The 288,358-nt window shown below is 43.0% G+C and overlaps 2 protein-coding genes and 1 long non-coding RNA gene across 4 annotated transcripts; 2 read left to right on the top strand and 1 right to left on the bottom strand.

Moving 5' to 3' along the window:
• Nucleotides 1-46,883: 46,883 nt before the first annotated feature.
• On the bottom strand, nt 46,884-247,550 carry EEFSEC (eukaryotic elongation factor, selenocysteine-tRNA specific). 2 transcript variants are annotated; one of them, XM_059716048.1, is made up of 7 exons: nt 247,202-247,550; nt 193,102-193,309; nt 185,650-185,746; nt 182,123-182,287; nt 138,537-139,175; nt 117,161-117,317; nt 46,884-50,346 (listed from the first exon to the last, which is right to left on the bottom strand). In XM_059716048.1, exons 1-7 carry the CDS (start codon nt 247,527-247,529, stop codon nt 50,162-50,164), a joined length of 1,779 nt encoding a protein of 592 aa, XP_059572031.1. In that variant the 5' UTR covers nt 247,530-247,550; the 3' UTR covers nt 46,884-50,161. The 2 variants fall into 2 exon arrangements, with proteins under 2 accessions (XP_059572031.1, XP_059572033.1); XM_059716050.1 differs by lacking the exon at nt 247,202-247,550 and adding an exon at nt 211,395-211,463.
• Nucleotides 132,661-137,728, top strand: LOC132244550 (uncharacterized). Its single transcript, XR_009456111.1, has 2 exons — nt 132,661-132,726; nt 134,655-137,728. It is a non-coding gene; the product is annotated as an uncharacterized LOC132244550 (long non-coding RNA).
• Nucleotides 247,551-263,401: 15,851 nt separating the features above from the next.
• Nucleotides 263,402-283,187, top strand: RUVBL1 (RuvB like AAA ATPase 1). The gene is made up of 11 exons (XM_006264416.4): nt 263,402-263,622; nt 263,921-264,007; nt 265,195-265,327; nt 269,154-269,305; nt 270,831-270,920; nt 272,169-272,318; nt 273,819-273,882; nt 276,129-276,327; nt 278,529-278,631; nt 282,160-282,251; nt 282,591-283,187. The coding sequence occupies exons 1-11, from the start codon at nt 263,482-263,484 to the stop codon at nt 282,748-282,750; spliced, it is 1,371 nt and encodes a 456-aa protein (XP_006264478.1). The 5' UTR covers nt 263,402-263,481; the 3' UTR covers nt 282,751-283,187.
• Nucleotides 283,188-288,358: the final 5,171 nt, after the last annotated feature.

Raw genomic sequence — 288,358 nt, 5'->3', positions numbered from 1 at the left:
AGTTCTAAAGGGAGGCAGACAGTGCGTTTCAGTGCATACCTTCCATTAGAAGCCTTTGGCTTGAGGCAGTCATTTATTTAACATGCACAAAAATCTGCATTTCACATGCAGAAAAGGGGGAGGGGGGAAGCGAGACAGAGGCGCTGAACTTCAAAGGAGTGTTTTGTGGTTTTAGGCGTCTCAACCTAGTGACTGAGAACTGCAAAGACCTCATGTTCCCCCTCTAAAATATCAGTCAGAGAAAGAAAACAATATTAAGCACCAAATGAACTGCACCTTGACAGCAACAGAGTCAGAGTGGTGAAGGGAAGGGTTTTTGAATGGACTTAGAGCAGCAGTCAGTAACCTTTTAGAAACAATGGGCCAAATCAGCACAGCTCACCCCGAAGGCAGGCTACCGCTGTCACAGTGCTGCTGATGTCCTGACATGTGTGATCAGCCACCAAACTGCCACTGACCCCCTGACCTCATAGGCTGGACCTTATTTCTTCATAGGCTGAACCTGGCCTGCTGACCACAGGTTGCCAACATTCATGAGTTAGATAGAAGGAGGACAGAGGAAACAGAGGATTAGATTGGATTCCCTAAGGGCCACTTTGGTTGGAGGCATCAGCTTTTGGGAGAGATTAGGGGCCTCACCACGGGTAGGTGATAAAAGGATGGTTTTTGTATGAGTCAGGGTGTTGATCCTGATTTCTTACGTGGCTGAATCCTAACATTAGCAGCTGTATTCTATCATTGTAAATCCCCCTCATTATTCCAGGCTGTCCTGTTCACTTCCTGCACTGACGTCTTGTACAGCAAGGTGGTACAAAATAACTGGTCCTCTCTACAGGTGGGGGTGTTTCAGCTACGGACAGCTGAATCCACTCCGTAGTAGATTCATAGATGATTCATAGATTCATAGATGTTAATGTATATAATGTATAATAATGTAGTGCATTACAGGAAGTATCTAAATAGGTTTCTATGTGGGCCTATTATTGGAGTAGGTCTGAGCTTGAAATGTGCTCTATAGAAGGCAGCTTGGTCTATTGGTTAGGACACTGGATTGAGTTCTCTTCCTGAGTGGCAGGTGTGAGCCCAGGCAGGTTACTTTTTCTGCCTCAGTTCTCTTATCTGTAAGATGGGGAGGACAGCATTCTCTTAATTAAGATAACTTGAGAGCTTCAGATGAAAAGTGCTCCATAGAAGCTTGGTATTAATGATATTCATGTAGGGAATCTATTAGAAATGGACCCAAACTCCTTCAAGCCCTGGAAAAATTCACATATGGATCCAAATTTTGCAGTTTAGGCCCATTTCTAGTATTTCTTATGATTATTAATAATTGATCTAAAAAAAATGTGAGGTGTTGATTGACCGCTGAAATTTAAATGGTTCAGGACCTGTGTATGTGGCAGCTCGTGATTTCCTTCTGTCCCATGAACAAAGCGACTCAAATGGGATCCCCTTGTTTCATGAAAAACGCAGTTGGCAGATAGAACACTATCCTTGAGGAACACGTAGCTCATGAACATGCTCTGCCCCTTGCTTTGAAGCACACAAATTTGGTTGCATTTTTGTGCATGCTGAAAAGGATACTTATTTAGTCAGGCAAATGTTTTCATGAGGGACTTTGGGTGCCTGACCCAGCAGCAGTCTTATTTTCAGAAGACAGGTAGTACAGCGCTTGTTGAACTCCCTTATATACGTCTTCACTTTGAACACCTGAAATCACTTGTCCCTTTGGAAAATCATGGCTTTGGTGGAGACAGGGTGTATCTACATGTACCTGTTTTAAGCAGGACTAGCCTAAAATCATCATTTTTAAGGCATGTTAGGAGCACGGGTCCATTAAGGGTACATAAAGCAAGTATCAAATTTAGGCGCGAATAGCTAAGTAGCAGTAGCCCACATGTACATGCTTAATGCGCATTAAAGCAGTGTGCATCAATGGATGCACACCACGTTAATGCACATTAGCATGTCTGCATGTGGGCTAATGCAATTTAGCTATTTGCACCTAAATTTAATGTGCCTTAATGCACATTAGTGGGTCGACGTGTAGACGCATGCCTAAATCACTTTAATGCACCTTAAGCAAAGGCAGACAAGGTTCCTCGGGTGAATTTGATATCTTTTGTTAGACAAACCCAAATGGTTGGAGAATAGTTATTAAGCAAGCTTTCGGGTTCAAAAACCCTTCATCAGGCTAAGGAAGCTTCAGCAGTTGGTGCGTGCTCTTCGCATTAGGCACTTACAGGCAGGAAGCCTGCTTCAGCGTGTTGGAAATTGAGTCTGCTGTAGCACGTAAATTGATGCACTCTGGCAGCCTCGTGTGTCACATTCATCAGCATCACAGCACATCTCCACACTGAGAAAATGGCGGTGGTGTGCTTTGAAATAAAACACGTTCGATGTACTTTAGTTCAAAGTGCCCCACTGCCACTCAGCATGGGGATGCACGGTGCTGCTGATACATTAATTAAAAGCGCCCAGCGCTGCATCGGGAGCACACGTAAAAATGCCCATTAAGTTTAGGCACGTGTAGACACACATGTAGACATGACCAGAGGGGCCTAGTCAGGAAGTTATGTAGACAGGCTAATGAAGGAGACCTATGTCACCCATGAAGCAACCTCTCCCCACAGAGGCTCTCCATAGCTCGAGCCCCCCTGCCACTACCTTAGTCCCCAAGGAAAGCTGAGCACCCTGCTTCTGTAGCACTCACAGCTGTTCATTACTTGCATGTCATTATTTATCTCACCCACTCCACAACGGCCCAGAGTTAAAGAGCAGAGTCTCAGTCAACCCATTTAACACCTGGGAAAAAGAACTTCTTCCCATCACACCCCTGGGCTTTGTGGCTAGCGAGGCTCTTTACTTCCACTTTATCTAACAAAGGAGACAGAGGACACAAGGACAGGAGAAACTAGATCAAAGTAGAGAACCAGCCCCAGAAAGGAGGGAGATGCACACAATGTCCCCTCTTTGGTTAAGAGTACAGGAGTCAATACACATGACTTACAGCCACTTATCACTACCCTACCTCTATTATTAATTATGCAGCACCCAAACCTGTGCTAGGCACTGTACAAACAAACAGAAAGACTGTACCCCAGACCCTCTAAAAATAACAATCCAATCCAGATTTTCCATTCTCACTTCAACAGCACAGAGAGAACAAAGCCCTCCCTCAGACACACATTCCCCTCTGATGAAATAAGCTCTCGATTCGATTCGTATAAGCCACATGCCTAAGCGAGCATTGTCCTTCATAATACAGAGGAGGAGAATAAAGCAACGCCAAAGGCAAACGCCTCATCTTCAGAAAGCACTAAAGTGAGTGCCTTACTCTTAAGCAGAGGAATGTTTGCTTTCATTCCTAAAATGCAGCTGCCTCTGGGGTAGAATGCAGCAGATAATTAATAGCATACAGTAACAATCCATGAATGCTTAAAAGAGGCAGCAGGGAAATATAAATGAAGAAACTGAAACTACAGGGAAAAAAAGGTAGACAAAATGTAACTACCTGAAGACTGAAACTTGCCTGAGCACCAAAATACATCTGTGAAAGGATGGCTGGAGATAGGTTAGTAATCATGAGCAGACAGGGCCTTTAATGACTCATCTAACCAATGACACTTCCATCATTATAATGCCCCCTATGGACATTTATATAGTGCAGCAGTTCCTAAGTTGTGGTATATGTACCACCAGTGGTATGCAGACCAATTGTCAGTGGTACGCATTAACATATTTATTATAATTACATGACAAAAATTTGCTGGTGGTACTTAATATTGTATCATTTTAAATTGGTGGTGCACAACCTGTCAGAGTTTGGGAACTGCTGCTATAGTGGAAAGAGTACCACCTGCCCAACATTACTCCCTGCTGCAACACCTAAGCCTTTTTTCCCCATAGAGCCTGGCAATCCAACCACTTTAATTTTGTCCCAACACTTTAATTTTGAACTCCATAGATCTACCAGTCCAAAAGAGGATGAGCAGGTAAGGGATGCCAAGAAACTGAGATGGCAATTTGCTCCATCTGTCAGGGGTTTTAGAAGCCTACCTCAGAGACACTGGGTGTTGGCTGCAGCCAAGGCTGGGGGTTTTGACTGGGGTGTGCCAACACTCCTCCTGGGGCTTAAAGCCAGAGGTCCCTGGCTACAGTGTCTTGCCCAGAAGGTCTTGCCTCTCTGCTCAGGGTCAGACCTATTGCCATATTTGGGATCAAACAGGAATTTTACCCCATGGTCAGCTTGGTATGGACTGTGTGGGTTTTTGCCCTCCTCTGTAGTGGGGGACATGGTCCTGTACCTGGGAGGGCCCTTTACTTCCACTTTGTCTAACAAAATATATTGCTTGAGCATATATTAACAACCTTTTATAAAAACAAGATAATGGCTGCTGTGGTTCCCCTGCTTTACCTGTGGCAGGTTAAGGATTTATGTCTTGTGCTACATCAGGGTTGACAGTAGTTTTACAAAGAGGTTGGATTATGGATTTGTAGAAGATGGTTTGGACAGGGCTGGTCCTGCCTCAGGAAATGGTTGGACTAGATGACCTCTGGAGGTCCCTTCCAGCCCAACGTCTCTAGGATTCTACACTGGGCATAAGAAGACCGTGGGGACCCAGAAGGAAAGGGAGCGTGCTACTTCTTAGGAAAAGCTCCTGACATTGAGCACAGCAGAAATGTGAGAAACTGGAGAGTGCATATGAAGTGGGTTTGAAAATAACCATGGATGCAGAGAACCAGTTTGGTTGCATCATGAGTCTTTCCTTCTTCGAGGAGCTGCAGCCCTGATTATTAACTGAGCTAGTCAGCTAGATATTTAAATGACTCCCAAAAGTCATTAAGAGCCCAATCTGATATGCAGAGCCTGACTCTAGCAAAGGAATGCAGAGAGGGAATTATTTGCATAAACTCTACTTTGGAGAAACAAAGTCTATGTATTTTATGTTGCAGGGAACTGGGGTACCTGGATTTCACATAGTAAAAATAAATAAAAGCAGAGCCTGAGCAGTGCAAGGCAGCATACGAAATGTGGAATGGAGTAAAAACCAGAGTGGCAAACAAATCAGCACAGGGTAGGCATTAAAAAAAGACAAGCTACCCCACACAAAGCACGCAATACCTCCAACAGATCACAGGTGGGCTCTCAAAGGGAGATTCCTGCATCTGAAGCCAGAGTCCTTGTTGAAGCATTTTAACAGCCTAGATACCTCAGTAACAGTCCTATCTCAATTCACACCTGAGCTAAGGTAACCAGGAAGGATGTGGATCGGTGCAGGAGCTGCTCAGAAGGTAGCCGCAGTCAGCAGGGCAATGACAAGCCTTACTCATAGACACGGCTCTCAATACATGACTACACAATGCATCCAGAGCACAGACCTCAGCTCCAACAAATACAAACAGGCTGCAGGAGCGAGTCTTACAAATTCCACTCAAGATTCTCCCTCTGCAGCCACTAGGAACAGGCTTTCTATCTTTTTTCTAGATTTAAATTATTGGCATGCAAGAATCCTAGGGAGTTAAGCATGGCTGACCCCATCTGACAGAGACTGCTAGACACAGCAGTCAGCTATCTATGTGTCTATAGCAGCCCCCAGGAATGGACAAATGGGGCCTAGGTCCTTACACTCCAGAGCTGTTACAGCTACATTGTACTAACCATATCAGACAAGGTCCTGAGTCTGGGTGTGGAATTGACCCCTCCCTACAGTTGCATTGTGGGTCACACCCCAAGTCTTACTCCCTACCTCAAAGGTACTGCAGACCCATAAATTAACTTCCCCAACCTATTTTTTCCCTAGCACCCACAATTCAGCCATCACTCACCCAAACATAACCAAGAATTCATTGACTTCAAAAAAGCCTTCTATCTGGTGTCCCATGATCGCCTCTTGGAGAAACTGGCCAATTGTCGCCTTGGGTCCTCCACGATCCACTGGCTGGAAAATTGGCTCTGTGGTTGGACCCAGGGGGTAGTAATTGATGGAAGTCACTCATCATGGTGTCCTGTGACCAGTGGGGTCCCCCAGGGCTCTGTCCTTGGACCCATACTGTTCAACATCTTCATTAATGATGTGGACACTGGAGTCAGAAGCGGACTGGCCAAGTTCGCCGATGACACCAAACTTTGGGGCAAAGCATCCACACCAGAAGACAGGCGGGTGATCCAGGCTGACCTGGACAGGCTCAGCAAGTGGGCAGATGAGAATCTGATGGTGTTCAACGCCGATAAATGCAAGGTTCTCCACCTTGGGAAGAAAAACCCGCAGCATCCTTATAGGCTCGGCAGTGTTATGTTGGCTAGCACTGTGCAAGAAAGAGACTTGGGAGTCATCATTGACCACAAGATGAACATGAGCCTGCAGTGCGATGCTGCGGCTAGTAAAGCGACCAAAATGCTGGCTTGCATCCATAGATGCTTCTCAAGCAAATCCCGGGATGTCATTCTCCCCTTGTACTCGGCCTTAGTGAGGCCGCAGCTGGAATACTGCGTCCAGTTTTGGGCTCCACAATTCAAAAAGGATGTGGAGAAGCCTGAGAGAGTCCAGTGAAGAGCCACGCGCATGATCAGAGGTCAGGGAAGCAGACTCTACAATGACAGGCTGAGAGCCCTGGGGCTCCTTAGCCTGGAAAAGCGCAGGCTCAGGGGTGATCTGATGGCCACCTACAAGTTTATCAGGGGTGACTACCAGTATCTGGGGGAACGTTTGTTCACCAGAGCGCCCCAAGGGATGATGAGGTTGAATGGTCACAAACTACTTCAAGATCATTTCAGGCTGGACATAAGGAAGAATTTCTTTGCTGTCCGAGCCCCCAAGGTCTGGAACAGCCTGCCACCGGAGGTCGTTCAAGTGCCTACATTGAACACCTTCAAGATGAAACTGGGTGCTTATCTTGCTGGGATCCTACGACCCCAGCTGACTTCCTGCCCTTTGGGCAGGGGGCTGGACTCGATCTTCTGAGGTCCCTTCCAGCCCTAATGTCTATGAAATCTATGAAATCTATGACTCCTGGAAACCTGGACTGAGACCTCTGAAGTTTGCAACAAAACACAAAAGCAGGTGAATGTACACTCCTGTCAAGCCTTATACAGGTCCTGCAAGGCTCAGAGGTGAGAGCTATCAGCTTCATTCTGCTGCCTTGATGACCTCGCAATTGAAACAGAGGACCAGGAGCAGTTATAACTTGACTGGGAGTCAGAAACCAAGGCAACTTTTGGTCTAGTCACTTAAGCATTTTATGCCTCAAGCTTCCTTATTTGCAAAATGGGGGGAAAATATTAGCTTTCCTATTTCTTCCTGGGGAGGTGGAGAGGAGCAAGGGACTTGGGAAATAAGTTCATGCCTGTTTGCAAATCACAGGGAGCTCCTCCAAGGGAAGGTGGCATATGGAGGCAAAGTGTTATGGTTATTAATGCTGGAAACCAAGCACCTCCTGTGCAGTTATTTAATTAAAACATAAATACAAATGGATAAGTGTCTAATGAGCCAGTTCTACACAGGATATTTATATTCCTCAGAAAAGAACAATACCTAAACTAGTAGCAAATGCTACCTCTTCTCTCCCAGTCTGGCTCTCTGCAATCGGGAATCAGGCCACACGGTAGTTTGTTGACAAATTGGTTCATGTTATGAAGATAATGAAGGCATCAAATTACTTTGCACTCCTTCCCCCTGGAAGCAGCGAGGCTCTTGCAGAGAGAGATTGCTGGGTTTTGTTTGTGTGAGTGTATGTGTGTGTGTCATTTGTGAAAAGACAAGCCCCAGAGGCCTGTCAGCCAAGGTGGGATGGCGCTAGCCACTGCTTCCTGGCAAATTCAGATTACTGCATCAACCTTCTAGCTGGGCTCTTGGCAGTTCTTTTTGGGAGGTGAATATGGCTAGATCCCTGCATCCTCTTCAAGGATGCGTGTAGGAATCCTTTACCTGGAAACATGAGACAATTGAGCAGTGTTTCCACACTGCCATGTACCATGAGAGAATCACAGATTAACAGGAAAAGGATGTTAAGGGTCAGCTAGTCCAGGACACAGTATTCCTAAACCAGCCCAGACAGATGTCTATCCAGTTTATATCATTATCTTATGGTTACTATAGTCAGAAAGTCTTAGGGCATCCAAGTGTATCCAGGGCTGTGTATGACTTGACATTAGAGAACAAAATAGAGGTGAAATCATCTGCTTGGAGCAGATCTGGATTTCCATCATTCCAGGACTTGTGGGAGTTTGGAATGGCAGATTGGCTCATCCCCTTATCAGGAAAGAGAGCGCTTGCAGACACAGAGCCTCCAATTTCCATGCCACTCTGTCCAGGCTCTTGTCACATGCCCACCAATGATGCACCTAAGGGTACATCTATATGACACAATGTATTGATGTGTAAAGGCTGCTTTAATGCAGTGCTCCACTGGATCCAATATGTCCTGTTCATCAGCAGTGCTGATTAGCTAAGGCAGAGCACCTGCTTACATGGCAACGTGGCCTTGTGCCCTGCAGAGTTTAATGACACAACAAGGTGACTTAGGTAGTCCAATTCCTTCTTTGCTCCATTCTCTGAAAGATGTGGGTTGCTTGTGTTCCTTCACGAGATGGCAGCAGGTTATGAAGTGTTGTATGGGAAAACAAAGCCAACAAAATGGGAAATGGATTCAGCTCCTGGGATGGTGAGTGTTGGGATCATTCTTAGCACATCTGCCAGGGACTTCCAAAGCCCTGTCTCCTGGCCAACGCAGAGGCAGTCTGTCCCACTTACTGCTCCCTGCAACTTGAGCTGTCCAGGCAGTAAAGCCCATGGAATTGAAGACTACCAGTGCCACAATAACTGCAGGCCTTAAATCTGAATCACTGTTCAACAGGAAAACCATAAAGCAAGTGGTGAATAGGAGCAAGAAGGCATTGCTGTTGTTTGGAGCACTGTAGCCTCCCCAGCTCATTCTTTCAAGACACGGTTTTCAGAAACATACATATTGGCTCAACATACTAAGGAGCCACGTTGCCATTCTGGCTTTCAGTGCTGTCAGTCTGGATCCTGACAAGGAATCCATTAAAAACAGTAGATCCGAGGCTCCTAACCTCCTTGTTCCCAGAAGGATGAATGTGACCCGAGAACACACTACTCATCAGGAAACAAATACAAAGGGTCTGATTCAGCATTGGGCTTATCCACTAGCTTGACATCAGCAAGGACCATTCGTGAAGGACCATTCACATGCTCAAGTATGTTGCTGAATCATGGCCTGTGTAGCCAACAGCTGCTTGGGAGTTCACAGTGGCCCACTGACTTGTTCCTCCTGAGGAAGAATTGTTCAGTTCCTAATCAGAAGTGATCCTGGAAAGGTAAAGGTAGAGGATGATGAAGAGACTAGAACATTTCCCACCCTTGACAATTATTAGTAATTAATAAAGAAAGTATTCAAGATTTCAGTTAACTGGATCCAAGCAGGTTTTTAAAGTTCCTTCAGCCACTGTGCATTTCAACAAGCCCAGCAAAGCTCTTTAGTGATCATAACAAATATGTCATGGTCTACCTTGCAATTGATTCGCTTTTGGGAACATAAGTTAAGCTTTAAATCTATATTTCATATATAATCAAGCAGCCAAATCAGCCTTTTGATATAAAACCCAAATCAGCTGCTGCGTCTTTATCTCAGAAAGCAGCAGGGCCAACAAAGCTACCGCCAGGGAAGTGACAGTTCTTCTTTATTATCCTGCCTGGTGGTGCCCATCTCCTCATCTCCCCTATCAAATTTCTGGGCCTTTTTGATAAAAAATAATTTAAGAGCAAGCTCCCCAGGAAGCATGCAGAGGTTACGAATTGAGCAATCACCCTGCAAACCCCCCTCCTCGAAAAGGGACTACTGGAAAAAATGCCTGTGAAACAGCACATGCTCCATGTCCTCTCTGTGCAACCCCTTGCTGCAATGTGAAAGGGGTGTTCTGGGGTCACATCTCATGTTAAAAATCTCCTTCCCTCTTGGCCATTACCTACTGGAACTGAAAGGGGATTTAAAAACTCATGGACTTAGCACCATTTATGCTGCCTGTTTCTTCTTTTCTTGTTGCATTTCAGGCTTTTCCTAAAGCCAAGCTAGCCTATTTCTAGTCACTTCACTTTAGGGGATGTCTCACATACTTTCACTTTCTAGCAAGTTGGTTTTCTTTTTTTTTTTTTTAAGGACTTCTATTTAAACTAACCTTTCTGCTAAAAAGTCTGTCCAGTGACTCACCCACTCACCTGCTCCCCCTTATCTGAGTGACTGTTCCCTGCCATGTTTTGCTTTGCCTATGTAATTCAGTGTAAGCTCTTTGGGGCAAGGACTGCACATAGCTATAAATGATTGCGAAGTAAAACTAAAAGTACTTTGCTTTGATGCAGTCAAATTTTTGTTCTGCCCACAATGGAATTTGGGACCCAGATCCGCACTTCCCCAAAGTTTAAGGAAATGGGCCAGGGTTCTGATTTGAGTCCGTTTTATAGTTGGCTACAGAAGCATAGAAAAGGATACCAAAACCAGAAAAAGGTGAAATGAATTTATGTGCAACTCCACTGTTTAGCCCTGTATGAATGTCTCACAAATCGATGAGTTTTTCCCTTGGTATAAATATCCCACAATTCAAGCAACAGGTATTTTAAAGATGAGGCCGGTACCTCCATCCATAATTCACACCGTTGCAGAGGAAGAATTGGAGAAAAAGATCCAAAAGGCATATTTTATGTATTTAGGCAAATTTGGACAGAACGAGCAATTTGAAAAGTTCTGTCACACTTACCTGAAAACTTATCCCACACAGACCACAGGTATGTTACAGGCCAACACACCACAGCTCTCAATGGACTTCATTCAAATATTGGGGCCCCTGGAAACCAGATCAGCAGGAAAACAAGGATTTCTAAGCTTATCTACTGCTTCTTGTGCCAATCTCTCTCTACTGTAGTGGTTTCCAGGCCAACGCTTAAGTTTGTCACTTTGAAAACTTTTTACCTTAGGAATAAAGGCACAAGGTCAACTTGATGTAGAATCAGTAGATATAGGCAAAGAAGGTCATAATGCTATAATGCCCCATTCTCTCTATCACAGTGTGACAATGAGAGGATGTGAGAGAAGGTAGATCGGGGCAATCTGGGACAGGTACATTTCAGAAAGTTCCACTCACAGGAACAATAATACACTTTGATCTGTACTGAATGTAAATAGGGCTCTCTCATTATCCCATAACCACTTCTCTAGTTTGCATACCCCAAGCAAACCCCCAAATCTTCTATTCATAATACAGGAGGGTTTGTTTGGATTTTCTAAACATACCTTTTGGTTTTGTCTGGAAGTTGAAGTGGAAATATCATATAGAATGATAATCTCACTGACTGGTAATAACTAAAACATTTGCTAGATGGCCTGTTTTTGTGAGATTTCTTCAATTAGCTTTGGATACAGTCCCAAAGTCACTGTGTAAGTAAGTACAAAGGTGGAAAACAAAGCCAAAATTTTCAGAAGAGAATAGTGATTTGGGGTACCTCCTTTTCTGGGAGCCCAACTTGAAACACCTTAAAGCAGCCAAATTTCACAACATTGCTGATTTATACCCACCCTTTGAAATTCAGATCATGAAAGGTGTCTCAAGCTGGGAACACACAAACTGAAGTAACTCAGAATCAGTTATGCTTTCAGATGCTGTTTAAAATTATAGTCTAAACCAGCTTTTTTTTTATTTAAGACACCCCTCATTACCCCAAGCACTCCTTGAAAAATGCCAGCTTTTAGTTTTCACTTGTTTTTGACTACAGAAAAATAATGGAGCAATTCTTTTGCTGAAAAGAACTCAGAAAGACCACAGCAGGTCAAAATATTTTTGACACAGTGGATTCCTATTTGAAATCTCTGGGTTTATCTTGTGAACCATGTTGTGGACCATGTTGTGGCACCCTGGTTGAGAATCACTGGTTTACACAGTACGTGCATGTGTGTGAGAGAGAAAGGGGTGGTGGGAAAAGAGAGAGAATTTACATAATAGATTTGATGTGAATATTAAAGCCTCCTCTATTTCTACAGCCCTGTTATCTTTGTCAGGCCTCTAAACAATTCAGTCAATGCTCCACAGTCCTGCTCCTATGCAACCATCTTCTTTTTCAGCCCCGAGATGCTCCCATCGCTGTGCCAAGCACTTTTCCAGGTCAGGTATATTCATTACAAAAGGCTGCCAAGCTCTCCCGAGCTGTGCACTGGTTTCATGATGTGCCCGGTGGGGGCCATTAGCATACGAGACTATGAAATTAGCTTCAGCTGAAATTAAACAAAACAAGATTTGATCCTCGGGCTCCTGACAGTGAAAACAGACAGTTAGAAAGGAAAGCTAGAACTAACAGAAGCCTGCTTGGTTTTCTACCTGGGCTGGTACAAGGTTGTCCAGCAAGGGCTTTACCTAGAACCATCGGTAATACTCCTTCACCCAAGGAGCCAGATTTGGCCAGCAAGTATCCCTCTGGCAAGCTTCTGTACCAGGCTGTAGAATCAGTCCATTCACACCACTCTATGACAAGCAAACAAGACCCACCGCCACCCACATGGAGACACTCGCACAAACGTTCACACAGACCCTCTGCAAGACGCAATAGAGAAGTTTGTCCTGCACAATTACAGCTGAGTGCCCCCTAATTCCAAACGCTTGAGCATTTTAATGCTCTTGCTCTGGGGTCCACACAATCCTGCCCTAATTTTGCCAAAGGCCTTTGTATCAAAGGCTGAGCTGTGTGAAAGGTGGTTTAGCAGAGATGGTGTCAGCGATTATTTTCAAAGGAACTGCAGCGGCCCCACCACAAGGGACACTGCAGCTTCCAGATAGGGGACCCTTATCATATTTTCTATTCTCAGATAAGATTATGTTTCCTTTTTTCATCCTCCTTCCTGAATCTTCTTGATAACAACTGGGGGGCAGCTTAATCACAGAGGTTGAAATAACCAAAAGGGTGATGAGGATGGTGGTGGGGATGACAGGGAACATAGCTAGATGGGTGGGATAGTGGGGGAATTTACTGGTCTGAAAAGTTGGGTAAGAGTATACTTAAAGGGAAACAGTGAGCAGAAACAGGGTTATGTTGATGGGAACAGCTGCTAAACTGCAACCAAACAAAAAGCACGCCACCAATGTTCTTGTGGTTGCTTGACAAGAACAGAAACAAAGCAAATTGTTCACATGCCCAGGCTGCAGTCTAGCCAATTCAGAGCACAAACAGGACCAGGACAGGGGTGTGAAGAGGGAGCTAGAGGTGGGAGATGTTCAGCCTCAAGACAGTGAGATGGGCCTTTTGTAAAGCAGTCTGTTCTCTTTTCTGGTTTAAACCAGAAGAATTTCTGAGAGATATGAAATGTTGCTTAGGTGAGGCATGAACTGAACTCAGAGAGGCATAGAGGTTGGAATGGTATCCAAAGAAAAAAGAAAAAGAAGGGAAGTTGGGGGGGGGGGGTGGATTTTTTCCCCCTCCTACACAGAACAGGTCCAAACTGGGAAATTTAGATCTGGAGTTGGAGGTGTGAAGGATTCAGATGTGCTACTCTGGAGGGGACACATGCTGATTCCTACTCTATGAATATCATGTCATTCATAGCACTGTGCCACCTTGAGCTGTGCCCTCTTCAGCTCCTATATGCTAATCAGAGTCATATCTGATCATTATTTGGATGGGGAGCTTCCAAAGAAAACCCAGGTTTGGCTAATGCAGTAGTTAACAAGCTTCCCTTCAAGGTCACTTTGAGCCCAGCGCTCCACAGTCTATTGGCAGAAGATGCTGGGCTTTTGGGGAAGTGAGTGAACCAGGTTTCAGACAAAAAGTACAGCTAAGCTGTTGACCATTTGTTGTGTTCATAGGTCTTGTTATAGCTCTTAAGAGCTATAACAATTAATTCTAATGCATGGCGAAAAATTCTGCCTCCCTAGAACTACCCCGTAGAATTCATCTGTCTAAAAAAAAAGAAAAGAAAAAGACAACACTGTGCGTGAAGCATTACTGCTAACATTGCTACATGTGGCCCCAGAGGAAGCCTCAAGAATGATCGTGATGTATACCAGAGGATCACAGAGCGCCTTGGGGTCCTTCTGTGATTAAGTTGTTATAACAGTGTGGAAATCCTGTTTTTTGAGCTCTGAACCTTCCCTTGCATTCATCTGGGCTAGGGATAGGGACAGACATTACACATAAACTGGTTTAAGTGATCAGAAATGGGTTTAAACTTGTAACAGAACAGATGTTCAGTGCACATAAAACAGTTTGGAATGGCTGAAACTGATTTGCGATAAACCTGGTTGAATGTAGTATCAGACTTAACTGATTTGGGTCAAACCAGTTTATGCAATGTCTGTCCCAGACCCCTTGTTGGCTTAAGATAAACCAGACTCCCCCAGCATCCCAGCATGCTCTCTGGGCTGGGTGGGACGCTCTGCTCTACAGCAGGGCTGCCCCCCACTCCCCTCTGCTCCATGGGCAGAACTTCAGAGATTGCTGGCTGCTTCCGCCTCACCACTCCTTGCTAAGCAGGAATTCCCCACTCCCCTCTGCCTTGCTGAGGAGGTGTCTGTGTATTAGCTAGCAGACCACATGCTGCTATGGTCCTTGCTGAATCAACAGGCAGAATCACCAGGTAGTTGGTAATGTCCCTATGTTGTTTTTTTAATGGGGTGATAAACACTGAGTTAGGGAGTGATGAACACTGTTATCAATTCCCTGCTGGACTAATCAGAGCATCTTGCCAGGGTCTGTCCATGCCCCACCTCAGCTCAGTGCTGTGGAAAAGATGGGAGGGCTGCTCTAGTGCCCCCCAGCTTCTAGCCTGAGCTTCTGCAGGCATGTGCCTGCATGTCTGGGATATCTGCAATTACAAACTTGTTCAGCCTAGCCAGGTTAGACTAACTGGCAAAGATTGAATCAATTCAGGCTCAGACTTTTTAAGCATCTCTCCCTAGCCCTGCAGAACAGGTAGACTCCAAGCCTTACCCACCTCAAGCTATTAAATCACTGGTACAGCCTCAGTCCATGGGAAGCTTTCTGGCCTGTGGTACCCAGTTCAGCTTAGCATAAAAGATTACAAGATGCTAGGAATGCTCTTCTAAACACAGCACACAGAGGAGCTTGAAGCTCAGAGCTGGGGAGAGGAGATCTGCTCACCCAGAGGGACCAAAAATGCATACTTGGTCCTTGCTCTTTACTCTGGAATGAAGAGGAGATGGACTGCAAACATCTGCCAGGCAGACTACTTTTGGCTACTGTTGCTGAAACCTTCACTTCCTCCTTTAGCCCATGGAACTCCAAACAAAGGTGGCCTGCCTCCTTCACAGACTGAGATGGTTGTTCCTGAGCCATCAGGGAAAAGGCATGTCCTGCAAGACACCAGCATGTGGAGTTCAAAGCCAGGCCTGTCTGACTGGAAGGCAGTGGATGGCAGCTTACCACAGAGCTCTTGGTAATAAAGCCTATTTGAAGACTCTCAGTGAAAAGTGTGTTCCTAATAAAGGATAACATTTCATGGTCATTATGCGATACACTTAACTTTAAAAGGAACAAAAATGCTGAGAAAGTCATTTTCTGAAAAGGGCTCTCGGATTTCATTACTATGGGTCAAGAGCCTGGGGAGAAGAATTAAAGAAAAACACGAACTTGTGCACAAATTAATTAAAGATATTTCCACTAATAAATTGTCCCCGTATCCCAAGGCAGAGCCTTCAGTTTGCAAAATGTGGTAATATTCAAGTTGTGGTTTTTTCTGCCAGGGGAACAGCTCAGCAACATTTAAAATCAAATGGATGGAGCCTCGTGATTCAGGGTTTGGGGTTTTTTTCCGCCCTCCCTTCTTCAGCCCATAGAAAATTTCCGGTATTTGAACTTATTTTTAAGAAAGAAAGAAAAATGCCCCAGTAACCCCCGAGAGAACAAAACCGTGATGACCTTCTAATTTCTCTTTTCTTGATGTAGTTGATTTCTCCAAACAAGCTCTCCTCTTCCCCACTCCCACCAAAAATGTGAAGGATGGAGGGATGCAAGGATGGTGCCAACTGCTGTAATTTGAGTAAATCTGCACCACCAGGGGAAACAAAACAAAACCAAAAAAAACACAAAAGAAAAAAAAATAGAATTCCTGAAGACAGCATTGCCAGGACTCGGCCTGCCACAATCCTCCATTGCCGACCCTTGCTTAGATAAGAATGGCTGCCATGACAGGAAGTACGCTCTGATAGTCACTGAGTGGATTCCTATTCAGAATACCTACCTGCCAGCATCTACCTTCTTCCAAACCTGCAGTGTGACCCTGGGAAAGACCTCTTTCGCTCTCGGGACTGCACTTGCTCCTTTTTTTAACTAGAGGTTATACTAACCCTTCCTCTTAGGGGGATGTTGAAAACCAGTGTGTGTGTGGAGGGGGGCAACCTTTTTGGCTGGTGTGCCATAGATTAGCCTGAGGCAAGGTTTTCTTAGAGTGATATCTTTTATTGAACTAACTACACAGCTGGGATAAAGTGAGACAAGCTGAGGAAGACAGTCTTACATTCAAAAGCTTGTCTCATTTTATCCCAACTGTATAGATGTTCCAATAGAAGATGTCAGCCTAAGAAATCCTTGCCTCTCGCTTCATTTCTGGCCCATCATGGCTACAACATCACTCTTACATTACTGTACAAATTAGCCCTGCACCCTCCCCGAATGCCACTCTGATCCCCTCCCCCTCCCCAATCTGCTGCTCTCCTTTCTTCTTCCCACCCTCTTCTCTCTGCCTAATCTGGTGCTTTTGCTTTCTTCTGCCTGTCCTAACTGTCACTATGCTGTTGTCCCTTCCCTAACCATCTGCTGTGTACCATGCAGAGTGGCTGTCTATGCCACTTGTGATACAAGTGCCACAGGTTGACCCCCCCTGCTGAGAACTGAAGGTGAAACTCTGTAAGAGCCTCCAGAGAAAGGCAAACAGAAGGGGTACAAGCTATTGTGAGCAAAAGTTATGCTTTTTCTTTGCTTGTGGGGTACAATGGCTTAGGGGATTCATACTAGGCTACAGAGCTTTCTATCTGTAAGTCACCGGTTCAAAGCCAACCCAGATTCATCTTACTGCAGATGGTAGATGGTAGTTCGTGTGAAATGACCTTGGTGAGGGCTCTGGCCCTTTTCCCAGCAGAAAGTCTGTCAACATTTGGCACTAATTTATCTCATTGTTAAATGCCTCAGTCCAGGACAAAGCCTACATGAGCCTCAGAGACCAAACTGGCTTCTCTCCTTTAAACAGGGTGCCCTGGCTCATGTTATAAGTAGAGGCAAAGCAGTAAGCAGCAGCTTGTTCTGTCACTGTGTGGTATCCATCCTGTGGCCAGCCAGAAGACTTCTGTCTCCAAGGCTGTCAACTAGGATCTTTCAGCAGGATGAAGCTCGCAGGATAATTTGTGTATATTTAACAGTCTTGTTATAGGGAAGGGGGGGGGAATGTTTCATTTTGGTATGTATTGACCTGATCCTATTTGGCCAACACTGTTCTCACACTGATCAGGGGCTGAAACGGAAGGAAACTGCTCCAAGCCTCTCTTTGCCTTTATTTTTTTTCCCCTCCTCCCCCCCCCCCCCCCCAACCACTTAAATTTCACAGGCACCTGAATCTGATCACAGCTTCCTCCGTCCAGTGTAAAGTTTAGTCTGAAAGAGCGCGCATACCACAATGAGTTGGGATAATATTAATGTATAGTATTCGAAGCCCCAGGGCCTGTATGTTTCATTAATTTCCTCCCCATTAAAGTAAAACGAGGATATCCTGTAGAGAATTGCAGTGAACCATTCGGACTGCGAAACTCGTCCTGACCCTGCTAAGAAAAACAGACAGAAGAGGAAAGAGCAGCTGATCACAATATACAGCCACCCAAATGAGATATACTAGCTTCTTGCTGCCCCCCCCCCCCCATCCTCCTCCGCTTGCGCTACTACTACTGTGCAAATATTTAGCTTAACAGGATGTGAAGAGCTGGTCAGCAAGCGTTAAAAAAAATACCCACTGATTTCTATTTGTTTTAAATGTGAAACATTTCCCGTAAATTCTTTGCAGCAAAGTAGCCTTGGGCACAATTTCCACTTGGGATTGAGTAACCGACAGATTTGGGGTAGCTCACGACTTTGTTCAGAAAACCGCATCTGTCTTTTGGTTCGGGCAAGCTGGATAGGTCCTGCTGGTAGATGCAAAAGTGCAAAGACAGTAAACAGACAAAACCTTATCTGGACTCAGCCAAGACCTATGGATCTTGGGTTCCAAGACACTACCTCTTCCAATCCACTGGTCATTGTGGTGGTTGATGTCAGCCAGGACAATCTAGTGAACACTCCCTTGATTTAAGGCCTGGGAGGCTCTCAGTGAAGTCTGTCAGATTTGGAATTTGCTTCCTGCATTGGTCTAGGAAAGCCTGAGGCCTTCAAAGCAGTGCTGGGACCTCCACTTTTCTGAAGTCTTCCTCCTTATTTCTTGTCCCAGCTGCCAAACAATTTGTTGGTGGCCTCACTAGTCACCTGTAACTCTTGAACATGTGAACTTCCTCCTTCTGGTCACCACATAGCTATGTCATGTTCTCCACTTCACTGTCTCCTTGTTGTGGTGAACACCAAGTACAAATCAAAAACCTTATCCATGTTGTCCAGGCCCTTCTTCATGCAGCTGCTGCCTGTTCTTCAGGCACAGTCCCTTTCAGCATTGTTTCATGCTCACACTTCCCACTCTACTAATGAAAATAGCTTCTTACCCATGTACTGCCTCTGCTCATAAAGGGCTCTCTGCAGCCTCTCATGCCGGCCCTTACATTTGCAAACCCACCCTTGGAGTCCATTCCTCTGAGTTCCCTCTCTCATCATATTCAAATCCCTCCTAAAATCTCACTTCTGTTATTAGATGTCTGAAAAGTTCACTGGAAGGTAGGTAATAAAAATTAATGGAACCATCCACATACACGCATCCTCTTGCTGCGTAACCAGGCAGGCACCTTATCACAAGCTTGATTTGTTTTTCCCCCCAGCTCTACGGTGCCTGAACTTATATCACACATACTATAGACTTTTTCAAACAAGGACAAAATCCATTTTCTTTTTTTGAGGAACACCTGATATCTTTCAACTGCTGAGAAATGTAATTAAAATATGATAAAAATATAATGTCTGTGTGTTCTCCCAAGCATTCACTTACAGGGGTGATTTGGGAAGGCAAGGTGGAGAGAATTTGCTTTGCATATGCCTACACAAATGTACGTGTGTGGGGTTGACAAGAAAGAATCTATACAGCCACTGAAAACAAATCTGGAGAGCACCCCCTGCAAAATCCTTTCAACCAACATACTCCCTAGAGAGCCCACCTATCCAACTGTATACAGAGCTGCTGCTCAGTAGGTCTTCTCTGGGTCCCTTGACTTGGCTGTCTCACCTGACCCCTACCTACAACACATCACATTCAAGACACAGATAAAATGCAGAGATTTAGGCCCACTGAATAACACTGCAAAACTTCTCTGTAACCTGAGAGAGATTCAGGTATGCTGCCTGTGACCCAGCCTCCCTCTGAAACCTCAGCTGGGATTACAGTAAATCATTTTAGGCAGCTGCCTTGCTTGCTCTGCTTAATTTTTCCATTCCATTTGTCCTGCATTCCTGAAGTCCCACTTGAGGTGTTCCAGGGCAAGGCAGGGTAACAAGGGTGGGAGAGTCTGGGAGCTTTCTCTGCCTGCTGCTAGGAAATCTGCCATGGCAGAAAACTGTGGACCTAAGCTGAAAAGAGTTAGAAGGCCCCTTCCAGACTGCTCCCAGGTTAACTGGCTATTTGCGTGTCAGCATATTTGTTGGGGGAAGCGTGGCAGCTTGGTGGGTCTAAGTAATCATCTGTCACCAAGAGGCAGAGCTGCCAAAAGCAGTTGAGACTCAAATTTCCCACCAGTTGGCCACCACCACCACTATCCTAGTGAGGAGCCAGCTTTGAGTCTCAGTAGGAACGGCCACATGATCCTGTATCTGCAGGCAAAAGGCACACTACATGGATAGTACATTCAACCCTGGAAGCAAGAAAGGGCTCCAATAATTCAACACTGCATCCCCTCCCCCTCCCCCACACATACTTTGGACCATTAAGAACCCAGATTCAAGCAGGTCCCCACTCTCAGCTGGAAACACAGCTGCCTTGTTATCAGAGGGGTATGAGCAAATCTTAGAAGGCCTGTGGAGATCCTCCTTAGGAAAAAGAGATGCCTATTCATTGCCTTTTGCCTGTTTTTGCACTGTCAGACCTACATAGGCAGGACCCATATGCACAGGGCAGTCATTAGTGCTGCTCTCATTAAAACCAGGCCTCTGCTTGCAAAATGAGAACGGCAACAAAGGAGAGCTACAAAGTTCCATCCTTACAACTTAAACAGGAAGAGCAGGGGTTGAAATGTCCTCTACTGTAAACCCATTGGGACAAGATGAGAACCTGCCTGGGCCTGATCGCTACAAGAGCTCAGTTAACTATCCCCCCACCAACTGCATCCCTCATACCTTCACCCCACCTCTCAAACTTAGTGTACCGCCCACACCTCACTTCCACAACTCTGCCTTGCCTCCCATCAGGGCATTGCCAAAAACTAGGAGATGTAACTTTATTTGGTCATCAAACAAAAAAAAGTGTCAGTTTAAATAATATACAAGCCCCTTGTTTTCTTACCTACATCCCATCTTCATGGCGGTAGCTTCTGTTTCCTCCTCTTGCTCAGGTTTCTGCCTGTCACTTTCTAAAATGTCCCTACTGCATCTCTCTCCCAGTCTCAACTTCAGATGTCTCTTTAGCCTGTACTTTCTTCTCTCTTATTTTGTGTCAGTCACACTTCATCCACACATTCAAACCACTCCTTAAAAAAAAATTAAAAAAAGAAGAAATGGACCTGAGCTGTGAAGGCTGGGTTTGGACTCTGCGACATTTCAGTGGGGTTTGAATCCTGTACTACTGTTTGGGCCTATCTCAGCCAGAAGTTCCCTAAACTGCAAAAAGGATATGGCCTCTGGGTATGGTGGTAATGCACGTGGTAATTAATAATAAAAAACCCCTTAGATAAGCCAGCATTTACATTTGTACCACTTAGATCTGAAATAAAGACTCGGTGGCTTGTATTGGCCTGCAAACTACCCAACCTCAATTTGGGACCATATAAATAGTATTTTCTCTTTCTGTATAGGCCCTTGTCTGTAGCCAACTCTAGAATGGGGGCGAACAGGAGGGCATGAGTATAAGACACCCTAGATCCAACCGCCTGATGCTGCTAACATTTTGCAATAAAAAGCAGCCCACAGCTCTCGATTTGAAAAAGGGGGAGAGATGGAAGGTGTGTGGGGGAAATTGTCTTAATTAAAATTCTCCCTTTCATCCTGGTAATTACATTCAAACAGGCGACAGCAGCAGCACTGCCGTTTGTCACTGCGCCAAAAAAAAAAAAAAAAAAATGATTTGATCGCCAGGATGTCGTGTTGCATAAAAAAAATAAAATTAAAAAAAAATGCTAGGAATTTAAAAAAAAATGTAATTACTTCTGGAACACCGCAAAGAAGGGGGGGGGGGGGAAGAGAGAAAAGAGGACGAGGAGGAGGAGGAAGGGTAGCCAGTTGCAGATAATGCGCCAGTAATGATGGAAACACCTGTAAGCCAGCGGAGATCTAGCAGCTATCAGCTCTGGCTGCGTTCCATATCCATTAGCTACAAGAGGCTGCTTGGGCTTCGGGAAAGGAGGGTGTTAGCTCTGACAACTGGTGAAAAGCTGATGAAAACATACCAAAGGGGCAGTCACAGCACTGCCATTTGATAAAGAGAGGGAAAAAAAAAACAGAGAGAGGAAAGGGAGAGGGGAAAAAAAAAGCCAGGAGTAAATCAGTCTAATTAATGGCTTTGCTCATTTATCGGGGGCAAATGCTAATTATTCTTTTTAATCACTTTTCTGCCGTAGTTGCTCATTCCCTCTCTCTCTCCCTCTTTTTTCTTTCCCCCCCTTCCGGCTCTGCTTAGCATGAGGGGCTGGTGGAAAAGCAATCAAAACTTCGGGCCTATAAATAAGGAAAGGACAGAAGAGAATGAAAAAGTGAGTGGTAAAGCGTGAGTGAAAATATTCCATGAAATGAACACCACCTCGTTTCTCTTCTCATCAGGAAGGTGGAAGTACAAGAGATGAGGACACCACCCCTTTCCTTGACCCCACTCCCTGTCTCCTTTGAGCTATCCCCTTTAAGCAATATCACCTGTAGAGCCAGGGGAAAGGAGGGAGGTAGGGAGGGCAGAGTGTCCACCTCAAAAAAGCTAAGGCCTAAAGTGCTTGAAAATACCCCTTTGAACTCAGAGCCACCGCTCTAATCAAATCACATTCATTGTTACAGATTCCCATTGTCAGGATTCGCACAAATGGCTTTTGTTCCCCAAACGTTTAAGGAACAGCTCATTCTGTTGGGAAACCCACACGTACATGCCAAAAGCACCTTCCATGTATAGCCATCACTGCTTATGTTTCCAGACTTGTTGCTCTCCAACAGGTTCAAGGAAAGATTGTCAAAACCAACTGCTGACCCAAAGGGCCCGATTTCCAGAGAGTGGATACTCAGCACTTTCTCAGGCCTAAACGTTGGATGCCCAGAAATTGCTACTTCTATAAATCTTGTCCTTGTTGAGGAAGTGTTGTGCAGAAAGACTGGCTACCAATCAGACCACAACCAGAGGGACCAAAGAATCCGTGAACCCGCCAGCTTAAGAGTGATCCAACAAAACTACCCAGGGACACACGAGGAAGAACTAATCTGTTTGCTATAGTCAGGGGCAGCTTGCAAACAAATCACCAACAGAGAAAAGGGGCTTAGGTTCTAACAGATATTAGTAGTGGCAAGTGACCAGCATCAGCCAGGAGAGACAGACTGGAAAAGATAGTCTTCAAGTGGACAGAACAGATTTGGGAGAGAGGTGGTAAGCAACTCTGGGCTAGCAACACAGTCTGCCAATAGACTATACAACATTTTTCTAGGAACTATTATTATTTAAGAAGGCAGTAAGAAGAGAACTAGCGTTCATCGTACAACACTGCTCAATCCATAGATCAGGGGTGGCCAACACAGGCAGCCTCTGTGTGGCATGCAGCAGATCAGGGAAAGGGCAGGCAGCACACCAGCAGATAGGATGGGAAGCAGTAATCAGGGCAGCAGATCAGGCAAGGAAAGGGGATTGGAGTGGCACTCAGAGCGGGGGTGGGCTAACTTGTAGCATGTCTTCCAGAAAGGCTGGCCTCCACTGCCCTGGATCCTCTCAGTCCAAAGAGCCCTTCCTCCTCTCAGCATTATATTTGGATGGCAAACGAGCTGCCTTCCACTGTGATTCAGTAGAATCCACTTAATCCCTCCCCATCAGGATGAACACCTGCTATCAGGGCAGCGCGTGTCAGGAGAACACGGCCAACCTTTTCCAGGGTCATTCTGGTTGCATGGCAGCGTTCTTAGGTCACTGTTTAGAGGTTCCTAATAAGAATTTAATTCAACACTGCAGTTACTGCATGGCAAATCCCCTGACTACGAGATGTGCGTCTATGATAGTCACTAAACCTCAGCAAACAAATCCTTAATCGTTCATTGGCAATTAATTAGCAAACAAAAACTAATTGCAACTAGATAGCTTTTTAGATTTAAGTTGGCTGCTTTTATGTTAATTAAATATTGAGGTCTGTGAATTGCACAAGTAAAAATTTCACCAATATACATTTGGAGTTTAGCCTGGATTTTATCTTAGTTTCTTGGAGCTCACTTTCTGCAAACCTTGTAGCGAGTGAGGTGCACTGGTGAAAGTGTTCAAGAAAAGCACATTTCACAGGGGTGTGCAAGAGCACTGGCCAAAACTGAATTTGTGCACATAAAGAAAAGAAAAGAAGTGGTGATTTCCTTGGCTAATCGCAACTAAGAACATTCAGCTCTAATACAGGGCTCCTAAAATTCAACAAAAAGGTTCACTGAACACATTTACACAATAATTATATTAGAGGAAAACTCCTACTTGCTTACATATAGATGTGAGCAGAACAGAAAGCCAATTGTTCTTTGCAAAATTATTCATGTGGCATTAAATGTATACCAAAGGTGAAAGTCAGGTCCCACTGATGTCAACAGGAGCCTGGCCACGGACTTCAAAAAGAGGCAAGATTTCACTTCAAGAATCACATTTTCAGAGGTGACTTCAGGCAAGCTCTTCTGAAGGTCAAGCCACAAGAGAACAATAAACCAAGGTGGTGGAGAGTTGGGTCAGCACTGCCAGGCTGAGGCGCAGATGAGCTTTGTAAAGGTTCTCTCACATTCCTGGATTGGTTTGAACCAGGCTCTCACAAACCCTCAGAGAAACAGGAGGCTTCCCTAAAACTGCCCCTTCACTTCCAGGAAGTCATGACAAATATTAAAGTAGCAGCAGCTTGGTACCAAGCACCAAAGTATACAGGTAAAATCAAGCAATGATTCTGCAGAGGTACCTGTGCCACATGTCATGAGAAGTCATTTAAAAGATGGGTTGCAACGACAGGGTAAGTAGCTGGGTGCCTGGAAAGAGATGGCCTTCCTAGGTTCGATACACCTGACCAGATGAGCGACAACCTGGTTTTCCAGACCTGTTCCTCCTTTGTTATGGAAATGGCTGATCTGAACGACTCCATGCTGTTGCTTGGAAGGTAGGATCTGAGCCCATCTCTCCTGACAAGAAATGGCCCGAGAGCTCCACCCAAAAATAATGTTAGGCGATGTTTGGCACAGGAAGTGGAAGAGAAAGGTGAAGGAAGAACCAGCTGAGGGAACGAGGGCTAGCAGCACTCCAGAAGGCCCCTGCATGAGGATAACCAGGCCAGCTATTTGTCCTATCACGCTGCTCAGCTTCTGCTTCTGCTACTCACGCTGCTCAGCTTCCTCCTTCACCTCATGTCCCTGCTTTGCAACTCTGCAGCAGCCTGGTGGCTTTCCTCTTTTCTCCCTATGCTCCAGCCCAAACTTTCCAACCTACAAAGCCAGGAGCGCCCTGTGCCCCATCTCAGAACCAAGCACTGTAGTGGCAGAGGCTCTTTCGTTCCTAGATTTGTCTTACAAGATACCCCCTTCTTGCCCCTCCCTGGCAGGATCCATTCTGTAGCCTATACAGTAGGAGCTGCGGCACAGACTCATGAGTCTGGGATAGAAATTTCATAAACCGGTTCGACGCAAATCTGCCAAGTCTGATGCTACATTCAACCAGGTTTATCTCAAACCAGCTTCAGCCATTTTGAAACTGGTTTATGAAACAGAACTTATGTTCTGCTATAGGCTTAAACCAGTTTCTAATGACTTAAACTGGTTTGTGTGTCACTTCTGTCCCTAGCCATGGAGAAGGAAGTACAACCAGGGAAATAAGCAAGTTGAAAGATGAATGGGGGTATAAAACCTGATGGCTGTAATTTAAGAGGTTCTGCTACAATAAAAGACTCCTGGGGATCCCAGAAAGCACTGTTGTGGCTCAGAGGCAGCAGGAGATATGTCCCCATTGGCTTGGCTTGGCTTGGCTTGGCTTGTGCAGACTGCACTACATGCAGTTGTGAGAGAAACTTAGCCAATGTGTCAATATGCAGAGCAGCTGGCCTCAGGGGCTCGAGCCACAGCACGCTCATTAAAATGATGTGCCAACCCCCCTTTTCCGTGGCAACATGAACAGCAGGACTTTGCTGCCCAAACTCCTTTAGCAGTCTGGCACGCAACTCCTCTCTGATTGGGGAGGGAGAGTGCAATCTATGCTGCATCGCAACCTCTTATCTGTTCACATTTACCACCCCTGACAATGACTGGAGTTGAGCGGAAGTGGAGGGGTGGTGGGTGGGGAGAGATTTTTCATCTTAACTGGCAGGGAGCAGCAGATTTCATCTTCACCAGCTGCCTCTTACCCAGGCTGCACACACTGCATGCATGTTTACAAACACACAATTTATATATGCATATACACTGCATCCCATGCACATGTGCACACATGCACCCACACACACAGGCACAGCATGCAAAGAGACAGATTTAAAAGGAAGAAAAATGTGTCTTTCCTCAGATACTGTAGGTTCTCGTGGTCTCTCCGTTTTATTCTGCTTTATCTATCAAAAATATATTAACCCAAAAGCCTGTTTCCATCAAAGTCTCCATTCCACGAACATTTAAAGATAAGCCTTATCTTATTACTGGTGCATTAACAACAGAAATCTAAAAGGCTACTGCCAATCATCTGCCTTGCTCTCGTTTTTTCTTCTCACAAGCAGCTTTGCAGAGAACATGGCTGGGACCTCAAAGGCATTCAAGTAGCACTGGGCACAGACAAAACATCACCTGGCCCCAAGCAACAGGAACAGAGGAAGCAATGGAAACCTCAGGGAGGTTCAGGCTCCGGTATGAATGCAGCCCCATAAAGGCACTGAGGACACAGCTAGGAGCTTGCAGGGGCTATGGCAGTAGTGGGCACACACTTGCAACTGGGAGTTCATGGGAATTCCTATGTATGCATGCCCTAAGGATATAAGACACTACTAAAGGGAAGGGACTTTTAGAAGATGATCTCCAAGCACTTTTCAAATGATCAGGATAAAGCAGCTGCCACTGGAAACGTAAGTGGCCCAACCACAGCTGTAAGGTGGAGCAGTAGTCAAGTCCCTCACTTGTTTCTACCACTTCCATTTTCTCTTCTAACTTTCTTTTCACCATCTTTATTGCACTTTTCCCCCCTTGTATCTAACCTCCTCTAGGTCTCCTCAAATCCTAAATCATTTGGGTCAGAATGTTTGTGTCAATGTATGTGGCTCCTGAATACCTTAGCAGAGGTGTGCTCAGTTCATTTATTTAAAGTCATTAAAAACGTGTTAAAAATTTTAAAAGATTCTACATCATGGAAGGAAAAAGCCTTGCTTGCAAAGCATGTGTAGAGCAACAACTATGGTGGGAATCCTTAAATTTGAATTCCCTGTTTCCTGAGCAATTAAAATCTCTGCCTTAACTATGCAACATTTTTTTTTTTTGCTTTATAATTAGTTGTTTTCATTTTGCAAGGAGCATCACTAGGTACAAGAGCCAAAAACAACACAGCCGGTTCTAAAGGTCCTTTGAAAAGCTTTTATTTTAAAAATAAAACAAAACAAAAATACCCAGAGCAAACAGCCGATCCAAGAGCAATAAATCTAAGGGTTTCTAAAAGGAGCTGAGCATAGGGGGAGTGCAAAGAGTCAAGTCTAGAGAGAGGGAGAAGAGGCACAATGTAGCCGGTACTTAAAAAACAAACAAACCACTTTGTATAGACCCAACGAGAAGCTTCTGCTAGAGGCATTACTGGGTACCTCTGCCAACGAACTGTGAGATGGGCTATCAAGAACCTCAAGGCCTGGCTACTGACCTACTCTCTTGGACTAGGGACAGACATTCAAAAAGCCTGAGCCTGAATTGATTCAATCTTTGCAGGTTAGGCTAATGTGACTAGGCTGAATCAGTTTGTAATCACACAGACATCCCCTCTTGACTGAGAAAATGCAGGCACATGCCTGCAGTGGCTCAGGCTAGAAGCTGGGGGGCACTACAGCAGCTCTCCCTTCCCTTCTACAGTGCTGAGCTCAGGGGGACATGGCCAGGCCAGGCCCTGGCAGGATCCTCTGGTTAGGGAGGGGCTCCCCACCCTTGCTGGTCAGGGAGGGAGCCAGCAGGGGTTTACACAGCACTTACGCCATCACCAAAACAAAAGGATCTCTCATTAGTTCAAGCTCTTCTTAAACAACGTGTTCCAAGGAAGGAGGAACACTACCAACTATCTGTTGATTAGCTCCAAAGAGCCCTAAGCCTGCGTCATGTCCCTTTGACCAGTCTCCCACAGCACAGACCGTAGCCAGCATGTGGTGTGCTAGCTAATGCTAAGAGGTGTCTGTGGAAGGCAGAGGGGACAAGAAATCCTTGCTCAGCAGGGAGTGGTGAGGGAAGGGGGGAAGCCAGGCAGACCCTGCAATCTCTGCTGGAGCTGCAGCCAGGGAGCAGAGGGGAGGGGCCAGCCCTGCTGTGGAGCAGAGAGCCCTGCCCTGCCCAGCCCAGCCCAGAGAGCATGCCAGGATGCTGGGGGAGTCTGGCTTATCTTAAACCAGCAAGGGGTCTGGGACAGACATTGCATAAACCATTTTGACCTAAATCAGTTAAGTCTGATACTACATTCAACCAGGTTTATCTCAAACCAGTTTCAGACATTTTCAAACCAATTTATGTGCACTAAACATCTGTTCTGTTACAGGTTTAAACTAGTTTCTGATCACTTAAACCAGTTTATGTGTAATGTCTGTCCCTAGCCCAGGTATGGTGGTTAGACATCTATGGGAAAGCATAAGGACTGCAGAATTAATTAATTTGGGCCAGCATATGCAATTAATTGATGAGACCACATTTTGAAGGGACAGCTTTGCATTGCAACGCCACTTTGCAATACTACACCAAGATAAGATAAGGACAGCTTCACAGCACATGATGCAGCTAGACGTGCCTCACCTCCCACCACCGCATGCTTTCTTCTCAATTATAGAGGCCACCTAGGCCACTAAATTGCACAGTATAGCCACTGGAAACATTAGGGATAGTTCAAGTTTGACCAGAAGGGAAATTCAGCATGAGGCCCATCTTTACTTAACAGTAAACTTTCCAACATTTTGAATTACAGCTAGAGGACGGACTACCTCACACTGCTCGTCCTCCTTGTTCCTCCCTAGCTTCCTGAGAAGTTCTATCCTTCAAGTCACAACCTTAATGCAGACAGCCTGTCACAGGAAGGTGAGACATGGACATGAGTCTAAGCCATCTTTTCCATCTACCCGTGTGCTCGATACAAGCTTATTTCCCACTGTACAGTAAAGTCTAATTGTAACGTCCAAAGAAATGAGGCTTCTGACTTTATGTCTGTTCTGCAGCATGAGAACATTTTACTTGGCATCCGCTATGGAGCCAGCAGAAGGGAAGAGCAAGTCATACAACTTGCAACTCATACTCTATATGCAAAAGGGCACCATACTGATATAATATGAAAAATGCACTTAGTATCCAAGCAAACTAAACCGAAGTAACCCATCATTAGAAAGAAAACCCAAAGCTCTTTGTCTCCTTCCATAATCTGCTCAGCTTCCAAGCGCCTCGGGAAAGCGCTTTGCAGTATACCTTGAAGGTCCTTTGGCTATTTTGGACTAGTACAGAATGAATTCCAAAGCTAATGGGCTCCCCAGACAGACCGTTCTCATGTGTGCAGCTTTGGCACCTTTGTTTTCAACAATGGTGACGAGGCCTAGGGAGAGAGATGGTCTCTGACGGAGGCAAGATCCTCAGCATGTAGAACTGGACAAGATCAGAACCAATTGTAAAACAGGGTTAAACACTCACCTTCTCCTCAACCTACGATAGGCAGCTTAATTCACTGAAGTCTGCAAACTGGGACTTCAGTAGGAAGTGATAGGGAGGATCATCAAGCGCTTTAGATGTCACACAACCTCTGTTTGTGGTAACTCTGTTTCTAGCAGACAAGGCACAGCCGAGGACTGGAAGCACAATTGAAAAGAGGCTGCTAAACGTTTGGAGGGAGGAATATGAAGGGGAGGGGGTGCAGATAACATGGAAATAAACTACAGCACTTGGAAAAATATACCACTGGGATGTGAAATTAACCAGTAAAACACTGTCAATGTTTGTGTATGTTGGGTGTTTATTTTTCAATCAAGTGCATGTTTCCAGATAATGACAGGATGTTTGAACTGTGCACATCAGGTCTTTACTGGCTGCTTATATTAATGTCATTCACTATCAGGCTTCAGCGGAAGACAAATAGATCAGAAGAAGATGGGGAGGTATCAGAATTTGACATCGCTTCCACCACCTCCACTTCTGTTACTGATGTCTTAAGACACAAACCCCAGTGAACACAACATCAGGGAAGAGAGGAGGCTCAAACAGAAAAAAGATTTTGCAGAACAGAGCAATTCAGAAGCAGCCAAAGATACTTGGAGACAGACGCTCTTAAGACAACGGGAGAGTAAAGGCAATTTTTCCCAGTCTGAAAATGACAGGCACACAAAGTCACTGAAGCTGCTCAGGCCAAAAAAGGGGCAGATGATCCACTTACCTGGCAGGCACCATGCCGTGCACAGGCCAGAAAATCCTTGCTGAGGGGATTGCAGGGCTGCCAAATCCTTCCTAATGTTCACATCATTGAGCTTCTTCACCATACTGACACTTCTGAGGACTGTGAAGCCAGAGCATGAAACAGTGGGTACAGGCCTGAGCACAAGGCAGGCAGAGGGAGCTTAAAAGCAAAGAGACTGATGCAGCAGAAACAAAAATTCCACGGTCAATCATACATTGCCCAAAAAGGGCAGATAATCTCTCTCTCTCTTTACCCTGGCCATAAGCTCTCACTTACAGTCATAAGCAGAACTCTACAAACATTAAAGAAAAGGTCAGTCCCCAAACAATGCATTTTTAAGTATCCATTCACTTTTACACAGAGCCCAAACACTGGTCAGGACAGGGATCGGGGATCACCAAGCCTTTCACATTGGATTGCCTGACTCAGTAATGCTAATCCATAAAATCACAGGTCATCTAGAGATGCCCACTCCTCTGCACAATAACCTCGCTCTGTGCATCATCTGGCAATTTGAGACATGGCATAACATGATGGCAAAGTTGGCATTGCCCCAAAGTCCAGTGGTAATGCTTGTGGATCCACTCACTTCTGGTTTTGTGGTAGAAATATCTATTTCATTTCTGTGGTGGAAATGTCTATTTCACATAAAATGAGTGATTTTTTGTGAGAAAAATCCAAACATGCCAAACCCCTAGAATCAGATGTAGTCTTCAGGTAGAGATCAAGGGAGGATACAGTGGTGCAATCACACCCGAAGTTTAAAACCAACTGCATGACAGCAGCAATAGCACTTCTGGTCAGGAAGCAGCAGTGAGGGAGTCAACTGATTTCATGGTTCATTAGAATCTACCTGATTCCTTCTCAAGTCTTCATTCAACCCTCGCTCCTTCTTAATACTCTTGATGTTCCACTAATCAAGCTCTCTTTCCTTCTGCAATGATGCTGCTCCAGATAATGTAGCTCCTATTTCACAGACCTGCAGGCTGTTTTTAACTCTAGCTAAGAACATTAACTCTGGTGTGGAAAAATAACTTTCAGTGAAGTATTAGATGCGTTGTCAAGATGCTCAAGAAAGCTAGATTTTAATTTATGAAGCTGGAAGAGAGATGTACATTTATTTCAATGACTACAAGAATAATGAAACAACATCTTTTGCTTATTTTTGCCTAGCTTCTTGTGGTTTTTAATACAAACTAAATGGTATTATAGTATACATTGGATTATAATATAATGTGCAATCCAATAAAGTTACATTTGTTTTCACTTGACTCTTAAACTGAAGAATATAGCCCTAGGCTCCTAGTGTATTACTAAAGTTTCTAGTTTCTTTTTAACTGAGGAAAAATATATTGTGTTATATTTTTGATGATGCACCACATCATCTGCACTCTCTCCTTTCACAATCCTGGACCTGCTCATGGCAGTCCTCACCATACTTCCACTCCAGATAATGTAGCCACTTGGGCAAGCTAATGAGCTCTGCTTCTCAGGGTATAGCTGTGTTCACATGGTGCCAGGCAGTATCATGTTGCAGTCCTTCAGCTGGGCACTTTCTGGCACAATTTGAGGTAACGTTCAGGAGGCATCAGTCAAATCAGGTCTGACTCTTCCAATCTGGGCCAGAAGTCCCATTTTAGGGAACCTATAGGATACTGGGAAAATGCCGACTAAGAAATTTGGGAATGTACAGAATGTTCTGGACCCTTTTTCTAGGCATCTAGAGCAGGGGTGCTCAAACTCTGGCCTACAGGCCATATCTGGCACACACAGCTGCATCACTGGGCCCATAGGGCTCCTCAAGGATCCTGAAATTTGGCAGTGGGGGCATGGTGGCTGTGTTAACAGCCACTTCCCTGTTGCCAATTTTCCGGACCTGTGAGTAAACCTGTGGGCTGGATAATACTGCCCTGCACACTCGATTGGGCTGGCACACAGCTGATCAAGAATGGGGCTGGGTCAGGGCATCATGGGCCAGATCAGGTAGGAAAGCAATACATAGCCAGGTTGGGTAAGTGGGAGGAGAAGGGCTGAACTGGGGAGTATGTAACCAGAACCAGCAGGCAGGCAGTGCAAGATTGAGCCCATGAATTGATCCCACACTATTCTTGGCCTGTGGGGTTGGAAGTTTAGATGCCCATGACTGAGAGCATTTGTCTGAAAAGGCTCAGGAAGTGAACAAACCTGCATTTGTGCAGGGGTTTGGACTCAGTGACCATTGAGGTGCCTTCCAACCCTCCAATTCCATGATTGGTCACCTTCGTTTCACATACTAGTATAATTAGAAGACGGTAGAAATATCCACATCTAAACAGGGTGGACATTTATGAAAGGATCAGACACCATTTATCACTCTCTTCAGCCAGCTCTTTGCTGCTCACTCCACACATGGACAACAGTTTTTCAGGATTTAGAGGCATCTCTGTAGTGATCCTTGGGTGTAGGTGCCCTAACAGATTAAAGGCGAGATGTCTAAAAACATTCAGCATTGCCTTAACTCTGCTTCCATTGAAGTCAACTCACATCATTTTCAATGAGGCAGAGTTTTAGGACCAAGTATCATAAGGAGACACCCTCTACCAAGACTGCTCAGCTTTCAGCTTCACCAGGTCAAACACAGGCTCCATCAGCCAAAGTATCTGTTGCACGTAGCAGGCTGGGTGGGGAATGTAAAGAGCACGGTCAAGGAAACATGAGGACATGATATAAGCCATAGGTTGATTGGTACCTAATGTGGAGTGCAAAAAAGATATTATGAGGTATTTGTATTGCTCAACATTACTTACAAGCCTTTGGCTCCTAACAGACAACTATCCCGATGACTTTTTAGGAGGCTACTCACACTAAACAGAAACCCCACTGAAGGAACCTAAAAAATAAAAATAAAAAAAGCAAGAGGTGGCTGTTTAGGAAGGAAACCGTTTCTATTTACACATGAAGTACCTTAGTAATCAGGACTGACTATTGAGAAATAAGAAAATGGTTATGTGGAAGCCTCCAGAACATCCACAAAGCTTTAGGGTTGTTTCAAAATAGCTCATGTACAAACCCCACTTCCATGGAAAGTGGCTACTAACAAGATACCACTTAGCACAGCCTCAAAGTGCTTCAGAAATGGGAAACTGTTAGACATACCATACGCTGAATTCCTGATTATATATCCAGCATGTGGAAGAAAGGGATAGGCTAGCAGGCAGAAGACGACAGGTTTAATTGCTCCTAAATTCTTGCTAGGACAGGGTCTTCTTCAGCCTCTCATTTAATTTCACTCCTCCCCTTCCCACCCCACCATTCACTCACTCAAGATTGGTATTTTAAACTCAGAGGCTCCTTTGTGCTCTTCTAGAGAGATACATCTGTTGTCCATCAGGATAGCCAACTCCTCCTCCACTTGTAGTAGCTGAAGGTCACTTGAAAGTCCACTTACTTTAGATATGAAATAAATAGTGGTGTCTTGGATTTACCTTAGGACTTGGACATCACAAAGTCTTCATAAATTTCCTACATCTATCACACAGGCCCATAAGCAGGGCGTCATGCAGTGGCTGAAATGTTACCTGTACAAAGAAAAACTCAAAGCCATCTATTCATTTCTAAAATTAAAAATGTTGACCTAGATTATCTCTGCTCTTCAAAAATTCAAACATTTATATTATTAGTTTTCCACAGCAGCATGGACATGCATATAGTGCCATTCTCTTTGGCAGATAAAGGGTTAAGGCATCAGCTGAAGCAGTGAAGCCTCACCCAATTACCTAAAAGAACAGGCCTGTATGTTTTAACAACTATCCTACCTGCCAGAGCACAACCAGGAGGGTGTAGGGTGTTTTTGCAAAGGTTACCATAAGGCACTCATCCACAAATACAGCCAAAGGGGTGGGGCTTACATTGCCTACTATCCTCACATCTTCCACATTTGTAACTAGCCTACATAATTCCTAGGTTTTAGAACAAAGACAAAAGGTACGTCACAAATTTCTGATCCCCAGCCAGGACTGGGGAAAGTGCAATACACACCCCATTCCTATCAGCACCCACTGTTAGCCCTGACCCTGGCTTAATGCATTGCTCTCAATGAGTTTCCCACCACTCGGCCCCTGAAAAATAACCTTGTGTCTCCGTTCCTTGCCGGTACGACAGCTGCAGGGTATGAGCCAGGAGTCCTAGTTTCAAGCTTTTTGTTTCAGAGTCTCATCATTTCCCATCGCGAGCTGGGTGGGGGAGATAAAGGCCGTCAGTCTGTCTGCAGAACAGGCCGGCTCTGTTTGCCCCGTGCCCCAGCAAATAGAGGTTGCTGAGTTTTAATGGAGCACTCAGGTTTCCGCTGATGCCAGCTGCAGATAGAACGGCCCAGCAGCAAACAAATTCAGGTCCCTGGGGGCTGCTCAGATTCTCCCCTCATTTGTTAGTTTACGTGTAAAGTACAGTCAAGCTAATTCTTGCTTGCGTGGCTGGAAAGATACATTTTCCTGCTCTTTGGGTTGACTAGGGAAAAAATGAACAAGTGCAGCAGGACTAATGCAGTAAAAGAGCATTTCCCAGGGCTCAGGCAATGGCAAACGCTTTCCACAGGGGATTCTCTGCATAACACGTGGTGAAGTGGTTATAATAACTAAGAACCATTTGTTACACAAAGGTGCAGAAGGTGTCTTAATATGTACACATTCAGATGGGCTTAAATCCAGCTGCTTCTTGTGACATCAACTGGTGAATTTATTATATGCTTAATAACATGACAGGAAAGAAGGAGAGTATGAAGTGGCATTGCTGAACAGGATTTGCTTATTAAATATTAACAAAGATACTTAAGTTAGAGCTGGAAGCATTATGTCACTGAAAAGCATCATTCCCCTTGGCTTCAAACCCCAGCTTAGATCACACATGAAAAAGAGCCTGAGGATCTCTTTCCTAAGGAAGTTTTTGCCCAAATCACCAAACTTATCATGGAGTTCAGTGACAAAATTGAGACCGACATCTCAATTATAAGCCTCCCCACCCCAGAAAAACAGAGTTCACGGTTGCTTGATCTGGTATTTGCCTACAATAGAGAAAAAACACAATAATGAAACTCAGACCCAGATCAGGATTCAGATTCTGTGCATACCCGAGCTTGTGGGCTGTTTGGATTCAGGCCTGAGATTCATCCCAGACATACAGGAGGGGTATGCCCAGAACAATGAGGAGTCCTGGATAGCAAGAATGAGGTGCAGGTTCAGAGCCAAGAAAACCTGTGTGTTAGCTACCTCCACAGCACGTCTGGCACCAAAATGGTAGACATTCCTGAGCACCAACTCACATAAAACCTTTGACTTCTCTCTCTCAGAAATGGAAATAAATGGATAAAACAGTCACATTCCTTTTAGGACACCAAGATCCATGATTGCCCAACTGACAGCTGAAGGAAAAAGAAACAGGACTGAAACAGTCAGAACTTAGTCACACCTCAGTCATCACCATACGTTGTTTTTACAGCAGAAAGCTCAAAGAAGACAGCTTCCTGTTGAGAGGCGATAGAGGGGTTCTCAGTACCACTGACAGCTTGCTTTGGGCTTTGATCGGAAATCACTGACCACAACCATAACTGAGGGAGATGCAGATTCAGAGCTCTGTTCACCACCGCTCCAAAAACTAGGAAGACAGGGCCACAGGACATCAACAGGAGAAAACAAGACTTCTAATTGGAATGTCACTTGTCTTTATACTGCATGTGGGTCTGTCTGTAAGATACAATCTATATACTTTATACATATGGATATACACTTTGCATCTTTTGAGCCCTGCTGATCAGAGCAAGATGAGGTTCAGAGAGCACTTGGATGGCAAGCTCATGGAAAACATTATGCTGGGTATTCTGTAGGTGGTACTCTTCCATCTGACTCAGCAATCACAAGCATCTTCATGGTGGAGCATGCTGCATGGTCTTCTACATAAAGCACAAAAGAGAGCTCCACTTGTGAACATTAAAAATCTCAGGGCACCATCCTAGGAGAAGTCCTTTCCCAAGATAAAAGAAAGGCTTATTGAGCAGAGCTCTGGGTGGGCATGGATTCAGGCAAACAGTTCAACAACATCCTCTGTGAATTTGCCCAAGTCGTATATCCTGCCTCTCAGACTGTTGCCAACTTGAACAAAAGAAGACAATACTTCCCTACCTCAAGGGGTGCTGTAAGCACGAAATCCACTACTGCGGTGCTTGGATATGTCTGTGATGAGAGCCATAAATACCTTGCCAGATACAATTCCAGTTCAGGTACATTGCAGGATACATACCTAAATCCCCTCTGCAGTTTCAGCCAAATGTGATATTACAACTGTGTACTATTTCTTAGGACCATTTAATGCAACTTCCAAGCCTGAGGGGTTTGCACTTCAGTGTTAAGAAATGGAATTCCTTCATTCCACATGTTAGAGCTGATTCCCTGGATTTGGTTTTTAGAAGTTCAGAATGACAAGGCACTCCAACGCCATGAACACCTGCATTAGAGAGACAGGTACAGTGTCTACAAGCAGGAACTTCTAACAGTAGAGCACCCCAAGTGTGAACTGATCAGTTCTTTCCAACAGTAGTATATATTTTCTACATCACAAATCTTTTTTTCATTTCTTGCAAAAGTTGTCTCCCAGTGCTCCTGGATTCAGATGTTATTACTAAGCAGAGAGCAATAAGGCACACTCCTTGCTTGGAGAAGGATAGCTTGGATTTGGTCACTTGCTGCTCAGGGTCGGCCTTGCTAAGGCTTGGTGATACTGCACAATTTGATGCTTCTCTCCTGAGCTGTATTTCCATGAAGTGCTTGGACTTTCATGTTCTCAGTTGATTCAGTCAAGGCACAAATGAACACCATGATCTCTGGTTCTTAAAGGTGCCTTGAAGGAAGCAGAATTGAAGCTGGGGACTGGTCTCACAGTTATGGGAAGTATGATAGTCTTCACTGGTACCTCCAGCAGGCTCGCCTTATAAATATGGACTAGCATTGCTCACTGAAGAAGAGGGTGACAGCCCAAACATCATCAGATAGTGCCAGCTGTTGCTTCAACTTCCACCCACCCTTACAAAGCAAATAAGGCTCTTGGGAGTGCATCAAGAGTCTACTTAGTCTCTTTATCTTCCTTAACCTTTTCAAGAGCCAAGCAATCCCTAATCGCTCAGTGAGAGGTTGCACTCTTGGATACGTGACAAAAGTAGAATTAGGTGATCAACTTGAGTATAATTAAATAAAACCTAAGGGGAAGTATTGGACCAGGAACTAGCACCATGACACTAAACTTTAGACAGAGCAGGATTTCAAGGAGGAAAAAATGAGCAATTTATATAAAAAGATCCTAAAGTAAAAAATAAGGAAATTAAAATCCTTAGACTCAGCAGGAAGTCCAGTTATGCAAGTCCTACTGAGTCCCAGAAAATATGCATTCCCCTAAGCAAACAAGGAAGTAGGAAAGCAAAGGGAAAGTTGGGGGGGTTGGGGTTAGAAATCAAACAGCAGCAAATTGGAAAGGGTTATTCGAGCCAAACAAGTATCCTTCAGAAATGGAAATGCAATGCCACTAAAGCTAATGGAAGGAATCATAAAGTAGGTCAAGATAACATGTAAAATGGAAATTAAGGAGGGTTAAGGGTGTGTTTGAGAAGTAAAGGGTTGAAAACATAACAACAAATAGCAAAAATATGTTTAGGTTGGGCAGAAGCAGGAAGCATGCAAAGTAACTGGTCAGTCAGCTGGATCACGAGGGAACAATTAAGGAGGTTAAGGAAATTACAGAGCAGCCAAATGATTTCTTTGCTGCACTCTTTGCCACAGAGGATGCTAGGGAGGCTTTACTATTTTCAGGTAATGAAGAAAATAAACTCATGAACGTGGAGGAGGGGTACTGGAACAAACTGAAAAATACAGAGGAGTGGTTCTCAACTTTGTTAGACTCAATGAACCCCATAAAAATGCCAGCTCTTAGTTTTCACTTGTTTTTTGGCTACAGAAAATAATGGAGCAATTCTGCTGTTGAAAAGAACTCAAAAAGACCACAGCAGGTCAAAATATTGCTAAAACAATAGATTCCTACTTGAAATCTCTGGGTTTATCTTGTGAATCATGTTTGTACACCTAAGAGTGCTAACTTGTATGGCACGCTGAGGCACTTGTGAAAAGATCACAAAGCACCCTGGTTGAGAATCACTGATATAAAAGGTAACAAGCCGTCAGGACTGGTATGTGTATGTCTAAGATTTCTAAAGGAATGCAAGGACTTAGTGAATAAGCTAACCACAATATGTAACCTCATCAAAATCATCTTCCAGGCTAGCGAGTGTTATGCCTATCTTTAAAAAAACAAGATTAGAGTGATCCTGGGAATTACAGGCCAGTGAATCATATTGCAGGGCTAGGTAAATTGGCGAAGTAGTAATGAAAAAAGCAGAATGATTAAACCCCTAGATAAACATGATGTGATGTGTGCCCAACACGCTGAGTTTCTGCAAAGGAAAATCCTGCTTATCCAAATTACTGGAATTCTTCCAATATATCTACAAAGTAATGGCTAAAAGGACCAGCTGACAATTTCTTTGGGCTTTCAAGAAGCATTTGACAAAGCTCTTACAAGAGGTTAAGGAGGAAACTCAGGGCATATTTATACTGCTAACTCACTGTGCCAGGTGGCATTATGCTCAAACATGCTTTGCCTCTTAACTCCCAAACAACAAGAGTAGAGCTGCCTTGGTGAGAGGCTATGGGTGGGCTAATTAGTTCTACTGACAGGGAGAGCTGATTGCAGTTCTGTGCAAACATGGTTACATGGCTTCCAGTTTAGGAGGCAACATACAGAACAGCTCGGCGTGTTTCAGTATGGCATTGCTAGGTACAGTGAGTAGTATAGAATCAGGTACAGAGAGGGTAAGAGACAGTCACAATTAGAAATGGGCTAAGAGACTGAAAACAAAGCGTAGGAATAAATGGTCAGGTTTCACCATGGCTAAGGGTTAACACAATTTGTTACTTCAAGAGTCCATACTAGCGCCAGGGTTGTTGATTTTATTAACGATCTGGAACAAAACTAATTCAGAGTTGGCAACATCTGCAGTGTGCACAAAATTAACTTAATCAGGTCTGAGCAGGTGATCATCTTCAGAGGCCTAGCACAGGTAAGTGAAATGCATCATTGACAAACGAAAGGTAATCACAGAAAGGATCACTTCAACTGTTCTAGGCACCGAGTTCTAAATGAACTGTAACCCCTTCAGGAGAAAGATCTGGGCATCATTGTGGGCAACTCAATTAAGCACAGGATACTTATGCAGCAGGAGTTGAAACAGTAAACAGAATATTTAGATACATAAGGAATGGGGTAAATAATCCTGAAATTATTATAATAGTTCATCCTCTCAGCTGGAGGTTGGGTTTTTTTGTTCTGATCATCCTATTTCAAAAGGGTCCATTTGAAAGCAACCAGAAGCATGTAAAAAGCCTGCATATCAAGAGTGTGAAACAGTATTCATCACTTAGATGACATGAGCAAGAAGGGATGACAGAGCTACAGAAACTAAGGAATGAGATTAAAGGCAGCAACTCAACAGATGCATACGCCAGATCTCCATAATTAATCTGTGGAACTCCATGTCACAAGGTATTTTGGAGGCCATGTGTTCAGCAGAGTTTTAAAAAGGACTGCATATATATTTGCATAATGAGGACATCCATAGTTATATTACATAGGTTGAACTATAATGGATGAGAATCCTCAAGCTTAAGGACATGAACCAACCATTATCCGATAGATGAATGGCAGACACTTCTATCAGCAGGTTTATTCCATTCTTCTCCACTATGAAACTTCTTGTGCTTTTCATTGACAAATTTGGCAATGGCCACTGGACTAGACAGCCCCTAGTGTGATCTGGTCTGACACTTCCAGTTCTATGAGCCTGCTTTTAGGCAGGAGGAAAAGGAAGGAAGGAAATCTGAGAAACAAGTAAAGCACATCTGCTTCCAAGGCCAGTCCACATCCAACACACCCAGCACGTGCAATACAGCATGCGTGATAGCAAGTAGATCAGAGACAAGGAGACCTCACTATGCAGTGCTCTTCCAGGCAGAACTGAAAGCTGGAAGCACAGGAAATTGCAGATGTAGTAACTGAACACGAGAGATGACAGTGGAATCCTCTCCAGCCAGGCAATGATGCAGCAACACAAAGCAGACTACAGGGCAAAGCTAAGCCAGAGCCAGAATGAAAATCAACGATTTCCATTTGTCATTTGATTTTGAACCCAGATCTTTCCAATCTGTGCCTAACCAGTGCAGCTGTAGACTTCCTTACAGACAGAAAAAGAAACCCAGGCTTCCTAAAAGCGACAAGGTTGATCAGGAAGATGTCTATTATTTGGAAGACTTTTTTGGATGATCTGACACAGTAAGCAAAAAGACACCTGCAGGCAGAAGGGTACGAGCTAATCCCTGTTGTGCTGCAGCCCTGCAGAGGCAGCTGATCCTTCTGCAATTCTGAACTGTCAGTCACAGCTTCAACATCTTAATACACAGCATGGAGTAATTAAAATTTCTAATTAAGAAAGCAAGGGAAAAAAAATCTAACCAGCAAAACTAAGGTTGTAAATTAGCAAGCTTTATGTACAAATTGAAGAAGGGTTTTGTTGCTCTTTTGCAGATCATGTTATACTAGCATTTGAAGTAAATGATTCTGGACAAAGCTATTGTGAGAACCCTTGTACCCATTTTAGTAATGTAATACCAGCAACAGTCTCCAAACAAATCTCCTTTGTCAGAGTGCAAGGCAAGCAATAAAGAACTCATCTAATTGTCTGTCTTTAGAGTACAGACCATCCAACTAAACAGTACCGGGGCATAAATGGACAGATTCTTTACGACCCTCCCAAGAAAAGCGACATTGCTTTGAATTTGCTTGCTTTACCTTTGTCCTAGAAAAAAATCAAGGGAATATATGGCCGCTGACAGACATGAAAACCCCCCAAAAACGACACTTCACCGGAAAAGGAAATGCGTTTGTTTGACCTGGCTCCCCAGCGTCTGTGTAGATTGTGCACTTCAGCTATTGAAGTGCCACAAACCCTTGCTGAAGCACACGATCTATACAAATGTTGGGTGAACCAGTTTTTCTTCTGAGCATGCACTGCACACTTGGCACAGGGGTATGCCAAGCTGAAAGTAAAGTGCCATTTCCCCCCTTCCCCATACATCTGTTGGTGGCCATTGTGATATATTTGGAGCAACAGCCCCCAAAGTTAGGTAAGAGCAAGGATGAGCATGGCTGCTAAATGAAGCACAGAGCAAGCAGGATGGGAGCTGAACCTGAAAGACACTATTCTGAACTTTATACCCACCCTACTCTGTAACCTGGGACAACTCGCTTAACTACCATCTCTGGGCCTCTACTTCCCGACTTGTAAAATGGGAATACACATACCTGCAGAAGAGAGGTGTTGGGAAGATGGACCTATGCTTTCAAAGTACTTTAAGTTTCTTAAAAACAGAATGTGCTATAGAAGGGTAAAATATAATAAGAAAATAGATGGTATGGTGGCAGTTACCTTAAAAATATTTAGAGAGTTGAATGTTTTGGTTAAGCTGAATCACACAAGTTCAGCATTTAATTTTTCACATTAAAGAACCCTTCCTGTGGCTTACACGTTTATGTCTAACATTATGCGCTTATGCCTTCATAACAAATAGAATTCATTAGATACACTTGCAATTTGTACACAAGCACTTTTCTTGAAATCTCACAATTCTTGTTGCTCATAAAACGGAAGGATTCATAGCACCGGCTAAAACCAAGCAGAAAATAGTCACATGGTAGCTGGGGATTCCTCTACACAGCTCTGCCAATAGACATCAATCCTAACCTGCAACAACCTCTGTTATTTCACTTTTGTGCCCCAAATGCCTCTCAAGTCCAACTGACGTGCTCATCTGCTAGTTCAATTCCGTCTTCTTCCCTCATCCCTGCTAATGCATCTCATCCCAGTCCAGCAATCCTACTAGCTCTTGACATCTCCCACAGAGTGCCAGTCATATTGTGCTGTGTCAAACAGCGGGATAGTTTTGTGAGGTGGCACTAGACCAAAGACCAAATAAATCACTTGTTGAGCAAGATGGTCAGGGATGTAAGATCTCCTCCGTTTAAAAAGCTTTGTGGAACAACTCCTTGAGGTACTCAATACCTTGGATGTCCCCCTTCAAGCAATGTCTGTTTTCCTTCTCAGAGCTCCTTGACTTCAATATTTTAGGTAAGGAAAAAGATGCAAAATTGAAATAGCAGTTCAAAACCACTTAGAAAAATGCCTCTGAAGAGAGCAAACATTTGTTAACAGAATATTTCTCTTGAACTTAATAATAAACACATGAAACAAACTGGAGCTCTCTAAAATAAACACCCTTCAAATCCATCCTTAATACTTAATTCTTTTGCTCAACCTTCCAACACTGACCTCTGCCTCTTGCGTCTTCTAATGTGACGTTGGCTTTTCCTTGCCTTGTTTTTCTCCCTGGTACATTTATCAACAGATTAAACAAATCTGAATTCAAACAAAAACTATATTTTCTAGGGAGCCAACAAGATGCACATGGGACAAATGCTTCTCGTCCTCTATCATTCTTTCCTCCTTCCCTTTGCAGGCAACCCTTGTGCTTACCGTTCCTCACTTTCCCTTCACTAATTTGCATCCCATTTCTGTGAATTACTGAGCAACTCCATTCCCATAGGCTTTTGAGAGACTAGCACTTATAACTTGCTCTGAGGTGCTATGCCCACCTTCAGCACTAGAAAAAATGCAGACCTCAAGGCAGCACTGCTTGTCAAGTCAACAACTTATTGTTACAATACTAGAAATATAGTAAGACAGTTCTTTCATTTTGTTACATTCCCTCTAAAAGCTGCCATGGGATGTGATAACCCAGTGATTCTCAACCAGAGTGCCTTGAGAGCCTTTCAAGTGTGCCACGCGTTGTGCACAAGGTTGGCAATGTTGTTAGCTGTGCAAACATGAATCCCAGGATAAACCAAGACATTTTAAATAGGAATCCCGGTGTTAAAAACAATCTGACCTTCTATCATCTTTGAGTCCTTTGCAACAAAAGAATTGCTCTGTTATTTTTCTGTAGTCAGAAAAGAGAGTGAAAACTAAGAGCTGGCATATTCTATGGGATGTGTCGAGTCTAAAAAGATTGAGAACCATTGTGATAACCAATCTCACTGCGGCCAGTTGCCTACACACAGCTGCCAGTAAGTCCATGAGGCCACGTGTCTTGGGAGTCATTGGCTGGCTATAAAAGATCTGGGGTGATCCTAGAGTGGAGTTACGAGATTCAGTGTAGAACCTCTTTGATCTTAGGCAAGCACTTGCTGTGGTTTCCAATGCTGTCTCTATAAATTCTAGGCTTGAGGTGAGACAACAGATTCCTCCCGACTAACTCTGAGACCCAGAATACGAAAGAGATGAGGAGTTAATAGGATCTGTTAAAAGTGGCGGTCCCCAAATCAGTCAGTCAATCACTGAGGGACAGGTATGTATGTATATCTTTATCTCTTTAGGTGAGCTGCCGTGACTGCCAGGCACTTAGTGAATACCCTTGCAGTTGTGGAGAGACAGAAGGAAATGCTCTGCATTTGCTTTGACATCAGGAACCTGGATTAAATGTTACTTGGAAATACAAATCTTATAATTTGAGAGTGATGCTCTTGGGGATCTAATGTGGAGGCTGCAAAAGCTAAAAAATCACCATCCTGAGGCAACAATACAAGAATTTGTTAAGATGTCAGAAGCCTCCTTTGGGAACAGGAATAGTGAAAATAAAACCTTCCTGCTCTCGAACTCCATGGACATCTCTTCCAATCTTATGACAGGAATGGGGAAGGGGAATTAAGAAGGCACAGGAACTGGAAGGAATATCCTTTGTCTACAATCTCTAGGCCCTCCTGACCCTTGTCTTGATCCAGGCTTCCCAAAAGCAAAGACACCCAGGAAAGGACAAATTCAGCAATTCTAGCTACCTAGCAACCAGGTAAAACTTGCTAAATGAGGTTGTTCAGTTTGTAGGAGAGGAGGGAGAAGAGATTTTATTTTCCTGGAACCTCTGCTTCTTCCTTATTGGCCTGTTTGAAAGTCAACATGGCTCCTCTGTTGCTGCTTCTTTTTATATATATATATATATATATATATATATATATATATATATACACACACACACATATATATATATAAAATTTATTTATTTATTTATATATGTGTGTGTGTGTGTGTGTGTGTGTGTGTGTGTGTGGATACCACAGAAGCTGGAGTGTGAAAGCAGCAATCTTCCAGGAATAGAATAATGAACAATATCTAAAAGTTTGCTTGACATTTACCATGTTCTCTCAGCTGGGATTGCAAGGGTAGCAATCACCTGCCATGGTAATCATCTGGTTGGGCTGAAGCAGCATTGAGATGACAGTTCTTCTTAGGGTGAAGAGGAGGATACTGTCCTTGGGACAAAATGATCCTCTGTTTCTTACAGAGGCTCCTTCTCAAAATCTTACTCCTACTGTTATAAAGTATATTCCACCAGCTGACCCTCTTGATAGAAGGGCAACTCGTATGGTCAAGGGCCTGCAGACCAAGCCCTACGAGGAGAGACTAGAGAACCTGAACCTTTTCAGCCTCCGCAAGAGAAGGTTGAGAGGCGACCTTGTGGCTGCCTATAAGTTCATCACGGGGGCACAGAAAGGAATTGGTGAGTATTTATTCACCAAGGCGCCCCCGGGGGTTACAAGAAACAATGGCCACAAGCTAGCAGAGAGCAGATTTAGATTGGACATTAGGAAGAACTTCTTCACAGTTCGAGTGGCCAAGGTCTGGAACGGGCTCCCAAGGGAGGTGGTGCTCTCCCCTACCCTGGGGGTCTTCAAGAAGAGGTTAGATGAGCATCTAGCTGGGGTCATCTAGACCCAGCACTCTTTCCTGCCTATGCAGGGGGTTGGACTCGATGATCTATTGAGGTCCCTTCCGACCCTAACATCTATGAATCTATGAATCTATGAATTTCTGCAAGAAAAAACCTGAATATGAAGACAGGGCAGGAAGATTTCCTCTTGGGTTGTATGGCACATGTAACTCAGGATTGATCATGGCTGCATGGTATATTGATATGGGGCTGCAAACCAAGAAGGAACTAACTAGGAAAGACATTTGTCTTGGGCTACCCATGTCTTCATGTACATGAATGTCTCTTAGACTCCCAGTCAGACTAACCTGGCTTATATGGACAGAAGCACAGTGAGCAGATACGTAATGCCTCCCTGCTTTGTCAGAGGCAGAAGAAAAGGAGTCTTTGATCCATTAGTTGAACTGATCCTACTGGTGTTCTGGGGAGCTCCAAAACATCCTCTACTGAGCTCATAATTGGGCCAAATCAAGGGCTTCTTTCAGTAAGAGAACAGTGGGGAATCCAGCTCTTGTTACCATTTTGTCACATGCTAGTGCAATCCTTTTTGGCCTGGAGTAGGTCAGTAAGTCTTTACCAGATCACGTTAGAGTGGTAGGAACTGTGAATGATGGTTCTGAGTGCTGCACTACCAAGGTACTGTATGAGCAGAGGTATAGACAGGTTCCTCAGTGCTAGGGTTGTCCAGTAAGCAACCACTGCTAAAGCATCAACAGAACCTGGTCTGGGCCTTGAGCTGTCTCCCAGAATTCAAAAAACCTGAGCATGTACCTGATAGGAATTTTGGTTTGCTTTATGAGGCCCTCAGAAATGAGACATGTGTCCTCAAGTCTCCTTCACAGCAGTAACCTTGTCTATTCTTTAAGGATGTCAGGCACCTAAGTAGCTCCACACAGCATGGAGATTTTCCTCTCCTACATTCAACAGCTCAGAATTTATTGCAAAATGTTGACTCTAATTACATGCACAGTTAAATGACATGAAATCATAAATTCATTTAAATTGTGCATAAATAAAAGTTATTTGGTTCGCTGCTGATATTAAACCAAAAAAAGGGAAAAACAAAAACCTTAAAATACTACTAATAATGACCAGTTTCTCTATTATCTTCATCCTTTTCACTGTAAGATCCCAGAATGTGTTGCAAAACGTAAACACGGTGAATTCAGTAACATAAAGCCAACCCTCCGGAAGGACACAGCTGCTGTAGGACAAGACAGAGTCATCACATACTCCAACAGTGCTAGGCTTTCATTATTATTTTACCACCCTCTGGCTGCTCAATGACATAATACTAATGTGCATGTAACACGCTTAGTGCTAGTAAACAAATAAAAGCTCCAAGAACTGCAACGGTGTGGGTGGCTCATTTTTTTTTGCAGTCATTTACCTAGATCAGACAGATGCAGCAGTTAGAGAAGAAAACTGTAGCCAAGCAAGACTTTACCAGGAATTTAGGTAGGCAGAACATGATTCTCCACGTTGGCATTTGGCCAGTTAGTACCTTTATGCGACTGAGGGACACGGAGGGATTTTTCATGCCAACAGTTTGGCAGGACTTGGGTTTTACCTTGCACAGAAATCAGGACCTTCGGCATCACTGTGCACCCTACCCCAAGGCAGGAACAGTGAAAGATGCCATCTGCTTAATCATTGCAACCAGGTCCTGCAGTTCTTTCACCTTGTCAGCTGAGGAGAAGAAGCAGGACCACAGACTGAAGCAGGATACAACAGAACATGAAAATAAAATCCAAGAAGAAGAAGAGGTAAAATAAACACATTTATAAAACATTGAGCAGTTCTCACCTGAACAGAGTTTTATGCAGCCCCTTATCTCCCACAGCTCAACCTGGGTGAATTAAGCATTAAATATCATCAGCACAAACATCACATTTTCTAGCTTTTGACAGATGCTTTTGAAACCTTAGTCATTTCTAAACAATTCTGATGTTTGCATTCATGTTAATGCATCGATGATGTGTGTGACTACAACACAGTCTCCAATATTTAACCCCTTTTCCCAGTTGCTAGTCTTTAGCTTCATGGCTTAATGAGACAGAGTCAGTAGATCACAATATGACCCTGTTAATATTTTTTTTAATGTCATTTTTACAAATTACAGCATAATGCACTGATTACCAGGATGAAAGGAAAGTCTCTGTGTCTGTCTGGAAACCAAATAAAAGAATGTTTGAACATCTGTTCATCCTACAAATGTCTTTAAAAGCTTTGATTTTCCCATAATCATTTTGTTCCACCATTTCACCCTTTTTTTGAATGTGTATCCAACAGCCTCAGGACAGCAGCCAGAGATCTGCAGTAATAGCACATTGTAATCAAAGTTCTCGGGCACATTTTAAGTTTTCCTTCTGGAATTAAAAAGGGAGGGGGAAACCCCCAAATGGTTCTTAGCAGATACCACCAGTCCGCTGTCCTATAAAATATCACACTCTGTGAGGTGACTAAAGCAAAGGGATAGTGTACTTTTCAACAGGGGTTTCTGTACAGAATTATAAAGCATTAGGCAGCTGTTCAGTCAGACAGAGGGCTGTACTGGCTCAGTGAATATTGCTAACCCGCATGGTGTCAGACGGATCAAATTCCATAACAAGCAATTGGCTCAGAGAGGCTGCCTTGAGTAACGGGAGAGAACAGGTTGGAAAAACAAGGAAAACTGATAAAATATTAAATAGATAATATTGCATAACAGCATACAATACCTTGCATTCATATAGTGCCTTCCATGCAGAAATAGTCTTACAAACCATCCAGACAACAATCACTAAACCATCAGTGAAATGCTGCCAACTTTGGTCTGGAACAGAGCAGCCAGCAATATCACACAGCAGAGTTTATGGCAAGTCCCAGAGACCATCGTTCCCCACTGTAACTCAAGGTGAATTTCAGGTTGGCAGTATTAAATTCCCCCGTTTAAAATGTGGGAACAGAACCAACGTTAACACAGATAAACACTGCCGCAGGTTCTTAAATAATTGCAAGGGATCAACTCATCCCTTCTGAATTTCCTCTGAAAGAGGTATTTATAAAATAATTCTCAGACTAAGCTGATGCAATATAAAGGAGTTTCCCTCTATGTCATCAAGGTAACAGTTTTCTATAGCACCCATAGCTGTAGCATCTAACCACTGAGCAAAGTTCCAGTGTCTGAAGTAAAGGGTGCAAAATGGGATTTGATTAAGACAGAAAATAGAGAATGTAATAAATATTCTTGGAAACATTGGAGGGCAGGAGAGAGGCTGCAGAGTTGTGGGGGAAGGGAGACGCATTTTTCCCTTGCAGAGGAATACATTTTCCAGCAGGGCTGGCAGTGCAAGTCACATTAAGCCCTAGCTGAAGTTGCCTGCCTAATTCCTCGTGGATCAAACTGAAAGCACACCCCATAATCTTAAGGGATGTGCTAAAGCTTTGCCTGGGACTCACTCACTCAGCAGAAACCGTTTGGGATTAGTCCACAAAGCACTATTTTTGTGCTCATTTAAAGCGGCACTGTCAAGCTAGTGTAGGCACTCAACCTTACCCTGCCTGGGGGCCAGTTTATTTTTTGCCCTTTAGTCTGTTTCTGTCATCTAGAAATTAAAAATAAAATACACAAGAAGGATGGTACAATATTTCGCTGTGCCATCTAAGCCAGCAGGATGGGCACAAGTTAACTGGCCACCGTTACTTCCATCACTGAATTACTTCTTAATAATGATTTCATAAGCAGGGAAGATAATGACCTAGAGTCACCTCAAGTAATGCCCTGGTTTGGTGCAGGTGGTAATCTTACTCTCACGGCTGCTCCCAGAAATTACAACAGCCTAACACTTGCCAACAGCAAACGAGTTTCTCCTTTTGCTCAAGTAGCAGGGACTAATGCTTTTTGCGTGGCAAATCCCAAGTTCATCCCTGCTAAAAACAGCAGCTTCTGTATGTGTATAATCATTGTTTGTTATCAATGTTACGGTGGTTTATACTCTACAAGAAACAAACAGGGACCACTAGAGACCCATAATTCTCTAAGCTTTTATGAGGTTAGGACATTAAATCAAGAGAAATACTAAAGTACCCTTGAGACCCCCTTTCAACAACTAATGGTTTCTAAAGCATCTTGGAGATATTCAGTTTACAAGGCCTTATATCACAAGCTACTATCATTACTTTAATGAACTAAAGCCATTGACTATTTCCAGAGATAACTTTTTTTTGGGTTTTCACAAAACAGCCATTTTGCTTACAAAAAATTAAAACTGTTCCAGAAGAGGGTTTCTCAGTAGTGGCTCAGAATGGCTTACTCTCCCGATTCCCTCCAGATTCAAATAAACAGCCAGCAGACTTGAGAAAAGCTGCGTGAAATATTGTAGAAAAGCAGTCTTGAACCTCCAGGATAGCCAACATAACAATATAGACCATCAAATTATTTGTGGCTTTACGGATGTCATAACATGGCAGACAGCCAAGGTACAAATCATATATATAAAACAATTCCATACCTGTCTTACAAACAGCCCCTCGTATAATTAGATCTGAAAGAATTGGAAACATCTATTTTTTGTTTTCACCCATTCACAGTATATATTTTTTTGCCTCCAATTCAACTTGGGGCAGTGAAACTAGACTGGTGACTTCATTTACAAATAAAATTCCCCAAATGACTTTAGGTTTAGATTTTCTATATTGTTGGGGAATGTTTAAAATAAAAGAGACTTCAAATGCTCCATAAAAAACTATTCATTTTGGTTGCAAACAGTAAGCATAGAGTTAGCAGCTGACATTGTCCAAGGGGCCGTGAAGCACGACAGACAGATTCAAAGAGCAGTATCAGAACAAATGGATTCTGGGGACCAAGCTAAGCTGTAGGGAAAGGAACAGCTTCTAGCCTTAATTCATAAGGAAGGAATCCATCTACAATGTTTCTAAGATCAAAACCTTTTATTAAAGTTCAATATGTGTTCTGACAACAAATATTTTCCACTCAAGCTCATTTTGGAGTCTAGCCTTTTCAGGGTACTTCAGATGTCACCCAGAGGGCCTCTTCTGCCTTCTCAAGACTGAATCATTTTCTTCTGCGTGTCAAAGACGTATCTTTTAAAGAGAAGGCTGATGGCAACAGGCTGGGCTGACTCAGCTTTGGTGCTGTCATCCTCTTTGGCTGCATCCCCTTTCCCTGCTCTGGATTTCTTCTTAGAGGCAACAGTCAGAAGTGCCTTTGTGTCTGGCTTGAGCCCATCTAAAGGGAACAAGAACATGCATGACAAAAAAAACAACTTCTCAGTCAGGATTTCAACATTGCAACTAAAAACAATGAAGATGTGAGACCACCCCGGCATCCCCAAGCAAGCCAGATGGTGGCTTCTACTGCCTCCATTTAGAATTCCCTGGAAACAACGAAACCTAAAATTGTTCGAACATGCCACTCAGAATGGTAACACGAACAACCCAGTATCAACCTCCTCACCCTTGTTCTTGGTTACTGCGGGCCCCAATACATCAAAACACACCAAATTGTCTGAGATAGGCCTGATCTGCAGACCTTCCTCTTTGCCCTGTGTAGATGCTTTCCAGCAGCTGCTTCTCTCCTTGAGAGGAGTTCAGGCCAACAAGTTTGTACAGATAAACTGCACACAATCATGTAAGCCACAAACCAAAAATTAACCAATGGTTATATTCTGAGGAGGGGGGCAGAGAAACACACATGCATAATGACCAGAGCATCTTGAACATTTTTGGTCCATCACTTAAGCCTGGCCAAAGGTGTGCTGTTCAATATGCTCAGAGCTACAAAAGTGCTGCTTCTGGCCAAAATGGGTTACAATTGTCTTTTAACATTAAGGGGGTCCAAACTGAGAGAAATGGGGAGAACCTGACTCTGGAAGTACAACACTGGGGAAGGACTGAAATGGTTTACCCAGAGCTGGCCCTAGAGGTGGATGATGTGGGCGACCGCCCAGAGTGCCATTTTGCCTAAGGTCAGCTCTGCGAACCTGGGCAGACCATTCGCCAGGGTGGGAGGGACACCCCTGCAGTGTGGCCGGCCCATGGAGAGTGTCTTGGAAGAGGAGGCTGGGGCTGGATGGCCGGCAGTGCAGGCAGAGGCCAGAATAGGGAAGAACTGCTGAGACCAGCAGGCTCAGAGAGGTGAGCGCTTCCACGGGGAGCTGCAGCTGTCAGCCTGGACAAGCTGGTCTCCTTGGCACCGCCTGGCCCTGCCAGGCCCATGTGGTGGGGGGCAGTGTGGCTGGGCCTGATTGACCACCACCCAGCACATGACCAGGGTGTTGCCCTGCCCCTCCCATGCCCAAAACAAGGCTGCCCCAGCCAGTCCCCACCTCTGCAGGGCCCAGAGGGAGGCAATTCCCTGCCCAGAGCGGGGTCCCACCCTGAGAAGGGCAGCGTGGCTGCCCAGGGCTGAGACTGGGCTATCTGCCGTGCCCGCTAAGGGGTGCCCATGCTGCTGGTTGCTGCAGCGCTGGCCGGGAGGGGGGTGTCCGCAGGGATACTTAGAGCACAACCCAGGGCCAGCTGGGGACTGGGGGCTGCGGTGGAGCTGCGTGAAGCTCACTCTGTCCTGTCCCTTGCCCTGGAGGTACCCAGTGCCACTGCTGCCAGGCTTAGCCCCAGGGTAACAGAAAGTGGGGAAGGGGGTGACCAGCCTTTACACAGGAATCAACAAGAATGAAAATGCCACTGACTTAGGGGGTGACAATGGAGCAAAATATAGGTTTGCTCAAGGCATCATTTCCCCCAAGGCTGGCTCTGGAAATATGAATACCCGGCCTTTTCCTCCTAAGCTAGCTCAGAGATTTATTTACAATTTTTATTATATTTTACCATGTCACATCGGTGACATTTCAGATGTGACGTGAGTTAGCCAAATCCAAATAAACACTGTAAAACAAGGGAGATCCTCCTGCTTCCTGACGACTCTTGAAGCCTTTGCTTTTTATTTTTTATTTATTTATTTTTTTTACAGCGAATGAGAGAGGGATCCCTTACAAGCATATTCGGTGCCACCTAGCTGAATACTCCGAAATGTGGTTCTCAGGCATTTGGCCAATTTCAGTTCAGGTATTTTTAACCTGTGGTGTCACATAACCTTATCTCAAACACTTAATCAGCTTCTCTCCCCTCATACTGAAACTCAGATGCGGATTCTCATATCATGGCCTGACAAAAAGATTGAGATGCTTATGATTTACTGGAGACAGGAGGTCTACAAGCACCGGTGATTTGCTCCATTACAGACACATCTAGAGGGCATTGTGGGGACTCAGCACCGAGAGCCACCTTCTCTTCTTGCTCTGTCAGATAGCAAATTGTTCCAAGTGGCATCCACAGCATGCAGCGAAGGGGGAGGGAGGAAGAAGAGGAAGTAAATGGGGAGCAAAATCAGGAAGCTGTCAACTCCCTACCATGAAGGGGGGTCCTAAAATGCTCTGTATTTTGAAAACAGAGAAGAAAGTCAAGTGGGCACTGCTCTTTCCAAACAAAGACTGTGTGTGCATGTGTGTGTGCAGGGAGGTAGGGGGTATTTCATATATGTAAAATAAAAAAAACACCTGCTCTGAATTATGGCAGTCAGATGTCAGACCACATTACCTGGCATATATGCTACAAGGCCTCCTGAAAGGAATATATTTAATAAGTAAAACATTTTGGGTGTATTCCTCCCCCCCACCACAACAAAATACCTTCTATCACTGGATGCTGGACTACATAAAACACAATAATTATTTCACAAGAAAATGAAAGGGCTGGTTTCTTCTTGGTGGCTCACAAGTTTGATGATGATTATCTTTGCATGCGTGAGGTGCAATTAAATTAATCAAGCTAGATAACAAGGCCTGACCATGCAGTGTTGTTTTATGCCTTTACTGCATGGAGGTGATTTTTGTTTGGTTGGTTTTTTTAATTGTGCTGTGCTTATCAACTCATTTAAAAATTCTCTGCTTATATTTCAACCACCCTCTTACAATATTAAAATGACAGAATTTAATTGTTTCATAGAAAGTGCCTTATTTTTGTTTGGAAAACACTAAGCACACTGTAAATGCTACTGGAAACTAGGAGTGTAAGGATGGATGGGCAAGTGGGACAGGAGCCTCAGGTGTTACAGCCCCTATCTAAGGGGGGCTGCCAGAAAAGACCTAGGGGGGCACCTCACTCTCCTGTCCCTGCTTTTCTCCTGCACTTTTCCTGCTCCAACACCAGCTCCAGCAGCAGGGAAGGTAGAGAACTGGTGGCAGCACGCAGGAAGGAACAGCTGCTGGGGGAAACATCGCCTCCTTTTTTGCCACTGATGCTGCTCTGCCTTCCCTACTGCCTCTGCACAGTCACGGCACTGGCCAGTTACATTGCTCCTGGAAACAATAGCAAATAATTAGGGATGGAAAAACTACCCATTAGCTCATCCAGTCCAGTTCCCTGCCATTGCAGGATTTATACCCTATTGTCCCTTTTCTACTGTTGTGATCAGTCTAGTTAGAGCTCTCCCTCTGCAACAGGGCTTCCTCCACTTCCCGAGGAAGAGCATTTACTTTTTGGACTTCCCTCAGTTTAGACAAGGACATTGTGGTGTTTCACTTTGGTTTCTAGTCAGTTTTCCCTTCTTGTCCTTATTACTGGTGCTGTATTGATGCCGCCGACATACTGCTATTGTTAAAACGATATGAGCTTCCAATTCTCACAGAAAGGCTCGTTTTCATTTAAAAACAACCATAACCCATTTTTATTGCTAAGTTTTGTAATGGGGGTTGGGGGAGGGGATAACACTTCATAGAGTGACTACCATTTTCACCAGTTACACTCCTAAATCTATGCCCACTAACTCTTCTGCTTGGTTTGTACCAAGTCTAGTACTATATCTCCAATTGGCCATGACAATAAAAACATTAAACGATGGCAAAAGAGAAGGGGTTGATTTCCAAGGTGCAGTGCAGCAACAGTTCCAAGTTGCGCACTTCCACAACTACCGCTGAAGTCACGGGGGAACGTGTGGCCTCAGTCCCTGTCAAGTCAGGCCACATATGTAGGTGACCACATGTAGGCACCACAATTAAGAAAAAATTAATTTCAAGTGAACATGATGAAAAAAAGAAAAAAAACTCATATAAGTTGTAAAATAACTGCATAAGGTGGGAAAAAGGTTTTTTTTTTAAAAAGAAACAGGAAAATGAAAAGAGTAATTCTCTTTCCAATCCATCCAGAAAAATCCAAAATGAGGGAAGCAAAAGCATACCTCACCTGCAGCCTTCCCCACCTATTTGGATTCAAATAAGGTATTATGTGCGAGAGGAGTTAGCAGGAGAAATGGAAGAATGTGGTAGTTCCTACAAGTGAAATCGTGGGCTGCCAGCCAAATGCAGCTCAGGTATTATTAAATTCGCAAGGTATCTAAATTACTTAATCAGATCCCACGGCCCTCATTCTGCAAACAGATTAGGTGGCTGGCATCGTACCCTGACAAATGGCATTTGCTGTTTTTTTTCACTCTGGTGCCAGGAGGTCTATGGGCTGAAGAGGCTCTGTGATATGGAGCTGCACAAAGGAGCAAGCAGAGGGAGACAGGCGGAGAGGCACAATCTAGGTTTCATCTACCTCCGTGGATTTCTCGCGTTACACACAATGCATACTTTACATTTTACAAAACCAAGGAAATGAAGGGAAATATATCTGTCACCGAAGAAGACATCAGCCCTTTAATAGCTGAAATGACGGATATTTTTAGATGGAGGTCTAGTTTAACTTACTTACATTAAGGGTCTAATCTCTCTTGAACAATGACTATGTTAGCTTGAATACATAGTGAGAAATCTGTTCCATTAATTAAGTGCTGCCTGTACTACTCGGATTTGTAGCAAACGTTAATAGATTTTTTTTTTTCCTTCCTCTGTTGGACAATTACTTTATTTTGCCAAGTTGCTAATGGATTAAAATTCAAAAAGGTCTCTGTGTTAAAAAAGACTTTAGCTTCAAAGTTCTAACAAGCGCCTTGCCCACATCACTGGGAAATACCTACATATTAATATTATTAATGGGCAATCCTCAAAGGAATAAGAGATATCTGAAAGCTTAGCAAAATCATTCCCACCCATCACCTGCTATTTGCTACCATGTGTATAACATGCACATCCCAGCCAGACTGTATTTGAAATGTACTTATACTGAGAACAACCTTGGCTACAGACAGAAATGTAAGAACAGAACAGCTCTTAAGCCACTGCATTATGTTAGGTTTCGCTGACTACAAGTAGAAAACAATGTCGGGACCTAAATGTTTATTGAAGGCTTCTTTGTCTTCGCGTGCACTGAAGGACTCAACTCAAATTGAGTCTTTCATAATTCCTAAAACTTTGACCTTCAAAAACTTACATGCAAATAATAATTAGGAAAAAAATATTTTCAACCCCTCAGATGGCTGTCATATATAAACAAAGAACACTTGCAATAATTTTATATTATTTTAAAAAATAAAATCAAATTTTATAGTAATTGTGGTTACCCTTATTTTAATCTTAGCATAGTAGACAAGAGTTTTACAACCGTTCATGCAAAAAGTTTTGAAGACTTTTTAGACAAATATACAATCCCAGTAATTTGGCATGCAAATTATACACAATATCAATCTGAGCTCATTTATTCAGTGAGAAAATGCAGGAAACAGCCTTATTCACTCAATTCTTCCTTTTTCCTATCAACCATCTGTTGCTTAGCATCTACCCACTCTGATCTGTCCATAATGGAGTTTTAAGGTTCCCTTATATTTATTTAATTTCATCCTTTATACTCATCTGATCAAATCTCCTTTTAATCAGGTCTGATGCAAAACTTAATGACGTCAATGGACATTTTCCCATTGACTTCAGTAGTCTTTGCAGCAAGCCCATATGGAAAAGGAACCACCCATTGCTTCCTTATCGTATACCTGTACTGCAGATGACTTTTTTTCCAGTGTTGCTCTGCAAACAAATCAGTTGCAAAGTGCTAGAGGAGCAGACTCCCCATTAAATCCCCTCTTCCTCTAACCTCAAAAAGAAATACCATTAAGTAGAAGAAACAAAAATAACTCTGTGCTTGGCAGAAGAGTTCATGAGGATACTTTATGACTATGTACAGACATTCAAAAAGCTCAAGGCAGAATCAATCTAAGTTACGTGGTTTTCTGTAAGCGGCGTAGTTTAGATCAGTAGCGAACATAACACACATTCGCCCTTTGGTGAGGGGCACATCTTACACCAGGTTCCGCCATTTTTAAACGAAACGCCAAACTTCTGTTCTGTGATGGGTATAGCCTGATTTTGTGTGCCAAACTTCTGTTCTGTTATGGGTATGGAGCAGTTAACAATCACTTATACTGGTAAAAGTGTAATGTCTGTATCTGACCTATGTGTTCATCTATGATGTACATGCTGCTGACTACCATTGATCAAAGAGGGGACAAACTCCTTTCAGAGCTCAGGGGCCGAGAAAAATGTCAAGGGACTGCAGTTTCTCAGGTAGGTCCTAAACCTCCTGCACCTTCAGCCCCTTTCACCATCTTCCTCCACTACATGAAAAGCAGTTGCTTCACTTACTTTTTTGACCTGCCATAGATAATTGGGATTGAGGACAGAGTAGAAACCTGGGCCCCTCACCACTCCATTTTTTTTCTTTCTGTAGCTCCTTGTCTCATGCTTCAAATTCTCCTTTACTTGGTTTTGCTCCTCTCCTCCTATCCAGTCAGTTGTCTGTTTTGTTGTCTTTTGTTTCACAACATTTTTTCTGGCTCTGAAAAGGTCTCCTAAGGTGGCTTTGGTTTTTTCCCCTCAACTCTAAACCTCCCCCTTCCATTGCTTCCCTGTCTCCAGCACCTCTTGGCACCTCTCCAGTTTTCTATACCCTTTTATCTGGTCCAAGTTTACCTTCGTGCCAGGTTTCCCCTTTCCTGTTAGCCCCATTCCCATCCCAAAGGTCTTCTCTACCTTCAAGAATGGCCTGTACTCATTTGACAGACCAATAAGACACTGGGTGAAAGGAACTGCAAAGGCTGAACACTACGTTCATCGGTGGAGAGAAGTAACCATCCAATTACCCATGTGTGCCCAGACAGAAAAAAGCCTGACAACTAAACCACTCACTCACCTTGCAGACAGGTATACTGCCATATATATGCTCTTCAAAACAAGTCAACAAAAGAAGAATTGGTATAGTTGAACTTGACCCCTTCCCAAGACAGGCTGGGTGCCAAGTACATTAAGTAGCAGGGACGACTACAAAAAGTGAAAATTCTTTACTGTGACCAAAATTGCAATGACATATAGATCTGATATGGCAAATTTCAACAGCTTTGATCATACCATAAGACCCCCTAATCAAGGATCATACTAAAAGAAGTGTTTTATATACTGAATACTACCTTAATATTACAGTTATCGGTGTCCTTGAAATATCATCGCAGTAACAGCAATCACTTAAGCAGAGCAGCAAAGCCACCTCTGGGGAGAAGGGCAACCAGCAAGCTTTCATGGTGTGGAATTAAAGCACAAGAAATTTGAGCCGAAGACAATGGGCCAAAGCCTTTACGTTTATGTTTCGTGGGAACTCAGCTTTTAAGATCTAATCTGAAACAGCCACCCTCACTGGCATTGTCTATACTAGAAAAATTAGATACCGTATTGCAATGCTACAGCCGCACCAGGGAGGGCAGTTGTCCAAGTGTTAGCATATATAAGGCTCAAGCTTTTTATTACTTTGTCATGACAGTTTGCTTCCTATGTTAGAGGATTACTGCTAGTGAAGCTCAGCATTACTGCTAGCTGTTACAGGAACATGGCATGGTATAGATGCAGATGCGCTCACTGTTTGGTAACTCTAGAGCCTATCCTGGATGTTTTGTCAGCATCTGCGAGCACAACTCCAGATTGCTCTGGAATTCATGGTGATCACCGGTTGGCAATTCCTAGAAATGAAGCAACTTGGCTCCACAGCGCTAGGCTGGAATGTCCAATTAGTGTCCTTTGTATCTTGGGGCTAAAAGACTCAGCCTACTGCAGACCCCATTGATGTCTATTGATATTCAAACATGGAAGGATGCTGATCAAAGGCACAAAACCAGTTAATGAAACCAACATGATGTTGGAAGCAACTTCTAAATTGAAGTCAACCCTTCGATGCATAAAAGTGGATCTTGCTTTCCACCTTCCTCCTCATGGGGCGATGAGGGAGGGGGAAGGAGGCGGGGAGAGCAAACCCTCAAGGAAGGAACAGGTTAGGGATAATCCTTATTCACAATGGACTGTTCACAGCAGCTGGCTTTCACAATTTCAGGATTTCCTTAAATTGAAAAATCCACACACTACAAATGATCACATGGCTGCACCAATTGTCCTGCAAATGGAGACAGCAAAACCTGGGTGACCTGAGAATTCAAAAGAATTACAGCCCCAGTTGGTAGTTTCCATTTCACAGCCTGACAGAGAGAGATGTCTGGGTTTCAGAGACTGGGAAAGCAGCAGTGTGTCCCATCCTCCTCTCCCCCCCCCCCCCCCCCGGTTATGGCAGTGATTGACCAATGGAGGGAAAGATAAGTCTTTTCCTGGAACCATCTGGACACCATGTTATTTTATTATATTTAATGCTACATTAGGGATCCAAACACTGTATCTGAGCTTTGTTATCAATGGATGTGGACTTAACTCAGATATTACCTCCATTCCCAGGAAAGGGGTATGGAACTTCAGATAGAGCTCTTTTGACAGATTCTGATTTAGCAACATTAACCACATCCCACTGATAACTTGGTGGTTCCTGGACACCCACCTATACACTAGTAAGTGTATTCTTTAATATTAACCATGTGCTAGGAGCTGTATAAAACACTGCAGTCAGTCTCTGCATTAAGTACCTTAAAAACTCATCTTAGAACCCCTGAAATAATGCTCTAGAGTTCACATTTCTGTTTTGCCAACTCACCCCAAAAAGTGAATTCCCTACTCACCTTGCCATGATTGTAATTATCACCACACAAAAAGACCAAGATTATACACCTCTCTTTCAGTTTTTCTGCAGGATTGCTTCTGTTCTTATTTATTGTCTGTATTATACTACTGTGTTTCTGCTTAGCACTTCAAATTATATTTATCTTTGCTTCTGAGAACTGGATGCATTTCTTTTTTTTGTTTGTTTGTTTTTACTGTGTTCAAGACTAAGAAACCCATTCATCCTCTTACTATCTCAAAAAAAAAAAAAAAAAAAAATTGGGGCTGGCCAGAAGAAGCCCATCTTGATGAATACCTGGAAGTGGAGTTGATGGGTGCCTATCAGAGTGCCCTGCCCAAATCTTTTGAATAAAAGGGCTTTTATAGTCACTGACATGGGTAAAGAAGTTTATGTGATCTATGATTCTGATTCTACAACCTTGCTACCTCTTCCAGCCATAACAGACTATGTTATTACTATCAATAGAAACATGAGCTTACCACACCTGGTAAGACCACTGGTCTGGCTTCTCATCTGTCTGTGATCAATTCATGTTGCTTTTGAAGCGTCCAAGAGAGAACATCTGTAAACTTGCTGAAGGTGCACTCTATGCTATCTTCCAACAACCTGGAAGATGGCATAGAGTGCACCCTCAGCAAGTCTGCAAATGACACCAAGCTAGAGGGAGTAGTAGATACGCTGGAGCAGGGGTGGGCAAAATATGGCCTGTGGGCCGAATCTGGCCTGCCAGGTCATTCTATCCTGCCTGTGGGGCCCCTAAAAAATTAGTAAATTAATGTTTATTTGCTCCTGGCTGCCTGTCAAAGCTGAAAGGAGCCAGGGGCAGTAGAACCCAGGGGGATCCCTCAGCAAAACTGAGCAGCCCAGCCCTATCCCACCCCTAGCTATTTCACTCTCTTCCTGCCCTGGCCTTGTTCCAGCACCACATGGTTCAAGGCTGCATTGCTGGACCGGGGAGCATGAAGCCAGGCCAGTGTGTGTATGTGTGTGTGTTCACAGGGTGAGTCCCACACGCACACCCCACCATACACATGCACCCACACTGCCCCTTGCACTGCCTTACATGCAGACCCCCACACTCTCACACACCCCAGCCACCCTCTCCCCCACACACGACCCCCACAAACCCCATACCCACCCACACCCCCTTGCCCACCTACAGTCCCCCCACAAATCTAAATGCACCCCCCACGATATACAAGAGTAAGACTTCATTTTAAGCTATTGTGCAATCACTTCTGTGTACACTACACAAATGCATGTAAATCAGGACAAAAATATTTTTTGAAATCAAATTAATGAATGCTGTAGATGTTTGCTTTTTTAAATATAATTTTGTATTTTTCTGGTTCCGAGACGGCAAAACCCCTTGCTGAAAGGAGTATATCCGGGGGCAAGGGGGGGACTTTGGGTGGCAAAGGTCAGGAGCTAGGGGGCGGGACTTCCAGTACCAAGATGGCAACTAGGGGTCAGGGCACCTGTCAAGGGGCAGGGCTACCTATGCAGCCCTCGACAGCTTGCCAAAACTCGGTAAGTGGCCCTCTGCCCAAAATAATTGCCCACTGCTGTGCTGGAGAGTAGGGCTAGGATTCAGTGTGACCTAGACAAACTGGAGGATTGGGCCAAAAGGAATGTCATGAAGTTCAACAAGGACAAGTGCAAAGTCCTGCACTTAGGGCAGAAGAATCCATGCATCAGTTCAGCCTAGGGGTTGACTAGCTGGGCAGGAGCTCTGCAGAAAAGGACCTGGGGGGTTACGGTGGACAATAAACTGCATATGAGCCAATAGTGTGCCCTTGTTGCCAAGAAGGCTAACAACATACTGGGCAGCATCAGTAGAAGTGTGGCCAGCAGGTCAAGGGAAGTGATTATTCCCCTATATTCAGCACTGTTGAGGCCACATCTGAAGTACTGTGTCCAGTTTTACCCCCCACATTACAAAAAGGATGTGGGTAAATTGGAGCATGTTCAGCAGAGGGCAACAAAAATGGTTTGGGAGCTGGGGGACATGACTTATGAGGAGGGGCTGAGGGAACTGGGTTTATTTAGTTTAGAGGAGAGGAGACTGAGAAGGGATTTAATAGCAGCCTTCAACTACCTGAAGGGGGGTTCAAAAGAGGATGGAGCTGGACTGTTCTCAGTGGTGGCAGATGACAGAACAAGGAGCAATGGTCTCGATTTGCAGCAAGGGAAGCTTAGGTTAGATATTAGGAAGAATTTTCTCACTAGGAGGCTAGTAAAATGCTGGCACAGGTTACCAAGAAAGGTGGTGGAATCTCCATCCTTGGAGGTTTTTGAGACCCAGCTAGACAAAGCTTTGGCTGGGGTGATCTAGTTGGGGATGGTCCTGCTTTGAGCAGGGAGTTGGACTACCTCCTGAGGTCCTTTTCAACCCTAATTTTTTATGATTCTATGATCTTGCTACCCTCTCAGCCATAACAGAATATGGTATTACTATCAATAGAAGCATGGGCATACTACACCCGGTGAGACCACCAGTCTGGCTTCCCATCATCGGTCTGTTATCAATTCATGTTGCTTTTGAAGAGGAGACCATACTACATCTAACCAACTGTGCAATGCTGTGCCAGATTGGGCAGGACTTCCTTACCCTACGTCAGTGACTACATAAGACCTTCTGGCCAAAAGATTTGGGCAGGGCACTCTGATAGGCACCCATCAACTCCACTTCCAAGTATTCATCACCCTGTTTACCTAGCTAGCTTTGACGCGACTGCTGGCCAGACAGATTCAGTCCAAGAACAGGTGGTTATCCCAGCCTTTGCAGCCTCAGAAACTCATGATTTGAAGTCCAGTTCTTTTAACAGCTTGCTGCAGAGGGATTTCATTCATGCAAATCCCCTGCAATTCTTTTCTACTCCAAATTCAGGCCCTCTCTCACCACAGCATACAGTAAAACTTCATACTATCTTTAAGTGCTTTCCTGTCAGCCTCTCAGTTGCAAACCCTAAAGCAAATGTTGTTTTTCTCTACTAGTTAGGGTGAGATCTGCTATTTAATTTCCACCTCTTTTTGCTAGTCCCAGTAGAGCTCACAAATGAAGCAAGACTGGGTGGGAAGACCTTCAAGGGAAACAAGGAAGTTAAAAAACAACATCCTGGTGATTTAGTGAGCAGCAACCTTTCCTCAAAACCTATTTTGAATGCCTCTGTATGGTTCTAGGATCTACAAGCACCATGGAATAAGAAAAATGTGTCTCTTGGAAACACAAAATTAAGGTCATGACCACTTGCAGCCATGAAAAAGCTTGCAATACATCTCAAGTAGGCTACCCTTGTGTCCTCAGGAAATTCTGACTAAGGTAATCACAGTTTGCCTACAGCAGCTAAACAACGGCAGTTTCAAGTACATGCAGTACCTTTAGATATCCCCAAATACTGTGCAGTCTTGCTGTAAGCAGCTGAACTGCTGCTACTTCCACACCAGAGCATGCTGCACTTCAGTGGCGAGCACACTAAACCCTGCAGCATATCATCTTGTTAAAATGGGTTCAGGCTTCTGGAATATAGGACATCACAGAGCTGTTCTTAATGAAGCTGAACTTACCAAAGTGGATTTCATTTTGGCCCTCCGGTTATTAGGGAAAGTGCTATTCTTTTCTGATGAGGAAGACAGAAGCTGTTTCAGTTCTGAAGGCTGACCTAGGTGAAGTTCAGGCCAAAGCTGTATTTGGAAAACTCTCACATCAAGCCGGACACAACCCTTTCATGCACAGTGCCAATTCTACACAATGGCTTGAACTGCACTCTCTGGCGGTCCTTAAAGGCACATTTTGTATCTTGGCTTTTGCTGCTAGCAATCAAGAAAGAATGCAAGAAAACAAAACTGTTTCCCAAGCACTGTTTGCTGGTGCCATAATTAATATAATCAAACAATTCCACAAATTGCTTCCAATTGCTGGCGTCACTTTCATGTGCTGAGCCAGACTTTCAAGAAGGGCCCTTCTTGTCCTACATCCTTACACTGGTAACCCTTGCTTCACACAATGGTAAACAAGGCCTCACTAAATAGCAGAGGGTAATTTGTACTGTAATAGGTCCCCAAGGCACCATGGACACAATTTGAAATGCCATCTAATTTTTCTTTTTAATTAAAAAGCAGTTACTATATTTAAATAACAACACAAACTAAGTTTAAAGGGGGCAGCCTGGAGGTTCCCACAGCTTGCTGGGAGCCTTCTCAAGGTCAGGAAGAGTTTTACAGGCTTGACTAGTACATTTTTCCCGTTTAATTAGTCTACCATACCCTTTGCATGAAGTCAGCAATCTGCTTTGCTTAGTCCAATATTTTTCATATTGTTAACTCGAGCTCAGGCTCCAGTGTTGTTTGATATTTATTATATGCTGAATGGTTGGTTTCTGGCTTCGACATCTGCCAAGTCCTCCTTCCCAACAGGAGAAACCTAAATTTGTAACCAAGACCAGGGATCAGTAACCTATGGTCTGCAGAGGTCCGATCCACCATAGGGTATCAGTGTTACGGCGTTGCATTGTGCTGCCCATGTGCTCTGCAGTGCTCTTCTTTGAAGCATCTGAGATTATCTTTGCTGCAGGGGGGCCAGGAACCTGGCAGCTGGCCACCCAGAGCCAGGGGTGGGGTAGGACGGGTAGAGGTGGAGACTTCTGACTCGCAGCAACAGCTGGGTCACAAGCTCTGGCCTACATCAGCATAAAGATGCTGATCCCTGATCTAGACCAAGAACACATGTGCCTCACTCTTCTCTAATTTTATATGCCCACCTCACATCCAACAAGGTTAATCCACAGGACAATCATGGAATATGACCTAAACACCCCAAATCAATGTAGCATCATGATCATGTGTCCATCAGAATGCAGAGAAATAAAACCCAGCAACAAGCAACAAGTCTGAGTTTTGCTAGACGTATTTCTTGGCTAGACAATCACACAGGGAAGCACAGACTTCTGGAGTACAAAACAATGTAAAGTTTTCACTGACTAAGACATCTATGACGATCTAATATTGCACAACTCACTATGCCTTACATTAAAGCCACGTGTTGACAGCAGGGAAAGAAGTCATCACGTCTATCATCAAAAACAGACCCCTACCATTGGCATAAGCTCTTGTGCTAATAAACAATATATACATTGCTGTTTCTGAATCTTTGACTTCACCTTTCTGTAGGCTGTGCAAGATGCACACACTAGACTAGACAGTGTTGTACCCATCTCAGGCGATTATGACACCAGCTACACAATCCACTGCGCACTCAATGCAAAGTATTAACCTGCAGAACTCCTGGGTACACAATGAGGACAATCTTTTCAACTGTAAATTCAGCTACTGGCCATTAGCCCAGGGTAGTTGAAGGATTATATACTACATCCCCAGTGTGTTAGTAGGGGGGGATTAACTCTCTTGGAATAAGGAGAGGCAAAGAAAAGAGCGGGTTTCTGTCTGGCTCACTGACCCTGTGTTTTTATTTGTTTATCCTTGGATAGCAAACTTCTCAGAGCAAGAACAGTCCTTCTCAAGTGTTTGGAAAATTCTTAGCATACAGTGGGCACAACTGTAAATCAAATACAATGAGGAGGAGGAGAATAATATTAATGCAAATAGTTCAACTGCAGTTTGGAGTCTGGGACTCTAGAAAGACTCGTTATACTTAGCTGTAGAAAAATTATAGGCTGACCAGCTTGAAGCTCACCATAGCACTGTGAAATAGCCCGTGCTATTCAAAACAGCCGCACAGAGAACAATTTGTGTTTGAATATGGTAATTAAGTTTTTCAGAAGCAATTGCCTACTATTATTTCAGCCACTGATGAGCATTTGTCCACCCCCCCACCTTATCAGGGCTTTCCTGCTAAAGTAAAGCCGACCTTGTGTAGGGGTCCCCTTTATCAAAGATCACTGCTGTTTCTTATATATCTCTGCCCCACAGGATTTAATTAATAAGATAAATATTGACAGTAAAACAATGACAGAGTGCCATAACTTGAACTCGGCTGTTCGCTTACAGTTCAGTGCACTATATTTCTGTAAGTTAGCAACTTTGTGAACTCTTGCCATGATTCTGGTGCTACAACCAGTTTTGAGCAAACGTGAAAGCCCATATTGGTTTTATGCAAGAAGTCAGTCAAGGAGCTTAACATTCATCCTCAACAAGTTTTGCCACCGATGGTTTCCACAGCGGTTTCCATTAAGAAAATGAGAAGGGGGCAAGAACCCTTAAAAGGTTCTTTGGGGTAGAACTGACGTTTATGAAGGCGACAAAGAGTACATTCTGGCTACAGCCAAGCGTGTGCTTACCTCATATGTCCATCTCTGCAAATATGCATCATCCCTGACTTACAGCATGCCTCGGCGCTATGGGGGCCAACCTTCTTGGCAGGTGTGCCACACATTAGTTCCACACCCTCCCCAATTGCCACTCTGACCCTTTTCCCTTATCTGATCTGCTGCTCTGTTTTTTGCTCCCTGGCCTAGCTGTTGCTCTGCTTTCTGTTTGCTGCTAAGTGCTCCCTGTCTGATTTGATGCTCTGCTTTCTGCCCTATCTGCCACTGCGTTGCCTCTCCCCTCCTTAGAGTGCCACAAGCAGAGGCTGCCCATGCCACTTGTGGCACCTGTACCACAGCTGGCCACTCCTGCCACAGCACTGAGTTCTGTTTTATGCACGCAGTCCTGCTTACATCCTGCATTCTTACATCTTAATTCCTGCTGTTCCCAGTGCTGAAACCAGGCACAACCTTGTTACTGGACCACAAAATAAATTGATCTTCTAAAAGTAAAACCTGCCTCCTAAAGAGCATCAGGAAAACCCTGCATGACAGAGATTTTTGGGACAGTCTCCCAAGATAATCAGGCTATGCTCCTGGAAAGGTTTTACTATAGGCAGAGACAATCCTGCCTTGTGCAAGGGGCTGGACTAGATGACCTCAGAAGTTCCCTTCCAGCCACGCTTTCCTATGAGTCTATGATCTCAAGACAGGAAGCTAGCCTTCTGGAAAGGTTTTACTATAGCAGGGTTCTTTCTGTTTAAACCTTCCTGTCTGTAGGGGGAAGTTATCTCCCACAATCCAAATCATGCAACTTAAACTTCTGTATAGATTAAAAGAATAGTTACCTGTGTGAATTTGTCATTCTAAAGCTCCAGCTGCATCAAGTTGGGGCTCTCTCCATTTCCTCAGTGGGAGTTTTGAAGTTAGAGAACATGCACGAATGGGCCAGCAAATCCCCCAATGGATTTAAGGTCAAACCCAGTATCATAAAACCCAAAGAAACCAGTGGCTCTCTCAGCACTAAGGTGAGCAGGGACAAACAGGAACTCTGTTTTGAATTCACCGCAAGGGACTAAAAATTGCATCTGGGAAGCCTAATGAGAAGCCAAAAAGTACAAATACCCAATTTCCCTTACATCAGCCTTTCAGAAGGGAACACAATGTGGGAAAAGTTCAGGTTAGCCGATCTGACACAGAATCAAAGGCAATTCATTACAAAGCATTTTCAAATCACAGTTCTGGATCCGCAGGCCTGTAATCCTCCCATCTTGCTTGTGACTCTTGATGTGGAGTAGGCACCACAGAAGCCAGTTAAGCTGGCCCAACTCTGCTGACTTATCCCAGGCATCTGCTGCTCATTGCTGGTCCAGAGTTTGAGTTTGGCGATATTCATCTTCCCCTGGGCTGCCTTTTTAAAAGCAATCCTGAACAATGGGACTTCAGAATAAAGAATAAAACACTGAATTTTTTTTTTAAACTTCTAGGCAAGGGCCTTTAATGCGATTAGGAGGAGGAGGGGGAGGTGGATAGCAGCTTTTTCTTTTTTATGTTATGTATATTGTGTGTAAACAAATATGCAATTTGCTTTAAAAAGATAAGGTGATTAAATTTTTATCGGGCTTGTACTCTGTTGTCACCACAACAAAGAGAATTAGGAGGAGGAAAGAAAGGCCTTTTTATTTGAATTATGCTCTTACCAGAGGTTCTCCACAGCACAGCTGTAAAGCCACTCAATGTTCTCCAAACAGGCCCTTTGATTGCATTTTATTCAACTTGTTTGCATTTGGAGCAATCGAACGGAAAAGAACGCTCCACATTTTGATGTCTTAATGTTCCTTAATACCTTCTTTAATTTATATTAAGCTTCTTAACTAGGGTTATGAATTCTTCAAAAACAATAAAGACCTAGTGCAGAAATCTTTCACACACCATGAAAATTGAAATTATAATGTATTCATGGCTTTTTTTTTTAGTTATTGAAAAAACATTATTTAGAAGAAAGATTTAAAGCATGAAAAAATATCCTGAAGTTGTATGAAAATGACTGGATCCATAGGACTAGATGAAAGTTCAAACTAATTATTACATGGAAAAGAAAATGGTGGGGGAGGCAGAGGGAAGGAAACTGTAAGAGAATATTTTGTGACTATAAACTTTTCAGTCTTTTAATATCCTATAAATTCCTTCTCTATCTCTGTCTGCAAAAAAGCACTCTGGAAATTCATACAAGTTTTGTTTTATTCGGAACAAATCTGAATGTTGGCCAGTTTTTCTTCCTCTATTATTATTTATTATTATTCAGTCTCCTTTCCAAAAATGGGCCTTAAAGCTTAAGGTTCCACAATATATTTTATCCACTTCTATCTTTTGCAGAGTGCCAAAAACAACAATGCACATTTAATTGAGGAGCTTCGTAATGGTGCACTGAAACACCCACAAATCTCAAAGTTTCACAGGACACCTGTCTATCTGCATGAAGTTTCCAGATTGAGCTGCCATTCACAGGTGGATCTTCGTCAGATCAGAGGTAGGCTTTATGAGAAAAGAAAAGGTCACGTAATAAACAGAGTACTTAAAGAGGCCACCCAAGGGACAAGACTCAATGGGTTTGTTTTTGCTTGTACTGTTTGTTTTCCAATTATAGTTAAATGGATACTGTCAGTGTGGTTAGGCTTAAAACCCTGATCATCTGTCTTGTGTCAAATTGTACCCACAGAGTTCAATATTTAAATATATAAATTAATACATACGTGCCCACACACATGTGTATGCATGTACGTGTGTATAATTTATAATCATTTCATTTAGTAATAGAAAACCTATTTGCAAAAAGAAAAACCCATCATAGTCCATATGATTCTAAGGAACTTCTACATTGCCATAATTTTGGTTTCACTCTCTTCTAGTATTGTCTACTGTTTTATACTTAGTGTTTCTCAATAGTTGCTGAGAACTAGTTTGAGAAGTTGTGTGTGTAAAAAAGCACACTTACACACACACACTCCTCCCCTTCCTCCTCCCACCCCTTTCCTTCCTCCACAGCGAAAGCCCAAGAAAAACAGGACAGCACCATAAATTGTTTGCTCACTTATTATAAAGCCACCACACTGCTTCAGTGTTGTGGCTACAGTGATATGGTGCATTACAAATACAGTGGGAGAAACAGAAACTTCCTAGTTACTCGCCATCCCTGAAGTACATCAAACTCACTCTAGAAACTCCTGGGAGAAAAGCATGTTTGTAGAGGGGCACAGATCTTCATATGGTATCATTGTTACTTACTGGCGACATCCTCTGACTGCTCACCTTCCTTGCTTCAGTTATGCATTTTTGCTGGGTTCCAGGAAAGCTCAAAATGAAACCTTATGACAAAGCCCCCCTCCATGTACTGAATGTTTGTGGAAAAGCTTACTGAATGGCTATAATTGTCAAATTACTGTCAAACCACCATAATGATTACAAACAATTTTAAAAAATCATACACAGAAGATTTTTTCTAGGTTTCAAAGTGCAACAAGTGCTAACATGAATCCAATCAAAGCAGGATTTTGACATGCAATATCAATGCTGTCTGAGATTAAATGAAACATCTCTTTTCCTGAAGCTTAAAAACCCACAGCCTAGGGCTCTGTGTGGGTATCACAGCAGAACTTACAGTCTTGCTTAAGCAGTACCAGTGAAATCAGAGGGGTTAATGAGACGGGACAGAACAAAACCTAGGCTGATGCCAAAGGCCAGCTCCTACCCTGGTACCCAGTCTGCTCCATGTCTGTCCTAAGGCCATTAGCAAGACACAGTAGAGAAGGAGAGAGAGGAGGACAGAGCACTATTAAAGCTGAAAGCTACTCAAGCACAGCAACTGCCTTTTAACCACTGAAGCCTATGTTCTATATCTGTTTAAAAGCTTTGGACCACAATTTCATTACTAAGTGAATGCCTAATTTGCTTGCACATGCCCAGTAATTGCACAAGTGATCAGCTTGCTAGAAATCTTTACTGGTCGCATGTAATTATGCAAGTTTGGCCCTTTAAGCAAAAGCGATGCATGGATGCCATTAAACATCCCATCCAAGTGAACTGATTCAACAAGTTAGTGAAAGAGTAAGAAATCTTCTCCAACTACGTCTCAAAGATGGAAAAGGCCAGAAGTCTGCAAGCATCTAGGTGACCCATGAATTCCCCCTAGCTGCATAAAAATAGTTTGAAACAGCTATTTCCTGAGCTGTATTTTTTAAAAGATGGTCACTGCTCTATCTGTTCAGCACATATCAGCTACCCACCCTTTGACAGTTAGGCAATTCTCTTTAGTCTCGTCTACAAGGCAGACTTTCTGTACTCAAGAATAGCATCCTGAAGCGTGCTACAATGCTCTGGGTCTGGGTTAGGCTTCTTCTTACCCAGAAAGAGTATGGTCACATTTGTGCATCATGTTATCAAGCCTAATTTGTACTGCTAAAAGACAGCTCTAATGCACAACTGTGTGGATATGGCTACACCACTTTGGCTAGGGACAGACATTACATATAAACCAGTTTAAGTGATCAGAAACTAGTTTAAACCTGTAACAGAACATAAGCTCAGTGCACATAAACCAGTTTCAAAATGGCTGAAACTGGTTTAAGATAAATCTGATTGAATGTAATATCAGACTTAACTGATATGGGTCAAACTGGTTTATGCAATGTCTGTCCCAGACCCCTTCCTGGTTTATCTTAAACCAGAATCCCCCAGCATCCCAGATATTTTGCAACCCTGGGCTGTGCTGTCTGCTCCAGAGAGCAGAGCTGGCCCCCTCCCCCTCTGCTCTCTAGCCAGAGCTCTGGCAGAGATTGCAGGCACAGCAGGGTCTGTCTGGCTTTCCCCTACCCCCTTCCACCTTGCTGCTCACTACTCAAACAAGGATCCCCCGCTTCCGTCCCTCCCATCTCCCACAGCACGGACCCCAGCCCCATGGACCCTAGGCATGTGGTATGCTAGCTAATGCTGAGAGATGTCTGCGTGTGTGTGTCTCCAATTTCACTGGCACGGACAGACAGAACAGTGTCCACTTAGGGGTTTTTGGAGCTAATCAACAGGTCAGCTGGTAATGTCCCTCTGTTCCTTCCTTGGAAAAAGCTGTTTAAGAGGAGCTTGAACTAATAAGAGAGGCTTTTGTTTTCTTGATGGGCTGATAAACATTGTGTTATCAGCTCCCTACTGGCTCCCTCACCTGTCAGGTTTGCTGACAGTATGAAGAAGCAGAAAGAGGGAGTTTGAAAAGCTCAGTATCATCAACAGATACATGCACTGCACACCCTGCCTTGCCTCAGAGTGCTAGCCTGGGACTGGGAGCTGGCAACACTCCCGCCCCTTGAGCAGCAAGCAAGGAAAAGCCTAAGACAGTGCAGGCAGGGTGGGGGTTTACACCCCTCCCTAATCAGAGCATCCTGCCAAGGCCTGGCCATGCCCTCCCTCAGCTCAGCACTATGGAAGGGAAGGGAGGGCTGCTCTAGCGCCCCCGGCTTCTAGCCTGAACCACTGCAGGCATGTGCCTGCATTTCCTCAGTCCTAAGAGAACATCTGTGCAGTTGCAAACTGGTAGGCAAGTTAAACTAACCTGCAAAGACTGAATCAATTCAAGCTCAGGCTTTTTGAATGTCTGTCTCTAGCCTTCTTGTTCAGGAGGCAGCCTATGCAAAGCAGTGCAGCGTCCTCAAACATGCTGCTCTGGAATACAGCAAGTTCTCTAAGTTCACTGTAGCAGACAGCCTCTGTGTACCTACCAATTAGTATTTGAGTCAATACTGCTCACCAGTGTTCTGAAAGCAATAATTCAGCCAAGGACACTGGAAGTTTACAAAACTGGCCTTCGGAGGGTTTGAAAACCTTTTCTATAAGACTGGTTCAATGCACTAAGCACAAGCATGCAAGCTCATTAGTTGACCAATACTATCTGGTATTTAAAAAAAAAATTAATCTAATGATTTTTAAATCAGGATAAATGTCTACTCTTATTTATCTTCTGGGCTTTGGGACCCTACAGTTCACTTTTGTCAAGCTTTTCTCCAAAATTACAAAGGCCCAAATCAGAAGTTGTAAAGAAGGTCATAAATTATGAGAAGAACTAAGAATTTTAGTCAGAAGTGAGATTCCTGAATAGCAACATGACTCAAGTACTTGGGGCACCTAATAAAAAAGCACCAAGAAAAAAAGCACCTAATATTGCAAACTTCATGATAAAAATCTCAAGAGATTGCAGCACCAAGGGTAAATCTCACACAGCAAAGTGAAGGTGTGATTGCAGCATGGGTAGGCCTACCTAGGCTAATTTAAATCTAGCTAGTACCAGTAACAATAGTGACAGAAATATGTCATGAACTTCAGTACAGACTACAACCTAAATACATTCCACAGTCTCTGAGTGGCTTGTATTCTTGCTTGCTAATTCAGGTCTCTGGATATTCACCGCTAACTTAAAAATTGCCCCTTCACTCTCTGATCAGTAGATCCCAAAAGTTGGGCTTCTTTCTCTTACCATACCATTCCCTGTTGCAGGAGGTAGGGAAGGTTCTAAAAGTCAGTCAAATAAAAAAAACCTGAAGAACAGTAGGTTGCTCAAATCTTTCATTAATAAATTGTGTCATATCTTGTTCTTAAAGTCAAATGCCCTTGCTCATTATGAGGTCCTAAGTCCTTAATATTTTTTAGAAAGACAAAGTCAGAAGTACAATTCAGAAGTACTAACTGATAGGAAACTACTCAACTGTTCTAGTATTATGTTGTTTGGTAAGAGATGTCTAAGAGTCCAGACTAATCAATGAACCAGTGACTTTAGGATCCTCACCTGGATTGAAGAGATTCACTGGACAGTTCCAAAATACAAATTCACTCAGACCGACATCCCAAAGGATACAATTAAGTTTGGTGTCTCAAGTGAACTCAGCAGAAGGTAGCACTGAAGGAGAGGGGAAAATTAGATTATGGGGGGGGGATATAATATGTCCAGCTAAAACATACAAACAAGTTAAAAATAAATTAGCCCCAGTTCGAAAACCACAAGGGCAGCATCTCACATTGCTCTCACTCAAATCATTTAAGTCTTTGTTTATTTGATTAGGTTTCGGTCCTAGAATGGTCCATTTCATGAGCAGGGGCTCCAACGTCAAGATTTATTTTCCGGCTGGATAATTGCTAAGCTTTTGTCTTATGCTAGCACTTCAATATTTGTGACACCCTAGCTTATTCAGAGACAACAGATGAACATAGTCCAACCTATCACCCAGAAACACCAAGCCAACCTGTCAGTCATATCTCACACCACACAGTCCTCAGCTGACAATTAGCTCCTGCCATTAACTGAAGAGAACACTCTGGCAATGGCTGAACGTCTGCCCTTAGCAAAGAAAAGGAAGTTCTGAACAAGAGCATCCAGAAACCTTTAATCAGCAATTCAGTGGGGGTGGAAAAAAGCAAAGTCTTGTACTTTCTGGAAAAGAAAAGAATCAACAGGACAGAACAAGTCTCTGCATTGGTACTTCAGCAAAGTACCAGAAAAATGTTTCCCATTGAAGTGTCTGCCAGGCAGTACAGGTGCTGCACGGGCAAAAACTCAGCGGCAGGACGGAGAGGAGTGCCACATCATATGAAAGTATCTCCTTTCATCTGACCCAGGGAAGAGCTGGGTGTACCTCCACATACCCCTGTCCTTGGTTGAGCTCCGCCAAAATAAGTCTTTTGAAAAAAGAAAAGAGAGTGGGGGAGGGAGGGGGCAGGAATGAAGGACAGAAGGTAAATCTCTGGCTTCAGTAACATTTGCTGGTTCCTAAAGCCGCTCTATATTTCCTCTTGCTCATAGAGTAAGAGTGCTTTGGCCAGCTCTGCACTCCGCAAAATGCCTTAAACGATATTCAGTAAAAGGAAATGCTGTGTCCCTTCAAATATCAGTCTGTGGCTGTGCCCTCTGTTTAGACCCCTGCCTTAGGGTTTTAATTGTATCCTCCCTCACCCCCTGGTGGTTTGGCTTAGTTGTCCTGATGTCTCCACTTATCGTGGAGGGCAGAGCTGATCAACTGCAGGCTCCTCTGCTTCCGAACTCAACCAAGGAGCCACTTTAATTCCAGCAGCTGTTGCTGATTTTGCAGCAGAACCATGGGAATTTTGTCTCTCTGCAGTCCCTCCCCCCTCCCTTTTTCATCATAGCATAAGCAAAAAGGAGCAGAAGGAATAACAGAGCAGTCCCAACTAATAAGAGCTTTTCGTCCAGCAGGTATAACAAAATAGGAATTGACATACTAAATCAGATCATACTAAATCCAGCATCCTGCCTGAGAGCACCAGTACCAGATGCTTCAGAGGGAGGTGTAAGAATCCTGTAGGAGACTAATGTGGAATATTCCACCCCCCGAAGCCCCCCATTAGGCCTTGCTCTGGTCTTTAAAGCTGTGTCTACATAGCACGCTGAAAGGCAGCACAGAGCTGACTGTAAAGGAGCTGCTTGGGTACTGGAGAAAGTCTAACCATAGCAGCACGCAGCTCAGTGTGATCTTATTTCAGCCTTTAAGAGTAGCACTCTTAAATACCACTCCATACCACCATTATTAAAAATACATATATGACTTCTTTGTCCATAAAAAAAATTGCTACTTGCCCTGGGTGAGTGGCATTCTTTTGCAAAGCTACTCGTCCACAACAAGCTACTTCAAGTGATTTTATAAAATTCTACATTGTGAAAACGTTAATTTCTAGATAAATATAACCCTGAAAAAAATGAAAGCCTGGGTTTTTTACAATATAGGAGACTACAAGGTACATTCTGTCCTCAATAATTTGAAAACAATTGCAAATTGTGGCCTAGAAGATGTTGTCTGAGAAAACTTTTCTTGAAGGAAGACTGTGAGCAGGGAAGTAATAGATGTATCGGGATTTTGGAATGAAACTGGGTGAGAAGTTTACTAGCTAAAATGGGGAATGAAGAGAAACTGTTTTGAATTCTCTGCCTTTCAAGTAAAGCAGAGAGATAATTAAGCCCCATCTCAAATACATATACCTTAAAGATAATTTCACTCCTCAACAGACACAAAAGTACCAGCTGGCTTAAAAGACAGAAATGAATGCTTTCTTTTAATGACTATATTCAACGCAAATACCAGAGCAATTGGCACAACATTAATACCAGTGTTAGATTCTATAAAAAGTAAGTCAAGTCAGTCATGTAGCAAACATTAGTATTCTCATATCCGACTATGTTTCATGTTCATAATCAATAATCTTTGAATCAATGAACACATTCTTTAAAAAATAGGAACAAGAGTGTAAGACAAATCCTTCATATGAGAGATGCTAAACTTTCAAGTCCCAAAATACACTTTTACTTCATTTTAACAGAACAAAAAAGAGAGAGAGAGAAGCAGCGCTTGGTTGGCTGTGCTGACTTCTAATGAAAGTTAGTTTGTGCTCAGTGTTCTGCAATCTAAAATTATAATGGACAGGCTGCTCTATTCCCACCTTTTATTGAGTCCTATTTTAATACTCCAAATATATACTACCTAAATTTGTATACTCTTTAACAGTAGTTAATCTTCAATTAAAATACCTAGAGCAGAAACTAAGATAACTGGTTTAAAAGGTAAAAGCTTATTGACAAAAATGTATTCTTCATATTGCCTTTTTTTAATTCTGCATATTAAAAATGTCATTTTTATGACTTGAAAAAAATCTTCAAGAATAATGAAGGCTAACAAAAGACTGAAGAGCAGTAATTTAAAAAGCTCCATATGTGGCATCCTGATTACTGTATCAGTCCCATTTCCATAACGAAGGGAGAAGTCACCGAACTGCCGCCTGTCCTTTCTGGTGACAAGGAAAGGGCAAAGAGGACAGAGTGTTTTCAAGGCATCATCCTTCAGGCAGCAGAGGAGGAACAAGAAAATCTCCGGCAGTACAATATGTGGGTGTCACTGTCTGGCTCTTTTCTGGAGTCTGGTAACCCCAGCTCTGGTGGTCCCTGCACATGCACTTAATTTGGAAGCGGCTGAGTTCAAAAGTTTATCCTCACTTTTTGACCTGCAAAGGTTTAGTGTGTGGGTGTGCACATGAGTATATACATCATGCCACACAAGTGGAGGATGTGCAGCCACGACATATACAGCACATGTATTTTTTGAATGCAGGTCGCACTGTGCATTTTCAAATGCTTTAACATGCATATATTATCCAACATGTATCAGACACACTGCACATCGTGTGGTCAGTCAGCCTACCCAATGCAGCTAAGGAAAGGTTGGTTGTGTTTTAGAATTTGGTACCTCACTGGAATGTATTTATTTGCATGTCTCCTCCCCACCCTGCCAAATGTACACAATAATCACAGAAGTGGCTAATTTATAACAGCATAAATGCAGGTATACCACGTGGAAATATGACAACCTAAATCCCACAGCTGACTAAGGTAGCATGATATTTATGCCTACCATATATACATCATAATGATGGGTCCATTAGCAAACGGGCTGTCTTGATATTATGTTTTTTACTATAGTATCTGTAAATAGTACTGGTACTACAGTACCTTCAGCAGATCAAGAAAGATGCAGATTAAGTATTATAGCAATGCAACTTGATAAAAACTGCATCTTTAAATGTGCTAGGGCTGGGATGAAGCAAAGTACCTGGGAGGACTAGGGAGCACAGGAAATCTGGGAGATGCTAAGTGTTAGTTCTCTTGGACAGAGAATAAGTAGTCACAAACCTAAGACAAATCATTTCTTGCAATTTCTTTACAAGTACCGTTAGTGCCGCCATCACCCACTAGCAATTTTTTTGTTTGTTTCATTGCTTTAGGGCTTTAGTGATGCCTTAGCTTTCAGACAAGAAAGCTGCCATCTTGAATTCAGGTCCTGGCAAATATGCCAGTGAGAAACCAATTTTCAATTAGTTGGCTTTTAAGTTATTAGTAAATTTTTATAACTTGCAGAGAAATTGTGTTATACTTCTGGAAACTGACACCATTTGCATGGAAAAGCTTTCCACAAGTTTGCATTTGTGACATTAAGTAGGGGTGCACCAATATATCCGTTGTGTATCAGATTGGCACCATTAAAAGGAGAAATGAATTTATCGGCTATTAGCTTTTTTTGGTTGTTGCAGCCGATAATTACAACCGCATGTCCAAAACAACCTGGCGAGCGTATTCCGGTCTCTATGCCATCAGCCTGAGCCCAGGGCAGACTATAGGTCCCAGCGAGCAGCGAGAAGAGGAGGGGGCACCTGGGAGCAGTCACAGGGTGCCACACTCAGCAACAAAGGGACTGTTACCAGCTCCTGCTGCTGCTGCCGCCACGACAATGCCACGTGCAGCAGGGACCTGACGCTGGGGCTGCCACGGAGACACTGGGCTGCACATGGGCAGGGTAAGGTGCCACGTGAGGGACATTCTGATCCACCGGGCACCAGATGCCTTTGCAATAGCGGTTTCTCCCTGGTGGCCACGGGAGCTCAGCTACACGGGGCCTGCTGAAGCAACAGTGTACTTTGGGGCTCCAAACGTGTCCAGCACCGCTGTCCACACAAGAGTCTGCCCCACCTGCCCAGGGCAGCAGCACAGGTTGTGTGGGGAGCAGGAATGTGGGTAGGAGTTGGGGGTGAGGGGGTGACGTGCGTGGGAATAAGTTGGTCACCACCTTCTTCATCAAGGGGCAGAGCAGGCAAGAAGCACTCGCATGTGTGTACGTGTTATAAATACAAAACAAAAGGTTTATTTCTGTCAGTAGTTTAAAATGCCTTTCACTGTTACTAAATATCAGTTATCAGATCAGTATCGGCCGATATGGCTGGTTAATCATCGGCTGTCGTTATCAGCCAAGAAAATCTTTATCAGTGCACCCCTAATATTAAGTATTTTACATACTTAATATCGTTAATAGTTTGCAGCTAGAAGTATGCCTGAAATTGTCAGAGCAAGAACCACCCCCAGAAAACAAAAAGCTCCAAAACAAAACAAAAATATATCCAGTTGATAAAATAAAGGAGTTAATGATAGGTAGATAATAGAGACACTGAAATAGTATGCACACTTTTTTCTGCTGGGTAGAAGCAACCTTTGCAAATGAACAGGAACTTTGTTTTATTGCTAAATTTGTAATATTTCCACTCAGAGTTACACAACAGTATGTTATTACTTGAGGCTGTATTATTTGACTTTGTCAAATATAACAAAAACGGGAAAATGATTTGCATATATAAGATAAACCAAATAAAATTTGTAGACATAATGGCACAGAAAAGAAAAGTTATTTAACAGAGCAGCCCATACATCAGCAACTGAAAACGGGAATTAAAACACAAGTCGATGCCTCGGGGGGAACATTCAGCACAAAGACGTTACAGAAGGCAAATCCAGGACGACCAGACTACTTGACTGATGCCAAAAATATGCAAGTCTCAGTCTTCAAAAGTTCCAGGGATACAAAATGAAATGTTAATGATCACAGCCATTGTATATTTAAAACCTTCCTATGATCTAAAATATTACCTAACAAGATACCAATGGAAAGGTTTTACATTTGATATTATCTTCCTGTCTGAATCCTCAAAAAAGTTACAAAGTATAGAGTTGTTTTGAGGGGTTTTTTAACCCTCAGAAAACTAGAATGATTCTGCTTAGAGGCAACTGCAATATGCAACATCATAGTCGGAGGAAATATTTCTAAAACTAGTAGTACAATACAAGCCAGCTACTAGAGAACAGCAATTTTAGCTCTTCACTAAAAAACAAAGATGATGCTGGCTTAAAATAGAGGAAAAGAGAAAATCAAGCTGTTGTTGAGTGGTACCTGGACAAGAACTTAACGTTGGGTTCAGGGAAGCCACTAAATTGAACATACAGTGCAGACAATCCCACTACTTTCTGTAGAAAGATGCAGGAACAACACATTTATTCTTTCAACAGGAACCTGGATTCTGCTCACATTTTAACCTGTATAAATATGAAATAATCCCACTAGAGTAACTTCAGATTTTCAGTGATACAAATGAGAACATAATTTGACCATTGCCTATAGGTTTCTCGCTAACGCTGCAGCATTCCAATGCAAAAGAGAAATTGGAAGCTATCTTGAACAATTCCTTGAATCTGTGGTACAGTTTGTTCTGGCTACTAGATGTGAGGTAATGAACAGGGTAACTGGACTGAGAATTAAAAGACTTGGGAGGCCTAAACTGAGTTTCTGGCTCAGTCGCTATTCAAAATGCTTTAAATAGCAAAAGTGAGGCAGGCTGGTACATTTCTCTCCAACTCCAACCTACGAGAGAAACTGAGGCATAGAGAAGCTGAATAACTTGCTCAACAGCTGCAGAGGGAGTCAGGGCCAGGATCAAGTGTTGCATACAATAAAAGGAAATATATATATATATATTTGCTTGATATCAATACAAATACATTTATAAATTTTAAAATGTCCTGGTTGATACAGGACACTGGCTCCCCATAGTGCACTGATTTTTAATTTTTATATTTATATGTATAACTCCATTGGGGTTTGCTGCCGATCTGGGTTTATTTTGGACTTAGCCAAAAAAAAAAGAAAAAAAGAAAGAGCAAGCATTTTCTTGGAGGAGAGGGGTTGAGAGTTTAATGTTTCAAATATGCTTTTGTTAAGTGCTCTTGACCAGGAACATTGCTTAAGGTCATTAACTTTTAAGTCAAATCACAGGCAACTGAGCAGCTCCTGTCCTTTTTCTATGGCCTCCATGCTTACCACAGAAGGCCAATTATTTTCGAACAAAATGTGAGAAGTACATTCTCTCCCCTAGAGCCATATTTGTTCATTGTTTTACTTCTGATTATACTTCCTGAGTGTGAATTCATGTCTGGATTTCCCATATTCCCACCAGAAACATGGTGCTCAAACAGAATCCCAGCCACCAAGGAGAATAATGTCAAAAGGCATATTACAGCCTTCAGAAGCTTTAGCTTTGGGTCAAGACTAAATTTAAGCTACAAGAGGAAATTTAGATACCAAGTTCAAAAGTCAATTGAGTTCATTAGTTCATTTTGCAGTTTCCTCCATTTACCTTCACTCCATGTCTTCCAAGGTTGTCTAAAAAATCAATTCACAACTCCTTCTCAGCTTATCATCTCTCTAAATTTGTGATCTTATCCAGCAAACAGAAAATTCTACTTCCAACTTTTGATCTAATTACTTCCAACTTTTGATCTGCACCCTGAAGTAAGTTATTCAACTTCTCAATGCCTCAGTTTCTCTCTCAATTTGGCCTTGGAGAAAAATGTGCTAACTTCTCTCACTTCTGCTCTTCAAGTAAGGAGTTGCAAAGAACTCTAGTATGTACACACAAACCAATACAAACTTCAGTACATTTCTCCAAAGATATTTAAGAGGGGGATAAAATCCTCCATTACCAGCTTTACTTTTCTTGTTAAATGCTCAATTGAAAAATATACTGACATAAACCATCATATAGTATAAGCTGTCAATTGGCACTTTTATGTTACATGCTGATGGAAAATGTATTCTACTTTAAAACAATCAAAAATGATTGTAGTCCCATAATCTCACAGTGCTGTAGTGCAGCAATACTGAAGTTATTAAGCAGGGCTGCTTCTACAAGGCAACTCTTACTGAAACTAGCAGCTTACTATGATGGGTCTGCTTGAAAGCCTCTATGACCAGATGAGCCATGTTAGTGGAAGTTCTACTTCTGGTAGGGAAATCTATGCCAGGCAGGTCAAAGTGTAAAGGCAGGACAAAAACTAGTCTCCCAGTCCTTTGAGTTTGGGTGTTGGCTTTCAGGCATAAGACTGACAACTTCATGCTGCAAAAAATAATAAATTCTCAAACAGAGGAAAATTTTCACTGATCTTGATCTCAGATCTTTGGGTCAGTAGGTGGCGTCCAAGTGAACTGTATGGCAGGCACCACCAAACCTTGCGTTGGCAAGCTGCTAGTATCTTGAAGAATCCACTGCTTCCACTTTGTTCTACATCACACATAATTCTCAAATGAACATAAAATGTTGCCAATCAGAAAAATCAGCTCAATTTACAGGAGATGGAAACCAATTGCACAGTAGTCTGTCTGAGTGATGGCAGATACCCAGGAATGGATTCTATCAAATGGAACAAGAAAATGATGAACAAAAACTACAGCTGGAGGAACAGGAATTGCCTCATTTTGTGAGACACTGAACAAAGAGCCAATGGAAACAAAGAGAGTGGGAATCAGGCAACAATAGAGTAATATATGCAAGATTTCAGGCACAACACGAGGTGACAATAGTCCAGTGCTATTCCCCCTACGAACAGGTGTAATTGTCAACAAAGACAAATGCTACGGGGCCTCATTTGCAGAGATCCACAGCATGGCTTCTTCATTATCATAGGCAATATAAATACAGATAATCATGCCTAAGACACACTATCAGCACATACAGAATTGGTTTGTTTAATATCAATAGAGAATGACTCATGTAACTTTACAATACAATCATCTTGCGGTAGGGACATTTTGATATATATCAAGTGCTTTGAAAGGGAAAGTACTGTTGCATCATCTGTTGCTCATAAGTTATCGCAAACAACGGAAGGCAAAACATTAACACGTATAAAAATACTTATGAAAAATTTCACTTGGTTGCTATATCATGACAATCTCAAGATACAATAGATGAAGAGTGCCTATCAGAGGATTCAGTTCTTAGCCAGGCTAATACAAAATACCTCTTTTAGCCCAGTTTTTCTAATATTTCCAAACTAGCTTTACAAGTCTCAGGCAGTAAGTTACCATAAATTGACTGTGAAGATTAATGCACAGACTAATAATAAACATGGTAAGTCAGTATAATGGCATGATGAATTTGCAAATTAATTAGTTTTTAATTTAATTGACAATGACCAAGAACTTTTTGGGTGGTCAAATGACTACACCTAATTATAATAGGCAACAAAAAGCCCCAGGAAAGCCACTCTTAAGACAGCTGGCAAGAGTCCTATTCCTAGTACTAACACAAATGTAGTTGTGACACTGGATATGTCATTTAACTTCTCTGCTTCCCAACTCTGACATGGAGATGGTACTCTCAGTGGAAGAAGATAAAGTCATGAATGCTCATGAAGAACTTGGGAACAAAAAAGGAGGACTACCATGATCAAATTAAATGAATATCAGAGTAGATTGGATACCAGAACAGATCCTTAAAATCAGAAAAACAAAGAATTCAAAGTCTGCCACAATTTTTTCCAGAATTATGCCAGACAAACTTGTCACAGGATACATAAAATTCCAGAGTCCCAGGCCCTCCAATGAAAAAGCCCTGCTTTTCATATGCTCTGACCTCTACAGCAAGATGGTCAAAGACTAGCCTAAATTATTCAAAGTTTTTAAAATAAATAAATAAATAAATATACCAATAATAAACATACTTCTAATTCATGCACTGTATCAGGTGTGTCAGCTGTGGCTCCACTATGATTTTATCAGCACCACCCCATTTATAGAAAAATAGCTTGTCCAAAAGCAAATAACCTTTGCATCTAAACTGCAATGGAATAATACAATTACTAAGGGAATTAGGTTGCTCTGGGTATTGGGAATGGCTTATACTATGATGACGTTAGTCATTTTTAGGACAAGTCCCAGAGGTGTTGGAACAAAGGGTAGAAGTCATGGAAATACAGAAAACAAAAGTCCCATGAACTGTTTTGTACCTAAAATAGCCATCATTTTTCTATTTTTAGCAAAAACAACAAGAACAGTGTATGAACTGTTGAACAGTATGTTGTTTGGAACAAGGAAGTTCCCAAACAACAACTAACTTGTCAACCTCACCCAAAAAAGATTGTTGGTTTTTGTTTTGCATTAAAAATATGGTGGTGGTACCATAGGATGCTGCTTGAGGGAATCAAAGAGCTTAGTAAGAGTTCTGGTCTTATATATAGGGCCCTGAGAAAACCACAATTTTGTGGACTGCATGAATACCGTGAAATTAGCTCCACATCACAATTTTAAAGGGTTGCAAGCCTGATTCGGTGGCTGAATCTCCAAATCGAATCAGGAGACCCATTAATTTCTCTGAATCAAATCGGAAGCCTCTGAACAGATTCAGAGAGATTCGGCCATAGATTGTGCAGGCAGGCACAAGGCAGTGCCAGCGGGAGCAGCTGGGAGAGCAGTCGGTCGAGCCCCAGCTTGAGCCAGCAGCCCTAGGAGAAGCCGTGACTCATCCGGCTGCTCCTCTGGCTGTCCCCCTGCCAGGGTGAGGCAGGCAGCCCCGGAAGAAGCTGTGGTGGCTGGGGGTAATGATTGGGGAGCTGAACCTGGAGCTTGGAGGAAGTTCTTGTTCATTCCCCCAGCTCCCCAATCATTCCCCTCTGGTCCCCATGGCTTCTCCCGGGACTGCTAGCTCAAGCTGTGGCCCATCCGGCTGCTTCCCTGGCTGTCCCCCCCATCCTCTCTCGCTGGGGCTAGGGGGGCAGTGCTGGTGGCCCCAGGAGAAGCCATGGGGGCTGAGGGGGATGATTGGGACCTGAGGGATCAAACCGGGAACTGGGGAATCAAACCGGGAGCTGGGGGGAATGATGGGAAGCTGGGGGAACAAACAGGGACTTCCCCCCAGCTCCCAGTTCAATTCCATCAGCTCCCAGTTCAATCCCCCAGCTCCCTGATCATTCACCCCAGCCCCCATGGCTTCTCCCAGGGCCACCAGCACTGCCCACCTCGCCCCGGCAAGGGAGGATGGGGGGCAGCCAGGGGAGCAGCCGGACAAGCCGCAGCTTGAGCTAGCAGTCCCAGGAGAAGCCGCGGGGGCTGGCAGGAATGACTGGGGAGCAGGGGGAATGACCAAGAACTTCCCCCAAGCTCCAGGTTCTCCAGGGGCTGCTATCACTGTCCGCCTTGCCCCGGTGGGGGGCAGCCGGGGGAGCAGCAGGGGGAGCTGCAGTTTCTCCTGGGATTGCCGGCTCAAGTCAGGGCTCGTCCAGCTGCTCCCAAGCTGTTCCTGCCGGCACTGCCTGCTTGTATAGTCTATGGCTAAATATCTTCGGATTCGGCCAAATCAAATCGGGACAGTGATTCAAATCACCGAATCGAATCATTGTCCCACCGAATCCAAATCAAATACTTTCTGCTTTGCACAGGCCTAATGATAATCACAAAAAAAATCTATCTTTGACGCTTAGTTTCAGGATGCTTGTATCATTGCTATTCTCCTGATAAGGAGAATTTCAGTTTCCACTTCCACTAATTCAGGACCTAAAGCCTAAATCATTGGCTAAGCTTAAGCCAAACTGGTGGTAAACCTGTCATTTGGCCAAAGTTCCAGTTCAACTGTCTATGAGAAAGAAGTCAAGCCTCATAAACCAACTCCTGGTAGGGGGATGCCACATCATTGGATACCCACATATATAATTACAATTACAAGCAAAGTGGCACATTGTGGGTGATCTGAGGAAAGAAGGCAGGAACCAAGTCACCTGAGAGACTATACACTGTCACTCCAAGGTTGTATCTAAAATTACAGCCACGTGAAGCTTGGAGCAATGGGGTAGACAGGTTCAGGTTAGTTGTATTTACCCATGCTTTAATAAAAGGGTAGCAGAATGGTATGCTTTGTCCCGTTGCTGACTGCATGAAAGCAGTGCTCACTAATTGCCTTTTGGGACAGGGTAAATTCTGTAGATTTTCTTAATGGAAACACTTCCAAAAATTAATCTGGATCAATTTAAAGTGGATTAGTTAAACCACATTAAACCCCTGTGTGGACATAATCAAAATGGCCTTCCTTGGATTTAGTTTAAATCAAATTCCAAAGTGAAGGAATCTAAAGAATATTCAGACTGCTTTAATTGAGAATACAAACTGTCCACACAGAGGTTTAATGTGGTTTAACTAGCCCACTATAAAAGTTAACTCATTTAACTTTACATAGCATCTGATTCTGACAAGTCCTAACATGTGCCTGCAAGAGTGATCCCTGATTGACACAGGTCTTCACAAGAACATCCTACATCTGCCAAAAGGTTGTTTCACTCACCTGGAAAAGTCTGGAGCAAGACAAGTGTCCAGTATTCTGCCTCTCTCCATTCCCAGTCCACAAGATACCTTAGTGATTCAACTGGTGATTCAGCTCCAACCATGAGCAATTTCACTTTCTGGTTTGAAAGAGCTGCTCTATTCACTGGGCAGAAAAAGCCTCCCCATCCCAAGTAAAATTAAGACAAGGTGATAGAGTCTATGCACAGTGTGACAGTAGACAGATATTGTGGAAATAGTTTCATAGTTGGTAGGGTCGGAAGGGACCTGAGCAGATCATCATGTCTGACCCCCTGCTGTGGGCAGGAAAAAATGCTGGGGTCAAATGACCCCAGCAAGGTGTCTATCTAGCCTCCTTTTGAAGACCCCCAGGGTAGAAGCGAGCACCACTTCCCTTGGAAGTTGGTACCAGATCCTAGCCACCCTAACTGTGAATCTACTCTCAGTCAACTTATGGCCGCTACTCCTGGTTAACCCTGGTAGTGGTTGGGGGTACAGGGACTCTCCCATTGCCTGCTGGTCCCCCTTGGCAAGTTTATAGGTGGCCACCAGATCCCCTCTCAGCCTTTTCCTGTGGAGGCTGACAGGTCCAGGTCCCATAGTCTTCTCCTCGTAGGGCCTGCCCTGCTGCCCCCTAATTATGAGAGTGGCCCTCCTCTGGACCCTCTTGATGCTGTCCGCATCCCTCCTGAAGTGCGGTGCCCAGAACTGGACACAGTACTCCAACTGAGGCCTGACCAGTGTCACGTAGAGGGGGAGGATTCTCCTCGGACCTGCTCGTGATGCATCTGTGGATGCGTGACAGGGTGCGATTAGCCTTCCTGACCGCGTCCCCACATTGGCGGCCCATGTTCATCTTGGAGTCTATAATGACTCCAAGATCCTTTTCTGCCTCTGTGCTGACGAGAGGGGAGTTCCCCAGCATGTAGGTATGCTACTGGTTCTTTCTCCCTAGGTGCAGTACCCTGCACTTTTCAGTATTGAATCCCATCTTATTCTCATCCGCCCACCCCTGTAACCTGTCCAGATCCAATTGCAGCCTATTCCTCCCTTCTAGTGTGCCCACTTCTCCCCACATCTTAGTGTCATCCGCGAATCTGAACAAGGTGCTTTTCACCCCCTCATCCAAGTCGCTGATGAAGATGTTGAACAGCGCAGGCCCAAGGACCGAGCCCTGGGGGACCCCACTGCCCACATCCCTCCAGGTCAAAAATGACCCGTCCACCACCACTCTCTGGCTGCAGGCCTCCAGCCAATTGGCAACCCATCTCACTGTGTAGAGAGCGACACCACAATCTCCTAATTTTTTAACGAGAATGGGGTGACAGACAGTGTCGAAGGCCTTCCTAAAGTCCAGAAAGACTACGTCCACCGTGACACATGCATCCAAGGATTTTGTGACCTGGCCATAGCAAGCCACCAGGTTGGTCTGACAGGACCTGCCTCTAATGAACCCATGTTGGTTGCCCCTAAACATACACTCCCCTGCTTGCCCCTCGCAGATGTGCACCTGGATAATTTTCTCAAAGAGCTTCCCCAGGACCATGGTAAGACTAACAGGCCTATAGTTTCCTGGGTCCTCCTTCCTCCCTTTTTTGAAAATGGGAACCACATTGGCCCTCTTCCAGTCCTCCAGCACCTCGCCAGAGCACCACGATCACTCGTAAAGCCGTGCCAGGGGTCCCGCAATGACCTCTGCTAATTCTCTCAGCACTCGGGTGTGGAAATCGTCAGGACCTGCTGATTTGAACACATCCAGTCCCTCCACAAGTTCCCTGACTAGGTCCTCACTGACCCTGGGCCTGGCTGTGCTTCCCCTGGGACCATTGGGGATCCTGGTGGGGGGGGATGACCTAGTCCCTGCTCAGAAAAATGGAGGCAAAGAAATTGTTAAATAGGTTAGCTTTGTCGTCTGGTGAGACCACCATATTTCCCAGCATGTCCTGCAGAGGCCCCACATTACCCAGAACCTTCTTTTTACCCCCTATGTATTTAAAAAAGGATTTCTTGTTGTCCTTGATCCGAGTTGCTAGTCCCAGTTCCATCTCCACCTTGGCCCTCCTAACAGTCCCCCTACAATCCCAAGCAACGGAGGTATAGTCCTCCCTGGTGATGGCCCTTCCCTTCCATTGGGTGTACGCCTCCTTCTTAGCTTTGAGACATTCCTGGATGCTTTTTTTGAAATGCATGGTCAAAATCCAGTACCATGATCATAGTTGAGTTTGCATGTGAAGAAATACTCCATGTTCCTCTTAGTCCTTACAGAGACCCTAGACAAAAAAGGAGGACAGAATAGCAAATAGCAGCTGGTGTAAAAAAAGGGAAAAAAAGGTGGGGGGGAGGGTTACAAGGAGTAGCTGGCACAGGGTACTGTTCACTGGGCAAAGAACAATTAACTCTCCAACCAGAAGACTATCCAAGGGTGCTCTGTAAGAGAAGCTGAAATGCACACACTCATCTGGGCTAGGGTCTAACAAGGGTAGAGAGTCCCCACGCCGGGATTCATGAAGTTCTGTCAGCTGCAAAATGATTAAATGAAGAAGTGTGGACGCTTAAACTGTTGTTCTGTCTTCCTCTCTGAGTTTTCCATACAGCATTTCTTTGTGTAAACTTGGCTGCGAGCCCACTGGTTTCACCACTGACTGCTGAGACTCACTGTAATGCTTTTATATTTGCAAGAACACGTTGAAAAATAGCATGGAAACTGCCAGGACATGCCTGTAATGGCACTGACCTATACCAGGGTTGTTAACGAGATATTTTAATGGTTATAAAACATTCATAATTAAGAAGCTAATAAATGAGCCTAACATGTCCAATGTGATAATGGCAACTGAACTAAAATTATGCTTATTGTAATTTTTTCCCCATCACTATGACCAAGTATGGTACATTGGATCGACTTACAACCCAGACCAAGGGCTGGGGAGGGGGTAGAGTTATTTAACAGTTGGTTCCATTATTCTTATGAGAGTGGAGGAGGATGAAAGGGGAACAGAGTTTAGTGATGAAGAAAGTCCAAGGGCTAGAAAAGCATGGAAGCCTCCAAGAATAGATTTTGCCAAAAGGCCGTTTCAGAGAAAGGTGGGGGCTACAAAGCTGCTATTAAGCTCCAAACTTTAAAATAAGCCTGTGAAGTCCAAAAATATTTATCTGGAAGGGTGGCAGCCCAATAAAACTTTTATGAATGTTTTAAGACTGCCCTGTCAAGGGGCTGGCCACTCAGTCACCTCCCTCCCTTCGAAAAAACAACACGTGCAAAAACCCTGGCCCGTGTGTCAGGTTCCAAAGTGGGAATGACAAGACTGTTTGAAAAATGGACCTACACCTCCTTCACCCTCTCATAAAAAGCTAACAGTTCCCACTCCCACTGTGTGTTATGCATGGGCAAGGAGCAAGGGCCATGGCCGCAGCTCTTACTTACCGCTGAGATAGGAAATGTGAATCTCTATCAGGTAGCACCTGCCTCAACTGTTTTTCATGTTGGGGGGCTCTTTCTCCTGCTCATTAAGATCTTGTTAATATTTTGGGTAAAAATTTACGTACGAGTGTAGAACATCGTGAAAAATTAACTTTGCAGAACTCGCCCCGTGAACTCCGGAGTTCTGAAAGTGAGACCCCCTGGGAAGGAAGGCAGAGTGCTTCAAACTCCCATCAAGATAAGGGATATTACCGCAACTTTACATATTCTAAAGACAAACCTGCCCCAAATAATCTGGCACTGGATAAAAGCAGACAATATGATCCAAGTGCGAGAAGTTACAACTCTCCATTTTTAAATTCCATGATTTTGATTTCTTGTAAAACACTTGAGGCTTGATGCTTTAAGAAATTCAGAGCAAAGCAATGCAGATAAATACTGTACCTTTCACTTGCATCAGCAGGATATTTTATTCGAAGTCTGGAAATTTAGAAGGCAAGATTGATGCTTCTTCACCCTCCCTTCATGTTATTGTGGCTCTCTCACCAGTCTCCACCCCCCACTCTTAAATTCCACCCTGTTACAGGAACAAAGGGAAGCATGGCACCTGCCTCAGATACGAATGGGGAATCATCAGAACCTGATGATAACAACAAAGAGATGGAAATGATGTGATGAAACAATCCCTCTGCTTATGAAAGCTTATGCTGTACATCTCTGATTTTTAGTTAGCAAAGGTACAAAACCTACCCTCCTTCTGCCCAACTTCAGACCAACACAGCAAATTACCTCTCTCTACCAATCTATGTGCCATCACCAATATAAGAAGGTTTCCTTTTTTTTTAAATTTTATTTCTGCTCTACTAAATCAGTCCACTTTTCAAATGGACAACCAGCCAAACTTCCATTTCTCCCCTTGGGAAGCTTTTCCATGGATTATCAGGTTTGACCAGCAGGACGCACTTACAGGAAGCCAATCCAAATTGTAACTCATTCAAATTCATCCCACTGCTTCTAGGTATGGCCACCTTAAACAACTCCTTTCATGTTGCACCGTCCTGTTTGGGGCTGAGCATCTAACATACCGTTATGCAACAGAGTGTACAGATGACTTCTCCTTTGCCCTCCAGTATAGAAGTACTGCAGAGGCCATTCCACTGGACGGCTGGCAAGACAGATGTTTCCCGTCAGCAATGTCATGTTTACGTTAAATTACAGATATTTTTAACATATTGTGTTACTCCATCCATCTTACTGAATTGCCCATCTTGTAAAATTCTTTTAATTATGTTATTTTCTCTCCATTATCTTCATCATCGACAATTATTTATAGTATTATTATCTTGGTTTCAAACACTACTTATAAACATTGTTACAACAGAGCCTGAATAAGGGTTCACATATATTTTTTTGCAACTGATCTGAAAGGCTGCCACAGGATTTATTTTCCTCAAGCATGCCCCTCCCAAAGGGAAAAAATAAGTTAACACGTAGCAAATCAAATTTGCTTTCCACTGGGGATATCAAAGAAGCAATTTTCCAGAAGATGGCATAGCTCCGTCTAGCATGAGAAGGCCTGTCGGCCATTTATTTCTGGGGGAGAACAGCAACCTCTGAGCCAGACTTTGGCAGGAGTAAGTGCTCTGTTGGATTATGTTTCAGCATAATGTTCTCGATAGGAATCAGAGCAGCATCCCTAAAGTGCAACGGGAGGGTAAAACGCCAACCATCAAGACGGATGGTTTGTTTTTATTTTTATAGAGATTTTCTAAACCTCAACTTTCACCCCTCGCCCCCCTCCCCCCTCCCATTCCCAGTCACCTCTAAAGGCCCATCTGTCTGCTTCATTTAATAGAAACCTATATTTCCTAGCTAATGGATGCATTTGGCTAAGAAGAGATAATCTCTTTTTTGTTCGCTTCAGTTGTCACTTTCCTGTTATCATATTAATACTGATTAAATATGAAACCCAACAGTTAAGCCAGACCCCACACATAATTTAAAAGGGACAAAAGCTCATATTCTGGAGTTTGAATGTACTAACCCGTGAAAGTGGTCCCTCTGGAGGGTCTCATCTTCAGGTACAGATGCCACCCACACTGAGTCTTACTGGACAGCTATGCTTTAAAAGAGCCATCCCACATGAAATCAGTGGATATCAGTAGTTTGCTGAATTTGCTTGTTGGGTTGATACAACCCTATACTGGGAAAGTAGTCCTCTTGCCATACCACTGTGGTTCAAGTACTATGGCCTTATGATTAAAGCACAGGGAAGGCAATATTAACATCAGTTCCTGGCTCTAAGGAATGTCAGGCTTATACAAATCACAATTTCTCTCCAGCCTCAATTTCCCATCTGTATGGGAAAGATAAAATGTGTGTTACAGTGAACATGTGAAGCAAATTCAATAATAACTGTAAGGTGCATGCTATCTGCAGATAGGGGGTGCTATAAAGAAGTAAAATGTCATCACTAAGTAACAAATAATAAAAAAAAACCCTAACTCAACAGGTGGTATTCAAGCGCACTTTCACGATATCCTAAGTAGGATAAAAATTAGGTTTATCACAATACTGAAAAAAAACCATCCTCAAATTCCTCATAGTGAAAATCAGAAATTTTCAAAAGATTTTTAATAAGTTAGTATGTCACAGTCAGTTGACAGTCTACTACTTAGTTGGAGAGGGTAGATTCGGGGAGGGTGGTTGTAGATGGAATTAACTATTCCAAAAATAAGCTAAATTAACATACTCCCCAAATTAACAGTCTCCCTGAACACCAGCAACCAAATGGGTGGCTGCAGCAGTAAACAGGTAATGCTTAAAGATTCCCACTGCTCACATCCTGCTACTGCTTCTGACTGCTCCATTCTTTTTACTCCGTTATTATGTAAAAACTCTGAAGAAGTGGATGCCAAATGAGACGTATTTTGAAATATTACCTGATCGGATGCATTATCTGGACTGCAGCGTGGTTTATTTCAATACACGACTGTCTTCAATGTTTAACTAACACGTCATCTATACGTGTAGGACCCATCACGCTCGGCTCAGTGCTACACCACTGCCAAGTCAGCAGAGGGAGCACAAGTGAATCAGATTTACTCCAAAAGTTGTGGTGACGAATTCCACTGGTTTACAATCACAGAAGTTAACAAATAGAGCCAGTTTGATATGTTCTGCAACATTTTCACCTAATCAATATAAGGGGCTCAATCCCACAGATCCCCTTTACGAGTTTTGAACATTTCATTAGAAATGTGAAAATCAAGTCAGGCACTGAAGCAGTTTAAAACTCTGGTAGGACGTATAGAACTGAACAATTGTACATGCAGTTTGAGAGGTTCATGTGTAGGAGCAGCCCATAGATCATGTAAATGGTTTTCTTTGGGTGCAAATACCTAATTGTTCACTCCATCACAGTGGTTCCTTACAGAAACTAGGTGCACAAATGACCTGCTCCTTGTTTAAGTGAGCCTCTTCAAGAAATCACCAATGTCCATGGTAGCTACATCTCTCTCTCTCTCTCTCTCTCTCAAAGATTGAATGGTGGTCGGAGAGCTCCAGGCACACACATGCGCTGGTGGTACCTTTCCTGGAAAGGGATGCTACATCTCCAGTAAACGTTAGTACAGATGAGGTTATACCATGGTCAGGAAAGCTCCCTTGAGATGTCAAAAAGGCTAACCTAACCTTCTAAGATCCATATAAACAAACAACTGAACACGGAGAGCCTTGAACCGAGGGACTGCTGTTTACCTAACCCCTGAACTCCAAAAGACATCAATCCCTGCCTTATTAAAGAAATGCATATACTATAGCCTGGCATGCCGGCTTGAACAGCTCTCTCATATTCACAGCTTCTCAGAGGTCGGAGGAAGTTCTGACGGGTCCTGTCCCATAAATAAAATCCTTCTGGCTGGCGATAACTAAATTGTATTAAGACTGGCTCAGACAGCTTCAATTAGAAGCCCCTGCTGGAGGGAGAGGGAGGGGGGCTTAAGTGCCCTATACCAGCTCGCTCACAGTAGGATTTTTCCCTTTTTCATTCCAAGTCAGCTCTAACAACCTGGTAAAGTGAAAGTCTCAGGAAACCCATAACATGCTTCCATCAACAATATAAATACAGCAAAGCCGTATCCTGAAACCAGAACCATACCTGCAGACTATATGAGTGTAGAGCTTTAAATACAGACAGGCTCAGTCAGCAGGAGTTAAAGTAGTGAGGTTAACAACCACAAAGCAAGCAAACAAACAGCAGAGCTTCAGCCTTGGTGAATAATATAGACCCCCAACCTTTCTACTTTATGGATCATTCTGTCTTTTTGCATTCATTAGTTACCCATCACTTTATAATATTAAATTCCTCCTGCTCTACAGGAAGGTATTAAAGCAACTCTAAGTTATTCCACAGAATTCACTCTGCTGAGCAGAAAACTCCCTGTAGCACAAGTCTCCCCATGGATCGCTGAATTTTTGGAAGATGTTGAGCTTACATTCATAAAGGATCGCTAACCTTCTACCGACAAGATCTCCTTCCAAATGTAAAATGATGCACTGATGCCTTTCTGAGCCTGTTAACACAATGCCATGGCATAGATCTAAATGTGAACTACTTCCATTTCCTCTCACTTGTGTTTATTGTGAAATCTAATGAATTACATTTAAAAGGTCAAAAATGAGCTAGACACAGATGGCTGGATGAGACCTAACCACTCAGGTTACTGTATTCTCATAGCTGTGAATATGTTAGCTTGTGTACCAGAAGTTACATGGTGCCAGTCACAAATACCTAACACAGCCATGCAGCACACCCTCTCTGCAACCAGAAGCAGTAGTTAGTCCAGCATTACATTTGGCTAATTAAGGCCTGTTTCTCAAAAGCTTAAGGAAATGGGAGAGACCAGTAATAGATCCCAGGAGCTAAAAATAAAAATAAAAAACCAGATGAAATAAACAAAATTTAAGGCAACACAATAAAAATATAATTGATTTACTAAATAATTCTAGTGTTTCCACAATATTTTAGTGAGTTTAAAATATCCCACAGATTTTCCCATTGTATCAATACAAGGGGCTCCAAGATGAACATGCAAGGTCACGGTCGGCAGGGCTAACTGGACCCTATCGTGCATCCACAGGTGCATCGCAAGTAGGGCCAAGGAGGTGATCCTCCCCCTCTATGCAACACTGGTCAGGCCACAGCTGGAGTACTGTGTCCAGTTCTGGGCACCCCAATTCAAGAGGGATGTGGACAACATTGAGAGGGTCCAGAGGAGGGCCACCCACATGATCCGGGGACAGCAGGGCAGACCCTACAATGAGAGGCTACGGGACCTGAACCTGTTCAGCCTTCACAAGAGGAGGCTGAGGGGGGACCTGGTGACCATCTATAAACTCACTAGGGGGGACCAGAAGAGTTTGGGGGGGACCTTGTTTCCCCTAGCGCCCCCCGGGATAACAAGGAAAAACAGCCACAAGATGTTGGAGAGTAGGTTTAGATTAGACATCCGTAAGAACTACTTCACAGTCAGGGCGGCTAGGATCTGGAACCAACTTCCAAGGGAAGTGGTGCTGGCTCCTACCCTGGGGGTCTTTAGGACCCTGCTACAGACCCCCACACCAAGGGGAAGAAATAGATGTGGGGCTCCTGAGGCAACTCTCGGAGACCATAAAAGCTAAAGAGGCGGTAGTCATGGGGGACCTCAACTACCCGGACATCTGCTGGGAGACGCAGACAGCAAGGTCCCATCACTCACGCAGGTTTCTAACCTGTGTACAGGACCTCCACCTGACACAGGAGGTGCATGGTCCCACTAGGGGGAATGCCATACTGGATCTGGTATTGGCAACAGGGGATGACATGATAGGGGACCTCCAGATCGGTAGCCATTTGGGAGACAGTGATCACCTAATAATAGAATTCAACATAAGACGTTGAGTGGGTAAGGTAACTAGTAGGGTGAAAGTGCTAGACTTTAGGAAAGCTGATATCAATGCACTCAGGCGATTAGTCAAGGAAGCACTGCAGAGTAGGAGTTTTGAACGGATGGGAGCCCAAGAAGGGTGGCTGTGCCTAAAGGAAACGATCCTTTGGGCACAAAGCAAGACGATCCCTGAGCGAGGCAAAAAAGGGAAAGGGGCCAGGAGGCTTCCATGGCTGACCAGAGAAATCCAGGGCAGCCTAAGGGCCAAAAGGGGAGCACATAAAAAGTGGAAACAGGGTGAGATCACTAAAGATGAATATACCTCCTCTGCTCATGCTTGTAGGGAGGCAGTTAGGCGGGCCAAAGCTACCATGGAGCTGAGGATGGCAACCCAAGTAAAAGACAACAAGAAATTGTTTTTTAGATATATTGGGAGTAAAAGGAAGGCCCAGGGAGGAATAGGACCGCTGTTAAATGGGCAGAAACAATTGGTGACAGATAGGGGGGACAAGGCTGAACTCCTCAACGAGTTCTTTGCCTCAGTGCTCCTAAGTGAGGGGCACGACAAGTCTCTCACTGGGGTTGTAGAGAGGCAGCAGCAAGGCGCCAGACTTCCATACGTAGATCCTGAGGTGGTGCAGAGTCATTTGGAAGAACTGGATGCCTTTAAATCGGCAGGCCCGGATGAGCTCCACCCAAGGGTGCTAAAGGCACTGGCCGACATCATTGCAGAGCCACTGGCAGGAATATTTGAACGCTCGTGGCGCACGGGCCAAGTCCCGGAGGACTGGAAAAGGGCTAACGTGGTCCCCATTTTCAAAAAGGGGAGGAAGGAGGACCCAGGCAACTATAGGCCGGTCAGTCTCACCTCCATCCTTGGTAAAGTCTTTGAAAAAATTATCAAGGCTCACATTTGTGAGAGCCCGGCAGGGCAAATTATGCTGAGGGGAAACCAGCATGGGTTTGTGGCGGGCAGATCGTGCCTGACCAACCTAGTCTCTTTCTATGACCAGGTTACGAAACGCCTGGACACAGGAGGAGGGGTGGATGTCGTATACTTAGACTTCAGGAAGGTCTTCGATACGGTATCCCACCCCATACTGGTGAACAAGCTAAGAGGCTGTGATGTGGATGACTGCACAGTCCGGTGGGTGGCGAATTGGCTAGAGGGTCACACCCAAAGAGTCGTGGTGGATGGGTCAGTCTCGACCTGGAAGGGTGTGGGCAGTGGGGTCCCGCAGGGCTCGGTCCTTGGACCGATACTCTTTAATGTCTTCATCAGCGACTTGGACGAGGGAGTCAAATGTACTCTGTCCAAGTTTGCAGATGACACAAAGCTATGGGGAGAAGTGGACACGCCGGAGGGCAGGGAACAGCTGCAGGCAGACCTGGATAGGTTGCACAAGTGGGCAGAAAACAACAGGATGCAGTTCAACAAGGAGAAATGCAAAGTGCTGCACCTAGGGCGGAAAAATGTCCAGCACACCTACAGCCTAGGGAATGACCTGCTGGGTGGCACAGAGGTGGAAAGGGATCTTGGAGTCCTAGTGGACTCCAAGATGAACATGAGTCGGCAGTGTGACGAAGCCATCAGAAAAGCCAATGGCACTTTATCGTGCATCAGCAGATGCATGACGAATAGGTCCAGGGAGGTGATACTTCCCCTCTATAGGGCGTTGGTCAGACCGCAGTTGGAGTACTGCGTGCAATTCTGGGCGCCACACTTCAAGAAGGATGCGGATAACCTGGAGAGGGTCCAGAGAAGGGCAACTCATATGGTCAAGGGCCTGCAGACCAAGCCCTACGAGGAGAGACTAGAGAAACTGGACCTTTTCAGCCTCCGCAAGAGAAGGTTGAGAGGCGACCTTGTGGCTGCCTATAAGTTCATCACGGGGGCACAGAAGGGAATTGGTGAGGATTTATTCACCAAGGCGCCCCCGGGGGTTACAAGAAACAATGGCCACAAGCTAGCAGAGAGCAGATTTAGATTGGACATTAGGAAGAACTTCTTCACAGTCCGAGTGGCCAAGGTCTGGAACGGGCTCCCAAGGGAGGTGGTGCTCTCCCCTACCCTGGGGGTCTTCAAGAGGAGGTTAGATGAGTATCTAGCTGGGGTCATCTAGACCCAGCACTCTTTCCTGCTTATGCAGGGGGTCGGACTCGATGATCTATTGAGGTCCCTTCCGACCCTAACATCTATGAATCTATGAATCTATAAGAGGCTCGATGCCTACCTGGCTGGTGTCATTTGAGCCTAGTTTTCCTCCTGCCCAGGCAGGGGGTCGGACTTGAAGATCTAAAAGGTCCCTTCCAACCCTACTTCTATGAGTCTATGAATGTATTATCTGCACAGTACTAGGGAGATAGTCCAGGCCGTAAGATTTCCAGTGTTCCTTCCTGTTGATAAGACTGCTTTGGTGCCAAGTGTTGCCCACAATACAGGCAAATATGCAACATCTTCTAGCCCCCAGTATTGTTCAAACTTCTCCAAATCTCTGGCTTGGGAGTGCAAGCAGTTGAAGCTCTACTAGAGGCTGAAGTATGCAAAACTGAAGAGGAGACAGAGAGCATTGCCTAGCATAGCCATGGTCTGAGTCTGAAACAGGTACAAGCAGTACCACTGCATCCTGTTAGAAACATATTGCATTCAATGCATCTGGTTTTGGTGAAAGAAATAGATGATTGATTAATTTATCTTCAAAGGGTTCTAATATTAGTAGTCATTTGCCCTCAGGTATCTTTTTTCCTTCCCCTTAGCAACACTGCAGTAACCACAGATTTCCCCATTATCAAGCCTTTCAAATCTTGACTGAAATTTTAAAAATTTCAATGTGGGAAATACATGGCAGCAAAACAAAAACAAGCAATTCAAGGTAAGTACCCAAAAAACCCTGTCTGTCAAGGTAAGTACAGTATTTCTACAAAGGCAGAACTGAATTCGACACACAGTGTTTAAATCCAAGGGAGATTTAAACATGAAGAAAGCAAACAAAGTGGGGGGAAAAACCAAAAATTGAAGAATTACTAATCTGCAGCAGAAGGAGTCAGCTTCCATTTCAACTCCTTAGGAACCGTGATCAACAGAGTAAGTGCTGATGGGAACACTTAACAGCAATGAGCCATGAAAAGAAAAGCTACCTCATAATACCCAGCTCCCTTCTGTCAGGAGAAAAAAAAGGGACATTTCTAGCTAGCAAACTGGCTAGCAAATTTTCATTTTATTACAATGTCCTCTCCTCTGTGCTAATAGCGTTAGCATGTCTCCATCTTAATTTAGGCATGTATATAATTCCTCCTTGCATAGTTTACATCAACCATTATGCTAGGGCTAGGACAGAATTCATGAATTCCATTTTTAAAGATTATGAAAGGAAGAATATATTGAAGTTTTGCAACAACCCCTTCCCTTCCCCACAAATATATTCATAGGATAGTAGTGATCTTCATGTGCTGGGTGCCGCACAAATACAAAGGTAGATAGTCCCAGGACAGAACTCACTAAAAAGTCAAGAAAGAAAAGTAAAAAAGAGGTATCCTTATTTTACAGAGGTGAAAACAGGACAGTAAGAGATTAAGTGGGTTACTTTGGGTATATAAACAGTCTCTGGTAGAGTCAGGGTGTCCAATGAACTGCCCCGCCCATAAGACTGTTATTCCTCACTTACATTCTTCAAAACCATGCAGCTGGGCTGGGAGTGGGCAGAGCCACTTCTGCCCACTCCAGCCAAGACTGTGGGGAGCAGCTGTGCAGGGAGCTGAGCTTGGCCAGGGACAGGCATTCAAAAAGCTGAGCCTGAATTGATTCAGTCTTCCTGCAAAGCTTGAACCAATTTGGAGGTAGATAGACATTCTCTTTTCACTCCAGGAATTTAGGCTAGAAGCCAGGGGGTGCTAGAGCAGCCCTCCTTTCCCTTCTATAGTGCTGAGCTGGGGGGGTGGCCAGGCTGGGCAGGACACTCTGATTAGGGAGGAGTTCCTCCCCGCATTCCTGACCAGCCCAGCAGGGAGTTGATAACACAGTGTTTATCAGCCCATAAAGAAAACATAAGGCTCTCTCATTAGTTCAAGCTCTTCTTAAACAACTTTTTCCAAGGAAGGAATGGAAGAACATTACCAGCTACCTGTTGATTAGCTCCAAAAGGCCCTAAGCCGATACTGTCCTGTCTACCTTTGTCCCATCTCCCACAGCACAGACTATAGCCAGCACATGGTATGCTAGTTAATGCTGATAGGTGTCTGTGTAAGGCAGAGGGGAGGAGGGAGCAGGAGGAAGCCAGGTAGGTGCCCTGTACCTGCAGTCTCTGCCAGAGACAGGAAGCGGGGGGGGGGGGGAGGGGGAAGCAGCCCTGCTGGGCTGGAGCAGAGAGCAGAGCCCCACGCAGAATTGCAAAGCATCTGGGATGCTGAAGGATTCTGATTTAACTTAAACCAGGAGGGGGTCTGGGACAGACATTGCATAAAACTGTTTGACCCAAATCAGTTAAATCCGTTACTACATTCAACCAGGTTCATCTCATACTGGCCTCAGCCATTTTCAAACTGGTTTATGTGCACTGAACACCTATTCTGTTACAGGCTTAAACCATTTTCTGATCACTTAAACTGGTTTATGTGTAATGTCTGTCCCCAGCCCATGAGGGTTTCCCCTCCCAGCTTGGTCACCACCAGCAGGAGCAAGGAGGGGAAAGCCATCTATGGTCATCCCTGGTCTGCACCCAAGCCCAGCTCCCTGCACAGGTGCTCTTCACAGCCCTGGCTGAAATGTGGCAGCAGTGGCTAGGACAGCAGTGGTGAAAGATGGGTGGCCCCTTCTTGCACCCCATTGGGGAAGGAGGCTGGGAGTGGGCATACAGCTCCTGCAGCCCTCCTTCCAGCATCCAGGATCCACTCAAGTGTGTGTCCAGCATGCATTTTGTCAGTTTAGTATTGCGTCTTTTTACTTTTTCTTTACTTATAAACCGCGGGTGTTTGGTACTGATGGCAATCAGTCAAAGAAGCAAGAACAATTGGCAGAGAAAAGGATGGTAGAAGTAAGAAAGGACAATGGCTAAAGGCAGAAGGAACAAGTAGGATAGTAGTTAAACAAGTGGAGAAGTGAGAGAAGTGTAACAGTTGGAGGAGTGAAGTTATGAAGCTGAAGGCTTTCAGAGTAAGAAAAGAAGGCTCTTAAACCTAACTTGCTACTGCTCAGAACAGCTTCTTGACTACGTAATCTGGAACAGGGCAGATTACAGGCTCAAGGGAGGCAAAAACATTGTGTTAGAAATTGCAGTTTCTTAACATGCCTTGTAAGCATTCCCCAAAACTCTTTTGATCAAGATTATAATCTAAATTCTCCTAAGAAAGGTATTTTAAGTCAAGGTGGGCAATTTTCTCAGGTCTGACAATAAAACATGTATGCCATGGGAATGTGGGCACAACGCTGTCCCAGAGGATATACTCTGGGAACCAGCATGAGACACTTATTGAAGTTAGATTTATTAACTACTCCTTGTTAATTCTTGACTCAATCCCTGAATGAATCCTGATGAAGTACTCTTAAGACACAACATGAACACACATTTTATGTAATATGGGTCTGATGCTAAAGAGTAGTGGTTGGAAAAAATATTTCTGGCCCCACATGCAGGACCAGGGCCAGGTACCAATGGCTGGAATCCCTTTTGTGTGACAGGCTTTGATAACCACTAGCAATGACTATTGTTACTGTCAATGATTTTAAGAGATTACAGATTGACAAGCTGTAAATAAATATGCTCCAAGAAAGTGCTAGTTAAATGCCCCTTTACAACTACCCAGACTGCAAAACTATACCAAAAGAGATGTTAGTGGAAAGCATCAAAATCTAGTGAACATGCAGAACTGCTTTACAGATGGGGAGGAAAACTGAATTTTCAGGAGGTTTAAGGCTAGGGACAGAAGTACACATAAACCACTTTAAGTCATCAGAAACTAGTTTAAACCTGTAGCAGAATAAAGTTCAGTGCACGTAAACCAGTTTCAAAATGGTTGAAACTGGTTTAAGATAAACCTGGTTGAATGTAGTATCAGACTTAACTAATTTGGGTCAAATTGGTTTATGGAACTTCTGTCCAGATCCCTTCCTGGTTCAAGTTAAATCGCAGTCCCCCAGCATCCCAGCATGCTTTCCAGCCTTGGGCTGGGCTGTCTGCTCCAGAGAGCAGGGCTGGCCCCCGCCCCTCTGCTCCCTAGCTGAAGCAGTGAGGGCTGACTGACAGGGATTGGGGGGGGGGAGGGGGGATGTAAGCCAGGCTGGGGATCCAGTCCAGTCTATGGTGGGGAAGGGGGTGTGCTGCCCCCCACCCCCAGGCAAACCCTGGCTGGGGCGTGGGGCCAAAATAAGTTACAGAAAAAATCTAAATGTAATATTGTTATTGATAAATCTCAAACATCTCAAAATCACAAGACTGTCTTAAAATTTATGAGCAGACAAGGTTCCTTGGGTGAATTTGATATCTAATAAAAGATATCAAATTCACCCGAGGAACCTTGTCTGCCTATATCCTTAGACCAACACGGCTACAACCGAAACCCCTTAAAATTTATGAGAATTTTTTTAAAGCAGTTTATTTCCTTTTAGGTTTGGAATTTTTCAAGTGTTGTCAGGAAACACCTTCTCTCCGAAACTGCTAGTTATTACATTTTAAAGATATGCCCTCATAAAGAATTATGCCCTCAGATCCCAAGAGATTGGTAGTATACCCATTTTACAAACTAACATTGGTGCAAGCAAGGGAAAATGATTTACATGAGGTCAACCATGGAGTAGCAGCAGAGGTGGGAGTAATTAATGTCTATATCTCCTAACTCCCAGTTGCATGCTTTATAGAGGCAGGTTAGGAGACATTTTGCTGGTAAAGCTTGTTGGAGAAACTGTACAACTACTCTGGGAAGTGAGGTAGGAGTGGTTTTCTGTAGTTTACTGATGACCATCTATCAAAGAAAACATTAAAAGGCAAGAACTCCTTTAACTACTGTATAATCACCTTTCTAGTTGTACAAAGGGGTAAGTCATCAGTACATTTCTTAAAGTAATTATTAAACTTTATTAAAAGAATAAAAGGGCCTCCTTGACAGTCTTTGGAGTTTGGCCCTGGTACCCAACTACTGGATCCACATGGGCAGTCACCACGCATATCACAAGCAGCCTCATCCAAGTCAGTGAGGCCCTGAATGCACATAATGGTCCTACCTTTTCTGAACTATGGCATTTAAAACATCCTGTAAAAGTAAATCTACACCCTCTTTGTTTAATGGAACTCCTGAATTTCACCAGAAACATCATTTTAGTGAAGAAAAAATGGGTTTGATCAATGTCTGCAAAACTTTAATTACCCCTATATGATTTAAGGAGCACACCGAGGGAGTTAAATATAATGTGAAGTACGTGGCGTTTCATACTGAATTACAGTGTTATCATAGAAAATGAGAAGTCCCATCCTTTCACATTTCCTTTATGATGATCTCCTACCAGCTGGCCCTATTGTATAGATGCTGCTAACTTTTTCACTTTTTCCCCCCCTTCTTTAAAAAGCTATGAAATTTGACCCAAGAAATTCCAGTGGAGAAATGTCAAATCTGCAGAGTGAAACAGCCGAGCAAATAAGGTAGCATCTGTGTCTTTCTTTCTGCTCCCTTGTGCACGTCTGTTATGATACCATGCTATTATTTCTGTAACTACTACTACCAGTAATAGTGTGGTGAATGAGAGAGTGTTCCCTGCTGCATTCTACTCCAAACTCTGTTTGTAATTATAGCAGCATAGCCATAATTAAGTGCAGAATTTGGTCTACAGCACACAGGGGGGTTTTACCGAGTGTGGCAGGGGTGCTCTCGCTTAAAGAGTAACAGCGAGAACATTTGGAATGATATATTTCAAAATAATCCATTTAAACCCTGGTAAACTTTATTTGGACATTGATCATTTTGTCCTGCAGTTACAATAACGTGGAATTGTATAACTATTACAAATGCATACCAGGGCAGGGTTAAGTTTATATATAAAACTAACGTTATCATTTCCTGATTTCTGAGCACTCCATTGTGCAAACTATTACTGTGGCCTTTTTTTTTTTTGCGTACAATAACAGTTTATACTATCAGAGGCCCTTTCACTCAAGACTTTCATAAGCAAATCAATTAAGACTCATGACTTCCTGAGAAGGTAGCTTTACTCAAAGTTAAGCACAGAGATATTAGATGATTGGGAAAAGGCCCCTCTGAGTCAGTGGCGGTGGGATGGTGAACACAAGATCAGCACACAGCTGCATAGTCCAGCAACAGTGGTTACCATGTGAATAAGCTACTGCTACCCCACAGGTTGCTGTTCTGATTGTCAAAGAACACTCCTATAAGCACAGCTTCCCACAATGCATTCCACTGCAACAACAAAACTGTTAACTAAATGAGCAGGCCCAGGACCACAGGAGACCCTGCATAAAAGCACGCCTAAGATGTTCAGTGTTTCCATCTCCGCTAACTGTATTGCAAGTCACAATGTAGCATGCATTCTTGCTAAAGCCCCAGCTCTTGGAACCATGCAATTAGATAAGAATCATTCTTGACATGACCTGAGTTCACCCTAAAGGCTAAGATGGGACTCAGGCAGACACACACACTTCTTTTGTTTTAAATCTCATGATTTTGAGGGTTCAGTTCATGATTTTTGAATGCTAAGGATCAGGAACAGTGAGTACAGGAACCATCACCAACAGAAATAACAATGACCAGTAACTTCACTAGTTTCTGAGCTAAGTGCAAGACTCGCTACTCACAGGACCTTGCTTTTACTACCACAGTCATATAAACACACCTACAAACATCCTCGCCTTCTTGCAGGCAGAGGAGAGGGAAAGGATTCACTGATGTCATTTTGCTCTCCACAGGAGCTAGGATATCTGCAATGAAGGGGGCTGTAAACAACTGGATGGTGAGTGAGAGGATAAAACCCTTGATGAGTCCTTAACAAAGACTTCTGCTTTAACCATTGGGAAGCACATCAATGTAGTTTATAGGACACTCATCAGACAAAAACTTTAAACACACTGAAGAGGCTGATGTCTTGTTTCCTATTTAGAATTTACTCAGTCTTTACTGTCTTAACTGTTTCACTCTCTGCATGCTAGCCTTAAATAGCATAACCCAACCAATGCTGCATGTTGTAGAAACCTATATGATGACTAAAACTATTGAATAAAAAAAAATTACTCTGCTAAAAACTCTGCTTTATTATTTGGCATTTGTTCATGAAGATTTTGCACGTATATAAAGACACAAAAAGAGTGGGAAAATTTATTCATTATAGTCCCATGAAGATCATGCTGATCTCCTACAGGCACCAAAGCACCTCTTGCAACAGAACCAGTGAGGTTCCACCACACAAGCGTGAGGAGGAAAGGCCCAAAGGGACTGTGCACAAGTAACTCATTCCTGCGAGTCTCTTCTCACCTCAATGCGGAGCAAGAATTTAGGGGCCAGTGAAATGGCTGCTCCAGTTGCTCTCTCATTTTTTTCCAGAGGAGAGTAAATAGTTGACTGGCTATTCCAGTGGTGCTATACCTCCGGCCTGTAGAGCAATGTCATTTGGCCCATGGGACTTCTCACAGTCTTGCAGTGGCAGGGGAGTGCTGGCAGCGTTAGTTGCTGCTCCCCAGATGCCGAATTTCCAGACCTGTGGGGAACCCTGCAGGCTGGATGGTGTGGTCCTGTGCACTAGATCATGCAAGTCCTACACTGGGGCTGGCATGTGGGGTCCAGCTAGCACACGACTAGATTTAGTGAACATGGTCTGGCTGTCATGTGGGATTACACCTGTGCACCAACCCTGTGCAGCGCTTGAAGGTTGTGCACCACGGGGCACTGCTTGGACTGGGGCTCAAATAAATGACTGAAGGCACAGCTGCCAACGCTGCTTGTAATTAATGCACATTTTTTTCCATGAAATCCCTGCCTCATTGAGTGCTTGGGATGGGGCTTCCTCTGGGAATGAAACTGGGTTATGTACTGAAGGAACCTGTTGTGCATAGGATTAATTTAGGTACCAGGAGAGGTAGTTAGCCATGTTAGTCTGAAACCAGGCAAGAACGCAGGGCAGGATAGGGCAGCACCTTAGAGATTAACTGGTTAAGGGAGGCATAAGCTTTCATACACAACAGTACCTCATCTACTTTGTCTGACAAAGCAGGCTGTCACCTAAGAAAGCTTATGCTTCTTGGAAGCATTTTGTCTCAAAGATGCCACCTTGCCCTGGCTTCTGCCTTTAGGTATACATGGAATGGGGTAAGGAAGTGTAGGAAGAAAAAGAATGATTTCCTGGCTGAAGCAGTTGAATGCCACCCTGGGGAACTGGATTCTCTGCCTGCCTCTACCACAAAACTCCTATATGAAACAAGGCAAGTCACTTACACCAATAAGCCACTATTTGCATTCATAGACGTAGAAAATTAGGGTTGGAAGGGACCTCAGAAGGTAATCTAGTCCAACCCTCTGGTCAAAACAGGACCAACCCCAAATAGATCATTCCAGCCAAGCCTTTGTCTAGCTGGATCTTAAAAACCTCCAAGGATGGAGAGTCCACACCTGTACATGCACTCTCTGGGTAACCTGTTCCAGTGTTTTACCACCCTTGCAGTGAGAAGGTTTTTCCTAGTATCTAACCTAAACTTCCCTTGCTGCAACTTGAGCTCATTGCTCCTTGTTCTGTCATGTCATCACTGAGAACAGTCTAGCTCCATCCTCTTTGGAACTACCCTTCAGGTAGTTAAAGGCTGCTATTAAATCCCCTCTCAGTCTTCCCTTCGGCAGACTAAGTACACCCAGTTCCCTCAGCCTCTTCTTACAAGTCATGTTCCCCAGCCCCCAAACCATTTTTGTTGCCCCCCCACTGGACTCTCTCCAATTTGTCCACTTCCTTTCTGTAGTGGGGGCCCCAAAACTGGACACAGTACTCCAGATGTGGCCTCAACAGTGCTGAATAGAGGGGAATAATCACTTTCCTCAATCTGTTGACAACACACCTATCAATGCAGCTCAGGATGCCGTTAGCCTTCTTTGCAACAAGGGCACACTGTTGGCTCATATTCAGATTCTTGTCCACTGTAACCCGCAGGTCCTCTTCTGCAGAGCTGCTGCCCAGCCAGTCAGCCTGTACTGGTGCATGGGATTGTTCTGTCCTAAGTGCAGGACTTTGCACTTGTCCTTACTGAAACTCATGAGATTTCTTTTGGTCCAATCCTCCAATTTGTCCAGGTCTCTGTGAACCCTAACCCTACCATCCAGAGTATTAACTACTCCCCCCAGCTTGGTGTCATCTGCAAACTTGCTGAGGGTGCACTCTATACCATCTTCCAGGTCACTGATGAAGATATTGAACAAAACTGGTCCAAGGAACGACCCCTGGGGCACTCCACTTGATACTAGCTGCCAACTAGACATCAAGCCATTGCCTACTATCCTCTGAGCTCATTTCCTATCCACCTTACAGTCCATTCATCCAACCTGTACTTCCTTAGCTTGCCTGCAAGAATGTTGTGGGAGACCATATAAAAAGCCTTGCTAAAGTCAAAGTATACCATATCCACTGGTCTCCCTTAATCCACAGAGAATCCATGTGCTCTGCAATCACATTGGCCAACTCCCTCAGCACCCTCAGGTGCATCCTGTCCTTTTTGGGTATGCAAAGCCACCAACTCTTAGGAATGGTATAAAAATAAATATTTGTGAAGCACCTCATCACTACAGCAGTGAATGGCACAGAAAGCTCCACAGACTAAGGGATTCTGCATTCTCAGCCATTTGAATAGGGTGCAGCCAGTAGGACCTGGAGCCATGCAAGTCTCTATGGTACAAGGTATCGAGCAGAGATCAGCCATCCTGGCTCTGTGAACACCAGCTGCTGAGCTGGGATGCAATACACCTGTATTACCACAGCGCTGCGTGCAGGCTAATAGGTTCTGCTTTTCAAGAAAGCTTGGTGGTCAACGCACAGAAACACAGTAATGTGGCAATGTTGCAATTCCGGGGTCAGCATGACATGTTTTCAGGCTGTTGCTACTTTGGCAATATAGCTGTACCCATGTGGAATGATGGGGATGAAACAAAAACGATGAACAGCTGTTCAATGAGAGAGAGCGCTATTCAGCCTCGGCACTGATTTTTCTTTTTTCTTTAGAGAAAAGGTGTGATGTTATTGAAGACTGTGTCATAATGCACACGCAAAACAGGGGTTAATTAACTTTGCTTTGGCAAATTCTTAATTCTGGGTTTTCTTAACATCTGAGTGCCTGACTTGGCAATCCTTGCATTCTTTTAATGCACGGTTTTTTTTAACCTAATATTATTTAGATTGAGGCAATGCCTAAAATATACTCATTCCTTTCCAAACACAGAAGAAACACATTCCCTGCTTCCAAAGAAATGCATACAAAGTAGAAGCAATATAAACAGTATAAGCACGGACACTAACACCAACAAAGCCCACAATTAAAACTGGGTTTGAGGCTGAGGACATGTATGTTTGTACTGGGAGGAATTAACAGACTTTTGTTCACCTGGGGAAAAGGGTTCAGCGTGTGCTGCTCTTCAACACCACCTAACGGTTGGTCCTGGAGCAACATGCCATCTTTACTGGAGACCACCCATCTTGCTAACTCCGAACGGAGTGCAATGACTGCAACTGGTATTCAGGGTGAGTAGGGAAAAGAGACTAGATTTACACAAGGTGACCTAGGACCACCAGTGGGAGGAAATCTCCAGACTGGTTAACTCTGCCTTGTGAGAAGGCAATCTTGTCAAATGCTTTTCTTGGGAGTGGATGACACAAGGTTGTCAGGAATTCCTTTCATGCAGAAATAAAAAGGGGCTGGTTTCATCTGATTCCTTATACACATTCAAAAATATGCATCTCCATTTGAAGGAAGAACAGCCAGCCTGGCAGAGCTCATACCCCAATAGTTTACCTGTGACCTTGTCTGAGAGTCTAAAAAGGAGCTCAGGTGTTAGCCCTTCGCTCAGAAGCACAGACAAGCATTCAGTAAATCATATATGTCACCAGGACATTTCCACCTTCAGTTTCGAGTCATTCATAAAACAGCAGGGTTTTAAATGCATGTTCTAATGACAATCTGATACTGGAATAGTAGGCCTGGTATCTCCCAAAACCTGGCTATGCACTTCAGCTTGCAAGGATCACCTGCCTGCCTATCAAGAGGTTAACAAAAAAATCAATGCATTGCTTTTCCAGGCTCTAGGTCAGCAGTTCTCAACCTTTTTAGACTCGAGGCACTCCTTGTTAGACTCAAGGCACCCCTAGAAAAATGCCAGGTTTTCACTTTCAGTTGCTTTTTGACTATGAAAAAATAATAGAACAATTCTTCTGTTGCAGAGCAAGCAGAAAAACCACAACAGGTCAGACTGTTTCTGATGCTATGGATTCCTATTTGCAATCTTTGGGTTTATCTTGTGAATCCTTTAGGTGCTTACAAACTGAATAGTGCTAATATTGCACAGCACTGCAGGGCACTCTTAAAAAGATCTCATAGCACCACAGGTTTGAGAATCACTGCTCTAAGTTCAGAGAGAGGCTACTGCACTTCAGTCATCACTGTCAAGAGGCAAGATCATCCGACCTCCTCCCCCAAAGGAAGGAGCATCAGTTAATAAATTAACAGTTAATCAACTTCTGTGTTCAATCAAGAGAAATGTGTATAAATCTTGGCTTTGGCTCAGGCAAGAACAGGTCTCCAATATCTGGATATTTGGCTCTGCAAAGGTCAATTTAGGCTTAAGAGGTACCAACTATTACAAGGTAGGCTAGAATCCTTGTGGGCAACTTCTCCATATACATGCAATCCAGACTTCCAGCTCCTACATGGTCAACATGACTTTTACATTGCTACACAGTCTAATCCGCTCAAGAGAGGATCATAAAGGGAAGTGATGCTTCCCTGGCAACAATCCTCTCCCAGCCTCTGTCCATACTACATTAGCCAACTTCCACAAAGAGGAAAGAAGGAGATTTATGCTTGAAGTACCCCTTAAGGATTTTAGGTTTTGTTTGTTTTAGAGGGTAGGGGAAGAGAGACTGTGAAAGAATAAGCAGAGCTAATCTCTAGCTTTTAAGTAAAATGCAACTACACACATTTTCTTTGCCCTTGGGCTTTTGTGTTCTTCTTTCAACTAAAATCCTACTCAGCCTCACCTGATACTGACAGGGATGGCAATTCACTGGGCCCTCACAGCCAGCACTATTTTATTTTCTATTAATAAAGGGCAGCCAGAATGGGAAGGCATGGACATAAAGAGTGCCTATAATACCGTTTGGCCTAAGAGGGGAAGATTATCCTATTTTACTACAACACAACTACAGGTTTTTAAGTGGCAGGATCCCCATGAAAACTGAGTGTGGACTGGTAAGTGACTCTTTATGTATTGTATATGTTCTTAGCCTGATGTAGGACACTCCTGCTAATGTCTTCAGAGGCTGATCTTTCTGCCCTGTGGATTATAATGACACCCTTGCCATCTATTATCAAAAGCTAACATTTCAAAGCTAGTTGTTTAAAAAATACCTAATCACCAATAGAATGGATTGCAAACAGTCCACAGGTGCCAGCTATATAATGGTGTGCAGGAGTGGGGAGATTTCTGAAAGGCAGTTCAGGATTGTTCAAGTAAGCAGAGCTAGGTTTACTCTTGGGATCTTGGAACAATGTGTACAGTTCATAGTCTATTTTTTCATTAGTATTTTTCTCCCTTTGCATAACTCCAGTCCATCTAGGATTCTGCAACTGCTCGCTCCCTTCCCCTCGTCTCCTAAGGCAGAATGCCAAACAACTGATCCGAGTCCAATTTTCAAACCCGCATTATTTAAGTGGAAATGAAATTACAAAGAACAGGGTTGCTCAGCCATAGTTCTCACTCACATCAGTGACTTACTCCATTAGAGGGTATTTTCTAACTCAACATGAGGTCCATGAAATGAATGAGGTATATGGTACCTTTGGCGTCAGAGATGGGAGCAGAAGTTCCATAGTGGGAAGATGACACTCTCCTGGTACAAGAGACAAGGACAGGTCGATATTGAGACTCCTGCAACATCTAGTTTTACAGACATAAGGTCTCTGATGTCTAGACAAAGAGCAACTGCTAGGCCTTACCATTCTTCCACAACCTAATACAGCAGTTTCCCATACAACACCCTAAAAACATAAGAACTGCCATTTACTGGGTCAGACCATAGGTCCATCTTCCCCAGCTTCCTGGGACAACATGGCAAAGCGTGGATGCTAAAAGGGAGCATGAAAAGTGTATGACCAGGGTTTTTTCCATTGTTGCTCTCTTCCTAAGTGCTGGAGGCTGCAAGTATCTAGGAAATTCTGATTTAGAGGCTGTACCTCTGACTCCCATGCTCAATAGCTACTGATGCACCTTTCCTGTAAGAATGTGCCCATTTCTTTTTTTGAATCTGGCTAAACTCTCAGCTTCCACAGCACCTTGTGGCAATGAGTGCCACACTTAAATAACACCTGGCGTGAAAAAGCACTTCCTTTTGTTAGTTTTAAAATTACTACCTATTAGTTTCATTTTGTGACCCCAAGTTCTTGTATTCGGAAAGGTAGTAAATAATAAAATCCTATTCACTTTCTCTTCACCATTTAGTATTTTGTAAACCCTTACGTTTTTCCTCAAGTGTCTCTTTTCTAAACTGAATAGGCCTAGCCTATTTAGTCTCTCCTCATATGAAAGCCTCTCCATACCACTAATTATCCTTGTTGCTCTTCTCTGTACTTTCTCTAGTTCTTCTATATCCTTTTTGAGGTGTGGAGACCAGAACTAGGAACATTATTCAAGATGTGGATGCGCCATGGATTTACATAAGGGGCATAATGATACTTTGTTTTGTTTACAGTTCCCTTCTTAATCATTCCTAACATTTTCTTTGTCTTTTTGATGGCTGCTGAGAACTGAGCTGATGTTTTTAGCTAATTGTCCACAATGACGCCAATATATTTTTCCTGTGTCACAGTCCACCCTGGTCTTTACCACTTTGAATAATGTTGTCATTTTCAAATCCAGCCACCTCGCTGCTCACCCCCTTTTACAGATAATTTGTGAGCATGTTAAGCTTCGTGAGCCTGACGAAGGGTTTTTGAACCCGAAAGCTTGCTTAATAACTATTCTCCAACCATTTGGGTTGGTTTAATAAAAGATATCAAATTCACCCAAGGAACCTTGTCTGCCTATGTCCTTAGACCAACACGGCTACAACCTACACCCCTGCTAGTCTGTTTAATTCTTTCCATCCCAAAAACTGGCCGTTTATACTCAGTCTTTGTTTTCTTTAAGCCAATTTCTAAACCAGAAACTGACCATCTGCAATAGGAGTTCAGCCATTTTTTTAACTTGGCTCCTTCAGGAACCTAGGATAATGCCACTGTTTAGTTTATCAATTTCCTCTACGAGCATGTTTTGTCCTCCCGGTTAAAGGGTGTGCACAGACCAGCACACCACAGAGTGAATGCAAGTTAAACCTATAATTGTATCATCACCTGTGATGGTTTAACCCTGCTGCCATCTGGCTTGAAATGTGGTAGTACTATCTCTTAGAAAAGGAAAGATAAAAGAAAGGTGCACCTGTGAAATAGGGCATACTCCCAAGATACTCTGTTTCTCCCTCCAGCTTAGAAAAGGGTAACACAACACCCTGGATTGATACAATACAAATGGGAAAGGACTGGATTTCCATTTGCTCATTTGTGTCTTCCTATGAAAAGTAGGCATTTCATATATTCAAATGCACCTGACTCAGAGGAGCGTGTTGAACTGTCATGAATTTGTTGGACATGCACTGCTTCTTTCATAGTGAAAAAGAACGTAGCTTTTCAACTGTGCTCATGTAGAGCAATTTCTACTGTAGTGAGCTCAAAAAAAGAGAAGGAAAAAAACTGCAGTCAAATATGCCTCAGTGCAACAGAAAAGACAAATCCTTGCCTAACAACCGGCTGATTAAGGCTGAGTCAGAGAAACAAGAATGAACAAGACTGAGATATTAAGAGTGCCCAAATTAGATTAAAAGAGCCACCAATTTTATAACTGTTAAATGCACTACAATCATTTTATACCAAGCCAGAACTGATAGAATGCACACATTGACAGCAAATCTATTGATACATGAGCTGAGCCACGCCAACTCGGGTTAGGAGCTCTCAAACTATCTACTTAGATGAGAGACCTCCAAGGAAAAGTCACAATGCCAAAAAGAGTTAATGAAGTGATTCACTGGAACTTTCCTTCGAGTGACTTATTGGTGCTATGCGCACTGTTGAAATTACCAGAGAAAAGGACCACAAGGTCATTAAAGATTTGAGGGCATTTTGTTAGACTAAGACACTCTACTATATATTCGCTGCTTGCCTACGTTTGATCTTGGGTTTAAAAAGGATATAGTTTGTTTGTTTTTTTACTTCCTTTATTACCGTTCCCTAAATATAGTGTAGCATTTCTGTCCCCTGTCAGAACAGCTGCCATGTGTCACCTTCTTAAGAAGATACTCTTCAGTACCAATTCACACATGCTTCCTGCCCTACAAAATACTTTGGGGAAAATTTCCTTTCGTTTTCTGGTTTACTAGGATCTATGGATTAAAATTGTTATATTGTTATATTGGTGGAAGAAAAATATTATATTGTTATATTAGAGGAAGAAAAATCCTTGTTATATTGGTGATTATTATTTCCATTTTACAGAGGGGGGAAACTGAGGCACAAAGAAGGGCAGTCTCTGGGCCACCATTTCACACATGCAGTGGCAGAATCAGAAATAGAAGATGCACCCTACTTCTCCCAGTTCCAAGATGTCCCAGTGTATCTTACAGAAAAGTACCATATCTGTCTCACCTTTTATATACCTGCATGACATACAAGACAACGGTCTGGAAACATGAGCATCAGGCTGTTTGCTAACAAGCTCTACAGCATTATCTACTGTTAAAGAACCATATTTCCTTCCTGCACGATCCATCCTGCAAAATAAAAAATCCATCAGCAAGTACATCTTTTTTTTTTTCCTCAAGATGCCTTCACATATAGTCTATAGGTGGAGAGAGGGTTAGTTTGTCAACTGGGGGGAAAAACTGCTTTGATATAATAACCAAAATCAGTGAGAAAAAAAGAAAGATCTCTTCCCTATGTCCCACAACACTGTTGGGTTTTTTTCCCCTTCAGAGGCACGTGCAACTATTTGGTCTCTTCTACATGGGAGTGAACCAGACAAGGAATGTCTTCATCTGCCGAGGCGATTCCACAGTCTAATAAATCCTTGCAAGGTACCTTCCCTGAGAGTCAAGCTACATTTCCCCTTGCTCCATTTCAAACAATTACACTTAGCCCTGGTTCCTTGCACCACTAGAAATGAATCTCCTCCATTATGCTCTTCAAATACTTGTAGGTAATCATGCCTCCCACTTAAATATTGTTTAGCCAAGTTACATGCATCTCTTTTCATCTTCTCTGCCTTGTAAATCAATCCTTCCAACCTCTTAATCATTTTTTGATGCACTTTTCTGAATGCCTTCCAGTTTGCTCACATCTTTCTGGGAGAGACAGACTCAAAATTACATGCCATACTCTAGGTGAAGTCTTACCTAGAGGAAGAAAAATCAAACCTCTGTACTTGTATAACAATTTTAATCCATAGATCCCAGTAGGTGATTATTATTTCCATTTTACAGAGGGGGGAAACTGAGGCACAAAGAAGGGCAGTCTCTGGGCCACCATTTCACACACGCAGTGGCAGAATCAGAAATAGAAGATGCACCCTACTTCTCCCAGTTCCAAGATGTCCCACATCTTAGGCATAGAGTCAATCTAGTAAACCCTAACTACCCCATCTCTCTCAATCTTTAACCCTACAGTAGAGCTACAAGCTTCTGCTTGTTGTATTTGATGTTTAAAAATGTATCTTTGCAAAACAACAAAAACGACCCCAAACTGTCATACAATTAACTACCTAACCAATACATACATTCTTGAAGTTCAAACTGGCTTTAAATAATCTAACTGTTATACATGTCATGTTGAGGCAGTTTTCAATTTGCTGATTTGTCTCTCCAGATGTCATTGTTAAAGAATCCTCAAAAAACTAAAGTAGTTCAGAAAGGTTAAAACGATATCTTCATGGAAGGCATCTACAGGGGACAGAACATATGTAAGAACATATATATAAGGGAAGCAAGGCTAGAAGTTGTGGGGGAGAGGAAAGAAGAATCTGACCTGTTAAATTTAATAAAAATAAAAAAAAACCCTTAAAAAACCCCACAAACAGGATGCAGACACATTAAAAAAGAAACACTGACCTAACAATGGAATGTGAACTGTAGTTGACTTAAACAGCATCATGTCCATTAGCCCTCCCCCCACGCAGAAATCTTAGTAACTCTTAAAGACCCAGAGTTATGTAAAAGCATCAAATCATGCATTTGTTGCATTTATTTTCTAACAAACATGTTTTTTTCAGATCCTAAAAGTCTGCCTTGCTTTGGTCATTCCTCTGCTCTTTTGGGTTACAAGGCCTCCAAAGCTCGCTGAAGGCTGAAGAAAAAGCAAGTAACTGTATTCTGTGTTCTTTTACAAAGATACTAAATCCTAATGTGATCTGTGCACACAGCCACAATGGAAGTAACCGAGAGGTTTCTCTACGCTGTAGTCTGATCAGATGATGTCAGCAAGATTAGACTATGAGCACCTTGGAGTAGAGATTATTTCTTCCTATGTTCAGAACTGAGAACTTTGTTAATACACAATAAAATACCTACCCTTCCAATGTGGCTACGGAAGCGGGGAGAAAATGCTAGCCCATCAGAGGTCTAGTTGCTAATCTCCTAAAAGAGGGCAGAGGGGATGTCTGGGCTCCCATCCTGTTCCACAGGGGAGCCAGTTCTTTGATAAGAATTTGGCCAAAAAGTAACCACCATTGTTCAATTGCCTTTTTAGATCATAAATACTTTGGGGCAGGGACTGTCAACTATTTCCACACAGCCTGTCAGTGATCTCCAGTCCACAGAGTGTTGGGAAGCACAACCTTAATATAAATAATCAACACTTGTTCCCTGATAAACAGTCACCAAGTTCCCAACACCATCAGCATTTTCACCAAGGAGGTCAAGTACTGGACTCATTCTTCTAATCCAAAAGCAGCTTGTTTGCCTACTACTCAAGTCCATCCTCTGAGCCAGGCATAGGAGAAGTATTTTTCAAGAATAGTTTGCTCTGCTTTTCATCCAGAGCTCTTAACCACAAAATCCCTTCACACGTTCTTTCATCTCCTATGAAGAGTGAACTGTTTTTGTCAGCACCGAGATGATTTGCTTCAAGTAGCGTTTCAGATCCAGAAAAGGGAAAAATAAACGCATTGGCCCCCATGGTCAATAATTTTTTAAGGTCTACTGTGCCTGCCACCTGTAGTCCCAGCCTCATCCATATAATAGGCCATCTGCTGGCTAAATATAAGTGGTGTGCACGTTCAATATATTTCCACAGCTAGAACAAAATGGGAACCTTTTTTGTCTAATCACCCACTTTATCAGGGGAGCCAAAGGAAAGAGGCCCTCATGAGCTAACAGCAGCTGCACTGAACAAGGCCTTAGCATGGGGCAGGTAAAATATAGCCTACGGGCTGGATTTGGCCCACCAGGCAGCTTCATCTGGCTCATAGGCGCCCAACAATTAACTGTACCCACCCAGCCCGCACACTTCACTCCCACCCTCCTGCATGGGCGGGCCCCTGCTCTGGCCCCAGCCAGCACGCACAGCTTCCAGGAGGGGCCTCTGCTACCATTGCTGCAGCTGCTGGGGGAACTGCTCGGCTTCCCCGGCCTCCAGCAGCTCCTCTTGTGCCCCTGCTGCAACGCTTGCTCTGGGCACCAGATAGGGAAGCTGCAGCTGGGCAGCAAAGAGAAGAGCCAGACCAGCCCACCTCTATTGCATGGGACTTGCATGCAGCTCTGGGAACTCATGCGCCACCCAGGGAAAGGCCCGCACAATGGAGCCAGCTGCCTTCCGGCTCCTTGCCTCCACATGCAGCTCATGGGACTCTGCTGGAAAGCAGTGCCACTTCCAGCAGAGTCTGCTGGAAGTGGCATTGCTTTCCACCAGAGTCCCGTGAGCTCTGGGGGCTCTGGGGAGTGGGAAAGACAGCCGGCTCCATCGTGCGGGGCTTCCCCAACAGTGGCATGTTGCACATGAGCCCTGCATAATACTGGTGGGCCAGCCTGGCTCCCCTCCTTGCCACCATGTGCAGCTCCTGGAACTGGCTGGAGCTGTGCATCACTGAGTGGCTGTGCCTGCGTGGGCCATGAGCACCCCAAGGGCCCACTGCCTGCTACCGTTGCCACCGGCAAGGGCTATGAATCATGGGAGGACATGTGGGGGGGTCCCTACACCCCCCACCCTCCCTCACACCCCACAAACCCCACACACACCCACACTGTCCACCTCCCCACAACCCTCCCACATGTACACACCCACACCCTCAACATACCCAACACCCCCCACACAGCCACATTTCCTCACACCCTCGCCCCCAACCCCTACCCATACACAATATACAAGAGTAAGACTATTTTAATCTATTATGAATTTACCTCTACACACTACACAAACACAAATTAAGACAAAAATATTTTTTGAAATAAAATTAAAATGTTATAGTAGATGTTTGACTTCTAGTATATGATTGATTTTTTTCCTGTTCCAAGATGGCAAACCCCCTCCCCTCCCAAAAGGAGTACTTCTGGGGGCAAGGGGAAGGATTTCCGGTGGCAAAGGTCAGGGGGTGGGACATCCAAGCCCAATATGGCGACTAGGGGTGGGGTACCTGTCAAGGGGCGGAGCTACCCTTGCAGCCCTTGATAGCTCACTGAAACTCATTAAGCGGCCCTCCAGCCAAAATAATTTCCCACCCTGCCTTACCATATGTAAAATAGGATGCTGGATAATTTTGGGTAAGGGACTTGGGAGTCAGGAGACTACTTTTTTTTCTCCCACAACAACTGTCAATCACTTGCAATGTCTCTGTGCAAAATTACTTCATTTCCTGCCTCGGTTTCTCCATTTGTATTAAAGAGGCAAGAACACCTATTTCACTGGGAGAAGTATTACTGGTAATGTCTTCACCTTCAAGTTGATCTTTCAATGGAAGGTAATAGAAATGTAAAGTACTATTCTTGTTATTATTTTAAATGCAACATTTATTATTGTCATCCTGACCCATAACAATGTCTGTCATTGTGCTAAGAATCTAGTATTACCCAATGAAAGGAGAAAAAGAACAATGATAGTGCTAAATAAACAATAATAAAGCATACTGCTCACTAGCCAAAGTCCTACTAATTAAGGCAGGGAAATTTTTGCTATGATTCACCAAAGATAAAAACTATTGAGCCACATAATGCTACAAAACCAGAAGATACAACAGCAGTTACAGATGATCCAGTCAAATTCAAGATCCATGCAATCTAGTCCTCAAAATGCTTGCAGTTCCTGTTTCAAGGTAGAGGGTGATGGGAGTAGGAATTACAGCAGTAGTACTAACAACAAAACCATAGCGTGTGGAGCGAAGTGAAAGAAAGGTATGCATAGCGAAAGTAAAAATGAGTGCATATTTGTTTTAATTCCATTTCACTGACCTTGAAAACCGTATAGCTATAGCAAGAAGAGGTCTCCAAAAAACCCACCCAAAATGCAGCATGCCTTCCATGGACAATGTAGTAGAAGGGATGTTAAAACATGCATTTGGTTATTATACCCCATACAATTGTCTATTATATAATAGCCACCCACACTTAATTACAGGAGCTACAATCCACTGGGATGAAAAGACTCTAATCAATTAACGAATCCAGTATGCAATAGTTGGTAGCGGTGCACCGATACAGTGGTCCGATATCAAATCGGTACCAATATAAAGAAAATAGTCTATATTGGATATTGGCCTGATGGGGCCAATAATTTGGCTGATAAATGCTCATGCTGCACGCAGCCGCAGCGCAGCACAGAGCAGAGCCAGCAGTGTGGAGAGATACCTCGAACTGGTAAGTTGGATAGGGGAGGGAACGGGCATGGGGGGTATCGCCTGCCCCCTCCCTCACTGCAGGGGGCATTGATCTGCCCCCCCATGCCCCTCCCACCATACTGGACTTACCACCTGATGATAGCTGTATCGGCTATCCAATCAGTATCGGCCAATATGCCTCCTTAAATATCAGCTATCAGTACCAGCCCCCAAAAACTCTATCGGTGCACCCCTAGTAATTGGTTGTATTTGTGAAAACTACTGGTAAAGTTTGCCTCTGCATTACTGAGAGATCCTCTATGCTTGACATACAGCAGGATGGACTAAAAAGATGAGTGCTTACCTGGGATTCGGATTTTAAATTTACCACTCTGCCCAAAGCCACCTTCTATTATGCCATCCTCTCCTGTAGATAGCTTGACTTTCAGCCCCACAAAAATCTGGATGTTGGTTTCCTTTTTAAACAGCGAACGACCGATCACGCTGTAATCGTCTATCACCTGCAAAAGAAAGGCACACATGTGAGTCTAGCTTGTTTGACAAGGAAAAAGAACATAGATAAAACATGCTGTGGTTTGGTGTGCTACAAAAAACATCAGCATGAATCTGGGAAGGCCACTTGGCTTACAAGTCGCATAGTCTGATCTATAACACTATGTATTACTACATATTCCAAGCGAGCTGAGGACTCCTTACCAGGACCTGCTGAGTTCTAATCCTAGTTTTAAGCTAAAAGTGCAAAGGAATTTAAGTAAATCACTTAATATATCTGTGCTTCAGATTCCCCTGTTACAAAACAGGGAGAATACCCACATGCCCCTCAGAAACATACTCTGAGGATTAATTACTTATAAATTGTTAAGTTTTGAAATCTCTCCATGAAAGGTAAAAGAGAACCCAGAAATAAAAGCATGTATTCCATCACTTACCCTAAGCACCTGAAAACATCATCATTTAGACAGATACTCTACTTTCTCAGCATCAATTCTGCACTCACCCCACTGGGGTTTCAATCAAATGGGTGGATAGAATTACTCAGTTACCCGTTAAAAAATTCTTCTCAACACACATACAGATTTGTTAAACCAAAACTCTCAGAACTGCTGTACAGAATTTTTAATTTCAAGGTCTGTAACCCAGTGGGAAGAACCATTCCAAGGCTGGATTCTTAATTAAGCGATCAGGCACGAGAGGCAGCAAGCTTGGTGGGCAAGGTAAGATAAACAACCCTCCCTAAGGCATTACAAAGCACAAGGTGCAGCCAAGTGAGCCTAATCCCCAAGGTGTGAATATCTTTGTATGCTGCTAACCCCTTGTGTTACTGTACCTCGCTGCATTAACAAGTGCCTTTGGTTGTGGGAAGAAATAAGGAGAGTACTGCTTTGTTTCTTCATTGCTACAGAAACTCAACTAGATTCAGCAACTATTTCTTCACTGAACCTTAAAAGTAATTTCATTCCAACTGGGTGTTTCAGAGAGAGATCAAATCTACACAAACAACATAGCTTGACGGACTCAACTTATTTTGGATGCCCCCACTGTTCATAATTTAATGATTCCCAGCATTATGGCTGTGGCGGCAAGAAGCCCCCACAGGATTTTCAAGGGGATGGGGCAGACCCTGCAGTTCCCAAGCCCCACAAACAGACCCCCACCAGGGAAACTTACCTCCAGGAGCACAGCTGGAGCCGGAGGAGGAGCCACGGCCACGCGAGCTAGTGTTACACTGGCTGTTTAATCAGCTGTTCCCAGGGCGGGAAAGAGCTGAACCAATCGCAGTGGCCAGAGCAGCCGCCGCGGGAAGATTTAAAAGCCCCACCGGAACCCAGCAGGGGGACAGACAGGGAGCATGCCAGCGTGGAGCACGCCAAGCGTGGTGAAGCTCCTGTGCAGAAACAGGAGAGTTGCAGCTGGCTCAATGCCGGCATCTAGAACTAGGGGAGCGGAGTCTCTGGGCAAGGCAAAGAGAGAGAGAAGCCAGTTCACCCCCCCGCTTTTTCTCTGTCTAGCTGCCTACATTATGGCAGACCATTAGAGGCGTCCCGGCAGCAAGGAAAACACCAGCAAGCAAGTATCTTGATCGTCAACACTCAAGGCTAAAGTGCTAACTGCCGTGACAGCCAAGCTAGTGTACCAGTACCCACGCTGACATCAGTCCCCTGGAGACAGGGGTCTACAGGGTGCAGCAGAACAATTCAGGCTGCACTGTCGGTTGGCAAGTGGACGGGGTGTAGGGGAGGCAGAGCCCCGCAGAACATCGCATCAAGACTGTGAGTACCACTGTCCCTGGGGTCCCCAGGAAGAGGATCTCCACTGAACCCCTCCTTTCATTCATTAACACCAAATCGTGGCAGATGACTTGAGGAGAGGGGCCCCACGTAAGACGGATGGTAAGGCACTCGACGTACCCCCACCTTAGGTGCCCCATCTCCATAATGGTCCATTATTTGCAAACTGCTTGTTTCCTAGAGTCTTCTCTTCCATTGACATGGACATACTCAGAGACTGAGAGATCATAAGCTTCCAGGTTCTTTTTCGTGTTTTTTTTCCAATGGAGGTGGGGGGGCAGAGGTTAATACTCATCTCTCTATTTTAATTCCTAACGTTTCTTAATACTCCACAAACTGAGTCTGTAATTGTTCAAACCTCAGCAAGATCAAAATAATTTCCAGTCCCAGGGAAAAAATCCACAATTCTTCACTACTGTAACCCTCAGTCTGAAGTGGAACATAAAAGCACTGGATCATAGCAGTGTAGTAAAATATTAGTTGAGAAGGTTCATTCAAAGGTGATCATCAGGGTGGATTTTATTTAAATCAAATAGATTTAAATCATGACTTAATCATGATTTAAATCACTGGTCAGTAAGCCTCAATTTAATCATTGTTTTCTACAAAGAATGCATTCTTGTTTGATATAACCTTAATACATATTATTCACAACTCATAGATAGATGTAGGTTTCATTTTTACAAGTTACACACTATACATTTTAAAGGAGTGATTTATTTTGATATTTTTTCAGATTAATTTTGCAGCTACATCAGAAAATTGAATTATGATTTGGTTATTTTATTCACCAAAGCTAATTGAAGCAGATACTTATGAAGTCATTGGGAGGTAAACTATCTCCAATTCAGTAGATTAATCATGAATACTTGGGGGCTATTTTTGCCACGTTGTATTAGGAGGACATCAAATGAATGTTGCAACCATATGTTTTAAGCTTGGGGCTTTTTCACTTTATTCTATATTTCTTCTCATCTTTGATTTCTACTCTTTCTTATGGCTTGGCAAACTTGCTGCCGTGATAGGTTTTCCCTTCTATGATACCATTCCCTCACTAGATTTCAAATCAATGGAGAGGCTATACTCAGAAATGTATCCCTCAAGACTTCTGGACTATTCTGCTCAAAATGTTTCTCTTTTGTTTCTACTGCCCCTCCCTCCTTGCATTTATCTCCAGACTCCTCCTCCTTGCCCAGATCTACTCCATCTCCACCAATCCTCTATACATTTAACTTCTTGAAACTTTGCACTTTAAAGAGAGGGAAAGGCTTGACTTTGTGTACACAAACTTGCAGAGACAATAGGGCTAATGGGTAGGTAATCAGATCTGTTATCTCATCTCCATATACTGCTGTTAAAAAAGATGTTATCTCTGGAGACACAAACCTACAGTTTGAGAACTGAAACTAAGCATCACAGAGATGCTTAATGGGATCTTCTAGACTGAGCACTAAGTCCCATTGGGTAGCGTGGTTTTCTTTAATCTACTAATCTATAGAGAAGCCTCTAGGAACCCCATAAGATTGTGGCCCTAATACAGCCCATGGCCTGTTGTGACCTATTTATAAAACTTTTCTAAAAAGGTTACATGACTATATTGTCTCAAGTAGTATATAATTAGAAGTTATAATCCCTATTCCATGATGGTATCTTTGAGCTTTAACATATCTTAAATTAAAACCATCTTTATATAGGTTTATTTTTTTAAAGCATCTTAAAAAATTTAAAAAATGATTAAATAAAAATATCTGCTTTAAATAAAAATATCTGATTTGTTATATATATATTTAAAAATCACTGGTTTTTATCCACCCTGGTGATCATCATTAAGGTCTCTAGTTGCTTCACACTCTTGGATTTTGAATGCAGAGAGTCTCTCTCATGCCCAGATATGGAGGCCTCCATATACCACCTGTAGGTGCCTTCAAAGAGAAAGGAAAGACTGCTTTTAAAAACTTGATGGACTGCATTGTGCTGAGTGGTTCAAAGATCTCTTTAATTTAATTAACTGAATTATCATGTGAACATTATGTTAGCTTGGTTCAGTTTTGCCTCACTGGCAAGGCTGTCAGAGCAACTCCGAGTAATTTCGGTCTGGGAACAAGTGTTAGATGCACCGTGTACAGGTTCTGTTTGAGTGAACTCAGTGATAACCTATATATGTAGACTAGAAAGAATCATTCACCATTTTCAGTGCTCACCACTCACTTAAAGGCAATTTTCATGAAATATACTTATCCTTTAAAAGTAAATCTAGACTTCTTGCTAACATTTGCGAAAAGATAAGTTTGCAAGTTTGGATTGTGAGACCAAAAGCATTGTAGGGAAAGGACTCAATCGGTGTGCCCTTTAGAGAGCTGAGCAATATTCTGTAATAAAACTGCCACTCTTCTGGTTATCAATAAAACTTGACAGACAGCCAATCTTTCATCAGATGTTCCCAAAAACACTTTATAAAAGTGAGTACCACAACATGTCTGCACAACAGGGAAGTCATATCCTCATTTTACAAACATGGTAATTTAGGTATAGCAGGGATCAAGTGGCAGAGTTTGGAATAGAACCCTAATGCCCCAATTTAGTCTGTCACACTAACCATTAGACTGAGATCACAAGAAACCAACCCTCTATCCATTTATCCTTGAAGAAGATGGACTTAAAAGAGGATGCCCTCGAGAGAGAGCGTGAAAAGACAGCTGATCGGTCTGTGCAGTAAAATAAGTGCATTTGGAGAAGAGGCGTTCCGCTTTTGAAAGGAGCAGTCTTTTTTCTAAACTTGAATATTTTTTGTAAACAATAAAAAGAAATCAAGCCTTCATTTTTGCTTGCTTTTCCCTTTAAGAAACTACAAAAGTGCATGTTCTCTCCCACTGAAACTCAACACTTCCAATTACTTTACCAGCAATTTAGCTCCAATCACTGGATTTCACGTTAATCCCCTTTGAGTTCTCAGAACATCTACTATGGCAATCACTTTGCCTATTAGCTGAATAGCCTTTTGGGAGATCTTCTACTTCTCTCTTTTTTTGTTAAAAAATATTATTAACTTAAAAAGCCAAACGCCACAAAGACAGTAAGGGATATGTAGCCTGTTCTGAAGCAGCAGCAAGGGGCCTACCAATGAGGGCAGACTAATTTTATTAACTTCAGGGAAACTTCAAAAAGCTTTAGGGCTTTAATGCCAGACAGAGACGACCCCAAAAGTCAGTTTAAGTGCTGCATAAACAAAGGATTAGGGTACGAAAAAGCTGAAGGCTCCTTGCATTTCTTGTTTATATTGTCATATGACCTAGTGGGAGTTGGAGAGGGGTGCCCCTCCAACTTTAATCCCCCATGGTGTACAGTGGCGTTTCAGTTCACTGACCTACATTACGATAATATTTTTTTAAATTTATGGGCAGAAGTGCAGAATCAAACTCACTTAAGGACTTTAAAAAAAAGGAAAAGAAAAGGAAAAAAAAGGTGGAGGGAACCAGAACAGAAACGTTTCTGGCTGGTATATTCTGCCTCTCTCGCTTAGGTTAGAGCAGCAGCTTAGAAAGGGATTTTGAGTTCAAAGGGAATGTCTGTGTTACTCTTGTTTTATGGCTTAGACCAAGAGGACACAATAGCTTCGGTTTTATGAAATATCCCCTCCCATCTGGCTTTTGTGTTTGCAGGAAAAAAAAGTAAACATACTTTAGTGCCATAGGTGAAGTGTGCGTGCCTCACGCACACACACACGCTTTCTCTAATACTGAGAAGTCAACAGTAAACCAAAAACCAAAATCCCCTTGATTTGAATAGCACTTACATTACGGTATTATGTTTGCAACAGTTGGACTAATGTGTGTGCTGGCATTCACTGAAAACCTATCCGCTTAACTCAAAAGAAAAATAATTGCAGGACTCCTCTCAAGAGGGGAATTACATTAGCAACTATACTGTCAAGCCTGTCGACTCACCCTCTATTTTAGGGTGAAACGAACAAATTCACTGTAACCTTAAAACATTAAACCTTAAAACCACAAACCTTAAAAACTCTCTTTGGCACATTCGGAGGACAGAAATAAGCCATGCTGTTACTCCACCCAAAGAAATGTGGGGTGCTGGACAGAAGTGCAAGAAAGAACAAAGGGAACTAGAAGGAAAAATGAGGATAATGGGAGGAAAAGATGGGGATGAGAAAGTGAAAACACTGAGGTTAAACACAGAGAAGGAGAAAGGTATTTTCTTTTCTGATTTAGCCTGAGATAATGAGGCTTTAAAGTAGAAATGAACGGGGGGAAAATAAAGGTTCAAAATGTAGAAACAGAAAATTAGTCTGAGAGTTACAGAGCAAGACTGAAGACAGACTACTGAGATATTAGAAGAATGGATCATGACAGGTGAAAGGAGAAACAAAACAGTAAGTAAGGGACACTAAAAGCAGACAGAGTTCTCATTAGAGTACATTTGCTATTTTACAGGAAGCTTGCTTTATACACCATTTAATCTCGTTTAGTAAGTCAGGTGTGTCTAGAAAAAAATTCAGAGCATCTTCCCAAGCCTCCATCTCAGAGGGAATGCAAATGATGCTCCAGATCCCCATCCTTCTCCTTTTTAAAACATCAACATACACAGAAACTGCAGGAAATCATTCCTGTGCTAAAGCCGTTGGATGGGGTGGGTGAAATACATCCTTCCATTTTTCCAGCTACGGGGCCTATGTTTTTGTCTTAAGACAATGGTTCTGATTTTTGATTTGTTATTATGAACTGGAAAGACTCAGCAGAAAGGGGCAATGACTCAGCAAGGTCTTCTCCTCAGAAGTGAACATTTAGAAAAAGGACACAAAAATAAGTTTACCAAGGCAAAAATGAAATAAAACTCCCAGCTTGGGATTCACCTCATGCCAGAAGCTTTTAGTCTGGAGCCCAGTCTTCATAGACCACTGCCTCCCAAGCGGAAACTTAATATTTCTTCCTTTGTGCACTTGCTCAAGAAGAGGGGAAACTTAGGATATAGTTAACCCTTGCAGTGCCCCTGTACCCTGTCATGGTTTTAGGGAAGAAAGGAACACAAAAGTATGATCATACAATTATGCGTTCAGACACTAAGAAACATGAGATCATAGGAAAGCAGGGTTGGAAGGGACCTCATGAGGTCTAGTCCAGCCCCCTGCTCAAGGCAGGACCATCCCTGACTCAACCATACCAAGTCAAGCATCTGTCTAACCTGCTATTAAAAATGTCTGAGGATGGAGATCCTGCACCTTCTCTAGTAGCCTGCTCCAAAGCTTGGCCACCCTCGGTCAGAAAGTCCTTTCTCATCTCCAACCCAATGTACCTCTGCTGCAGCGTGAGCCATTGTTCCCAGTCCTGTCCCCTACAGCCACAGAGGAAAGTCTATCTCCATCCTCTTTATGAATCTCCCTTCAATACTCACTTCACTCTTCTGTTCTCCAGAATAAATAAGCCTTGTTCTTTCAGATCTCCAATACAACCTTAATTCTACTTCACTGAACATGTCCCGTGATAGTGCTCACAAGATCACAGAACCCCTGTTGTATTAAGTGAACATGATGGAGGCACAGACAAACGGAGTTAAATGTTGCACCGACAACTGTAAATCTGGCATTTCAAGCGCTTGATTTTGCAACCTAAATAATTTTTTTTTTCGTTCACACAATAAATAAAATGGTGCAATAGTTGCTTTGCTGACAAACTAATTATCCTCACAGATGACTCTTACACAACCTCAGAAAAATCAAAACCAGCTGCCTATACACTTGGAAGATGCAAAAGTATGCCCGTATTTAAAACTTAATAATATAAAAGCCAACTGTAGGTGTTACTCAAACCTTGAATAATTCTACTGCCCAGTCATCTGGAGTCAGTAATTTCTGTCATCTCTATTAAGCGCATACAATATCAGTTTTCCTAAAAGAACGTGAGCAGATGTTGTGCCTGGACTGCTAAACATTTTATGACAATTTTGGCAAGACTGTGAATCCATGTTTTGTATGTGTCACTCGGGATCACTGCCATCATTTTCTCCCTTGGCATTGATCAGACATGCATTTTCAATGTGCATTACCCCTACTCTCCTGTCCAAAACCAGAAAAAGAGCTAATAAGTAAGAGCGTCTTTTAGATGTCTAATGTCTACTTTCCTGTACATTTCACTCAAAGAACAAACCCTGCACTTTTATTCACCTGATTGGCTTTACTTCTGCATTATTACTGTATTTAGCATACCACTAGCAACCAAGCAGAACCAAACAAACTCATGTTCAGACTTCAAAGTAGCTGAAACATTAATTGTGGCGTCTACATGTTTACACTGGATGGAGTGACGTCCACCAGTTTTTCCAAGAAGAGTCACACAAGGTCCTGCAGATGGCTCAGGTCGTTGCCAGTGCCTGCAGATATCACTCACCCACAGTGATCACTATACAGTTTGTTCTTGTTACTCGCTCTGTTTCTGCCCAACCTTCATGCCATATTAGTCACCTAGATTTAGTCTCCTGAAAGCGTCACTGCCAGACTGATGCACTCATCAGCCTATGAACCAATTGGTCAACTGCACTGCAATAGAAAAATACTGCATGCTGGGAATTAGCTGCATGATAGATTCTTAATTACAAATATAACTGCTTGAGAGCAGGTATCCCCAAAGATTTTGCTTTTTATCCATCCTGGCAGCACCACTGCTTGCAAGCAAAAGATAATTCATAAGGTAATTCAAATAATTCAGAAGATAATTCATAATTCTAAAAGAAGAAAATCCTTGATGTTTCAAGGATATTTGGCTCAGGGGATTAGTGCTCTGATCCCATATAGAATACTGTGGATGATCAAGTATTTATCATTTGCTTCTGATCACCAGCAAGTCACCAGGACAACAATCCTCTATGTCCAATGCACTGGCAAGACTCTAGGAATTGCTAATTCTGGTGGTGAGAGAAGAGATCCAGAACAGATATCACTGAAAATGGCATCATGCGAGTGTACTTTCTTACTGCATTCCATTCAACCTAGACAAAAATACTCCAGTACCTGCTTTCCATACTACCTAATGGCATTTCCAAACAAAGTCAAATATTCCAGTACTCTGAACATCAGGTCTGAGTGACCAGTAGTGATCACAGGTCTGTGTGATCTGTATTTCCCTACCTGCTTTGTCATCTTTTTTGGATTCACAATGCTAAACATCTAGTAATAAAAGTCAAACTGTTTTCCCTATTCACTCGCGCACACAGTCATTCTTCTTCCTGCACATTCAGTTCTTTATACATCAGCAGGCTACTGATGAACTACTGTAAAACTTGAAATAGCCACTGGCAATTACATGCTGTTATTTTCACTGATAAAAAGACACATTATTACATGAGGCACTTTGTATGAAACAATAATCACAAAGTTTAAATTAGATTTGTTAGTTTTAAAATATCAGGTCAAGGACACAAATTCCTTATACAAGACACTTTGTCATCTTATATATTATACCATGTCAGCGATCAGTGAACGGTCTTCTGACCTTTTCCAAGGCTTTGTACTAGTTACCCATGTCTACAACTCTGACAGTCTCTCCTTGGAAAAGCCAGGAGGAGCTGCTAAATGAGGGATGAATGAAGGAATCTTTCCGAAATCCACATCTCATTTTAAGGACATGTCTGCATTCTTTTGTCTACTCAGAAAGTGAGAGTATGTTGTGTGGACTCTGGTACGGCTGCTTTGTATCACTACTGCTTTTCAGGGAGGAGTTGTTAGGAAATGGCATGCTTCTCTTCCAACCAGATCCCCAAGAGACTCCGCATTTCTGATGGAGTCCCGACAATACTTTTATCTTCTGCTCCACTTTCATTCTTAAGGCCCACAGGCACAATGCTTGAGTTGGCAATGTTTTTCAACACGGCCACACACACACACATCCAGCAAAAGGTGTGAAGCAACCAGAGGCTTCTGGAGGCTAACTATGTTACCTAGATGATCCCCTAGGCCCCCAGCAACATGAACATGCTAATGAAGGCCACTAGCCATAAATCAGTCTAGTGCAAGCATGGCACAGATTCAAAATAACCCTGGGATCTTCCACTACTACAAATGTTGAAGGCAGGGCTGCAAGAAGCCAATGCAGCAAGTCTAACAGACACGCACAGTCAAGGTCAAATGTAAGGTCAAGCTCAGACAGTATAGGAAATGAACACTAAAGAAAATGAACTCTTTTTCTGAATTTTTACCTACAAAGCTACCATGAAGTAAGACAGGGTAGAAATCTACAGCCAGCATGTGCTTGCTCTCACCCTGCAGTAAATGTAAGGTAGCTCATCCTCTCAACCACACTGCGTTCACCTTGAGGTAAGAGTGCACACTTGGGAATAACCAATTTGCTATAAATTTGCAGCCTAGTTTACCTCATGGCATCTTGCTTGTTTAGCTACACCTGTATAACCATCCAGCAGTTTGAGAGTCTGTTTAAGGAAGGCAAGTCCACTCTTATCCTGTAGCGCGTGATATTATGGCTACTCTAGGCAACAAATCTCCAGTGAGGTACGTGTTTATTTGGCCTAAACAAGTCTGAAACAGGAAGAGGTGTAGTTCTCCTTTGCAAGTGAGGGGGGAAAAAAATCCTCTACCTTCTATTTCCAACACAGAATTACTGATTTATGAGCATCCTCCAACAATGGGCGCAGCAGCCACCCCAGGATACATCCTGCTTGGGCAAACATTTTCAGAACAGGCGGCATATCTGAGTTCTGCAGGAAACCACAATGCGCCTCTACCGTTCACCTTTCACTTGAAACTCTGCAGTGGGCTCCTGCATCCACAGAAGCCAAAGGACAAGTACAGCAACAATTGTAAGAGCTTTATCCCAAGAGTGAGGAACTGCTTTCATGCATCAGACTGGAATTAGGCCAGAATGCCATTTAGAGGGCAAAATCTTAATAGAAAAGTATTCCAGCACAGGGGCTCATTGCACAGCTTGTCAGCCTCGCCATGTCATGGTTATCACAGCAAGCCAAAAGCTGTCAGCAAAACTGACAAACCACTAGTCAAACTGCCTTGCTATAATCTGAGTAGTAAAATGGGAATCTGTTGGGTTCTCGTCTTGGTTCTGTCATTGACACGCTGGGTGAGGTTGAGCAAATCACTTTATCTGACTATCCCTCCATTTCCTCATATGCAAAACAAGTTTACTACCTCCCTAACTTGCAAAAGGGTGCCAAGGATGAATACAAGCCTTCTTCCTCATGTTGAAAGCCATGCAATTGGCTATGAAAAAGGGGGCTGGCATCACAAGTATCAGGTCTTTGAAAATGGTCGCTGCTAGGGGTGTGCGAAATGGGCCATATTCGATTCAGATTCGGCCTGAACTGGGGACACTGATTTGATTCATTGATTTGAATGGGTACCTTGACGTACCAGGCATGACTCATGAACACTGCGATGGTGGGGTGAATGGAGCGTCCCACAGGAGTGTGGGGGGACCCCCCGTGTGCTCGGCAACGAACCCAGAAGTGGACTAGAAGTACTTCTGGTCCATTTCTGGGTCCGCCGCTGAGTGGCTGGGGGGCCCCCCTGTCCCCGCCCCGGCTCAGCGATCGGCCGCAGGGAACACCTGGTGCCCCCCAGACCCAGGAGGCACCAGTCACCGAGCCGGGAGGGGGGATGCGGGGGGCCCCCTGCGCACTCCCCAGCAGAACCGGACATGGACCGGAAATCCCACCATGCTCCCGTGGGATTCATAGATGCTCCATTTGTCCCAGCATCTCCGCATTCACAAGCTGCCTGGTACCTTGAGGTATGTAGAAAAAACTTTTAAAGCTGTGTTTATGTCTGAATTGCCGAACCTTGCTGAATCTCTCCGAATCGATTCAGAGCATTCCGATTTGATTCGGAGAGATTAAAGGGTCTCCTTATTCAATTCAGAGAGTTGGCTGCCAAATCGAATCAGCGACTGAAGCTTTGCACAGCCCTAGTCATAGTTTCATAGTTAGTAGGGTCAGAAGGGACCTGAGCATATCATCAAGTCCGACCCCCTGCCATGGGCAGGAAAGGATGCTGGGGTCAAACGACCCGGTAAGGTGTCTATCCAGCCTCCTCTTAAAGACCCCCAGGATAGGAGTGAGCACCACTTCCCTTGGAAGTTGGTTCCAGATCCTAGCCGCCCTGACTGAAGTAGTGCCTCCTGATATCCAGCCTGAATCTGCTCTGTCAGCTTATGGCCATTGTTCCTTGTTACTCCCTGTAGTGCTCAGGGGAACAGGGACTCTCCCACTGCCTGCTGGTCTCCCTTGGCCAGTTTATGGATGGCCACCAGATCGCCTCTCAGCTTTCTCTTGTGGAGGCTGAACAGGTTCACATCCCATAGCCTATCCTCATAGGACCTGCCCTGCTGCCCCCTGATCATGCGAGTGACCCTCCTCTGGACCCTCTTCATGTTGTCCACATCCCTCCTGAAGTGCAGTGCCCAGAACTGGACACAGTACTCCAACTGCAGCCTGACCAGTGTCGCATAGAGGGTGGAGGATCACCTCCCTGGACCTGCTCGTGATGCATCTGTGGATGCGTGACAAGGTGCGATTAGCCTTTCTGACTGTATCCCCACACTGGCAGCCCACGTTCATCTTGGAGTCTATAATGACTCCAAGATCCTTTTCTGCCTCCTTGCTGTCAAGAGGGGAGTTCTCCAGCCTGTAGGTGTGCTGCTGGTTCTTCCTCCCCAGGTGCAGTACCTTGTACTTCTCAGTGTTGAAACCCATCCTATTTTTATCCGCCCACCTCTGAAACCTGCCCAGATCTGATTGCAGCTTGTCCCTCCCTTCTAGCGTGCCCACTTCCCCCCACATCTTAGTGTCATCTGCGAATTTGAACAAGGTGCTATTCACCCCCTCGTCCAAGTCGCTGATGAAGATGTTGAACAGCGCAGACCCAAGGACCGAGTCCTCGGGGACCCCACTGCACACATCCTTCCAGGTCGAAAAAGACCCATCCACCACCACTCTCTGGGTACGGCCCTCCAGCCAATTGGCAACCCATCTGACTGTGTAGAGAGCGACACCACAGTCGCCTAATTTTTTAATGAGAATGGGGTGAGAGACAGTGTCGAAGGCTTTTCTAAAGTCCAGAAAGACTACATTCACTGCAACGCCTGCATCCAAGGATTTAAGTGACCTGGTCATAGAAGGCCACCAGGTTGGTCTAACAGGACCTGCCTCTGATGAACACATGTTGGTTGCCCCTAAGCATACACTCCCCTGCTTGCCCCTCGCAGATGTGCACCTGGATAATTTTCTCAAAGAGCTTCCCCAGGACCGAGGTAAGACTAACAGGCCTATAGTTTCCTGGGTCCTCCCCTCCTCCCTTTTTTGAAAATGGGGACCACGTTGGCCCTCTTCCAGTCCTCTGGCACCTTGCCAGAGCACCACAAGTGTCTTACCCTTTCTAACAGCCCCCCTACAAACCCAAGCAATGGCTGTATAATCCTCCCTAGTGATGGCCCCTCCTTTCCAATGACTGCATGCCTCCTTTTTAGCCTCGAGACATTCCTGGATGCTTTTTGTTAGCCAAGGGGGCTTTTGAGCACTCTTGCTCCCTTTGACCCTTGTTGGGATTGCCACGCTTTGAGCTTGGAGGATCGTCTCCTTAAGGAACGACCACTCTTCTTGAACTCCCAACTCCCCTCCCCTTCGGGACCTCAGTCTCTCCCCAACTAATCTCCTTACCTCATTGAAATCTGCCCTCCTGAAGTCCAGGGTTACCGTCTTGCTGCAGGCCTTTGCCTTTGTCGCTGCCTGTCTTGATGCTTCAAGGATATCTGGCTCAGGGGACTACTTGTTTGATCCTACCAAGTAAATCCTTGCTCGTGCATAATATTCTATTTGCTTCTGGTTACCATTGGGTTGTAAAAAGTAGAGAATCTGATACAAAGGTAAAAATCCCTTCTCAAGCTAGCACTGAAAGCAATGTCTCATCCCCTGCTTCTTCATTACAGGTTCCTGCATCTCCTCCTACCACCTGTGCCATTGGTATGAGGTGCAGTATTTATTACCATAACTCACTTTTGCTGCTGCTGTTGTCAGCCCAGCTCTTTTCCCTGCTGGAGTTGTCTTTGTCTGAAAGTACCACCTGGGAGCTAAAAATCATGTGCCAACAGAAAACCCTCCAGCAGGAGAGTCATCATCATGGATCTGGGCTTTCCGTTTGCCATGGGGCTGCAGGTTGGGAGTGAGGGGCACTGGCAGGGCCAAGGGGCTGCAGGTCAGGAGTGAGGGGCACAAGCAGGGCTCAGGGTGTGTAGGGCTGTGGGTTGGGAGTGAGAGGCACTGGCAGGGCTAGGGGGCTGCTGGTTGGGAGTGAGGGGCAATGCATGGGCAGGGACAAGGCATATCAAGGCTGCTCAGCACTACGAAGTGGGAGGGAACACAGCCACGGCTGGACCCGCATCCTGGTGAGCAAAGAGGGCAGAGGGAGCTCTGATTTTCTATGATTAAAAAAACCAAAATCAAATGCCAAAAGATATAGGTGTTTAGAATTTATTTAATTATAAATGATCGAGGCATTGGTAGGCTCCCAAACTGCTTTAAAACTGTAAACATATCAACAAAACATGGTGTTCAGCTGACACCTATGTAGTAGTGTTTCATTTTAACTGTGGAAAAAGACAGACTTTGAGGTTTTATCAGAGGATTTGGGACTTTTAAACAGAGAAAACCAAGATCCCTGGTCATCAGCCATCTTTGCAAATGATCCTGAAGGAAAAGGACACTGCTGACAGCAACTGAGAAAACTTCCTTCACAACAGGTCTCCCATCTCTTAGGACTTACTGGCAGGAGAAAGCTGCACTCTTGTATTTGAATCATTTCTAAACTAATTAACTCAAACAGGTACAAAACTCCAGGTGGGTTCACTCAGCTCAGATAGAAAATAGTTTATTATGGTTCATAGTAAGCACACTCCTTAAGCTACAATAAGCAGGGTGGCACAACAGTGTTGTGTAGTAACCGAGTTTACGTGCAACATTCACCATCACCCAATCAGATAGGAAGAGCCAAAAAAAAGATTATGCCAGCATTTCGAGGAGGAGATGCATACAGATGTTAACTGTAAGAGACCCTTTTTGGGAGGCTGGGGCCATGTGCTTTGTGGTGTTCCTCCAGTTTGATGATCTGGCTCCTTTGTGAAGCAGCTGGGTCACCACACCTGATGTGGGAGCTTAGGAGCTCCGGAAAGACACCATTCTTTCATCCAAAGGCTTTTTATTATTCTGCTGGAGACTTAATGAATTTACAATTCTGCCTGTTTCATAAGTGCTTGGAAATTAATCAGACCAGAAACAAAAAGCCAGTCCGTAAACGTCTGATTTCTCCAGGGTGAACCAGCTGCTAAACTGCAGGGGAATTTACTTTAATTGCAGCAGAAAGCAGGGGGCCTGGAAGAGCCCACATCAGATCAGACAAGTGCAAAGGTTTATAAACGGCTACTACTGAGTCCCATGACGGTCTAGCTAGAGGGAGTGTGTGCCCACCCCCTAGTGAAACTGGGAAGGCAAACGTTACACGCCCCCAGCCACCCGCTCTCATTCCCAGCCCTTCAGGAAGTTATGAAACACATTTTCCCTGACAGCATTCTCTGGAGAAAAAGTTCACTTCATAAAGGTAAAATGCATTCTTTTAATTATTATTTTTTGTGCCTCCCCAGGGGAGTGGAGCGGGGGGAGGCACAACTTTCCTTGCTTAGCAGAGAGAATTTAATTTTCCTGTATTGGTGCCAAGAATAGACACCCTAAATTCAACGATCCTAATCTCTAGCCATCCATCAATAGCAGGGTGGGACTGTCTGATTCAAAATTTCTATTAGAGACTTTGTGTACTAAAAAAAGCCACTGTACCACCCAATTGTTCCTGCTGCTTTCCACTTACTGAAAGCAAGCATTTGATTGTAGCTCCCTCAATAAAGCTTACGGTACTTTCCCAGAAGACTCATCATAACTGGCACCATCCTCTCCCCACCGACCTTGCTACACCTCTCTGAATTTAAATTATGAGTCTGTGTTCTCCTAATACTGTCTGCTGTATCGTTCTTAGCATGACTTGAGCGGAGAACACCCTGAATGCACCAGGAGTTAGTAGGAAAGGGCTGACTTACCATTGCAAAGTGAGGATTTGAGAGTGACACTCAAAGCACCAGTCAGTGTCGGTAAGGAGAAGTCCACGGTTAGGACAGTTTTTGTGACAGCCGGAGAAAGAGATAAATGATACTTCTTTCTACCGTAAGTGTAGAGGAACTCTGCTAAAGATTTACTCCAAAGACATTAGGATAAAAATATTACTATACTGGCCAAATAATTTTTTAAAATTTCCAGACAAGGAAAAAAAGCATCGGAGTAACTGACTGGTATTACTCAAGCATGCACAGAGTCAGCTGGATAATACAGGTGACAATCTGACAACTGATGGGGGAAAAATAATAAATATAAACACAAATATTTTAAGACCACTGTTAGAAACTGCAAAACAAGCTCACAGGAGATCAAGTGAACATAACAAAACCTTTCAATCTATTTACCAAAGTGCTCAGAGCTCCCAATTTAATACAAGGGAAAACATTAATAAGCTGAACAGAGAACATTAATTTGAAGCCACATCGCTGTAGTTTAGAAATAAACCCACACAAAACAAAAAAAGGCTATGTGGGCCTCACCGATTTCACAGCAACTCTCATTCACAGTAGCCCACTTAATGCCCACAGTTAAGAAGAAAGCTCACAGCCAAGCCAGGTTTCTCTAGAGGTGAATACCTGGATTAGGTAGAAGAGCCGTATCTCAACTGAAGCTCTATAAAGTGTGACAGGATTGAGAAGGGGCAATCCTGAGGCTCAATAGGGTAAATGGAACACAGCAAAGCAGGAAAACTTACATTAAAGTGTACAGCTCAGACAGAAATGTATCCAGATTCAAGCATCCCCAAAGCCTGGAGGGTGGGATGCCCTCGACACACTGCTTTGATTCAGCACCGCCATTAACTAAAGGCAAGACAGATTGACTATTTCCAGGAAGAAAAATACACCTAAATCTTTTAGCTACACTTTAAAAAGCCACTAGGGTTTCTGCATCAACCTTAAAAAGGCTTGATATGCAGAAACTGCTGAGCACCCATGCTCTGAAAACCAGGCCCTTTGACAGGGCCTTCAGTTTGACATCTAAAAACTTGAATCACCCACAGACAAGGTTCTTTGGGTGAATCTGACATCTTTTTATTAGACCAACTTAAATAGTTGGAAGACAATTTTTAAGCAAGCTTTCGGGTTCAAAAACCCTTCGTCAGGCTAAGGAAGTTTCAGCAGTTGGTGTGTGCTCCTCCTGGATGGAATGAAAAGTAAAGAAGCCAGAGGCTGGACTGGTCTGCATGCAAGACAGGCAGTCAGTGAAGATGTAAATTGAGGAGTCAGTGGGTGAGAGAGGCTGGGTGATGGGGAGAGAAGGGGGATGAATAGTAGAGAAGTACCTGGGGAGTCAGATGTCAGGCAGGTTATAATGTGTCATAAATCCAATGTCTATATTTAGTCCATGATTTTTGGTATCCAGGAGGAGGAGAACAATGAAATAATCAGTAACACACGCCACCACAACAACCTCTCCCTACCAGAGAAAAAGGCCATAGAATCTCTAAGATGTAACCACCAAAGAGTAATAAAACCAGCAGATAAAGGAGAAGCCATAGTCATCTTAAACTGTGAAGACTACATAAAGGAAGCCAATGTCAGACAGCTCTCTGACACCACCTACTACAAAGAACTACAAGAAGATCCTACTCCCCTTTTCACCAAGAAACTCAACAATACCATCACATAATTTCCATCAGGACTACAAGAAAAGCTACTGACCTTGATCCCCCCACTACCTAACCCGGGGACTTTTTACATGCTCCCTAAAATCCACAAACAAGGGAACCCTGGCAGACCTATCATATCTAACTATGGGACCCTAACCAAGGAAATATCAGGTTTTGCAGAATCAATCCTAAAACCGCTTGTCACCCTCAGAGCAAGTTTTGTCCAAGACACTACAGACTTTCCATGGAAACTTAAAAATATAGACCACCTTCCCAGCAACACCCTCCTAAGCCACCATTGACATTACCAGCCTATATACCAACATCTCACACCAGGACGGCATTCAAGCCTGCCTTACATATCTACAGGAACAAAATTACAACTCAGAATACAGGCCCAAAGATATTACTGACCTTATACACTTCATCCTCACACACAACAATTTCACTTTTAATAACCAACACTTCCTCCAGACGATGGGAATAGCTATGGGCACCAAAATGGCCCCACAGTATGCCAACCTTTTTATGAGCCACCTGGAAGAAGACTTCCTCAAGACCTGCACCATCAAACCCTTGCTATACTTAAGATATACTGATGACATCTGCATCATTTGGACTGAAAACCTGCAATCTCTGATTGAGTTCCATCAGAAATTCAACAATCACCATCCCTCCATCTGACCTTCTCTAGAGTACTCCAGCACCAACATCTCCTTTTTAGACATGATGATCAGTATCCAGAATGATAAAATACAGACCACTTTATACAAGAAACCCACAGACCAACATACATATCTGCACAGAACCAGCAATCACCCTAAACACACCAAAAAAGCTGTGATCTACAGCCAAGCCCTCAGATACCACCGCATTTGCACTGAAGAGAACACCCAGGATTGCCACCTCACCAATCTTAAAAAGGCTTTCATCCAACTTTTTATTCCATCCAGGAAGAGCACACACCAACTGCTGAAGCTTCCTTAGCCTGATGAAGGGTTTTTGAACCCTAAAGCTTGCTTAATAACTATTCTCCAACCGTTTGGGTTGGTCTAATAAAAGATATCAAATTCACCCAAGGAACCTTGTCTGCCTATGTCCTTAGACCAACACGGCTACAACCCAAACCCCTTCACCCAACAAGGACACTCCTCCAGAGAGATACATCACACATTTGAAAGAGCCAACTGGATACTAGGTGAAGAACTGCTGCAGTACAGAAGAAAACTGCCACAAATCGCACACCACTGGTTATGACATATCACCCTCCCTTGAACCTGTACAGAAAATCCTCAAACAACTGCAGCCCATACTAGAAAGAGACCCTATTCTTAAAGAGATCTTCCCAGAGCCACCCATCCTAGCCTTCAAACAAGCACTGAACCTCGCTAACCTCATCACCAGAAGCAAACTTCCTCAAGCCCAAAACACACCAAATGGATCCAGACCATGCCACGACAAGAAATGCAAAACCTGCCAACACATCTCCACCACCCCCACTATTACTACACCCCACAACAGAGCCATCAGCATTCCCAGATATTACAGCTGCACCTCCAGAAATGTAGTCTCTCTCATCCAATGCACCAAATGCCCTGATGGAAAACATGCAGGAGAGACCAAACAACAACTGCGCACCAGAATGAACGCACACCGGAAAGCTATCAGAGACAGGAATACCCAATTACCGGTGGGGGCACATTCTCACAAGAAAAACACTCTCTCTCCAATCTCTCAGTCCTGATCCTCAAAGGAAACTTACACAACACTTCTCAGAGACAAGCTTATGAACTCCACTTCATCAACCTCCTGGATACTAAAAATCATGGACTAAATATAGACATTGGATTTATGACACATTATAACCTGCCTGACATCCGACTCCCCAGGTACCTCTCCACTATTCATCCCCCTTCTCTCCCCACCACCCATTGACTCCTCAGTCTACATCTTCACTGACTGCCTGTCTTGCATGCAGACCAGCCCGGCCTCTGGCTTCTTTACTTTTCATTCCATCCAAGGAAAGCACACACCAACTGCTGAAACTTCTTCAGCCTGACGAAGGGTTTTTGAACCCAAAAGCTTGCTTAATAATTGTTTTCCAACTATTTAAGTTGGTCTAATAAAAGATATCAGATTCACCCAAAGAACCTTGTCTGCCTATGTCCTTAGACCAAGACAGCTACAACCTACACCCCTGAATCACCTACAGGCACTGGTTTGGCCCTCTAGATGTAGCAGTGAAACCATGGGGGGAGAAGTAGTGCGCACTTGGAAAGCAAGAAGAACAAACTCTACAAGATAAAGAGAAGTGCTGGATACAGTACAGAGAAAGGGGAAGGGCAGGTACAGATTAGGAACGTTCGTTACTTTTTTAGACGTAATTGACAGTCAGCGCTTTAGAAAAGAACCTCACAAATTCATACCTGTGCCTGCCAGACCCACTGCTTGTTTACTCTGAAATCTTCAAACAATAAACTGTAAAGAAATTTGCACCACAAAATGTACTTTTCCTTATTTTTGTATAAAGAACTAAATGCTTTTCAAAATACAGAGTCAATGTATTCATGTTCAACATCGCCCCCAATACTACCAAGTTATTGAGAGAAGTGAAATAAAACTGTTGCAGATTTTGTTGGAATGATCAGCTTTGTGGATTAGAACAAAAATTAATAACTCTTTATTAGAGTATAAATTAATAATATAATAATGCTGAACAATTATATATCACTTTTACATGTTTTCCAATACTCTGCATGCGTGCATTAATAATTTACATCAACATTGTTCTCATTTAAGGTTAACAAATTAAAATATATATAATTACTTTTCTGAAATATTTTTCATTATGAAAAACTCCAAAGTGTATTATGTATATGCAAATGAATGTCCACCCATTATGGAAATGCAGCCACCAGTGAGATGGGACAGTAAGAGATAAGTAAAGAAATAGTAGAAATATAACAAAACAGACACTGCTGAAGGGACAGTAAAAATAGGCAGAAATGAATTACCCACGCCTAAATCTAGCCAGAACATATCATTACTCCTGCAGAAGACACCATATGGTCTTCCAAAGATGGACTGGTTTTATATGTACTCTGAAGTGCTTTAACACATCATATGCGTGACCTGTAATTAATGCCTAATAGTCTCACTGCCTTTATTTATTCCATTTTTAAACTGCTCCAGAACTTTGCACTGAAACTACAGAATAGCTGTAGTATACAAACCAGAAGGAAACCAGAGTTTTTGTGAACCCGACAGAAGACAGTCAGGGGACTGGGGAACATGTGAGAAGTAGTTTGAGCTTGTAGAAGAAATATATTAACTATATGTTAAAATACTCTATGGTGAAATTGTTAATACAGTTACATAACTAACTAAACCTCCCACTGAGATTAATGAGCCTGTTCACACATCTCAAATGAAAGCTGTCCAGCTGTCTACAAACTCAGGTGGGAAACATCACATCACTACATTCAAGCTTTTAAAAGCCAAAAGCATTTTTTAAATGGAAATCAGAAAGGAGCACAATTTAGGTGCAAATTCTTTAGCATTGTTGTGACCTAGAGCAAGAATCACAAAGAGAAGTGTTTCTTTTTGCCATTACACTGGTAAGAAATAGAGCTTACCCTTTCCACTTGACCTTCTTTGTGCTTCAGTTTGTACACTTTCAGCTTTGGAAGGAAAGTCTCTGTATAGTTTTTATCTTCTAGGCCTTGAAGCAATACCCCATGGAATGCCAACCTGCAGGTGTTTGCATGAATATCAGTATCCAGTTTTGACCCAATTACAAGACAGAGTCGAGGACAAGTGACTGGTTTTTCAAACTCCAGTAAGGCCCACTGTTGCTTCGGGAGCTGCTCTCCTGTCTGGTCATTATCCTTGTTTTCATCAGAAGCCTTCGAATCCTTGGACAAATATTCTTCTTGATAAAGGTAATCTCTTTCAAAATCAAAGGCATTGTCCAGGGGCTCTTTGTTGAAGTCAGCAGGGGCTGGACCGAAGAACATTACTCGTCCCATAACTGTTTCGTGACCAACTGTGATATGAAACTTGGCTTTGGTCTGCAGCGCACCTCGAAAATACTGAATTTTCTTCAGGGAGATAATGGCAGCATGTATGGTCTGGAGAGATTCTGGGGTACAGATGAGACCCCGTTCTAGCAGCTTGGGATCAAACTGGGTCACACAGATGCCTACCCTGTCCCCCTGCATGGCGTAAGTCACGGGAGTATGGAACATCTGCATGGACTTGACTTTCTTTGACACCTGTTTGGAAAGAAGCAAAAGAAATAAATATAGGTAATGAATTATCTTACTAAGATAAATGAAAAAAGCATCAACACATCCTGTATTATGCTCCATTAACATGCTCTCTCAAAGATTCACATACTAAAGATGAGCCTAAGTTTTGAGAAGTGGGAAGTGAACTCATTGGGCACCTGTACACATGACGAAAATTGCCTGTTTTTGCAGTTTAATTGCTTCACACTGTACACACATAAGGTTTTTTTTGCAATTTAAATGTTTGCTACATTACAGACTAAAGCACATCTGCATAGAGTTTAGCTTGCGAAGTAGCTATCTGTAACGTTGCAGCCTTTTGACAGCTCACCCCCCACCCCACACAGGAGAGGTGGGCTAAAGGCAGAAGCAGGGAGGAGCCCAATCCTTTTTTTTCTTCCCCCGGACCCTGCCCACATCTCCCATCACCAGGGGGTGAACTGCCAGCAGGCTCAGCAGCCCCTGAGCTGCGGGGGTCTCCGGTCATTTCCCCTGCGATGGTGCCACCCCCTGGGGCCATTCAGGTAGGCTGCTAATGGGCAGGTGCTGCCCCAGCTTGGACTTGGGGTACTCAGCCCGCTGGCAGCTCATGCAGGCAGGCTCCGCCAGGAAAAGAAAACCCCAAAAAGCAGCGAGGGGCCTAATCCTTTTTTTTTTCCCCATGGAGCCTGCCTGCCTCTCCCACAGCCGGGGAGCGATCTGCTGGTGGGCCCTGAGATGTGGGAGGGCCTGGGTCCTTCCCTTCACAGTGGTGGTGCCCTCTGGGGCCAGCTGGGCAGGCAGCTAGCTAGCAGGTGTTGGCCCAGCTTGAAGATATCACCCAGCCCAATCCAACTGAGGAGCCCTATGCAGAGAGAGGAGGGCACCTGGACCTCTTCAGACTCCGCAAGGGAAGGTTGAGAGGCGACCTTGTGCCTGCCTATAAGTTCATCATGGGGGCACAGAAGGGAATTGGTGAGGCTTTACTCACCAAGGCGCCCCTGGGGGTTACAAGAAATAATGGCCATAAGCTAGCAGAGAACAGATTTAGACTGGACATTAGGAAGAACTTCTTCACAGTTAGAGTGGCCAAAATCTGGAACGGGCTCCCAAGGGAGGTGGTGCTCTCCCCTACCCTGGAGGTCTTCAAGAGGAGGTTAGATAGGCATCTAGCTGGGGTCATCTAGACCCAGCACTCTTTCCTGCCTATGCAGGGGGTCGGACTCGATGATCTATTGAGGTCCCTTCCGACCCTAACATCTATGAATATATGAAACTGTTCCTCAAGCCCAAGCTGGGGCAGAAACTGCCTCCTAGCCGCCCACCTGGGCAGCTCGGCCCTCTAGCAGCTTGGCCACCAGCCACAGGAAATGCGGGCAGACTCCACCAAAAAAAAAGGATCGGGCCCCTCACCGTAACAGTGATGGAAGCCTCTAAATCAATGGTCTCCAACCTTTTTAAGTAGGAGATCACCTTTGGCATTTAAAGGCAACCCAAGATTTACCCTGCGTTGCCACCACACCCCTCCCCCAACCCCGCAGGTAAGTCTATGGAGAGGGAAGGGGTGGGCAGGTCGAGGCAGAGGGAGAAAAAATTATGTGGGGCACATCCCCAGCAGGTAAGTCCCACCCGGCCAGGGCCCCATTCAATTTACCCCTGCTCTTTCCTCCGCGGCCCTGTCCCTCACCATGGGGACCTTGATCTAACTTCCGCCCTTTACCTCCTCCATGGACTGACCTGCTGGGCTGGGGCATGCGCATGCATGCACGTGGGCACTCAGTCCCCCACCCCAGCCTCAGATCGACTCCAAGAGACTCCAAAATCTACTGCAAGAGGCTCTGAGATCTTGGTGACCACTGCTCTAATTTGAAATGGTGGGGTTTTGATCATCACAATTAAAAACTCACCATTTAATTTAGGGGACTAAACTCCCATCATGTGTACAAGAGCCCCAAGAAGAATATATTCCGAACATGGTATATAAGCCATTCTAGTATGAACCCCTCAGTGAATTTTTCTTGTCTTCTAAACTAATATTACCAGGTCTTAACTGCATCACTTCTGTGATATTTAATGGGAAAAATCAGCAAATAGATTAAAGTTTGGTTGTACACCTATGTATAACTTATAAGTAGATACACAATCTACACGTAAGCTGACAATACACCCCATTTTGGGCGGGACACTCCAGGATTCTGTAGCCTGGTCCTGGCAGATTTGTCAAAAGACCTTGGTTGAAGTCCGGCAAGGAGGCGGAGCAGCATGGTGCACCACCCCACCTGCACATGGTACGTCCTTGCTCCCACACAGAAGCAGCAGCACCTGCCCAGCCACCTGCGTGGTGCACCATGCCACTTCACCTCCCCGCCAGACTCCAGCTCAGGACTTATTACCAACTGGCCAGGACTGGACTATGGAATCCTGGAGTGTCCTGGCCAAACTGGGACATATGGTCACTCTACCTATATGACTATTTTTTATTTTAAAAAGTGGTACCATTCAAATGGCCGAGGTGTGTAACAGCACCCTAGAGAGTAACTGCATGCCCTAATGCTCGTTTCCTTTTCCTGCCTTCCCCTCCCAACTCTTCTTTGTGATAATCATTTACTGTCCTGCAATAATTGAGCTTATATTACCTTCTCTTACTCTGTAATTTTAGAAGTGCTGACCACAAAAAGACTTGCAACACAATACAAACAATTGGAGCATATTACCATATTTACTTGAATAGAAGACTACCCTAATTATAAGACAACCCCCCAATAATTAGAGTCTATATATGGCAAATTTATGAATTTGTTATAATTATTGGAGGTTTGCCTTGAATTTGTCCCCCCTGCCACAGCAGGGAAAATAGATTGGCTAGCCCTTTACTCTTTGCCTCCCCCCAACTTTTTGCCAACAGCCCCTTCCCTCTCTCTTTACTGTCAGATCCTGCACTCCCTGAGCAAATGGAAGTAAGGAGCAAATTTGGAAACAATAAGCTTGAAATTAAACATGGCTCTAGCAATTTGCATATAATACTCATGCATTTATTTTATCCAGAATTGATGCGTGTTATTTTTTTATTTTTTTTAACCGCTGCAATTTTTAGCACAGGTACTCCATAAGCACACTTTTGAGCAGTACTTTGGCACCTACTTATATAGAGTATAAACTATGCATGATATTAGTCCAAAGACAAAGGCTTGCCATTTACCACATAGTCCTTTGGGCTGGGTTCCACCACAGTTAAAAGTATTTCAAGCCACCATGACCCTATATCTCAGGAGTGCTCACTATGCATGTATACTCCAGATACCCCCCATAAAGGATCTATGTGCTAATTAGTCTCCACTCATGACTGGAACAGAGTGATCTTGTCAAGTCCTGGGATGTTCCAAAAATTTATATGCAGAAATGGTGCAGGGCAACCTGGTCCAGCTTCACCTTCACCTAATCATATGCACCAGGCTGAGACAGGGGCTGACAGAGGGATTCCTGTGAACCATCGTAGCTCACCATGACTTGGAAGAGAGTTGGCAGTAAGGGAGACTGTGGTTAATGGGTACTACCCATATGTCTCATTCAGGTGGGCTGCACTAACCTACCCTTGCATGTAGAGGTGCACCGATACAATGGTCCATATCATATCGGCACCAATAAAAGGAAAATTGACATTATCGGCAATTGGCTTTTTCTCGCTGATGCAGCCAATAATGTCACCGATAAATGCCACATATATGTGTGCAGCTACAGCATGCACATGGTCAGGAATGCAGCCTGACAGCTTGGAAAGCAGAATCTGGCTGGTAAGTCTGTTGGGGGGAATAGGTGTGTGGTAGATTGAGGCCCCTGTGGTGAGGGAGGGAGTGGGGCTGGGGCTGAGGCTGAGGCAGGGGCAGCCCAGCTGGGGCAGGGCATGGGGTGGAGCTAGTGGTTCATCCAGGGGGGTGGCTCTCGCCATTGTGTGCACCCCCGGGGAAGGCATGGGGGGCGTGTGCCCCCCCCAATCTCTATGAAGGGCAAGGAAGGACTGCCGCTGTGGGCTGGGGCTGCTCCAGCCTCTTCCTGGCAGCTGCACTTGGGCCAGGAGGGGCAGGTCAGGGCAGCGCTGGGAGGAGGGGTTATGGGGGAGGTAGAGACACCCCAAAATTCACCATAGCCCCCCCTCCCAGCACCGTCACCATCCACCCTACCCCACCCAACCCGAGTGCCGCCTCCAGAAAGAGGCTGCAGAAGCCTCAGACCCAAATACGGAGCACACCCTTGCCCCACACACAAATTGGGGGGGGACATGCCCCCTGTGCCTCCCTGGGGGTGTACACAGCGGTGGGAACCTCCCCCCCCAGATGAGCCACAGACTGTCCCATGCTCCACCCCGGCAGGATAGCACTTGCCCCTCCCCCACCCCCACTCCCTCCTCGATCTGCTTCCACCATGCCCCTCCCCCCCGCAACAGACTTACCAGCCAGATGCTGCTCTCCATGCTGCCAGACTGCATATCAGCAATTGGATCAGTATGAGCCGATATGGCTGGTCAATCATCACCCATCAGTATTGGGCCAATAAATCTTTATTGATGCACCCCTACTTGCACGTTTAGCAAACGTGGCCCGTGTGTTTTATAGTCGTCCTCAGTGTTGGCTGCATTTAATCAACTTCAGAGTTGGTTTTCATCACTGAGTATATGCTGCTTTTGGCAGCAGTTTAAAGATAGACAATGTATTTAGTGAGATTTTGTTGTATATGATTATAAGACTAGGGATTTTTTCCCCCATGCCAATAGGGGGGAAAAACCTTGTCTTATATTCAAGTAAATATGATATCTATATTTACTTTATGAATTAATCTGTATACTTGTGTTAATACAGGTAAGGGAATTTGCTTGAGACTCTCTTAATAACATGTATGGACAGCACTTTAAGATAGGCCTCTTTAAACAAACACTGTAGTTTGAATGGAATCTCACTCATGTCTGTGTTATAACATATCCACAACCTCACTTTCAAAGCAAGTTGGTCAACACATAAATAAAAGTAACAGCAGTAATTGCAGCATCTTTTGTCCAAGTCTATCAGTGTGCTTTATTCCAGATTCTTCAGTTTTCACAGCCCCTGTGTGAGGTAAGTTTTATAATACCCACTTAAAGTTGGAAAAGACTGAAGAAGCAGAGAAGTTAAGTAGTTTGGCTCAAGTTCATAACAAGTCAGAAATGGGAAAAAAGCCATGGTTGACCTTCTAGGATTTTTTAATGCCAGTCTTTGCGCTGACTTTATCTCATACACCAAGCATTCAAGCAACTATTGCTCAAAAACCATCAAGTCCATACTTTATTATACTGCATTTTACTTTTATATGCATTTACATAAGCATTAGTATACATAAGAATACATATGTTGATACTTTTAAATTGTTCACACTTTTTTTCAAAAGTCCTGTCTGAAATATTACAGGAAAAGACTGCAGTAAAACATTTTGTTGCATATAGCAAAGACTGAATGATTTGCTGTACCTAGAGAGAAGAGCCTCTTCGACAAATGTATGTATAGGTAAGAGTCATTTAAGCTATGAACAGACATTGCATTTGTTGTCCCTGTGTTTGTACTAGAAGCAAAATATCCAGAGATTAGCATGTACACACACTGGCTTTTTAATCAAGGTTTTAATTCAATGATGCAATCCCGGGATAACTGTTCAAACGCACTCTGCCATGTCCTGGAATAAACTGTTAGTACTTCTTATCCTGTGAACCTCTTTTAGGATTTATCCCAGGGATAACACACATGGATGTCTAAACAACTGCCCTTTGTTCCAAGATAAAATAGTTCATCCCAGGACAAACATAATGTCCGTTTGCGGTCTTCAAGTTAGCCCTGCAAGGATAGTAGGATTTAGTGCTAGCAAGTGAAGACTCACTGGAAGCCTTTGGAAAAAATAAAGGGGTAAAGCTACTTTTACTAACAATGTGTTCCAGGTGATCTGCCATATCCTTTATTCAACTGATGACATCATATAACTTTTAGCTTCCAAGCTAACTGAAGATTTGCCCTGGAACTGAAAAGATGCCCCATCCTTTCACATGTCAGTTAGCCTTGGGTATTAGTTACAATGTCTTTTACTGACATGACAAGAACAATTCAAACCACTGCCACCGACATCTTAGGGGAGCATTTTTTCTGGTTCTAATACTCTTTGTCTGATTGGCAGCAATGAACAACCTGAAGTAATTTGGCAGATTTCATTTAAAGTCTGGTCATTAGCATAACTCCAAATCATTAATGGCTCATATAAACAAGGGCACCGTTTGCCACACAAGATCAATGAAGATGTCTGGAACAGCAAACACTCCATAACCTAAGAAATTCCAAATATTATGCTGGGCCGGGGGGAGGTGCGATCCACATAATCACCCTTACAAGACTTTTGTGCTTATTTACAATTAATTTTGTGTCCGCAGTGTTCCCATATATAGCATGTTGTAAAAGGTATCTAGCATGTTGTTATTACTCTTCAATGATGGGCAATGCTCAGCAACTTACAAGTACAATTTATCTGGCATTTTCTCAGCTGCTTAAGAAAATGTAAATAGGAAGGGGGGAAAAAACACCCTATCTGAAGTTTGACATTAATAAGCTTACAAATGCATCCGTTATTTCAATTCAAAAAGTTCTAAAAAGGGGGAAAAAGAATGAAATAAGCTTTTAAAGATCAGTCTTGGTTCAGCTTGATCAGACGAAACCAGTTTAGCTTAATAAGGTTTCATTTTGGCTTTTCTTTTTGTTCTTCAAAACCATCCTTTAAGAAGATATTTTCTCTAGAGCAGGCATTAACTAAGGGAGCACGTGGGTGTATATGTGTGTGTCTGTATGTCTATATTTGTCTCTCTCAAACTTCACTCCAGTATATATGGGGGAAAAAAAAACAATCTATTCTTTGCAAAGAAGCTCTCCAGGTTTGGCACAAAGGGTTTAGATGCCAGAATATTCAGGCAGTACAATAATGTATAAAGAGCATTTATTTCTTAGATAATACTCTCTATCCTGCATCTCAACATACTTAAAAGCTATCAGTTATTTTATCCTGGGCATGTTAGAGAAGGGCTAAAGCTACAGAATTTTGGATGACAATATGAACTCTTCCAAAGCTGAAGGGTACTCTGACTTGAAGGTGTTTAGCCAGGAGCTTCTACCCTCAATATATAATAGACTGTATAATTAATGTGAACATCTAAACTGGTAAAGAAGGTCTCCTTTCTCAGGATGTATTGCTTCTCTCTCCCCACTTTCCTCTCTTCCATAGTGCTACTAACAGAGATGCCAGCATTCACCTGTTTTGAGCCAAATGTTGCTACGCTATTCTTGATATACATGTAATTATCACTTCTTTATCATAGTTACAGTTGCATTCCTGAATCAAGGCTCAACTGTTGCAGCACTTCAACAGATACTTTCTTCCATCTGCCTACTTCATTATCTTCTCTCTGCTCCTAGGACTAAGAAATCGATGCATACCAATAGTGACGAAGGATAGGTTTGTGATGAAAGTGTAAGAATGGAACTGAGCAGATCTGGGTTCTGTTCCTTCTTTTGTCTCGGATTTGCCATATTACCTTGGGCAAATCAATTATGTTGACATTTTCAAAGCAAATGGGAAATCATTTATATTCATTCTAAGTGATGGGGTGGTTAAATGTGCTGGACGTCCGAAAATCCCTGTCATTTCTGCCTTGGCTCCTGTCTGTGCAATGAGAACAATACCCCCTTTGTCTGGCCTGCTTAGACAAGTTCCTTGGGCTAGGGACTGATTCCTTTTTATATATGTATATATAGCTACTACAGATACAGTGCCTGACACAACACATCTGTCTTAGTTATATAAGGCAATAATTCCAAAGCTGAGCAATATATTCGTATTGTACTAGCCTAAGCAGTTTAGATGTCCATATTCCCTCACTGGTACAAAAGCAAGATGCTTACTTAAAGATTTGTACATGCTGCATTTTAAATGAATAATTACATTTGCAAGGGTCTTACAACATGTCTTCTTTCCTTCTACTGCTAAATATCACACACTTAAATTTCTTTATATGCAAACATGTCATGCTGATGGCACCCTACCAGGGTGCAGAAAAGTAGAACATTATGTTGCTGCCTAAAATCACTTTGCGAGGGCCCACATTCTACCAATGTAACCAACCATCATATTGTAAAAGTATACTAAATAAAACTTATTTCCATGTAAAAGTTCCAAGAGAAAAAATCTTCCAGAGCTCCTGTTAGTGCACAGATGCATGCAAAACTATTCCAACACCTAGAAACTAAGGCACAAATTGTTTGTCATGCCACTGCTAGAATTGATAAGGTCTTTTCCCATCCTCTATATAAATAGGTCTTTCTTTTTCCAAGTGAGTAAACAGCCAATGCTCGCAGACTAATGGGAAGTAAAAGTAAAGGGAGAACAGAAACAACACACCCCCAGCTTCAAACCTCAGCAGTCCATACAGGGAAATTAACTGCTCAGTTCTGTCAAGTCCTACTCCATAGCCAGTGTTTAAAGTTCAACTTTAGACCTGCAGCTAATCTTGTCTGGTGATCTTTGTAATTCATTACTGCTATTGGAAAGTGCTGTATGAAGTAGAAGGTATGGAGTGCGCTGTAGAGGAGATGGAAAAACAACTCATGAAGAAGACAGGGGGAGAGAGAGAAGAGGAGCATAGAACCTCAGATCAGAATAAAGGGGAAAAAACCAAAGTCATCCGACCTTCATTTCATCTGGACTAAAATCTTTAGCTGCTGGGAAATAAGGACCCTTTTTGTACAGGTCAGTGAAGAGTGGATAAAGAGAAACATTCTGATTGCTCTGCCTTTTTAAACAAACAAGAATAAGGGGGAAAAAGCTAGTGGCTACCCAAGCTATTTGGAAACACCTAAATTATACATACTCCAACCCTTGATTGGAGCCCTATTTTCTACACATACCAGAAAAAGCAAAGTGTTAACTTCACTGCGATTAAAGTTGCTGGGTGCACTGGATCTCTGGCGTCTTACCAAAAACAAAATAAACAGTCTCTTTCCCCCCCCAGAGTAGGACAAGTTATTGTTGCAACCCTTTCAAAATCAAATGTCATATATATGCCTATTTATTTCACTATACACCGAAATATGTGAAAAGGAAAGGACACCCGGGCTATAAATATAAGAAAGAAATCCCTTCATTAAGCAGCAAAGAGAAGCTGAAAATAGAAGTTTGGTGTGACCTTAACTGCTGTCAGCAATGATATCAGAGTCCACATTCAATTCTACCTAGGGTTTCAAACATTTTCAGACACAAGTTGTATAGCTTCCTTTTAACCAAGACGCTCAGAAAGTGTTATGTACCCAGCTGGGCTGAAATGATCTAGCAAAAAGACATTTCACCCAACTTACCCCCTACCTCCTGGTTTGTGTCTGTGCCCTAATTCTTACCTCCCACCTTTACACCCCTCCAGCCCCCCTGGCCCCCACTGCTTCTCATCAAAGGTACATTTGCAGCACAGTTGCAGAGTACAGGCTATGGTGTGAAGTGAGGCAACAATGAATATACTTACTGCATGTATTAAAAGAACAATTTTGAAGATGTAGGTGCTTCAGAACAAGGAGCAGGATTTAAAAAATGGCGCCTCAGGTTACCACACCATACCACCTACAAGAAAAATTCTGCATTTTCTAAGAGGTGGTAGTACTGCCAATAAGCCTATATCGTATTTTAGAACCTTGGCTGAGCAAATGGACTGAAATGAGTCAACTTGATATTTTTCTATCCCTATCATTCCTATGTTCCTCAATATGAAATGGCAATTGAAACTTGTAAAAGAATCATATCACATAACTACACAGTTTCAGCCCTGAATAGGGCAACAATACAAAGGAATTTTCTTCTTTGTTTTATGATGAACATTCAGGCTTTTATATCCTACTTTTCTTTAAAAAAACCTTAAGTGTTTAAAAAGGGCATTGAAAAAATGTTATATAAAAGTCCTTGTCATTCTTTGTAATATCCACTTACAAATTCATCACCAAAATCATTTTGCATAAGATTCCAGATATTTATGAAAAACGAAGAATAAAATCATCATGATTTGAAAAGAAAATTGGTATGTGCATCTGTGTAGATCTTACGTGTGTGTATTTTATATATATATATATATATATATATATATATATAGTATGTGTGAATTTTTACACATATAAAATCATATAAAACATATATTAAACTTCTTTTATGCATTATATAAAACATATTACATATAGCAAACACACTCATTTTATATGCAAGTCCCCTAATCTGAGGGTTATATAATATGCATTTATACACAGATGCAAATAGCATTTTTTTTTTCATGATGTTATTCTTCACTTTTCTCATGTATCTGGAATCTCATGCAAAATGCTTCATTTAAAACATATAACAAACTCATTATATGTAAAGTACACATATTTCACTCTTCAATTCAACATTAAAATTAAAATGCCTGGCACATTCATAAAAATGACATGAGGAGGGTTGGGTTTTTTTTAATTGTTATTCTATGTGACTTAACACTTCCAAAATATTTTCCATTAGATCAGCATTTCTCAAACTGTGATCTGTTGTGAGATATACGGTAACATGATACTGGCTCCTCCCTCCATGTTTCCAAATGCTACCTTCTGTTAAAAAGAAGCTACAAATACATGTTACTTTTTCACGGTAACCAATTACTGTAATTGCTGAGAAACCCTGCATTAGATTGCACACAATGGGGTATTTTTTTCAAAGTGTTGCATGAAGTTTTAACAGTCTGACTCCCAGGAATTCACTCGGTGTTGCTCCTCTTCTCTGGTTTCTGTGCTATAATGGAAGTACTGATTGTAGGCTAGTGGGCTTCCTTACCAGCCCAGGAAAATTCATTTCCCTGCCAAATTTTCTTGCTGGCCCTTCCCTCAGGGAAGCTGATCAACTCAAACACAAAACTTAGAGCAACACAAAACAAAGCTATCCCCCTAACCAAAACAGGCTGCAGGGGCACAGAGACCTTTTCTTTTGCACCTGAATTTGCTCCAGGATCTGCTACAGGACACAACCACCCTTTTGGAGCTCCCCCAGCTGTACTCTTGCAACCCCTTATAGGAACTACCTGATTCCTTCCCAGCTGAGGCTGATATCTGAATACAGCTGGCTGGCCAGGAGATCAGAAGACCACCCTGTAACATTGATGACCTACTAGAAAATGAGTAGGGCTGTGTGAAGCTTCAATAGCCGATTCAATTCGGAGGAGATTCGGGCCAGTTTGGCAGCCAAATCTTCAAATCCGAATGAAATCAGGAGAACCATTAAAAGGTCCAAATCAAATCGTAAGCCTCCGAATCAATTCGGAGCGATTCAGAGATTCGGCCATAGACTATACTATAGTCCTCGATGATGCTGGACACCGCTGCCTCGAGCTGATAAGTCTGTTGTGGTGGGTGGAGTGGGGAGGGAAGGGGCATGGGGAGGCAGGTCAATGCCCCCACAGCGAGGGAGGGATTGGGGCTAGGACTGGGACAAGATGCCCAGCCAGGGTGGGGAGGCACAGGACTCGGGGAGGTGGGGGGGTGGCTCCCGCCACTGCGTGCTGATGGTCCAGGAGCTGCTCATCTGGCGGCTCCCACTGCCAGTCCAAGAGGGCATGGGAGCAGGCATTTGCCCCTGGTTTTGTGGAGGGTGGACTGAGTCAGGCTGCACTCTGGGCAGGTGGCAGAAGGCACTGGGAGAGGGGGTTATGCCCTCCCACTGCTCACCCAGCCACGGCAGGGGGGTGCAGGACAGAGACAAGCAGCGTGCAGTGGCGGGAGTTGGCCCAGCCTCCCAGACAAGCTGCAACAGGGCATGGAGGGGGCACGTGCTCCCAGATTGGGGCGGGGCAGGTGGCGGAGTGGAGGCTATGGAGGCTAAGCCCCCCTAAAATTCCCTATAGCCCCCACCACCCGACCCACTCCAATCTGGGAGCATATATCCCCTCCCCGCCCCCCCCCATGCCCTGTCATGGCTCATCCAGGAGACATAGGGAGGCTGGGATGGCTCCTGCCGCTGCGCACCACTTGTCTGGAGGCGGCACAGCAGCTCCATCCTGCGCCCTCTCACCCTGGCTGGGGGAGTGGCAGGAGGGCATAGCCCCCGCTCCCAGCGCTTTCCACCACCTGTCCGGAGCTGCCAGAGGAGCCGTCAGACAAGGAGCTCCTGGACTGGTGGTGCACAGCAGCGGGAGCTGCCCCCTGCCCTGCCCTGCCCTGGTTAGGCAGGTTGTCCCAGCCCCAGCCCCAATCCCTCTCTCTGGGGGGTGTTGATCTGGCCCCCCACGCCCCTTCCCTTCCCACTCTGCCCACAACAGATTTACCAGCTAGAGGCAACTGTGTCCAGTGTCGTCAAGGACTGCCTGTATAGTCTATGGCCGAATCTCCGAATTGGCGCCAAATCACCAAATCTGAACTGGCCAAATCGAATCGGGACACCGATTTGAATCACCGAATTGAATCACTGTCCCTCCGAATCGGCGAATCCAAAGCAAATACTTGCTGCTTTGCACAGGCCTAAAAATTAGTATTTCATGAGGAGAGACTGGGACATGGAACAAACCTGCAGCTGGTTTCAGCCACTCCACTTCTCAATGTATCTGGTTCTTACCTGTACATTTTCTTTCTGAACATTTGGTATCAACTCCCATGCATAAGGTTACTGCTTGTGTGTCTAAGTGCAACAGCTAAGACAATGGTAAGTAACTGAATGCCTAAAACCATGTTCCTCCTAGTACCTCTTAAAATTTTCTCTTGGAAGGGGGGCTAATTACAAATGGGCTACAGAGCACAGTACCTTAATTGAACAAAGCATTCTCCTTGTCAGTTCTGCTCCAAGAGTGCAATGACAAACCACATGGGGATTAAAGTCTGACAAAAAGAAAATGGCGCCAGTTGGTTGTGCGGATGAGGTCACGGGGAAAACTAAACTAGAATTACATCTCATTCAAAAGGTCAGACAGGGAACCTGGCAGAAAAGTGAATCAGTGAGCTGATCTGCATCCACTGGCTCAAATAACAGGAGTCAAAGGAGCTTTAAATCATTACTTTCCTGTTTTCTGGGCAGACCATGAATATCAGTACAGTATTTTGTTCCATTTTACTCTGACCAGGACTGACAGAGACATTCTTCCATGGTTTGAAATACCCTAAACAGTTCTGTTCAGACACTTTAATGCATGGATAAAATTCATCTCTCTGTTTTGTCTGGCCCTTAAAATACAAACCTGGAAAACACTGAAAAGGATACAACAAAATCCCCACCGAGTGTGGGATTTTGTTTCCCTTACACATACCCAACCAATTTCCACATGCTGGGGATTTCCAAAAGTTATAATACAAGTTTAAACTTTGGCATATTGGGCTTCATGGTCACACTAAGTATAACAGGAAAGATCTATTAATTAGATCACCTAGCCTCTCCTTCTATTAATGTAACTGTACCTTGCATTTAGACCATTTTTCCCTGAACAATGGATGTCTGTACCTGGAACAGCAATCCATTTATGGCTATATCACTGAGGTTTGTTTGGGATTGCATTTGTTACTGGGTTGGGTTTTTTTCAGTCCCAGTTGTGAACCTCTGTAGAAAGCAGGTTTTAGTATTAAATAATTTCAGCCACACCTTGTTCACTGCAGTAGAGGAAAGAAGATGCATGAAGGCAAGGACAGTGTGCAACAACTCTAATAATTGGAAGTTACTTTAATCTTTCCTCAAGATTTTAGATATTTTAGAACAATATTGGATGTAACTTTATGGATCACCTTCGTTGCATACAAACAATATACATCAACATGGATACCATTATAAAATTGTTATTACCAGCCTAGCTCATAAGGTCATGCACATTTGGCTTCTAAATAGTGGCACAGAGGGACTGACTGTATCTCTCACTTTGTAAATCAGCAGTTATGTGTTGAAATCATACATGCCTTACAAAACAGGAATTTTCATTATTTTTTTATTTGGATGATTGCATGAATGTTCCTAAAGCATTATATAGAGGTTCGTAGAGGGGTGAGAAGGAAGAGGACGCTGGGGGAGGGCGCATGTGTTCACGTGCAGATAAAAAAATGCAAGGCAAAGAAAAATTAAAAGCAACCAAACTGTTCAGCCCTTAAGATAAACAAATGTATTCAATATAAGAAAAGAACCTGTTATTTGAAGACCAAAGGAAAAGCCCACTAAGATTTTCAAAGCAGTTTAACTACAGAGACTAATAGGAAACAGGATACAAAAAAAATCCACTAATGACTTTTTCCCCTGATATGTAGAGCTTCTTTTCCTTTATTTATCCAATTTTCATTAAGCTATCAGTGTTTCACATGCCCTAGCTCTTAGCTTCTTTCGATACAAGCCTAAGTGCCCTGCTGCTTTCCAGTGTTTAGAGTGCATCTTTCTGATGCAAGAGAGATAGCTCCCACCATCCTCCAGAAACACAGGATGGAACCACAGAAGGTACTAAAATAATACATACTTGTAATAACTCAGAGAGGGGAAGCATACCTGAAGTACAAGAGTTAAAAAAAAAAAAATAAGAAAAGATTGCAGCCCAGGATTCCAGTCTATGCCTTGGGCATCAACTCCTAGAGCCATACGATTACGCCGAAATCTGAGTTTTCATTAAAAAGACAGACAGAGAGAGCGATTCTAGCCCTCACTGTTTCAAAGAAAAGTAGAGGCATCTGAAATGAAACATCTGCTTGAGATGTAGACAACCCAAACTCACAATTTTGGGAGGCCTAATCTGCACTATACTTCGCCATTGGGTGTTAAATTCAAAACTCAAGCCTCTGAAGGAGTCTGACACCTGCCAGCACAGGAGTCTGAGTGTGGCTGGAGGAAGCCCAACATCCTTTTCTCTACACTAAGTATGTGAGTTTCTTCTCTCTTATGAGTAGGGGATGATAAATTTATGAATATCAAAGGATATTTCCACAGATGCCCACATTATGATTAACCAGGTGTCCATAGCATAGCCAACAGCACTCACTCCAAAATCATGACCCAGGCCTCCACAAAAACACATTTGAATAAAAATCACAAGTTCTTTTTTCCTTTCTTTTCTATTAGTCTTTAAACCTCTGGCAGTTCACATTTGAGTTTTCACTCCATGACAGTGAGGACTAGAAGTTTGCCTTTTCCAAAGAGAGAGAGAGAAACAAAATGAAAAACCTAACAGATTGTATGATGAATGATTGAAGAGAAGCATGCTACTAGTGATGGAACTGCCAGTTGGCAGTTCTGTCCTTAGTACAGCAATCATGGGATAATAACCTCTTGCCCACTACTTACATCACAGAGTAATGTCTTTTCCGATAGACAATGTCAATGTCAAAACTGGTAGTTTGGGTCTGCTGCAAAAGGGAAAGGTCTCAAATATCTTGAAGCCATTCTGATTGTACTAATGGGACTAGGATTATGTGGCTTGATAACACTTACTGTGTTGCAGATGCTCAGGGTGCATGGAGTAGGATGGAGAATTCATTTGTCGCTAATTCCCCCCCAAGCCCTCCTGGCTTTTATGCAAATAGATACCTGTTCAGAAGTGTCAGCACATGGTCACGGTGCTGCCAATGTAATTGCATGCCTATAGTGCTATATCTTTTAGAGAACCCTCCTCCTTTGATTACGAGTTTCAAAGACTAAAAGCCACCTGTACACTTGATAGACCACCCCCCCAGCACAGGATGGGAGTCAGCTAAACTCCCTGATTACTCTCACCACATCCTGAATTTGCTAGGCACACAGTAAGTGAAGGTGGATCCCCGACTCTACCCTCAGGCTACTCTACTTTCATGCTGTAATGTTAATTAATGTGTGTGTGTGTGTATCATGTACACTTATTATGTATATGCTAATTTATATATTATGTACATGTTTTATTTAAATTAGGTATTCACACCTGCAATCACAATACTACATTCCTAGCCTTACACAAGTATAATTCTTTCATTACATAAATGTTGCATTAAAAGAACATAAAGATAGCAAAGACAAGCATCTAAAAACTGAAAACATCAGAATTAAGACTGTCCACATAACCCCAAATCACCTTTTCTGCAGAGACATCATGACACAACCTTAAAATACCTGGTCCTTGTACTATTTTTAAAACAAAATCCCTTTCTTATTCAGGGCCCAAGGTGGACATTGCTTAATACATGAATATCTGTCCCTTATTTCTTCTTATTCTCATGGTTCAGGATAAGATTCCATACATCATTTATTGCATGCGATCCATGCTCTGCACTGAACACCAAATTCAATTTCTTCACAAGGTTTTCTACTTTTAATTCTCTATAATCTTAATTCTCTATTAATGTTAATGAACTAACCTTCAGAACACCTTTGTGATGAGAGGTGACATTATTTTCCTGTTCTAACACATAAGAAACTGAGGCACAAGTTAAAAACAACTTGTCAGAAATGTCAAATCATTTTGGATGCTCAGTTTCCAAAGCCTGATTTTTCAGAGTACTTACTGCTTTCTAGGATTTTGCATAGTCACAACAGGCTCCCAGCTCAGTACTTCTGCAACCTGGACCACAGATACCTCACACTGGGGAGGAGCACACATTAATGGTCACCTGTGAAAAGCCTGGTTTATACAACTTTCTGAACCCCACTTAAGAACTCTGTTGCAAAAACAGAGACAGATTCCACTTTTTTCAGGGAGGCATTTAATTACTTTAAACATGCTGCATTGTTCTCTCTTCCCAAGGTCCCCTACCTCACCTACAAAATAACCTTCCAATTTCCATAACAAACAAGGCAGGAATCCTGAACACGACATGACCTTAATTATTTCCTCGGAGCACAGTCCATTATGCACCCTGAATAATACAGGAATCCTGTTCTAAAAAATGTATATGCTTATGCAATCAATGGTTGTGTCATGCATACATATAGAAAATAAAGGCTGCCCTGAAAATCTTAATTCAGCCATTTCCTAAGAACAAGTGATTAACATTAAAAGATTGCAATGTGGTTTAAATGTAATCTCTTTGTGGGGGAAACCAAGCCTAAAGTACTGGCCTGCTGAACCATTGCAAAAGGGCACAGAGTTGCGCAAAATAAGCAGAGACCATTTCCATCCTAAATTTCCCTAGCCTCCTGCATGGGTTATAAGGAGGGTTGTAGTTTTTAGATCCACAGTACAGTATACTGTCACTTGAGCTAACTGAGAAACCAGTAGTAGGCTCTTATTTTAATAGCTTGCAGACTTTCCACAAAAGGAGATGGGAACATACTTTGTCAGCAGGTTTCACATTTATTTGCTATAGCAAGAGAAGTGTTGATATGTAGGACTGGGTTCCACTTCAAATGCTGTAGCAGAGTTTTTCCTAATGGTCACTTCTTCCCCTTTCCTTTTCTACTCATACCTTCTTCCCCAGGCCCAAACCTGCTGGTGTTCCCCCAGCTGCCAGCTGTCCCTGCCACATCTCCCCACTATCTTCTGCCCCTAATTTGTACCTTGCTCTAATAATCCCCTCCCCACAGTGTAAACTCCTGCTTCTGCGCCACACTGTCGCACTTCTACTCCTCTTCACTCCCTACATTCAAACCCTCGCAGCCCCTGATTCTTCCTCCTCCCAACTGCCTCAAAACCAGCAGGATGAGCACTAAGAGAACTGGAACCACTGAGAGAGAGAGTGGAGAGAAAGTGCAGAACATCCTGTTCAGCCCCACAGAGAAACCAGTTCCATTGTTCTGTGGGGGCAGCACATGCACGTTCGAGCCAGTGAGCAGGGACTGGGAAGAGCTGGAACGCATCCAGCACAGACAAAAACTTGCAAGAAAAATTACTGGTCCAGCCCAAGTGCTGCTCATGTATAGGTTGAGATGTTTTCAGTCTTACAACCCAGCCAAATTTGGCCAGATTTTCACATGGATGGCAAAAGGCATGTTCCGAATCACTGTGCCAAAGCACGGAGGTCCTAAAATTCCTCAATGAGAGTTGCAAGAATAATTTTAACATAAGAAATACAAAACCACCTTTCCTTAATATGTTTGAAAAAAATGTTTAAACTACTGCAGCTGAAATGGCAGTGAAAAAAACTATTTCATATTCCTTTATACACCAGACAGACAGACAGACAAAGGAAAAGATCCAGAGTAGAGAATTTCAGCCTGAATGGTTTAAGTTTGGCAAATGTATAAGCACCTGAAAACAGAGTATTATTATAGGAAATGTAGCATAATCTCTGTTACAGGCAGCTTTGTAGTACCTATAGTCCATTGTTACAAAAGTAAGACATATTTTAAAGGAATGTACATAATATCATTGTACTTAAACCAGTGAAATAAGCAGTGTCCTCCATGTGCCATACCTATTAGAGGCATTACAGACAACCAGTTAAACAACCTCAACTTATCAAAGCAGGTTTTCAAGGAATTAAGTAAAAAAAAAAAAAAACAAAAAAAGCAGGTCCTCCCCACCAATAAAAGAAAACCAACACAACACCAGGGGAGACATAGAGGTAGAAAATGTGTGTCGGAGGGAGAGGGGGGGAGGGAAGACTATCTGGAATTTTGTTCCAATGACAAACAAAAATATCTTTTTTTTCAAATAGATTTAGTTTTAGAACAGTAATAAAACTTTCATCTGAGGACTTCAAAGTAGCAAGCAAAAGAAACTCTCATAGTAAACTCAGGGTTGAAAGGTTTATAGAACTACCACTGAGATTTTTTCCCCTTTTTTAAGGGGGATATTTGTTTACTATAAATCTTTAAAAAAGCATAAAAGAGGGGAAACCATAGGCTAAAAAAGTTAAACTTTTATGTGTAAGCAACATTTGGAGCTTTGTAAGAAAGCTGGTTTTGGTAGAATGTGTGACATGTAGCCCAATGTGAGTAATATTATATCTCAAATAAAAATCAGCCCATGAATATACATAATCCAAAAGGTAATTCTCCCAATCTCTGAAATGTAATGGAGCCACTCTAGATCACTGAGGCATGAATATTTACCGTATTCAGGCTTTACTGCTCTCGATCTGGGTTCAATTTTGCAAATTAAAATGAGGGCTGTGTGGATAGAGAGATTAAAGAAGAGCATCCCAAAGTCTGCCTGTTTCCTTGGTGTGGTAGCAGTGATCTGGTTACCCTTCTGTTAGGTTATTTCTTTTTACTTAATGGATCAGATCAGAAGCAATTGAGAGTGGAGAGAGGAGGTCATTATTAGGTCATAACCTTGGAGTTAAAGGCTCACTAAGGAAAATAAACACAGAGTGAACATAAAGCTGCATTTAAAAATAAAACCTGTAATGAAAAATAATATTTTTAGGTCTTTTCACTTCTATTTTGACAGGTCAAAGGAGGGAAAAAAGGTACAAAGTGCCTGAGTTCATTTCTTTTCATAGGCAAAATCCCTCTGTTCTTTCGTTAAAATAAACTTGCTTGTGAAAGCCATCATTTTTTTTTTTTAAATAATATGAAGAAATAAATGTGCTGAATAATTAGACATCATGCCAACTTCATCCGTTAGTACAACTGCCAATATTTACCTGTGGTGATTTGTATGCAGTCAAATATAATACTTAAAATACAAACAGCACAGAGCATCAGATACAAATACACATAACCATGTGCGCAAGGCAACAGTACAAATCAAATGATATGGTTCTGTCTGCCGTGTTGTTTGTACTAATTCTAACTACAACAAATGCTACCTCTTAACTGACTTCATGTAAGGAGGAGGTGGGGGAGAAAGGCATCTACAGCTATTCATGAGCTTGTTTGCTTTTTGCAATAAACCTTTATGGTTTACGGAAGTCAGAACAAGTGGTATACAAAATCTCATTTTACAGCTCTTCATTTCTGTGTATTTTTTAAAGAGGCAAATTTTAAAGACTTGGATAGGAAAGCAAATTTCTAATCTGAGTCAGCAGCCGTGTTTACGATGAGAAGATCATACAAGGCAGAGGGATGATGTAAATTTGCCACTTTGAAAATCTGGGCAGCAAAGCCTAGAGTAAAGAACAAATGGGTTTATCCCCTACCACCTCAGCAAATCATAAGCTGTTAAACGCACACAGAAGTATGGAGCAAAGTTTGACACAGCAACAAAAACAATTTGCCATGCGCGCACACCTGGTGAAAAAAGGGAGCCAGGTTTACAGTAGTGGTTTTGCATTCATACTCTCAACTGGGAGAAGGAAGAGGAAGGGAGGGAGGGGGGTTGGTAGGGGAAGGGAAGAGCCACTGGATGAAGAGAAAGGGGTGGGGGAAAAAACAACATTTTATAAATGTTGTAAATTGCTGGAAGCCAAAATTTAACATTCTTCTGCTACCAAAAATGACATACACTATAGAGAGGGCAGCAGGCAACAGCTTCGAAAATACAAAATTCACACTTTTTTGCCTAAAAGTTACATCCTGGTACCAAAGGGTTACTTGTGCTCCGAAACCCTCACTAAACATTTAATATTTTTCTTTCTGCTTTCCTAAAGGCCCCAGATGTGTTCTTGCAGATCAAAAGAGAACAACTTATAAAGTTAAACGAAATCAAGGGCTTTTGTTCCGAGGCATTGTTGCTGAACTAATTATTCCTGGATGTTGTTTAATGAAATAGTGGTGCCATATATTAAAACAGTTAACAGGATGAGTTGCATGAGTTATAGGTAAGGTCTGATCTGGGATTATAAATTTAACTTTTTCTTCAAAGGGGATGAAACAAACTATTCACCACTCCCCAGCACTTTCTGTCACTGGAGAACTGAAATAAAGGCACCAAAAATGTACAAAAAGCTGAAATATCACTCTACATATTTACTCTTCCCATTGATGATGAAGAACTAAAGGTGAGGGGGAGGGGAGGAGGAAGGAGTGGTTCCTATGCTCCCAAGCCTTCTTCCCTACCTCAAAGGTCTCTCTCTGTGGGTTTTTTTAATCCCCCATAACAGATTTCTCAATATGCAACAGTATTAAACACAAATCAGAATAAAGGTAGCTTTAAAAAAATCTAAGAAGAAAGATTAGAAAGTTAGGCACCGTCTCTTTTCTTCTGAAAAAGCTCAGAGACTAGTTACTGCTCTTGCCATAAACATTATTTTAATTATATTCTAAAAGTTGAACAAGGGGATACTCAAGCACAGATTATATTGGTAGAGTTAGCTCTTTTACACAATGCAGCAAGTCAGACACATGGATGTTTTAAATTACATTTTTGCAAGACATTTTCATTTTGCCGTATGTGTACATCAGTGAGATAAACACAAGCTACTTGAATTCGCTAGGGACTTCTCAGGATAGGAAAGGAACTTTTCACAATGATGGCTTCTCTACATCAGACAATAAATCCTTCACTTCATCAGTTATTGTCTCTTCTGTGTTTGTATTTTACAGCTTGACACCAACAGACCCAACACCTGACACCTAATTAACAGATCTAGGAGCTGGAGGTCCATATATTGATCACACTAAATGGGATTAGCCCAAAATAAAAAGTTCAGAGGGTCTTGACCAAACTGCACTGCAGTTCAGCTGTGACAGCTGCTATGAATTTGCGTATCCCAAGCCCCACACTTTTATTAAGAAGGGTCTAGCGCACAGGAACATGCAGTAGTCTATGAGATCATAAAGGTTCACCTAACAATGTTAGACTCTGTAACTGTAGTGACTTGCTTGGAAAAAAAATTCTCTGAATTGTTTGCATAGGTCTTTTTGATTAACTCATGAGCCCCCTCCCCGAAAAAAAAGCATTTACACTAACTCAAAGCAACACTGCAACTTTTGTGTGTACACAAGATTGGAAATCTGTTAATTAGCTGAGGAAGACCTGTCTGGTTTTAAAAACTAACATATATCATTTATTTTATAAATCAAAGCAGTCTCCTACATGGCACTTGTGTTACATTCTGTGCATTCCAGGAACAACGTTCAAATGCTAGAAGCACAGCTCCGAAGTGTTCACTTTTATGTATCCTTTACGTGCTTACCCCTCAAAAATGTCATCAAATGAACTTCCCTATTCTCAGCCTCTCTTTTGTTGTAATACTGCTGATTTATTTTTTTAAACCTCCATCTAACTAAGAGACAAACAGGTCAAAACTTTCACTGAGCTGCTTCAGTACTTTTTGTACCTTTACAAGAAGCAAGTTGTCTTCTTATTTAATAGAAAAATCAACTCTATTTTCCAATACAGGCTAAACACTTTAAATTACAACAGAATCCTTCTTTTACCTTTTTACCTATTGCTGCATTTTATTTTTACCATGATGGTGGACAGGGAGTATTCAGGATTAAACTATAAGAGATATCTGATTGTATAGCAGAAATCAGGAAAGGAAAATACCTACTAAGCCTTTGAGTACAGGCAGAGTGAATTTCTTTCTGCAAAAGAGGCCTGATCCCATTCTGAACTATGGTCTGTGGACCCTTTGTATACGTTCAGGATTCCTAACTTCACAATGGAACTCCCAGTGATGTTAATGCAAGGTTTACAGAAATGTGTAGGGTATTATAGGACCTTAACACGGAGTGAAATTGGTTTTGTCATTTACAATTGCACCTACTACCTGCTAGGTGCTTTCCAGGACCTTACGGATAGTCTCTGCTCTGCCAAGCTCACATTCTAAGGATAAATAAGTAGACAGAGGTTAGGAGAGGGGGGAGAAACGGTGGACAATGTAGCTGTACTGTATAAACAAACCAATCTGTACATATACAAAATGAGGATTTTTAAGAGGGACTTCAATTGTAGTCAGGGCGGCAGCCTTGAAAATGGTTTCAGGGAGGTCACATCATACATACATGACTACCGAGAAAGAGGCATAATAGTCATTGTGCAAAGATCACAGATGGAAAAGATTGGAAGCGTCAGCAGAGGGGAGCCAACAAAATGGAGCTTGTTATGTAAGCCAGCATTATGCAGAGCTTTAATGGCAGTTTATGCAGTAACTAAAATATCTGAGTTATCTATTCAGTGCCTCATCATAAGACAGACAAATCGATTCTTGTTATTTCTCTCCCTCTTTCTTATCTCTTTAAACCTCTTCTGTTCTTCCCTCTGCACATCTTTCCTTCCCACTTCCTATTCACATCCCTTCCCTTCCCCATTCCATCTAATAAAAACATGTGTATTGAAACAGACAATGGCGATATTTAAAGTGCTGTAATGAGGTTTTTGAGTTAACATTCCAAAGAGACTGTTGGTGGGAAAATTCTCATCTCCCAGGAACCCTGTCTTGGGCTGTCTGCAAAGTCACTGTATAACATTGCATCAGTTACACCCTCACAACCTTGAGAGCTAGAAACTTTTCCTTTTCAAATGAAAGCAGAGAATATGAAAAATCCAAACAGACCACAAAAATACATCATGTGCCCAGAGGAGACTTTTGATACAGTCCACAGAAATGTTCCTTACCCAATACATCTTTGTAGGCAGGTAAGGTTCTTTGGGTAGATGTGATATCTTTTATTAGACCAACTGAGTAGCTGGAACAAAGTTCTTTGCAAGCTTTCGGGCACAAGTACCCTTTTTCAGGCATAGGGAGACTCTGCTGCTGTTCTGAGATCTCCAAGGAACCGCAGCAGTCTCCCTATGCCTGAAGAAGGGTACTTGTGGCCAAAAGCTTGCAAAGAGCTTTGTTCCAATTAGTCAATTGGTCTAATAAAAGATATCACATCTATCCAAAGAACCTTGCTTGCCTATGTCCTTAGTTAGGCCAACAGCTACAAACAAAACTCCTGCTACATTTTTGTAGGACTTTTATTCAGTGTAATTTAAAAACCCAAGTGATGGAGTTCTCATTTTATCTTTTAAGATACTGCCCCATGGTAAGAAGAACTCATTGTCAGAAAGTTTTTCATTGTTATCCCATTGTAACAAGCTTGTGCAGCCCTAAACAGCTCCTCTCCCTTCCTGGATATATGGATTAGAGTATACATTTTACACAATGATGCAAAATTGATCACTTTCTCGATATCATCTGGTACATTACATATCCTGTAATTCTATGTGGATTCTTATTTAAAAATTAAGAAAATGTCTGACAAAAATCTGGCTACAAGGGTAGATAACCTTCTACCAAATATGCCAAACAAAACTAAAAATCACCAACTAGATTTGATCATGGTGAATAATAGGGGAGGAAAAGAAACAAAATATTAAAATTGACATTTAAAAGGGCAAAGGCAACAGTAAGCAATTGAAACTTTTAACATTACAGGACTACTGCGTTATTGGTACATATCTTGTAGTAGCTACACATAACAGACCCTGCTGCAGTGGCCATCATATCTCTCAACTGTTCCTCATTAACTGAAACATTCCCCTTCTCAACAACCAAAACAGCATTTGCTCTATCCTTTGAGGGTGGTTTCCATAATGAATGCTAGTGTTCATGTCAGTGCAAGCCAATGTTAAAGTCAAGTTTTACATTCAATAGTAGCTTTCTTATGCAGCAACAAAATGACTGGGTCTCAGAGTTGCACAAACTTACATTGTCTAGATTCTGGGAAACATTATTACCACTGCTATTTGCACTTAGTGTGGCAATGGCATCACAATCCCATTGTGATGGCTGGCATGACACGGTTGCCTGCAATAGCAGAGAACAGAATGCCCCTTCTGGTCTTATGTCCTTGTATGTCCAGATGCATCTCAAATGGCTTGAAATAAAAAACAATTTTACTGACTTGTTAGTGTCACTAAGAATCATGTAAATGATTGGAGATGCATGAGAAAATTCAGGAATGAGTGTGCAGCTAGAAAAAAATTAAATCATCGGAAAAAAAATTAAGTTGTGATCCAGGTTTGCATCAGCATCTCTTTGCCATGGATAAAAGTATGATACTTTTGTTGCTGATGCTGCTACTGCAACATATGAATTCTCTAGTGTCAATACAAGTACATTAACATAGAAATCTTTTTGCTGATATAGCTTATTTTATTGGCTGAAACAGTTTAAAAACTATACCATCAAAAAGATTTCTTCCATTGTGACAAGATGCTTGTAACCCGAGTGTTTTATTATTATACTTCTATCATCAAACTTTTTTAAACTGTATGTATTAATGAATCCAACCTATAAACAGATTTAACATTCAAAAACAGATCCAATCCCCCAAAATATACATAGACAGACATTAATCTTCTATCAACAGTGCTACCACAGCCCAAATAAATGTCCATACACGTTTTGTGTTCCCTTCCTTTCCTGCCTCAAGTTCCTCAAATGTTTCCATCTCTATACAGTAACTTCACCCCCTTTTCCCCCTAGAACTCTGCATAAACAAATCTCAGTATCTTCTCATCTGTGCATTAAACCTCCAAAATCATTTTAAATCGATTTCTAAGTAACAACAATGGCTCCCACCTGGCCAGCAACTCAAGTCTTCGAAGCCACTGCAAGGAGTCAGATACTTAAAAAAAAACAAAACAAAGAGAAACCCCTTCCAAAAAACCCAAAGTGCTCAGAGATCAAGTACAGCCGGGGTTACAAGATGTGGGAAGAAAAAAGAATTATTGTGCAGACTGAATTCACAGGATTTAAATGAGGGGGGAAAACTTAAAAAAAATAAAAATAAAACAAAACTTGGCCAGCAGTTTAATTAACTTGAAGAGCTGTCATTAGTCATAAGTTCTTATTTTCTACTCTCACTGATAGGCAAGACAGTTATGGAATCTTCCCTCTTCTGTCCATTTAGAAATAAACTATTCTATCCAAAGGGGGGGCGGGGGGAAATAACCAGTGTGACACCAGTCTTCTTCCTGCAAAAGGCAGATATTACTAAACGTTTTTTAATTTGATTAAAATTAGTGTAAACCATGCATGGTTGGAAAATAAGCACCTTTTTCTATTTTCTCCTGTTTTTAAAATGAACCAATTTTCCTATTCTAAAACCCAGAGGGTGTTAACTTTTAAATCACAACAAAAAAAGCTCACTTAGACCATTCACTCTGATGTGCTGACTACAGCAATAGCCAGGGTCTCTTTCTTCACAGGAAGACGGAGCACCCCACTAATGCACCATAACAAGTCTGCTAGGAACACAGTAAACAGAGCAGCAGGGAATTTGAAGGGAACCCATGAAGCACAGATTCTGATTACTCTGTTTGGCACGTACACGAATATTACTGTTCCAAAAACTCCGGTTTCTGATACGAGAATTGCCGTTATAGCAAAAACACAGAGATTTAAATCCAATGCCAGTATTTCATTTTGTCATGTTCTATTTTGAACGCATACAAGCAAGAAAATTCAGGATTCCTGTTCCAACTTCTTTTCTCTTCTCTTCCATTTACCCTTCCCCAACATTTTCCTAGGGATCTCTAAGAACTTAGTGGGTGTTAAATCCACATTACTGATCGTGTGTGTGATCCGCATGGGACCAGTAGTGTGGATTTGAGGGTGCCAGAATAGGGTTTAGCATCCAATTTGAATATCCTTGCTTTTATTCATTTCAGTGCTAACACTCTTAATTCAACTTAGTGGGTTTTGTGGTTTAATATATATTCAGCACAAGCACTTTTTCTACAAGTCTTTGGCTCCATCTGCTGACTTTTAATATTAAGAAATAATTGACGAGGGCTGAAAGCCTACATTGCTTTTGGAACACCAACCTTTTTTTTTTTTTTTTTTTTTTTTTAAATCTTCCACATTTTTATAAGTGAGGTTTGAAAAGTTAAACAACATGCCAAGCATGCGGTCTAATAATCATGTCAAGAAAAAAAGGTTAAAGCAAAACAAAAGTGCTCTGCGAGGGAGGGAAGGAGCTTAGCAATGAACAGTGGATTAATGAGCCACACTTTGAAAGCTAGTCGAAGGCTGGTTTAAGTAACTGGTGTTTGACTGGTTCCATTTCACAGACTCACTTCACAAGTCAAGGCGAATTATCAGTAGTGAGCTGGTGAGTGGAATAATAAAAAGAGCCACAGATCCTGAAGGCTCAACAGAGATATTTGCTCAGCACCTGCCTATGCTGGTTTCCGCTTTATCCTTTTTTCTTAACCCCCCTGCTTCTTGAAAACTAAAATTTACCACATTTATGAAGAAAAGAGTAGTAAAAATTGCTTTGGGGTTTCAAAAGCCCTAATATTTGTCTGTTCCAGCACTGCAATATATTTTTCATTACCACAGAATTCTGATCATTATCAGAGTGTTATGAACTCAAACTAGATAGTATTTCCACGGAAAAATTACACATGAGAAAAAGATTTAATGTGCCCTTTAAAGGTAACAAGGGAGAAGCTTTTGACCCAAACTCTATTTTTAGGTGCTTTCACAAATTTGAAACGGAAGGTTTGTGAAGAGTTTTTACAGTTCACGCAAAAAACAGAACTTAAGTAAATTACAGGCCAAGATTTTTTAACTTAGAGGCCTAAAACGTGACAATCAAAAACCATTATGAAATAACAGTGGCCTTACGTACCCAATTACTAAGCACTAACGGCCCTAGTGACTTAAACAGAAGTGGGAGGCTACTAGCAACTCTAAAAAAAATCAGGCCACTTCCATTCTGAAGGCTAAATTTATGCATACAAAATTGTGACCAGAGATTGTAATGCTTTCTGTGCCATAAGTCGGCACACTCTGAAGAGCACACCCCCCATTCTCATCTTTGTTGACAATAAATACAGGATACATGTACAAACAACATTTTCTTATGCTGAAATTGCTAAGAAAAAAAGATTATTCAACAAACATCATGAATCTTTTCTGCATCAAGCTGCTGAAGTACTAAATAATGGACACCACACTACAGGAAACAGTTTTTGAAAGGTTCTTTTTGTTCTGTTTTGGGGGTTTGGGGGTTTTGTTTTGTTTTGGTTTCTTTCTTTTTCTGCTTCTTTGTTTAGTGAGGTTGATTTGTTTTTGAATTGAGCCTTTATTTTCAGACCAAAATTAAACAACATCTAAGCTAACCGTTTAAAGTTTGCTTATGTTTTTTAGCCATGTGTAAAAGTGGTTAAAGGTTTGAGGAACTAAAATTTGTAAAACTTCTAATAAGAAAAATTAGTAGAGGTATATATTTTAGTTTCTGGAACAAACACAAAAATATTGGATTCGAATTTTCTAAAAATCCCTCCAAAAACTTGCAAGAGTCTATGATCTGCCTTTCAAATATAGGAACCTGGAGATTGGGAATTTATAGTTGAAAAAATTAAAATAAAACATGCAATAGAAGAGGCGGGCGTGAATCTGCACAGAGATTCCTATGGTCATTTAAGAAAGCAATGGGAAGAAATTATAACAATCTTATTTTTCTTTAATGGGACACACCTCCAGTATCTATGGGCGTAAACACTCTGGGATCAAATGGGTTCAGAAACACATTTATGAAAAAATTCAGCTGGAAAAAATTTCCAGCATAATCTCTTTCTGGATCTAATGGGATTTTGACACTTCAGAAAACTTTACAAGATAAATCACTCTGGAACATAAATCAAATAATTTTTAATGCGATTTTTCTTAAGTAAGAAAAATGCTTTTAAAAACCAAATATGTATGTTTGAAAGCTTCATGTACAATTACAAAAATTATTTCTATAGCATCACTGCAGCATCTCTGTCAAAGTCTGTCTAATCCTACAGCAAAGTAAAAAAAAAGCAAAGGTTTATGACATTCTAGCTGTTTTGACACCAACCAAATGACAAATAGAGGATTAAAACTTCATTGCAGGACAAAAAGGAAAGAATCATAGCTGTAAGGGAGCTGTAAGAGAGACTGGTTTCGAAACACAACATTAAAAGCAACAACACAATAATAAATGCAGGTAGTTAAAATGTCAGAGAATTTTAACATTGGAGGTCCAAAAGTGGTATTAAATTAGCTATATTACATGTTCTAGATATTCATGGTACATTTTATACAATATTTCTGGACACAAATCTATGGACTAAAGTAAATGTGCATGCTCAATGACCCAAGACTTCCTCTTTTGAGTAGCACAACTGCAACCCCTTTCCTCTCCAGCTCATTTTTCCTTTTCATCTTCTTTCCTTTTTAGTCCCTTCTAACTGGCATTTCTCTCTTTAAAAAAAAATTAAAAACCAACAAGTATTTGGGTCTTTTATAGCACTTGCCGCATACAAATCTCAAACATCTTATTGATACGAAAGAACTTAACTACACGCCACCTTGTCCCATGGGATTAGGATCATTCTCATTCTAGTGTGAGGAACGGAAGCACAGGAAGATCAAGTGCATTGGTTGCGCTCAAATATGAAGCTCATGGCAGGAACATGAATAGAACCCATCTGTATTTTCACTTGAGTGTTTAATCATAAAGCCACCATCTTCCTTTAAGTTCTGTCTGCAAATGAGCCACTGGCATCCCTATTTTAAAACACAAAATGTCACAGGAGACCATATGACTGAATTTTGATAGGATTATTCTCATTTTTTTAAAACACATCAAATAGAAAGTGTGGTCCTCTGCACGTTATCATTATGGCACATGGAAAATAAATGGAACTCAAGAATGGTTATCACAAAGCCTATCACAAAGACACTCCCATACTCTTATTTGGGCTAGGTACAGCCTTTTGAGAGGCCTGAAGCAGAATCAATCTAAGTTACATGGTTTTCTGTAAGCAGCATGGCTTAGATTGGTAGCGAGCAGAACACACATTTGCCCTTTGGTACGGAAGGGAGGAGGGGGCAAATCTTAGACTGGGTTCCACCACTTTTAAACCAGTGTGTGCGTGCCAAACTTCTGTTCTGTTAAGGGTATAGACTGGTTTGCAATCATTTACACTGGTAAAAGTGTAATGCCTGTACCTGGCCTTGAGCTCTAAATGGCTTCTAATATTGTAAATACTACCTTTATACAGAGACTTTTTTCATAGAACTTTGTTTTCCAGAATCTCTCTTAAAATGGGCAAAGAGCTCTTGTGATCTCATACTAGATTGCTTTTATGCAGTTTGTCATCACATCTGGAGAAAGGATTTTAAGTTCGCAGTGCAACATGCTCGAAACATCTGGGTAGGTCAAAAGTTATAATTGCATATAACTGCCTGCTTCAAAATAACCAGGTCAAGTGGAGCTGTATCTGTAGAAGTTCCTTCCAAACATCGCTCAGATCCAATAATCCAAAAGAGGGAGGGTAGAAAACAAAAGGGGGAAGGGGACAGTTTTGGAAGTAAAAAAACAAACCTCTAAAATAAATTTGAAAAAATATCAAGATCAGAATCAATTTTTAAACTTTAAAAAAATTAGAATTTGAGTTACTGATCTGTTATTCTAAAATATCACTGAGATTTTTAAGTGCCAGCTTCACTGAGGAAACAGGCAAGTCACATAGGACTTCATAATTTATAGACTTGGATATTCTCAGTCTCTACCAAATACAATAGAGGAACAATTGTTTAAGGCCATAAAAGTCAGTTTGGCATTGTTTATTTCATAAACAAACAGCAATAAATTATGCTGAACTTTAGTATGGTTTGTGCAGCATCTTATGTCCATATTTAGCCAAAAAGAAAAATCCTTCTAAATAAGGGATAAAAAAGGTTTCCTGTAATAAAAGCTCTGCAAAAGATAGACAAAAAATGATTCCAAAATACCAATATCTTAGGCATTTCTAATGCGAAGCAATATTACATACATTTGGGTGAAACTCACGACAAAACTAGTGACTTTAACGGAGTTAGGATTTTATTATAGGTGGTTTTACTGCCATCCAGTACCTTAAGATTTAGCTCAGCATGTTACTAACAAGCCACTAGTCTGGCACCAGGCAAGTATTGTTATATCCAATATATTTGTCCATATTTATCTGCTGCTACCAACAATACAATCAGAAGTCCTCATCTCCAGGGCAAATTAATTTCATTCTAGCAGGAACTTAACTAAAATAGAATGGAATACTAATTGGACATCTGGAGTCCAGTCAATAATGTTTCTTTCGGTCTAAGCAGTTGCTGCTAACCCTGGAGTGGCATGCTAGTTTGAAGGCTCAAGCTACCCTAAATTTTTAACATTTTTATAATATGCTTGGCACCACCTCAGCGAGAAAGCTGGCATTAGACACGGGTATATACAAATGCAAATGGATCTAATTTAGGTGCTATCTCCCAGGCATCCTGTCCTATGCCACACTACAGAACAGTCACCATAGTAAGGGGCTATATTTATTATATTATGCTATGAAGACTTTACACTCCTATGTATTTAGATTAAGTTAAATGCTCCTGCCTTACATGGACAGGATTGTGGTTTCACGAAGCCAACTGTGATTTATTTTCGTCTTGACAACATAGAATATCATTTCTTTTTCCATGTTCCCAAGGTTTCATCTTGTGAAACATAAGCAGATTTCTTGTGCCCTGAAGATGCATATTTATTGTCTATTATTCTGTACAAAAAGGACCAATTTCATCAACTGAAATGAACCACTCCTTCAACCTTCCCTTTAAAATAAAGCCTGATGGGCTTGTAAGAGTAGATTCTCTTTTCCCAAGCTATCAGTTACCTATGGTAATTCCTCTCGTGTCTGAATATGGTCAGTGTCAATTAGCAGTAACATGTCAATACCCTAGTGTTATGATGTTCCAAACTGGCTGCTGCTGTTATAGGGAACACCACCTGACTACCATCAGAGAAAAAAACATTGCTGGTAGGCAGCTATTTCTCTTACCCAAGTGCTGGTGTAAAGAGGCATTGACCATAATGAACATTCGGCAAAGAACCACATCTAGGATTGCTCAGTGTACCGGGTATGTCACACATTCAATCTCTATGGAATATCAAAATTGACTGAATAAAATATATGGTAACAGCAACACAGCCACTGGAGTGAAGAGGTAGCAGTGAAGCGGTTAAAGGAATATCAGGCGCCAAAGCAAAAGAATGTAAGGGGGTCTAGTGCCTTATGGAAAATTTGTTTTGGAACAACCCTACTTCAGTCATCCACATTAGAAAATTATCTTGATACATACTTGCAAACAGGAACTTGTTTTACAAATTATTAATCTGCTCCCATTGCTGATTTTCACCATTCTGAGCTCAGGCATCTGAGAGGTTTATTACACTATTCTTTTGCAGAGAATGTATTCAGAAGACAGCAAAATTCTGGTGCCCCATACTTTGAAAGGAGCCTGTATAGGTCCATCAGTCAATTTAACTTAAAATCAAAGGCTTGCCCAATTTCAAGTCTTCCAATTTACATGTGCACCTATATAACAAAATAAAGTAGCTTATATGGTCTTCCCTTTGTGAAGGCTATTGGGTCACCTAAGGCAGAAAGCTCTTTACCATGTGGCATCACTTTCTTAAAGCAGTAAAGAAGAAAAAAAATCAACTATATTTCATGACTCACATTTTTGTGCCAAGTTTTGTGACTGCGAAGTGCTTGGGATTTTGTAGTTTTCATTTTAGTAAGTCAGTTGAAAAAATCTAAACCTAGGCTCATCACAATGCTCCTGGGTAGCTCACATAATTACATTATTCCAACAGGTACTTTAAACATAACCTTTGTCTAGTACAGCTTCTTCCTTTCCTTCACCAAAAGAGGGAACTAATAATTATGAATAGAGTATCATGGGAACGCTCCGGTGAAGAGATGAATCTTGCATTTTGTTCTGACAATACTCGTCAGCAATACACGATGCTCTAACAGGCATACGACAAGCATACAAACTCTTAACAAGCAAAGTCAGTCCTCAAGCAAATTTGCATGGTAATAAAATGTGAGCATAAAATAACAAAAGATACATGGCACGGAAGAAAATATGTATTAGTGGCACATGGTTCAACATTTTCCCAAAAACTCCATACACTGTTTAAAAGATACTTATGAAGCAAGTATTCTGGTAACAGTCATTTTGGATTCATTCAAAATTCACAACTCTGCACTGTCCACTCTTATAGTGAAATCCAGAAGTTAATCTTGAAGAATTTGGCTGAGTTGAGTAGCAGCTTCAATATTTAGAAATTAGACCTTTTTTTCCCCTTTAATTAACGCCCAGATCCGAGAGGAACTTTATCTTATGCTGGTCACAGCTTAGTCAGCACAATGCTTTTTGAATTGCTTTGCTTTTTAAAACCCTAATCAAATGAAGGATTTTACTGTACATGGATGACCAAAGAAGAACAAAAAGTGACATTCCCTTCTCGCATTTTGGTTACTGAAATTTTGCCAATGCCTCCCAGCCTTTTAGCTTTTAATATTAAAAACATGATAGTCGCTCATTGCCCTACTAAGCCCATTTGTATTAATGTTACATCTACAGCAAGAATGTACTGTGAAAGATACATTTACCATATATGAAGTTACCTTTCCAATTACCATTCAACCATTCTAGTAGGATTCCTGCTCAAATGATGTGTGTACGTGTATGTGGGTCTGCTTTCAATTGGATTGTATTGGGAACAATTCTACCTGATAAATAAAAAACAGATCAAAAATAACCTCTGGAAAGCAATATATATATATTTTTTATAAAAAAGGCTAATGAACTGAACTGGCAGGAGCAATGCTTAAGCAAACATGTTCTCCAAACAGGAAACAGCCATTCTTTCCTGCAAAAAGTTACCGTAAATAGAAAGCATAGCAATGGAAGCCTGCTGCTATTTTAACACTGCCCAAGAGTTGATAATTAACATGGTTGCAATCAAACACTGGATTCTAGATCCTTCAGTCAAGAGAAAATACCACTTGGTCATATCCCAAAATACCAGGTTCACCTTCTCTCACAAACAGGGGGAAAAACAAACAGATTAATTTGGGTTCCTTGGAGCAACTAAGGGACCCAATATATACTTTTGCCAAGGGGTAAGAAGCATGCTGGATGGTGTTAACCAGTGATATCTGACATGGAGATGACACTGACACTTCAAAAAAAAAAAAAAAAAGCAATTTGAAATCTTTGACGACAGATCCTAAGCAATTGGAGATGGAAGGTCCATTTCAACCTCAACAGAAAGTTCTGTATGTTACTTACCTACCAACCTAGCTACAGATTCCACAACCAGGCAATATTAGCAGAGCCAGGTATATTTCAGATGACACCGTGTCACTTTTCCTGTCCCTAGGGCCACCTCACTTGCACACACTTACTTTGGCACCTCAGTTCTAATGTGAAACATTATTTACACAGGGATTTTAATTCACGCTCATCATACTGTCCAAGCACCTACTTAACCTCTCCCTAGCCCAGCACAACAAACTGCTAAATTGTTTTTATTTGTTTGCTGGTTTCACTTGCACGGAAAAGCAGGAACATTAGTCTGGAAGGGCCTTCCTGGTTCCCTGTTTCTTGCAATCACAGATAACCACACCATGTAGTTTCTTTTACAAACCAACCAAGTTCCATCAGAAAACTAGTGTGGATGTTGTCTTCCTTGAAAGGCTAGTCCAGAGCATCACTGCATTGATGGTTAGAAAGCTATTTCTGTTTTCTAGATGATATTTCTTCATGGCTAGTTTATACCCATTTGTTCTTGATTCAACATTAAATAGTTCCCTCTTCCTGGTATTAACCCCTTGATGTATTTACAGACAGCAATCCCCTTGGAGCTTTCACTTGGCTAGCTTAAATAAGCCAATCATCTTTACTCTCCTCTCATAAAATAGACTCTCCATTTCTCTGATCATCCTACCAGTCCTTCTCTGAGCTGTGCTGAATGCATCTTTCTTGAACATAACTAATCAAAATTGCATGCAATAGTCCAGGTAAGTTCACACAAGTGCCTTGTACCAACAGAACTGAGACTTCCCTACTGCTGCTGGAAATATCTTTCCAGAGGTTCTACATCTCGGGATCATGCTAATGGCTCATAGTCATCCTCTGGTCAGTTAACTCTTGTTATTAGGCTCTCTAATTTAATGTACTATTATATTTCATTCTGTTTCTATTACTCTAGTCTTCAAGGTCATTTTGCTCTTTCTATATGATATTCCAATTATCCTCTATGGCGTTGCTTTCAAATTTGGGTCATCAGCACACACCTATTTTTTATGCCTAGGTCAATAAAGAAAAATATTAATATTTTAATATTTAATATAAAGAAAAATATTAAGCATTGATCAAACCAATCTTTGAACTCTACCGGTAGCCCTTCTCCAGCCCAACTAGTATCCTTTCAGCACAACCAACTGGTTATCCCCTCCTTAAGCTAGCACCTTACCCACTGTACAATTCTTTCACTAATCCCCATCTTTGCCAATGTAAATAATCATTTACCATGGGACAGAGACTAGATTACTATAATCCTTTTGGGGTTTGATTTGGTTTGGTTTAGTTTGGTTTGGTTTGGTTTGGTTTGGTTTGGTCAGGAGCTTTTTGGACAAAAATGGTTCCCTTACCAAAAACTGTCAAGCTAGTCTGGCACAATCTACCTTTACCCATTAAAAATTTCATAGAAATTACTCATACTTCACTTGCAATTGGAATATGATTCCAGTTCTTCGAATGCCGGAGGCAACTATAACTCCCTGTACTCCTTAACTGTAAAGACTATCTTTACTGTGTGTTAAATGGACAAAAGAAGTGCTTCAGTATAACAAATGATGCAACTTCAGCCGACTGATATGCAGATAATCCAAAACAAAACAGAAGTAGCACGTAAACCAATCTTACGCTCCTCTTTTCAGGTTGGTTATACCTACACACATACCCATAGTTCTTGAATACTTATCTAAAGATATTCCAAATAGAAAAAAATATGGCAGAAATGAGGCACTGATCTTCATGATGGGATCAGGAACAGAAAAGTAAGAAAAATCACATGCCTCCTCACTAATTCTGTCTAGCCAAGGGTTAGAGGAGGAGCTTATGGCTTGATACAGAGTGCAAAAACATTTGTCTGCTAAGAAACCTGCAAATCAGTTTACTGATTTAGTATCTGAAGAGTTAATTAAGCAGCACTGACCAGGCCACCTTTCCTCCTCCAAAGATCACATTAGACATACGAACTCCAGAGATGTAATGTATGGTTTGTATTAGCAGTGCTCAACTTGGCTGCTCTCCCACTGGCTTGCTTCCCGTCTTTTCTAACCAAAAGGAAAAAATAAAAAACATATTTATACATACGCAGCTCCCCTACTTCTGTGTCTTATCCCTGGTCCTGAATAAACCAACCCTAAAATTCAAAGTCCTGACCCTTCTCCCAACCTAACTGGTTCAGCAAGTGATGTGAAGTGTTTTATCAATAGATCGCACACAGAACAGGCTAAAACAGACATGTTTTCTTGTGTCCATTTCTAAATCCAAAGCATTAACTTGAAATAATTCTTTCAAAAGTTACAAGGGATACGATAGGAATGGCAAACATTTCAAAGCTTGAAAAATGAACTGAAATACTGAGATTAAGATTCAAAATCAGTTACAAAAATATTACAAATACATTTAAAAACTAAAGGGAATACATTTTTAAAAGAGCTCAATGTCTGCTGTTCATATGGACTTGAACAGGATTTGTGGGCCCTCAACCTTTTTGAAAGATCAGGCCAAAGAGATTTGAAAAGTCTAGTGCCAGATCCAAATTCCATTCCACAGGCTTTGGAGAAGGCCCTTAATCCATTACCTAACCACAAAAGCTAGCATTCTTGACTCCTTTTCACCTCAAACAATCAAAGGCATCCAAAGCATTAAAAGTAATTCTTCTCCATCATAGACCAAATGTAGTACGTTTTACTTTTGTAAGTAATCCCACCGGCACGTGTAATGGAAGAAAAGCATAGGCTGATGTGAACAAATTTTTTCTGTGGAGAGTAGAAGGGCCAAGAAAAAGAGAGAAATAAAACCCTAACACATACAGCAGTAGGTAATTAAAGAATATGAAATACAAATATTTAATTGTAAGTGTGTTTGCAATATTATGAGTTGATGATTTCAGATTTAATATTTTTTAATTAAATAACCTATATGTTGCTCATCAGAAAGTAATTCTATTCATCTACTGCATTTGCTTCACTAAAATGTTTTCTTCCTAAATTAACCTCTTCCTGGTCCATAACATTTCAATTTAAAAACAGAAGGTTGACTGAAATTTATATCAAAACAAGAAATTATTATAATGATGAGTTACAGGGAAGCAAACAAAAGTTCAGACTGCAACTCAGATGGTTTCTAAGCATCAGAGCAAGGCTGTAGAGCAGCCTTCCCAAAGAACTAGGGGGTGCAAATAAACAAATTAGTTTTAAAATGGAGGTTGATAAGATTACGAATGGAACTGTATTGCATAGTTGCCCAGGCTGGCAGAGGACAGGAGTCCGATGCAGGAGATCCTTTCCAGCCCTATGCTCCTTAAAAAGCAACCAAGCAGATTCTACACCCAATACATGTTTAAGAAAGCTTCACTTGCCCTTTAAATATGAATGGTGGAACTCATTTTTTCATTAATGCAATTAATTTTTCTTTTTATACAAATAATTCTTTTCTATTAACATTTTCATTTTCAAAATGAAAGAAAATAAAGATTCTCTTAGGGCTGCAAGCAATTAGGGGGAAAGATTAAAGCAACAATATTAAGGTTGCAAAGCCAAACACTCAAAATGCAGAAAGCGGGGCAAGACTTAAAGTTTCCTTTACAAGCTTAGTTAGATCTCCTTGTGCATACATTTTATGTTATGGAATTTACTTGCATGATCATATACTTATATGATCATATATCAGCTACCTCCAAATTCTCTCTGCCTGCCCCACCTCATGCAGTACCTTGGTGAGTGCTGGCATTTATTGCAAGAGGAGGCCAGGTATATTTCCCTTCGCCATCTTTTTTAGCTAAAGCAGTTGTCACTATTTAAATCTAGAAGGAGTTATTTAACACAACTCTCCCACCCCATTGTGCCCTTAACTTTTGGTTGCTTTTCTTTACATTTCAAGTTTCTTTGTGCCGCTTCAAGTAACACACCTTTACAGTAATCATATTTCTTTGAAAGATTTAGTGAGAGTGTGGGAGCTGCACAATTAATGTGGTCAGCCGGAAGGTCTTTAGAGGCAGTAGTCTCCATTAGGGAGAGACAACATGCTACTTGCATGCTCTCATGCAGGGAACTAATGGCATAAGTGTGTCCCAGCTGTATACCATAGATTTCACAGATTTCATAGACATTGTGGCTGGAAGGAACCTTGTCAGATCATCAGGTCCAGTCCCCTGTCCAAGGGGCTGGAAGTCAGCTGGAGTCAGATCACCCCAACAAGATAAGCATTCAAGCACTTCTTAAAGGTATCCACAGTAGGTGCTTGCACCACTTCTGTGGGGAGTCTATTCCAGACTCTGGAGACTTGGCCAGTAAAGAAGCTTTTCCTTATGTCCAGTATAAAATGGTCTTCTAGCAGTTTGTGACCATTAGACCTTGTCTTCCCTTGGGGTGCCCTGGTGAACAGACGTTCTTCCAGTTCCTGATACACACCCCTTTTATATTTATAAGCTGCCACCAAGTCACCCCTAAGCCTTCACTTCTCCCAGCTGAAAAGTCCCATGCCTCTCAGACTCTTCTCATAAGACCTGTTCTCTTGACCACTAATCATGCACGTGGCACTCCTCTGGACTCTCTCAAGCTTCTCCACATCCTTTCTAAATTGTGAAGCTCAGAATTGGATGCAGTACTCCAGCTGCAGCCTCACCAAGACTGAGTAAAGCAGGAGGATGAATGCCACGTGTTGAAAGTCATCAGGTTTTGATCCACCCACCTTGAGAGACTGTCCAGGTTGGCCTGAATTGTCACCCTATCCTTCAGCGTGACCACACTTCCCCATAATTTGGTGTCATCTGCAAACTTAGCCAGCCTGCTTCTGACACCCGAATCCAGATCATTTATGAATATATTAAAGAATACTTGTCCAAGTACTGAGCCCTGGGGGATGCCACAGGTCACCACGCGCCATGTTGACTCAGTTCCATCAACTATCACTCTCTGGGTCCAGCCAATTCCTTTGCCTACCAAAGAGCTCGTGATACTGGAGTTCCAGAGTAGCAGGAATGGAGGATGGGTCATTAAGTGTGTACACAGCCTTACATACCCTGAAAAACATCAGTTACTGCAGTGGTAAATGGTGATGACCCTGGAAATGGTTTCAGTAGCACTCAGAGCTGCCTAAGAAAGCTTTGGAAAACAACTTGCCTTTAGCCAACATAGTTCATTTTAGTCTCTGTAGTGCACTGGCACCTTATTGATAAAGCTTTGCACAGTTGCAGCAGTCTGTATATCAAAATTTGCTACCAGTGCCAGTTAAATGCAAAGTCCTCATCTGCAGGGGTTTAGGTTGTAGCCGTGTTGGTCTAAGGACACAGGCAGACAAGGTTCCTTGGGTGAGTTTGATATCTTTTATTAGACCAACCCAAATGGTTGGAGAATAGTTGGGTTCAAAGGTTTTTGAACCCAAAAGCTTGCTTAATAACTATTCTCCAACCATTTGGGTTGGTCTAATAAAAGTCCTCATCTGCAAACTTCATGCTGAGAATGACCTTCCTGCCAAAGGGAAAGGGCCTTGGAAATTAACTTGGAGACGCGTGAGCTCTTATAGGCAACAACCTACTTTGTCAGACACTATGAAAGGGCTGGCAGAAAGAGAAGGTGTTATACAGAAGGGGAAAGGACAGGGGGAGCGGATGCTGCTAAAAGAGGTAAAGAGTGCAAGGTAAAAATAGGCAAGATAGGAAGAGAAGAACTGAGAAGAACAAAACAGTTAACACCTTGAGGGACACTGGAGTTAACAAATGGTAATGGATAAGTATAATACCTGTTGAGACTATGATTAATGCAATCCAGCCTGTAGAGGATGTCTTGTTTTGCAATTTTGCCTTCAGGTGGGTTTTTAAAGTTCTTGTCATTTAAGGACAGCTGCTCCAAGTTCAGTGAAGGAACATCCAACGAGACTAAAGTGTTCTGCCCAGGACTCTGTCCATTTCTGGAATTTGTGCTGAATCAACATCCATTCATTCTTCTATGCAGGGATTGCCCTGTCTCACCTATGCAGACAGCAGGGAGGGACCGTAACCTGGTTGTCCCTCAAGGTGTTAACTTTTTACTGCTGTGGGCAATATTTTCAGTTCCTACAATATGGAAGGGGTAAGTGTCAAAGGAGAGGCTGAAGCCACTGAGGAGTTTCCTCTAGTGAGACAAGACCTTCATACTGACAGAACCAGTGAAGGCACCAGTACCAAATAAAGAGATAAACAGCATGAGAGTCTATAGGGGAAGGGACTGAATGATACTATTAAAGTGGCATATTCAGTTATTGGTGCCAGTACTGAAAAGGTTGTAATGAAATATATATTATTCAGCTCTTGCTACTGAGGAGGGCAAAATGGAAGAGATGGTACAAGTAAATACATAACATAAGTACTAATGATACTGGAAACAACTTTGGTCCAAAATCCACAAATGAGAATCAGAAGACCTGGATTCTTTGTTGGGTCCACTACTTACTTTGGCCCCACACAAAGAACACAAAACCACCCCTCAGTTTTCCTAGATAGGTAATGAAGTCCATGATAACCATGCTCTTTCCAATTAATAAATTGTAAAGTGCTTTTACGAAGTGACACACGGATTTTTAATGGCCCTTTTTGGCTTCAGGCAAATCCTTATAGTATACTTAAACAATATGTTCAACATTTTATTTTACTAAGTAATCATCCTCCTGAAGTGAATGGATATTGCAAATAAAAACCTCAGCCTCTGAAATTTGGAGGAGTTTTTTCTCGTTAGGATAGGAGCAGAAATGTCACATCCCGTAAACTGCTCTAGTTAAGAAACCACAAGAGGGTGGTGATCTAACCACCAGTGGAGTCATCCCAAGAGACCATGAGAATTCTGCCGATGTTATGTTTTCATGGCAGAAATCCTAAGTTCATGCTCTTCAAGGTGGATTTCAAGTGTTATCGAACAAATGGTACTAAATTGTCTGGCTGGAGAACTGTTTGCTGTGTTAAAGCTTTTTGCCAAACACACACACACACACACACACACACACACACATATATACACACATAATTTTTCTCTTTGCCGTACAGATAATCAACCCCAGATGGCAATTTACATAGGCAAGAGCGTAAAGGAATCCATGCACTGCTGGTGCGCTTGGCCTCAATCAGAGCAAGCTTGGGCGTTTGAGAATGTCACTGTTTATTTTTAATTGCTGTGTCCCTCCTTTGTGCAGGTTCAAGCGGTCAGAGATGTCGAAGTCCATTAGTAGAACTGGAAAGTGATGCCACTTTATTTGGTGAGAGGGTTCCTTAAATTTAAAAAGCAGCTGGTTTGCAATGTCCCTATATGCCCAGTGGGCACCGGCTGTCAATCTCAGTTACCATAGGGTCAGGGCAAATAAAGGTCAGTAAGAGTCACAAACCTCAGTGTGTTGTGAAATGTGCTTCCTCTATTACCTTGTAGGCCTGAGAAAGGTTTGACCTTTTATAGGTATCCTAGCCCAGTCTGACATGGGGCAAGCAAGAGTGAATAAGTGCAGTACACACAGATTTCTTTTCTCTGTGCCTCAGCTCCCTTATCTGTAAAATGGGAATGAATACCAACACTCAGCACCAGCATCTCCTGAGGGTAGTATCAGCAGAGTAGTAACTGTGACAATCACCGGACAAGACAGAGGAAAGTCATGCTTTGCCTCCATGGAGCGTTACTGATGCAAGCTAGTAAAAAGATTAATTAACCCTAGTCAGCTGCTTCACATTGCTAAATGCAAAGTGGTTTGTCTTCTGCCTCCCCCCACTACTCATCCAGAGCTTCGCCCATTTCATTTCTCCCTAGTATCTCACCCTGTTGGTTCAAGAGCCACTCTCCTCCTCTATTTCCTCTGACACCCTCTTTCTGCCTATGACCCCAAAATCTCATAAAAAACTTTCCTATTACCTACCTCTCCAAATAAAGATGATAAAATAATGTTCAAATTATTCAACGCATTTTGTATTTTGGGTATTTTACATATTGTCCAAAATCACATGATGGAATTCTCAAATGTATTTATCCAGAATTATTCTCAATTTTCTGGAGCCAATAAATTTTTGGATTAGAGATCATCCAAAATGCAATTTCTTTCAGATATAGCAGTTCATATTCAGTTGTGAAATCTGAATTGTACACTGTTCTATCACTATTGTAAAAATAATAAATCTTCTGAAAATATACTGTCCAGCATTCACTTCCGGCTAACGGTCAGCTACATACTTTTTCTTTGCAAGTGAAAAACGGACATTGAAATAGTTCATATGAGAGGGTCACTAAGGAAGGACAATTCATTTCTGAATGTGAAGAAATTTATATAAGGAGTTATCATGCCCCTACTAGTCACTCAGCTCCCCCTCTCCCTTCCTATAATTTTGCTTTATGCTACTGACTATATTATACATGTGTACCTCTGTTATTTAATTCTGCTATCAGAACAATAATTTGCAGGAAAGAAACAAACTGTCAACTCAAATTATTATAAAAAGCACTTAATTTCTACAGTACCCAATTACCCTGAATACACTCAAGTCCAGAGCACACTGCTGGATCTTCAGACACTCCTACCTTAGGATACAGATTCAAGTGCACTCCCTTCGCCTCCCTGAGGTTGTACAGCTAATGTGCAATAACCTCAGCCTTCTCAGTCCCATTCTACCTACTTAAACTTAGTGTCATGCGAGTGTGGAGGTTTGACTTTTTTGGGCTGCCCTGTATTATTAAATATGCTCTTCTCTTTCCCAAACCTCAAAATTTAAATCTTGCCTTTGGCTTTCCTTTTCCCTTACAAGTGAAACAACAAGGCTTTTGACAACACCATGTTACAAGTTGCACTGCTTTCACAAAATGATTAATTCTGTTTCCAACTTATTTGCCTGTTCAGGCTGGGCTGTTCCCAAGCAACATGTAAAGAGGAAACTTAGGAAATAAAAGGACAAATTAAAGAGAAAAGGGTATGTTTTTTCCTTATTGAGAGTCGTCCGTCCATCCCCCTCTCTGTTGTGGAACTGGGAGATGGGAAGGGTGGAAATGAGACACTCACCTTCAGGGCGGGAATCTCCACATTATCACCTAGGCTAACAGAGCCAGTAAGAATAGTCCCTGTCATCACTGTGCCTTGACCCTTGATAGAGAAACAGTGATCAACTGCCATAAGGAAGGGTCCAGAGGGATCTCTTGATGGCAGGTAAGCCTGAGACTTCAGGACCTGAAAGACAGACAAAAGCAGCACCATGTATAGGTGAAATGTCATGAAAGGAATGAAAGAGTGGAAGGCCAAGGATAGATTCAACTAGTTTACAGTTTTACTGATTTAAGGAGTCCCCAGACAAGCTTGGAACGGACCAATGTCAAATTAACTGGGCACATTATAGAGGAGAGGTACACTTTGCAGCAGGATGAGTTTGATTTTCTGCCTTAGAAAGATTTTGGGCTGCACATTCAGCTTGGTTAGCAAAACTGGGTTGAGATAAAGTTGCTGCAAACTCAGTATAAACAGTGAAGCAAGACAGGATGAATAAAACAAAAAACTTGCTCTCCTAGACTTAAAAAAACAAAACAGTGCAATTTTATGCTGCACTTTACTATTCTCGCTGCTCTGATTTCAAGAACAGTGACTTCTTCAAAGATTTTTAAATGCTCAAGAAAACCCATCCCTGTTTCTATCCTGGAAGAAATATCAAACTGCCAATAGGCAAGATTTCAAATCAGACTTTAAGATTTACATTAACATTTTTTAAAGGATAAAAATAGCTGTCTCTCAAAAGTAACATCTTCATCCAGATCCGGTTAAGATTTTACCATGACTAAAATTTCACTGCATTGCAAACAAGTAAAATAGTTGTTAAAACATATATCAGAAAGGAGAGAAGACATTAATTATTGTTGCCTGTGGCCACCTAGCTAATATTAGTTCAGGTGAACTAGTTCAAATCTTGTCTCAAGTCCAAAGAGAAAAGAATTCTTTGATCCTTCTCCCCATCACAGGAACTGCTGTTAGTACCTGCTTATAAAAGGCTACAAAGACAGGGATGGCCAGTCATGACTGAGTTGCTCATGTGAAAGAATGGAGGATAGGCCAATAACTGGAACAGCACTTGCCTGCTCTTCCAATACTAGTAGGACTTCCTCGAGCAGCAGTTATGCCCAAATAATGCAGTTTGGTTTGTAATGTGGGTGTGTCCTTTGCCAACAACCTTTTTAACACTATGGAAGTGGCTTGTCTGTCAGGAATACACCTTTTGCTCTTCTGCACAATTTTTGCCAGGAAGGATCTATCCTAGGAATAAATCACAGCTGTGCAGCAAAGCAGAATTGTCTGCAGGAGTCTCCTTCATTTTATGCAGGGAGGGGAAGTTGTGTAATGAATGAGGTAGATGATTACACAAGAGAACGTGGTTAAATCAGTTAAATGCTTCCCAAAAGAAACTTGATTCTATCTCAGCTTTTGCCACAGTGTAACTAAGTGCTGCTAGACAACAGAGCTGTGCAAAGCTTCGGACCCTGATTCGATCTGGTGGAGATTCGACCCGATTCAGTGGCCGAATCTCCGAATCCAAATCTAAATCAGGAGACCCTTTACTCTCTCCGAATCAAATCAAAACCCTCCGATTCAGAAACATTCAGCAATTTGGACATATACACAGCTTTAAATTTGGGGGGGGGGAGTGGGAGGGGGGGCTTGTTTGTGGGGTTTGTTTGTTTTTTTAACATGCCTCGAGGTACCAGGTGGTTCACGAATGCTGCGATGCTGGGGCGGATGAAGCATCCCACGGGAACAAGAGGGGGTCCCCAACGTGCTCACCAGCGACCCGGAAGTGGACCAGAAGTACTTCTGGTCCACTTCTGGGTCCACTAGGGAGCACGCTAGGGGCCCGCCCCCAACTCGGTGACTGGTGGCTCCTGGGTCTGGGGGGGCACCTGGGGTCCCCACACAGCCAATTGCCAAGCCAGAGGGGTTGTGGAGGGGCCCCCAGCATGCTCCCCGGCAGGCTCACAAGTGGACCAGAAGTAAATCCAGTCCACTTCGGGTCCACCACCGAGCACGCGGGGGCCTCCCCCACACTCCTGTGAGTCGCTCCATCCGCCCCAGCATCGCACGTTCATGACCCATGCCTGGTACCTCAAGGTATATAGAAAAAACATTTAAAGCTGTGTCTATGGCCAAATTGCTGACTCTCCGAATCAGCATTGGATCTTCAGATTCTGCTGAATCAAATGGGGGACAGTCATCCGAACCAACAGATCGAATCACTGTCCCCGATTCAGGCCAAATCCAAATCCGAACTGAACACGGCCTGTTTCGCACACCCCTACTAGACAAGTCACCTAAGGCAAACTTTTCAGACAATCCCTGACTATTCCTGACTTTCAGAGTGCCCAGATAGATATCCTGTGGTGTGATTAGCAGAGGTGGTGAGCATTCACAGTTTCAACTGGAGGCATTGCATGACCCCAGCGGAGCTTCGGTTCCCAAAAGCTTGAGCTATATACAGTAAAAGCTCCGTTATCCGGCATCCCCTGGGAATGGGAGATGCCGCTTAATCAAATATTCTGGTTAATCAAATGTGCACCCTCTGGTGCACTCCCCAGCGTCAGTGTGCTGGGGGACAGGGAAGAGGGCCCTGCGCAGGCTACTTTGCCCTGGGCCATGGGCTGAAGAAATGGCAAAGAAAAACTCTGCTCGCAGCGGTGAAACCCAAAAGTGGTACTTCTGTTTTTGCTTTTGCTGGGTCCCTCGGATGCCGGCTAATAGAGTTTTCCAGCTAATAAAGTGCCGGTTAACACAGCTTTTGCTGTATATCACTATCTACTATGGTTAGTCTATAAGGTGCAAATCTACCCTGCCTTCCTATTGAAAAATCAGATCCCAAGCAGCTTAAAATGGGCTTCCAACAACAGTGAACCCTCAAGATGCAATAATGATGAGTTCCATAAAGAAGTCAGACACAAATCATTGTCTGAACCGACTTTAAATAGCATGAGGTAAATAAAGCAAGGGGACCCAAATGAATAATGAGACTAAAACAAACTATGACTAGCTTCTCATTAACTAGGTACCATGCATCCTCTGCACTTAGTGAGGCAGAGACTTTTGGAAAAAAACAGCATGTGATTGTATAACTGAAAACTGCTTCATAATACATGTGCTAGAGAAGGCTAAGCTAAGCTGCCCAGACTTTCTGATTTTTAAATGCTTGACTTGACAACATCATGATCTTTTAAATTTAACTTTTCAGGAATTTATAAAAAGACAGTTTCCACGGATCTAGCAAATGTTTTAATTTAATTTATTATAATAACCCAGGTACTTGTTCAGTGGTTGCTTGTTAGCAAGTGGCTGTTCATAAGCACTAAAACAGAGCATGGTACAAGTCAATTCTGAGGCCTCAGAGCCCTGACTTGTCCGTTTAATTAGAATGGATTCCAAGAGAATGTGAGGCACAGAATGGGATTCCTTCAAACTCCCACGTGAATACATGAGTACATTAGTATTAAATGGTATTACAGTAAACACTAACAGACTTCAAGAAGTATACTACAATGCCCTTCTTTTTTTATGGCATGTACCTCAATTAATTCAGAAACACCTAGTGGATTCACAGTCTCTGGGGCTTCTGGTCCACCAGGTTTAGCTGCCACCGCAACAATAGGACACCCATGGAACCTGAAAGAGAAAAAGAATCCCATCATGAGACTTCAAGTCCCTTGCACATGCAAGGAAGGGAAAATAACAAAAGCTTCATCTGTCAAAAGAGATGAGGAAATTGCCCTGGCTATTGATTTATCTAGTTCAGCGATAGTTAATTACGGGCATTTTCTTCTGGGACTGTATTATTGATGCCTTTGAATTTACTCAAGCTTTAAAACTTACTGTCTAACTGTCTTATTTGGTTAGGCAGTAAAGAGTAAGATTTCTGTTAAACCAGTTTTAAGCAAGAGCCAAATTGGGCTGCTCTGTGATGGCTACGTGAGTTAGCCCCTTTTCTTCCTGGAGACTGGCATATTGTGCTCTGGATTCTAAACTTTCATTGAAAAAACAACCCTCCTCAATGACATGGTTGCAAGAAGCAGCTTCAAAATGTGAAGCAGAGTTAGGACAGTGAAGTGAAGCGATGCCTGTCTGAGTGTGTAGGCAGCCTGAAATCTTAAGTGAGCTCTGCTTCTTCTCATATCAGGGAATATGAACTCTGACTCCAAATGTTGATAATATCCATCTAATGAACATCTTTTGCTAACTGAAGTAGGCAAAATTTTGAGTTTACTTCCCAATTCACCCCCTCAATGTAATGCTTCCTTTGGACCAATTATTTTCTTCAGCCCTCTATTATAGAGAAGTCTTTCAATCATTACCTAATTTTGAACGCTATGCTTTGTGAGATGCAAATGATTGGCTTTCTGGGCTAACAACTCACTTATGACTACTCTTTCAAACTTTTTAAAAGAAACTAGAGTCTCTAAAACAAACAACCCACACCTCCAGCATCACAATGGTTAGCAAAACATGACAATAAAAGCAGGAGAGAGAAAAAAACATTTAGGTGCTCAGTTTTCTAAGTATTCAATTTACTATATAACATACATGGGCCAAAAGTCAGTGATTTTTACCCCTCTCCCTACTGTCTTCTAACTAATTTTTAGATTTTCAATCTCAAAAGGGCAAGAACTAGAGAAAATAGTGCATTGATAAAGAGAGAATGATAACTTCTGTAAAGGAAACTCATGTAATGATCAAACAGTAAGCCAATATAAATAGCATTTTTTTGCTCATGTGCCATAAAGCTGAGTCTTCCATAGACACGGATGAGAAAGACATGCAGTCAGAATTCTAGCTTTTGGATAAAAATAACTGAATTTCCCAACGTTTTGGGGCAACATATTTTAACGAATAAACAATACTGAAACAGGTGTCACGTCCCCTTCCCAGGTCTCCCATATAACTGACAAGCTAGAGGTGACACGTGCTGCTTTTGGAAGTATTTGAGTATAATGAGGCCCAGATGTAACTGCCTTCCTCTGACACAGTGGTCAGCAACATATGGCCAAATCTGGATTGCAGACTGCCAAAGGGGAGCAGGGGGGACTTCAGCAGTGTTCTGGCAGAGTGGGGGGCTTCACCTGTGCTAGCGCCAGATGGCATCGAGCTGCACCAGGGCTAGAGGCTGCTGAGGAGTGGAAAGAAACCACAACCGGATCAGAACGCTGACCCACCTCAGAGCTGAGCCAGCTTGTTCCAGCCTGTGGTTCTGAAAGGTTGCCAGCTGCTTCTCTAACACATATGACTTACTACAAACTACATCAACCTCTGCCAGACAAAAATAAAGGCTAGTTGACCAAGGAACCTGGATTCCTGTAAAGTTGCCTGACAGTAGCTGTAATATGCTGCCCAGGTCTAAGGCTCTGTCCACCCTGCAACTGGAGATGTAACCATGCTAGCAAATGCATTTTTAATTTGCTGTAACACGTTTCCAGCCTTAGCATGGAAAGGGCTCCAAATCCTTCACTTTCCCCCACGACCATGCACAAGCATGTGAGGCTTAAGGCAAACTGCCAAATGGTTTTACCAGGTTCCTCATATATAAAAGTAGCTTGGAAATGCAAAACCAGCTTCAATCGCCTCTGCTTCATCATTCAGAGTTGAGAGTAGGAAAGAAGCTGTCAAGACAGAAAGTATGTCTGCGTTAAAGTGGGGCTGGTACTTTAGGTCAACCCTAGGACAGCGATAGTTTTAAAAACTTCATAAAGCACAGCACAGACATCCAAATATACATTTTTTTCTGCAGGTAGGCAATACACAGACACATCTGGTAAACGGCCATTCTGGAAGTCACAGTTCAAACAGCTTCCTTTAGAAATATTAAGATAGACCACCTCTCGGCAGGTGGAACCACAGCTGTTGAAATCAGCTGGTGCATTAGAACTGAGAGGATGCTGCTTTAAAACAGCAGGGGACTGCAACCTGGACATTTGCAGTGAGGATGTCATCATAACTAGAACCCGCTGCTCTCTCAGTTTGACATAGCTGGCTGACTCCCATGGTACACTAAAAGGGTTTTAAAGGGTTATGTGTGTTCCCAGGCTATCAAGAAAAGAGTAGTTAAAACAGCATGTGAATTTAGGGTAAGGAAGCACCTGTAAAAAGATTCTGGTTTCCTTCCAAATTTATAAATTCAGATTTATGAATACAGATCTGACCATAACCAACCTTTTCATGGTTAGGTGGTTGAATGTTTTATAACAGGAGTGTCAAACATAGGACCTATGGAGCCATATGAATCAGTCCATAGGTCACTGGACTAACCTCAGGCACAAGCCGTGCCTCCCCCCTTTCCCCCTCAACACACACTGTAGCTAGGGACCGAAATTACACATAAACCAGTTTAAGTGATCAGAAACTGGTTTAAACCTGTAACAGAACAGAAGTTCAGTGTACATAAACCAGTTTCAAAATGGCTGAAACTGGTTTAAGATAAACCTGGTTGAATGTAGTATCAGACTTAACTGATTTAGGTCAAACCAGTTTATTAAACTTCTGTCCCAAACCCCTTCCTGTTTTTAGTTAAATCAGAGTCCCCTGGCATGCTTTTCAGCTTTGGGCTGGGCTGGGCTGTCTGCTCCAGAAAGCAGGGCTGGCCCTGCCCCTCTGCTCCCTAGCTGGAGCAGTGAGGGCTGGCTCACTGTCTTCCACCCCAGCCCCCCAGGCAAACCCTGGCTGGGCTCTGGGCCCAGGGCGGAGGGGGGAGGTTAAACTTGCTTTCTCCCAAGTACAGAACTGCCCTGCCAGCTTACTTCCTGCTGGCTGATACTGAGGACTACAAATCCCAGAGACACCTGGAAGCAGGAAGTAGTAGTGACTGCACAGTCCTGCTTGTTCTGATTCTGAACTGCAAATCCCAGAGACCTCAGGGGCAGCAGGAAGAGGAAGTGAACACACAGCCCATGCTGTGTTTATAGCTACTTAGTTTATAGTTTTACAAAGAACCGTTCTTGTTCAAGTTTTATGAATTTGATGCCGCTCCCCACCCCCAACAGAGCCATGCCCCTGCCATGCCAGCAGGGAGGGGAGGAAAGTCTTGGAGGGCTTTCTCTTTTCCCTCCCCTTTGGCAGTGGCTGGCAAGCATGCTTCTAGCTTGAGCCACTACAGGCTAGGGTTACCATATGTCTGGATTTTCCTGGACATGTCCTCTTTTTGGGGCCCCTGTGTTGCATCTGGGTGGGTTTTTAAAATAAGAGGAAATGTCCAGATTTTCTGCTGTCTAGGTCTGGCTGCTCCAGGATGAGAGCAGCAGGCAAGCCGATTGGCTGTTGGGGGCATCTGCTCCCTGCATCGGCTCTGGCACGCATGCAAGAGATAGAGAAAGAGAGAGCGAGTGCACAATGCAAGAGCTGCTTGGCCTGGGTAGCAGGTTGGGAATGAGGGGCACTGGCAAGGCTGGGGGGCAGGGGCTGCGGATCTGGAGTGAGGGGCACTAGCAGGGCTGGCAGGGGCTGTGGGCAGGGAGTGAGGGGCAGCAGCAGGGCTGGGGGTGGGATGTGGCTGGTCAGTGAGGGGCAACAGAATGGGCAGGGGCAAGGCACCAGCATGTCACTGCCCCCCCTCCAACTTCTGAATCAAAAGTGAATGTGCATTCATTTGCTAATCAGTTCAATCTCTGCAGCTTAGACTAACCTGCAATGACTGAATCAATTCAGAGACTGGCTTTTTGACTGTCTGTACTTGGCCTGTATGTGCTAGCTCTGGGGCTATACCTGAACTGCAGTGCAGATCCAGCAGGACACAACATGCAGCATGCATCCCAGACTGATCCCCCGTGTGGTGTGCAGCAAATGCAGCCAGTCCAGAACCACACACTGGCTCTGGGGCTCGCTGTGCATGTGCGGCCAGCATGGGGCACACACAGGCAAGACAGCAGGGCTGTGCAAAGCTTTGGTCTCTGGTTTGATTCGGTGGAGATTCAGCCTGATTTGGTGGCCGAATATCTGAATCCAAATCAAATCAGAGAACCTTTTAATCTCTCTGAATCAAATCATAATGCTCCAAATCAATTCGGAGAGATTTGGCAATTCGGACACAGACACAGCTTTGAATGTTTTTGCTACATACCTCTAGGTAGCTGGCGCTTGTGAATACTGTGATGCTGGGGTGCATAGAGTGTCCCACAGAAGCGCGAGGGGCTCCCAAGCACGCTTGGCAGCAGACTTGGAAGTGGGCCAGAAGCACTCCTGGTCCACTTCCCAGTCCACCGGGGAGCGTGCTGGCCCCCCAGCCATGGCCCTCCGGCTTGGTGCCTCCTGGGTGGGTGGGGGGCACCCGTGATCCCCCAGCACACTCCCCAGCAGACCCGGAAGTACGTCCTGTCCACTTCTGGGTTCACTGCCGAGCATGTGGAGGGCCCCCCCCACACTCCTGTGGGACGCTCCATGCATCCCAGCATCGCAGCAATCCTGAACCATGCCTCAATGTATGTAGAAAAAACTTTTAAAGCTGTGTCTATGTCCAAATCAGCATCAAATATTCAGATTCGGATTTGGCTGAATCAAATCAGGGACAGTGATCTGAATCAATGAATTGAATCACTGTCCCTGATTCGGGCCAAATCCGAATCGAATAGGGCCTGCTTCGCACACCCCTACTAGACAGAGTGCTGCACATGGCATATGGGGTTCAAGGTGTGGGCTGCATGCAGTGCCCTGGACCAACCCCTTGTCCTGCCTGCAGCACCAGGTCCAGCCTACACAGCGAGGTAAAATATGCCCCAGGTTGGCCCTGCATGCCACGTGCACAGCAAGCCCTTAGGCCAGCACATGCTGTGCGTGGCATGCAGTTCTGAACCCAACACTGCGAATGCTGCATGGGGTATCATCTCAGTCCAGGCCACAAACCAGCCCAGTAACACTCACCCAGCCTCTGGAGCCAGACGGAGTTTGACACCCTTGTTTTATAATATGTCACTAGAAAGGTCATCTTCCCTGTATTTGCCTTAAACTCTTGGACTTAATCTGCAACCACTAAGGCAGCAGTAACCCCACCTTAGTTCAGATTGAATAAAATAAAGGTTTATTATGTCACTTTGCTAGCATTTCATTAGCTTGCGAAGATAAAAGCCAAATTAATAAAAACCATTAATTTCTCAAATTTTACTGATCTGCACTGAGTATAAATTTATTTTCAGAAATGAGTGAAATAAGCAAAAATTGAAATATAGTTTTTATTTCTGTTTAAGGATAATATATGTACAACCTTAGCAGTAAGTAATAAAACATAATGATAGGAAAACCACAAGGTAAAAATTTTAACTTCACATTAAGGTTATTCCTCAGTTTTCGCAGTCTCACTGTGTTAACTGCAAACAGAAGAAGCAAAGGTAGAACTATGAAAAAAACCCTCTCAGGCAGGGACACAGGAATTTAAAGCATTTAAGTGTTCTCAGATCAAGCTGCAGGTGTCTGTTAAAAGAAGTGGGGCAGGAGTTTATCATCCTACATGACAGGGGGAAAAAAAGTGGCTTTATATTTGTTTGCCCTCAATCAACAACCATGAAGGAGAGTTGAAAGTTGTAGAATTTTGTCTCTCCACTAAGTACACAGTAAGAAGTTTGCCTCCTCTGGCAGTGACCTCTATGCTGTACTGATCAAAAGGAAACAAGCCACAGAAGAATAGAGAAGCTGATAAAACACAGTAAGATTTCTAGATTGTTTAGCTGAACAAGGACACCATCCTGCCATCAAAATAAGTTAAACATGAGGTGCTTTATGCAACAGAGCTATCCTTGCTCCTCTTGCATGATGAAAAACCTCACTTTCATATGCCCAATCTACTTGTGATCCTACTTGGCACTCTTGCAAAACAAGCCTTGATTTACCAGTTGGATAACTACGAATCAGAGTTCCTTCTGCAGCACGACCTTGGGCAAAATGCTTCACCCATTTGTGCTTCAGCTTCTCTCCCTATAAAATATCTTCTGGCCTCACAGAAAAATTACATTCATATTTAAGGGTCTCTTTCCACTTATAGGCATTACTTAATTCAACAGATTATTTTTATTGTACCAGAAGGACCACCCCAATTCCAAATACAATTTCCAAACAGAAATCCCATATTCTCCCTTATATGATGTCCATCGTTCTATTCTTTTCCCATTCTCTGCAGCTGACAAGGCTTCCATATGGCAGTCAGTGATAAACCCATAAGCTAAAGAAAAAGTCTCCTCTTACAGCGGACTATGAATTTATTTGATACGAGCTGAATTAATATAAAACAATTAACTAAACTTATTTTTTAGTAATTTGTATCATATAACATTACACTTAAAAAAGAAAAAAAGAAGCTACCTTGAGTTCCTTAACGGCTACAATGAAAGCTGGAAAATGTAACAACATCATTCAGCGTAGAATGCAAAAGGCCGCACATATACTAAGGGGGTGAGCTGCATTTACTAAATGCATTAGCTAACACAGTGGTGGCTAACCTTTCTGGCAGGCACACCACAAATTAGCCCCATACCTTCCGAGTGCTGCTCTGTTTTCTGCTCCCTGCCTGACCTGCCCACTGTGCTGCTTGTCCCCTCCTCAAATCTGCTGCTTGCCACACTTAGAGGCTGCCCATAGCACCAACAGCTTGTCCACCCCTGGGCTACCACACAAAATAATATTTTTAACATCAGTTAGTACCTAATGTAGACAAAGATTGGAGTATTTAAAACTTGTTAACTGGCTGTGGTCAGTGCTAGTAGACAGCCACGTGCCCACTCCTTAAAAAACATGCATCTATGGAGGCATCTTAAGTTAGGCATCAAAAAAACAAAATCACTCAAGCAAATCTTACTTGGGTCAAAATTTAAGGCTGCATTTGTATTTTTGTAATATCTCAACCTCTTTCTAGTCATCCATGTGAATGATCTCTTTGTGCCTGTGTCCAGTCTAATAAAGACCAGCCCTGAAGACTTTGGGAGTGTTTGTTAAGGGGTAGGCAAGCATAGCATAACAACTGTTACAATGAAAGTACATATCTGGTAACTTACTTTGTATTTTCCAAGGTCTTTTGCATTTTCTTGGTCATCTTCTCAATGGCAGCCTGTCTCTTCCCCTCTGGAAGGAGATCTATTTTGTTCAGAACTACTACCATCTTCTGGCAAGCAATTTGTCCAATCACTAAGCACTCTGCTGACTGAGTCTGCATCCCTTTTGTCACATCTATTACAAGCATCATCAAATCAATAATCTGGGCACCTGGAGGAGAATTCAGAATCAGTATTAGGTCAGCATTATAGGATTAGAGACTACCTTTCCAGAATATTTTTCTAAAAATAAAAACAAAAACAACCTTGCATATTTTAAATATCTAAACCATATTTGTATACATTATAAATAGATGTTGTATGTATAAATAAAAATGCATAAGCAATGTGAAAATCTAACATATGGCTTTGTTCAGTGTCACTTGAAGACACAGGGAAATTTAAGTTGCCATGGAACAAAACTGAGCCTATACAAAGAAACCTGATGGTATTATTAAAGTTTAGCTAATGCTCCGTATTGACAGCTTTACATTAAGAACTTGGAAAAAGCATAAGTGATCTTCACCGCAGCATAAACCTAAGGCATATGGGTCTCAACTAGTTTGGTAACACAACACAACCAGATGAATAGGCTATAGTGAAAGGTATGCTGATTACTAGGGCTGTGCGAAATTTTGGCAGCCGTTTTGTTTTGGAGGTGTTTCGGCCCATTTCAGCACCCAAAACACGGAATCCAAAATGAAACAGAAGGCTCAGAAACATCTCCGAAACGAAACAGAACCATCCAAAACTTTTTGGAAATGTTTCGGATGTTTCAGAAGCGCCCCTGGGAAGAGCAGCCCTCCTTTTAAAGGGCTGGAAGGCTGGTGCTGGGTGGGGGATGGGGCCAGGCAGGGCAGCCATGGGAACTTCTCCTGTGGCTCCCCGCACTGGGGCAGAAGTAGGTACAGCCAGAGGAGCCGTGGGAGAAGCCCCCATGGCTGCCATCCCCTGGCCCACCCCCAGCCTCTGAGCACTTAAAAAAATAAAAAATAAAAAAGCCCTGTAACTCCCCAGCTGCAGTAGCGGGGATCAGGGCCTCTGAGGGCTTGTGGCAGAGCCCCCCCCGCCACAGTTCACAGCAGTGGGGGGCACTAGGGATCGCCCCCACACTTGGCACCCGCACAACAGCTGTCACATCACACAGGTGCAGTGCAGCTTGGCAGGACGCCGGGTGCTGTCTGGGAGCTGGGGTGACTCCAGCACTCAGCCAGAGCCTAGCACCACTCAGCCCCAGCTCCCAGACAGTGCACAGTGCCCTGCAAATCCCCGCTGCACCCGCACCATAGGACAGCTGCCACATGGGTGTCAGGCGGGAGGGGGCGATCCCTGCTGCCTCCCACTGCTCCATGCTCTGCGAGGGGTGCTGATTTGATTTTGAGGATATTCGGCCTGATTTGGCGGCAGAATCTCCGAATCCAATTAAAAGGAGACCAAAAAGGTCTGGATCGATTCGGAAAAGATTCAGAGAGCTTCAGAGATTCAGGCTTGCTGCCACAGGGAGCTGGAGCTGGACCCAGACTCCGTGCCGTTAAGTAGGGGGTGGGGGAGGGAACTATGGGAGGACCCCTGCCAGGCCACTTCCTCTGCCTGCTCCCCCAGCTCCCAAGAGTGCCCCCCGACCTGTGCCCACTCTCCCAGCCCCCACCATGGCTGTCCCGCCCAGCCCAGCTCCCAGTGCTTTAAAAAAAAGAGCCCCCACTAACCAGCTGCTGCAAGGCAGGGGGTGATCTCTGCTGCTCCCCACTGCATGGGGGGCTTTGCCATGAGCCTCTTAACCCCCACCCACTCCCCCAGTCCCGCCATGGCTGCCTTGCCCACCCCAGCTCCCAGCTCTTTAAGAAGAAGAAGAAAGGGAAAAAAAGCCCCACACTCAGCGGCTGCTACAGAAGCCATCGGGGCTTCTGGGGGCTTTTTATTTATTTTTTTAAAGGGCTGGGAGCTTGGGCCAGGAGAACAGGCAGGGGATGGGGGCTCATGACAGAGCCCCCCACGCAGCATGGGGCAGCAGAGATCGCCAGTGAGTGCCAGGCTTTTTTTTTCAAATAGCTGGGAGCTGGGGTCAGGCAGGGCAGCCACTGACAGGGTAATTCGACTGATTCGGCTGAGGCCGAACGTCTGAATCAGATTTGGCCCAATCGATTTGGGACAGTGATTTGAATCACCAAATCAAATCACTGTCCCGCAAACTGGCCAAACCCAAAGCAAATGCTAGCTGTTTCACACAGGCCTACTGATTACCCCCCGGTCCTATACCACAAAGGACAACCAGGGTAGGCATTTCATGCTGCTGTAGAGACAAACCAATATTGTATAATTTAACTGACACACACAAAATGGGTCAGCTTTCAGAACCTAAATTCCCTTTATACAATGCAAGAGCATAATATTGAAACTACATTTGATCCCATCATAGCACCCAACATGGGTTACTTTTCAGTATCTTCACTGGGTTGGAAACTATGGCTCTCGGTTGGTTTGAAGACAGAATTAATATAACAGAAACACTTTGCAGAGCAGGACTTGTTTAAAAGGATGCTACTACATAAAGAAGAAAATTAAGTCCTGCTGCACTAGTCTTAACTTGAACCAGGGTAAAGCCAACAGGACTAGGGGGGGGAAAACAATCACAGGACAAAATGACTAAGGAAAGAAATATCTAAAGCTTTTGCAACTGAAGAGTGACCTTTCTCCTCTTCTACCAAATTTTAAGTCTAGATTTAGAAGTTAGACATTTGCATCAAATCTAAATATCTTAAAACAAGTTTTAAAATCTCCTAATGCATACACTTTCCAAAGGTTGAGGGAATCTCCCAATACATATACTCCTAATGCATATACTTTCCAAAGGTTGGTTTAACACCATAATGTGTTGTCATTTACTTCTAATTAAAGCCTGTACAGTAGATTTCAGTAACAGCTGAATAAATACAGGCAGTTTCCCACATCCCCTTTCTTTCAATGAGAGGGATGTCACTCACATTTAATTTAAATGCATCTAAAGAGCACAGGGCCTTGCTTTTTTCCTTCAATTTCTATTGGGTTCTGCAAGTTCTGAATATTTTAAGTGAAGATTTCAGAACTGTTTTTATTTAAACCAGATCTTCTGATGACTAGAGAGCTATGGGCATTGCACTGCCCACATTCAGGCCCTTTCTATCTCATTCTGGCTAGAATACTGACACATAGCTGATGAGCAACCAAAGATGTGCATCAGTTACACTACTCTAACACAGCGTCCGAAGGTATCTTGCAGATGAAGCGTTAAAATGCCATGTGTAACAGACCTTAATATTGTCAAGATTCACTAGAAACATTAAAAGGTCTAAAACTGAATTAGCAGAGAGCTGCAATGCCTTTAAAAAAAATCTTGGGGGGAGAGGGAATAAAACAAAAAAAATGCTAAAACAAATTTAAGTGACCAAACCAGGGTCATTATTTACCAAATCCAGAACTTCTGTTTTCAATGCCGCTAACACTTGACCAAAACTTCTGATGAGAAGAAATTAACGTGATGGTTCTTTTCCTCCCTGTGACCCCTTTTTTTGTTTAATCTTTACAATAGCATCACATGGAAACAGCCAGCCCTGTTGAGAATTCCCATGAACCCCAGATAGAAAATCATTCTGAGATGGAGTGCCTGGGTGAGTGAGTGGGTGGGAAGCGGAGCAGGAAAAATTAACAGTTATAAATGACTATTTTCAACCTATCAAAGCTTTTTATTTTGGAAGAGGGAATGCAGAATCCTTTAAAGCTACAGCTGGGGCTTTATTGCAGTAGTGAAGTTCCTGCAGGAATTTTACCAATCACTTCAAAAACTGTGCAAGACAAACTTGTACTGTTCCTCCAAATGCATATTCTATGTTTATGGCAGCAACTGTTTTAAATGTTTGGGTTTTTTTAAATACAATGGGAAAAAAATGTTTTTTTTCAGGGAAACAGAATTGGGCTTGAAGATAATGAACCTCACACAAAAGTGGTGTAGTTAAAAAAAAATAATACAAGTCTATGGGTTGTTAGACCTGAATAACTCCATACTTTAAGTGGGGGGGGAAATATTCTAGATGAAAGAATTATAATATTACATTTGTAAGTTCGTGAAGCGGGGGGGGGGGGGGGGGTTATATAACAGTAATATGACACTAATGTTTTCTACTAAGCTTTATTGCGTAGTAACTCTTGCTACACAGCTGATGCCTGTTAAAATGAATGGGAATTCGTTAAGTTAAATATGATGACAGCTAATAATGAGACTGTTAAGTCATATAACTATCAAAATAATGGCTGTGGTGTATGATTTAGGTCACCTATTGTGACTGCCATGGTATGGCAAGCACAGTTTTCAACAGACGCACAACACCCAAGTTCTAACCTCAGTTACACCATATAGAGTAACCAAGATCAGAGTCTGGCCTCCTGAGAACAGCAGCTAATTTGACATACCATAGGCTGCAATATCTAGGAGAACTGACAACAGACATCCCTTAGACATAAAGTAAGAGAAGTTCTTTGGTGGATCTTCTTCATGATGTATGCAGTACTTCTTACTTTTTCCCTGCTCTGCATGCTAACTGGTCTCAGCTAATAATGAATGACATATTCACTACATGCAGTAATCAGAAGACAGTAAACACATCCTAGCAGAGTATCTAAACTGAATGGCAAGCAGAAAGTTTCACTGCAATTACAGCATAAAGGGGAGGATGAAGCAATTGCAGCATCCTTTCTTAGAAAGCAATCTCTTCTTGATATGAGCTATGTTTTTGTAGCATCTGACGAGGCAGCTGTTGCCTACGAAATCTCATGCCTCTCTGAACCAGTTAGTCTCCAAGTGCTACCCTACCTTCTGCATGTCTCGTGACTTTGCACAGCCCATAACACTAAACGATTCCTGAAGTAGAGGGTACCCACGGGCACTGTTGTAGTGTAAATAATGAAATATAATAGATCTTCAACTTTCCCACCTCTAGACCATTCTGCAAAAGTTCTTCTCAATACATGCTAGTGTCCTTTCCAAACCCATATTACTCCTCTGCCTACTTCTCAGTTTGGTTTCATTCTGCAGAGGGTTCCTTTCACTCCTTGTGGTCCCTTCATCATAGTGAGATATTTAGCAAAACAGTAATATGGGAAACACAGGACAAGATGACCAGTAAGATTGCTCAGTTAATTTATAGCAAAAATAAGTAGAACTCCAAATCATATATAAAAACTGAGATGTCCTTCTCTAGTATACCATACAGGTAATAAAAACCTGAGAAACAATTAGCCTCCAAGGTACAAAACAACCAACTCTCCACAAGGCTGAATTTCTGTCAACAAGAATATTGTTTACATGGACTTTTCTCCCATATCCCAGGATTTAAGTAATAAGGTAAATAAAGTATGGATGAAGTCAAATAAGTGTACTAAGAATAAAACCTTACTTGGAGCAGACTCTTAATTCATGTATGAAAACATCATTGCCATAGCAGCAGGGACATCAGAAACAAAAAATAAAACAAGGTGATGCTATTTCACAAGAGAACCTGCACAATTTATTCAGAAAACATCTTCCACAGTGACTCCGTGGAAAAAAGGGAATAAATAGTTGCTGAGCTGCTTCAGCTTATCAAAGGATACTGTCCAATACACATAAGAGAAGCGATCTCAGAGAGATGTGAGAGTTCCTCCAAATCACAAAGGCAAACGGATGAATCCAAATGAAGCAGAGATGCATGCAGAGGACAGATCCACATATAAGGAAGCACAGTGAACACAAAGGCCCTCCCCCCCATATTTATCCAAATCCAAGACAACCTTGAATATAAGACGTCCCCCCAATAATAAAGATTCCATATATGGAAGATTACAAATTTGTTACAGCTTTCCATTTACAGAATCTAACTCCTGGAGGGTCATCTTAAATTATACTCCCCCACCGCTACAACAGGGAAAGCAGCAGCACAGGAAGCAGGTGGCTTGACTCCAGCCAGGAGAATGGAGCACATGGGGGCTCCAGCCCCTGCCCTAGACAAGCAGCAGCAGCAACTCTGACCCCACTCTGGCCACCCCACTGCCCACCCCTAGATCTACCACAACTGCTGCTAACTCCACAGCTGCTAAGTCCAGGAAGCAGCGGTGACAGCAGCTCTAGCCCCAGGCAGGTGGTGCTCCAGCTCTAGCTCTGGGTTGGGGCCAGAGCCGCAGCCAATGCCTTCTCCAAGCCGGTACTCAAATCCAAGATGCATGCCTCCCCCTCCCCCCATACTGAATGGGGCAGGGGGGGATTCTTGTTTTAGATTCAAGAAACTATGGTATATAACATTTCTCTTAGGGACAGTTTCAGATGTCAGACCAAACTAGTTTAAAATTAAAGTATAAGTAATCAAAAAGAAGCATCTTAGAAAAACAAGTATGCTGCAGCCTTCTAGCTGCTATTTCATGCATGAAAGAGAGGTGTTGGAGCTTATTCAGAAAGATATAAAGAAAGAAAAAAGGATTCCTGAAATATAATTTCCCACTTAGCCTGAAAATGGAAGGTCAAGTACCAGTATCCTTCTGGGGATGACATACAGCCCAGAGACATGGGTCTGCAACAAGAAAATGAAACAGAAACTAGTTTCATTTGAAGAAGTGGAAGAGGTGGAGAGAGATGGGAATTATATTGCAAGATAAGAAACCAAACCAAGGGGAACAAAGTAAAGCAATAGAAATCTACTAAGTCAAAAAAATGACAATAAAAGATGATAAAAGGTGAGCAAAGTCTCTGGATGACAGCCAAAGATGGGAAAAAGGAACAAGACTAGCAACAAAGTACAAGACAGAAAACTAGCAAAACAGCCGGCCAAACTGGGAGGCAGCAGAATTTATCATTACCAGGAAATTGACAGGAGAATGAAAATTTAGAGATGTTCTTTAAGTGAAAAATGATCTAAACCATCCCTTATGTTAGTATAATAACATAAACTCATCCCTTACTTTAAAATACTCAAGTCCAAAACATCCTTGGCAATGTAAAGTTGCTTTAAAACTTTGGAAAGTGCTGTACTGTGAATAGCTGGCAGAGAGTTGATAATTTATAACTGCCATTGTCTGGAGTTTGTAGTACACATGCTTAGCAGAGGTCTAGGCCAGAGGGTTGAGGCTTACATGTAACATTTTAGGCAGTGCCTAAAGATGTAGTTTCTGCTGTGACATAAGTAGAGTACCAGCAACTAGAAGCATCTGCAGTTGAAGTAAATTTAGCTTGAGCGAAAAGGTCAAAGGCAGCTTGACACATATAAATGATGGACATGTAGCCTTAGGTCATACAGAAACTAGAGTAAAGAACAAGCAAAACAGGTCATTGCCACGCCCGCATCAGTGCTGGGAGCGGGAGCTCTGCCCTGTTGTCACTTGCCAGCCGGTGCGCAGGGCACAGGAAGCGAGTGCGGCAGAGCTGGGAGTGGGGTCTATGCCCTGCTGCCGCTTACCCCTTTCTGCCTGGGAGCAAGCTACGCCCGCATCCCAACCCTCCCGGGCAAATGGCAGCAGGGCAGAGCCCCCACTCCAGCACTACCATGCTCACATCCCGCGCCGCCACCCCAGCTGTGCAGCTTGTCCCAGCCCCAGCCCCAATTCCTCCCTCCCTCATGCCTCTTCCCTCCTCCAACCCCAACAGACTTAGCAGCTGAAGGCAGCTGTCAGCTGCCTGTTTAGTCTATGGCCACATCTCCGAATCTTTTCCAAAGCTTTTCCAAATGGATTTGGATGCTTCAAATCAATTCAGAGCTTTTACTTAATCTCCTGATTTGACTCGGATTCAGAGATTCGGTCCCCGAATTGGACCAAATCTCCTCCGAATTGAATCAGCTACCGAAGCTTTGCACAGCCCTAGCAGCAACATCAGCTGATTGAGCCTCTGCTCGGGGACCTGGAGGTAAGGGAAGGAGCTATGAGGAGGTGGAGGCTCCTGTTGTCTTGGGCGAGACATGAAACTGCACCCTGCTGGGGAAGGGTGGCCTGATGAGACTCTTAGTGGCGTGGGAGCCCCCAGGAAATGCCAAGCCAGTTACCTCCCCAGTGAAAGGCACGAAGGGGCACCTAATAACCCCAGCCCTACATCCCTGGTAGTTCCAGCAGAGCAGGGGGAGCCCAGGCTAGTTAGGAGCCCTGAGGCAGAGTCCAGGCTGGAAGATGGACTGGAGCCATGCCCAGGCAGCAGGGTAAAACCTGGGGGCACAAGTAGAGGCCCTGAGAGAGAGGGGCAATGGATAGAGAGGCCCTGAGAGATAGGGGCATAGTGAAGAGGAAAGAGGCCCAGCGGGGGCATGAAAGACCAGTGTGGGGCCAGGAGCGAAGTAGGCTAACAGTTACAGAGTCACTCAACAAACATTCAGATGAGGGTAGTGGGAGATACCCGACAGACTGGGCTGGGGCTGACCGAGGCATTGAGAGACGAGCCTGAAGCCAGAGAAGCCAGGTGTTATGAATGTGGCCCAGGAGAGAGGGCAGCATGCAAGAGGCTGGGTGAGAGCAAGCAAAGTGAATGGGACCCCAGTGAGAGAGGGGTGGCACGCCTTCGAGACAGTATGGTAGAGCTACAGCTATGTGCCCAGTATGCTAGGCCGGAGAGGTAACACACAGTGGAACATCTGCGAGGCATAGGGCACACACAGGGATGGTTGGAGCGTGTACTTATGGCCCTAGTCATCAGGGCATACAAAAGGTAGTTTCTCACTCAAATAACAGCTGAACTTTATTTTCATTAAGACATAGCAGGAAAGTGGAGCGGGCAGACTGCCCAAAGACAGGGGAAGACCAGAAGCGGAGACTTGCCCGGGAAGGTAACCCTGTTGCAAGCAGGAACCATAAGGAAGTGGGAAGTGGATATCCAAATAGGGGAGTGGGGAGGGCAAGGAGGAGATCCTCCCAAGAAGTGGGCAATAGAGTAACAGTATAAATAATGCATTCCAGTGAGCATACTCGATGACATGCAAATGGTCGCAAAGCTTCCTCATGTGTGTGGATGAGCTATCTGACTCAAGAAGTCTATGGACTGACAAGAGGCAAAGCGCTGCTCAACCTGGTACTGGCAACGGGGGATGACTTAATCAGTGACCTAACAACCAAAGGGCAGCTGGGAGACAGTGACCATGAACTGATCATCTTCACCATCCGCTGTAAAGCAGGCAAGTCAGTCAGCAAAGCAGAAGTCCTCGGCTTCAGGAAAGCTGACTTTGACAAGCTCAGGAGGCTTGCTGGTGAGGCCCTAAGGGATCACGACCCAAGGAGGGGGAGGGAGAGGGATTCAGGAAGAGTGGTTGCTCCTCAAGGGAGTGCTCCTGAAAGCACAAGCAGTGTCTATCCCACCTCATAGGAAAGGCAGCAAAAGGGCACAGCAGACCCCTAGGCTCTTCGGGGAACTAGTGGACCTCCTGCATCTAAAAAGAAAGGCCTATAAAGGATGGATCCACACCAAAGGAGGAGTACTCTGCACTGGTCCAGGCCTATGGGGAGTGAACCAAGAAAGCCAAGGCTGTGACTGAACTCCAACTGGCTACACATATGAAGGACAATAAAAAGTCCTTTTTTAGATGTGGGGAGCCAGAGGAAAAGCAAGGATAACATTGAACCCCTGCTAAACCATATGGGTCAAATGACAATTGACGCCCAGGAAAAAGCCAACCTGCTCAACAGGAACTTTTTCACCAGCCCCAAGGGACGGCCCTGCTCAATACGGTATGGGACGGCCAGGGTGAGGGAGAACTGTTACCCGCCATCAATGTTGACCATGTGAAGGAACACCTTGAGAGGCTGGACACCTTTCAAGTCAGCTGGCCCAGACAGCTTACACCCCAGGGTACTTAAGGAGCTGGCAAGCATCATAGCTTAGCCACTGGCACAGATCTTCAAGAACTCATGGCACTCAGGTGAAGTGCCTGAGGATTGGAAGAAGGCCAATGTGGTGCCTATCTTCAAGAAAGGGAGAAAAGTAGACCCGGGGAACTACAGGCCCATCAGCCTAACCTCCAACTCTGGGAAGATCTTGAAGAAAATCATCAAAGAGACCATTCTTGACAAACTGGCTGAAGGCAACTTCTTGAGGGATAGCCAGCACGGGTTTGTTGTGGGTAGATCTTGCCTGACCAATCTCATCTCCTTCTATGACCAGGTAACATATCACCTGGTCAAGGGAGAAGAGATTGACGTCATATATCTCAGCTTTCAATCTGGTATCCCACGATCATCTTATAGAAAAACTGACCAAATGCGGACTCGGCTACATCACAGTCCACTGGCTGGGGAATTGGCTTCAAGGTCGGACAGAAGTCAATCATGTGGTGTGCCATGACCAGTGGGGTCCCCCAAGGCTCCATCCTTGGGCCTAGCCTTTTCAACATCTTCATTAATGATATGGACACTGGTGTCAGAAGCGGACTGGCCAAGTTCACTGATGACACCAATCTTTGGGGTAAAGCATCCATACCCGAGGACAGGATGGTGATCCAGGCCAACCCTGGCAGGCTCAGAAAATGGGTGGATGAAAACCTGATGGCCTTCAACTCCAAAAAATGCAAGGTACTCCACCTTGGGAAGAAAAACCCACAGCATGCTTATAGGTTCAGCAGTGCTACACTTGCTAGCACCACAGCCAAAATGAACTTGGGGGTCATGATTGACCACAAGATGAATATGAGCCACCAATGTGATGTTGCAGCTGGTAAAGCAAGCAAAACACTGGCTTGCATCCATAGATGCTTCTCTAGCAAATCCTAGGATGTTATCCTCCTGCTGTACTCAGCCTTGGTGAGGACACAGCTCGAGTACTGTAACCAGTTCTGTGCTTCACAATTTAAAAGGGATGTGGAGAAGCTTGAGAGAGTCCAGAGGAGAGCCACACGCAAGATCAGAGGGCAAGAGAACAGGCCTTATGAGGAGAGGCTGAGAGCTACGGGACTCTTCAATCTGGAAAAGCACAGGCTCAGGGGGGACCTGGTGGCTGCCTATAAGTATATAAGGGGTGTACATCGGGATCTGGGTGAATGCCTGTTCACCAGAGTGCCACATGGGATGACAAGGTCAAACAGTCACAAACTTCTCCAAGACCGTTTCAGGCTGGACATGAGGAAGAACTTCTTTACAGTCTGAGCCCTCAAGACCTCGAACAGACTGCCACCACAGGTGGTGCAAACACCTACTCTGAATTCCTTTAAGGGTCAATTGGCCATTTATCTTGCTGGGATCCTGTGACCCCAGCTGACTTCCTGCCCCTATGGCAGGGGGCTGGACTTAATGATCTTCCGAGGTCCCTTCCAGCCCTAATGTCTATGAAATCTATGAAATATTGCCATTGGGGAGGGAAAAATAATCAGGATGGTGACCATCTATTATATCATGAAACAGTGACCTCTGCTGCCTACTTCAATAAGACTGCTGGTTGTTCTTGTTTTAATTTTCTAGCCTCCGTATGATCACAGATGCTTTGTTTACTTGAACTTTTTACTAAAAGTATGTAATTGCACTTGAGTGACTTGGGATCCTCCATCTAACCACAACTGAGCTTCTTTAGCAATTAATTTCAAGAATGCACCCTGCCAAGCTGCTGTAGGCTAAGTTCTGGTGAATCTAATTGACATGGATAGCACAATTTAAGACTAGCCTAACAAAGCCCTCATGTTAGGAGGCTGTGCATCTGTTTAGTTGGTGCCAAAAATCAACTTCACCAGTGAGCTTCCTCCATCATCTGATCATGTCACTTATTTATGCAGTTTATCTACTATCCAACATAGGATTCTTATTTAAGGTTTTATATCATGTCAGCAACTTAACCAAGCATCTTATGATCTGTAGAGAGCAGCAATACTAAGCAAGCCAAAATAAAGTTTCCACTAGCTGAGCTGTTGGAAGATGTGCTTAAGCCTATATCAGACAGAGACTACTTTCTGCTGATACCCAGTCTGGCTCTTGAGACACAGCATCAAGGTTAGAAAGCCAAAAATGCAATGTACCTTGAAAAGGATATTGATGTTCCCAAAATATCTGCATTGAGTTTTATTATTTTTTAGAGCAGTAAGGAATCTTAAAAACAACTGAATTCCACTCTTCCTGCATTTCTACCAATTTGTTTCTTTGGATTTTTTCCTTATAATGAAAAGGAGACCTTATCCAAAATTCTGTACGCTTCAAGTAACAGAAGTAGAAAAAGAAATAATTGTTGCTTCCCCTTGATACCAGTACAACTCAACCCCCACAAAAACACATTGAAAGCTAATAAGGTTTTAAATAATTGATACACAGGATTGTGAGTTCAACACTGCTATAACAAGGCAATAAATAGCTGATTTTATGCACCATAACAAAGCAGAAGGCTGAAGTCCAGTCCCTACAATTCCTGGATGGTATTGTTTTGCAATCCTAAATTAAGGTGCTACAGTAGAAGTCATCCCAGGTTTCTTGTGCATGGCTCTGGGGTAGAATGTTTTGTGAAGACGTGGCCCAATCTATTATAGGTGTGCGTTCTTTAATGTGCAGAAAACATATGTAATCATGCTTTATAGGACAACCTATTACAACAAGGAGGGAATCCCCATCTCCTATGAACCAATTCCAACCCTGGCTCATCCAAGGTTATTATAGAGCTACATATAAACAAATTCAGCAATTAGGGCCCTGACCAGGCAATCTGTTGCATGTTGGTAAACTAAGGCGCCTCCAAAGAAGTCAAGGGGGCTTTGTACAGGTATAGTTTTTCACCCATTCATAGCTAATTGCAGAAACAGGAACTAAAGAAAGTACATTTCAGTTGTACTGTGATTTATAAGAGGCAAGAAAGGGCAGAGCTAAGTCCAGAAATCTCTCTCATCTTCCTAAATCAGCTCCAAGAGCCTGCTGTCATTGTCTTAAGTACAGAATATACATCATCAGAACAATCAAATTATAAACTCTAAACCAGTGATTCTCAACCAGGGTGTCGCAGCACCCTGAGGTGCACTGCGATCCTTTCGAGGATGCCATGGGGTGCCTCCCAATGTTAGCACTGTTAGGTGTGCAAATCAGGTTCACAGGATAAACCTAGGATTTCAAATAGGAACCCACAGTGTTAATATAATCCTGTCCTGTTGTGGTCTTTCTGAGTTCTGTGTGTCATAGAAATTGCTGTATTATTTTTCTGTAGTAAAAAATGAGTGTTAAATAAGAGGTGGCGTTATCCTAGGGGTGCCTATCCAAGTCAGATGAGAGGTGATTCGAGTCTAAACAGGTTGAGAACCACTTTTATAGACACTAATCTGACTTGCAGTTTTAGCAGGGCTGGAAGGCAAACCAAATTGCATTTTCTTTTGAAGAAAATATGCTATTTCTTTCCTATCAAATACAGAACAAGAAAATTAAAAGGGCTTTTTTTTTGGCAACCAGGGCTTAGAATTGCATCAGATCAAGAGATTTTCCCCCCAATCATTATCAATGTAAAAATGTGGTTGTCTTGGCTCTAAATACAGTAAAATCTGCACTAGTGAAGGAAAAGGGAAATAGGGTTGGGTTCCAGTGTGAATTAGTGAAGAGGTTTTGCATGCCACCCGAGCGCTGAACATAAGCATGGGATTCTGACTCCTTGCTTCTTTATGCTACTGTGTCCTGTTTCTGTTTGTGGTAATCTTTTTAGCTGACTTTGCACAAACAGTACAAGTCCTGTTCACAGGCAGTGAAAGGAAGCAGAAAATGGAATTTGAAATGTAGAAATAAAATAATTGTGGGCCATGGGCTATAATTTGATTTCATGCTTTACAAGGAAATGAAAGAGGACTTCCTTAAACATACTTTTTTTTTTATTATGCTTTTTACCATGTTAGGATTTCCTCTAGTGCAGAAGAGAAAATAGGATTGTAGAAAATGTGCCGTTCTCAAGTTATCATTGCTACTCAGGGGCAAAGCTCTGTTTTAATGTGCACTTCCCATTCTGGGGAAGAGGAAATTCTTCAATTAATAAACCGGGTGGACTGAGGCGAGTTTTTAAGGTTTAATCAATTTCATCTGCACTTTGGATAAAAAGACTGACTATTCTGCTATTTTTTTTTCCTTTCCTAGTCCCCCTTTAAAAAAAAATAAAATGGATGTTTTATTTTAAATTCTTTGAGGTTAGTATCTCCTGTTTCAGGAAATATTGTCTATTTCATGCAGCGAGTATTAAACTTCTCCCCCCCATGCCTCTCCCCACTCCCCCCCCCCTTTTTTTTTTTGCTAAGAATTCATATTCAGAAACAACTAAATTATTCTCTGCTTTCATATACAGTAACACCTTGGGAGATGCTACAAGCTATACAGGATTTTGGTAGGTACCTTGGGGGAGCTGGGAGGGTGGGTGAGAGAGATGTTCTACAGGATATGGGCTCTTTCAAAATCCAACACTAACAGGAGGGGGAGGGGGCGCTGGTGTGCATGAATTACACATGAAGAAACCCTCTGTAAAGCAATGCAAATCATTTATCAAAACGGATGCCAGAGCTTTGATTAGACAACACTTTGAAAAGGACAGGAACTCTCACCAAAGTTCAAGTATCCCGCCAGTCGTTTCCAGGCATGCCACTCCAGATGGATGGTTTCAGCAGTTGGAAGCACACACAGGGAACTGCATGACAGCCTTATACTCCAAAACTGATTTACATAATGTTTCTAGACCACCAAAGGCACCAGTGTTACAAGACTGAGGGTCATGTTGGCAATGGACCAGAAATCCAAAGGATGCACCATATTTCTCTACAGAGGCATACGCAACTTATAAAAACATAAATATACCCAAACTGTTCCTGGTCAGACAGAAACTGCCTGGTGCAAGAGCTGACTTCTAATATAGAGCCTTAAACCCACCCACCCACCCAAGTAAAGTACCAACCCCCACAATCCAGATTTATTCTGAGACCTATTTCTGCTGCTTTACTCCATGTCAAAAGCTTCCTAGTAGCCAAAACGCATGAGAAATAGGCAGAGGAAGAGGTGTTTATGCTTCTGCCTAGAAGAACTACAAGCAATCGGCTGATGGCTAGTAAAGAGATGATCTGCTCACCAGCAGTGAGAGCACTCCTCAGGGTTGTACATGCATTATTTCCCAAAAGGTTTCATACATCACACAAGAACTACCAACCTGTGGATAGTTTAGGGTGTCACATGTTTTACAGCGTATAGTGCTGCTCTAAAAACGCTTTGCTCTTGCCCCATCTCTCTCATTCTACAGTTATCAATCGTATTTAATCGTGCACACCATAAATGTGAGCAGCTGGGTAGGTGGGGGCTGTTTTCTGGAAAGAGCAGATGGCTACAAGGTTGGGAGTACGTCTCAAGAGGGGCTGGTACTGCTTTTGCAAAATCACTTGCAAAATTTGGGAAGTAGAAAAATACAGTCTTGCCTTTGAAAGAATTCAGGCCTGAAAGGTAATTAAGGGGCACACAAACCCTATTACTAATTTGGAGCCTAGTTACAGGTTTGAACCTCAGAACTGGAGTCTCATTGTCTAAGCCTGAAGTGTCTGTATTGACTAGGCCATATGTTGAAGTCCACAGAGGAGGATTAACTTCACATGGCTCTCAGTAACAATGGCTGGCCAGTTGGAAGTAGAACAAATCAAAGCTCTGATGATCATTCCATGATGGTCTGGGCAGGATAGATTTGGAAATGGGTATTGATCTGGTTACTGTGATGTTAAACCTAAATACATATTTATTTAGTTTAGCTTAATAGGCAGCAAGAAAAACAAGCAGGAAAGGAAAGACTGGCTCAAGTTACACCACTATTCCACCAACAATCTAGGACTCTTAAAGGACAATACTAAAACAGGAAAAGGCCTAGGGATACAAGAGACCAAAAGAACTTGGATGGAGTTTAAAAAGGGTCCCTCATTCTGAAGACAGGAGGCTGTGGTTCAGAGGAACCAGACTGAGACGCAGGCAATTCTCTAGGGGTGTCTGAAGAGGTTAGGCCTTCCTAAATTACCATGAAGGATGGTAAACCTTCACACACAGATCTTCAGATTTTTTAAAACCCTTTTTCTCTAAATACTTTCTTCCTTCCATGACACATCTAGTCCTCTGGTTAAGAAAAGCTGTGTCATCACAGCATGCCACTGGTCACAGACTTGAAAATGGAAGAATTGTTGGTGTCTGAACTTGGTCCAGGTAAAAGCGAGGAAAGAGAGTAGATGTGACAACAGAGGGGGATGGACCCAGAGAGACCAGGAGAGGAAAGTGCAGTTAGCCCTGTAACAAAGGTCTAAAGTTAAACCAAATGCTTGACTTCTCTTTGCACATTACTGTTGAAGCCCCAGTGACTACTGTCACCCAGAGAAGCATTTAGGGTCCAGACTGTTATCGCAGCCATGGTGATTAGCAAGGATTCCTGGATTTGATCTCTCCTAACCAGAAGAAGCACCATGCACAGAGGCCTGCCTAAGTACTTATATGACTTCCATCATCCTGATATCCAAGGATCTTCCAAGGATTACATTTATTTTATATTTAAAAAAACCCTCTTGTCTCCTAGAGGGCTCAGTTTCAAAGTCTAGGTGCCAGCACAGAGGGAAGAGTAAAAGGAAGAAATATGAGCATTCTCAAGGTCCAACAAAAATGCAAAGAGAAAGAGAAAAGGTTATTTAAATCACAGAAGTTACCATCTCTTCTGTTTACATTCTGCAAGCTAGTGGTTTCTTTCCCTTTTTATTGTAATGCTACCCTATTGTTATTTCACCTCCCTATCACAGGGATAGGAGTCTTTCTGTAAAAAGGATGCAATTTATGCTAGAGAAAAGAAGTGCCAATTGCAAAGCTAAATGGCAAGACTCGGGCAGCTGCCATTATGTTCATTTGAAGAGATTAATGAGTCACAAACAGATGTTGAAAAATTATGGAGTCTGATGAAGGAAAACCAGAGAAACTGTTCAGCTCAGTAAGGGCTCTTGAAAAGAAGTCGCCATCTAAAAAATGAATGAAATCTAAGCATACGCTCACTGGAATTCTTTCATGGAAAGGGTGGAATTAGCATATGGAATAAGCTGCCAAGTATGGACATAGAGGCAAGTCATATAAATGAGCTCAGGATACAATTAGACTTTTTTTCTGGATAAAAAGAGAGGTTGAAGGATTCAGAGCGGGTCATAGTTCAATTTAAAAGCAACAGGAAAAAATTCCACCATATAGAGGCACCGCCAACAGCTGCCCCCAAACCAGCATGCCAAAAACCTCCGAACAAACTTAATATATGTGGAAGCAGCAAGCAGTTCAAATTCTGTTCTGAAAGAGCAGGGAGGTGAAGCTGGATAAGATAAATCAAGGCAGATCTATATAGACTGGCTGTAGCGCATTTCATTTCCTAGTCCCATATCAGTTCTCCAGTTTTCTCCCCAGTTTTGTTTATAGTGCCTTGGCTGGTGCATTGCAAGTTGTACAGGAATCCTGTCTTAGTTTTCTCAAAGCAGAGAAGAGAATAAGTGGTGGTCCCCACAAAAATAGAATTGTAACAGTGAATTAAAAGGAAAAACAGAACACCACAAAAAATCCTAAAATTATACTAGACGTTCTAATCAATGGGACTCAAAGAACAGGAGGCACTAATTTTCTAGTAACACAAACCAAATACTCTGAATAATAGGAAACTGGATATTTGTACAAATGCTTAGATTCAAGGGCCCTTGAGAACAACCTTGCATGCTTGTCAAAAGCAAATAAAACTCAATATTTTTCAAGTTATGTCTGCTGTCTGTGCAGCTTTATCAAAAGTGATAAACAACCCATTGCTTCTCCCTCAACACTGTCAAAAATAAGGCATAGCATAATATTATTCATTTCCATGGGGATTCTATTATATGGGCCAAATCTTACAGTCCTTATCAAGCAAAACACTCCCACCTATGGACTGTATGCTCAGGCCCTGCCCCTATGTGACTAACTTGGAAAGGGTTTTGACATAAAACAACTTGAAAATTAAATGTTATTTTGCACAGAAGTTAAGTCAGGAACCAACAGATCATCTTAAACTATCTGTTCCGCTTAATTTGCTTATATCCCAGTGTTTACAATGCTTTCTTAAACAACTGAAAATCTCTTTTTCTTGGGTCTGCTCTTTCCTATTTAGTTAACAAAGAATTTCTTCCTACATCTTATTTTCTAATGGAATGGGTCCATAGCAGAAGCAGTTTCATCACAACCCCAGTCAGGTAATACCTGGTAACACCCGTGAATTCTGCTAACACTGCAAACCACAATTTTGACCTAAACAGAACAGAAATCAAAGACAATTGCTTTTTGCTTACCGTTTCTTGTACAGATGACAAAGTAAACAGGAATATGAACGGCTATGAAAGAAGCACTTCTTAGTTAACATAGCTGCAAACTAGCTAAAGGGACGTTTTTTAAGTTGTCACTCCCTAATAACTTCTTTTCTCCTCTGCTCCAGTTGTCGAGTGGCATATTTATGAGGGAGTGATTTAAAAAGACATTTCCACCAATATAATTTTAGGTCAGGGTAGACTTATGCACTATTTTTTGCTGTTACATAATTTTTATGTCGTTATCTGGAAAATGTAGTAAATAACAAGGTGGCATATTTTGCAAAGGAAAAAATTAGTCATCAGAGAAGCTTCTGAGCAACTTCAGAGGACCCTAACAAAGCTAAAAAAAATGGGTAAGGTGATGATGGAAGAAGGTCAGCACTGTCAAGAAGTGTTGGAAGAGGTAGTCTGAACCATCTGCATCTTTCTGATTTCTAAATTTACTGTTTTTTTTAAAAGACATGGCTGTCTTTATGTAAAGTACAATGAAAATGTCCACTCAAGGTTTTAGTAACAGTCAAAAAAGTGAACAAAATACTAGGTTATGTGACAGTCAGGTTAGAAAATTTTGAATGTACCACTTTTATACCATTGGACTATATAACCAATGGAATATTAGAATATGGTGCTCAGACCTGGTCATTCTGATAAAGAGATATGACAGCAATGAAATGGTTTAAGAAACAGGAAACAAAGATGACTAGAGAGTCCAAAATGTTTTCATAGGAAAAGAATTGGACTGTTTAATTTACAGAGAGAGATAATGATAGGGACAATGCTAAATACATAGACATGTAAAACAGTGCATGGTAGAGAGAAGGTCAATAAAGCATTCCAGTTAGCAAAACATGAGACAATCAATGAAACTGAAAGGAAATAAATTTAAAGCATTCAAGGCAAAAATTTTTATGCAACACAATTAACCAATGGAATTCACTGGTGGTAGCCATTACCAAGGGCACTAGCTTAGAAGGATTCTCAAAACATTAGATACCCAGAGTTACATTAGTTTGAATGGATGAAGTTCTGCAATCACACTCATACTTCAGCACATTAGCCAAACAAACTAATGGGTGTTAGAAAGAAACTTATATGATTGGTTATTTTACAGCTGCATTTTATTTATGTATTTATTCACCTGTTTGTTGTGAGAGGTTTCTTGTGCCTACCATCCTTTGAAGCATCTACCACTGGCCATTACCAGAGACAGAATGAATGAATCGCTAGTCTGTCCTGTAATGACTAAAAAAATCTTATGTATATTTTTGGATGGCAAAGTAGATGAGATCTTGCAATGGAATCCAGCAGCAAAAACTGTCGCTGAGATCATGGTATGTGAAAAGCAGAGGCTTCAGGTCATATGGCAAAAAGAGGACAATCTATTTTTCAGGGTAAGGCAGCCTTGTCTACACTTATAGATCAAAGGAGGTGATGCTCCCCCTCTATACAGCACTGGTCAGGCCGCAGTTGGAGTACTGTGTCCAGTTTTGGGCGCCACACTTCAGGAGGGACACAGGGAATCTCGAGAGGGTCCAGAGGAGGGCCACTTGCATGATTAGTGGCCTTCATGATAGACCCTACGGGGGGAGATTGAGAGAGCTGAATCTCTTCAGCCTTCACAAGAGACAGCTGAGGGGAGATCTTGTGGCCGCCTATAAATTTATTAGGGGAAGTCAATGGGGAATAGGGGAAGCGCTGTTTACTAAGGCGCCCCAGGGAGTGACTAGGAATAATGGGTGTAAACTAGTTGAGAGTGGATTTAGGTTAGATATTAGGAAGAAATTTTTCACAGTAAGGGTGGCCAGGATCTGGAATGGGCTTCCAAGAGAGGTGGTGCTATCACCTAGCTTGGAGGTCTTCAAGAGGAGACTAGATAGTCACCTGGCTGGGGTCATCTGACCTTGGTCCTCTTTCCTGCCAGGGGCAGGGGATCGGACATGACGATCCATTGTGGTCCCTTCCAACTCTACAATCTATGAATCTTATGTTTATGGTTGTGAGCACCTCAATACCACTAAAGAGAGACAAACTGGACAGAATTCAAGAAAAAGCACAGAACTGATTTTAGGTATAAAAAGTTTCACTTACAAGGAAAACTTCACATAACTTAATTAAGCAATGATCATCATAGCGAGGTATATAAAGATCAGTAAGAACCTACAGAGTGATCTTTGAGGTGCCATTGTTTTTCTCTAGGCTCAGAGCCAAAAACAAACATTCAAGCAGACATGAATGGCAAACACTAACTTTTTCAATCTCCACGTATATACTCTGAAGTGTAGACATTAAGAAAAGCAGGAGGTAAATTGCGCAAAATGTTACACAGGAAGATACGACTAGAAGCAATTGAATGAAATGAAGGAAAGCAAATTTTGAACAGAATGTCAGGAAAGAATGTGTGACAATGAGATCTATTGGGATGCAAGATGCTCTAGGAAAGGGGGGGGGGGGCGGAAATCGAGACACTTGGGACTTGGACAACCAAAGCCCAAGCAAAACGATCAATTCCACATTCTTTAAGGTAAGATTAATTGTAACAGCTACTTACACTGATAGCTCAATGGAGCAGGGAATAGTTTCTCGTTTTATGCTTGTACAGTGCCTAGCACAACGAGGTCATGGCCAATAACTAACTAGGGATTTTAGGTGCCAGGCTGATAAAAACAAACCAACTCGTATCCATCTACAATTTCACAGGCACTCTCCATTTTTGCCTTGCCCCTTCTCTCCAAATCCTGGGTCCCAAAATTATCCTATGACCCTCTGAATGGCTTCTTGAATAGTCAGAAAGATAACTATTAGCTCAAACTTTAGTCTTCATGTTAGGATGTATTTGGTTTTGGTATCAAAGCCAAATGTTTCTGTACACTGCTTCAAAAAAAGTAGGCATTTTAGCTTGGGTCTTACACAGCTAACCAAAAATAAATTATTTCTGAAATACAAACAGATTGGAAAAGACTACATTTAAAAAACTTTATGGCCTTGATTGATATCAGAGTTATGCCTGCTCTCTGGGCACACAGAGAAAAAGAGTAAATTATATTTGACTAGTATCAGGACATACCTGGGAAAGAATGGTTCATTTTGCTGTTAAGATATTAGACTGGAGTACCTGAGATTATGGTTTAATTCCTAGCTGTGCTACAGATTTCCTGTATAACCTTGGTTCAGCTGCCTAATTTCTAGACTCAGCTAACTCTATATAAAGTGGGGATAATACCTCTCTACATCACAGAGACGTTGTTAAGGTAAATTAAAGGTTCTGAAGTGCTCTGGTACTAATGTCGTGGATACCACATGAAGTGATAAGACTCCAGCCTACATTTACAACTATAAAAGCCTCTAAAGTCTCTGTTTGACTGTCAAAAGGTTACCATGCTAACAAGATAGGGTTTTAAGGCTTCAACCCAAAGTAAAATGAACTTGAAGCTCTGTATGATTGACAATTAAAAGAAACAGAGAGGGAATGGGGAGACACTTTTAAGGTAAGTGAAAAAGTTGGCCCATCAATCTTGATATAGCTTCTAGCGTCATTTTCTAGAAACTACGAAGTAGGATATGGGCTGAAAAGCTAGGATGTTTGCACATAGTCTCTCAAACCACCAGTTAGATGCTTCTGCCAGTAAGGTGTAATTTTGGCTGTTTCTACTTAACATCTTGTTTTTCATGAACAATGCAAATATAAAAGAGAGGCCTTCAAGATCTGTTTGTGTACATGTATGTACATTTAAGCCTCCTGTTATTTAACTCTGCAGTTCTTCTATCGAGACTCTGGGAGAGGAAAGCACAAACACCTGTTTTACACTTATGAACAACTATAGGACACAGCACCGTTCACAACCAAATTTCATGTATTTTCTGTTCAGTTTTGCATAAACTTTTGTGAAATTTTCAAGCAGATTTTAAGTTATTTTGTCATATGCCCAATATTATCAGGTCAGTACCTGAGCAACTGACTTCAACACAAAACACAGTACGTACCTCCCGGAAGACTTGACCATATCAAATATTTCAGAATATAAGCTCCCAAATATCTTAAGATGAAGAGAAACATGTGATACTTAAAAACTGATGAACCTGTTTAGGTGAACTGTAGTATTACACAGTATCTATTGCCTCCCTCTGGGTGCTTCAGAGAACTACGTGATTAAACATCATAAAACGAAAATCTTTTTAAAACCTAAGTTTTCAAGGGACTTGTATATTAACTGACAAGAACACTCTCCTTACAGCTTTGGTATTAACTACTCTTCAAGTCCTCAACATATGCTGAATGGCGCAAAGTGCTTCATGACCAAAAAGATGAACGAGCAAATGAGCAGCTGCAGTAGAAATATGTCACTTTGCATTCACTCTGCCCCTGCCTACTCAAAAGTTCAACCTAGGGAATTATAACTTGTGTCATTGCATCAGCTACAACAAAGGAAAAAATACCACATGAGGGTGTGTTACTCCTTACTCAACTACCAAAGCAAGTGGTACAAAACGTGCAAAACGTACCTGGCAGAGTAATTTTACAAGAACGCTAAAAGTTGGCTCTAGGTCTCTCTTAGTGTCTTATTTTTGCTCCCTTCTATACCCAGCGCACCCTCTCAAGACCAACGATCCCTTCCCTCAGTGGAGTGGATGGAGACCCCATGGAAACACATCCATGTAATCTCTTAATTCAAAGGATTTGCTGTTGGGGACCATCTTCTCCACTCTGACGTGGCTTCAAATACACTGACCCTGCAGCATTTGCAACTTGTATTAGTTCAGTGTTCAGAAAACAGGAACCAGAAACTGAATTCAGATCGCACACAAAGCAACAGGGAGTATTTGCCCTGGCCTGTCAAATATGAATTCTCTTAAGAATATTTTAAAAGCTAATCACCAGAGGCAAAACTCTTGTATACAAAAGATTTCCAAACTTTTCTCTATAGAGAGGACCTAGTTTCCATCTGAAAGTTGGAAATACAAAATTTCATTCAATTCAACTCTTAAGTGCTAACACAGAACTCACGGCCTGCCCAATATGTCTTTGGAACAGACCAGCCCCAGGTCACAGTCCCCAGATTGGGAAGCCCTGCTTTGTATTAAAGCCCGCTACTACACATCTTTTTAAAACCACATGAAATATGTTGTCCCCAAGGAACAGTTGGGAGAGACCACTGAAGGATCCACACATAGCGCTCAGATCTTTGTGATCAGAGGGCAGTAGAACTGGGTTTTAAAAGACTAAAAATAATTAAGAGTTTATGTAAAAACGAAGAATTTTAAAAAGCCAAAGTGACTGCTAGAGGCAAAGTGAAAAAGTGTTCTCTACATTTCTCTCCACCATCCACAACACTGAAATAACATCAGTCAGGGTTATAAACATCTGTAATTGCCGGGGGAATGTATGATACATTCAGAAACTCTGGGCCCACGTATCCTGTAGCTCTGCACTTCACAAACAAAAGGTTGGGGGAAGAAAGAGGGGGTGGGGTACAGGGAATAAAGGCTTAAAGATTAAAGTCACAGGCAGAGACAGACGGCTCCGTTTTTTAATAACTGAAAACACGAGTTGTGCCTGAATGTGCTCATTGTTTTATGGTGGGGGGGAGAGTCTACGCATGCTGGACTGGCTGGCGACAGAACTGCCTTTCCATCAAAAATAAGATTTACAAAAAAAAAAAAAGACACCAACCCAATGCCCTAATTTCCCCTCTTGTAATGTTTAATGATGCAGTCAGGTAGAAATCAACAAAATCACCCCCACCGTCATTAAGTTGGAGAACCTCTTAAAGAAGGGCTAAATCCTGATTTTAACAACCCCACAACACACACACAGACACACAAATGAAGAGGGCTCTGAAGGCTCCCTTTAGATGAAACATATAATGTAGTTATACATAAAGGTTCAGATATTTTCATGTATTATAACACATACTGAATTTACTCATGAATACATATACTTATTAACCTATTACTGATTTCTTAAAATTGTGACAAATGCATTGTAAACAATACACTTAAATGAAATGTTATTTCAGTCTGAACACAGCACCGCTCTATTAAAAGGAATGCCATCAAATTAACTGTGCTGTAAATAAATTTCTACATGTGAACTACTAATGACACATGAAACTTTTTTTTTAAGTGAAAGAATTGTTTTTAATCTTCTTTTGCTTGCCAATATTTATGCCCTGCTTATTATTTGCATTTCCCTTATCTTAGGTACTGATATGTAATTAAATTAATATTACTTCTGCTTACAATCACTTCCTCTTCCAACTTCACAAGGATGGCATGTGTGGGTTTCAAGAACTGCAGGGAGAGCATAAACAGTTGGTTTTCAAAATATTTCAGCAGAATATAAAGAAAGCTTGGAGAAACATTTATCTTGGTCTAGGCTTCATAAATCTTGTTCTCACATAATTTAAATGCAGAACCATCTTCCTGTTCATTTAAAATCCAGTCATATTACATAAAATTCTTTTAAAGGTCCAAAACATGCATTTTTTTGTAAAGAAGTTGTGAAATATCCAAAACTAGACATATGTTCACAATTTATCTCAAAGAAAATATTTTGGTGGGTTGAATCTAGTTTCCTGGTGTTTGAGAAGCAGCAACTGGCCAGTCGACTTCCATGGTCCAATTGTGGCACAAAAAACAAGCAAGCACATAGCATCAAATAAATTGGATTCTAAAAATTCCCCCTACTTGATCAATTTAAGATTTAATAAAATGGAGTGGGTTGTTTTTAAATGCTTTACTTTTATTAACCTGCCAGTGTCACTTTACATACAGTAGGGAAGGCAATAATTTAATGAGACAACAAGCCCTTTCATCCAAAACCATAAGACTCTCAGTCTTAACTTTTTGGGGATGCCTGAAATACAGGGGAGGGAGACCACGCTCCCAGAGTCTATGGAATGTAGTCGTCTGCTCGAAGCAGGCATGCTGTGCAGGGGCAGGTTCGGAGGCCACAATATGTGGCACTCTGGCCAGGAATGTCAGATCTGCAATCCTCTGGCTATGAGAAAGCCTATCGCCCTTCCTTTGTTGGAGCAACACTGGTGGACCATCAGCCACTGGAGGTCTTATTTAGATTAAAAATCCTGTGTAGAGTTACTGTCTGTTGGGTGAAGAAAAAACAGTCCATGTCAGAAAGGGACAAGGAAGGAAAACCCGAAACGTGAGCCCACGAGCCTGGTATACAGGATAAATGCAGGCTTTGTTTTATTTTATGCAAACCAAGTATGAACAAGAGACTCATCACTGTACTGCAGTTGAACTGCCAAGCCAAAAATATACTATGGCCCCAGCACAAAAATGCAGCCTCCAGTGAAGTCTGTATAATGGCAGAGGCTATCATTTTATCTTAGCCCAAGATTAGGCATTTCAGCAATGAGTACACTTTCCTAATTATCAATTAGCCACCTCAAAAGCAAACATGAAGATGTTCTTGGGTAATAAAAATGAATCTGACTGATACTATGGTCTCTATCCAGAAGGTCATGTGTGTGCAATAAGAAAATGGAAACATTGCTTACTCCCATACTAAATATAATTAAATAATATTTACATGCTTAAGCTAAAGCCACAGTAATATTAATGCAAAAATTTAATTTCAAAAGGCCTGAGGATAAAACTTCAAGCATCACAAAGATGCTAGTGACAGTATAATAACCCTGTGAAACTAAATTATGCAAGTATGAAATAAAGCATGTTTGAAGGAAGCGTGGGGAGATCCAAACACACACAATGGACATGGGTGACAATTAGATAGATTCAGGGAAATTTCACAGGCCAAAAAAGTAATTCTTTCTCAAACAAATCTAAAATTCAGAGGTTGGTTTGAGGTTCCAAAATAAAGAAAAGGTCAAAACAGACAACCCACAAGAGGTTAAAAAAAAAATCCTGGAGGAGAGGTCAGTTCCTAAACTCAATATCATACCTAGCACTTCTATATATAAAAAAGTTCAAGAACAACATAATAAAAGACCGGGAGTGGGGATTCTTACTTCTTCCTCTTAGGAGAATATGAAGAGGGTGGTAATTTACCTTGTACAACCAAATTGGACATGAAAGTTTAGAAACAGCCAATTAAATGTAACATTATGGAACAAGACTGAAGGTCCAAGTGGAACATATTAGACACGCATTCCAAGTAATGGCTGCAGGAGTTAGTCTGCAAGGCAGATACCGTCAGGCTCCAGTACAAAGGGTCAACAGCTTCCACTGCAGGGGCACTTGGTCTTTGCTCAAGAGCCACAACAGCAGCTTACCAGGAAGATGAACACCACACTTAATCTGCGGACTGAGCCACCCACATGTTCCTTATGGAGAGATACTATGTGAAGCCTGCAGATCCAAGTATATGCTCAATCTTGAACCATGTGGAGGTAATGTTAAGACTAGAGAAGGTACTAAATCAAATTTCTCTCAGCCAAGGGAAGACAAAACCTAACTGAGTTGGAAAAATAAAATAAGCGGAAGAGACAAAAAGGAGAAGGCTGGTGAAGGTAGCTCTGCAAGAGCAGGATAAGTTTAACTTGTATATTTACTTATCACTCCACATCTATTCTTCACCAGAAGATTCTAGCGTGAACAACCACTATTAGTTTGCAAGCAACTAAGTCAGGGCAAAAATAAATAAATAAAAATTAAAAAGTTAAAACCAAAATATTACAGCAAGTTCTTTAAAGGAGGATCTATATTGTACTCAGTACCTCATGTACTCTGCAGTATAAAAAACCTGAATTTTGACACAATTACCACAAACAAATAATGCAAATTCACTCATTCCTGTAGCCTCAAATATAGCAACAGTTTTGTATACTTAATTCAATATGAAAACTAAAGCAATTAGTTGTGTGATATTTTTTATTGTTTGCTCTGGTGTTCAATCCAGGTGAAACATCAATTTGGAAATTTTTTCAGTTTCATGAAACCTTCAGTCAGTCATCCTGCCACAGAACTTTGTGGCTAGGGACAGAAGTTACACATAAACTGGTTTAAGTGATCAGACACTGGTTTAAACCTGTAACAACATAAGCTCAGTGCACATAAACCAGTTTCAAAATGGCTGAAACTGGTTTAAGATAAACCTGGTTGAATGTAGTATCAGACTTAACTGACTTGGGTCAAACCAGTTTATGAAACTTCTGTCCCAGGCTACTTCCTGGTTCAAGTTAAATCACAGACCCCCAGCATCCCAGCATGCTTTGCAGCCCTGGGCTGTGCTGTGCTGGAGCAGTGAGGGCTAGCTGGCTGACAAAGCGGGGGGGCGGGGGGGCAAGCCCTGCTGAGGATGTAGCCCACTCTACAGGGAAGGGGGTGTGGGGGCTGCCCCCCCAGACAAACCCCAGCTGGTGTCTGGGGCCAGAGAGGAGGGTTAAACACCCCTTCTCCTGCTCAACCTTACTGCTGGCTGCAACTGTGGGTTACAAATCACAGAGGCACTTGGAAGAAGTAGTGATGAGCAACCCTACAGAGTCCTGCTGTTGTAATTCTGGTCTGCAAATCCCAGAGACCTCCCAGGCAGCAGAAAGAGAAAGTGAACACACAGCCAGAGAGCCATGCTCTAGCACCCCCTGGCTTCTGGCCTGATCCACTGTAGGCATGTGACTGCATTTCCTGAATCAAAGGTAAATGTCTGTTCACTTCTGTTTCAATTTAATCTGTGCATCATAGACTAATCTGCAAAGGCTGAATTGATTCAACCTTGGACTTTTTGACTGTCTGTACCTAGCCTGTATGAGTTGCATATAAGCACTAGGGCTGTGTGAAGCTTTGGTAGCCGATTTGATTCGGAGGAGATTCAGCTCAATTCAGCAGCCAAACCTCCAAATCCGAACCGAATCAGGAGACCAATTAAAAGCTCCGAATTGAATCAGAAGCCTCCAAATCAATTCAGAAAAGATTCAGCCCAATTTGGAGATTCGGCAATAGATTAAACAGGCAGTAGTCCTCAAGGATGCTGGACACAGCTGCCTCCAGCTAGTAAGTCTGTGGTAATGGGTGGAGGGAGAAGGGAAGGAGCGTTGGGGGGGGGGGTGCAGATCAATGCCCCCACAGTGAGGGAGGGATTGAGGCTGGGACAAGCTGTGCAGCTGGGGTGGGGGAGCACGGGACTCAGAAATGGGGGCTTCTGCCACTGTGCTGCTGGTCCGGGAAGGCATAAGAACAGGCGTGTGCCCCCAGATCTGCGTGGGGCAGGCTGGGCCAGGCTGCGCTCTGGAAGGCTAGCCCCAGCCACCCACCACCGGGCTGCACTCTGCAGGGTGGGTGGAGCCAGGGCTGTGCTCAGGGTGGTTATCCCTACCTACACAGCCCTGGCTCCTCCTGCCCCCCAGAGCAAAGTGGAGCGGGGGCTATAAGGGGGGGTGCAGCCATCCTAAAATTTCCCACAGCCCTACCACTGGGCCAGGCCTGATCCAGGTACATGTGCCCGCCGCCATACCCTGCCACTGGCTGCCCAGCTGGGGTGAAGCTACAGCTTGTCTGGGAGGCAAGGGGAGTGTGGACGAGTAGCAGGAGAGCATAGCTCCCAGAGCCTTCCACCACCCGTCTGGAGAGCAGCCCGGCCCAGCCTGCCCTAGGTAGATTCGGGGGCACACGCCTGCTCCTATGTCCTCCTGGACCGCCGGCAGCATACAGTGGCAGGAGCCCCCCTCCCCAAGTCCCACACCCAGGGCTGTCCCTTGGGGGGGGGGGGTGGAATTGGGGCAACTGTCTCAGGCTCCACGCTTCGGCGGGGCCCTATGGACCATCGCATACAGGCCCCCACCATGGCTGCCACAAGCCGCCAGCTCCAGCTGCTTGACACTCCTCCACACAATCCCGGGACCCGCACAGGCTGATATGCCCTCGGCCCCGCACACCCCTAGAGACAGCTCTGCCTGTGGCCCCCCCCCCCCGCTGGCCAGCTTGTCCCAGCCCCAGCCCCTTCCTCGCTGTGGGGGTGTTGATCTCCCCTCCACCCACCACAACAGATTTACCAGCTGGAGGCAGTGGTGTCCAGCATCCTTCAGGACTGCTGCCTGTTTAGTCTATGGCCAAATGGGCACCAAATCTTCAAATCCAATTCAGCTGAATCAGATCAGGACAGCGATTCAAATCACTGAATCGAATCACTGTCCCTCCAAATCGGCTGAATCCAAATCCAAAGTGAATACTTGCCACTTTGCACAGGCCTAATAAGCACCAATAAATACAGCTGGCATCAGACTATCAAGGGGTGCCCACAAGAAAGACACCCTTCAAGTACCCCGTTTCTTTCACACCAAACTCCAGTTCAAGTATCACTGCTCTCATACAGCTGTAGTATTTTGCAATGAGAAGAGACGCAGTTATCTCAGATAGACCAATCAATTGATCTCAAGTCACGGAGACTGAGACTACTAGCCTTAAGAAGATGTACTTCCTAGCACTCCCTCACTGAACCAAGACAACTGAGAATGTTTCTTTAGGGCTTGAATTTCTTTTGCCTTGACCTACCAAGCAACCTGCCTACATATTTTCCTGCCCCCATCAGCATGAACCACTGGAAAAGCACATTAGCTAAAAACTTCTGCTAAAATAATCAGGAACAAAACAGTACTTGTTGCTGTTTAAATTGTTATGGCTAAGTTTTAGAGAGTTAAGCCACACACCACTATCAAGAGTGGTTTTGCGCTCTCTCAGCCATTGGTTCAGGTTGCCCATGTGTAAACTAAGCAGGACACCAAAACTGTGGTTTAAACTCAGTCCATTTTTGTAAAGTTTTCTTCACGAGCTCAAAAGGCTAGACTTCTCATTCAATATACTAACAATAATAATAATTATTATTATAAAGTATATTCATGACCCAAACTGAATTCTTTAATTCTATAACTGCGGCAGTCACAAGATGCTGTTCAAACCATTTACGAAATCGTAACATTAATCATCCTTCTACATATTTTGTCACTCAAGATGCATAATATTGTGCCAGAAAACATTATCCAAGGAAACTGTTATAAAACATGTGGCACAATTTCATCTTTCTGCAAGGGGAATAAGGGGTTTTGACACTGTATTTATTTTTATTTAAAACTTTTGCTGATGAGGACTGCCTCATGAGGAATATGTCTTACTTCAGACCAGTCCAAAAAGGTCAAAAAGTCATTTAGCTCTCAGATCCCAGGGCTTTAGGACAAGTCAACCCATATCATGCAGGACACGCTATCTAAATTATTGACCTCCCCAAGCAATCCTGATAACACAGATTGTACAACATTTATATTTCACATTACCACGGTGCCCATATAGTTAATAAAAGCCCACTGCAATGAAAAAGGCAAGGTTCACTGCAATGAAGGAAAATAAGGTGGAGTTTAATTGCTGAATAAAACTGTATTGCAACAATTGTTAATATTATAATTGATGCTGTATTAAGAGGGTTTAGGATTTATATTTAACACTATATATGGTAGCTTGACAAAGGTGATAATGCCAAGTGCAACACTGCATAAAAATCAATATTTAAATGTTATTCATATGAGGAAGGGATAAATAGCTTTTTCTACCTGAGGGGACTAAAACAAGCACACATTTGTAAGCATTAAAGTGTTAAAAAAATATGGTCTTAATGGTATGACAGTTTGGCTATGGGATAAAAAAAATAAATAAATCAAAGAAAATAACTAAACTTCCAGAACTTTTCAGAAAGATTCCTACGCAAATCCCTGCTCAATGCACAGAGCCACAATCACCCAAGACATCTTATTGCTATTTATGCAACATCACCGATAAAACTAGCTTCATGGATAACTCCACAGAAAATACAAGCCCTGGCACAAGGTACTTACTGCTTAATGCCTTAACCCTGTAGCCCATACCTACATGAGTTTCTGTGAAACATGACTGGATGAGGGGAGGGGAGGGGAGAAGAAAGGGCCTTAAAAATACATACATATATAACGGAGCAGTAAACAGGCCGAGCACTTGACAGATGAATGGAAAAATAAGGCGGCCCCGGCTCTAAAGAGCTCACAGGCGACTTTTATACTAATTTCCTCCTAGGAGGATGAAAACGTTTTGATTGCAGACATTGTCAGTCTAACCTTTTGCTTCCAGCTTTACATGCTGGGAAATACAGACCTTGAAGGGTGAACGTACAAAAAGTCCATCAGCAAGAAAAAAAAAGGGGGCAACTCTCTATACGTATCCCTTATGGAAAAATCCCAGCGACTGAAGGAAAGCAATTTGAGCCCTACTATAAAAGTTAGTAGACGATCATACCCATAATCTTATCGTACAGTTAAAAAGCTTCTGACAAATTCTATAAGTTTTGAGAGTAATTTCTAGGAAACTCGACTGGGTTTTATCCCATTTCAGTTCTACAGCATACGGCTGAGCAACTTTAAACAAAATCAGAGAGAGTTGCTTCAAGGCCATATTGAAGGGTCTGTCTGAGAAACAATGTTTGACATGAAAAAGTTGCAGTTTGTGCAAGTCCACTCTTTCGGTGAGCAGCGTTGCCCATTGGCCACGAAATACATCAATCAAGATCAAAACCCTCAGCAAGGTCAGAATTGTGACTTTGACAAAGAAAGATCTTTGAGAGAAGAAATTACTTCAGCACTTTCATCTCTCCCCCCCACCACTGTCTCCTCCAAGTTGTACTTTCATTTTATTATCAAGGGCTGTTTTTCCTCCCCCAAATCTAAATTTGGGCACTAAAACAGAGGCTGGCAACATCCCCAGGGAGTTGGAAAAAAAATGACAGAAAACAAAGTCTGTTCAGAGCACACGTTGTTTTGCCAAGCACATGTGATTGGCTCGCAGGAATGCTGGAATTTTGCTCAAGTCGTTTGATGGGAAAGCACAGTAAGTCGACAAACTAAGAACTAGATAAGTGGGAAAATAATGAGTACAAACAAATAGCACTTGTTCCGTCATGTATTTTAAATGTACAGCTTCAATATTTAAAACTGGATAGCGTTAAAAAAAAAAAAAGCATCAGGAAGTTTCAAAACATTTTTAGTCACAGCCAACCACGAAGAATGCACAAGTGTGCACACATTCAGACACTAGCATCTGTCTGTGAAGGTTAAATATTAGAATTGGAAGTGAAGTCTCTAGCAATTGAGCAAAAAAACCTCAATATAACTCCAACCACAATTCCTCAGGTGAATATGAAGGGAAAAGGTTTACTATGTGGTGTATAGATATGAACAAGGGTCAGAATTAAACCAAAAACTTCTAGAAGTTACATACTTCATTTAAAAAACCCCCCCACCTTTCAGACAGTTTCTCCTGACAGTAAGTTTCGTATTTCCTTGCTTAACAGTCGTTTTTTCCTTATTTAATCGTATTTTGGTTCATATTCTCCTGTTTTGAAAAGACACAAAAGTCCACAGAGAACTGAGATTCTAAATGAAACAAGTTTTGTGGCCTGAAAATCTAAAATTATAGGACAATAGAGAGAAGAACTATCAGAGAATATGAATTTCACCTCCAGTGAGTACAGAAAAAAGGCTGAAATGTCTAATCATACCACCAAGTGATGGAGTCAATGGGCAATGAGTTGGAGAATAACCATGTGACAATCAAAAAGCAACAGAGCTATACCAGGGATATTTTAGAGGGATGCTGACAGCTTAGCATGGACCCCAAACTTAAAAGGGGGTAAAAAAAAGAAAGGAAAAAAAAAAAACTCTTGCAAAACCCAAAATGTTTCCACAAATGGAAAGTTGAAACATATTAAGTTAAGGCAGGTTCTTTAGGTCTGAAGAAATGATACAACAGTGGTGTTCAATCTCTGGTCTTCAGGCTGAGTCTGGCCTACGAGGTGCCCCATGGGCCTGGAAATTTGGCACCCGGAGAGTGGTAGCGGCATTAATTGCTTCCAGAGCCGTAGCAATTAACACCACCACTGCTCCCCTGCCACCAAGTTTCCAGACCCATAAGGAGCACCATAGGATGGATTACATGACACCATGTGCCAAATCCCATCCTTGCATGGCTACTTTGTGACCAGATCCAGCATGTGGGGTCACGCTGGTATCCCGACTTCACACATGGGATCCAGCCCACGGACTGGTCCCGCACTCTTCCTCAGTCCACGAGTCGGGAGAGGTTTCTCAAGAGTGTTGTACACAGAACAAGGGAGTACAGACTAGACTAGGGCCACACGCAGCCGTTCCTGTTCTACCAGAATCGCCACTCTCCTGGGAGAAGCCACAAGTATACCGCTTTTTCTCCAGGCACAAAAATGGCAATTTCGGAAGAAAAATAAGTAACTTCAACAAGAGAGAACTCCCAAGCGAATGATCATTTGTACACTTTCCCTGGCTTAACCCTTTCCCAGGACTAGGCAGAGGGGAGCTGTAGTGAAAGACTTCCATGCCATCCCAAGACCAGGTTCACCCTGGTAAGGAGGAGCTGTGGGAGGCACCTGCCCCCACCCCTCCCACAGACCAGGAGAGGAGGGGAGGAGCAGCTGCCATCTGCTCTCTGCCAGCTCCTCACACAAGAGCACCCAGTGTGGCGGCTTTGCCTCTCTGTTCCCCCTACTCTGAGACTGGAAGCAGAGTGGAGGAACAGTTACTCGCTCCTCTCTGCCCACTCCCCAGATCAAGATGCCCAGTCTGGAAAATGGGCAAGGGCTTTGGCCTGCTCCTCTCCTCCTTTCCCTTCCCCTGCACGGGGTCCAGGGGGAGAGCAGCTACCACTGCTGCCTGCATCTTCCCCAAACTGGGCACTATCTGGCTTGGGGCTTTGCCCCAGTGCTCCCTCTCTTCCTCCCAGACTGCAGGAAGCTGCTCCCTACCCATTCCCCAGACCCCAGTCTAAGGAAGCTATGGGTAGTTTCTCTCAGCTGCTCCACTCTTTCAATGGACTGGGAGAAATGGAGCAGCCACTGCTCCCCACACCTTCCCATCCTGAGATCACCCCAGTCTCAGCAAGGTGCAGAGAGCAAGGGAGAGGGGGTGGCTGCAAGCAGAATGCTGGTGTGCTCCATCTCCCGGAAAGATTTCTACCAATGCAAACATCTCTGAAGTTTCCACCGATAGAAACAAACGCCTGTTGACAGCCTAGGGAGAAACCAAACATGAAACAGTCTAGACACAGAAAGTGAAACTACCTTCAGTGACCAGCCTAGAGAAAAGGTCCAAGCCAAATGGAAGTAAACAAATTAGGCAAGAATCACATAAATTAACTACATTTTCCAGTGGAGTTAGTAAAAGGTTGAAAGGTTTTTGTTTGTTTGTATTACTTTTATCCTGCCGGGCTCCTGCTAAACAAAATGCATTTTTTTCAGAAAAGATTAAAAAACAAACCCTTCCATAAGCCAGTTTGGTAATAGACTTGTTTTTAAAAAATAATATTCTTGGAAGCTTGGCAAAAAAGCCTCACAAAAAGGCAGACACAGGATGTGAAGAATCATTTTTCTCTTCAATGGCCCATATTAGAGGTTCTGCTGGCCCAAGTGAAACTAAATCACAGCCCTCCCTTAGGACGTCTGAGAAGAGAGATTGCAGAAAGCTTTTATTAGCAAAATGAAAGCTCTGGAATTTCCACTTCTGAGAAAAGATAGCAACAGAAATCCACCTCCTCCATGCCCGCATCAGGCAGGCAAAGAACATATTAATAAAAAGCAAAATGAAATCAACCACACAAACTCCAACGTGGATAAGCAACTTGGCTTTTTAAAATGTGAGAAAGTACAAGCAAGCTTATGGGATTTTAGCTAACCCCACAAGCATATAACCCCACAGGCATAATGTACCTCACAACCTGCAAGTGTCTACTCCACCCTCTGCCTTAGACAGCCCCTCGCTCCACATAACACTGAAAGCTGTCACTGCATATTGCACGCTCTTACACACCTACACCCATTAAATAGATACTGCTCTTTCTTCCTCAATGCCTTGTCCTCCAAAAACTAAAACTAAAAACAATTAACACGTGTAATTGCCAGCATCATGGAAATAGGAATATATCCTGTGACTACAAACTTCAGGATCCACTTGCCATATCGTTTCCTAGCACTAGTTATGAAACATGTAATGTGTACCCAGAGCATTCAGTTGACCAAAGCCAAAAGTTCAGACATAGATCGTAGAACAACAGATTTTCAAGAATGGCTAGAATGAGTCCGCTCTGGTTACGATTCCCTCCAAACAACAAGGGAGGCTGATTTTAAAAACCTACTGCTGAAGCAATTACCTCTCTGCTCCCACTTATTTCAATGTTCTTGGAAAACAACAGATTTCAGACAAGGAGATCTGCTGACATTGCTAAGCATGAGCCAAATTCAAAAAACCAACAACTTCCCTTAGCTTCAAATGCTTCATTAAGATAAACTTATGCATAATTGAAAAGCACTGATCACATTTTAAAAGTAATGAGCACATAATCTCGAACAGAAAAAGTGCGTTGTTTAAGCTTAGTTTTTTGTAGCTGAGAATTAGGGGAGTGCATGAGAGAGGGAGAGAGAGGTTACAGCTCAGACATTTAAAATATTTCAAAATAAACAAACCAGCTCCATACAGCAGCAAAACAGATGCTTTCCCCAATTTATTTACTTTTGGAAAACTAGCCCCTTGGTTATTTTTCTGATCTGGGGTAAAGCAACATTAGCCATCTAAATTCTACTTGAACAGCTTAAGGGATTTCACCAGCCTGGTGAACGTACAACACTCCATATTCAAATGGCAGACCCTTATGGTTGTGCTGTTTCAGCTGAACTGACCTTGGCTGCTTTTTTCTAGCAGGCGGGTACCATGCTCTGCATTTGACCCCTAAAATTTACTTTAAGTAGTTTTGCAAACACCAGCCACCACCCTCACCTCCTACCCAGCGCAGCATCTCATGTTTCTCATTCACAGAACTTGTTTTGTCTGTTTCTGGAAGCAGCAAGTGTGCGCATGGGAGGCTTCGTAGGGACTAGATCAAAAGCAGTCTCCTCACTCCAAACTGAACTAGCAGAAATACCATAGTCACCCTCAAAAAAAAAAAAAAAAAAAAGCACCAAGACAAGGGGAGTTGAAACTGAAGCTCTATGTGCTTAGGAGTCCTAAAAGTTGTTAACCTACTGCGTGGACACCCACTGACACAGCAGATCAGCAGATACTGAGATGCTGTTATCAAATAAAGAGCTATGGTACATGTAACAGCTGCTTTATAGCACTTCTACATTTTCTTCTTCTCTTTTTCAATAATTCAAAAACAACAACACTGTACTATGGATAAATGCCAACCCTTCACTACAACTCTTCTCCTTTCTTTAAGGTCACCATATAAATCTAAAAAAGGAGTGTACAAAAAATTATAATCAGTAATTTTTCAAGGGAAAAAAGAGTGTCACACTGTTTTTTTTTACAACCTTTATGGTTTTCCCAGTTTTTGAGGGCCCAAAGGTAATGGGAAACCCACAAAAACTAGGAAGGGTGGGGGCTTGTTAGTAGTCAAAGTAACTTTTCACTGGAAATTGCCTAAATTTCAAGAGAACAGTGATCCTTGAAAAGCAAGCAAGGGCTAGTTCACTTTATTGAGCAGGGATGAGGAGCAGGTAGACATCAGGGTTAGACTTTAGGAGGCGGAGGAAAAAAAAAAATCAAAGGTAACACTTCACATATACTACCTGCCAAAATTGCTTGTTCGGTTTTTTTTATGTTCAAGAACTACACTTCTGAAAATAGGCAATTGTAAAAAGAAACACTAACATCCCATCTTCCCCCCCCCCCCCCCCCCCACACACACACACACACACACACTCACACTTACACTCTGCTGGTTATTGGGTATCATTAGAATAATAAAATATTCCATGCTGGAAATATATCTTCTGAGGGTTCACAATCTTGATGTAGGGTGATGGTGCATTCAGTAAAAGGAAAAAAAATCATTTGACCCGGTGTATTATTATAGTCTTCATCTCACTCTGATAAGATGACTATTGGGTTGAAATAAGCCACTTAGAGTCAGAGATGGCACCTTCAATATACAACTGGGTTTCCCAATGCTGACAGCTTTTCTGTAATAAGTTGCTGTTTGGGCTGAAGTCTCTATTATTCTCAACCAAAACTATTCTCCCTCCTCCCTGGTTTGTAGAATCTAGTACAATTTTATTTGGCTAAGTTTAATTATTTATTATTTCATAATGCCCACTTGTACGCTTTACAGAAACATGAGATGGTAAGTTCTTCTCCACGAAAAATTCTAATTAAATGATAACTTGGAAAGACAGCAAAGATATTACAATATATAGTAAACAGACAGAAAGCTAAACACAGTTACACATACATGGTTAAGGTGTTGCCAACTATAACCATCCTATCATAAGGATGCTAATTATTAGTGTTTACTTTTGGAGCCTCAGTTCCTGGAGTTATGCGAGTAGATGAGAACCAGCATTCATTTGAAAAATATATAAAAGCAAGTTTCTGGACTTCATGGTTGCAAATAAGAACATGAAAGTGTGACCCCAGTATACCAGAATGTTGCATAAGTTAGAAGGCAAATAAGAGCCTAAATTGCGTTTAAAAAATGCCTAAGCCATTATTATCAAATGTTTAACATTAGCAATAGTTCAGTTACACAGATACTCAAGTTATATATATGCACAGATACACCATTACTGTTTTAGAAGGCTTTTTGCCTCCTAGTATAAACACTGATTGAGACTGGATTTGGGAGAGATGCATTTCACATGCTTTAAGAATTGTTTTCAGATATTTTTGACCATGGGGAAGGGGTCAGACTGAGGAAATCAGAAACATGTCCTTTAAGACACAAGGTTTTCCATCTTGTGTGCCTAATGATAGTCAACTAAAGAAGTCCTGTTACGTTTAGCAGTGTTGAGCACTCACCACTCCTGGTTACATCAATGCAAAAAGCTGGTGGCTCAAGTCTATATACCAATTTAAGTACATAATGTTAGATGCCAACAGTTAGCTGTCTTTGCCTTAACTCCTCAACATGAATCTGAAGCAAAATCCCCTTCTGTGTTTAAGAAATACTTTGCAAATAATAAAATTTGAAAAAAGATGTATACAGCATACTGTGTGTCATTTTTCAGGACATTTTCAATGTAGCTAAGTGAGTATATCAAGCCCTGTACGCTTATATGCAGATGATTTCAGCAAACTGAACATGTAATAAAGCTGAAAAATGCAAACTGACTGACTCTCATATCACAATATAAAATCAATGTGAATCATCTATTTATTTTAATATGGAATAGATATTTTTAACCTCACCAGGACAAAAGAAACCCAAGAAATTCAATACAAAAAGTTGATCCTACTTTATGTCTTCTAAATACCCAAAAGTCAGAAATTGCCAAAATATACAGTACCTACAACAACTGTAACTTGAACCAACTGTACTCGTACATTAAAGAAGAAATGCAGCAACACTGAGGATCCTCCCTGTAAGATATTAAGTACCCCCAATCCCTATAGACTCTAAGGTCTGGGCTAATTAGTACTTTAAAACAGTGCTCTGTTACCATAAGGAATAAAAATTGCTGCTGTGGGAACCCAAATGATAGATTTCTGACTATTGTTTAAATATTATGCTCTACATCAGAGGTTTCTGTATCAGTTATGCTGGATTATTAATATATCTATTCAAAACAGCAAACATGCAATGTTTTTATATCCTTTCCTTTGACTGCTCCTCTAGCACAATCCTTGATGACATTGAGTACCTCCAGCAAGCATGGAGATCTCAGCGAGTAACCCTATCCCATTCCACATCCATTTGCATCTTCCTTCAGTCCTGCTCAGCCTGTGCTCTCATCATTCACTGTCAGCACCTCTACCACTGTCCTTCCCTGCTGAGTGATCTTAATAACCCAATAGTGGGTTACATAGCACAGCAGTCAAATATAAACCCCATAGCCGACTGAGGCATGCCACTATCCTTTTATATATATATTTTTTTTTTTTTTTCAAAGCCACACTTTAAATCATTTCGCATACTAGAATGTCAGGATGGATAACCACTGCCAGAACACCACGCAGAATCCCCCCCAAGTCAGCCACAGGTTCAGGTAATCTTGACCTCCCTTTTTACAACATAAATGCATAATTTCCGCACCAGTCTTTGATGAAGGGTCCACAGACTTGAAAAGAGGAAACAATTACAGTCATTAGAATTTCACCCAAGCATGAGATTTAATCTAGGGCCATGGACTTGCCAATGGCTGTGGGGGTCTCAATGGAGACAAAATTGCTCTGTGGGAAAAAAAAAACCTTGATGATGACATTAGTCAGCAAGAGAGACTGGGCTTTGTCTTCCATTGAGCAGCACGGCCAAATACAAGGAATCTATTTTCCCTCCTCCCCTTCTCTTCTTGATTGCAAAAAAAAAAAGGAAAAAAAAAAACAATAATTTTGTTTCTTTCTTTGAAATGCAGCTTTTGCATACTTTAGAAACTTTCTTCTCCAGTGCAATAATGCTGCCTGCAGAAGAAGGAAGGAAAGAAAGGGAGGACTTGACTTAACAAAAGTAGATTTGATGCATGAATAAGTGTCTGGGACAAAAAGTCATTCCCCCCCACCCACCCATCTTTTATTTAAATTGGATTGTTTTACCAACACTAATCGCCTACATTTCTATAGCTGCTCAGCCTGAAAGCTCTGCAAGTGCTGTTCATATTTTATATATGCAGCAATAATTTCATTATTGAAATACGACCAGCTGGTACACAACGCATTTGAAAGCAATCAGAGCAGGTGAAATTTTGAGCAAGCAATTGGAAGTAAATTCCTCATTTTCTGAGGAGTGCCAGCAGGAATCCACACCAAGCAGGCAATGTACCAAGTATTATGACTAAGTCCCAACCATATGCTGGGCACCATGTAAGTTATAAAATAAAAGCGGCCTTTGATCTGTAATGCCTGTCATTTAAGAAACTGGAAGAAGTGAGTCTTTAGGAAGGTTACAAGACTCACTTCTTTCATCATGTCAAGATGTGAACCTCAAAAAACGTAATGAAACTCATCTCTCAGAACAAGACAATTGAGGAACACATTGCCCTAACTAAGAATAAAACCTAGGCATCCCATATCCGATGCCTATTCCACCCCCCCCCTCCCCCTGCACCCCCACCTCCCATCCACTCTCCACCCCAAAACATGACTGGTAGTCTCAAGAGCACTGTTTTGAAAATTTCCTTCTGTTAGTTTTCCTCCACAATTTACCCATTCTTCTTATTGTCTTATTCATACATATATATTTCTTTGTCTGGTCACAACCATCCCGGGTGCTGGTAATACTGATAATTACAATCGAATGCAGAAATAATCAGCTTAGGTTTGAAACAGATCATAATTCAAATTGGGAGCCGACACTAATCATTTGATGTTCGCTTGAAAAGATTAGATAGACTGCACAAGAACATTTTGGTAGAAGAACTGATAAGAAGATGGGAAATAAGAATTATTGGTATTTACTCTGCCTGCAATGCTTATGGAAGCAAACTGTTTAAAAGGAACACTTCAGAATGACTATTTAATCTGAATTTTACAGATAGTGCTGAAAATATTTTCCTCACAGAATACACAGTATCTTTGCCATCATATCTATCCTATGGGCTGTTCAAGCTTTTCTTTGCAGGAATTCTCACTCAATTTTGTTCCATTATGAGCTGTGACCCACAGTACACAATGCATTCAAGAATCCAGCTGGAAATTACTGCTGGGGAACATCTGTCCTTACTCTTCAGCTTGCCAGGCCTGCCTTAGGGTTCCCAGATAGAAAACAACTAGCTGCCATACACAGAAACAACTTTTTATTCTGCTTACAGGCTTCAACCCAATGGAAATTTGGCGTTTGAGTTTGTTTTCTTTGTTGGATAATGTTTTGGAAGACTCGCTGCACATCTTATTTAACATGATGCTCCAGTCTTTTGCCACCTGTGATTTTTGTCAAACAGACATGTCATCCAAGAACATACGTAAGTGTAACGCACATAGAAAACAGGTGGAAAGGAGAAATACTTTTAGGAAACTAAGCCCACATATTCACCAAATTAAACAAGTCATACTTTTTAATTAAAAAATGGGTGTTTTATGCAGGCCTGTGCAAAGCAGCTAGTATTTGTTTTGGATTCGGATTTGGCCGACTCAGGGGACAGTAATTCAATTCAGTGATTCAAATCACTGTCCCGAATCGATTTGGCCGAATCTGATTAGGAGATTCGGCCGCTGCCGAATTGTCTGAATCTCCAAATTGGACAGGCCTCATCCCCTGCCCGCTCTCTCAGCCCCAGCTCTTAAAAAAAAAAAAAAAAAAGCCCTGAACTCACCAGCTCTTGCCAGGCTGGGGGGGGAGGGCAGGGGGGGCAATCCCCACTGCACCCCCCCCCGCCAGTGTGGGGAGCTCTGCCACAAGTCCCCCAACCCCTGCCTGCTCTCCCAGCCCCACCTGGCAGGGGTCCGCCCATGGTCCCCTCCCCACTCCTCCAGCCCCCGCTCTCCCGCCCCCTACTTACTAGCACAGAGTCCGGGTCCAGCTCCCTGCAGCAGCATGCGGGGACTGCCCGAATCTCTGAAGCTCTCCGAATTGATTCGGACTTTTTAATTAGTCTCCTGATTCAAATCAGAGATTTGGCTGCTGAATTGAGCCAAATCTCCTCTGAATCGAATCAGCACCCAAAGCTTCACAAAGCTCTAGTTTTATGTAAAGTTCTACATCATATAACATTTGACTACATCAAGCAGCTACTATTCAGAAGGTACTTTCTAAACCAAACTATAGGTTTTGTATTTATGAATGCAGTGGAACTTGTAGGTAATCTGCAGCAATGAGTAGGAAACCTCTACGAACTGTCAGGCAGCAAGTAGGGCAAAGTGGTACCTTAGAGACTAATCAATTCAGAGGCATGAGCTGTTGTAACAGCCTATGTCATCAGATGCTAACATGGCTAACCACCTCTGTGCTAAAAATTGCGCCACTTAGCAGGTGAGGCCACATCCATCATGACCAAAAATCCTGCATTAAAAAGGCACTTTGTTTTGACTACAATTGTTTTAGTTATAAAAATCCTTCAGATTGTACAATGAACCGAGATTTTATTAATAGATTTCAGGCTGGTAACAAGCTTTTAATAAGACAATTACTAATGTAATGAGGCCTTAGGTAAAAAGCACCAAAAGACAGATAGATTTGATTACTACCCCCAAACAGTTCATAAACTACCTTCAGATAATAAGCAGCAAGAAGAAAGGGTGAGAGGTTATGTCATTATTCAGTGAATGCTAATACACAGCATGATGGAACAAAATAAATTTTGTTTTTAGATCAATAGCAAAAATGATCAAACACCAGAATTAGCAAGTCTGCCGTGCTGGGTTATTAAATGTCTCCTGAGAAGCTGTTGTACATGTGTGTAAAATAATGAAGTATGAACTAACATGGTTTGTTGCATATAGGCAACATGTCCTCCCAAACTTTGTGCACATGTTGCCTTGAATTAGTAGAAGCACAGCTGAACGTAAGCCAAAGGACAATAGTGGAGCAAACCTACACTTCTTTATAATTTACAAATAGAGATAAAGGGAGAATTAAAGCGTAATGTTAATGATGCTCTCAAAACCAAGATGAACAGTATAAATAAATAAAATGAGCACTACAAAAGTAGTCAAGACTTCTCAGCTTTCAACAAAAACCAGAAAAGCAATTACTCAGCATAGCTCCAAAAATCTTGCTTCTTCACATCTCTTCTTCTATCCCATAAAAGGTAAGGAAAAAATCTTCTCTGTATGCTCCTACAACTACTTTCTACTTAACTGACAAAGTCAATGGGCTTGTTGAATCTGTAGCTCCTAGTAGGAAAACCTGTCAGCTCTAAACCAAGAAATGGAGGGGGAAAGCGCAAAGCAAAGACTTCCTTACACCAGACTGCACACCAAATTGGCCTGATCGTTAACAAAGTACATTAACATGAAATAAAAAGACAATAATATTTATTCTCAAACGCTGCAGTTATGACACAAATGAAAAAAGGAAAACTCCATATTAAAAACTAGATGAATTGCCTTCAAGTTTTCTACTATCCCCCTCTAACAAAGGCCTCACAATACAATCCTTAGGCAATACAGGAGGAGTTTGAACAGACTTAGGACTAACACCATGCAATTTCCTTGCTTTTGCTCATTTGTTAGATGACCTTAAGGTAAAATATGCAGGTGTGTGTATTAATATTGAGTACCATGGTTCCCACATCTCTAATTGCTTTACAAGCTAAATCGGATAATCCTTACATAAATGGAAAAAAAACCCTATACAACATTTGACCCCTTCCACGAGGGTGGGAGAGTCCTCCTACTCACATGCGGCTTTCAACTAAAAATCTTTTTTTTTGCCTAAATTACAAATACCGCAAAGTTGAGGACATCAAAACGGAAACAGTTCTTTGTTAAAAGCAAAGCACAAATGAATTTGCTTTGGAGTGGGATAGGGGGCCCAGTTTGAATTCTGGGTCTATACTTCATTTTATTTTGTTTCAAACTGAGGTCACTCCCTCCAGGCTGACCTGCTACCCTATACATTTATCATAAAGATCCTACATAGTAAGCAAACACTGCCCTCTTGTGCACCATAAAGTCCAGTAGAAAAGGTTGCATTTTCTTTTCTTTTTTTCTTTTTAACAGCAGCAACTTGTTATACCAACTGTCTTCTCTTGACCTGTGCCAACCTGTACTCTCAACAAGCAAACATTTTCACGTGAAACAGCTAAAGTCAATACAGTTGTTCCTACAAGTTCTTGTGTAAATATTACATACTAGTAGAGCATGTTGAAATCATTTTTTAAAACTGTAAATTTCAGTTTGAAGGGGGAAAAAGTAATTCAGTTTCAAAACTTTAAGGCAATAATGTTAAAAGTGTTTACTAGACAGAGAGTAACTGGAGTACAACTATACTGCCCACATACGCCATTTATAAGCACAACAAATAGACGAACTTCAACAGGTGCTTTAGACAACATCTTCATTGAGGAAATGCTGAAACTTCTTCATTTAACACAAAGGGAACAAACCTTTCTGACAGGCGTGCCACAAACTAGCCTACATCCTCCCCAAGCGCCACTCCAATCATTTTTGCTCAATCTGCTTTCGGGTCCCTATTCTGTACTCCATGCCCAATCTCCCCCTCCACTTTCTCCTTCCTGTCCTGTGCTCCCTGCCTGATCTTCTCCGCTTTCTGCCTCATCTATTGCTGTGGGGCCTGCCCCTTCCATGATCTGCCACAAAGGCTGCCCGTGCCACTTTTGACACTCATGCTGCAGGTCGGCCACCCCGATGTAACAAAGTATTTCCAAAGTATCAATCAGTTCAGAACACACAAGTTCTCTCTCCTGAGACCAGGAGTCCTAGCTCTTCTGGGTTTTAACATCTGCTCATGACATCCCAGGCTTCCTTATTACAGCTGCCTTCCTCAACTCCTGCTGGTTGCCAGGGGTCCTTCCCAAGCTCCCCAACACAACTGACCAGAATGATAACTATTAAGCAAAGGTAGGCACTCTTTCCCTGAAGAAAAACACACTCCTCTCACATTTTTTACTCCGGCCAGGTCAAGAGGTCTAGAAACAAATTTAAGCCTCCCTATATAGCAGTTGAGAACTCTACCATTGGGCCAACTGACCTGCATCCAGAAGATTGTATTATAAATTCAAATGACATTCGAGAAGTTCTTTAGAAGCAACTTTTATAGGAGCTACTCAGATCTGGTCTCCCTGTCCAGCACTGGATCTTAATGAGCCAATATTCAAATATCTCATTCCAATACAATACAATCAACAGAGGGTTACAACTGAGGATTGTTCCCCAATGGGTTAAAGTTAAAAAACCCATGGTGAATGGATAACAATGTATGCAAGAAGATAGATGACAACCCAACATGCTTTATAGGTATAACAACCTAATACATACACATCTGGACTGTTATAAAAAAAAATTGAGGATGCTTTTTGCATTAATAACCAGGCTGTAGGGCTCCCAAAAGGACAGCCACTCCCATCCATTCCCCACACCCAACAGGACTCACACTGAAGCCCAGTTGTTCCAGCCCCCATCATCTTAAGTACATGCAAGTGGATCAAGTTCTCCCAGGATGCCTCATTGGCATTTTCTACAATGCCAGAGGGGCAATGGCTCTCCTTCCCTTCTTGGCACGGTGAACATATGCCCTGGTTTGGCCAGGACAGTCCTGGATTTCATAGGCCATCTGCACCAGTTAGCTAAAATCAAGGCAAAAATCCTGGATTAGTGGTGCCATCCCAGCCACATGTGCCATGCCCAGCCCAGTTCCTCCTGAGCAGCAGCTGGAGACGTGGAGTGGGCTGGGCACTACTCCTCCTGCCTGTGGCAGGGATTGGCCAGAAGGAGGCAGGCCAGGGGCGGGAGCCAGAGCCAGGGTTCGGCCGTGCATGGGGGTGAGCCGGGATGGCCGCCCACCACCAAAAGCCTCATGCCCTGCCACTGCGGCTACTGCCAAGGTCCAGGCTATGTGTAGTGGCCCCAAGCAGCTACCAGTGGCGGGGGGGGGAAGTACTGTGTGGCCACGCATCACAGGCTGGTAGAGGCTAGGATGGGGGCTGCTCCCAACGAGATCCAGCCTCTGTGCACAGGGGTTGAAATCCAGCCATGGGTCTCCACGCTGTTCTGTCCTGCCTCAAAATCAGGGCTCCTGGAAGCCACGGGGTCAGGGGACAGGGAGGGACAAGTGGGGGAAGAGATGGCACTCCCATCCCACATTTCCTTCAAAATAATATGGTGACCCTACTTCTTGGACTATATCTGCAGCCCCACTGCATCCTTCCAGTTAGGTGACCAAATGAAGAAATTAGCAGGGCTGGAGGTCAAATCTTGGGGAAGAACAGCCTTGCAAAATCCTACTTGTTCACTCATCAAGGGTAAATAAAAATATCAACATTATCAACCTCATAAAAAGGAAAGACAAGTAGGTTTTGTACAACAGCCGGTAAACGCTCATATCAATCGTACTAGACTGACAGAGTCTACATACCTGCATACAAAAATATCCATTATGTTTTTGAACAAATGTATCAAATATTTTCTACTGACAAAGTGCTGCCACCACAGTCTTACAAATGATCTACCTCCGACCAAACGTGAACTTTGGTACTGAGCTCGCATTTCCCTTGATCTCCCAACCACGTGTTTGCTACTCATTTGCATTAGCAAGACATGCTTTCCCTCTGCTCATTTCCCTTCCCCAAGTCCTTGTGCAAGTTCAGAAGTCTTGGCTCTTCAATGTATCAGGTATGAATTACCCTTCCTTAAGTGAACACAGCAGCAAAGTGGAAACAGACAGTGGCCAGGCAGCCTTCTTTGAAAGGAACTGTAGGGACAAAAGGTGACAATGAAGCTCTGGTTATGAAGTAAAAAAGGTCAAAGGTTCAGACAGGCATAAGGATTACAACTCTACAAGTTTGTTGAAAGTTCCCCACAGGTTTAGACAACCAGGGTCAAGCAGTAGCTTTCCAATTAAAGCTCGATAAGACTACCCTGTCCTTTGAACTTTATAGGCAAAATCCGTTTTTTCAAATATTCTTTGAGAACCCAGCTCAGCTCACTCCAAGTCAAGCATATAAAGGGCATCTGCAAACAGCTTACCTAAAACAAACAGTACGGTATCCCTTACTGCGTGTGTGGGGAGGGCGGGTGACCGGGATGAGGTAATCATGTACCTCTGTATTCGTGCACTGACCCTTTGGAGGGCATGAAATTAACCATCAGCAAGTCAGAAATCTGCTACTGGTTAAACTACTTTGCTACGCAGAGTGGTCTTAACATGAAATATGAGGATTGAGTTTCTCCTGGAAGATTAACTTGTAAAACCTCTCTGCAGGCTTCCCCTACTGCTGAACTCAGTCAAGAAACCATTCAGGACCCTACTGGATGTATAGGCCTATGAAGAACAAATGCATGAACCAATGCCCTATTCCTCAGACAAGGATAATTCCACCCTCACAGAAATTCATAAGGCTCAGTACCAAAAGAGAAACTCAGAACAAGCAGCAGCACACAGACTAGCCCAGATGGATTAAAATCCCTCAACCAAAACACTGGTTTACACTTGCACCAATATCCAAAGAACATTTCTGACACCACCACTCACGTCTATCAAGTGATATTGCACTTCAATACACACATGGACAAGGGGGAATGTATTACTCCTAGAATTACCATTTCTACTTCAATCCCAGATAGGGCTTTTGGCTCTTTGTGATGCTAGCAGGGAAAGAGAAGTTGCAACTGAGAACAGAAACAAGCAACATTTTAGATTATAGAAAATTATTCAGCCACGAGATGGAAATTCACTTATGCAATCTGCTGATGAGCATCTTGCTGTTTGTGACAAAACTTAAGAATACATCCTCCAAATGAAGTTCTATTTTCAGCAAATTACGTCTATGCTTACGTAGCATAGTTGTATGCTATGTATTACGTAGCTATATTACTATGCTATTACGTAGCATAGTTATGCTACATAACTGGGAGACCATTTTCAAGCATCTTTACCACTACCAAGCCAAACAGCAACCAATGGCCTTGGTTATATGATTGGCCACCTTGCCACAAGGAAAAATATGCAATTACACATCATAGTCTCTCATTATAACCAGAAACGAACTTGAACCATGTTCTTGTACTATTCTCAAAAGTAAGAACTGTACACTGACTGTAGAGGTAACTGTAGCAGCCATTCTATGCTGAGCAACAACTTAAAGGGAACCTGAAACACTGGAGCCCGTGGGCAGAGATGACCCAAGCTGGGTGCAGGGCCCGAGGCAAATCAGTCTGTGTGGGGTCCTGCCCCCAGACGTGAGGAAGCCGGCGGTGGATTCGCCGACAGTGGGTGCCAAGCAGCCAGACATGAAGCCAGCGGCAGCACAGAGTCACTGTGGCCACTCCACCCAGCTTCGCAGGACCCCTGAAAGCATGGGACCCAGGGCAGTCACCCCAATTCGCACACACCCCCCAGGACGGCCCTGCCTGAGAGAGAATCCTGACCAGCACATCACTTATCTCCCTTCTCTATTTTATAAGGCCATGTGATGATACACAGGGGAAGCATTGCACACTTAACCATGACACCCATAAGCAGCATGTCAAAGACGTTGATCTTGTATATACATTTAAATCATCCCACAATGAGGTGCATGCATCTTCACAGTGTAATCATATAACCTTATTACTACAACTGACCCCTCTTCCCCACATCCTCAGACTATTGTTTTGTGGCCCTCCTCAGTTACCCTCCCCCAAAAATTAGCAAACTGAAGCAGTGCGGCACTAGTAAAAGCCAGGGAAATGCATGGCAGCATGGAGATTCCCAGTCTGTTTCAATACTTCACTGCTAGGTTAAACCACTGGGTTTCAGTGTCCAAGAACAAACTGAAAGTGATGGGGTGTAAAATGTAACTAAGACCTAAAAAGTAATATATTAAAAAGTCTACTGTCAGTCATTCTCATTCCAACCTTGAATATAACCTTCTGGGCTAAAACCTTAAGACAACATCATAGGTGGAGCTGCCTGTAACATTTTCTAGTCCTAGCATGTAGGTAAAAAAATTCTTTTGATTTAACACTTGATATGTTCTGTTCTCAAGGGCAAGCTCTATAAGAAGAAAAATGCAACCACACAGAATGAAATATGACTTCCATCTTCCATTCCATTTGGTTACCACTCAAACATTCTGCATTCGTTTAGACTTGAAACTTTCCTCTCCGGTGAGGCTTGTTTGGTGTTACCAGGAAAAGTATTGCAAGGTCAAATGCTGTCCTGCAAAACAACAAGACAAACAGGCAAGGATACAAGACACAGCTACCGGAAACCCTTTAAGGACAATTAGCTAGTACCAATATGATATGAAGGGACACACTGTTTCATTTAGCTCTTTAAAAAGTAACTGCCACCCTGGGAAAGCCTTCAAATAGAGGTTTAAATACTACCGCAAATAACACCGTGCATGTATATATAAAACCACTAAGGTTTTCTGGGGATCACTAAGTGATTTACCATTAATCAGGCCTCCTTAGCATCATACCTACTTTACAGACCACAGATTTTACCTGTTCTGTCTGATGTACATAAAAGAATATTTGGATTTAAATTTTGACATTTCTCTTCCTTCCTGATTCTAAGGAAAGAGTTCATTTTTAAAGTATTTGCCATCTCATACAGCACCCAAAGTACTTTTTAGCATCTCCCACTCAGGATCCCATGGCAAGTCTCATAATACTTGACACTGTATTGGAAATCCCGGCTCCTGGAGTGCTGTGATTACAAGAGAATCACAGGTTTCATTTAAAAAAGAAAAACAAGCAGATGTTACTAGGCTTTGTGGTTGCAAAGAAAATCTTGAAAATTTGAGGTCTAGAGATTCAAAAGGTAGAAACAGGATCAAAATAATCTATTTTTTTTTAAAGCTTCTGATTTGGAAGTCAGACTTACGGTTTTGGAAAGGTAGAAGAGCAAGCAATACCAGTATCCAAGAACTGAACCATTTCCAATACAGAGAACTAATTAGATTATATTTCACTTAAGCTCCAATCATGTTGAACCCAAATGAGACTGAGGGACATGCACAGATCAGACTGTAGTATCAAAGCTTTACTCTGCAACCGAAATCAAGAATTTTTAGTGCAGTGTCAGAGACAATTGAAAAGTACACTCCTCCTTCACTTTTCATTACTTTGTATTTCTTTAATTGCAATATTCTATTACCGCAGTATTCTATTTCTGTAATTTTGCCTTTTCCATTCTGTACATTTCCTGATATGAAAATGCTGTAGAAGGTCATGCTAATCTGGTCTCAGTGTTCTACTAAAACAAGAACCAGTCTTTGGGTAGAATTACAATCAGAACTAAATTGATCTGGCTTACTTTATACGTAATTCCATGTGTCTGAACAATTATAAATAAAGAATTATTTTTGCAGGAAACAATCTCCATTGTGCTGTTTAATCCACTGTCCATAACCCACATTCTCTCTTACTCTTCAGAATTTTTTTTTATACTTCATGGTCAGTGAGCAATGAAAGTTTAATTGTTATATTCAGATAATATTGACAGCTGGGACCAAACAATCCAAATTCCTTTGTAAAGCTAAAAGAAAAGCAGCAAATGAGAACCCTGTGGTACTGATGATAAATCTCGTTCCACCCATTATCTACTCAACACCACAGAGTGGATGAAAACCAGATTTTCCCCTAGCACCCACCTAGGTCTTGCTTATGAGTGAACAGCTCAATGGAAAGTTTGGCCCTGCCAGATCTTGGCAGTTTCTTACAGAGACTTAAATCCAAATGCAATTGTCTACACAGACACCTCCAAGAAAACCATCCCATCTACCAGAATAAATATTGGTCTTGAAAATAACTTATACAGGTGTCTGTATAAATGACCAACCACATCTGCTGTGAAACAAAGCACAGTTTGAAGGCTAACTGCAACCCACAGATTTCTGAAATGCAAAACATGGTCATCCTCTCCCTGTAATTGCTGAGCAACAGAACAGTTGCTCCAAATTGCCAGGGAACTGAAGCAATAAGTGTCTGTTATTCTATAAAGGAGGACACAAAGCCATAGGCATCAGAGGCATCACTGGCAAGTACTAAAGCTCCACAAAAGGTACTTTTCTCATGAATATATGAAATGAGCTGGCGGGTTCTCATTCCAACTGGCAGGTAATCTCCGAAGTCAGCCTCAGAAAAGAAAAGGCACAGGGAACGAACCCATTCTAAAGAAGGTCCCTGTGTATAAGCACTAAGGAGCACCAACTGGGTTGTTCTGAAGGAAGTTAGACCTGCTGCTGCTCATTTTGAAACTCCTAGTCAAGAAACAGTACACTTCAGAGTCCAGGGTTAATGCATTTTGGTGACATATGGCCCAGAAACGTAAGCATTTTTTGCATTTAAAATAGTCCTTTCTTATGTTACCATTGCCACTCACTTGCATAACTTCTCAATCCTAAACACGTTTCTTGTGCCAGTTACTGTCAGAAGTATTGTCTCTCACAAAACGCCAGATTAACATTAGCTAAGTCTCCAACTTTAGCTGCAAGTAACTCTCTCTCTAGAGAACACATAACAGAGAAGGTTTATTTATGCCAGTACTTATAAATATTAACAAAGGAGCAACAACATTATAAAAAATGCTATAACTTCTAAACAATATTTGTGAAAATTAGTAACATCTAAACTCAAAAAAGCCCCTCTCTCCAGCACGTACCGAGACCCGTTACTGTTTAAAACAACCCGGACACAGGAATTTAAACACATGACCCCAAACAAGGCAGTCTTCATCATGCTTTCACCCTACCAAGGCTCTACAGGAGTCAGAAGACATATGATGATCTCAAAGTCCTTTTATTGAGAATTCATACCCAAAGAGAAGTCAAAACCTTAACTTCCCTACATCAAATCCCCTTTCAACAGGCTTTCCTGATCTTTGCTCAACTTTCTATCCTAAAGTTCATTCCCCCAAAAACTGTACATGGAAAAGTTGCCATGAAGTTTTCTGATATTACCACCTGTATTAAGTAATACAAAAGCATTTTGTTTTGAACAAATACAGAAGCTCCTAGGTTTGCCAAGAAAGGCTTCAATGGGGCAAGATTCAATCACCTCTGTTTTACAGCAAGCAACAGCCTTACTATACAAGCAAATCTAAGTGCCTTTCTATACAAGCAAATCTAAGTGCCTTTCAGGAAGTGGAAGTTATTTTTCCCCCCAGCCAATGTGAATTTATTTGAAACATTCAGCTGAAATAAGTCAGATTCACCTTCACCTCTCTTCTTACACAAAAAGGTAATAAAATGAAGGGTCACTGAAATATATACAGTGCTTCCAAATCTATAGCTTGACATGGGTCACAGTAGGAAAGGAATTGTGCATCTGAATTTCTAACAAGTGTACATTTGAGCTCCTCATCAGGACAACCTGTAGCATTTTAAATTAAGGAAATTCCAAGAAAACTGAGAAATCTGATTAAAAATGTAGAGCTGTGAAATATACTAAGAAGGAACACACTGCCCCTTTTAGCAACAAAGATTTTTTTTAAATATATATATATGCTTTAAAAATTAGCAAACCTAACTCCCCAGCCACTAACTCTGAACCTACCCAGGAGGGACATATACAGTCTACATGCAACTTTTGTATTAGCATGAATATATTAGCTAGGGTGTGATTTTTTGACACCAACACAAGTCTTATGCCAAGTCTACTCTGTAGAGCTCTTCTGGCCTAGTTAGCCTGTTGGAGGGAAGACATGTGAACCTTCAGCAATGTGACTTTGTCAACAGAAGCTCCTACTGTCCACAGTCATACAGGTAAAATTGCACTTTTTCTAAAATAGACTGTACCAGTAAAATAAAACCATCAACCACCTGCACAAACTGAAGCACAGCTTTGCCAATAGAGCCCCATCCACATGAGAACCATTTTACAGGTCAAGTATACTGGCATAATGTACTGTATTTATACCTGTATAGGTAAACTGTATGATTTGCTCAACTGAACAGCAAGATGCTGGTCCAAATCTTTCCCCTATTTACTTACATTGTAACAAACTCCCATTATCTGCAGGTCAGTTACTTGCCTAAACCATTTCAGCACCTAGGAACTCTTCAGCCCTACTGTCTATACTGTAACCCAGCCATTCTCCCTGTACCCGAGTCAAGGGGGAAATTACTTCAAGGCTTCTAAAGCAGCCCAGACTGACCGAGCCCCGTCAATGTCAAGGTTGCAATTACAATAGTAAGGGGCTCCGAGAAGCAAGGTGAGCCTTAACAAGGTGTGAAAAGCTTGGGGAGGTTGTTCCTCTCATTGACCAGCAAGCACACAGGCCCTTTTTTTTGGTCCACTCCCCACAGTACTTATTCTGGTACCAGTAAAGACATCCCCAATGTGGGCCCGCTCCTGGCTGTTGTTACATGGAGTCCACTCTGCTTGCTATGTTGCTCTGTGCACATCTTTCAGCACCAGAGCTCGGGCTCTCAAACGCTCGTGCTATCCATCTCCTGTTCAGTCTACAAGGTGCACATTAGTCTACAAGGTGCACATCCACCTGCCCTCTGCGGTTACATGGGCCTTTTCCCAACCCACCACGGGGGAACCAGCACTCCTGACTCCAAAGAGGCCGGATCCACACTGGAGCTTCATCCGGCAGCAGGCATGTCTGCACGCATGTCTGTGTCTGTCTCTGCTTCTCTGTCCGTCTGTCCATTGTCTCTTGTGTGCCTGTGCTGCTGCTGTGTCCACGTCTGTGTCTGCATCTGTGTGTTTGTCTGTCTGCATCTCTGCACCCGTGTCTATAACTGTGTGTCCATCTGTCTGCATCTCTGCATTTGTCTACACCTGTGTGTCCATCCCTGTCTCTGCATCCATAACTATGCCTGTATGTCCGTCTGTGCCTGCATCTGTGTCTACGCCTGCATGTCTGGCTGCGTTTCTGCATCCAAGTCTACGCCTGTGTGTCCCTGTCTCTGCATTGTGTCTACACCCACATGTCGGTCTGTATCTGCATCCGTGTCTACTCCTGTGTATCCATCTGAGTCTACACCTGTATCTGCCTGTCTCTGCATCCGTGTCAAGGCCCGTGTGTCTGTCTGCATCTCCGCATCCAAGTCTATGCCTCTGTGTCCACCCGCCATGTGTCTACGCCTGTGTCTCTGCAACGTGCCTACGCCTGTGTCCGTCGGTGCCACTGTCCCGGCCCTGGGGGGGCTCATGTCACTCATGCCCCCGCGCCCGCCCGGGCCCCGCACCCCCGCAGGGACAGGGACAGGGACAGGGTCGGGCCCTCACCGCCGATGATGGTCCGGATGAGGGAGGCGTGGCCGGGGCAGTCCACCAGCGTGAACTGCAGGTGCCCGTGGCCGGGGCCGGGGCCGGGGCCGGGGCCGAGGCGCGGGGGCAGCGCGGTGCAGAGGCACGAGAAGCCCAGGTCCAGGGTGATGCCGCGGGCGCGGCTCTGCGGCGCGCGGTCGAAGGCGGCGGTAGAGCCGGCGGTGCTGAGCGCTCGGGCCAGCGCCGTCTTGCCGCTGTCGATGTGGCCCAGCACGCCCACGTTCACGTTCAGCCGCCCCGGACCCGGCTCCGGCCCCTCGGCCGCTGCCGCCGCCGCCGCCGCCATGGGCGCCCTGCCTTGCCCCGCCCCGCCCCGCCCCGGTCCGCCCGGTCCGTCCGCCGCCGCGCCCGGCTGCAACGCGCGTCCCGCCCGCCAGCCGTTCCGGCCTCCCCGCGCCCCGGGCCGGCGGCGTGGGGGCACCCCACACACACACACACACACCTGGGAGGGAAACGAACGCACACACCTGAGAAGCACAAAACACACAGACACACCTGGGAGGGGGAAACGGACACGCACACCTGGGAAGCAGAAAACTCACACACGACGCGAAGGAGGGGGGTGGGGACACACCTGGGAAGCAGAAAACACACACATACACACCTGGGGGGAAATGCACAGCGGGGAGCGGGGACACACCAGAGAAGTGGAAAACATACAGACACACCTGGGAGGCGGAGACGCACACCTGGGAAGCAGAAAACACACACACACACACACACAAAGGGGGGGGGGGGGCCAGGCGGAGAAGACACACACACCTGGGAGGGGGAAACGCACGCAGGCTCCCCAGGCAGCGAAGCCCTAGGCCAGAGCCGCACCCCTATGCAGCCAGCAGCAGGCTCAGCTGTGCAGAGACCGACACAGCCTGGCCCCCGCCCCACAGAGAACACGGTCGCACGCAGCTAAAGGCCTGGGAACAGCGCACTGGGAGACTGCTCTGGGTGGTGTGTGGACGGCGTGGGGGGCACGTGCTTCATAGCATGTGAAACACAGCTGCAGACTCTCTCCCTGTACCTTGTATCGTTCCAGTGATGGTGTAGCCAGGGCAGTCCAGGAATTATGAGAGGCAAGGATTTCTGTGGGTGATGCCTCTGAGTTGACCAAATGCCTGGTTTGGGATAGAGTTAAACGAGCTTTTGCGTGCAAGACAGTCTTCATCGAGACCTGAAGATGAACGTGCTGAATTTGAAAGCTTGTCTAACTCTTTCCCAACTATGCAATTGGTCCAGTAAAAGATATTCACCCTAAGAAATCTTTGCCTCTCTCCATATACACTCTTCGCATAATAACGTACACAAGCACACATTCATTTGCATGCCCACAACACCATACACATATAAGGGGACGTTATGGGTATGCCAGGAAAAACAACTGATCAAAGATCAACTCGTAAATGATGCAAATGGTATGTGTATGGTGAAGAAACCAACCCAAACAAAATAAAAGATTCAGGGCTCATCTATATTCATTATATTTATTCACTTACATGTTCAGCTGACCCCTCCCAGCTCTTCATGTTTTGGCTTTGGAATATGAGCCCTTTAGGACAAAGCCTGTCCCTTTACTGTAGGTGTATACTACACTACAGACCACCAAACCAGGAGGAGGAACTTGATCTGAAGTTGGTGCTTGGTCCCGTGCCTTTCAACATCTTTATTAACAATTTGGATGTGGGGGGTGAAGAACTCACTGGCCAAGTTCGCGGATGACACCAAGTTATGGGGCAGTGTGTTCATGCTTGAAGATAGGCTACAGTTACAGGTGGACCTAGACAGGCTGGCAAGTTGGGCGGATCGGAACCTGATGAGGTTCAATGTCAGGAAATGTAAAGTGCTCCACCTGGGGACGAGCAACCCCCAACACACCCACAGGCTTGGCAGCATCAAACTGACTAGCACCATGAATGAAACGGACCTCGGGGTAATAATAGACCACAGTATGAATATGAGCCGACAGTGCGATGCCGTAGTCAGAAGGGCAAATAATACTCTGGCATGCATCAATAGATGCATCTCCAGCAAAACCAAAGGAGGTGATTCTTCCGCTCTACTCAGCACTGGTGAGACCGCAGCTGGAGTACTGTGTCCAGTTCTGGGCACCGCACTTTAACAAGGATGTGGACAAGTTTGAGAGAATCCAAAGAGCCACCCATATCATTGGCGATGCGTAGGGAGATTGGCCCTGAGATTGGCCATGCACCCCCTGAGATTGGCCGATGCTGCCGGCAGCATATGCAGGTGGTCGCTGGTCACCCCCTCCAACCACGCCCCCCCCCCCCCCCCCGATACTGCCAGCAGCATCTGTGGGCAGTCGCCAGTTGCCGATTGCCACTTGGCGCTCGCAACCCCCCACCCCCTCCCAACACTGCCACAGCTGTCTGCAGGCAGTGCCTGCTTGGCCCACCCTCACTGCCAACATCACCGCAACCACCTGCATGCAGTCCCCACTCACCGCCGTCACACCACTGCCACCACCACTGCTGTCTGTGGGCAGTTGCTATGCCCTGCAGCCTCGGGAGGCACCAGGTGTTCATGACCTGTATGATCAGAGTCTTAAAAGGCAAGCTATATGAGGAAAGGCTGATAGATCTGGTACTCTGCAGCCTGAGGAAAAGAAGGCTGAGAGGGGACCTGGTAGCAGGTTACCACTACATCAAGGGCTCAGTGAGCAACTGTTCACCAGGGCACCCAAGGGGAAAACCAGGAGTAATGGCCACAAACTCCTGGAAGATTGATTCAGACTCAACATTAGGAAAAACTTCTTCACAGTTAGGGTGTCCAGACTGTGGAATAAGCTCCCTCCAGAGGTGGTGTGATCACCTACCCTGGAAATCTTCAAGAGGAGACTGGATGGTCACCTTGCTGGGGTCACCTGCCCCCCAGTTGTCTTTCCTGCTTGGTGCAGGGGGCTGGACCCAATGATCTTCCAAGGTCCATTTTGGCCTTATAATCTATGAATCTGTGTGTGTCCAACACATATCACCATTCCTGTTTGAACTCTTGGAACACTTCTCTGAATTTATATATGTTTATTAACATCTTCTCATTACCAGGGAAGGGGGAACAACTTTTTTAGGCAACTCTACTAGATTACTCCAAACTAAGATCTTGCCTGCACCAGTTAGTGCCCATTAGCTTCCATCTAACTGTGCATGCGTGCTCTAACCTGAAATACCCTTGTGAATGAAGTGTGAAGAAAGGTCTATTGTGTTTTAGAAACCACAAAACCAGGAGGAAGGCTATGACAGTGCAAACTCATCAGAAAAAAAAACGAAAAAAAAACACATCAAGGCACAGAAGGGAAGTCAAGAGTATCAATTACAAAAGCCTCCAGTGAATGATTTATAATAATCCCTGGGCTGCTGAAGTTTTTTCCTAGTTGAAATTGTTTTCTTTCATCACATCCATGTTAATTTGTTATTCTAGGGCTGCTCCTGCATTCTGAACTGCACACATTTGTGCTTCTAGGATTTTCCATATCCATCCAGAGCATGTATATATAAGGAACCTCTAACTGAAGAAGTATGTAAGAAATGGGGCTAATACCATTTAATTTTATTTAGAGAAAAGTATATGGAACAAATGTGTTTTAAAAAGAAAAAAAAACTTTACATAGTCTTTGTATCTAGGTACAAAGAAGTTGGTCAGGTTTGGGGTTCAATCATTGCAAGATTGCTTTTGGTCTGACTTGTGAAATTCTTGAAAAAGGTCATTGGCAAAAGGGAAAGGGTAGTGTGTTGCAAAAAGTGCATCTCACTTAACTGGTTAAATGTCTGTAAACAGTCAAGAACTAAGCAATGGTTAGAAGTACTCTATGGAGAACTTCACAAATTAAAACAAACTTCTGCAGTCAAAGAAAAAGGGTGGATGAGCATCTGAAATAGAGTCTACCAAAGGAAAGGGATGTATTTATCACTGGTGTAAGAAGGCATACAGGACCCATATATTTAAGATAACAAAAGGTACACAAATGTGTCTGCAGATTCAGTATAAGTGAATCACTAGAAACCAGAAGTATGCTAATATTTCACATGATGAAAGCCAGCAACAGACTGAATAAATCAGTCAACTTTAGGACTACTTGTCAAGGACAATCCATACTTCTGTAAATTGGCTTTATACAATAAAGTACTATTCTCTATGTTTTAAGGGTTTTTCCCCTCTGTAGATTTTCTGTAAGAGACATAATATCAATTGTATTCCAAGTCCATGTGCAGTAATACACAAGAGGCCAGATAGATATCTGCCCAGGGTGGTTTAAGAACAATGAACTCCACATTTGTGCAAAGGTTTGGATGATGTGATCCTTCAAGTCTACCATTCCAAGAATAAATATATTGTATTATTCATTTCTGCATTAATAGTAAGAGTTCTGTGAACTTAATGTCTAATTTAATAGGCAACAAATATGCCTTTTTTCCATGGTTCTTAAAGTTGACCTGTAAAACAGAAATTTGAGCTCTTTTTTACTCCCCTGAGATGTATGACAGTGGCTTGAAATTCTCTATATTTGGGAAGGAGAGGGGGGAAGGATTAAAGTTTCTCTCTCCCTTGCTTTGTTTCTCATATCAGAAATGTAGGTTGTCCTAAAAGACGTGACATTAGAATGACCACAGTGATGCTAAGCTCCTCAGAGCACACGAACACGGGGTCCAGCTTCAAAGGGGGCATCCAGACAAGTAGGAATGTGTGGTATGCAGTGCTGCAAACCCATCTGTGGCACCGCACACCCTGCACATGCAGGCATTCCCTGAGCTGCTAATTTGCAGTGCAGGGGATTTTTTTTACATGGCGCAGGAGATCCCCGTGTCAAAAAAACCCTCACCTAAGAAAAGCAGGGCAGTGCATATGGCAGCAGCACACGCTGCCTGAAATCTGAGCCTGGCCAGCTGAAACCACACTCCGGCTGCCAGCCAGGCTCCTCCCTGCCGAATCACTGCAGATGCAGCCCCCAAGGCCTCCCCTCCCCTAACCCTGCCCCTGGGCAATGTCCCATGTACCAGAGCACACAGGCACACTGCATAGTAGGGCTATGCGAAGCTTCGGGTGGTGATTCGATTCAGAGGAGATTCGGCCCAATTCGGTGGCCGAATCTCCAAATCCAAACTGAATCAGGGGACCAGTTTAAAAGTACGAATCGATTCAAAGCTCTCTGAATCTTCAGAAAAGATTCGGAGAGCTTTGATGATTTGGACAGTCCCCAGTGGCTGCAACAGGGAGCTACAGCTGACTCCGAACTGGTAAGTACTAGGGGCAGGGGAGGGGGGGCTAGTGGAGGGGAGAGGGGACCATGGGGGGACCCCTGCCAGCCCCCCCCACTCGCCCAGCCCCCCCCCCCCCCAATCCCAGCTCGGTACTTAAAAAAAAGCCCCAGTGCTCACCGGGTGCTGCTGAGCGATCCCTGCTGCCCCTCACTGCCCCACACTGCATGGGGGCTCTGCACGAGCCCCCTGACCCCCCCTCATTCCCCCAGCCCCCCAAGGGTGCCCCACCTGGGCCAGGTCTGGCCCTTTAAAAAAAAAAACAAGAAAATTCCTGGGACTTAATGCTCCTGCAGCGGTCTTGGGGCTTCAGGGGCTCGTGTAGAGCCCCCCACATGGCATGGGGCAGTGAGGGGCAGCGGGGATCGCCCCCCACTAGGAGTGGTGAGTCCGGGGGTTTTCTTGGGTTTTTTCTTTTTCTTAAAGGGCCAGAGCTAGCCCAGGCAGGGCACCCATCAGGGGGCTGGGGGAGCGAGGGGGGGTCAGGGGGATCGTGCAGAGCCCCCATGCAGCATGGGGTAGTGGGGGGCAGTGGGGATTGCCCCCCACCCGGCAGCACCTGCTGAATCAGGACTTTTTTTGTTTAACAAGTGCTAGGAGCTGGGGCAGCCATTGCCGGGCTGGGAGAGAGGTGGGGGATGGGCCTGGCCTGGCTGATTCGGCCAAATCGAATCGGGACAGTGATTCAAATCACTGAATCAAATCACTGTCCCCCGAATCGGCCGAATCTGAAGCGAATACTAGCCATTTTACACAGGTGTTACCCAAGGAAAAGTAGCAGAAGTACATATTGTGCTGCTCTTTGTCCCCAGGGAAATATGTTCCCACTCGTGGGGACTCACCCAAAGAGTTCATCCTCTAAGGTTCCAATGCTATGAGGCCCTCCATGTAGACAGAAGGATTATGATTTAAACTGTGCACTGCTTTTCTGTTTGAAAAACGACCATCTTTCTGATCTTACAGACCCTAAAGACATGAAACCTGGTGAACTGTGAGAGGGATGATTTTTAGGAAGACTCTTGAAAACAGATGTTTTGGTTTTGTAACCTTAGGCATTTTTAAAAGTTAGAGGAAACTATATAGTTATTAAAGATTTAGTACCTCTTCCCCTTTGACAAGTGATTCTCAACCAGAGCGCCATATGACACTGGGGTGCCTTGAGATCCTTTCAAGGATGCTACAGGGTACCACACAATGTTATCACTGTTAGGTATGCAAACTTGATTCACAAGATAAACCCAGAGATTTCAAATAGTTTCTGAGTTCATTACAACAAGAAAAACTGCTCTATTATTTTTCTGTAGTCAAAAAAGAGTGAAAACTAAGAGCTGGCATTTTCTGAGGGGTGCCTCAAGTCTAAGAAGCTTGCAAATCACTGCCTTTGATGAAGGCTTGAAGCAACTTTCAGTCCACCTACCTGGGTACTCCAAGGGTCACCTCTAGCAGATCCTTGATAGAGAAAAAAAATGACTCTGTGTTCCTGATATTTCCAAATTTGGTGGTGGCAGTTAGGATTTCCCAGCTTCATTTACACACACCAGAAAAACCCCAACAAGATAGTATAAACCTTTTTCGTCCCCTTTACCTGAATCTACTATTCTCCTTCCATTTTCATTTTTCTTTTGTACTCAATTCTTGCTTCAGAAAAAAATCATTTTAATTGCTAAAGCTCTCAAAGACTCCTGAGACTGAGGGCAGGAAGTCAGACTTCTGGGATAAGGTAAAAATGTAAAGGTCATTCACACACACACACACACACACACACTCACGCTCTCTCCAAAAATAATACACTGTTTGACAGTTTCAGGATTCAGCATGTCCCACTGAAATTTGAAAGCTTATGTGAAACTAGGCCATGTCCTGTAACCTCAAACGTTTAGTCTAGGAAAACAGCTTGAAAATCTCTAGCTCCCACTTCAGGTATCACATGACGTCTATGCCAAAGAGGAGACCTCGAGGAGGGGGGCAAGAGAAACGTTGGTAAAACGAGTTGATTAAACCTGGGGAATAACAGCTCATACTATGTTAACAGCAGGTATTATTTTTCTGGTTAAATGGCTAGTGAAATATTGAATTATGCTCAAAGTATCTAAAATGTGAGAGGACCAGTTAAGGTCTCAACGACAGCTCAAGTTCTTTTAAGAAACAATGCTGGCACACAAGAAAGAGGTCAGCAACTCATACTTACCATCCAGGGTGGATTTATTCTCTCAGAATAAATGCTTTGGCCAGCCAAGGTCAAGAAAATCATGTTAAGTTCAAGTTCAGTATTATGTTGATGTCTCCTAATGCTACATGCTAATTCACATCAGACTTCAATTATAGTAGATCCCTTAAGTTGCTTAAGTTCAGTCTTATAACTTGAATATGGTTCCACTTTTGCTCTGTTGCATCCGAGAAATGTACAAGATAATCCTGTGTGGTTTGACAGGGCAAGGGGGTCTCTCCCACCCCTAATAAATGGCTTCCATTTTGAAAAAGAGCAAACTCGGGACAAAAACACTCAAAACAAGTAACATGCAATGTAGAACAAAATAACCAACGCAATGAAACAAGTCAAACCATTCTCAACTTATGGACAAGCAGACCTCTGGAATGATGTCACACTCACCTGAGCAAAGGGTGAAGTAGCTACTGTGTGCTTAACCAGATCTTTGTATGATTTCCTCAGGCCAAATGCTACTATATCTAGCAAAGCCAGGAAGCGTTTCTTTTACGTAATAAAATTACTACAGCTGATCACTGAAAACAGTCTCATCACAGTGTGAAGTTTTTACCTACTAAACAGAGGGTAGCCAAAATTCTTGTGTTCTACTTCCACCCTAGTTGAAACATTTAGTCTCTCTTTGCCACAATTTCCCCATGACCTGAAAGAGGGACAATTCCTACTTTGTTAGAGATTTGGGAAGCTGAGTTAGGAACATAAGAAAGTAGGGCCGGAAGGGCCCTCATGAGTTCATCTAGTCCATCCCCCTGCAGGATTATCCCCGACTAAACCATCCCAGTCTAACCTGCTCTTGACAATTCCAGGGGTGGAGATCCCACAACCTCTCCTAGGTGGCTTGTTCTAGTGCTTAACTATCCTCATGTTAAGGAAGGTCTTCCTAATCTCCAACCTAAAGTTCCTCCATGAGCCCTCAGTTAATGTTTAGAAAACAACTGTAGAGGCCTTCACGTGCAGATCTTGAGATGTGGAATATTGCTATCCACCCTCTGCTCATATTAAAAAGATTAAGGATGATCACTCCCAGCTTCCCTGCCCTTGTGCTCCACCAGAAATAAATATGTAAATATTGACAGGTGTGGATGAATTTAGCTACCCCTTGCTGCAGTTTCAGAAGGGATGCCAAACCTGCAAAACCTGGCAGGGCAGATTTTTATTAAAGCTGACAAAGGCCATACAGCTCATCCCTTAGTTCTTTCTGTTGTCCCACTTGCTAAGATGAAAACCACCCATTGCCTTGACCTCATGCTAACTATATAGTCTTCAACACTCAGACCTTGATAATTGCCTTTCCAGAACCGGAAGATGCTTGAAACAGGAGCAGAGCTGCTCACAACCTTTGCAGCAGTTCCAATGCACTGGAGAAATCAAAGTTGTGTATTTGTTCGTTGCATAGTGAAAGCTTTATGTCTTATGTAAAACCGCTCAGTCTCCTGTTTCATAGAGATTAGCAGCCTCTGTTATATGGCAAATATGTTCTTTCAGGCTTACACAGAATTTGAGAGTATACATGCTGTTTCTTATTACTTAAAGGATACCTTACCTTTAGATAGATTCAGTAGTCATTCTTAGTTAAGCGTAAATCTACATATACAAAGAGATCCTTAGCATATGCATAAATGATATATTTAATACATTTCATAGGCAGATGCTTATAGTTTTTAAATGGATTATGTAAAAATAAACAGGTAGAATGACTCAACAGAAATAGTCACAAACCGGGTCTGTTTCTTATTGGATGGCATTTATACCCAAAAACATTACTATAAGCAGAAAGAGATCAGAAATTACCCAAATGGAAGTTCCATAGTACCATAGTACTGTAAATTAAACACTGCATATCTCTGTCTCCCCTCACCTAAAAAAATCATTTCTATAGTTTTACAAGTACATTTGGAAAGAGAGGAAAAAACTGCAATGGAATTACTGCTTTCATTACCAGGTAGGATCTTCCAACCTGTCATACTGATTTTTTTATGTAAAGCAGAAAGCAGCATAGATTTGCACCTTATGGACTAACAAAATCTATGCTGCTTTCTGCCCCTCTTCAGACTAACACAGCTAACTATTTATGTAAAACATTACCTTTGCCAATGTGATATCTTAAACAAATAAAGCACTCTATAGTTTAAAAGTTTTCACTTTCTAGCATTTTAAACATAATCTGAGTAGTAACCCAAACACTTAATGACTGCATTAAACACCTGCAAAATGTTTGGGGGTTTTTTTAAGTAAGTTCTAGAACCTGCATAAGAACTCAGGATTTTGTTAGCCATCCCCAGATCAAGTCTTTAAACACCCCACTAAAGGTACAGGGTAATACTGGGGGAGAAAAGAAAAATCAGTGACCCATATTCCATGCTAGCTACAGCCAGAATGGAGAAGGCTTATGGCACAAGTATATGACAAGTATATGTGCCTATGGCGCATCAAATTGGTCTGTGTCACACACGACGCATATACTTGTGCACCCAACTGTGCAGTTGTTACTGCATAGTCATTTAGTACTTGCTTTAGCAAGTTAGTACTTTAGCAAGTACTAAATGACTGCTCAGTAACCACTGTTACTGCGCAGTCCTGGTAGCACACGGGTCTTTTCTGACCCTACTGCACAGTAGTGTCAATGTTACGGTTCATGCCCGCCAACACTATGTCGTCTTAGTGACAAGCTATGGTGACGTGGCATCTTGTGTAGACGTGCCCACAGCGGCAGAGAGTGGATGCTGAAAAGGAGAATGAACTGGGGATTCGAACAGGGACTGGACAAATTCTTGGAGGAAAGGGGCATCTCTAGCTATTGAGCACAGGAGTTAGGGATACAGCCTCTGAATCAGAACTTCCTAGTGCTTATTATGATGAAGGCTGCAAGTGAGAGAAGAACCGGGGGGGGGGAACCTGGACATCCCCAATTGACTCTTCCTTTCATCATCCACTCTCTGCCGCTGTGTGACACAGGTCTATTTGATGTGCCATAGGGTCATGGGCTTAGCCCATCGTGAAAAGCTATAAGACTTTAGATACGTAGGAAGTCACAAAAGGAACAAGGGAAGCATAGGGCCCCTGATAAATGAAACGGGATGGCTGTTAACCAACACTCAAGACAAAACCGAACTCCTGAATACTTCACGTCGGTATTCCACCAGTCCAAGGGTATTAGTCTGCTTGACAGGATACAGGGTGACCATGGTGGGGGTGACCACTCTCCCATAGTTGACGTAGATCTTCTGGGGGAGCACCTACAAAGGCTAAATATCTATAAGTCAACAGGACTGGATGAACTACACCTGAGATTGCTAAAAGAACTGGCCAACATCATCACATGAGCAATGGAGAAGTTATTTGAAGACTCCTGGAGCTCAGGAGAGGTTCCAGAAGAATATGTTCATTAACAATTTGGATTCAGGTATTACAAGCAATCTGGCAAAGTTCTCTGATGACACCAAACTGTGGGGGAGCATTTTCACACTCGAAGACAGGCTGACAATATAGGCCAACATGCACAGGCTCGTGAAGTGGGCAGACCTCTCAACCTGATGTCATTTAATACAGAGAAATGTAAAGTGCTCCATCTGGGGAGAAATAACCCACAACACACTTACAGGCTCTGCAGTGCTCTGCTTGCCAGCACCATAACTGAATGAGATCTGGGTGTCATGACTGACAACAAAATGAGCATGAGCCACCAATGCACTGCCGCCACCTGTGAGAGCTCGCCGGGTCCCACCAGCTTCCGGGGGCATACAGCGTTCATGCCACCAATGTGATGCTGTAGCTGGCAGAGCTAACCAAATGCTGGCATGCATCTACTGTGGCATCTTGAGCAAGGCAAAGGATGTTATCCTCCCACTCTACTTGGCCATGGTGAGACCACAACTGGAGAACTGTGTCCAGTTCTGATGCCACACTTCAAGAAGGATGTGGAGAAGCTTGAGAGAGTCCAGAGAATGGCCGCATGCATGACTAGAGGCCTGGAGAACAAGACGTATGAGAAGAGGCTGAGGGACTTGGGATTGTTCAGCTTGAAGAAGAGAAGACTCAGAGGGGACTGGTTGCAGCCTATAAGTATATCAGGGGCATACATCAGGGTTTGGGGGAGCATCTATTCACCAAGGCTCCTCAGGGAAGGACAAGAAATAATGGGCATAAACTGATTGAAGAGTGCTGCAGGCTCAACATAAGGAAAAACTTCTTTACAACCTGAGCATCCAGGGTTTGGAACAGGCTCCCCCCAGAAGTGGTAGTCATCCACCATGGCAATCTTCAAAAAACGTCTTGATGCCCACTTTCCTGTCCATGTGCAGGGAGGGTGGACCTGATGATCTGCAAGGTCCCTTTCAGCCCCTAGCAACTATGAAACTATGAAACTATAAGCATCTCTTAATGGGGGAGGCCACTGATAAACTCATTTCTTGGGGCAAATAAAAAGAAAAACAAGAAGGGGAGTGAGTTTATTGGTTAATAACAAGGGATCCAGAAGGGGACACCAAGCAGAGCACCCCAGCCAGTGCCCACTGCCCCCTTAATGAGTCAAGGAAGCCTGTGGATGCCAACCAGTTAAAATGCCAAGAGATGTGAGCAGAGGAGTGACAGGAAGACAGCCCCACACTCACTTAGGTTTCCCCCAGCCAGAGCCTTCTTCTTGGTCTTGTATATGGCCAGCTTGGCCAGAGCCAGGAGGAAGTTGACCAAGATATCCCAGAGCTTAGTGGGGCCATGGACACAGAGTGCATAACAAAAAATGCAGCCAGAACCTCAGCAGGAGGTTCTAAAGGAGGCGGAAGAGGGGCTGCAACCTGGCACACTCGAGGTAGGCATGTGCCCGGGTCTCCCTCTGCTGGCAAAAGGGGCAGGTGTCAGGGGTGTCTGTAAAGTGCACCAAATACATGGTGATGGCTCCATGGAGAAGCTGCCAACTGAGGTCCCCGGTGACTTACGGGATCAAGGTGGAATACAGACTTGTCCACTGAGGACCCTCAGCCCTGCCCGTGCCATCACCTAGAGTGTCCCACCACTTGTTGTCAGGGCAGGACATGAGGACACGACGATGGATTGAGCACAGCATGACCATGTAAAGCTGGCAGCAGTCAGTTGTTTGTACGTGGACTGGCTTGATATCCCCCAGACTGCTACAATAGTTGGGTGGTGGGTGTTGTGGACTCTGCTGAGGCAGTGCCCCAAAACTAGCTCCAGAGTGCTGGGGGATGGGGACTGCCCTCATACAGGACCTGTCAATACAGGTGAAGGCAGTGGGTGGTAGTGCAGCCTCTACCTCCTGGAATAAGCGAAAGGGAGCACAGAGTGTGGGTAGCTCTATGCACTGGGCCAGCGCAGAAGGATCTGCCCACCCCTGCCTAGCATAGTGCAGAAGGTAGAATTATAGAAAGTTAGGGTTGGAAGGGACCTCAGGTCATCTAGTCCAACACTCTGCTCAAGCGGGATCAGCCCCAACTAGATCATTCCAGCCAAAGCTTTGTCTAGCTGGGGTATGGGAACCCCCAAAGATGGAGTTTCCACCACTTCTCTGGGTAACCCATTCCAGTGTTTTACTACCCTCTTAGTGAGAAAATTCTTCCTAATATCTAACCTAAATGTCCCTTGCTGCAACCTGAGACTTGCTTCTTGTTCTGTCTTCTGCCACCCCTGAGAATAGTCTAGGTCCATCCTCTTTCAAACCCCACTTCAGGTAGTTGAAGACTGCTATTACGTCTCCTTCAGTCTCCTTCTCTAGATTAAATAAGCTCAGTTCCCCCAATCTTTCCTCATAAATCATGTCCCCCAGCCCTCTCACCATTTTTGTCACCCTCCACTGGACTCTCCAATTTGTCTGCATCCAGGAGAGCAGATTTAGGTTAGACATCAGGAAAAACTTCTTTACTGTCAGGATTGCCAGAAACTAGAATGAGCTTCCAAGGGAGGCGGTGCTCTCCCCTACCTTGGGGGTCTTTAAGAGGAGGCTAGACATGCACCTGGCTGGGGTCATCTGACCCCAGCACTCTTTTGTGCCCAGGGCAGGGGGTTGGACTCAATGACCTGCTAACATCCCTTCCGACCCAAACATATATGAATCCTTTCTGTAGTGGGGGGCCCAAAACTGAACACAGTACTCCAGATGTGGCCTCAGCCATGCTGAACAGAGGGGAATAATCATTTCCCTTGACCTACTGGCAATACACCTACCAGTGCAGCCCAGTATGCTGTTAGCCTTCTTGGCAATGAGGGCACACTGCTGACTCATATTCAGCTTATTGTCCACTGTAATCCCCAGGTCCTTTTCTGCAGAGCTGCTGCCCAACCAGGCAGCCCCCAGCCTATACTAGTGCACAGGATTGTTTCATCCTAAATGCAGGATTTTGCACTCGTCCTTGCTGAACCTCATGAGATTCCTTTTGGCTCAATCCTCCAATTTGTCTATTTCACTCTGAATCCTAGCCCTACCCTCTAGCATATCTACTACTCCCTGCAGCTTGATGACATCTGCAAATTTGCTGAGGGTGCACTCTATGCCATCTTCCAGGTCATTGACGAAGACATTGAACAAAACTGGCCCCACCCAAGGTCTCCAATATGAGTGATGTTGGCCAGGACCATCCTCCAGTGCACCCAGGGCACCTCTGTCACCAGCACCATCAGCTGTAGGTTTTTCAGCAGCGGCTCAGTGAGGAGGTCAATGGTCTGGGTGACTGTGTCTGGGGACCCAGATCAACAGCCTCCAGGCCCTAAGGAGGTACTGGGAGAAGTCTGGCAGCTATTCCAGGTCCTGCTTGGGGAGATCTCACAGGGAGAAGAGCTGTCAGTCACACCAGTACCCTCAGAGGTGGTGGAGGAAAACGCAGCTGATCAGGCACCACATTGCCTGGCTATTTGCACTGTACAGCAGCCTCCTCAAGGCCTGAATACAGGTGTGGACCTGGTTGCAGAGGCAGACCAGGCCATTCATGTCCTCCTGCATGGGGAGGCTCAGGATACCTCCAGAGAACCAGTGATGTCCCAGCCAGAAGAAACCTAGTACCTATCTCTGGAGACTGGCCAGGAGATCTGGGGGCATGGCCAGGGTGTTGAAACGATGCCAAAGAACGAACAGGACTAGCTGGTTGAGGATTAGTGTCCTCCCATGAAGGGAGAGACACTGTAACAGTCCTGCCCATGCCTGCAGCTGCTCAAACACCCTGACCTCCAGCTTGTGTCAGTTCTCCAGCTTGTGCCTCCAACTTGTGTCAGCTCTCCAGATGGAGCAGCGAGCCCACACTCTGTTGGATGTACTGCAGCGCAGGTGGGAGCAAGCTCACCTGCCACCTGTCACTCACTATCAGACCAGAGCTCTTGACCCAGTTGACCCAGACAGAGGCGGCAGCTGAGTAGGTGGATCTGCAGGTCTCCAGATGCACCAGGTCACCCGGGTCTTGGACGGTGAGGCTTATGTTGGTGGCATATGGTGACAGAACCACTCGCATGGCCAGCTCCTTGAGCACCAGCACTACCACCTGCTTGTGCAGGAGGCAGAGGAACAGCTCAAAGGAAATGACATAGAGCTGGGCTGGCAGTGGACAACCTTGATGCTCTCCCAGCTGTGGACTCTGTCAGTGTCCTATCGAGCCTGACCATACACTCTGTGAAGGCATACAGCACCTGGGGAAACTGCACGAAGTGGAGACCAGAGCCAAATGTCCTCAGCGTGCCTGTGAGGTATCTGTGATCCACCCTGTCAAACACCTTCTCCTGATCAAGGGAAAGGAGGACAAATGACAGGCTGTCCCTGCGAGCAAGCTCAAGGAGGTCTCACACCAGGTACTGGCTGTCGAAGATGGAGCACCCTGCAACCGTATATCTGGTTGAGGTGAATCACATCTGCCTGCACAGACTCAGGCACAGCAAGATGACTTTTGCTATGACCTTAGTCAGAAGAGGGGAGCGAGACTGGGTGCCAGTTCCTCAGGTCACAGGAGTCCCCCTTGTTGGACAGCAGCATCAGGGCAGCCCTCCTGCACGACAGGATGAAGACGGCAGTTCTTATGTTGTAAGTGGACAGAAACAAAGCCCCACTTCTGTTCTTCCTTTAGTTGCTAACACCAAGCTCCAGAAAGGGGCTGGATTTGGCATCCACATGGCATCGCCTACTGGGACCATTGCTGGGTCAGGTCAATACCTCAGCTCTTCACTCAGTTTGAAGAGGGAGAGGAGCAGCAGGATGATTAGTTTCCCAGTGCCAAGGATAAACCATCATGAAAACACAGTGAGGAATTAAAAAAAAAAAATCAAAGAAGGCAACAACCACACAGCAAAGGCCCTTCCAGGGGACGGGAGCCAGGAAGGCAGGTTTACCACCCCTGCTGCATACAGCAGCTGAGCCTGGGAACCAAAGTGACTGCTTGGGGACAGAAGAGAGGGACTCTCAGTCACTGCCACTGAAAGCTGCATGGACCTTCCCTGACCTCACTTCCCCTCCAGCCAACAGGACACAGAGCGATCACCACGGCTGAGACAACACCCTCTAACACCCCGCGGAACCTTCCTCCCCGGCCACCCGTGCAGAGCCTTTTGAACGTCGCACAAGCGGAAGTGGATGGGCGGGTTCTAAAGAAAAGCAACCCCGCGCTGTGACAGACACGAGCAAGCCCCAATTAGCAGCTGCGCTGGCGCAGAGGGACCCAATGGCGGCGCGGGGGGCGGGGCCGGGGCCGTGGCGCCGGCCGCCTAGGTAACGCGCAGGCCGCGTGGGAACCGCTGCTGCCGCTGCTGTCTCCGCCGTCGCCATGAAGATCGAGGAGGTGAAGAGCACGTCGAAGACGCAGCGCATCGCAGCGCACAGCCATGTCAAGGGGCTCGGCCTGGACGACAGCGGCGCCGCCAAGCCCGCGAGCGCCGGGCTCGTGGGGCAGGAGAACGCGCGCGAGGTCCGCGACCCCCGCCCCTCCCCCGCGGGATGCACCCTGCCCCTCCCCCACCCCGTGCGATGAACCCCTCCCTGTTCCTCCCCCGTGGGACGGACCCCCCCCCCCCGCCACACGTCCCCCCCCCCCGCTCCCCGCTGCCCCCAGGCAACATGGTGAGCTCTGGGGCAGCCCCCTCCTCTGCCCTGGCCTCAGTTTCCCTGTCCCTGCAATAACACCCGTGCTGCCTCTCTGCGTTCTACGCATTTGAAGGCACGTTTCTGACCGGCTGGTAACTACGGACATGTCTTCCTTTTTTCAGGCCTGCGGTGTGATAGTGGAATTGATCAAAAGCAAGAAGATGGCCGGCAGAGCCGTGCTGTTGGCAGGACCGCCCGGCACTGGCAAGGTATCGTTTTGCTTGGGGCCAAAAGGCTTCCCCGCCGCGACTGTTTCTGAGGCACCGTTTCACCAGGCAGCTTCCCCGGCAGTCATGTTGGACTGGAACCAGGGTGGCCTTTGCGGCTGATCACTGCTTGACATCACATCTCCCTGCGATACGTATTTTGGCAGAAACCAATAGTTCATCTAGGTATCAGCCGCATAACACTAATGCAGGAAAATGACGGTATCATAGTCTTATGAAGTCTGTTTTTTTTGGAGGAAGCCCCAGGATTGGGGTTTTAAAAGTATTAACTTTTTTTGCACTACTTAAGGTTTAAGCATTTTCATGAGAGATGGTAAAATGATTTCTCCGCACTATCCGGAGTTTTAAAATTCTTCGTGTTGGTGCTCTTAAGTTTCTTGGGTAAAAACCCGTGTGTGTGTGTGCGTGTGTATATGCACAGGTTTGTTTCTGCATGTAAGAAACAAGGGAGAAAAGCTTGAGGATTTTTATTTTTAAGAAGAATTAAGGGTTTCTGGTCTCTCCATCTCCCCGTCCATTTTCTCACTTGTTGGATTCCTATTTTGTTAGAGATTTGGGGCATTGAATTAGGTTTATCAGAAAGTAGAACTGGAAGGGACCTCATGAGGTTATCTAGTCCATCCCCCTGCTCAAGGGAAGATCATTTCCATGTAAACCATTCCAGTGTCCATCTAACCTGCTCGTGACAATTTCTAGGGACAGCAATGCCTCTCTCAGTGGCCTGTTTCCAATGCTTAACCATCCTCATAGTGAGGAAGCTGTTCCAAATCTCCAGCCTAAATTTCCTCCATGAGCTTTCAATGTTTAGAAAACATCTGGAGAGCCTTTCAGTTGCAGATCTTGAGAAGTGGAGTATTGCTATCCACCTTCTGACCATATTAAAGTAAGTAAGGATGATCATTCCCAACTCCCCTGCCCCTGTGCTCTAGCACAGAGAAGTATGCAAACGTCAGCAGGCATGGTTCATGGGGTGAATTGATTTACCCCCTACTTCAGTTTTAGAAAGGATGCTTGGTATTTTCCTCCACCTGTAAAAATGGAATGCTGTGAAGATTAAAATAGTATTTATTCTTAACTTTGTGGAGCAGTAATCTTTTTTTTCCATAAGTTCTTGTTACTTCTTCTGAAAATATATGTGTATGATCTTCAAATGTTTTGAATTTTTATAGACTGCTTTGGCGCTGGCTATTGCTCAAGAATTGGGAAGTAAGGTTCCCTTTTGTCCTATGGTTGGAAGCGAGGTCTACTCAACTGAGATAAAAAAGACAGAAGTCCTGATGGAAAACTTCAGAAGGGCGATTGGTAAGTACTTGTTAAAAACCATGAGGGAGGGTAAAGTGGCTGTTTGGCTTTTCCGAAAAGAAAGCAGAAAATACCAGCTCTTTGGAGCAGTCCTGTTGAGCAGGCCCCACTGTCATGTTCTGATTTTTATAATTCTCTTTTTAGCACTGTTGGACATTCTTACCAGCTTAGTTGAATCAGGATGCTTTTCTGATAATTCCACATCTCCCCACCTTAGTTATTCCAGCTGAGTCTTCTTTCACTCTTCTCTTTCCATGCCCTCCAGGATCTTTTCTCAATCTTGTAAGTGGCTGTTGAACAAACCTGGAAGAAACTTTCTTTACAGTCTTGGCACTGACCTAGGCTCTGCAGGAGGGTTTTGTAGAAAGGGAGATGCTCTTTTCTCTTTCCCTTTAATATTCTCAGTTCATGCTTGTCAAAAACTCAAACGTAAGCATCCCACACTTAGCCTGGCTTCTTATTCCAGATGAGCATAAGAGACTGGTCTAAGCCACAAAAATGAGTATTGGATTCAGTTAACTTCCTTTTCAGTTCTAGTATGCTTTTTCTACTTAAGATGTTCTGTTTCAATTTATCTGGAAGAACAAAGTTAAGTTGGCAGTACAGCCTCATTGAGTATCTAAAATCTTTTATGATTGCTGCTGACAGCTGATAAAAGTCCATCAGAAGTGGTCCGTGCATGCACATGGATTGTACGGAGATAGCCTAATTGTTTTTAGTATTGAACACATTACCAGTTAACTTTCCTGTTTTCGTATCATGATTTGCTATGGACTTCAACTAGGTATCTAGTGGTGGGAAGGTGAAGACATCTCTCTCTCTTTCTCTCCCCCTGTCTACCTGTATGCAGCAACCAAACAAAAGTGACCTATTGATTTCTGTAAGAAAGCGACTTTCTATAGTGTGCAGTGTTAAAGTTACTGTTAAGTTGCTAGGGCTTGGGGGAGGGGAGTTAGGGACAGAGAGAGAGCAGTCTGCAGTATTTCCTTGACGTGATGAAGTTCCCTGTCAGAGACTTGGAAATTTGAACCAGCAAATGAAATCTGTGTCATCCACGTTGTCATTCCATAGAGATAGCAATAATTTAACTCTCTAGTTAACAGCCAGCCACATTGTTAGCACTCCACAGTCCCTGGATGTCAGCACAGAGAAGGCATCTAAACAAATATTGGTGTTAGTGAAAGATGGAGATTCTTTTAGTCCCTTCTGTTGAATTCCGTTGTAGATTCACCTAGCACAAATGATTGTTAAACATTCCTTTGGATTGATGAATTATTGTAAAAAAAAAATCCTCATAAACCAATTTTAGAAGGTTTAACCCACTTTTTTCATGATGTAAATAGTTTTCAGCCATGCTCAAATCTGACCAGTTGAATTTCACCTTTGTTGGCTGATATATAAGGTTTTGTAAAGTGTTTCCAAGAAAAGATTATGTAAGTTTTCCAAGTGGGAGTAACCTGCAGTGCAAAGCATGTGGTGACTATAAGATAGTACACCATGGATATAAGTGGGACTTCAGTTTTGAGTCTCACTTAGTGCTTTGTAATGAGGGTCCTCAGTGATAGGTCATACTAGATGCAGGGTCTAATTCATGACTCCAGCAAAGTACTTTCACTCACTTTAGCCCCCCCCCCAAGTTTGCTGAAATGATTCAAACAGTTAATAAGCTGACTCTCAAGTGTCTTTCAGAAAGTTTCTTGTTCTTGGATGTAACAAGAGTCCTTCCTTTTGCAACCATCATAACCAGAAACGGTGCTGTGCATTTTCCTGATGTTCTGGGCCTTGCTCATAAATGTGCTTTCTAGCAATGTAGCCAGTATGGTTCCCCTGTTTCCTTTTAGATTTGCTGTATCAAGTCGAGGGCACGCTGCCAGAACTGTTATTGGGGTTCCTTAAAATGTGAGATTCTGGAGTTTGTTGTATACTAAGTGCCATTCTGGATGCCAGTCGCCTACTGCCTGCGCTGGAGAATTTTCAATTTATGAGAGACATAAAAACACAGTGGATCAGGAGATCAGAGGGTGGAGTTCCCCTCTTTTTAACTTGTGGGTCTTAATCCTATATAAAGGCAGTTGTTGCTGAAAAGGCTGATAGAAGTTAATGGTAAATCCCAGTTGAAGTAAAAATAATAATAATAGTATAATCATAATTTAAAATATGATTATGAGTATAATCATAACTGCTGCCTAAAATATCCTTAGATCTCCAACCCATAACTGAGTGCTTTACAGGTAAGCAAGACTTTACTCAAGTTGCCACTAATGAGCCAGTACATACAGGACCCTACAAGTTCCTTTTTGGAATTATGCTTCTAAATACATGTACAAGAAATGCCTAGGTCATCTCTTCCTCTTCCAAGTTTGCTTCCTTCCTTAAATTAAACTTCACTCCCATTACATCCAAATAAAATTCCTAAAAGCTAAGGAGCGATGCTAATCCATTTATATTGTTGCAGAAGAGTAACCAGATGGAGTTTATCTATAAAACTTCTCAATGTGATGCCATCTTCTTTATGTAAATTACGCTACTCCGAGATTTAATTTCTTATTTTGTGCACATTAAGATATTATCTGGAAATATTAAGTACATTCCTGTAATTCAATTCTCTGATGCATGTTGCAAGATTTTAAATAAAAAAGACAAATTATCCCACAGAAGAATGATCAAACCATTTACCTTTATTTATTTATTTATTTTTACATTAAAATTCCCATGCTTAATCTGAGTCCAGCAGGGGGAGACAGACTAACATTTGTCAAATAACATTTTTTCACTCTCTGCAGCTCTCAGTTACTGGTAAAGTCCTGATCCATGTATTTAGTCTAAAACCAAATTAAAAAGAAAGTTTTGTGCATTTCTAATGTGTTCAGACTCTACAAATTGACTAGCATCTATCTAATTACAGCCTGTCCGTATGCTATAAGCTTCTTTACCTTGTAATATTAAGAAACCTGCAAAATGAGTTGATTATAGTGGCCACAGAAGTTAATAGGCATTCAGATAGTCAGGCAGTAGGAACCCTTGAGAAATACAGAGGTGGACACGCAAATATGCATGGAAATAGCATATCAACAGTGGGTTCTGATGTCACCCTCTGAAGTAGTTTGGGTTTTGCATAGCAGCCAGGGGTCTGTTAAACTATATCTGGTCTGTGTTTTTCTGTGGTACATTAACTTTGAAAAATAAGAACACTATCAAATATTTTAACCTCTTAGAAACTCTTCAAATAAAAAAGAATGCTCTTTGGCCCTTTTAAAGGTACATAAAAGTATAGTTTGTTTTTAGTTTCAACAGATATTTGTGTTTCAGTTTGGCAGATAATTTTTGAGTCCCTGAAAAATATAAAAATCCCGGTTATATACCAGCATCACTAATCTGTATTTTCAGAACGTTGTTGTGTGGCTCTTCTATCTGTGGCACTTATAAAGAAAAATGGTTTTCTGCAAAACCCCTTAAAGGGTGGACAAAAGCATGAACTATCAGGGCTTTGTTACAGAACTTGTAGGTTATAATTTGGACTTCAGCTGCATGAATATCCTTAAGCTTTTTCTTTCATGTGATCTGAGGATAAATATATTCTCTTTATAATATAGCAATGGGGGAATTACCAGTGGTGTTTTCTACTTTCCAAGGTAGGAAGTACTACAAAGAATGTTGTAGCACGTACATAATATGTTATTTATATGATTTCTATAAATAATATGTATGTTCTCTGAGGTCTGGTGTCATTGGCAAGGATGAATGCTAGATGGCAAGAGTCTAGAATAATTAAATATAATTATTAATTGATGCATGCACTGAAATTGCTCTAAACAATTTCTTGTAGGGCTGAGGATTAAAGAAACCAAGGAAGTTTATGAAGGTGAAGTCACAGAGTTAACTCCTTGTGAGACTGAGAATCCTATGGGAGGATATGGGAAAACGATTAGCCATGTAATTATAGGACTCAAAACAGCTAAAGGAACCAAGCAATTAAAGGTATGTATGATTGATTCCCCAACCCATCTTTCGGTGTTCCAGATCTGGAGTTTCACTTCCTAGTTGCACTTGGTTACCATTTTACTTGTTTTGGAGCTCCATCTTATTGCCAGATAAAGAGGAAAAGCCTATTTCTTCCCCCAGTCACCAAGCACAGACCCATGTTCCTTTTCAGGAACTGTTAGACTGTACCTGTGTTTCTTACTGTGAACCAGAAGACTTATATGAGGAAAACTTTCTCCATTGAACTACCAACTATTGTTCCTGGGGCTTGATTATCTGGGAGCCCTGTGAAATATCCCATTCCTCCCTGTCTTCTCTCTCCCAACACACAAACATATATCCCTTTTGACAGCCGAAAGGATTGTTCAGGCTGCAGGAGATGCTGCCAGTTTCACAGCGTTGCTAGCCCTGTGGAACAAAGGGCTAAGCTTCGGAGCCAAACTGATCTGCCTCTGCCTGGCAGTACAGTTTGCTGGTATGCAATATTCAGCCAGACCTCCACTACAACCTCATATTTGTCCTAACCATTAAGTGCAAAATATTCCTTTTTTTCCCATTATTACCCCTCTGAATTGTCAAGGTTAGCTACTTGAAATCTTGCCTGTATTAATATAAATTATTTCATTAATCACTTTCCTCCATTTCTTATCAAGGGAGTAAGCTCTAGTGATGTCAGCACGTTTCTGGCCCCCACTCCCTGTGAATTCTGTTGCTAAATTAGACCCAGACCTTTTTTGCTTTCTTAAGACAAGTCTCTCTACCTCTTCTGCCTGGTTTTCTCTTCCTGTCAGTAAAATGGGGATAAGAGACTTTACAGCAACATCTGCCTGCTGTTTAGTAAAAATTGTCTTTCCTTTGTTCGCTTTGAAAATACAGTCAGAGAATCTCACAGTGAAAAATAAATGAGCCATGCTTCAAGCAGTGCAAAAAAGTGTGTGCCTCTTCTATTTTCTGTCTTGCCTAGTTACGTAACCACATGGCAGAGATCGAACAAAAGGTTCACATCACGACAGAAAGACACTGAATAGTCAAGTAGTGTGATCTATTCCAGGAACAACAGCCAACCCTTTAAAAAAAGTTTGACTAACAGCCAAAGAGCACCACCACATCCTAAGAACCAACAGTTTAAGCGTGAAGTATAATGGCATCCTCTTCCTGAATTCAGAGATCTATTAGGCTTGAAAATCAGGCATTTCAAATACCCTTATAAATAAAAGTTTAGTAAATGTAGCTTAGTCATAGAGTCTCTTCCTCAAATAGCAGGTGAAGTCAATAAGGAAATTTTAGTATAAAGTTTTGAGTATTCTTTTGTAAATTTGATGATAAAGATTCAATAGAGTCTTATCAGTTCCCTGTGTTTTTTGGCTTTGTGACCATCTAAATTCTTTATTATTGCAGTAAAGGAGTAAACTCCTGTATTATTGTAATTAAAAAACTTCAACTAAAGTCTGTTCTCCTGTCGTCATTCTGGAATTCAGTGGAACTGTTTAACCTACTGTGTTATATGTGTGCTTGTCTCTAGCTGGACCCCAGCATCTTTGAAAGTTTGCAGAAGGAGAGAGTGGAAGCAGGGGATGTGATTTACATTGAAGCAAACAGTGGAGCTGTCAAGGTAAAGCCAAGAATGGAATGACACTCTTGCTCTAGTGCAGGGCTGTCCAACTTTGGAGTGGCCAGGGACCACAGGGCCCCTGGCCACATGTTGTGTGGGCTGCATGCCTCCTGGGCTGTGTACCACACTGCATAGGCAACCCTGCTGCACACTGCTGGTGCCCCTATACCATGTGCCACCTCCCCTTCTGCCCTCTGCAGTGGGTGACTCCACCCTCTGGGGTCTGCCTGAACCTCCTAGCTATGGACTTATTTGGTCCTTCAGGTCATACCATCCTACCTCACCCCGCCCCATCTCCAGGGGTGGGGGCAGAAAACAGAAACTGGAAGAAGGAATATGAGTCCAGAGACCCTGGTAGAACAAGCAGAATGATATGGGGACAGGAACCCAAACCAGAAGCCTAGAAGCTGTAGATTAACACCTCAGGAGCTGCACAGTTGGACAGCTCTGTTCATGTGTATGCACTTCGGAGGGCTTGGTCCTACTGACCTGGCAGGGCTGGATAGGAAACTAGTTAAGGATAGGCCCAGGACTCTGCGGCTGTGGTGGGAGAAATGCCACTTATCCAAAGAGAGCAGTCATCCAGTTCACGGTTAAGGTCACCTAGAGAGAAAGCTATCACTGCAGCTGCTTGAGCTGCGCTTGCTTTCTTTACTACAAGACCAAGACATCTTTCTTTAAAAAAGAGAATGACTAAAGTTGTTTGGGTTTTTCTTTCTCAAGCTGAAATGTGCAATGTATTTAATCTTTCTTTTATCTCACTGGTATTTTCTTCACAAGATATATGCATGTAGAAGGGAATACTGCATTAGTTAGCATTCTTTTCATATCTGATTTAAACCGTAGTGTACAGCGATACTTGCTGTTTAATGGATGAGCATAATATTTTGTATCATATAATAAATCACCCACCTACAGTGGAGTCTTGAACAGTTTTTCCAATCTCTTAGTTAATCTGTTGGGTTTGTCCTTTAGTGAGAATTGCATACAGTAAAAAGAAGAGGAGCCAGAGAGTGGAATATTCTCACTGTGGAAAATTTCAGGTGTTTTTCAACAAGGTTTTTGAGCGTAGATCAGTTGATAGGATATGCATGTTGCCCAGCAAGGAATGGGACATATTCTGAATTGTCAGCTGGAGCTTGTCAGGGCTAGAATTGTGAGCCAAGCCCTTTATCAGCTGTATGTCACTCAAGGTCTTTGCAGTGAAACCAACTGAATACCTGTGTTTCTCTTCTTCCCTTTTTTCAGAGGCAAGGCAGGTGCGATACTTATGCCACAGAATTTGACCTTGAAGCTGAGGAGTACGTCCCCTTGCCAAAGGGTGATGTCCACAAGAAAAAAGAAATTATTCAGGATGTCACCCTGCATGACCTGGATGTGGCCAATGCTAGACCTCAGGTACTTAAGAGCCTGGAGATGGATTCAGGAGTAATCCAGGGGATGGGGATGGGAAATGCTGCAGGCCCTAAATCCAGTCTGCCTCCTCACTGTAGGAAGAGCAGTAGTAGCACCTCAGAACACACCTTTTTTCCCTTCTCCGTAGGAGACCCCTTTTGCAGCTGGCCCTACAAACAGCTCCTCTGCACATTTTGAGGAAACAACATTGTGTCTTGCATATTTACATGTCTAGTCACAAAATCCTCAGTGTCTGTAATATATTTCCCATGTCTGCTCATGCCCTATATCATACACAGAAAGCAGACTTTTGCTAAGTGAGGTGACAGGAAGAGAAGCAAATAAGGGGGAAAGAATAGAGGTAGGGAAAAAAGAGATGTTGCACTGTGCCAGAACACAAACTGAGATGAGAAGGAGCATGAGCCTCAGGTATCAAAAGGGGCATCTCCCACACAAAAACCTCAAGGAACAACTGCATAATCTGTACCAGACAGTCTTCATCCCAAATGCCAAACTCCCTTCATGGCTAAAGCCAACAGATGAGATCTTTATAGGTAACATTTGCCATCACTATGTGAAAGAGTTCATTATTTTCCATCCTGAAAGCCTAAAGAAGTCAGCTAGCGGCAGCCAGAAGGTTTGCAGCATCTTTATTTATTAAAATCTTCTGCATACTGATTAACTTCCTTTGCTCTGCATTTATGGTTTGTTGGCTGTGAAATGAGAACTGCAAGCACTTTGATAAATGGCCTTTAAATTTGTCTGACTACACTGTACTTTCTGTTAATGCCCCTGTATCCTTTAGAAATGGTTTATAACTTCTTATTGTGTTCCCAGTGACTTGCAGTAGAGCCCTGAAAAGAGGAGATCTCTTTATACCCCAGTAGTGGGAGGCCATCACTCTGTATCTTAAACCAGACCACTGATATTTTGTGGGTTTTTATATGAAAAGGGACAGTTTCAGTGTCAACATACTCACAATTAGAAGTCCCACCATTTTAATATGCCCAGTTTCAAAATAACCTCCTCTAAAACAAAATTCCCATTTAGCCTATGTAAACAAGATGTGCCAAAGTCAAAATGCAGCCACTCCTGTATTGGTGGGTGGTAACAGTTGCATTATAAGCAGGCAGTCTGTCTTTCTACTCCCCAACCATTTCCATACTTGTGACCTAGGATTAAGGTGGATGGTACTGTAGAAAAGGATTTCAGGCTGTGGGCTTGGAGTGGTTCCCCTAATGTACTGACCTGCAAAGAGGGTCTATACAGCCTCTAGTTAAAAGGATAGTGCCTGGAATGCCAGGAAAGTAGTTAATGGGTTGGACTGTTAGAGTAGAATCAACCACTGTTAGAGAAAACTATAAAAGGGCTTCAAATAAATCACATCTTTAACTTTGAGTGAAATACATAAAATCCTAGTTTCTAGTGTCTGTTCTATATCAAACCTTCTGCATTAAACAGTTCAAAGGATGCACTAATGAACTGTAACTCCGTCTCATCTAGGGTGGGCAGGACATCCTTTCCATGATGGGACAGTTGATGAAACCCAAGAAAACAGAAATCACAGGTATGAAAACTGCTTCCACAATGACCTCATTGCAACATTAGCCCAGCCCTGTATTTTGGTCAACTGGCCAAGGATTTGAAAGATCTGGGTGCGTTTGTTTGTTGTTGCATGTTGTGGGAATAAAGTACCTATAACGATGATTACCTTACTTAGCTTTTTAAAGACAATACATTTGATACTTGTAGTTCAATGATTGGAATGAGATATATAACATATGTATTGCATTTTGTAATACCTGACTGGTGAACAACTTTTTGAGAGATAATGTTGGGCAGACACTAATATTAGCTCCCATGCTTTCAGAAAGTTACCTCCAGAAATGCTGTGGGCCCATATGTTCTATGGAGACATACTGGTACAATTACAGAACAAAAATTCTCTTGTTATGAGGTGCAGTACGTTTCCTGTCACATTACATAACTATACAACAGTTTGTCAAAGTAGGAAGATGACTCCTAATGAATCAAAGAATTCAGCTTGCTATAGCATTGTCCATAGCAATAGCCTGTGGATGCTGTTAAAGGAGCTGTTTTTCTGCCTTCCTACAAATCACTGAAGGAAAAAAATCTACAGTAGAAAGCTTTCCTTCTGTTTACTTTGAAAGAAACGATGCTTCCATAGGTGCCTGCCTAAATGCCAATCAAAGTCTGTTTTAGTACCTAAATTCAGTGGTGCTGTTTTGAAGCATTCCTCTTTGGAGGTCATTTTATCTACACTGAAGTTAAATTTTGTCCATGTAACCGCCTGCACAGCTTTGAGATCTGTTTGCTGAAAAAGCTGAAGACCTATGTTTTTTGCTTTGAATACAAACAACATGTGAAATACAAAACCCACATTTAACTTTCCTTCCAGTCGCACTTGGACATACTGTTAAATTTTCTGTTGAAAATGTCAGTCAAATGTCATTTGATTTAGAAGTTACTTTTTTCTTAACATCACTTCAGAGTTCCTCACAAGCCATGTGGGTAGGAGGTTTATCACAGTTGAAAGAAGTAAGAACTCAGTTCAAGCAGATTATTCCTGTACTCGTGGTGAATAGCAAAAAATTCTTTTCTTGCTCACAGTCTGGTGTCTCAGTGCATTACGTTAATCTGGGTCTTTTTTTCAAATGTAGATGATGTATGTATGTGGGATATAGAACAACAAGCATCAAAGATAAAAATAGCAATTGAGAAACTAGGAATTGCCCGTCTGCATCAGACTTGCTGTCCATCTCACCCAGTGTCCCCCTAACAATGGCCACTACCAGACACTGTAGATGGGGGTGGTATAGGCAGCTGCATTAGACATAAACACAGAATGGCGATGCAGACTAATGCTGAGCTTTATAGTTGGAAATTGTCTTAGGCCCTGAAATGAGGTACAGCATCCTTTTCAGTAATTGTAGCGTTAATTTAAACTATGTTTGTTATCACATGCAAATACTCCCTGTCTGTGAATCCAAATTCCTGATTGCTAGGCACTCCCTGTGACAGCGAGTTCCACAGCCTACAGGTTGGCATGGGGGAGAGGGGAGGTATTTTCCTTCTATTAGTTTTGAATTTGTCAGTTTTATAATTGCTTTGATTGTCCCTTTGCTCTTGTGTTGCAAGAGAGAGAAAACAAAACCAGATCTGATGTTCCTTATTGTTTATCTCTGTATCTAAATAGACACACCATTCCAATCTTTTCAGCCTCTCTTCCTGTGAAATTTCCAGACCCATTAACCATCTGTGCCATCTGAACTCTGTCTCTTTCTGCAAAATCCCTTTTGAGACAGGATAACCAGCCCTGCAGGCAGTGTTCCAGGGTGTCCACATCACTGTGTGTTTCCACAATGTTCTGTTTTATTTGTCATTTTGTCCCTTGTGCATGTAATGTTTTGTTTGTTTTTATGGCCACTGCTGGGCATTGAGTTTTCATGATGACAGCCAGATCCCTTTACCTTGTAGAGCATAGTAGTAGTTCAAATGTTTTGCCTTCAGCATGCGTTATTTTGCAGTTATGGTCACTTAAGTTCATTGAGTCAATTAAGATTTTATAGTTGCATCACTGTTTTCTTCTGATATATTGTGAAACTTGGCAGCTTAGCCTGTCTTAGTCCGCACCTGGAATTTTTGTAGGCTTGCCTTGATAGGATAAGTTATCAGTTTGGAATCAAAATGCTGGAAAAGAGGTAGCACCCATTTCAGTCTCTCAGGGTTCCTTACGTAAATCCAGAGGCCTCTAACAGGACAACTAAAATGGTTTTCTTTCCTGCTTTTTAGACAAGCTTCGAGGGGAGATAAACAAGGTGGTGAATAAATACATTGATCAAGGCATTGCAGAGCTGGTCCCAGGTGTGCTCTTTGTAGATGAGGTTCACATGCTGGATATTGAATGTTTCACATATCTGCATCGAGCACTGGAATCGTCTATCTCGCCCATAGTCATCTTTGCTTCCAACCGAGGGAACTGCATTATCAGGTACAGTGTCTGCAGCGGAATTCTGCATGATTCACATCTGTCTGTAATCCTTCGAATTAGCTGCCTCAGCACAATGAACTATGATCTTTAAATGTTTTCATCTTTGGTACCGACACCCCTGTGATAATCTTTTGGCTGGGTCACAAGCTCTATCAGTGCTGGAGAGCTGCTTCAGGGCTGCATCAAAGGGAAAGCACTTAATTCTGAGGTGACTGCAGGTTAGAGGATGGTGGAAGTATTTTTTTTTTTATCTCGTTTTCAGGGACACACCTCTGTTTCTTTTCCCTTGCCATTCTGCTAGAATTCCTTTCCTCTCTTGCTTCCTTCACCAAACATATATGTTCTCCAGGAATATTCAAAACACTGCTACTAAAAACTTCCTAGGTTATAACTTTCTCCTGCTTCTTCTACCCTGTCCCCTTTCAGGCCTCTTGTTCTCTCCCTTCTCTGTTTCATTGGATTTAACATACTTGTTCTTGCCTTTAGGGCCTCTCACAGTTCAGTCCCTCTCCATTTATACCCTTTTTTGTCACAGTGTTGGTTTGGCCTCCTCAACTCCTCCAGCCAGTCACTTAGCCCATCTCTTCCATAAGCCCCTTCACACTTTTGTCTGTCTCCACTTCACCAAGGTGTACACACACTGAATTTTTCAGTAAAACCACTCTCCTGTTCTGCTATCATGTTGCCTATGGTAAATTGCCAACTGATAATGTCTAGACAGGCTGCCAGTAGGGATTGCTACTATCTGTTAATTGAGTCAACCTGCGAATCGTGCACAGAGCTCATCTATGTAACCAGCTGCCTGTACCCTACTTCTCCCTCCCCTATTGGTTACACCCACTCGGTGCATCTGGTCTTTGTGTCGCTCCATCCCCGTTACTTAGCTATCAAGGTGATAAGTGCTTTAAACACATTTGAGATAGATATTGTGTTGCTTTCTTGGTCAAAAAAGGCAAGTGTTGGCTGCCTCATGAAAGGGAAACACATCAGTGTCCGGCGCACGCAGTCCCCCTGGAACAACAAATCTGATTTGTTGGAGGAGGAATTCTTTAGAACAAGTATTAGTCCTACACAGTCTAGGGCAATTATGATTCTTTAAATTCCATCCTTCAAAATGGAAGATGTTTATATACTGTTGAACCAAGTGATTTAAGATGTATTCTCCTTTAAATATGCCTATAGGTAACCTTAAGGAGAATCAAGCAGTGCACCTAGTACCTGTATAATATAGATGGCTGTATCCTAATAGTGCATCCTAATAGCACTAGAACTGGCTTCAGGTGAAAGAGTGACATCTACTGGGGAATGTAGCAGGAGATGTTTAGGAAAGTTTATTTCCTCATTAATGCTTTGCACAGTGTCCCATGGGGGGTGATGAGTAGAGCCTGAAACAATCAGATAACCCACAGTGGAAGTAGAATTGTTTACTAGAAGCATAGCATCTTTGGCTGTGATCTCAGTAGATCTCGTAAGCTCAGTGGAGTTGTCACAACTGATCATGCTCAGTTTGACTGACTTCTGAAAAGCCTCACTGTTTCAAGAAGAACCTAGAATTCCTGAAGTTACTTTTTCCTGCTGGAAACCAAGTGCTGGAGGTTCTGTACTATAAGAATGCCTCGCACTGTTCAGTCAATGGAGAATATGAACCACTACAGTAGTTGGGGGAAGAAGGGGAGGGAAAGAGCACCAGTGTACAGTAATAAACAGTAGAACAGCTGGTTTAACAGGAAGAGATGCTCTCTAAATGTTCAGTGTTGTATACAGTTTCTATTTAATTTCCTAATGCTTTGATAACAATGACTTGCTCCTTCCTGGGACACATGCTATACACTTGGAATTGTCAGAGGTTAAGATCATTGGAGATTGACTAATACTATATAGTTTTACTGTACTGTAAGGAAGCCTGCACCCCACTAGTTACCACCACCAGTAATATTTCTCTGCAAAATTTCTAAAGTAAAAGGAATAGTTTCTCTATGTGTTGTTCCAGATTAGATTACAAACTCTGGGGTCAGTTCCCTGGTCAAGCATGCAGTGTGTGTGGGTGCATGTATGGGGGAGGGTGGGGCGTGCATGCCATGCGAGAATAAATCCAGCAGCCTGTGGCTCTTTTATGGCAGTCACCCAATGGTTATTAACATTAACCCAGCCCACATACTGAACTTCAGAACAAGGAATCTAATCTTTTGTCTCTCTTTCAGAGGCACAGAGGATGTAGTTTCCCCTCATGGAATACCACTGGACCTTCTCGACAGGGTAATGATTATTCGAACCATGCTGTACACGCCACAGGAAATGAAACAGGTAAGGGTTTGGGGGTTTTTAAGATCCAGCTAGACAAAGCCTTGCCTGGAACAATATAGTTGAGGATGGTCCTGCTTTGAGTTAGGGGTCTGGACTAGATTACTTCCTGAGGTCCCTCATTTTCTTTTATTTAAACAAGTCTTGAAAAAGTCTTTGGAACTGTGGCTCGTTAGGATTAAGAACAAGCACTGTCCTGGGCATGGTATTGTAATGTAGTTTGACCTCTACTTGGACAACAGTCTGCTCCCAGAACCTTGTCTGTACCATGTAACCTCCTATATAAGTAGTACTTCATTGCTGTTCTGCTTTATTTTTTCCTGGATGACCAGTATTGGATTAGTATCATCTGAATCTTCTCTGCCAAATGGCCATATTGGTAAATTGTCTGGAGTTTGAAAGTGACACCCAACTTATGTGAAATGGTGTGGATTGCTGCTACACTTATCTCTGATATGGATTTGCTGCCTGCAGAGTCTGTGTGCTCCAGCAGCCTGTCCTGTGTCTCAGTATAAGAAGTAGCGCTGCAAGCTGGGCCTTCTTGCTTCCACAGGCTGCACCTGCATATTAAAGATGAGAGGAGCTGTGGTGCACAACCCTGTGGACTGTTTTTCTGCCACCATTGCACTAGCTGGACTTTCTGTAGCTTTTAACTGTACAGGTTCTGCATTCTAAAACAGCGCAGTAAACCTCTTCACACTTCTGGGTCAGGCTTGGGAGTGTAAGCACAGCAAGGATGTGTTGTAGCAAAACATTTCTGAATGCCCAAGACTTTCCTGTGGGGCCATTGCAATGTATTATGTATCGATTATAATCCTTGGGTGCCATTATGATGCATCGTGTCAAAGATCCCCCTCATTAGCGTCTCAATACTGTGAAGTGACACGATACAGGAGCCATTATGGTTTATCATGTCAATTCTTTGTATTATTTAAGAGATAGTGTCAATGGAGGAGAGCGTTGTCACAAGATAATAGTCTCCCGCTGCTGGATAAGTGCCAAGGTGAAGCTGAGGCATTTATCGCATATAAACGTAGAGGCAAAGCCTCGTTTCATTTGGTATGAGGAGGCTTTCTTGGATCACGGTTTCAAGTTATACTCGAGATGATTTCTGAGCACCTGAAAGAATAGCTAAAGCACTTCAGTGTAGATTAAAGTAGAAGTGGCCAGAGGGTACAGTAATACAATTGGGTTTTATCTGTACATTAAGCCAGTTTTAAAGTTTGACTTTCACTCAAAACCTGGGGATTCACTGAGGGATGCTACTGTGTCCTGGACTTATCCCTATTGTACCTAGATTTTCTGGGCACAAAGGGCGAGGCAAGATAGTGGCAGCATGTCCTTTGAATTGCCCTGCTTTTGTTGAATTAAAATCATTCTTAACACTGTAATGTAGTTTATAATAAAATAAACTACTGTGTGCTGTGCTATCATACTGGACACACTCAAATTATCCTTGTAGACTATTAAGTGATTAAAGACCTAATTTATGAACTCTCTATTTTCAGAGGAGCCGTGTGATGGCTCTTCATGATTGGGAGGGGAGGAAGGTGGAGAGGAAGAGCTGTAGTAAAACTTTTGTTTTTAAAGCCAAATATTAAAGCTCACAGATTATGCTCTTTTATACCCTGACACACAGTGCTAAATGTTTCTGTAATTAGATAATCCTGCCTTCCCCAGTATAATAAAGTCTTGCTTAATGAGTCCTACTTGGGTAGGAAGGACCTGGAGCTTGGCACACAAACTGAGGGTGGAATTTACTTTGTGTCACTTTTTTGAGTTTGCTTGCTGCTTTTTTTTTTTTACCTTTCATGCTAGAAGGTGGTGGCTTCCACAGACCATGCCTTCTGCACAGAAATGACCCTTTTTGCCCTCACAGGATCAAGCATCGAACATTCTGTTTGTGCCACAGTTGATTTTAATCACAAAAAACAGTTTGTGGAAACTTTAACTTGGATGCATTCAAAAATGCACCTGCACAATTTTTTTTTGTCTTGGTAATATGGATAATGCTAAGCGATGTAAGATTACTGCATCTTGTGTACATTTTAAAACTATAATCAGAGATCATAAGAATGCCAAATATCTTCATTCTACCTGGATGAGGAGAAATTCCACTTTAATATGGACTTTAATGTAGTGGCAGTGTTCTGTTCTGTTCAGCTTCTGCATATGTACTTGTACTTGGATAGTAAGGGGGCATAACTGGAACTTTTTTCCTGGTCTTGAACTATTTTACCTGAAATACTTCCCTTACCCTTCCATAAACACCTTTTTTATATGTATTTGCTGTCTTTAATATCTTGATTCTTGCTTGCTTGGTAACTTAGCAGAACCTAGCCCAAGATGAAAGTTTAAAAACACCATTTTTAAATGTCGTATTAACCTAGATTAGCACTTCAAGGTGTGGTATTTCTGGGAAGGGTCTGTGTTGAACAGCTGTATCTAGAAGCTTGGAGAAGTGAAGTTTAGTTGACTTACAAGTTGGAAAAAAATCTTAAGGTTGCCATTCATACTAAATATTCTAAAAACTGCTTCAGATTGTAATGTTACGAGTAGAACTTTCTGCCATGTCAAATTCCCCCCTTCCCACAACCCTGACTCCCCCCCAGTGCATTTTTATGGCTTTAATTTAAACGAGTGCTTCTTGATATCTTGTTTACAAAGCTGCCAAAGTGAAAAATACCTGTATTATATGAGGCTTGCAGTTCCAGAGTTATCTCAGCACTACAACACAACATCATTATCCAGTCTGCCCCTTATCACTCAGCTGGTAATACGGACTGCAGGGAGACTTGTGCCACTTTTGTTACAGCTTTATACGCTCAGGCTTATTGGCGATATCTTGCTCTCCAACTTTACAAAGATCTTCAAACTGGTACAAGCTAGAGACTGTTCTTGAAAGATTAGATTCTTCCCAGTGATTTTTTTGTGGGGGTAGGTGAACCTTATAAAGAAACTTTTTGATTTATTTTACCATCTTGTTTATCAAGTGAATAAAAAGTATGTTGTGGAGTGAGCAGCAGAGGGGAAAGCATAGCTTTCCATAGGGTTTGTCAGAGGACTATGCTTTACAGCAGTGACTATATAGTGCACAACTGGGTTGGGAGATCAGCGTAGCTCTGTGCTTCTGTGTTCACAGGGCTCTAGCTGCCTTTGTTAATGGCTGAGCATGTAGTAAGCATCACCTATATAAGCTTTTATTTTCTGATTCTAATTAACAAGAATACTTAAGTCTTTCAGAATCACCATAAATTTTTACCATGCCACATAGTCGCACTCATCTGCCACATACAATGATATGCAAAAAAAATATATATATATTATATTGCCTGTTAAAAGTCAGTCATTCTGGATGACTTAGAAATGTGCATGTCTGCCTTTAAAGCGGATACTCTAGGGGTAAAATTAAATTAGCAGCGTATCCAGTTTGTGCAACCTATTTCTATGAGCTCAAAAGCCTGGCATTTACTATTGTTCACATTACTTGACTGATGCAGCTTCATTTAGTCACCTTATTTAACCAAACAGATCATAAAACTTCGTGCCCAGACAGAGGGAATTAACATTAGTGAGGAAGCCCTAAACCATCTAGGAGAAATTGGTACCAAGACAACCTTAAGGTAAGCAGGACTTATTCCATTTTTTTTCCTTTTGCATCGTGGAGCAACTGGGTGGGGAAACATCCTGGGATAATAGACTTTCTTCCTGATTCAGGGGTGAAACTTAGTTGCTGTACAGTGACATTTAGCTAGGTAAGAGTGGCAATGAACTTAATGAAAGGGGTTGTCCTTCCATTTTCTCCCAATGTTGAGGTGCATTGCTGCCTTTTTATACCTTTGGTATTGAGAGATCTGCTTATGAATATGCTAGTGTTACCTGTACCCTTTTTGGAGTTTACTCTAATGTACTGGATTGTAACTATTAAATCAATCTTACACTCTTCCTGCATTTGATCATAGGTATGCTGTGCAGTTACTGACCCCAGCTAACCTGCTTGCCAAGATTAATGGGAAAGACAGCATTGAGAAGGAGCACATTGAAGAAATAAATGAACTTTTCTATGATGCCAAATCCTCCGCAAAAATCCTGGCTGATCAACAAGAAAAGTATATGAAATGAAGTAGCTTGTTGCATGGCTCTTAACCCTTTCCAAGAGTTTGGTTAATTATTGCAAAAGAAATGTTCATGGTTAATCTGTATTGGAACAGAAAATAATAGAAAAATACAAGTAAAAATATTTCATCAAGACAGTTGGCTGTTCAGTATTCATCCTGTGCTGGCAAGCAGTAAGATGCTTCCTGATGCCTACAATGTCTTAGTCTCCCTCATATTATGAGTATAAAAGAAATAGATATACATGCCCATTGTTTTGTTTGTCCTTTAGATTTGGTAACAAAAGTACTCTTGACAAAAGCTGATGCTTGATAACTTTATTTTCTTTATGAACTTTTGTTTTAAAATAGTGTGGAAAAAAGTCCTTCCTTTTAATAAGAGGTGTGTTGTTTTTTTTTAACTGAAGTTTGTTTGAAGTGATTTATAATAAAATATTTCAAGAATTTTTGTGGATTTTACTGTGTGCTAACCTACCTGAAGAAATGTCCTCCTTTCTTTTGACTTCAGTAAATTAAAGTTAAGGAAAAGAAAACTGGAAAAGCAAAATAGAAAAAAATAGATCTTATACCATTGATGCTTTATAACATGATGTTCCATTATTTTAGAAACATCAAGAATATAAAATTGTGGGTTTTAGAAATTTTTTTCTGAACACTTATATTCTATTTTTTCTGAACCTAAAATACAGAGTGCTAATTCTCTCAAGCATGTTTCAAAACCCTGGGTTTATTTGAAGACCTAGGGCCGGGATTCTCAAACCCCAGGCCACAGCCCAGTGCCGAGCTATATGGCTTGGCTGCTGGACTGGAAGTAGTCACAGCCTGCGGCAGTGCAGGGTTTGCCCCCCCCCCCCCTCCAGCCAGGGTGGGGTATCCTTCCCTGTCTTCTGGCCAAAAATTCTGGCTACAGTCGGCTGCGACTGCTGGGCTGTGGTTTGCTGGGCTACGACATAAAAACTTTGGGAGCCCCTGACCAAGGGTATTAAATCTTTAACAAAGATATGTATTTTTTTTTCCAATTGCTTCTTTCAGTTGGTAGTGCCCATTACTCAGTTCTTTTTAAGCGGTCTGAATAAAACCCACTTCTTCTTTGGGTTAACTGGATTCTATTTTCTTGGTATGCCTTCCTAATATTTCTCTAGGTATCTGTGTCTTCTCCCAGGAATATGTGTGGCTAGATAATTATTTCTAGCAGTAATTGATTAGATAATATTGGGTTTAATTAGTTTAATTTCCTTCTCTTCTCAGATGAACTTGGGCAAGTTGCTGAGTCTTTGTGTCTCAGTTTCCCTCTCCATAAAGTGCAGATGACAGGGTTTCAGTACTTGACAAGGATGAGAGGACAAATCATTAAAAAAATCAAAGCAATGAGTAGCCTCCAATGTAACTGACTACAGAAAAATAATAGAGCAACTCATCTGCTGCAAAGAACTCAAAGGCTACAAGAGGGCAGAATGTTTTTAACACTGTGAATTCCTGTTTCAAATATCTGGGTTTATTTTGTGAATCATGTTTGCGTGCCTAACAGTGCTAACACTGCATGGCATGCTGTGACACCCTTGAAAGTATCTCAGGGCACCCAGGTTGAGAATCACTAGTGCAAGTGGAATGCTACCAGGATTCTTTCTGGTTTTGGCAAACATTATAGGTTAAAAAAAGAAAAAACCTTGATTAGTCTTTAACTCTCTAAGAGAGAGTCTGAAGAGATCAGAGCAGCAGGTATTTCCAGTTCAAATTTGCTCTGTGATTCACTAGTTATTCTGCAAACTCTAGATGGCTCACCCAGAGGACAGCATTATCCATAATTGACCAGCAGGGTAATGTACAAAGCCAGTTCCCAAAGAGCGTTAAGCTATTCCTCACACTAACAATTTTCAATTGCTGTTATCAAGTTGCATGCTGCCTTAATTTTGTTCTAACAAACTGCAGTTGCTCCTTTTGTTTCTGTGCATGGATGTAGGTGCATTTAGCAATGCAAGAGTGCAACACTGCTTCAGAGTCTTACACTGAGACCTAAGCAATTGGCTGCATCTTGTCTGCCAAGAAATTCCATGGCTATGATCTTGCCACTGAGAATCAGGAGGGTCTAATGCCTTGTCTTATCCCTGCAACATAGTGGTTTTAGTGAAAGAAAGCTGTAGCCATTCCTCATCTCTTAAGGTCTCTGTAAGCAAAAGACTAGGACTCCTGAGCTCAGTGGTGATAGCCTGCTACCACGAGAGGACAGAGCATACCAAAGACAAGTGGCTCAGGATGAAAAGAGACTGAACAGTTTCAACTGAATACCCTGTTGCCCACGTGGGAAATACTCAACTGCAGAAAGTGCCAAATTATGATTTGTGTCAGATGCCCCCAAGCACTATCATAGGACAAATAATCATGCTTCAGTCATATGCTATTACCAGCTCAGTCATGTAAGAGACCTGTCTCATCTTTTTCAGTAAAATGTAAAGCTTTGTCAGGAACCTCTAGCTTCTGTGCTTTATGAAATCTACCTTGATTTCTTTCTGCACATCTACATCATCTAATAGTAGGGGCCAGGGTATGCACTGAAGGGCGGTGGAAACATTTTCAGGTGACACAGCAGCCTTGCTTTTGAATCTGAGGAGACCTGTTGACTTCCACTATCATAGCAACTTCCACAAATGTAGAACAAGCTAAGAACGAAGACCTGCAGGTGGGTTTGGAATAGTTCCACTCCAGAATGCTTATAACGGATCACTGGAGAGTCCTGACAAACCAGACTGCCTTCCATTCACAAATGAACTCACCTGGTTTGCCCCAATTTGAAAGTTCCCTTCTTACAGCAGTGGAAACTATGATGGTTCTGTAGAAATGAAGAGGCCATGTGTTGTCTGCAGTATTTGGTATTATCTGGGCTTTCCTTGTTTAAACAGATTAGTTTACAGTGGAGCAGCCCCAAATCATTCTGCAGGTCCAGGTGGTTCAAAATTCATGTCTGAGTTTGATGATAGGGGGCTTTCTGGTAAACTGTGGGGTCCACTCAGAGCAACAGGAGCCTGCAAGTGTGTTGGAGGTTGAGGTGTGACAGAAAACTGAAATATTCTAGTACCTGTTCCCTCTTTGGACTTCAAGAAGGAGAGGACAGGAATTCATTTCTCTTCTTGCAAACTTGCTATTTTTACTCTATAAAACCCTCTTTATGCAAATTCAAAATGTAATGGAAAGAAATATTTTCTACAACTTGTACAACAACAAACCTCCCCCACACCTGAACTGAATAGCTCACCAGCCCTTGAAAGTCAGGCAAAAACCTGAGGAAAAAGGGATTTCTCTTGGCATCCCAGGGTTGCTGGAGCAGCAGAGGAATGAGGTTCTATACTTGGATCCCAGGGGGCAGAACTGGCAGAGGGGAGCTTTTGCAGGAAGATAGAAATTTCAAGTGCCGTTAAATATACATGGGAGGGAAGCACCAGAAATCTCCCTAGAATTAATGTTTTCCCAGAATTTGAGAAAATTTGGACTCATATCAAATACAACCATCATCACCAGCCCTGACAAGGGATCTAGCTAGTCCAGTGTCCTGCCTGACAATGGCTGGTCCCAATGTCTCTCGGTAAGCTGCAAGAATCCCTGTAACGGTCAGTTCCGAAATCGCCTGCAGAATCTGTCCAGCCAGGCTCTTAGTACCAACCACTACACAGCCAGTCAAGCACCTCTATAACAAAAAAAATCTGGATAAATTCTGCAGTGGATAATGAGATTAAACATCTGTATGACATCAAGTAAACCCATCTCTTTGCTCTTACTATGCACCAGGTCTGGAAAACAATCTCCATATGGTGACCTCTCTCTTAAAGCCATAAAATGTCTGGGAAAGACATAAACCAATGATATAAAGGGAAAATCCTTGCACACTAAATGGTAAGAGAATGTTTATCTGGCCTATTAAGTGACGTCCAACAGACTTATTGGTGTCAAAGCTCTGCCCATGAAAATAGGCTTCATATTTCTGATAAAAATAGTTCTGTTGGAAGAATGACTGCACCACATACTAATGCTTTGGCTAAGGGGTCCATTTATTTTTTTTTCAATCAATAATCAAAACACTCGTGTTTTGTGTGAGGAGGGAAGGCTGTGGTAGCAAAGACTACTTCCAGCCCTGCAGGCCTAGTTTTATTATTAAATGTGGAAAAGCAAAAAATTATTTTAATTCTGCTCTTTCCACTTTGCAGCAGGGCTATGCTTATTGCATTAATCTTCAGAGCGAAGTTTTTACGACCGATTGCCTGCAGACTATGAGAAGTTTCTCCATCCATTACACGCAGGGAAACGGGCCCTGCTGGGTAGGAAAATATTTGTTACATCTTATCACAGTGACACATAATCTAACAACAATTACAGCAGGCCCATATTTTGTACTATTTCGGTTTCAATGTGAAAAATAGTTCTAATATTAAACCTCAGATGGGCGGGGGTTATGGGAACCAGTTGAATATTATAAGCTCCATGGCTGTGATTTCCTTGCAGACGTAGTGTACTGCCACGATGGGATCCTGCTCTTAAGCAAGTGGATGTACATAAATCCAGGGTACGTGCTTCCTATGCAAATGACACCAAGTGTATGTGTACCGGGAAAGGAACTTGAAGGATGAGCCCCTCCTTACACACAGCAGCTTTTGAAATGCTTTCTTCCCATGTGTTATATTTTTCCTTCATGTAAATGCTCCTTAGCCAGGTCAGGTCAGCCTTCTTCAGACCTACTCACTTTGGCCTCTATAAAGGCTAGCAGCATCTGAGAGATTTTTAGCCACTTCATACACACAAACATCCTGAAATCACCTCTCCCCCGCTCAACCCAAGACACATACACCCGCACCCACACTCCTTTTCCATCTTAAAAATGGACTCTCTTTGCTCATGGTCATCCCAAGGAGCCTTGCTGCATCTTACACAGCTAACACAAAAATGTTGTTTCTCAGAATCATCCCAATTTCCAAAGGTACTGGGTTCTGGATATGGTATAAGACTCCAGATGAGATGAAGAAGTATCTCAGCCCGGTCATTCTACCCTGCATTATTGATCAGATAGTAACTCATTGTCACAAAACCGTGGTAAAATAGTTTGACTAATGGGGAACCATTGGGACAGAGGGCAGTTAAGTAGGCAGTTGCCCAAGGCTGCAGCCAGAGCCTGTCACAGGTCGAGCGTGAATTCACGAGTCCCCAAGTCTGACCCCAGCACACTTTTCTGCCCAGGCAGGGGGCCGGACTCAATGATCTGTTGAGGTCCCTAGCATCTATGAATCTTAACCCTGTGACCAGATGTAGCCCACAAACAATACTGTATTTTTAGACTACTCACTTATAAGTGCCCCTCTTCTCCTCTGGCTGCTTATTCCAGAAATTTCAATCACAAAACAAACAATGGACTGGCCATAAATCTCCCCATCTCAAAGTCATTCCCTCCTCAGCAGCTTTATGGAAGAGAGGAGAAAAATCCAGGAAAAACAGAAAAAGAAAATAGACCTGCTCACAACGTGTGTGAGCACGCACACTAATTGTGTGTGAAGTGTATCATCTGCTTTTGGGGTGGGGGGAGGGAAATCTTTCAAGATAAAAACCCTCTACACACAGCTTTAGATGAGGTTATT

Source organism: Alligator mississippiensis, chromosome 12 (genome assembly GCF_030867095.1).
Source record: "Alligator mississippiensis isolate rAllMis1 chromosome 12, rAllMis1, whole genome shotgun sequence".
NCBI lineage: Eukaryota > Metazoa > Chordata > Crocodylia > Alligatoridae > Alligator > Alligator mississippiensis.
The sequence above is the reverse complement of the archived record's forward strand: the minus strand, read 5'-3'. Positions and strand labels throughout refer to the sequence as shown.

Coding starts and splice junctions, on each gene's coding strand:
- EEFSEC (XM_059716048.1), bottom strand. CDS start 247,529: ATGGCGGCGGCGGCGGCGGCAGCGGCCGAGGGGCCGGAGCCGGGTCCG. Junction 185,747..193,101: donor AAGACCTTGGAAAATACAAA/GTAAGTTACCAG, acceptor TTTCTCTTTCAG/GTTCCATGGGTGTCCTATTG. Junction 117,318..138,536: donor AAGAAGGTCAAGTGGAAAGG/GTAAGCTCTATT, acceptor TTTCTTTTGCAG/GTGATAGACGATTACAGCGT.
- RUVBL1 (XM_006264416.4), top strand. CDS start 263,482: ATGAAGATCGAGGAGGTGAAGAGCACGTCGAAGACGCAGCGCATCGCA. Junction 269,306..270,830: donor AAGGAACCAAGCAATTAAAG/GTATGTATGATT, acceptor GCTTGTCTCTAG/CTGGACCCCAGCATCTTTGA. Junction 282,252..282,590: donor GGTACCAAGACAACCTTAAG/GTAAGCAGGACT, acceptor ATTTGATCATAG/GTATGCTGTGCAGTTACTGA.